Raw genomic sequence first — 288,358 nt, 5'->3', positions numbered from 1 at the left:
TATTATGAATGTTATGATTATCCGGGTGTATCTCATATGGATGGGAATCTAAAAGAGAATTACATGCTCTTTGTTCATTTATTGTACACAAATATATAACCTCATGATGGACGAAACCATATTCAATGGAGAAGTAACATTCACGTCTGTGGAGACTTCACTGTTCACAATGTGCGATGGTTAACCCACTCAAACAAGACAGATGATGGTTAACCCACTAAAACAAGACAGATGATGGTTAACCCACTAAAACAAGACAGATGATGGTTAACCCACTTAAACAAGACAGATGATGGTTAACCCACTAAAACAAGACAGATGATGGTTAACCCACTAAAACAAGACAGATGATAGTTAACCCACTCAAACAAGACAGATGATGGTTTACCCACTCAAATAAGACAGATGATGGTTAACCCACTCAAACAAGACAGATGATGGTTAACCCACTCAAACAAGACAGATGATGGTTAACCCACTCAAACAAGACAGATGATAGTTAACCCACTCAAACAAGACAGATGATGGTTTACCCACTCAAATAAGACAGATGATGGTTAACACACTAAAACAAGACAGATGATGGTTAACCCACTCAAACAAGACAGATGATGGTTTACCCACTCAAACTAGATAGGTGATGAGGGGAGGTTCTGTCTCGATTTCTCCATTGCTTATGACCTCACTCAGATTGTTCGCGAACCCAACCGTGTGTCCGATACTGTGGGTCAGTACGCAAGTCTCCTAGATGTTTTCCTTACAACTTGCTCTGAACTGTGTTCATCTTCTGTTCTGTCTCCACTGGGATCTTACGACCACTCTGTTGCATCAGTTAAAATAAAAATGTAATGTAATAAATCCTCAGACGTACTTCTCCATCGTACTGTATATCGATACACTATAGCTGACTGGGATAGCTTTCGTACATTTACATCAAATCTACCTCTGCGTTCAATGTTTAAAAAGGATGTATACCCTATAGTATCAGACCTGAGAGAATAGTGTATTGTATGTATAAACCGTTTCACACCATCCAAAAAATTCCAGCAAAAGCCTAACAGCTAGCCGTAGTTCTCTCCGGAATGTGCTGCTTCTATGGCGCACCAAAAAACACTTATTCAATTGCTTCCAACGTAATAGGAGTACTGAGACTAAAGCCGCTTTCAGAACTGCCAGAAACCACTGTGAAAGAGTAATAAAGAACGCGAGATTGTTTTATAGTCTGTAAATTCCAAAGTTGCTGAGCAGCGGCTTGATTCATACCAGTTTTGGCAAATAGAAAATAGGATCCTGAACAAAAGCGTGTGCTCTATCTCAACATCAATGAAAGCCAAACTCTTTGCCAAAAACTTTGCAGTTAATTCTACCCTATACGACCAATATCGCCCCACCCTGTATTTTCTCCTATATCAGAAAACACGCTCTGCGACATACAAATATCTGTGCGTGATGTTGCCAAGCTAATCAAAAATCTAGATTCCAGTAAAGCAACTGATCCTGACGGCATTTCAATTATAGTGCTGAAAAAGCCTCAACCAGAACTAGCTCCTATACTTACAAATCTGTTTAAGCGTTGCCCTAAGGAGAGTTACTTCCCAACACCGTGGAAAATCTCATCGATATGCCCTATATTTAAGAATTCATGTAATCGGTCATCTCCCTCTAAGAACCTGTGCGTCATGAGTAATCATGAGGGCGACAATTTTTTCGTTCCAACTTGTATATATATATATGAAAAATGCAAGTTTTCTCATCAAAGATAAGAGGTTTACAAAATTTACATTAAATTTGGAAGGTCACTACATTATAAGTAACTACAAATATGAATTGAGTCATATTTGCATACACAAGTTACTAAACAGCGAAAGTTTATTAAGATTCATGATGTTTATGAAAGTAGGACAAAGGAAAATCCATGGTAAAAAGGTAAAATTAGGGTATAAAGAGGATAAATCAAAATAAGTCCATTGATAATCCATTGATAAACCAAAAGAATTGGGGAACAGAATTACAAAAGTCTAAGGCAGTGGTTCTCAGCCATTTTTTACTCATGGACCCCTTTTCCCTTCTTTTTATCTTGGTGTGCTCCTTCATAACTATTGGTCATAAGACAATCTTCTATTTTTCACTCATATAAATTTTGAGGTACTAATAATCAAAGAAATATTATATAATTAAGCATTATTTTTAAATGAAAACTAATTTAATGCAAATAAAGTATTCTACAACAACTATAATAGTTATCATAATAATGATAATAAGTCATAATAATAATTCTGTGGACCCTCAGAAATATTCCATGGGCCCCTAGGGTCCATGTGGACCCCGGTTGAGAACACCTAGTCTGAGGTAAATTAGGAAATTAATTAGTCGATGGAGAAGTAAAAAGGAAAGTTTTTAAAAAGTTACTTTAAAAAGTAACGGAGAAGACAATATGTAAATAGGAAAACAATTTTAGCAAATAGAAAGGTTGAAGTAAAAATTCAGGGAATAGCATAAAAGATTGAAATTGAAAATGACAAAGGCATGTAGGAAAAAGAAAAGAAAATGCAAAAAAAGGAAAGGGAAGAAAGAATAATTGAAAGCCGAAAAAAGAAGGAAAGAAGATAGATATAGTAGAGAGAAAATAAAATAAAAAAGGAGGAAATGCATATAAAAAAAAACAAACAATATTATCAACCTATTTATAGAACAGATAGTTATTGGTCAGGTAAGGTCATGTTGACCCAGACAGAAAGATAATAGTGTAAAAATGATAATTACAATTTATTTACTTAATATTCGGAAGGAAAATTTAAATGAGTAGAAAGGTTTACAGATCATAAGTAATGGTTAAATGATTTAATGCATAATTATCAGTATGCACATATATCCATACATAATTTATATATGCATATACACGCATAAAAATAATATAAGATAAAAAGTGAGACTAAAGGAGCCTAATCATTCAGCACCAAAGAAAAAACAAATATAATTATAGACTAACATACATGTACATATACATATTCACACTTACATGCACACGTATACATATATATATATATATATTTATATGCATATATACATATAAATATATATATATACATATACATACACTAACACATGTACGTATACAAACTTAAACATACATATACTTAGATATACTGCCAGACCTGTATATAAAAGCTGCTTAAATCTCACCAAACAAATTAATAAAGAGGAATAAAAGAAATATATTATATAAAGTAAATTTATAGCCTAAGATTTAAGCAGGAAGCTAAGTAATTTCAAAATGGTTATATTTGATTTTTTATGTTTACAATGAGAAATCAATTTGCTTTTGGAATTGATTATGTTGATACATTGAAGGAAATAATTATTACTTACGAGGGGCGTTCAATAAGTAATGACCCTTACCCACTTCCAGTTGTCTGATATAGTTGAAATTTTGCATGTCCAATGATTTATATCTATACGGGTGATGTGGCAAATTACATCTCTGAACTAATTGTGGTTTCTGTTTTACAGGTGGTTAAACTGAGTCAGGTGTAAAATGGAGCCTGTTAAATGTCGAGCAGTGATCCGGTTTTTGAATTTGAAAGGACGCACAGCACAGGCCACTTTCGATGAAATGAGAGAAACTTATGGTGATAATGAAACTTAATTATAATGGTGATATCACCTTGTAAAACGCTAGCATCGTGAATTCAAACATGACCGGAAGTCTGTGGAAACAGCTCCCAGACCTGGTAGTCCCCCTTCTGCCATTGATGAGGCATCTGTCCGTCAAGTTGAGGCTGCCATTTTGGAAGATCGGCGCATTACTATTCGCCAAATAGCCCAAGATGTCAAGATTAGTACAGGGTCTGTGGAAAATATCATTCCTGACCATTTGCATATGCATAAGGTGTCTACCAGATGGATTCCTAGGTTGCTCACACCATTCCAGAAGTGAGAACGCATCGAGTGCTCGAGGATGAATTCGGAGATGTGCCAAGAAGATGAGTCAAAGTTTTTCAAAAGACTGATCACACAGGATGAAGCCTGGGTCCATTAATGTGATCCAGAGACCAAAGCCCGTTGAATGCAGTGGAAACACTTGGACTACTCACCTTCAAAGAAGGCAAGGGTGCAGCCCTCTGCTGGCAAGGTCATGCTCACAGTGTTATGAGATCAGGACGGAGTAGTGATGACAGATTTCCTGGCAAAGGGTACCACGATTACAAGAGCCTATTATGCTTCACTTTTGAGGAAATTAAGGGAAGTTATCTAAATCAAAAGGCGGGTCAACATCAGCAAAGATACCCTCCTGCTGCAGGACAACGCTCCGGTCCACAACTCGCATGTCGCTCGATCAGAAGCACGGACGTGTGGTTATGAAATCCTCTCACATCCTCCCTACTCTCATGAACTTGCACCCTCTTACTTTCACCTCTTCCCAGCCATGAAGTTGTTTTTGAAAGGAAAGCCTTTCCCACATGATGCAGCCTTGATTTCTGAAGTAACGTCGTAGTTGGAGGAGCAACCTTGGGTGTTCTATAAAAACCATCTCCGGATCTGCATATAACGATGGGAGAAATGCATAACTCTGGGTGGTTCCTATGTAGAGAAAGACTAATAATTGTGCCAAGTTTCGTTGCTCTATTTCTATGGGAAGTGGGTCAGGCGCATTACTTATTGCACACACTTCGTATAGCTTCAGATATGCAAACGGGACAAGACTTAGAAACTGGGTTATATGACTTTGGCTTTATGAATGGCCCAATTAATAAAGAAGGTTTTTTTTAGATTAAATGTTTTTAATCAAAGTAGCTAGAAAAGTTCCTTAGCTATTATTAGTTGTTCATTATTAAAGCAAAAATGTGTTTAAATATGCTAACACTTATTAAAGTGTAAGTGGCGCCAATATAAGTGTATATCTTGCGTGGCGTTCGCGTAGTGTAATTAATGGTTTGTGGATTTGTGTTAGAAATAGGAGTAGGATTGTGGTTTAATTCAAGATTGCTATAATTTGAAACGAGTTAATTAGAGGCTGAGTTTTTCCAGAAGGAGGCTTACTTTTTAGAAGGGGATGAATTAATCTAAGATTTTCTGGCTTACAGAACCTAAGAACTAGATGGACAGAACAATTGTGAGCATTTTTAGTTGTTTGACTTATCAAAGGTATATCTGCGGGGAGGAAAGGAATGCTGGTAGCTGTGACCAACACAACAGGTGGTCCTTTAAACCAAGAAACTGAGTGCCTATACCTTACAAGTTCAACAGACGTTCCAGTCACGCGTGAATCTCATTTTGGACCACAAAGGCATCATGTGATCAGAGGGAAGAATAGGGAGATCGGAGTATCACTCATATGAGGTGCATATTCCTTACAAACAAAAAGAGATTCACAATCTAATAGATGGGTTGTCTTAAAAACAAGATGATGATACTTCAGATTAAATCTAGGTGTGCCTGGTGACAGCATATCGGTGGCATTATAGATGCCCATAGAGGTAAATAATATCTTAGCATCTAAGTTTATACGATACAGAGTGTTTTCTAGAACTATTTATAAGATTTATGGAGCTCTTTATAAATGATTATTTTTATGTTAGGTAGTCGATCTTATAATAATAATTTATTTGTCTCATCGCCGGGGTGAGGAATAGATATTTATTTTTCTTTGCTTTGTCTGAAAAGTTAATTTTCTTGTAAATGGATGGAGTGGTATTTTTGTTCTTTTAATTTGATTGTCCTAACTAAATTTAGTGTAGAGTTTCGAACTCATCTATGTAGGGGTTTGTATTTATGGAGAGATGTAGTTTTAAGTTCATCGAAATTAGTTGCTATCATTTTAATCTTCTTTTGTGCCAAGGAAAAGTTAATTAGGAGATAATTATTTAAGGATTCCAGTGGCTATTGAGGAACAGAACAATTAGATCATTTACAATTATTGATGGAGTCCAAATCATATATTGAGGAAGGTATTTAGTGATTGAATAAATTTAAAGATGCATTTCTGTTTAGTATGCTACCTCTTCTTTTATCGTAAATTGAATTCATTATATATATATATATGTGTGTGTGTGTGTTTGTGTATGTGTGTGTGTTTTGTATGTGTGCGTGTTTGTGTGTGGCGCGTGTGTATGTGTGTGTATACCGAATCGTAGCAATGTTTACGTTGGTATCTAAGTGCGGGTTCTATTTATTTGCGAGATATTCCCCGAATAAACCAGTAATGCTCTACCAATTAAGCTATATCTCCAGATTATAATAAAGTTAGTTTTTAAAGAAGAGATCATTTAAAGAAATGATATTATCTCCCTTGCTGGTGTAACGTAACATGTTTCCCTGTAAAAGTTCTTGATTTTTAATTATAAGAGAGAAAAGTATTATTTAATATAGGGGTTTTCGATTTTCTGTAGTTATTTGATGACTTTCAACACAAATCATAGATAAGCATATCGCCAACTATATAAATAAGCTTTGTGTGAAGTTTGCAAAAGATAGTCTTAGCTGTTTAAGAACTCAGGAGAAAGGAACTCACATACATACCCCCAAATTTACTTTTATACACACACTTCCATCTATCTATCTATCTATCTATCTATCTATCTATCTATCTATCTATCTATATATATATATTTATCCCTCTCTCTCTCTACATATATATATATATATATATATGTATATATATATGCTTCTCTCTCTCCCTCTCTCTATATATGATATTCTCTCTCTCTCTCTCTCTCTCTCTATATATATATATATATATATATATATATATATATAATATGTTTAAGCAATCATCGTTTTCTTTAAAACAGAAAGGATATATATATATATATATATATATATATATAGCCTTCCTGTTTTAAAGAAAACGATGATTACTTAAACATATATATATATATATATATATATATATATATATATATATATGTGTGTGTGTGTGTGTGTGTGTGCGTGCGTGCGTGCGTGCGTGCGTGTGTGTGTATGTGTGTGTATCCTTCCTGTTTTAAAGAAAACATATTCCCCGATTGCGTATGTTTCTGTTTAATATTTTCTAAAATGTTGAAGAGTTCGTATGTATTTGTTTGATAATAAAATGTTTTCAACTTTTATTTTTACGTGTACAGTGTATATTACTTGTCCCGAATTATGTTTTTCCTATTGTTTTTGTTTTTTTTTCAATATTGCTGCAAGTAAACAATATATTTTTTCATGAACTCCCTTTCCGAAAATCTTATTTCATAATATACTTTTTCATATTGCATTGTGGTGAATAACACCTTTCCCTTCTTATTAAGCAAGTAATTTGTACGTTTTACGATGAAGAGTTTCCCCTTTTTTTTAGGCGAATTACACTTATTGACATTCCCTTATGTATCTATTTTCACCATGGGTGAGTTGGAGGAGAGGAAAAGGAATAGATGCTTTCCTTCCCGTGAAGATCAGGTAATAATTAGAGCATAATTAAAACATTGCTCAACCAACCAACCAACCAATAGTTTGTATATATCTTATATTGACGTGTACAACTACATTCCTTAAGAATATTGTTGAAAATAATCCGATTAAACTTATATATATATATATATATATATATATATATATATATATATATATATATATATATATATATGTATATATATATATATATGTGTATATATAATTTGAGGTTGCTATTTTCAAAGGTAGGTTAAGTAGTGAAATATAACGAAGTTAATACAAGAGTTCTCAATCTGGAAGTAGAGGACTTACATTTTCAATTTTTCTTTACATAAACAGTGATTGTTGCTACATAGTCATGAGCATGTTTCGGTATTCTAGTTTCCAGTAAACAACGCTTATATTCAAAAGCCGAATTCTTAATAATAAACGAAAATTAACTCTCAGCAAAAGATCTTTCTTTGTAAAAAGGGTAAGCGGGATAAACTCCAGCTGTGCGAGGAACAGGGTTGATTGGGTGCGGATTTGTTTATTTATTTATTTTCCATTTGTTTAATGCTCATAACTGTGTAGCAACAAATTACTGCTTATGTAAAGACAAATAGAATATATGTATATGTATATATGTATATATATATATATATATATATATATATATATATGATGAAAATAGGATACATGTATACATATATATATATATATATATATGATGAAAATTATGGAACTTTTATTCTAACGTGATTGAGAGATGAAAATTAAACAAACAATATTTTAGTTTCAGAAACGTTTCATCTTTATTTTCAGAATTTTTCAGGATGAAACCTTGTGCAAAAGATAAACTATTAATACAATATTCAAAGATACACACGTTGTGTTTTTGATGTAAAAATATGTTTTTGTTTTTCAATTCAAAACGCCATATAGACTATACCTTGGTAATTCATAACGTCTGAAATAGAACAAATACACACTTTTCACACCACAAAAACAAGCAAATATTCAAATATTGTACTGATACTTTACTTTCATCAAAATATTCATCACGAGGATGTCTTAAAATAAAGATGAAACGTTGATGTGCATATTATATGGTGTGTTCCCTTTTTTATCTTTCTGTCTATTTCTCTTTATATATATTTATATGCATGCATATATATATATATATATATATATATATATATATATATATATATATATATATACCAAGAACCATAATAAATCTATAAGTCCAAGCTTTTGGTGAGGAGATTCCACTTAGTATTCCACTTAACTTATCACTTACATCTGCTTATCAATCCCCAGGTGTATATGTACGCACGTCTAGAAACGTATGTGTGCGTATCCTGTATGTGTATGGGTACGTGAAGAAACATATGTGGTAATGCGCGGGTGTATATGCATGTATGTTTACATATGTTCGTGGGAATCGTGGATGACCAATTCAAAGTTTTATGAAAGACATAGCTTTGAATAGAGGCCACACAAGTTGCTGACCATTCCAGATCCAAAATGTTGGAAGGGTCATATTCAAATAGATCTTACCCTTATTGGCTATACCCGTGCCTCTCCTGCTGCTAATTCTGCCCGTTCTACACTCATGTTTTCATCATTCACACTGAGGAAAACATTCTTGTTTTTTTCAAAATACTTTTTTGTATTCATACACCTCAACACATAGGAAATAAATACAGAAAATATATAAACATTTATTTAATTCATATATATATATATATATATATGTATATATATATATATATATATATATATATATATACATCCGAACTGCCCTATCCTATTTCCCCAGATAAAAAAAGGATAAATCAGGTCATGATTATGATTATATCCAATCCATTACATTAGTCTGTTAATATTCTATTTTCTCAAACAATATAATATTACTAATCTAAATCAAACGAATGATCAAGAAGTTAGGCAAAATTCTAAATTATATATAGCCTGAAGAATCCTAGAGAGAATGAAACGCGTAATATTCAGTGTAGCTTCATCGCCATATATATTTTATAGATTACTAAGTAGGTCTACCTAGGTATTGATCACTTTTGAAGTTAATACTTACTTAAAGATTACGCATAAATTTATGCTTTTGTATATTAATTTATGTGAGTAAATGAAGTAGTTATATATATATGTATATATTCATATATATATATATATATATATATATATATATATATATATATATATATATATATATATATATAAGGTTCCCACAAAGTCTGGCTACATAATCTACAGGATGCTTCCACAAAGTATGGCTTTATAATGTAGCCAGACTTTGTGGACACCCTGTATATATGTATATATATATATATATATATATATATATATATATATATATATATATCTGTATAAACTTTGAGGGAGTAGTTACTTGATCTGAGCATAGACCTATGGACTTCAATGAACATTCAGTACTAGTTTTATGTAGAAAAAGCGTACACTCTACGAAAAATAGCAAGTGGATGGGTCCGCGTGATATAGTTCTGTAAACTTTAATTCAGGTGTATGCCTAAAGAAATTACGTATAAAATACGTTCATATCTATATCTATATATATACATATACATATATATGTATATGTGAGTGTGTGTGTATGTATGTATGTCTATGCGAACAATTGAAATGGATTATCTCATAAAAGGGTATTTATTGGATAGGGTTATCATACTGCCGAAGTTAGAGTGCTCTTTACTAAATAAATTATTGACTATTAATTAATATAAAGTTCATAACATATCAAATTAACTACAGAAAATTTACTATAACTAAAAAGAAGACAAGAAATAGTATCGCAGGGCTACAGTTGCACGCATCCGTGCATATATGTATGTGTGAATATATAGTTGTGTGTATGTGTCTATATATATATATACATATATATATTTATGTAACGTCTCACTTGAGAAGGTGGTTAAGGACTCTTGTCTATCTGGATTCTTGGCTCGTGTCGTCTAGACTTCTCTGAGGTTGTTACATGAAATCTGGTATGCTGAAAGCGAATATCGAAGCGGCAGGCAGGAAGAAAGACAAACAATTGTAGTCTATCTACAGAAGCTTAATTTTCATAAAATTATGTACAAAAATGTTTTTACAATTCTCATTCAGATTTTTTACGTTCTTTTCAAAGTCTCAAATCTCTTCACAGACAGCGACAGACGGATGGATGAGGTGGGGAGGGGTCACGTTTCTTCTAGGATTCAACAAGCAATCTACTTCAACTCCCAACTCTTACTGATCTGAAACTCTCCACTCTCACTAATTTTCGCACGACAGTCGTACATATAGTAAGGTATGTGGATGGGGTGGATATTCTCCCGGTCAATAAGATTTCGCCACGAAATCGAAAGCTTTTAGGGTTTTGCGTGGGTACAATTCCTATCCTGAAATCTGAATTACTCATTCGTACAATTTGCAAGGTCAGATGTCAATTCTGGCATCCGACCCTGAGTTCATTTAAGGCCAGACAATGTTGTAAGTGAAATTTCCTGTTATCAACTTTTAGCCATAAAAATATATTTCTCTGATTTCAAACAATATCTATTTTTACATGAAATAAAAAATATATATATTTATCTCTATCTAAAATCCTTGGGTTTTCTGGCGTCACCCGGGAATACAAGGCTACTTCAGCATAGTTCAAACGCTCCTCAATGGGGGATTGCGTTACATTTATATATGGGTGCGAAGTTGTAACTGTATATATTTATATGGATGTGTGTATATATAAATATATGTGGGTTATGTGTGTATTGTGTGTATATATATGTGTGTATCTGTGGGTTCATATATATGTATATGTATGTGTGTATCTGTCTGTATGTGTATAATATATATATATATGCATATATTTATGTATGTATATGTGTATATATATGCATATCGAAAGGTAAATGGGATTATGATCTAGCGGTTCTTAGGTTTGTCTTTAGATATTTTAAATTTTCTAATTGAAAATTTATTAGTATTGGTATAATCATAGTGATAATTTTTTGTATATGTATAAAATGCCATCTTTCTGATTTCTTTATTCTTGCAGTAAATATTTCCTCACATGCTTCGTAGTGGGTCATAATGTTGAAAATATTTTTTAATACTAACTATTGATTAATCACAGTTAGGTTTGTATATATGTATGTCGACGATAATTATTTATATGTTTGTATATATATGTGTGCATGTAGGTGGGTATATGTAGATATGTATATGTATGTATGTGGGTATGTGTATATATGTATGTATATATATATGTATGCGTGTATATATTTGTACATGTATGTTTGCGTATGTGTGTATTAGTATGTATCTCTAATGTATGTATGTCTATATGTATGCATGTGTGTCTATGTAGATTTATAGGTAACTTTCAGGTATTGAGAGTGCATGTAAGTGTATGTGTTTTTTTTCTATACATGTAATAGCTAAATGGAAATTTCATGCTTAATGACTTAATTATCTATATAATGAAATCATAGCTTTGTTTATGTTTTGTATCCAAATACTTTCTTCCGAGTAGATGTGTGTGTGTGTAAGTGTGTCATGCATATATATATATATATGTGTATATGCATATGTTTGTATGTATACGTATATGTTGTGCTTGTACGGATATGGTGATATATGCATATATATATGTAGGTGTATGTACGTATATAAGTATATATATATTGTGTGGATATGTATTTACGTTTAGTGTAAATATATAGATGTGTATGTGTAAATGTATATGTATGTGTATATATCTACGTATGTATATATATGTATATACGAAGATGTATGCAGGTGTATATGTCTATGCATGTATATACCATATTGTTACATTTTATATTTTGCATTCTTACATTTTTATATTTTTATATTTCCGTATGTCTGTGGATGTATGAGGAACTATACTAAATGTGTGCATCTACTCCTGTGTATTTGCGTGTATATATCCTTTCGAAATATGCGTGTGTAAAAATAGGAAATATCGTTTGGTCCATACTTGGTAGCCATTTTGGAATTTTCGATTACCTTAAAAGTGGTCTGTTGGTTATAGGCAACAACTAGGCGGATTCTCAAGTATTTTTTAATGCTACTCCAGAGAGTAGATACTTAATTTAAAGTTTATGAAAGCGAATAAAAATAAAAATTGTCCATACGGGAATTAAGTTGAGAGAAAATAAAAGTCTGAGATAAATGGATTGATCAGAGGCCATGACATTGCTTATTCTCTCCCAGATTAACTCCACCACTATTCTAAGACTATTTTTGTAAGTGATATAAGAAAATGTTTTTGTATGTTGAGCTTCAATTTTCCAGGAATATTCTTGACCTAAAGACGTAATATCCGCAATAATTGGTGATTACAAAAACATGTATGCACATATGTAGCAATAAATGTTTGTAGAAATAAATTACATATCTATATATGTCTATATCGATATATCTCTCTCTCTCTCTATATATATATATATATGTGTGTGTGTGTGTGTGTGTGTGTGTATGTGTTTTCGTATTTGTGTATCTTCCCCCACGACATAAATATTAATCTAATTTAATATACCCTCTCACGTTATATTATTAAAAATTACAGATCTTGTTATGTGCTACTTTTATTTTTATTAGGTTTTTGAAGAAGTGCTGTTGAAATAGCGCGAACCAGTATGTACACGTATGTATACATACATATATATATATATATAGACATATATATACATGTACATATATATTTATATATATATATATATATATACACATGGACACATATGTATATATAATAATAATTTTTCGCGTTTAACATTCCAGATATCTCTTTAAAGGTATAACATATTTACCTAATTTTCCCTATGAAATAATTTATAGATATCATTTGGTTAGAGTGTGTATGTTTATACCTTCCCTAGAGTTGCAAATAGCGAATCAATGTAGCCTACTCAGTTTAATTAAATTTCAAATGGCGCGAAGAATACTTTTTCCAAGAGATCGAATGGGTATATTTATTTCCTCAGATGCTATTTTACGCTTGTGTTTAAAATTTCTTATTTTTTTTGTCCTCATTTAATCATTTTTCTTTGTTTCCATTTGTATCTCACCAACTTGTCTGCAACTCTAATATTTTCTCTGATATTTTTGCTATATATTCCCAATGACAACGGATAAAACGCTTATCTATCCTCCTATAAATTCGTTTTACTTTTGTGTGTATTGGTATTCATATCAAAACCCTATTTTCTATTTATTTAAAAAGAAAATACAATTTTCTTATATATGGGTTGGAGAACTGCCTTCACTAGCAAAAGATCTAGCTAATTTATATATTCTTTTAAACATTCATTTTAATTAATTACCTATTAGTTTTTTCGGGTTTCTTATGGGATGATCATCTTTAGTTAAGTATTACGTATAATTATATTCATGCAGATATTCTATTTGAGTTATACTTGCATAATATTGCGTAAAATTTTATAGTAAACTAAAAATTGTTTACATATATATTGATGTATATGTATATATGTTTGTTTAATCTATCTATCTATTTATCTATCTATCTATTTCTCTCTCTCTATATATAAACGTGAACGTATCTGTGTGTCTGTGTGCGTGTCTGTGTACATTTCCCTACGCAATAACTCTGTCAATTTTTAGTCTACAGACTCTAAGTTTGATATACAGAGTACTGAAAATTTAGGAAAATCGATGTGATCGGTTTTCGGCCAGAAATTTGGCTATTAAGGGGTCAAAGTTCAACGATTTGGCTTTGAGAACTCTACCAAACTCCTCAGACAATTTCTGGTCTAAATACTTGAAATGTCCTTGGACATTTTAGATATAGATTCCTTGGACATTGATCTAACATAATAACCTGATTTGAGCCCAAAGCAATTAATGTTAAGAGGTCATAATAGGGGTCAAAGTAAAAAAAAATTGCCCTCTGCGGTTTCTACCAAATTACTCAGACACTTTCCGGTCTAAACATTTGAAATTTTACATAAAGTGTATTCAGAGATAGGGCAAACTTTTTAATCGGTTTGGGTCGAATATTTTTAGTTTCCAATATATAAATGTATGTATGTATGTTTACATGTCTGCCTAAAACTTTCGACAGAGGCGACAGCTTTTTACAAGATCAGTATAGTCTTGAAGTTCGACCTTTCAGACGACAAATATCGAAAAATCAGCTAAAAACATTAATATCTTCCCCTTCAACTAGGCACTTTTCTACAGGGGGGTCGCTTTATTCGCCGATATTTTTGAAAGTCATCCTCTCCTTTCTATTTTCTAGGCTTAATTAAAACCTACGTCACTTCCGGTTTGGCGGTGGTCGGTATGGGCTCGAGCCTTCCTTTCTACTACCACTTTCTTTTTTTTTTTTTGCTCAACACACACATCCAAACACCCGGGCAACGCCGGGCTGAAATGCTAGTCTATACTCCTATGAATTCGTTTTTCTTTTGGGTGTATTGATATTCATATTAAACCCCCTCTTTTCTATTAGTATTTATTTGCTTTCCCACCGAAGCAAAATGTGACAAGAGGTCGTTTTTAAAGCTCCCCGAAAAAAAGACAAAAGGTTGGGGCCAAAAATAGTAATTATCCCAGTATATAAGGTTTCCCCTCCATTGACTTGGACAAATTACCTTAAGTGCATCATCTGCAGAACAGATACTACACTTTGAGATATTATTTTTTTATTCACAGGAAAAAAATGCAATAGGAAAAAATGAACAAAAAACTTAGGCACAAGGCCAACTCAAATAGAAGGTGGGTAGTAAAGTTGGTTGATCCATCTCGTCTCTATTGTAAATTTTAAATGATTTTTCTCTCGGCCAGCATCTTTTATCATGGTTACCCTTTTAAATTTGTATTTATGTGGGTGTGGTTCCTACTTACACCCATTGTTAAAACATTTTTTTATTTATAGCAAAAAATACAAAAAAAAAGATAACAATATTAATAAAATTTCATTTTTGGACATGAAAAAAAAAACGGTTACAAAGACCCATCCAACTCAACCCTATCTGAAAAGCTAGACCACCTGTTTCACTCTGGTTTGTAAAGGAAACAGGGTTTCGCGGACAACCTCTAAATGGAGGGGGAGGGGTTGTATCCTTAATAGGAGAGAAAAGAAAAAGTTGGCGGTGGGTGTTAGTGTTTTATTTGATTTCCTCCAAGCTGGGTTGAATTTCGAGAGGAGGGGGGAAGCAACAGAAAAAATGTTGTTTTTGGAGGTTGGGGCTCTTGGCGGCTTTCTAATAAGGGAAACAAGATTTATTCAGCTGGCTGAGAGGCTGAAGGAAGTAGAATTGGAAAGGCGCGGGGATCCGACAGACACCCCAGAACCGCGCGCTCCACACCTAGGTGGGAAACACGTATTTAAATTTGGCCCCTCTTCGTACAAACAAACTTGCTACCTGTATCCATCTTCTTTCAAAAGCCACGCGATGCAGCCTTCTTCTGTCGCATCTGGTCTTTACCCGTAGTTGGTGTTTAAAGAAAGCGATCAGATCCTGATCAGAAAAAGACAGCACCCCTCCCCCGGCCAGCTTACAGTCTCGACGTCCAAATCACCATTCTCGCCACGTCCAGGATCGCGATGTAGACCATTTGTCTTTCTCGGTTCCACGTAGACCTCATGCTATACCACTATCCGCCGGTATTGGTGGCGTTCTCACTGGAATTTTCTTTCTTCATTTTCCGGACCGTTTCATTGTTTCAATGAAGGTATTTATGAAGGTATTTATGGCAACACAAGAAAGACGACACACGACACAATTGTAATATATATGGAACTATTTTATTTTACATTAGAGATATAATATATTACAAACAACTTTTACAATTTAAAACTGGACAATAAGCTTTCCAAGGCTAACTAACCTAACTAGTTTGTAGGGAGTGGTACTACCCCCCCCATTTACGGAGAGACAGAATATGCGTCTTCACTTCATGGTGGTCGTGCAGGAAAGAGACAGAAAGATAGCAAGGGGGTTATGGGAAGGGATGTCTTTGTATCTCTACGTTTATGGCCAACTTACCATTCGGCAATGCTGTAGAGCGGAAAATAGTGCCACAATGTTGTCCACTACGTTTGATACAGTAATCGGGCGAGGATGCTCGGGGTCGATGCGAGCCGTCACCTCTCCAACATACGACCAGTACTGGCAGAGTTCGTGGCAATCGAAAAATGCATGATCAGTTGTTTCTGCGGTCGTCGTCCAGCAACGGGGACAAGCAGGCGACTCCAAGAAACCAGAACTGCATTGTATATTGTTGAGGGGAAGCGCGTTTCGGGCCAGGTTAGAGAGAACTCTGAATTGTTCAAATAACTCGAACGCTGCGCTCAGCTCCACGGGGAGGGGATCTCACTCTGCTGCTAACCCAAACATGCGCATAGCGAGTCGTCAGCGCCCCCCTACTAGATCCCTGTGGAGTTCCCTACGGGTTGCAGTCACAAGGTCGCTGGACCCTGGTAGTCGTTTTAGCGCAGCTCGGCACTCTTTCAGGAAGGCTGAATCTTCCCGCGGCCTGCGACGACTCTCGATAAAGAGGTCAAGAATGAGGTCGGGAAAGGTGGCAGTGATAGTTGATCATCTTGAAAATAGTGGCTCAGGAAGGCCAGCCTCTCCGCGTCTCGATGACACTTCAAGTCCAGCATTCCCAAACCTCCCTCACACGGACGTTGAATACAGACTTATCTGCTCACCCAGTGTCTTCCTCTGTCAGGCAGAGGAAGTACGGCCAGTCGGTAAAGTATAAGAGGGAAGACTATGTGGCGCACGCCGTAGCTCTACCATTTAAAGAAAGTTTCCTAGGAAGCCACGCGTTGACTGCAGCCTCCACCTTGTACCGTACCTCCGACCAATTCTTATCAAGCTGAAGACCCGGTCCAAACCACACGCCAAGAATCCGAACCGGGCCATCCGTACAGCTGAAGGACGCTGGGAGGTTTACGTTGCCACTCCAGGCGCCCAACCGCAGTCCAACCGACTTGCTGCAGTTTATCTTGGTCCCCATGATTCTTTCCTACTGTGAAGCGCCTCCGACACGATCTCGATTTCTCTGAAGCTCGACGCAAAGACTGTGACATCATCGACGAACGCGGATAACTTGACAGCTGAGCCGTCAGGCAGTGTCATTCCGCGCAGAGCCGAATTTTCCTCACCAAGTCTCAGTTTGCGGAGCAGAGGCTCCAAGGCCAGGACGTAAAGCAGGGTCGACAGCGGACAACACTGACGAACCGACCGAGAGATAACAAAGGGTTTCGAGAGCTTTCCGTTGACTTGCACGACAGCCGTGGGCTGTCGATACATCACGGAGATCCACTTGCAGAAGTCCGGTTAAAAACCGGCGGCCTCTAAGACAGATGCCAGGAAACGATGGTCGACCCTATCGAACGCTGTGGACTGATCTAAGTTGATCAGCGCGGGATCCGTGTCATCATCTATCCCCCCCTCTAGGATCGTGCGTATCAGGTGCAAGTTGTTCTGAATCGACCTTCCCTTCACAGCGTAGTTCTGTTCCTGTTCGACCAACTCGTCGATAACAACTTGCTGCCGATTCGACAGGACCCTGGTCAACATCTTCAACTCTGTTAATCAGAGTTATAGGCCTGTAGTCGTCTAACTCTTCCCCACCATGACAATCACCTTTCCTCAGCAACGTGATAACTCCCTTGGATACCTGCCCTGGGATGGATCCCTGAGAAAGCCAATGATTGAACACATCCGTCAGAAGAGAACATGGGCGACAGTCTCAAATACAGTTCGTATGGCAGACCATCGACGATCTGTAACAGCTGACCTGCTTCAGCGCAGTAAAGATCTACCAATCTGTCACCCGGCCCGCGCAACCAGCCGCTCTAGCCGCGTCAAGACGGGGATAGTCGGCCAAATAGTTTCTAAACTTAAGGATCGGAAGATCGGGTTGCTGCGTAAAACGCTCCTCGAAATGTTCTCGAAACCCCTCGATGATCTCCCGAGTCGATTCAAGGGTGCGTCCATCAGGATGTCTAACTTTTGCAATGTATTTGTTCGACGTGCGACAGCGTCAGATTGATTGCTTCGTTTCTTATCCCGGTATTTCTGAGGGGACATTTGGGTTTGTGGACCCCATTCTGTGTCTTCCTTACTGGCAATGAAGGTCAAGGACACTGTCGACGTGCTTGTATGTTGGTGTGAGGTGTTGCCAATATGCCGGTCCCTGCCTCCTGGGTCTCTTTCTTCTTCTTCCTGGGAGAGGGTTTTTGACTCCTGGGTGCCACCTGCTGTGGTCCAGCACTTCGGGGGTTGCCTCTGCTGCAGTTTTTGTTACTAGGATGTTGCTGGGTTTCAGACTTGGCTGCTCCCTTTCTGGAGGGGTGGCTAGTTGGGGCTTAGTCTCTTTGGGAGCGTTGAAGCGGGCTGGATCTTTGGTCACCCCGCCAAGGATCTTTAAAGACGCTATCGCTTCGTTGATTAGCGCTTTAGTCCTTCTAGCTACTCCATCCTCATAGTTTTCCCCTTTTTCCGTGAGGGGATTGTCCTCTTAGGGAGCTGGAGTGCTACATTTGGGTGATGGTGTGATGGGGGGGCTGAGGAGTCGGGGGTTCCACTGGTTGTGGTCCGCCCGTGACGTCCATTGTTTCCTCTTCCCTTGATTTCTCTTCCTCGTCTGCTGGGTAGTTGTCCTCATGGTGAGGGGGAGTGGAGAGGTTGTCTTCGGCCGACGAGGATTGAGGTGCAAGAGGTTCAACCAGGTGTGGTCCACCTGAAACGTGCCTCGTTCCTTCGTCTGCCGTTGCCTTTCCTCTCTCAGCCGGGGAGTGGCCCTCTTGGGGAGCAGGGTCCAGACTTGGTTTTTCACCGGGTGTGGGAGAGAGGATACACATCTCTTCCCAAAGAGGGGAGCAGAAACAAAGAAACCCACCAACCCACGACACCCTACCCACAAACAACCCCAAGGAAGCGAGAAAGTGAACCCGGCCTGCTCAATCCACTGGGAGAGTAGCAAAGGAAGTTTGGGCCTGGCAGGCAGCGTGCTGCACAGGCAATTAAGAGAGGATAGAATAGACCATTTCAACCTCCAAGGGGAGGAGGAAACGAAATACCCAACAAAAAAATTACTGCTAACCCGACCAGGTCGCATCAATCAAAGAAAGTGTTGTCGGTCCCGAAAACAGCAGACTCCCAAAGAAGGGATCGGTTTTGGGTCCAGACTGCCACATAATGGCGTCGGTCCTAGGGGGAGCAAAAAGGTTCCTAACTCCCCCAAAAAGGCGGTTGGTTCCACTTACCAAGTTTAGTAAGTCAGAGTGATAAACGCCTTTAACCTAGCCTGAGAGCCCGGTGGCGTTGTTTTGGAAAAACAAAATGAGGTAGCTGGGAGAACAGATGCTGCACTTTGAGATATTAAATCTTTTATTCATGTTAAAAATACAGTCAAACTCAACGATGAACAAAAAACTTAGGCACATGGCCAACTCAAAAGGAGGGGATTGTGGGGGTCGTTTGTCATCCTTGTCACTCCAGAACTAAAAAAAATCAAAAGTTTCTCCCAGCTAGTATCTTCTTTCATCATAATACTGCATTCATCCTTTCATATTGGGGGACGTCCTACTTTTCCCATTTTTTAAAACATTTTTATTTACGTGTAAAAACAAAAAAGATAACAATAAAATGGTACAATAATTCATTTGTGTCGAGGGCGGGGGAAGAAAAACAAAAGGTGATTAGTAGGACCCTCCCAACCCCGTCTAGTTGATAGACTGCCCGTTTCACTAGGTTTGTAAAAGGAACCTCGCTTCTGCGAGGCAGTCTCTAAGTGGGGATGCCCTCTTGATATGGGTGAATGGAGAAAAGAAAATTTTTGTGGGTAAGGGATGGGGGTTAGTTTTTATTTCTTTCTCTCCAAGATGGGTAAAATTTAGAGGAAGGGGTTAAAACAAAATTTGCAAGTAAGAGGGGGTGGGGATCTTGGAGGCTTCCTAATCGGGGAGGGATGGAAGCCACACTCAGCTAGCTGAGAGGCTACTTGTTTAATTTTACTTTACAGAACTGCGTGTTTCACACGTAAGCAGGGAACATGTATTCAAATTTGGCTCCTCTTCGTACACACAGACTTGCTACATGTGTTCACGGCACCAAATTTCATATATGTTTTATTTTTATTCATGTTATGACTAAAGTAAGAGTCTTATTTAAAGAGAGTCTTAGAGATAAAGAGATGTTGTTGTAAGAGACTTAGAGAGAAATTGTTCATGTTATTACGATTCCTATATTTTAAATGTTCATTCCTTAGACGTGTAGAAGAAGAAAGCTCTTAGAATGGTGAGATAGTGTTTAGTGTTCAGACATTGTGTAGACATGAGATGTCGAGACGTGTATGTAATGACATTTTATAACACAAATATATAATACCATTTTCACTTTACCTTTTTGTAAGAATCATAAGACAAGACGACGTTTTATAAAACACAGATGAGTTTATTCTTCACACGACCGGCTGTGGTTTCCTCATCAAGAATTCAAAGATTCACATTTTAGTTTCAAAGTTACGTCTCGCTTCCTAGACGTTCGAATTCCAAAATTCCAGACACTCTCTGAGTTTCTCACCGACTGTCTCTCCGACTGTCTCTCTAACTAACTAACTCTCACTTCCTATATTGAGAAATCCATGCATCCCGGCCACGTGAGCAAAATTCACGTGTTTCAACATGCGCGACTTTGCACGTTTTTCCGACATTATGATTTCCCAAGAACCTATTTTTTCTTTGATGTTTTTACAAAGGAATTCAACCTACATATCTAATTTATTTAACCCATATTTTATTATCCACATTCTTTCTAACAATTGAATAGTTTATTATTTATTTCATCAGAATTAACAATTTACTGGACATTCCATTTAAACCTATTGTTCTTTAAAACTTATGTCCAGGGTTCGATTTCTACTTTATTTTCATCTTAACTAATCTCTCTATTTTTATACTTACATGAAAAGGGGACAGCCCTTATCATGTAACACATGTATCCATCTTCTGTCAAATGCCGCGCGATGCAGCCTTCTTCTATCACCTCTGATCTTCACCCGTAGTTGGTGTTTAAAGAAAGCGATCAGATCCTGATCAGAAAAAGACAACACCCCCCGGCAACCTTGCAGACGCGACGTCCAAATCACCATTCTCGCCACGGCCAGGATCGTAACGTAGACCATTTGTCTTTCCCGGTCCAACGGCGGCCTCACGTTGTCCACGACATTGGATACGGTAATTGGGCGAGGATGCTCAGGATCGATGCGAGCCGTCACTTCGCTGACATACGACCAGTACTGGCGGCGTTCGCGGCAATCGAAGAAAGCGTGATCAGTAGTTTCTACGGCCGTTGTCCCACAACGAAGACAATCAGGCGACTCCAAAAACCCGGAACTGCATTGTATGCTGTTGAGTGGAAGTGCATTTCGGGCCAATCGCCAGGTCAGAGAGAACTCCGAATTGTTCAGATGACTCGAACCTGGCACCCAGCTCCATGGGGAGCGGATCTCACTCTGCTGCCAACCCAAACGCGCGCATAACGGGTCGTCGGCGGCCCCCTTCACTAGATCCCTGTGGAGTTCCCTACGGATAGCAGTCACAAGGTCGCTGGACCTTGGTAGTCGTTTTAGCGTGACTTGGCACTCTTTCATGTAGGCAGATTCTCTCCGCGGTCTGCGACAGCTCTCGATAGTAGGGTCGAGAACGAGGTCAGGGAAAGCGGCAGTAATCACGGGGTGCCACGGTTGGTCATCTTGCATATAGTTGCTCAGGAAGGCCAGCCTCTAAGCATCTCGATGACACTTCAAGTCCGGCATTCCCAAGCCTCCCTCACACGGACGTTGAATACAGACCTGTCTGCTAACCCAGTGTCTTCCTTTGTCCCAAAAGAGCGAGACAAGAGTTCGACAAGAGCTTTTAGGTGTTATGAAGGCAGGGGAAATACGGCCAGTCGGTAAAGGATGAGAGGAAAGATGTAAGTGGCGCACGCCTCAGCTCTACCCTGTCGGTGGGGCATTAGAATACGCCGACTGCCCCTCTGCAGAGGGTAAAAGTCCCTCAATGGGGGTCCTAGATATGACTTTGAACTATATCCAGTGGTGAGGCCCCAGCTTGTGGGCTTTAGGGAGTGTGGAGCCACCCTTTAATTACTATTGCTTCCAGATCCACTCTGACCCGGAGTGGTAGTACCTGTTAGGGTCCCAACTATGGGTTAAATAGAAACCGACGTGAAAACAAATATATTCTATTAAAAACATTTTCTTCCGAATCTTTGGATTCGGCATTAAATAACCGGAAAAGGGTTGATATGCCGTAAAACAACCAACAACCAACCAACCAATCAACCAACCAACCTTTAAGGAAAGTTTCCTAGGAAGCCAGCAATTGACTGCAGCCTCCACCTTTGACCGTACCTCCAACCAATTCTTGTCAAGCTGGAGACCCGGTTCGAACCACACGCCAAGGATCCGGACAGGGCCATCTGTCCAGCTGAAGGGCGCTGAGAGGTTTGCGTTGACACTCCAGGCGCCCAACCGCAGTCCGACCGACTTGCTGCGGTTTATCTTGGCGCCCGTGATTCTTTCGTACTGTGCGAGTGCCTCCGACACGATCTCAATGTCTCTGCAGCCCGGCACAAAGACCGTGACATCATCGACGAACGCGGATACCTTGGCAGCTGAGCCGTCAGGCTGAGCCATTCCGTGTAGGGCCGAATTTTCCTCTCCATGTCTCAGCTTGCGGAGCAGAGGTTCCAAAGCCAGGACATAAAGCAGGGTCGACAGCGGACAACCCTGACGAACCGACCGATAGATAACAAAGGGTTTCGAGCGCTTTCCGTTGATTTGCATGACAGCTGTGGGCTGTCGATACATTACGGAGATCCACTTGCAGAAGTCCGGTTTAAAACCAGCGGCCTCTAAGGCAGATGCCAGGAAACGATGGTCTACCCTATCGAAAGCTTTGGCCTGATCTAAGTTGATCAGCGCCGTTTCCGTGTCGTCATCTATTCCCCCCTCTAGGATCGTTCGTATCAGGTGCAAGTTGTTCTCATCGATCCCCACTTCACAGCGTAGTTCTGTTTCTGTTCAACCAACTCGTCGATAACAAGCTGCAGCCGATTCAACAGGACCTTGGCCAAAATCTTCAACTCTGTGTTTAGCAGAGTTATGGGCCTGTAGTCGTCTAACTCTTCCCTACCATGCCCGTCACCTTTCCTCAGCAATGTGATCACTCTCTTGGTGACTTGCCCTGGATGGATCCCTGAGCAAACCAATGGTTGAACACATCCATCAGAAGAGGCAGAAACATGGGCGACAGCCTCAAATACAGTTCGTATGGCAGACCATCGAGTCCAGGCGATCTGTCACAGTAAAGACCTTCCGCTCCGTCACCCGGCCCTCGCAATCAGCCGCTCTAGTCGCCCCAAGGCGGAGAGAGTCGGCCAAACAGTCGCTAAAACCAAGGACCGGAAGATCGGGCTGCTGCATAAAACGCTCCTCTAAATGTTCTCGAAACCCCTCGCAGATCTCTCGAATCGATTCCAGGGTGCATCCATCCGGATGTTTAACTTTCGCAATGTATTTGTCCGAGCCACGCCTAGAAACCTCACGGCGCACGTCTTCATCAAAATTGACTGCTTTGTTGCCTATCTTTCTAAGCCTAGATCTAACTACTTGGCCTTTGTAACGCGCGCTAGTCTCGCGTAGAAGGTCCTGCTTAGCTAGTTCCTGACTAACCTTATCACCCTCTCCCGTAGCCCGGGCTAGTTTCTACTCTAGCTTCTTCTTTGTCTTAGTCTTATCTAGTGCCGGGCGTTGGGCACACTTGACGGAGAAGCTTCTGATCTTGGCTTTGAGACCTAACCACCACTTACTCCCGGGAACCGCCCCCACTAGTGTCTTTTTAATTATTTATCTTAACTGATCTTGGAAGTCTTGTATCTCCAGAAGGGAGGTGTTTAACTTCCAGTACCCTGCTAATTTAGGCATATTTCCTAGCTTCAGCCGGGTCATAACTAGTTTATGATCCGTCTGGCCTAGCCAAGTGAACGTGGGACAAGATAGGAAGTCTACTTTGCCTCTCCTTACTAACGTCCTGTCCAAATAGGTGTTTGGATAGGAGGGAACGCTATTGGTCCACGTCCACATCTCCCGTCCCGGATGCTCGACCCGAAACCTGTCGACCAGATCGCATCTAGCCATCAGATTAGCCAGGCTGGACTCACACCTCTCCAACCCTCTAGCTTCGCCTCCTACCTCATCTATCTTGGGGTCTAAGATGGCGTTCCAATCCCCCATTAGCACTACCCGCTTCCGACATTCTACAAACGCGGCGAGCTGACCGAAGAATGAGACCCTTTCACGAGCGGTGCTGGGTGCATAAACCGTGACCACCCGAAACACAGAATCTTTTACAGCAACATCAGCCACGACCAGCCTGCCCTCCGAATCCCTATGAACAACAGGTTGTGTTTAACAAGCAAGGTGACTCCCTTCCCCCGTGGGCTGCCATATGCTGAGAAAAACTCAAAATCTCGCGCCAGCACCTAACAGTCCACAGAAGAAACGAAATGCGTCTCCTGAATCTCAGCCACATCCACCCCAAGGGACAAGAGGTCGTGCTAGAGGCGAGCAGCCCGGCCTGATGATCTCAAGCCCCTCGCATTCAGACTAGCCAAATTCAAAGCCATGGTACCTACCTTAACATGTGTTATACTCATCTCCGAAATCAGTCGTGGAAAGGACGCCGACACTGTATGAAATGCTCAAGGTGGTCAGGTTTTTCATGTCCTGACATTCTCTCACAATGCCGCCAACATCCAAAGAGAAAGTCAATTAAAGGGCCCTATAGAGTGACGGATGAACCAACACTGGGACCCTTCCCTTGCATTGTTTTGAGAGTTCCCCAAGGGAAGGGTAATTTTTCTAATCAGTTCAATTCCCGGAACAGCCCCTTCGGCGGCCTCCAGCATTGTCCATAAGTTTGTCTTCCAGGCCTCTGGAAGCCTGACAAAAGTTGTTAGCAGTGGGGCGTCCGGGAAATTAGAGGGAACAGCAGAGGTTTTACATTTTTTCTCTGTCGGTGGTGTAAATCCATTGCCACAGTTTCTCCCTCATTTCAAGGGCAAGAGTCTCTGATGCAGTAAGTCCGTGAGCGGGAGAAATTGAAGGGTCTCTCCCCTCTTGGGTTTACTCTTTTCTTTTTGGGGTGGTGGCTCAGTCTGCATTTGTGTGGAGGACAGGTGTATGTGTGTTGTCTGGTGTTGGTGTTTGTGTTGTGTTTGGTGTTTGTGTGGTGTCTGGTGTTGGTGCCGTGCCTGGTGTTGGTGCCGTGTCTGGTGCGGTGTCTGGTATTGGTGTGGTGTCTGGTGTTGGTGTTGGTGCGGTGTCTTGTATTGGTGTAATGTCTGGTGTTGGAGCGGTGTCTGGTGTTGGTGCAGTGTGTGGTTTGGAGGGGGATGTGGGTTGTGTTGTTGTTTGGGCTGTTATGTGCTCACAGGGAGTGGGGGCCACCTTTTCTTCCCTTTTTCTTCTTTTCTTTTTCTTTTTCTGCATTTCGAGTGAACCGGAGAGTGGTGAGGGGTTCTTCTCCCTCTCCCTAGCTGATTCATCCTCAGAGGAGCGGTTTTTCCTCCGCTTGGTCCTCGTCTTGATTGGTGTGGGGACCGTTGGTTGTTGCTTCTCCTCTGGTTGCTGCTCCTGTTGTTGATGTTGCTGCTGCTTAAGCTGCTGCTTGTCTGGCTGTTGCTATTGTTGTTGCGACAGTTTTTGTTGCTGCTGTTTTTGCGGCTTTGGCTGCTGCAGCTGTTGTTGTTGCTGCGGCTGCTGTTGCTGCGGCTGCTGTTACTGCACCTGCTGCTGCTTATGTTGTTGCTGCTGCTGTTGTCGTTGTGGCTGCGACTGTTGTTGCTGCTGTTGCTGTTGAGCAGGTGGTTGGTTGATGTGGAGATAGATGTGTTTTTCCGTTTACGCCCTGCCACCGTACTTCATTGATCCTTGGGCTTTGCCAACTCAAGGGCTGATGCTGGTGATTCCTTAGTTTCAGTGGCTGTTGCCACCCCCGCAACTACTTGTGGCTCTGGTTGGCTTGGAACTGCTTTTGGGGGGAAGTTCTTTGCCATGTGGCCCTGCTTAAGATAAGACCAGCAGTGAGGGCGCCGACCCTCAACCACCACTGTCATGTTGGCTTCCTTGAAAGATATTGTAGCTGGTATACGTAGAAAGCCTTATTTTTTGACACGCATTGCTACTGTATAACTTCTCAGGTGGACACCGTTTTTGGAGCGTGCCGGGTCCATCCGCTCCACCTCAGTAATTTTACCATGAAATATATTTAAAAGGATGAATGATATATTTTTTCGAGAATGTTGAGATTGGGTATTATTTGATAATTACAGATACTATTCTAATCTTGCTAAAACTAACTTTCCGATGTTTATATATAACCCGGAAGGATATACGAAATTTCGACCTGAATTCTTTGATTTACTCCACAACCATAGTTCGTTCGTATTCCGTCATACATGACAGAATTAACAATTCACTGTATATACCCGAGTTCGAAATAAGGTTCACCTCAAGAAAGCACGGGGTTGCGTTGACGCTGTCTAAACCATAAAGATAATAACATGTATAGTCAAAATATTTGAAATAATACACAAGACTAGTATTACTAATTGACAACAATGTGTAGTCGTGCAACGGTTGAAATAACACTTAAACATATCTCTATGTCTGCTTGTTACAATATTTTGGACTTTCATGAAATTTAAAAATACAAACATAAAAACACCAAAATCGAATTATACCCATGCCAGGAATAAAAAACGCAACTTTGCCAAAAGCAAGTTTTTTCCTAAGAAAAGTACAAACATTATTTGCTATAATTATGGACGACCTAATCACAAGAGTTTCCAATGTAGATACAGGACTCAAAATGCTGACTACATTAAAAATGTAGAGAGCTCTGTTAGCGAACATACATTTTATTTTCGTGTACATTTGATGTTTCAACAAGCAATAATAATTTTCTTGTCGATTGTGGGGCCACGGCACATGTGATTACAAAGGAATCTGATTTTATCCATTTTGATCCCAACTTTAAGTCACAAAATCATTTTGTAGAACTAGCTGACGGGAGTCGAGTCAATGATATCGTTTTGAAAAGAGGCAATGCGAAAATCTCGCTAAAGAACAATAAAAGTGAACTGTGTTTCTGTATTCTAGAAAACGGTCTTCTAATCCCAAAATTTAAACAACATATATTTTCTGTACAAGCTGCCACAAAACGAGGTGCAAATATAAACTTTAGCCCCAATAAATCATAACTGGTATACCCGAATGGAACTGTATTCGACATTAAAGACAATGAAAGACTATATTATTTAAATAGCGTCGTCCCATCAAAAACCGCCTGCCATGATCTACAGACATGGCATAAAATTCTTGGAAACTGCAATATTCCTGATATCAAAAAGTTGCCGACTGTAGTTGATGGAATGCAAATACAAACATCAAAAACCTTCAACTGCGACGTCTGTACGCAAGGGAAAATAACAAACTATCAAAACAAGATACCAGACAAAAAGGCCAAAAAAATCCTATCAATGGTGCATTGTGACTTGAACGGTCCCGTAAAACCGATGGCTAGAGAACATCATAGATATGTGTTGAATTTCGTAGATGACCATTCAGGTTTAATAATGGTTTACTTTTTAAAGAACAAATCTGATACCCTGCTAGCAACTAAGAAATATCTAGCCGACATGGCCCCCTACGGTGAAATCAAGTGTATTTGCTCTGACAACGGTACGGAATTCACCAATAAAGACTTTGAACTTTTACTAATTAACCATCATATCAGGCATGAAACATCAGCTCCTAGACCGCCACACCAAAACGGGACTGCTGAACGTGCGTGGCGGACACTTTTTGAAATGGCAAGATGCCTACTCATTGAATCAAAATTCCCTAAAAACCTCTGGACGCATGCACTTATGGCGGCAGCCTATATATGAAACAGGTGCTTTAACAAAACGCTATCTAAAACTCCATATGAATCTTTCTGCGGTAAAAAAAAACAAATTTAAGCAGAATGCATACATTTGGTTCAACTTGCTTCGCATATATATAGAAAAAGAGTAAACTGAATATTAAAGCCGACAGAGGTATATTTCTTGGATACGATAAAAACAGTCCAGCCAATTTAATATTTTTAACCGAAAAAAATAAAATAAAAAGAATCCGGTGTGTAAAATTCACAGACACGTTTAATTTTACAGACGAAAACCCGTCATATAAAGAAGATGAAATTATATTACCTCAAATAATTAAAACAAACGAATGCGACGGAGACGAGAGTGTCCATGATGATGATGATGATAAAGTCGAAAGATATCCCCCAAAAAATAGAAGACGACCCGATTTTTTCGTGGTCGACAATATAAAAGATTATCAAATCGACTATTGCTATTCAATGGAAAATGCGCCAAAAAGCTTCAGCGAAGCAATTAATTCAGAACATTGTGATGAATGGAAAATTGCCATGAAAAAAGAAATAGATGCCTTAACCGAAAATGATACGTTAGTGCCTCTCCCAACAGATAAACATGTTATTTCTACCAGATGGGTCATAACAAAAAAGAGTGCAGCATCAAGCGTAGAACAGTACAAAGCAAGCTTTGTTGCTAAAGGGTACTCTCAGATTTACGGTAAAGAATACTTTTCTACGTTTTCACCGACCACAAACCTAACGACAATCAGAGTTTTACTGCAAGTCGCATCACAATATGACCTAAATATCCATCAAATGGACGAAAAACATGCTTATTTGAATGCCCCAATAGACTGTGAAATTTATATTACCCCTCCAGAGGGATTTATAATGAAAAATAAAAATAGCGTGTGGCGACTTAACAAGTCATTATATGGTCTAAAGCAGAGTGCTCAGTGTTTGAAGACAGTATTTCATGATTATATTATTAAACAACAATTTAGACAATGCGCTGTAGACCCCTGTTCATATACCCAACACAAAGACGATAAACTACTGATTTTGGTTTTGTGGGTCGATGATATTTTAATCGCATCAAATTGTGACATAATGTTAACTGATGTTAAGAAAAAATTAAGTAAAATATTCAAAATGACCGATCTTGGCAACATATCCTGGTTTCTGGGGATAGAATTTACTCAAGCAAAGGACTTGTTACGGTGACTCAATCGAGGTACATCGACAAAATACTATTAAAATTTGGAATGGGAGAGCGCAAGAAACGCTCTACACCGTTCGAAAATGATATTAATAAAATATACACACAGAATCTGAAATAATAAATGACACACAATATCGCGAAATTATAGGTAGTCTTATATATTTAATGACTGCAACCAGGCCCGACATATGCTATACAGTAACAAAACTGTCACAAAAATTATTACGACCGACAACGAAGGATTTAAACAGAGCTAAACAAGTCCTACGTTATTTAAAAGGAACCAAAGAACAGAAGTTAGTATTTAGAAAATCAAGAAAAGAAGGTTTTTCGGATTCAGACTGGGCAAACGACGAGGATCACAAGAGTATATCTGGATATTGTTGCAGACTCTCAGAAAATGGGCCTATTATTTCATGGAAATCTAAAAAGCAACAGATTGTATCTCTCTCTACGTGTGAAGCAGAATTTATCGCGATCACACACACGACCCAGGAAGCACTCTACCTTAAAAATATCCTAAAGACTATTTTAGAGCCAGAATTAATTAAAAGTCCCGTAGTAATTAATTGTGATAATCAAACCAGTATAGTCTTAGCACAGAACATGATAATCAAATCAACCAAAGATCTAAGCATATCGATATAAAATACCATTTCATAAAAAACGAGATAAAAAAGGAATCCATTATTTTGAATTATATATCATCAGAACAACATATCGCTGATGTATTTATGAAACCCGCAACAAAGATAAAATTACAACGTTTTTTCTCAAAACTTGTTGGGGAATTCGACTGAATAAACTTTTTTTCACTGCCCTGTATGTATATAGATTTCTATATATAAAAAAATAGTCCTGGACAAGACGCTAAACTGTATCCATTTTATTTGTATTAACACTTTATCCTACTAATGTGTAACTAATACTTTTGCTTAAAAAAAAACAAAAACAAACTCTTTGTAATTTTACTTTTTGACATTTGAACACAATTAAAAATGGCGTCTTTTTAAATGCTAAAATTCTAAGATCAAAATGATTTCTAATTTTTGTTATGTCTAAGTGAATATAAAAATATATATTTATTTTTGAGCAGAACAAACACAAGGGACTTCCCCATTATAAAAATAGGGAGGATGTTGCAATATTTTGGACTTGTAATGGGGTATGATCCCACACAGTCGGACGATTCTATTTATGAACGATACTGCTAAGAACTGACGAATCAAATTAATTCACGTTCTGCTACCAACCAATCAGAAACCATAATTGCTTCATAAATATTAAACCTTTTCTGGAGCAATTTCACATGTTCTTTTCCGTCTCGACACGGTAATTATTATTTTGTTCTGTGGAACTGTCTACTACAAACAAGCAACCTCCCAGGACTTGTGTGTAACAGCGAACCATCTGAAACTGCTCTGAAACTAAAAATGGCTTACACTTCTAGACTGCTTTTTTATGCGTAATAGAAACTCCAAAAAAGGTTTCGCCAATTATAACCCTTCCTTGGTAACATCCTCGGAAATAAATTTTATCAGATCAACCATAAAGAACTCAAATAATACAATAATTTAGGGTATAAGTTCAAACTCAGCCAAGACAAAGTTTAAAAGTGCCATATGCTACGTACATCCCAACACGAGTGGACCTTATATTTATTAGTTTTTTTTAAAAAATAATATTCACCAGTAACAAGGCATCTTGCGATTGAAGCATGAAGGGTTGAGGTTATAGAGTCATGTTAATAGTGTGTAACATGACTGATGCTTGGAAATCAAGATGTTTATTCACATTACCTTTAAAATTTTTGATGCTGTTAGAAACGTAAAACAGGTCGCATAAAGGGATTTCCAAAATTAATATGTTTGAAAAAGAAGCTAAGAGAGTGGAAAATCTGTGAGCATCTAAAGACTTCTAGAATAAAAGGGTGAAATTTTGCTGTTAGTTAGGTGGCGGAGTAAATTTTCGTTGACGGTTGGTAAAAGAATTTCTTTATGCATAGCGTACGTCGTCGCTTTCTTTTCTGGAACATTAATTAAAACGCACTGTTAAAATGAAAAAAAAAAACAAAAACAATAAATCAAAGATATTAAAACATAAACAAGTTTAAGATATTGTTAAAGTCATTTATTTCCATAAACACATTGTCATTTGTATTATTTGGGTTATTCGGGCGATTGCTCTCATCTTGAGTGTTAATGAGTGCGGTATAATCACGTTGACACACCGGTTCCCGCTTGATCACCGAAGTTAAGCAACGTTGAACTTGGTCAGTAGTAAATGCTTTCCGCTTATCTCGGTATTGTTTCCAGTCGTGCTGGACTTCTCCTTTCCACTGGAATCAAACAGTGCCGATTCAGGAGAGGAGATTGCGCAACGTTTGCCTCACAATTACACGCGCACCTGCCCCTACAGGGGGTATCCTTTGTTTTTCAGGACTGATCGGAGGCATCGATGTGTGTTAATCGTACAACGTTTCGGTCTCTGTAACCTCCAGTGTCCTTCAAGTGTATAATGTCAAGCTCATGATTGTTTTTTCTTCGGAGTTTTGAATCTGCGCGAAATCTACTTATTTAATCCATGGGAGTAGCATGGTCTTGTTCTAAAAGCCAAGTCTTCAGTAATTTGCAATTTTGTACATAGTATCGCCTCGAGTCAGGACTGAACCCCTAACATATAGAAGTGGCTCTTAGAACTTAGTTTACTTAGTATTTTATCAGATAAAATAAAGAGTTACGTCCGAAATTCATTGCAGTTTCGAGAGAAAAGCTTCGGAATTCGACAAGATACGCCTGAAGAAGATTGATGGTTACAACATCGGCCGAAAGGTTTTGGCGTATAACATTCAAGATTATAACAGTTGCCCGAATAATCCAAACTACAAAAATTATCATCTAAGCTCAATAATTCAGAAAAAGAAAGATTGTCATATTCGTTTTTTTAATATTAGTTAATACAAAGTTTATAAGGATAAAATAAATAACAAAATAACAGCAACAACAACAACAACAACAACAACAACAACACAACAACAATAAAAGTAATAATAATAATAACAACAACAATAACAATAATAATAATAATAATAATAATAATAATAATAATAACAACAACAATAATAATAATGATAATAATGATAATAATAATAATAATAATAATAATAATAATAATAATAATAATAATAATAATAATAACTAAAACAGACTCGATATCGTACGTTTCAAGTCTTGCATCGAATTGAAAAAAAGTTGTCATTTTGCTTTTCACATTACAAAATTAAACGAAATTTGCATGTAGATCCAATTTATTATCAATATTTGCACAATATGTCACAATAATATCATAAAACGACATACTTGATCACAAGAAAGAACATTATATAGCAGCATGATATACCAACATTATAAAAACCAAAACACAAAAAGTAAACAGACAGTATGTGCATATCTACAGGAGCACATATAGTTGAATATCCACAGGTGCATACAATGAAATATCCATTGGAATATAAATCACAATATATCGAATATGTAGAATTTTGTTTTAGGTTTTTTAGCTTTTACTCTACTAAGACGTATTGAAAATATATTGCAATCACAGAAGATGCAGATCAGGGCGTGCGTTTCAGACGTTTGCCAATTATTAAGCATTAATGGCTGTTTTTAAAATTTTTTTGTTGTTTATTCATATTTATGTAGTATACATCTTATTTATTTGCTTTTCTGTATTCTTTTTTTTGTTTCTATTCTTTTGTTTCACTTGTGTTTTCGTATTTTTTTCTTTCGTTTTTGTTGAGGTAAAAATTTTTCCTTTATCTTATCGTTCCGGTTTAATGTTCTCTTCCATTATATCAGCATATTAAATCGGTAATTCATATTAAAAATATATAGCGACGTACGTACAAAGAGAGAACAATATGTACAGAAGGAGATCGATTCAACAACTCAAAAAATCTTGCAATAATAACTCTCAATTAGATAAAAGTTTGTTTATTTTCCAACATAGAGTCTCTATTTTTTATAACATAGAATACAAGGTATTGTATTGCCTCAGTATATATAACTACTTAATTTACTCACATAAAATTAATATACGAAAGTATAGATTTATGCGTAAACTTTAAGTATTTATTTCAAAAGTGCTCAATACGTAGGTAGAGCTAGTTAGCAAGTTATAAAATATATATGGCGATTAAGCTACATAAGCCTTAAGAGTCATAGAGTGGATGAAACGCGGAATATTCAGTGTAGCTTAATCGCCATATATATTTTATAACTTACTATATATATATATATATACATACACACATATATATATGTATGTATACATACATATATATATATTTAGCGTATTTTAGAATTTTCTTGCGCTTTTTGTAATTTTCACGCATAAATTATGTTTAGGAGATCGAACAGATGTAAATCATAGAAAGCGGCTACATTTGAACCGGGGAATATTGCGGACATAGGGGAACGGCTTGAATCTTCCAGCACATCTTTCTAGTTATCATCCAATATAACGACATGTCTGTTATGACATTGTCCTGTAGTAACACTGCCTATGGTTCTTTTGTATTTTTTTTATAATAACAATATCATGTTGTTTGTCTAAACAATAAAATATAATAAACTGAACAGATAAAATACGTACAAACCATTTCTAGCAAAAGTGATTGATGGTTCGACTACGATGTTAGTCGAAGCATTGTAGAGCTAAGCGGGGGTGTTGGTATATGAGGGATCTTTTCGTTTGTGCTTAAATAAACTCATTTTTAAGTAATTAAAAAAAACATATGAGTTAGTCATTTCAAATATTAAAAACACCAGCAACACACACTTTAGATGAAATAAATTTTCACTAGTCTAGATCAGTTGGTTTGTTTTGTAGACATTATGCACAACTTTCATATAAATGTAGATTTACAAGTTGTAACTGTGAAGCATACATAGACGTATTAAAATTTAGATTCAAGGAAAACGATTTTAAACATGTATTTTCTTCTGGAAAATTCAACTTGAATGAACACCTCTCTCTTTTCTCTGTACTTTTCCTCAATTCTCTCTCATATATATATATATATATATGTATATATATATGCATGCGTGTGTATGTATATATATATATGTGTATGTATACGATGTTATTTATACATGTGCATATATGTGTATATATATAAATGTTCATCTATAATTTATGAAGTTCAAATTCATTGATAAAATAAACACAAACGAATATTTTTCCAAAATGCTCAATACAAACACACACACACACACACACACACACACACACACACACACACACACACACACACACACACACACACACACACACACACACACATATATATATATATATATATATATACAATACACACACACGCACACACATATATATATACAATATTATATATATATTATATATATAATATGTGTGTATGTATTTATGCATATATATGTATGTATATATATGTATATATATGTATATATGTATACATATATGTATATATATATGCATGTACATGTATATGTATGTATACGTATGTATATGCATGTATATATATGCATGTATATATATGTATATATATGCATATATATGTATATATATATACATATATACATAAATATAGATAAAAACTCTAATAAATAACAAAAACAAACCAATTACAGATCGCTGCAACCTGTGTTTAATCATTATATATATATATTTTTTTTTTGTATTTTTAATTGTTGCTTAATACTTTTGTGCTAAACTAAAAGGAAAATAATTTTCTATAATAATAGACTTTCTATTCTTTATCGGATCCAAAAGCCAATGAATTGATGATAAGAGAAAAATCAAAGAACGGTATATATATATATATATATATATATATATATATATATATATATATATATATATATATATATATATATACTGCGCAGTCCCGTCCTGAAATATGATTGTTTCCTTATGTTACGTATGATATGAGTCTGTTTGAAGACACTTTTTGGAAGCCATGTGAAACTGGTGTAATGATTATCGTACTGTACTTACTGTCTTTAGGTTTTGTATCCATCTCGGCCCGAGTATTTCTCCAAAATTTTATTACAAGAAGTAAACTGTTCAGAAAAAGATAATACTCGCATGCACGCGTTTCGGTTTCTTTAAGTCTTTTTCCTTCATTTTCTTTTTAAATGCATTTTACGTTACGCTTAATACTTAAGGTATTTTTGTTTGGAATAAATAAAAATTCTGCATTAATTAAAATACAATATTTATGTGTGTTTTACAACCGGCAAACTCCAGGTATATAAATATATATATATATATATATATATATATATATATATATATATATATATATATATATACAACATCGTTACCCGCAAGAACAATAAACCTCTGCAATTCCAGAAGTTATTTTCTCAGAATGTTCTTGCCATTTAAAGATGATGTCATATATAGCTGGATTCGAACAGGAAACAACTTATTACAAAATTAACAAAATAAAGAAGTATAATCAAGCCAAATGTGTCTTTAAATGTAAGAATGCTGCCTAAATACATACACGCAATATATATATATATATATACATATATATTATATATATATATATATGTGTGTGTGTGTGTGTGTGTGTGTGTGTGTGGTTGTAGTTGTGTTTTCTCTGTCTTAGATTCGATGGTTTATATAAAAAGATGTTAAAATTGTTTTACCTTATGTATTGGCTTATATATCCGATGTATCAGTTAAATCGCCATCAAAATATACATAGTATGGTATACTAGTATAAATATTGGAAACATTATGCGTGAAAGAGTGCATTTATCTTATATAGTTTGTCTCTATTCCCGACATAAATTTCTATAACGTAATGCATACATTGCGGAATGTATTTCGTTTTGAAATGTTAGAAATGGAGAATATTGCATTCGTAGCTAACAATAAATCCCCAGGAAATAAAGCGGATTCCGGGGCCGAACATTGAGGCATTCAGGTTGTACCGATTTATGCAGTTGGACTTTGTGATGTTACGTATGAGTTTGTTTGAAACTACTTTTTGAAGCCATGTAAATCTAGTGTAATGATTATCCTACTGCATTTATTGTCTTTAGGCTTTTGTATCGATCTCAGTCCAAGTATTTCCTGACTATTTAATTACAAGAAGTAAATAAATCCTCATACGTTACTTAAGAAAATACGGTTCTTGGGAAACCAGAAAGAAAAAGAAGATAAAATGATGAAGAGAAAACTGCTACATGGGCGATTCAAAAATAACAGAAGAAACTCATGAAAACACAATGAAAAGAACACACACACAACAAAACGGATTCGCTTCAAACATCTATACATAATAACATGATTAGAATTAACTATATCCAAAATTGATAAAACCTAGAAAAACAGGAACTGGAGATTAGATTGACATAGACAAAATGCAACACAGGGTAAAAATCAAGAACACGAAAAATCGAAGTAAATGCACAGAATTAGAACATAAGATATATGAAACACGAAGAAAGTTAATATAATACCAATAATCCTCCAAGAACAAAAAGCAGCGTTAAAAAAAATTTGGAAAAAAAAGATATGAAAAACTGTGACTATGTAACGGACGTCAATGCTAAAAACTAGTGAAATCTGATGTCAAGTCCCCGAATACTGAAACTAATCCACATAAGCAACGGATATTTACCAGCCACGTGAAATATGTTACAAAAATTAAGTAAAAAAAAACAGTTTGGAAATCATGTAAACGCGAAAAAACTGAAACTACAGAAAATCTTATAACTGCCGAACCCGCTCAAAAAACTCCCCACTATGTGATCGAACCAATCACGGCTAGTATAACACTAAATAGTCATCGAGACGTCAGGAAAGGCGGAAATACACAGTAGGAAGGACACTAAAAATACCTTCACAGAAAAGCTGCGGAGAGCACTTGGGCCCTGGGGAGGTTGAGTACCAATTTTGACTGAACCTCAATAGTCGCTGTGAGTAAGAAATCCATGGTGAGCGTTTTTTTTGCGATAAAGTAAAGTTTATTTGCAATTGTGCCTATTTACTTGCCTCCCCACGAGGGCAGAGTTAAATACAAGGTCGGTTTTTTTAATGCGGAAGAAAACCAGATCCCGGGAAAAGGGGCGCTCTGGAAGTAGGCAAAAATACAAATTGACTTAGTATTGAAGGCATTGACAAAAGAAACAAAAATAACTTACGCGAAGAACAGATACTACACTGTGATCTCAGCCCAAATCGAAAGACGTAGGAAATTCTCGAAATCAAGCAAGACTAGTTATCACACGAATCCGGGTGATTTCTTATGTAAGAACTCTTAGTGAATTCATAATAATAACAATATAGACTAATATTATATAACCCAAACTTAATAGAAAACTAATGGGCATTTCCAGTAAGAAATCTATATATCTATAAAAACATAGATGTGTGTGCCACAGACGATTTCTGATTGGCTAATCCAATAATCTCATCTCCTAAAAAACTATGGTTCGTACGCTCTTAACTTTACCATAAAATATTATGGCTTTATTTATTGTCCATCTTGGAAGGGTTTAATTTTTTCCTAACTTGTTATTTACAAATTACAAAAATACGAAACTTACACAATCTAACAATCCAACCTCCGACATTGCGTCCGCCATTCTGGTGCTAGCCGCACACACGTACACACAACACGAAAACAATGTTTTGAAAATCTAGCAAAAATTAATTTTCCTGAAATTTTTCAATATTTAAAAATAAATTAAGCCGGCTAATAAAATTTTAAAACTTTTTTTTAAAGCTAGAAAGATAAAATTTAAAAATACTTATTTATATATATATATATATATATATATATATATATATATATATATATATATATATATATATATATATATATGAAACTAAACTAAAAAAAACGCGCGTTCACTCGTGGTCTTTTCATTTCGGGTTTGTATTACTGTACACATAGATTATAACAAATAAATGTTATCATATAAGGCAAGATAAGTTACTTTTCTACCAAACTGGATATATTTTTCGTGTTTTATTCAATGTAACATATTTATTCAGCTCGAAAAACGGGTTTGTATTACTGTACACATAGATTCGAAAAATTTGATAAGATACGAAACAATATGCATAATATAAACACAGCACGAAAACACGCGCACACACACACACACACTCACGTCCACTACCGTCCTTGGCTACGTCACGTTGTTATGGCAACCCGATAAACACACAGTAAATTTGATTTTCTTCATTTCTACGCAAATATTACGCAAATATAAATCATATAGAATATCTATATGAATATAATTACACGTAATAGTAAAATAAAGATTATCATCGTATAAGAGAACCGAAAAAAAACTAATAGGGAACTAATTAAAAACGATAAAAAATATGCACATTAGCTAGATCTTTTGTAGATGAATGCAATTCCACGACTCATAAATAACAAAGTTGTATTTTCTTTTTAAATAAATAGAAAAAGGGGTGTTGATAAGACTATCAATACACACAAAAAATATAGATTTATTTTTGGGTAAAGTTCCCCCGGGTTTTCCTTTCACTTCAGTAAATAATGGTCTTTTGTTATATATATGGCGTACTATTATTCTTATATATATGATCTTTATGTATATATATATGTATATATATATATATATATATATATATATATATATATATATATAAGTGATAGTGTCTGTGTGTGTCTGTGCGTCTGTGTGCATTTCCCTACGCTAAAACTCTGTCAATTTTAAGCCTACAAATTCGAAATTTGATATACAGGGTACTGAGATTTGGGAAAATCGATGTGATAGATTTTCGACAGAAATTTGGCGATTAAGTGGTCAATATTCAACGAGTTGACCTTTGAGAACTCTACCAAACTCCTCCTACAATTTTGGTTCTAAACACGTGATATTTTATATATAGATTCCTTGGGCATTTATCTAACTTATTAACTTTACTTGATCCCTAAACAATAAATGTTAAGAGGTTATAATAGGGGTCAAAGTTTTAAAAAATTGACCGTTTTTTTTCTCAGCATACACCTTAAAACACCTGGGCAACGCCTGGCACCGATATCTAGTCAATTATAAACGGATGTTCCTATAATAAAAACTTATTTGCAATAGTTGTTGTCACAATAAAGGATATTGAAAACCGGGAAGACTTGTTTTTGCGCAGATTTCAGCAAACGCCACCGGTTATTGTGAATGACAAATAACTATGCATGGTATGTGCGAGGTACTTTCGTGGGTAACTAATAATAATAATAATAATAATAATAATAATAATCCTGAATATAGATATGGAGGATATCGGAAACGAATGAAAGAACTATGGGACCTCTCCAGTGACTACCGAGCGACAGAACAAAGAATTGCGGACCAAACAAGACTGATACTCAAGAAAGGTTGACTCTCTAAACTAGAACTAGCAGAAATTCAAAGAAAAATAAATGATGAAACTGAACAAGACCCCCCTCCAAACGGAACTTCCCGTAGAAAAAAAACCACAAGTTGAAGCCTCACAAGTAAAAACACCAAAGGTCCAGGACCTACGAAGACCGAAGACGACAAACGTTGAAACCCAGAACAATGAAACAGAACTAACAGAGAATGAAGCAAATGAAATAAATAAAATAACACAGTTTATGAACGAGGAAAACACAAAATTCCCATCGTTGAATAACCAAGAGCAGGAGAAATTAAAAACAGAAACAGGGAAGGTTCACAAGCTCCCCCCACACATCCCAACAAACACAATCACAGACTTAAACAACCTCATTTACGCAGGCGCCAAAATGGTAAGTATGAATCTCAAATCGAAAAAAACAACCGGGGACAAGCGGACCGACAAAACCTGGATGGGAAATAAGACTAGAAACCCAAATACAGAAACATGAAAAAGAAAGCAAAATGATCAACATGAAGAAAGCAATGTGGAGAAAATATTATATTGGAAATGTAACTGGCAGGAAGAGGCTAAACAAGAAACATGAAGAACTAGACCAAAAAATAAAAGCAAAAGAAGCGAGATTGAGACAATATAGATATAAATCTGAACAATGCAAACAAAACAGAACATTTGAAACTAATGACAGCCAATTCTACCAAAATGCGAACAGAGGAAAAACAAAAACAGAACAACCAAATCCGACAGAAACAAAACTCTACTGGAGTAAAATATGGGAAGAACAACGAGATCACAATAGAAATGCCGAGTGGCTGAAAGACATGAAAGAAGAGTTACAACAAATAGAAGAAGGAACAGTGAATGAAATCAGCAAGGAAACCCTAAAGAAAACCATAGAAAAAATTGCAAACTGGAGAGCACGAGGGCACGACGGGATACATGCATACTGGTTCAAAAAATTCACAACTTTACACGAAAGACTAGCCCAAAACCTGAGAAGTTGTATACAGGAAGCAAACGTGCCAGACTGGATGACAAAAGGTAGAACCACACTGCTACAGAAGAACACGGAGAAAGGAACCGTCCCCAGCAATTATAGGCAAGTCACGTGCCTACCCACCATGTGGAAGATACTAACAGCACAACTAAGGGAACAAATCTACCACTCACTGAATAACCGTGGACTCATCCTCGAGGAACAGAAAGGATGCCAAAAAGGGAAAAGAGGAACACATGATCTGCTATATGTTGATCAAAAGATTCTAAGGAGGTAAAAAGGAGGAGAAAGAATTTAGCCATGGCATGGATCGACTACAAAAAAGCGTACGACCGGATCCCCCAAGCATGGATAATAGAATACCTAAAAATGTATAAAATACCAAGCGGGATCACCAATGAAATAGAAGATGCAATGAAAACATGGAGACTGGAACTGACAGCTGATGGACAACACATAACAGAAATTAGCATACAAAGAGGCATCATCCAAGGAGACTCACTACCACCATTACTGTTCATCATAGCCATGATGCCCTTGAATAGTATTCTGAGAAAGTGCCAAGCCGGATACAAGTTCCCCAATACAGAGGAAAAAATGAACCACCTGATGTACATGAGCGAGCTGAAACTTTTTGCAAGGACAGAAAAGAAGCTAGAGACACTAATTAACACTACCAGGATCTTCAGCCAAGATATCCAAATGGAATTTGAAATGGAAAAGTGCGCACTACTAGTTATGAAAAAGGGAAAACTGGAAACGACAGAAGGCATGGAACTACCCAACCAAACACAAATAAGGATACTAGGAGAACAAGACGACTATAAATTCTGGAAGCGGACACCATCAGAGCAACAGAAATGAAAGAGAAAATTTGAAAGGAATACCTCAGGAGAACAAGAAAACTCCTGGAAACGAAATTATATAGCAGAAACCTAATAAAAGGTATAAATACATGGGCAGTGTCACTAGTAAGATACTCTGGATCGTTTATAGGGTGGACAAAAGAAGAACTGGTACAGCTCGACCAAAAAACCAGGAAACTCATGACCATGCATAATGCACTACATCCAAATGACGATATTAACAGACTCTACGTGAAAAGGAAAGACGGCGGGATAGGACTGTGTGAAGGACACAAAAAAGAACTAGAAAAATACATAATGCAAAGCACTGAAAGGATAATTATGGCAGCGAGAGACACTAAAAAACAACAAACCAGAAAACAGAGAGAAAAATGACAAAACGAGAAAAAAGAAGTAGGAAGAGAAACAACTCCACGGAAGATTCATAAGAATGACAAAAGATGAGAATAACGAAAACACCTGGACATGTATGCGAAAAGGACATATAAATCGAGAAACTGAATCTCTAATAACTGCAGCACAAGATAACTCGATAAGAATCAACCATATAAAAGCAAGGATCGATAAAACACAAGAAAACAGCAAATGCAGACTCTGTGGACAAAGAGACGAAAGGATAAACCATATAGTAAGTGAACGCAGCAAACTTGCACAAAAGGAATACACAAACAGGCATGACCAAGTGGGGAGGGCGGTACACTTGGAATTGTGCAAACGACTGCATTTTGAGCGTACAGATAAATGGTACAAGCATAAACCTGCAACAGCACTCGAAAACGAGAACCACAAAATCCTATGGGACATGGACATACAGACGGACAAACCCATCCAAGCAAGAAGACCAGATGTCGTAATAATTAACAAGAAAGAAAAATCCTGTCAAATCGTAGACTTTGCTGTCCCAGCTGACCACTGGGTGAGTATGAAAGAAAAAGGGAAACGAAGCAAATACACAGAGCTAGCCAGAAAGTTAAAAGGGATTTGGATGATGAAGAAAATCAAAATAGTACCGATAATAGTAGGAGCACTAGGAATAATTCAGAAAAACTTAAAAAAAAAAAAAAAGAATGGCAGAAATTGGAATCAGAGGAATAACTGCAAAAATACAACGCCTAACGATAATGAAAACGGCTGAAATATTAAGGAATCCTAGAATGTGGGGAATAACACAAGACAATATAACAAAGAAGCGTTACAAGGAATGAAGAACGCCGAAGCTGCATATCTACAAGTTCTACACCATCATTATGTATCGCCCCCCCTATTGCCTCATCACCCCCAATAGAAAAGTGATACCAAAGAGCCGAGAAGAGTCAAGGAGGATGGAAAGACCGAGGGGAGAGCGCTGGTCAGACCACCGCTGGACAAGCGCGAAGAGAACTGGGGTCGTGGGGAGGCTTAGTGCCACTCAAATTCCAGTATAAACCAATGCCCACTACCAGCGAGAAATCAATGGTATGAGGTTGTTGCGATGACGCAAATTTATTTGCAAATGCTATCGAAGGAGGTGGAGAGAGCTGGGCGTCTGGGGAGACTTGTTGTCCCTCAGCTTCCAGAGAATACCACATGTCTCCAAACCGATCGTTTGCTGACTTGTGTGAAAGCTCAATGTCAGCCAATAATAATAATAATAATAATAATAATAATAATAATAATAATAATAATAATAATAATAATTAAAAAAAAAAATAATAATAATAATAATTGGAAGAAGAATAATATGAAGAAAAAACAAAAAGAAGAATCCGAAACCCACTCTCAAAAAAACAAAAATCTACAGACGCGATCACTGATATGGACATTGTAATAAAAACATAAAACAAAAATATAAAACGAATACCATGGACGCAAGGAAAATGAAACTGCAGAAATTTAATAACTTACCCTACATAATATATTATACTGCATTTTAAAATTTTTTTAAAAGTATTTTATTCTAGTAGCTTTTGAAAAATACTGAAAACATATTAAGACTATATATACATACATATATATATATATATATACATATATATGCATATAAATTACTGATAGATATATATGTTTGTATATATATACATATATACTTTTAATGTGTTAAAGCGTTTTGATCGAGCTTAATGAGTAATTAAGCTCGATCAAAACTAATCAGAACATTTTAAAAATATAATATTAGTATAAACTTCCGCAAGTATATATATATATATATGTATATATATATATATATATATATATATATATATATATATATGTGCAGTGAGAGTTAGAGGGAGAGTCATTATGATTTTCTTTATTTCCATTTTTCAATTTTCTAACTGTATTCTAACAAGTAATTTGTTATTTTATTTTTCTCTTCTGAAGAGTATATTAAATCTTTTAAAGTCCGTCGATTAAGGGACAGTCTTTTTTTATATTCATTACTTGAACACTCATTTAATATTTTTTTTTTTTATTTATTTTTGTCATTTACATATTTATTCATATCAACAATATTACACATTCTATTCTCATGAAATGATCTACTATATTTTTTATCTACTATATTATATATATATATATATATATATATATATATATATATATATATATATATATATATATATATATACACCAAGAGCCTTTCAGCGGACTGTCCATTCGCGTGTGGTCACCTTTATCTTCACCTTGTAGTTTCATCAAATGCTTTTGTATGCAGGGTCCGATCCCGCGTTTTGCTAATTCCTGCCCTCTGGTGAGAGGGGGGTTTTTCTTCGGGACTCCGCCGATTGGGGACTGTCCACTTATTAAGTGTTTCCTTTTTGGATTGGGTGTGCTTTTGGCTCTTTTTCAGGGTGTTTGTTTTGGCATATTTCAAAATCTATTTGCTTTTATTAGAAGCTCTATCTCCTATTAGTTTTTATCGAGCTTTTACATCTGGTTGAGATTACTTTATAATTATTAATTCGTTTAATATTATATATATATATATATATATATATATATATATATATATATATATATACGTATTGAAAACTTCGGTCTATTGGTCCTTTCATACATATTTGAATATGCATATTTGTTGATTTATACTTGTACATATTTTAATTTATTACAATAGTATGTTTGTTTGAAAATAAACTATATTTTAGAAAAAAATTAATTTTTTCCACATATTTTAGACCAGTAATTATTGTTATAAGATTTGGATTAGCCATCATTATTTACATATACGTACATATATTTTCCTATTATATATATATATATATATATATATATATATATATACAATTTGGAGAATTTTTTACATATATATGTATATTAAAATCTATTGGTTATAAAAAATATTATAGAGTCACTATTTACAAAAAGATAAAAATAAGAGTGAGAAAATATTTACAATTCGAATGTACAGGTATTTCCTTTTGTAATGTAATATTCGATTCATTCTGTAACATTATATTTGTATATACACACGGTATATCTATATATATATATATATATATATGTATATATATATATATATATATATATATATATATATATATATATATATATATATATATTCCAGGTAAAAAATATCCAGACATTATAACAATTGTATTTCAGCGAGGTTTTTGAGAGTGCCCAATTTAAAAAGGCAATATATTATTTTATTAAATTTAGGTGAACAAAATTACCATAAATCGCGACAATACATTTACTGTTTCAGTCTTATTGACATCGTCAGGCGATATAGACTGGCATTGAATAAGACCAAAAGTCTCCTTTCTCCTGAAGATGTGTTTTAAGACGTTATCAGTAAATGCCTTTTCCCGACTTATGGTAATTTTGTTTTTACCAAAATTGAACGAAATATTAATTATATATATATATATATATATATATATATATATATATATATATATATATATATATATATATATATAAGGAGAGAACCCCTTGAAAATCATGCTATCACACTTTGTTTTTAAATATGCTTTCCATAAACATCGATGTGAAGTATATGCATGCATTTTTGTATTAACGCCCCCATATATGTATGTATATATATATATATATATATATATATATATATATATATACATATATATACAGGGTGCCCGAAAAGTCCCAGGACACTCTATTTTTAATATTTTAATGCTGTTAAATTTGATTGATTTTAATATTCTAATGTTGTTAAAACAATTTATTTCATTTATTTTTTCAGGTTATGACTGACATCAGTGTATTTACTGATGAGGAGCGCTTAATTGCTGCTGTTGGGTTCACGACCGCATCAGGAATGACATGACTATGGAAAATGTTCGAAGTGCTTTCACAGAAAGATTTGGAAAGCCCGCGCCATCAAGAAATAATCTGCATCTGTGGGAGAAGAAAGTTTTTGAAACAGGTAGCGTTCTGGATCAGGCAAGAAGTGGCAGGCCTGAAACACGAAAGGAAACGTGTGCTGGTCTTCAAGAATCACTGCAACAGTCTCCCAAGAAATCCACCAGAAAACGTTCTGCTGAACTTGGAATACCAAGGGCTACCATGATGGATCATATGAAAAAGGACTTGGATGTCAAAGCTGAGAAATTTTTAAAACGCTTTCCTGATGGTCCAGGAAATCACAGAAAGATAATATTCAGCGATGAATGCGCCATTTATAAAAGTTCTAAAAGTCGAAACATATATTTCTGGGCTAAAGAAAACCCCTTTTACAAAGAAGAAGTTGAAAATAATCCTCCACATGTCATGATTTGGGCTGCATTGACATCTGAACATTTGATTGGTCCTTATTTCTTTGATGGCAATGTCAACCAGGAATCATATGCCAACATGATTAGAAACTGGTTCATTCCCAAGTTAATAGAACTTGGTATTAAGGATCGTGTATGGCTACAGCAAGATAGTGCACCCGCACATTATGCACTTCCTGTGAGAGCGCTGCTAAATGCAGAGTTTCCTGATCGATGGATTGGGCGCGGATCAAATTCTTTTGCTTGACCACGAAGCCCCGACTTGACCACTCCAGACAACTCATTATGGGGTTTAATTAAAGGTCAAGTTTCTGGTATTAGATACGAAACCATTGATCAGCTAAAGCATGCGATTATTGCAGCTTTTGCTAGCGTATCAAGGAATTCTCTAAAAAAATGGCACAAAGAACCTGGAGGCGAATGGAATTGTGCAAGAACAACGAGGGCCAACATACTGATCCCCTAGACCACTAAATTACTCTAGTTGTTTTCTGCTTTGTTTCTAATAAAAGTCTCTTTTTTGTTGAATATATATGTTTTCTGTGTGTTTCATTAAAAATACTGTGTTTTATTAAAAATACATGTATAGTGTCCTGGGACTTTTCGGTCACCCTATATATATATATATATATATATATATATATATATATATATATATATATATATATATATATATATATATATATAATGTTTTAAAAATGTTGTTTTCGAAATATCGTTTCTTTCAATGTGTAACGTTTTCGTTTAACGGGTCTAGATTGTTATTTTAAAAACCAGTCACACAAACACACACACACGCACACACACACACACACACATATATATGTATATATATATATATATATGCATATATAATTTTTTTAAAAAGTTTGTTTTTGAAATATCGTTTCTTTCAATGTTATTTAAAAAACCAGTCACCGTTAATTTTGAGTTAAGCTCAATGTATCTATTTAATAGAAGCAGAGCATATATAGTGTAAAATCTTGTTGAAAATTCAAAAATTCACGTTTTCTTTTTTATAACCTTAATTTATTTCCAGGATTTTTTCCATTAAAGCTGTTTCATTGATGAGTAGGCAATTTTACGATTTATGTTTCCATAAAAATATCCTTCAACTTCTTCAGATGTTTATCCACTGGAGTTTTACAACAAAAGGTATATTTTTAACATGCTGAACATCGTATTAGGGTAAAAAGATTTCCAAAGCCATGCGTCCTCACTTTCTCCATCTTTTGGTGTTATTTGAATGGACAGGATATTTTATGGAAACATAAATCGTAAAAGTGCCAACTCATTAATGAAACAGCTGTAATGGAAAAAATCCAGGAAATAAATGAAGGTTATATAAAAGAAAATGTGAGTCTTTGAATTTTCAACAAAATTTTGCAATATATATATATATATATATATATATATATATATATATATATATATATATATATAAACAGAGCACTCTAAATTTGAACTACCGGGGCCATGCTTCCACACAGAGTAAAATTCAAATCTTTGATTGGACATTTTAGCACGCAGTTACACAAAGGACTTAAATTCACACAAACACAAACGCTAACACAAACACACAAGCATACATAATTTACTTAATAAATTTAATCAAGATATGTCTTTCTGTTTGTGCCTCTCGTTGTCTGAATTTATAATTCATAATTTATAATCGACATCGAACTCAGTGGAGATATGAATTTGAAATGGGATCGGAATGATATTGTGTCATTGTTTACTTTGCCGGGCAAATGTGTCTTTCAATTAGTATGGCAATCAACATCTTATTAGAAAAATAGTATGATACTTATATCACAAATAATAGACTTCTAAGCGTGTCATATTGTAACAGAGCGCGGAAACGCGTATGCAAATGTCTGTCTATTCTTTTACTGGTGACTTGGTAAATGATTCACCTACAATATTTATTACCAAAACATCGAAAGTCACCGATATTGCTTGTCAGATAACGTTGATAATGCATAAATTGTAAAAGTACATAAAGATCAAGAGGATTCTTGTATTTTATAAAATAAGAGACAATTCTAAATAACCAATTAACTAAATCACATGACAATTTACAATACAACGAAATATTTTCTAAACGTAACGTTTCCTCATCGATCAGTTAGAGTAAAAGATATTTTGATTTCGATAATAATCTACAGTATAAGTCAAAAGCCAGGGAAAATATATACGTGTGTGTGTGTTTTATTATAATGTTGTATAAACGTTTACACAGGGGACACACACGTTGTATGCAGTCTAAGTTGTAAAGAACGTAGATCAAGTAATAACTCGACTCTTTTTGTTGTAACAATGACATTTATGTTCGGGTAAACCGTGATCATGCTCCTCTCTTTGGCCGTTTGAACGTCGTTTCAACCTTGCTCTCGAACGTTGTCGCGGACGTGTTCTCGAACGTGCTCTTGCTGAACGTGATCGTCGCCCTTTGCAAACGCTCTTCTTATAGTCCTTTTCATCGCAGGCAGCTTAGCATTTGCATACGCGTGTTCGCGCTCTGTTACAATATGACACGCTTAGAAGTCTATTATTTGTGATATAAGTGTCATACTATTTTTATTATAAGATGTTGGTTGCTATACTAATTGAAAGACACATTTCGTACGAGTTGAGACTGCAATTTATAATGCAGATTATCTGTTTTTTTAAAAAATATTTTATAAATTCTAATCTGAATACTATTTACAATTTCTTAACAGAAATATTTGGAAATTGGAAATAAAACAAAATCCATGTGTTTAGAGGTGAGTTAATTCACATTTATTTCCAAGGTGATTTTTATAACTGTATTCTTAGAATGGAAGGATGTTCTGAAGTTAATGTATAATACAGCAAAGATATAACAGCTTACTAGTATATTAAATTTTTTCGTAAAATTTAATCTAACAAAAAGATAAATAAAACAAAATGGCTGATTGTGTACAACTTAATCAAAATGTATAGTGGTTAACTTTAACTAAATTAACGTAGAGGGAGAGACAAAGAATAATCATTAACTTGTTTCGTTGAACCTAAATTTTGTACGTTCATTCTGGGCACCCGTTGGCATGAATCGTAATTCCCAGAAGTAAGTTCATCAGAATATAGTTAGATAGTGCTTCTTACCCGAAAGGCTAATTTATCGATCCGCTATGTATAAATATGTATAAATAGGAAAAAATAACGGAAATAGGAAACACTAATCACGAATGGTGAAATAATGGGATGAGATTGAGTGAATAAATATGTAAATTAGTTAGACGGCGAATGTGTATCGTATTCATGTGCTTAATATATTAAAAATTGGGGATGGTTTTAAGTGTATATGTGAACGTGTGGTTTAACGTAACTGTCATTGTGACAAATGAATAAGCTTAAAACCTCGTTCTTTTCTACACTTAATACTTCCTTCGTTCTAAACTTAATACTTCGTTTTTTTATCAAGTTAATACCCCGTTTTTTTGTATTCATCCAGTTCTTTCTATTTATCTTGTTCTTTCTATTTACCTTAATTTCCAAGTTTCTTTTACTAGAAAAAAATAAACAGAGAGATTAGAATAATTACGTTTATTTTTAGAAGGTTTTTAATATAATGCTATATTTCGTTCTAACCTAAATGAATTATTACCTATCAATGTATCTCTTTGTTGACATTCAAACTATTTTAATGAACCTTAGCATCAACTGTTTTGTTCCAGCCTGTCTGGTCCTGGATATGACCTCAAACTAGATTCGATGTTGAGGCAACAGCTTGCGGGTTTTGGGGAGTGTAGAGCCACCCTTTAATTGCCATTGCTCCCAGGTCCACTCTGACCCAGACTGGTAGTACGTGTTAGGGTCCCAACTATGGGTTGAATAGAAATCGACTTTAAATAAACAAATATACTCTATTAAAAACAATGTTCTTCAAAATCACTGGATTCGGCATTAAATAACCTGAAAAGGGTTGATATGCCGTAAAACAAAAACAACCAACCAATCAACTAACCTGTCTGATTCGTTAGTCTAGAGGTCTTCATCAATTTACTGTTTTCATATCTCATTGTAATACAGCTTCCTATTCAGTTAATTTATTTCCAATGTCTGCAAGTTGTGGAACTCTTGCCCTGCTCACTGTTTTCTTTCTACTTACACTCTTGTTGTTTTCAAGACTAAGGTCAATAAGCATCTCCTGTTTTTGCAATGATCAGCGTTCGTTCTTGTAAGCTCCTTACATTAAGTGGCGTCGTACCTTGGCTTGAGCTATTCCCATAAAAATAACAACCTGATCTCAGAATAAAATGTCAGTATCCTATAAAGTCATCATTAGTGTCTCCAGCATGGACATGGTCAAAATATATTCTCTATACATATAGGACAAACACTGTCATATCGTCACAATATTGCATTCGTGTTTTTGTTTTCAAAGTACTTCAACGCAGTGTTATTCAACAAACTTGTTCCTTAAACGTAAATACACCCAACAAACCAGTCAGGAAAACAAAATAAAAATAAAAACGAAAACAAAAACGAAACTAATGTTTTACTGCTGAGGTCCCCAAGTGCAAGAAAGCTTTCCACTCTAATAGCTTCTTTTCTCGACTGCTTATATTTGAAATTCTCTCCCTGCTCCCTGTTTCCTGGACTATACGAATTTGCAGAAATTGAAATCTAATATGAAGAAAAACATATTATTGCACAACTTTCAGCGTAGGATACTCATAGAAATCTGACGCTTAATTCATAGAAGCAACTTCAGTTGCAATTAGCATGTGCCTTGGTTGGGCTGAGGGAAAGTCAAAATGAACGATACTTCAAATTCGACAGCAATTTATTTCATCAGATATTCTAATTTTATCTAAATTGAACTCATTTATTAAAAAAAAACATAGCGTGGATGCGCGTTCGTAAATGAATGCGAAATAACGTCACCAGGAAAGAAAAAGACTATAAAAAAGAGAAAGAGAGCGATCACGTGAGAGAAATGGATAACGTTCGCAATCACGTGCGAAGCGTGAAGTACGCTCGAAAGACGATCACTTAAGCGACGTCACAGCGGTAAATAGAGAATGAGGAAATAAATGTTGTTGCTACAAAGAACAAGCGATTTGGGGTTATTTCCTATATTTTGTCTTGGTCTTCTTTGCGACTCAAACTGGACAAGTGTTTTAGTTCTCGGTTTAAGATAAGAATTTACCCAAATAAGTATTGCGTGGATTTTAAAATGGAATTTTGGCGATATTTTTCTACAATTTTCAAAAGATTAATATGAAAGATTTTTTTATTCCACTTTATCGATTTTCAAAACCGAAAATTATTTTCTGGCAAATATTAATATAACATAAATTATGCTTGACCTGCTTGGCACCTCAGAGATGTCAAGAACACGATCTAACAGACATGCACGCATATGTATTTATATGCCGTTTCTATATTACAAACTCTAAAATAAATGTTAATACGTATTCATTAGTGTGTGTATGTGCCTAGGTACTGTCACGCAAGTCTTAACAAGTAAAATACGCGCGTTTTCTATCTCAAGTGGCGGGGAGAAAGGAGAAAACAGAAAGCAATTCAGGCAACCACCTACGACTTACTCTCTGACTGAAATGAATACCCAATAAAACCCTAACTCAACAAGAAAGTTCAGCAGATTATGCTTTTATTTTTAGGTAATCAGAAATAATAACAGTTCATATATGAGGAAATAAAATTACTGAAGTATGTGTATGGTTTGTATATAAATATATATATTTATTTAAATGTACAGATGGCCAGAAAAACATTGGTACCGTCGTTTTCAAGCCTAACATAAGGGCAACCAGTTAATGGTAAATAGAAAATAATGTTGGGCTCTCGGGTTGACGAGAGCCCAACATTATTTTCTTTTTACAATTAACTGGTCGCCCTAATGTTAGGCTTGAAAACGACGGTACCAATGTTTTTCTAGCTATCTGTACATTTGAATAAATAAATATTAAGCTCTTATATGGAAAAAAAGTTTTTTTCTTTGTAATCAAGCACTTTGTTGGAATTCTTTCCCAAAAAACGGTAAACAAATATATATATATATATATATATATTTATATATATATATATATATTTATATATATATATAAATATTTATATATATATATATATTTAAATAAATGTTTAGAGGTACAGAATTTGTATATGGTTTTAAATAAAATAGTAGGCGGAAGTTTCTCGAGAGCTCTTTCGGCTATCATCTCTTCAGGAGTAAATCGATAGCAATCTAAATAGTATTGTGACGAAAATAAAGAGTTCTAATGGGGAACTTATTTAATGTGCCAACGTACGGGTACATTAATTAAATTTATTTACGTTTAAAAAAAAACGATTAAAAATGTTGGCACAACGAGGGAGAAAAAAAAAAGCGGGAGAAAAAATTCAAAGTTCCCCAAAGAGAAACAATGCGTTTGATGTTTCCTTTTGCCGGCACAAAGAAGGTTGACGCACCGCGATAGAGACGGCCTCCAAAATCTTTAAATGGTTTTTGGAGTCCGCTCTATGTAGCACCTCGAACCAATCTATTTTATATCTATCGGCACAGCACGGGTTGTCAACCAAATGCAAATATATATATATATATATATATATATATATATATATATATATATATATATATATATATATATATACTTAACTTCGCCAAAATTTAAAACCAAATGAAAAATTGAAATATATCCTAAAATTTAATCGAATATGCTTAAATAGTAATATATTTCAATGTTGTCATTATTGTTAAACGACATTTGCAGAAGTTACGGTTTTATATTTGGAAAATGAACAAGTGAGATTGTAAACGTTTAAGATAAAAGGATAGAAAAGACCAAAAAGCGGAAGAGATAGAATAGTAATTGGGGTAAGAAAATAATTGCAAATAATTGAGATTTCCAAAAATCTGAAATATAATTCCACTTTTTCCCACTTTCTTATTGGTGCTTATCCATATAATGAAGCTGAAGGGAAGGGATGCAGCATTATGGTGACATTGATGAAATACAATGTGTATAGCTTAATGTTGTGTGTGAATGAGGCTTTCAGAAAAATACATGTCCCTGTTTGATAATAATGACGTGTACAAATATGGCGTATATATATGTAGGCTTTAGTGTTCTGTATAAGATATATATATATATATATATATATATATATATATATATATATATATATATATGAAGAAGATCGAAGGATCGATCGAAATTATGTGCTTTTGAAGGAAACATTCTTGTGTTTTTCAAAAGATTTTTGTATTCCTACACGTCATCACACAGGAAATAAATACAAAAAAGATATAAACATTTATATATTTTTCGTATTGATTTTTTACTCATGCATATATATATATATATATATATATATATATATATATATGTGTATATATATATATATATATAACTAAATTTACTCATATAAAATTAATATACGAAAGTATAGATTTATGCGTAAACTTTAAGTATTTACTTCAAAAGTGCTCAATACCAAGGTGGAGCTAGTTAGTAAGTTATAAAATGTATATGGCGATTAAGCTACACTGAATATTCACCGTTTCATTCACACTAGGATTCTTCAGGCTTATGCGTATAAGCATGAAGAATCCTAGTGTGAATGAAACGGTGAATATTCAGTGTAGCTTAATCGCCATATACATTTTATAACTTACTTACTATATATATATATATATATATATATATATATATATATATATATATATATATATAATATACAGAACACTAACACATAAATATATGTACACCATCTGATGTACATATATGTATGTGCTTGTGTTTTGATGGTGCAAATTTATGTATGTATTAGTGTTAGATGGTGTATATATATATGTATGTGCTTGTGTTCTCTATAGGTTGGTTGGTTGTTTTTGTTTTACGGCATATCAACCCTTTTCGGGTTATTTAACGCCGAATCCAAACTTTTGAATAACAAATTTTTAATAGAATATATTTGTTGTTTTCAAGTCGGTTTCTATTTAACCCATCAGTTGGAACCCTAACAGGTACTACCACTCCGGGTCAGAGTGGACCTGGGAGCAATGGTAATTAAAGGGTGGCTCCACACTCCGAAGCCCGCAAGGTGGGGCCTCACCACTGGATATAGTTTAAGGTCATATCCAGGACCCCCATTGAGGGACTTTTACCTTCTGCAGGGGGGGGGGGTAGTCGGTGTATTCTAATGCCCCACCGACAGGGCCGGTTTTCTATAGGATATATATATATATATATATATATATATATATATATATGCGTGTGTGTCTGTTAGTGAATGCACATGACATACGTAGAAAAATGTACATATATATGTATAACATGATCAAGTGGTTTCAACAAATGTTTTTAAGTTAGTATTATTTTATTCCCTGATAATTATTACCTGTTTTGCCTGGTTATGTGATCATTGCATTTTATTTTATTATATTTCGACCCTGAAAATAATTTAATAATAGAGCTGATTTAATACCTCTTGTATTTATTGGTATCTAATAGACTTCATAATATAAATTATTCTTTTGACTGTAAAGCAAGGATAAATAAGTCTAAGTATTTAATTTTTTGAACATACTTTATATGAATGTGTATACATGTACTTATATGCCTTATATATAAAACCGTAATTACAGCTTATGTATAAATTATTAACTGCCTTATATTTATACGTAGAAAGATTTGTATACTTTGAAACATATACGCAATATATTTTTATAAATATATATGTATATATATACACGTGTGTGTGTGTGTGTGTGTGAGTGATATAATGTATCAAGCTCTACTGTCTCCAACAATACAACATTCGCGTAGTAAAATAAATTAAAAAAATATATACATTCGTTTACATTCGTTTACATTGGGCTTTGAAAGAATCCTTGAATTTTAAAGTCATGAATATTTTCCAATTATTAAAAGCCAGCGTATTAAATCCTAAGATAAATACACGTTGTGTATCACTTGCGCGTATTCCTTCTTTAACTTCCATTATTATACTTAGACGTTATTCCAATATTAACTTGAGAAGTAGATTTGAAAATATATGGATAAGTCAAATGAAAACATGTAATGCTAATACAAAATAAGATCATTCATTTTGTGTAAAGTTTAGGAGGCCGTATTTTTCCCCTGGACTCAATTGACCTTTAACGTAAGTTTCAAGTAAAAATTTGAAATTGCTGATTGCTTAAAATAGAGAGCATTCTATTCCTAATATTTGTTATTACTGAACACATCTCTATCGGATGAAAAATAGGATGAAACTAATTTGCAGTTGGTATTTATTCAGTTAAATGTTCCAGTTGCAGCTTATGGCGGATCTAGTGAATGGAATGTATGTATTTAATAGATTACCATCGATTATAGATGAATAATAATTATAAAGTTATCACTCTGACGTATTATTAACTTGATTTCTGGTCTTTAGCAAATGGTATTTTTACAATGAATCTTTGCTGTTCATTGACTTCCTTTTCAAAGACATGGTCACCTGACCGCTCGCGTATTCTACCGTCATGTACTTTGTAGTCATGCCTCGCCTTTCCTGGTTTTGGTAATACATATTTTTCTGGCACATAACCATCGCCTTGAATCCTCTCTGGAACTTGTTACTGTAGAAGCAGTAGATGATGGGGTTGGTTCCACTATTTGCTAGTCCAAGCCATTGGACTATCGGCATGACGATCTCATTCAGCCACTGTATGTCACGCGTCTTGGGCGCATAATAGGTGTGCAAACGGATTATGTACATGGGCAGCCAGGATAGGGCGAAGAGAAGGACGACCAGGACTAACATCTTCACAACTTTTATCTTCGATTTCATGATGATTTTCGACCGGTCACACAGACCGGGCGAATCGCGATTCCAGACGCGTAGACCGATTAAAAGGTAGCAGAGCATGATAAGCAGCAGCGGAATGGTGTAGCAACAAAGGAAAATCGCCCCCAGAAAGAAAGCCTTTTCCGTTTCAGCGTCGGGCCAGGCTGGGTAGCAAACGTATAAGTTGCCGAACGGTATCTGAGTGTAGAAGACGGCCCAAGGGATCATAATCAACATGGCGAATACCCACGTAGAGATGATGATAATCCGAGATGTACTGGAAGACGTCTTAAACTGTAAAGTGTAGCAAATAGCCAGGTACCTAAAAAGGAAATAAAAAAAATGGTGGATAAATATTAGTGCGAACTTGCAAATGAATATACGTATTATTGTAAGCAGCAAGCCAATCGATTAAAAATAGAAAACAATTAATTACAGGAAACGCACTGGTATTTTTTTTTTACTTTTTAAAACGTATGATAAATATGCTGTAACATGATTAGGTTGTTACATATTACAACGATAACATTTTCGGCAATCCTATCATTTTCATCAGTACGATTTTGCGTATATTTTATATTTTTATACACACAAACTTTTCAAAAGGGAAGGCTCGACACTTTTTTACCTATAACAACAGAGCATATATGGATAAACGACGTTTTGCTACATACTAAAGAGCAAGATTCATTTTACTTTGCCAATCATTTTTTTTTTCAAAACTACAAAATTAAGTTCAAATACTGATCCGTTTCGTTCACAGAAGAACACGTGATATTTATGTATCAATCACTGATTATTCTATAGATTGACCCATCAGAAAATTAGTAACAAAAACATCATGCAATACATAAAAATTATATAGATTTTAACACAGAGAAGGTGGCGTTAATATCATAATATACAATTGCACTCCTTCTTCCGATTTTTTTTGATTCATGTAATCATGCTCATATGTTTTTAAGCTTTAAAAATGTTCTTATTCTTCTGATGAGTCGGGCGGAAAATATTCTAACATTGACATAATACTTATATGATTGTTTCTGCGGTAGGAAACAGATGGTGTCAAGAACTGAAATTTTTACATGTTGTAAGAAATAAACGATGATATAGAAAAAACACCTTGGAGTTTGGAGTATAGAGATTTTGTCGTTTATTTGTATATTCACTCTAGATATATTTAACATATAGGATTGGTATAAATAAAGAGTGAAATATAGTTGAATATTTTCCCATAAACGTATTTCTACTCTTAAAGGTAAGCTAATTGATATGTTTTAAAAGAAGTGAATTTTATTCTCACCTTAAAACATAGCCATTTCAATTCACAAATCTTACAAAATGGACACGATGCAAGCTGTAAATTGATTAATAAAAAGAATCCGAGCAAGAGTTTTTAATCAACATTTCTTTGGAAGAAGTTGCAAGAAAACCTGAAGACAACATATCAGCTAGTGTGAATGCTCCTGAATATAATGAAAGCATAAGATTCAGTATGCCCAAATAGAACATACTGTAAACTCTACAAAATCAAACCTACGAAGTGCCCACTCGTTACCGTTTCATTAGAAAGTTAAAAATAAACAAGAAATCTGAATATTCCAATCCAATAATTAACAAAGGAAATAGAGCATTTAAACATATGTAATCATTATTTAATAATTGTAGCTGATAAAATTTATAACAATTTAATTATGAATAAACTGAAGAAAAATTATAAGCTTGAAAATAAAGATACATCTATGATATAAATGCAGCAACTCTGAATATTATTTTCCAAACAATAATAATAATAATAATATTGAAGTCTATACTCCTAAGCGCCCAAAATTTACTTTCAAGGATCACAAACCTGAATTAAAAATTAAGCCTACAATTCGATTAATCTCACTTCGTATATTAGATATGGAAATGATTACTAAAACTTTTTAGATAGAATATTACCAACAATAAATCCAAAGTAAGTCATAACACATCGTCATCATCTTAAGAAGTTTTTAATTAGTTTAATACATTAACTAAGTGCATAAAATATTAAATTTATAATGTCTGAACATTGATTCATATTACCAATGGATTTTTCCGAAATTGTTGGTTATGACACTAGAACTAGCGAAAGCAGAGATAGATATAACAAAACTAGAAATGCATATAGTAAAATGAACTAGAAATCATTATTTAAATGCAACTATAAATACTCGACTGGGAAAAACAGAGAACTGACCTTTTGTATTGCGAGGGATGTCATAGATTCTGAACAGCTAATTGACCTGCTAAGTCTTTGGATTCTTAAGGATGTAGCCTTAACGGTACAAGGTATTATCTTTATAAAGAAGGTGCTCCATTATTTATCAATTCCGGTAATAGAAATGTAGAAAAATTATACAGCAGTTACATAATTTCTTTAAAAGAAGAGAAGGATATTGTAGTTTGCTTGAAAAATGGTGTGTAGTGTGAAAGGAGTTGTGTTTGAAGGCTATATCAATGTGGTTTGTAGGAAGCACTGTGGACACACATATAAAAGAATGATAACAATGCTTGAAGGGATTTTCAATAATTTTCCATTATATTACGTTTGTTTGCCAACATAATGTGTACAAGATAGAAAGTAATGGTGCCCCTAATTTTCGAGAGTTCAGTTCTTCAGGGTAGAAAATAAAAAGACACATCTACAACAGTTCGGCGAGGCTTTATTTTTATGGGTTAAATTTCTTTCTTTTATTCTGTAAGTCAGTGTCGCATACTATTTTCAAGATACGAGAGTTGATGGATATTAAGTATATTTTCCATTATACGAGTTTTAGGGGATATTAAGTATTGTACAATATTTAATACCCCTCAAAACTCGAACCTTGAAATTGCATTTTGTTTATAAATGATAAAAGTAACATTTAGACAAAAATCTCATATTTATACAAAAATATTTTCTGTTATTTATTTAAGTTTAAAGTTCGCTGCATCTGAAAAATACACTTTATCTATCTATCTATCTATCTATCTATTTATCTCTCTCTATATATGTGTGTGTGTACATATATATATATATATATATATATATATATATATATATATATATAATATTTTGTCTGTAAAGAATGAGCAAAGTTATAGCTAATTAGCTTTAATGCACGATATGTATTTGCTGATTTTTTAAATTCATTTAGCATTGCCTAATCCCAAAACAGTCTTTTTTCTTAGCTACTTAGACTGTTGGCTAAATAAAATTGCAGTGTCTGTTTTTCACAACATTAATACTATATGGCGCCGGAAATCTCATGTAATTACCTCCCTTTAAAATTTAAATGCATCATGTATTTTAAATAAAATCTATTTACTTAATTGTATTAATAATTATAATAAACGGACATGGAAAACATTATTGTGTACAAAGGTATTTGTTACTGTCAATTATAACTTCATAGTACATAACAATTTATAAGAAACTTTAAAAAAGTGAATGAAATAAAGAAGCCATATCGAGCTTTGCATGATACAGTTTAGGAATGTAGTAGATATACGGTCTAAGCGTCAATTGTTCTTAAGTTATATAAAATTCATTTTTTATTCAAATTTATTATCTAATATCCCGGCAATATTTTAAATTTGTAAAAGAAGTTCAAATAAAATAATGATATATGTCTCTATCTCTGCTATTATTACATTAAAAAAAAACACTTTCTACGTGTGTGTGATTTTTTTCCCCTGTAGATTCGAAAATGGCTTCCCCGATTAAAAAAACATTCGCACAAAGAGACTTTCATATAATATGAAAGAAGAAACTTTGAAAAAAAAATGTACATTTTAGCGTAGGGGATAACTTTTCTATATAAATTTAATGCAAAATGAGCACTCACTGGGTGGCCACAAAGCGTTCAACTAGACATGTCATCTCTAGCATTTTTCAAGTTTGGCAATCAAGTGGGGGACAAAACATGACAAATGGAAAATTTTTAGGTTTTTGTGGTGGGGGGGGGCGGGAATTACATTTGAAAAATAAAACAATGATAAATTTTATTAATTTTTATGAAACCATTCTGTACTTTCACCTAAAATTTTATAAGCAGAAATTACCCAAAAATATGACAAATTCAATTTTTTTTGGGAGGCGGGTTGCATTAGAAATATAAAATGACGAAAAATGTCATTTAATTGTTTTTGGAATTAATTTTTGGTAGATTTTTTTTTTTTTGCGATCGCAAGGGCATTCACTGCTATTCTTATTGAAACAAAAGTTGTAATGATTTATTTTTAATTATCTTTTCTTTGGAGGGGGTCTTTCCAGTGCTCAATATCCGGAGAATAGTTTGTTCTCTTTGTAGCCCTTCTGCCGAAATATCAGGTGGAGAGGGTATCACATACTTCTCTTTTTGGGCGATCATATTTACATGTTTTCATCCGTTCTTTTATTTTTGTTGTGGGGGTATCCCCGTTGCCCATGATGAAAATTATTAGTATACCGGTGTGTTTCAAACAGAACTTCATGTCAACCGAGGCAACGCTGAGTACCCATGCTAGTATATCTATAAAAGTGAAAATGTTTGTATGTGTGTGTGTGTGTAGCTATATGTGTACACTTCCCTATTCTGGTAATTTTCAGTCTAAAGACGCGAGATTTGACATATTGAGAGTTGGAAACATTTTTTTAATCGATTTTCCGCCAGAAATGTGGCTGTGAAAGGGGTTAAGAGTCAACGAGTTGACCTTTCTAAACTGTACTAAACTCCTCCGTCAATTTTGTGTCTAAACACTTGAAATTTTAAATGTAGGTTACTTGCGCATGGATCACACTTTTTAATTCGATTTGAGCCCAAATAAATACATGATGAGGGGTCAAAATTGGACCACTGCGGTCTCTACATAAATTACTCAGCTAATTTCTGGTCTAAATATTTGAAATTTTACATAAAGGGTATTCAGAGATAGAGCATGCTTTTTAGTCAGTTTGGGTCGAAAATTTTAGCTGTCAAGGGATCAAAGTTCCAACGAATTAACCTTTGTGGTGTATGACAAACTACTCCACCGATTTTGGGTCTAAACATTTGAAATTTTAATCAGTTATGGAGCGGAAATTATATACATTGAGAGAATCGCCAACGCCTCTGCAGAGAAATATGACTCTCTGCTGTAGTAGAACATTACTTATACCTGAGAGCATCCTGTATGTGTACAAGGCCATAGTTCACCCATGTGTGGAGTATTGTTGACACATTTGTGCTGGTGCATTTGCCAACCTATTAGGTCCGGCACTGTCAACTTTGCTTCAAGCTCTGTCCCATCGACGAAATTTGTATCGTTCTGCCTATTTTACAAGTGTTTAATGGAAGATGCTCCAAGGAACTTCAAACTCTTTTACCTCATCGACGTAAATATCTCCGAGAAACTCGACAGGCAACTAAATTCCATCCCTACACAATAGAGATCCCTAGACGATCGAAAACTTTCTACTCTATTAGTTTCTTCCCTTAGATCACTGGATTTTGTAATTCCCTTTGCAAGTCCTTACTTCCCTGACTGTACTGACATACAAAAGATCAAGTGTAATGTAAACAAACATCTTGCTGCTGAACTCTCTGCATAGTATCCCTGCAAATTTTGTCGCATATAAAAGCCCTCTACATCAAAGTGGCACTGTTCCTTATTTAAACATATGTAATTATCTTAGCAATCTTAGTAAGTTGTTGTTTTTTTTGTGTACTGATATTCATATTAAAATCTTTTTTCTATTTATTAGCATTGTTTGCCTTCCCACAAAAGCAAAACGGGGCACGAGGTCGTTTTTAATGTGGGATTACACCAGCTCCACGAAAAAAAGGCAAGCGGGACACTCTGGTAAGGACCAAAAGTAATAATTGTATAGAAAGTTTCTCATCTATTGACCAAACAAATTAACTTAACTGCAGCATCTGCAGAACAGACACTACACTTTGATTCCAGCCCGAAGTCAAGAAAAACAGAAAATAAGGCAACTATTTTTCTATTTTTTTAGTTATTTATTTGCTTCCCCACTGTGAAAATTAGGCACAAGGCCGTTTTTAATGTGGAGAGTGAGGGGAGGAGTACCAGTTTCCCGATAGGGAGATGGATTGTGACAATTGGTATGAAGGGTTTTCCCTACATTGACCAAAGCTAATTGCTCAAGAGCAATGGTCTAATATGTAGAGTTGCCCCCACACATAACTTTGATTGCAGTATCTGCCGGAACAGGTACTAGACTTTATAACAGAAAAACATCTTGCCCGAAGGCCAAGAAGAAAAAAAGACGAACCTTTTTCTGTTTATTTAAAAATAAAATTCAGCTTTAATTAACTCCCTATTAGTTTTTTTCGTTTTCCTTAGGGATGATCATCTTTAGTAAACTATTATTCTACATGATTTATACTTGCGAAAAATTTGCGTAAAAAATCTCTTTTCATATATATTTTTGTATATGTATGCATTTTTGTTTAAAAAATGTTATCTACCAAACTCCTCCAGTGGTTTTAGACAACTGTAATGAGACTTTATATATAAGGTATTCGAACACAAGCACAACTTTATATTTTGGTTTTAGCCCGGGAAAATCGGTACAAAAGTGTGAAAATTTAAAAAGAAATTGAAATTGAGTTGATGGTCGAACGCCGGCATTACGAATATGCATGCATAACGTAGTAGCTATTGGTTTCTGTTTTAATTTTTAGCCTCGCAGTAAACATGTCTTTATTGCTCAGTCATTACAGGAAGAGGCAGAAATAAGTCCTTAGTTATACGTTTTAGTTTCGATTCTCGATGGTGGCGCACGAGTCATTTTATTTTAATTTTTTAAATCATTGCTATATATTGGATCCAAAATCTGTATTAATCATATTTAAGCGTATTTTACGACCAGACAATGCTAGGAAAAATATATACACATACGATGTGGCTCAAAAAAATACCCGTCCATGGACATGTCGCTCTAAAATTTTGGGTGGAAATAAATATCATTCTTGATGATTGATGTAAAACAATCTTTTATCGCCCCAATCAATTTGCATCAGGCATCATTTGGATAAAGTTTAACTTAAATAAATAAATTTACTGCCCCCTCCCCTATAAATGAAGAATAACTGCAAACAACTATTTGCGAAACGTGTAAGTCTCCTTTGGGAAATATAAAAAACAGTTCACCGCGTACTCTGCACCGAAGATTTTTGCTGTCCCAGCGTTTTTAATGTTTTCGTTGAAGAGTCGGTTCATCACAGCAGCAGGTTTTTACCCTAAAATCGGTATGGCTACGGCGATAAAAAACGTGATACACTCAAGAGACACTGAAGTGTGTAGTTTTTAAATAAAATACTCTCTCTTTCACTCTCTCTCTTTCTTTCTATCTCTCTCTTTCACTATATATATATATGTGGGTGGGTGGGTGAGTGTGTATATATATATATATATATATATGTGCGTGTGTGTGCGCGTGTGTATTTATATATAAATACAACATTAAGCCATATTCCGATGACTAAGATTTTATTCGTTATAGTGCTTCTTTTTTTACGATATAAAATTTTGCTACATTATTTACTTAGGCTGTGGGCCCGACGTTGCCTGGGTGTTTAGAGGTGTGGGTTGAGCAAAAAAAGTGGTAGTAGGCAGGCTCGAACTCGTATCGCGAGGAAAAGTACGTGACCCCCCCTAAAAAAAAAACCCTGACGTCTTTGCCAAACCGAAAGTAGTGAAGATTAAAATTAAGGCAAGTCAATCGATAAGAGGGGATGACTTTCCGACATATCGGCGAATAAAACTACCTCTACTGAAGGAATTAATATTTTTAGCCTATTTTTAGGTATTTGTCGTTCGAGAAATCGAGCTTCAAAACGATACTGATCGCGTGAAAATTCGTTGCCTCTATCGAAAGTATTAGGCAAAGATGCAAATACACATACATACATACATGCATACATACATTTACACAAAGAGGTAGGATTTATATAATAGATGAACCGTTTCATTCACATTATGCACAACGAGCCAATATAGCAATTTCTGAGTATGAACTTATAGCATGGAAATCCTTCCTTCTTTATTTTTTTTACAAAGGGATCACCACATATCAAGGCCTGGAGACTACTCGATGATTAGGGTTAATGTGTGTACGGTAGTGACTTGGTCAGTAGCGGAGTAATCGTTTGTGGTGGAAATTTAGTATAATTAGATATTTACGAGGTACAGTTACTATAATAATAAAGTAACAAAGAAATTACAACCCCCTGACCAACTGACAGTCATTAAATCTTCTCAAGAATATATATATATATATATATATATATATATATATATATATTCACTAAGATGCACAACATGCAACAAATCCTACATAGGCGCCACCAAAAATTTCAGCAATAGAGTGGCCTTACATAAGAGCAACATCAAAATTGCAGATAACAGACACCTCTATGTTTCAAAACACGTACACACATGCAGTGGAAACAGCTTCAAAATAATGCCAATCTTCCAAACAGACAATTATTTTTATTTACTTACACAGGAAAAAAAACTTCATTACCAAATTCACTCCTGAACTGAACAGAACCTAATACCATCACACAAAAACATGAAATGCAAGGTACACTCGCATACACACCCATACACATACACATATACACAAGCACACATAAATCAGAACCGACACATTAAAACACACACACGTACGCGCATACAACCACACACAGACATAACACACCTATCTCTAATACAACACACTGAACAATACCAACCCTACTTAACCTCGAAACCAACAACACTAGGAGACACCTAGAACCATAGTATAATATCTGTTCCAACACCTCGCTCCCTCCTCATTCAGGGGAGGAGAACCCCCTCATGACTAAAACGACTATCTTCCCTCCTATCATCCCCCTCCCATACCTACACTCTTTCTAAACAAACATAATATAAGACTAAAACGAAAAATCACAATACTAAAATCCAAGAATCCAAAAAATAAATATCAAAATAGAATGAAAGCACTCCTACTCTTACTTCAGAAGAGCCAGTCCCCCCTCCTCACACATACACATTAGTAACGACCTCGGACCACAGCCGCCTCTCCTAAGGAAGCAAATAACCCCAAAATACTATAAAACAATATGCACATTCCCAAACCAATAAAAGCAAACACACACACGCACACACACGCACACACACACACATAAACACACACGGACACACACACCAACACACACATACACATACACACACCCTACCCCACCCTAAAGGAAAAGAAAAACACATTAGCAGAAAGAGATAGCGACTGACTACAGCGAGGTCAAAATCTCCCTGGACAAACCAAATAAAAAAGCAATAAAAATTCAGCATACCAATGTATGATAAACCCTTACAAGCCTCACCCCTTGGAAAAACTTCAAACTAACTACGAAAATCGACATTTTTACACATTTGAAAATAATTTCTTTCGAGGACGCATCACAGACCGTCTAAAACACGCGTAAATGATTTCAATGACTTAAAAACATTATTACAATGATCCAAACATAATTCTCAATGAAAAACCAAGACACGGAATAATAAAATAATGTTAAAAAATACACATTGTTGGTGACTACTCCCTTATTTATATATATATTAAAATACACTCAGCTCTTTAGATTATTGTTCTAATCTCCTCTAAATATATATATATATATATATATATATATATATATAGTTGTGTGTGTGCTTTGTCTGTTTTTGAATTACAATATTAGTACAATAGAAACAGTATTCATTTAGTTCAAAGTAATGGACCTCATTCAACATTTCCAAAGATTTAAAATACGTCCAAATATATCTGTCATTGAAATGCCCTTAGTTTTATACCTTTTATTCAGCAAAATTGTATGCTGCAGAAAATCTGAATTCAGTTCTCTACGCGGAATTATCACGCTTTAACTACTTTATATACTTTTTAATATTGTCCAGTATTTTCTGTCTATGTCTATTTTTTGCATTGGAGCTGAACTCAAATTTAAATATGTTAAAACCTTGAGGACTTTTGGAGCGAGATGGGAGAGGGGTAGAGGAAAATGATGGACTTAGTCATTTCTTTTTCTGCATGGTGCACAAATTAAAATTACATATGGTGAGGTCTGAAATTGCACTGTTTGTTCATTTTCACTAGGATTTGACCTCCCCTGGGGACTTTTGCTGTGTAAATTGGGTGAGACGAACGTCGTCATTTTTTATGCCTCCTTTACTGTGCACTCGCAGGGGACCATGCATGCTTCACTTGTTTTCTTTCATTTTTCTAAGTAAAGTGTGTGTGCAGCCGCATACTCTTATTGAAGAGAAACCAAGCTTGTCTGTCGATGTAAATATCACTTAAACAATAATTATATACATTCTTTTAAGGGGAGAGCATTCTGATGAAAGGATAAACTCTCAGCTAAGGTGTAACTGAAAGTTATTTTCCTTAAAATTGACTGTTATTAAATCTCAATCTGTCGTAATATTCTGTCGTAATCATATGTGCAAATAGCTTAGGGTATCGAGAAAGGCGATCGTATTTATCAAACATTGGTGTCGGGTCCGAGTTTCAAGTTGTCTTTTATGTAGCCACACCGGTGTGTTATGACGAAGACGAAAATATCTTGCCTCTGAATTAGTACTAATTATATACATGATATATAAATATGGGTGTGTTTTGTGTATTCGTTTAGGCAGAACCTTTTATTTAGCTAGCATTGTTTGAAATAATAGAATTTACTGTTTATTTTACATTAACATTTTTTTTTCTACTGATCTTCATTGTGTTATATTCAAAACGATTAACGTATGTTCTATGTACCTTCGACAATGAATGTAAAACATTCGTGATAAATATATGATTTCATTTTAACATAAAAATATCATTAGATAAATTGAAAAAATTAAATTGGTATAATTAATCAAATGAATTCTGCTATTTTTAACAATGTTTGCTTGTACATGCATAGAATAATATTTATATTTTTTTTTATATCAGAAAGGATATTAGACTAACGTTTGCAAAAAAACCCACTGACATAACTTCTTTTTTTGAAAGATAACACATTCACAGATACATCATGTTATTTTTCTTTGTTGTGAGTAGAATGTCGACTTAGCACAGAGAACTAACGTTGCCCGGGATTGAATGATAAACAACGAATATTTCACACTCCTATATTTTTATTTTCATCGAAATTCGTGAAATCGCCCGGGAGGAAGCTTCACATCCCTCAATGAAGTAACTTAGTCCAAAATTCTACATTGCAATCTAGAGAACTTACTGTTTCTTTCATAAAATTATTTCATATAAACTTTCCAGTTAACGAAAAAGACATTAACGTGTGGGGTATGAACCCACAGACCATAAAATGCAAAAAAACACAAAAAAACTAAAGAAAACAAACAAAAAAAACGCTATCAACTTACCCACAGTAGAATCTTCACGGCCCGTTGTTATATCATTGTTGCTAAGCGACGACATGAAAAAATAGCTTTACCGATGATAGATAAATTAAAATACCGGTTTCGCCTATGAGTTATCGATAAATATCGAGGGTATTCTGATATAAAACTTAACTAAGATCACTCCCAGACTTATACACAAATGTTCTGTAAATTTTTAACAACATCTCTTCAGTCGTTTCGGAGTCTGTAAGGAACGAACTCACACACACACACACAAAGTCGCATAATTGTAGAGATTCATCATGCTTATACTTCTTATAGCCTTATATTATCGACTGTTACTTATCTTTCACGTAAGATGTTGCAGACAAAAAGGGAAGAATTGCTGTTTTGAAAGTCAGATTTCGATTTTTTTGGTATGATGAGATTATTTATCCTCGCATTCGTACTCAAACCACTTAGCTGTTACATCATGATCGCATCATCCCCCAACCCCGATTTGTTGATAAGTAATAAGACTTATTAATAATAAAAGTGTGAACTCTGTTACGACGATTCGATTGACTTTTAAAATTTATCATGCAAAATTAAAGTTAACAGCGATGTAACTTATTATTCCTATTTGATATGTAATTATTTTCTATGCCGCGCGCACTGAAATGATCATGTCAACGTAAATTGAATATAAAACGAAACGTTCAATTTTAGAATTTGATTTTGTAGATGCTAATGCACAACTTGCAATATGACATGATCGCAAATCGAATTAGGATCCGATTTATGTCTCAATTAAATGTACATCCTGATGATTCATTTAACAGAATCGTGAATTTAATTTGTCATTTATCTTGGTAAATGCTAATTGATCATTTGGCGTGTGTGTAGCGTTATACATGATATAAACAACAACTTATATATCCATCTGGTCATATTATCTTTGGGCTCGTAGTCTTTACCTCTAATCCGCGTTTTGTAAATAATAATGTGTCAACTAATAATCTGTTTTATTCTAAAAGTCCAAGGTTCAATACTTTGTACAGACGAAATTAAGTATATTAAAATATATCTAAGAATGTTTTTTGATCAGTACATTAAAAAACATTTGATATTGATATAATAATAATTGATTGTTTCTTCGAAACGATACAGATCTGTAAAAATGTACCGAAATTTTGACATGCTTAAGAACTACTTGGTAAAATTATACGTATTTGGAATGTGAAATTTAGCTATAATATTATTAATCTATATATGCTCTGTCGTTATATTAACAGAAATTGAGCTTCTAAACAAAAAGAGCTATTATACACTAAATGTAAAATATAGTTACAAAAATTATATTTTACTAAACGATAATCTCCCGCACCAGTTTCGACGTATGAGCTCCGTCACAACAACTAAGTTGTTCGGAGATCCAAAACAGACGAGTTGTTTATAGTGGTGAAGGTTTCGTGTAGAACTAACCACACTTATTGGTTCAATAGCTAATCTTCGTCGATGCCGATAGACAAAGCATACAGTATACCTCAGCTGTTACATTTGAGTCTTTATTCTCTGTTATCAAACACACACACACACACACACACACACACACACACACACACACACACACACACACACACACACACACACACACACACACATATATATATATATATATATATATATATACTTCAGAATAAAGTTATCCAACAAATCAACTGGTATGGAAACCTGTGATTATAGGTCTTACAAAATATCATTAGCCGTAATATTCTATGAGCACAATCCCATGTAAATAAAAATTGCTCAATATGCACGATAGATCATATATATATATATATATATATATATATATATATATATATATATTTGATCCATCGTGTACATTGAGCAATATGTGTGTGTGTGTGTGAGAGAGTGAGAAAAAGAGAAATGAAAAAGTTATATTTTTCATCAAAAAACTTAGAAGAAAATTGACACAAGTAAATTCCATTTAACAAATTTCATAATCAAATCAGTCACATTCATACTTTGTTGATAATCTAAAAAATTTTTAGACCATTCGAAATTTCAAAGGAATGTAGAACAATTAAAAGTTTATATAAAATCATTTCTCCCTTTTGTAATAAAAACAAACATTTATCTATAAGATTGTTCACTCAGTAGTCAACATATTTCCCTCCACCAATGTAACACAGACATATTGTACATAGTGTTCTACCTATAGTATTTTACAATTTTGCATTCAGTAAACCAAACAAATAAAAAATGTATATTTAGGCACACCTATTCTATATATAATGATGGTAAATTTTAGATGAAGTATATATCATTATCAAATTTAATACAGTTATATTACACACACATCTATATCTTACAATCGTGCATTTATCATATACTATTTAACAAATGTAATAATGTGCATACAACCACTATCTCTATCTAGAATACTGTTGAAGATTCAGTATATACAATTAATCAAATGTAATAATGTAGTATTGCACACAACTAATCTATCTACTGGTATTGAGCATTTTGAGGAGCAGCATACACCACTTACTAAATATAATTCTCTATTATTACTCATATGTTATTGAGCACATTATCCCTCCTCACTTTTCTTCCCTCTAACATAATGGCCTAAATATAAAAGATGCTTACTAAAACAACAGTCGGAACCTAAATATTAAAGGCAACGATCTGACGAGAGTGTTATTTAGTAGGTCATTACTTCAAGCAAGGAAACGTTCGAAAATTGATAAACGTTAAATAAACGAGTACGTTTAAAACTATCCGTACGTTCACTTTTGGGGAAAAAAGACAAATCAATAAAATACAAGCATTCGCTTATATATATATATATATATATAAACTTGTTTTTATAATTTACTGGCTATGTATAATTCAGTAAATTTCATATGCCAATGAATTTTTAAGCAAAAAGGAGATGACTTAAAATATAAGCTACAAAATTATCATATTTCAGTATTGAGCATTCATATAGTGTATTAACAAAACCAAGACTTCAAAAAAGGAATTGATAGCAATAAAAAGTGTATCTCATTGTTAATTACACTTGTTTCAAGACTAATATTGCTTCATCAGAGTGTTCTTGGTTATTTACATTAGGGCCAAGAGAATAGGAGCTGTGGCTATTTTCACCACTATTACTGCTTTCAGGATATTGATCAGTAGTTTTCTCGTCTTGTTGCACCCACATTTCGACATCATTTGTATTAAGTTACTTAAGAACAGCGTGGTTGGTCAGTAACCGTTAAGTTTCAAGAATTTTTTTTCTGGACCACATGTATTCTCTAATTTTAGAGTTGCAAGCCATTGTGATGGGTTATTTTACACTATTTTAAATATAGCAATCTGATAAAAAAATAAGTTTACAGTTAGTGTAAATTAATTATCAATAGCTAATTTACATTAATTACACAGTACTAATATTAACATTTCTGCACAATATCTGACTAAACCATGTACGAGTGGCGTGCAATAAGTAATGCCCATTATCTACTTGCCGTAGAAGTAGAGCAATGAAACTTGGCACAGTTATTAGTCTTTCTCTACTTAGAAACCACCCAGAGTTATGCATTTCTCCCATCGTTTGATGCATCTCTGGTGACCGTTTTTTAGAACACCCCAGGTTGTCCCTCCAACCACGACATGACTTCAGAAATCAAGACTGCATCATCTGGGAAACGCTTTTCTTTCAAAAACAACTTCATGGCTGGGAAGAGGTGAAAGTCAGAGGATGCAAGGTCAGGAGAGTAGGGAGGATGTAGGATTATTTCATAACCACATGCCCGTGCTTCTGATTTGGCGACATCCGAGTTGTGGACCGGAGCGTTGTCCTGCAGGAGCAGGGTACCTTTGCTGATCTTGCCCCGGCTCTTGATTTTGATAGCTTCCCTTATTTCCTCAAAAGTGAAGCATAATAGGCTCCTGTAATTGTGATACCCTTTGCCAGGAAATCTGTTATCACTACTCCGTTCTGGTCCCAAAAGACTGTGAGCATGACCTTGCCAGCAGAGGGCTTCACTCTTGCCTCCTTTGGAGGTGGTGAGTCCAAGTGCTTCTACTGCATTGACTGGGCTTTGGTTTGTGGATCATAGTGGTGGACCCAGGTTTCATCCTGTGTAATCAGTCTTTTGAAAAACTTTGACTCATCTTCTTGGCACATCTCCAAATTCATCATTGAGCACTCGACGCGTTCTCGCTTCTGGAATGGTGTGAGCAACCTGGGAATCCATCTGGCAGACACCTTATGCATATGCAAATGGTCATGAATGATAGTTTCCACAGACCCAGGACTTATTTTGACATCCTGGGCTATTTGGCGAATAGTAATGCGCCGATCTTCCAAAATGCAGCCTCAACTTGACGGACAGATGCCTCATCAATGGCAGAAGGGGGGCAGGTCTAGGAGTTGTTTCCACAGACTTCCCGCCATGTTTGAATTCACAATGCCAGCGTTTTTACAAGGTCATATGATGGGGCATTATCACCATAAGTTTCTTTCATTTCATCAAAAGTCTCCTGTGGTGTGCGTCCTTTCAAATACAAAAACCGGACCACTGCTCGACATTCAGCAAGCTCAATTTCACATCTGACTCAGTTCAAACACATGTAAAACAGAAACCACAATTAGTTCAGAGCTATAATTTGCCACATAACCCGTAGAGATATAAATCATTACACATGCAAAACCTCAGCTAGATCAGGCAACTAAAAGTGGGTCGGAGGCATTACTTATTGTACGCTCATCGTAAATAGTTTACTGCAACTCTGCATCAAATATGCTAATACATTTTTAATGACGAGACAGTTCAAGTTTAGAGAAAGTCCTGGTTTAGAAGAAGTCCAAATGAGAGGAAGTCCATCTTTAGAGGAAGTTCAAATTAAAGGAGTTTTACTGTATTATATATAAATGCGCGCGCGCACACACACACACACGCACACAAACACTCACACACACACACATATATATATATATATGTATATATAGCACGTTATATTCAATCAAATGCACTTATAAGATTGATTAGAATGTTTACAGATTCAGCCTTTTCACAGCTAGAAGCGTTTCTGTATCGCACACATTGTACATAAAAAACAGCAAAGGAAAAGAAAAATTACTGATGCCAACTTTACGAATAATACAAGAAAGCCAAATTTGTTCCAGCATTGTTAGGTTTATTCAGAGAAAGAAAGCTGCGGTTTTGCTTTAATGAAAAGACGAGTGTTTGAAGCCTGGAAAATGGCCATGTAATCGTTGGCACCCTTTCGAAAAGTAAGGTATTTTTGAACCCTTTTAGTTTATTCATGGACGATACATTAATTCGATCAACCAGCCTCACTCAATAAAGGCTGTATTGAAATATACTGTATATAAAAGGTCAAACGATGTGGATCTAGTATAAATATTGAATCAAATTATAAAATCTAAGATGTCAAACATACATAAGAATTTTATTTAGAATGCACATGCCCTTTTTGCGATATATTAAATTAATATTGTGAGAATGAAATCTAAAACGTTACTAATATAGTTAAAACCTCATAGCCAAAAAATGGACATTAACATTTAATAATACTAAGACTAAGCTTTTTAACAACTAATAAAAAATATTATTAAGCACTGATCGTTACGCACAATACCATCCACGCCGAGAGCTTATATAGTTCAAACTCCTCGGCTTAATATTCACAAGCAACACAAATTCGAATAAATACATCGAGGTAATTGCCAAAGTTATTGCAATAAAAGTGACCTTTCTTTCTGTCCCAGGAAACTGCTCACAGCAGAGATTATACTATGTATTTATGAGTTTATTATTTGACTATGCACGTAATATTGTTTCCACATCTGGTCTGGTGCATCTACCACCAGCCTCTCCTTCTTAGACGGAGTCTTGAAAACTGTTAAATTCACATCAGCCCTTAATTACGTGCCAAGCACCAACCTCTCTCCCATCGTTGCAATTTTCTTGCAACAAATACCTTTAATTGAATGCAACAATAGCACTTTTACCCTTTGAATTACATAATCACGACTAACCCGACAAGAGTAAAAACCTTTCCATTCAGTGTTGAGATCCATGGATTCTGCAAAAAATTCTAATCAAATAGTTTCTTCCCTATAGCTGCTAGATTTTTCGAATCCCCTCACTATTCCCTTTTTAACTGACTGTACTAAGTTTTAGATGTTTAAATTAAATGTGAACATACATCTCGCTGCTCGACTCCAACCAGTCCCATGTAAGACACAATCCTAAAATAGTCTTAAATTCTAATATTCTTTCTTCAATGTGAAAATGCGTATAAAATCTACGACGGAATTTTGATTTCCCATAGTGTATACCGAGAAAAATTATTTGCGCCAGATTCTAACCTTTTATTTATCGTTTTGTATTCGTTTGGTATATATATATATATATATATATATATATATATATATATATACATATATATATATATATATATATAAAAATATATATATATATATTGACTTCCCATAGTATATATTGATTTTTTTATGTACATTCCTTACGGACGTAATCGTCACTATTTAGTTCACCGAATGTAAAATCGTCGCAATGTTTGTTAACTATTGAAGCAAATGCTCTCGTCATTTACTTGGTTAGATTTAGGTATTTTCATCGTTTGGTTACAAACGTTGTTTTGGGGCTGAAGAGTTGGTTTTAAGAGTTTTACAGTTTCAGAAAAAAAAACAAAGTCACACATTGTTCGCTGAAACCCACGAATTTATTGTGTTCTGTGGATTGTAATTTTCGAAGTAATAAACAGACATTCTTAGAGTTCGCCGAATCGACACAATCAATGTTATACAGATTACCATAAATAATTTTCCAATATAATGGATATAGGAAAAAAAGTATAATCCACCATGCAAACTATCTCAAAACCGTCAAAATATTTCAGTCTAATAATTTAGCACATATTTCTAACGTGGTTTGTCTGATAGGCGTACCCTTGTCTCCTCTAGTCCCATGCACACTAGATGCACTGGGTTTATTTCCGTTTGCTGCCAGCTTGTCCTGAGTTTACTCAGAATTCATACTAGTTTACATAATCTCTTCTTACTGGGGTAGGTCCCCAATATATAATAGGCGGTCTGATATTTTTACTATACGTATGACAGATCTATTGACAGAGAGCCTTTAGAATAAAAATAATAAGATTATTAAAGTTATTTTCTTGGATTTTCAGAGTTTGTCATCTTTAATTAATCTGCGAAATCAATATTTGATTCTGATATGCTAATTTATTACTTGTGTTATGTTACAAGAGAATCAACACGTATCAAGTCCTGAAATCCATTCGAGGTTAAGGTTCGACGTGCGTAAAATAATTGGTGACAAAACAGCATAAGGAAAATTTGATTATTTAAGAACAATTATATTATTTAACAACACTAACTTGAAAACGGTTATGTTGTAGTTAGCTGGAAAGCAGATCTCGCGGTGTAGAGTTTCAAAGGTGGATAGTTATAAAGAGGAAACTTTATTATGGAATTTGCGTTTACATTTAAGCACCGCTAGAATGTGAGAGAAATTGCTGACAATTGTTGTAGGCAGACGAGTATTTGTTGTGAATGTTTTGCAGGCTGCGACATAGATTGAAGCTTAGTTGAACACTAATAATAACGATAGAGCAGATGTAAACTGGCACAGTATCTTATATGATAACACTGCTGAAAGGAAGAGATAATGACACCATTTACTAGAGTTTTGGAAACAGATTTGATGTAAGTGTTCCATTTTAGTACAGCAGTAAAGGTCAGTGAAAGAAGCTTGTTGAAATATTTTTCTCATTAAACACGAAAACAAATTTTCTATCAGTTCCATCCTTATAAGACCCGTTTCGATTCATCACTGCTTAACATGGCTCCATTTTCTGTAATCCTATTCACATCTTCTATCGTTCGCGTTCTCATAAAAAAATGCATTTTTACTATTCATGTCAACTTGAAACAGAAAACTTTATTACAAGCACATAATAATGCTACTAAACTTATACTTATATTTACAATGTTGTATACAGATACTAGCATAAGCGGCCCATTTGTCGCTACCAGCATTTATATTGACAAAAGTAGTCCGTCTAGTGTGTCAATCTGCATATTGAACGATGCGCCTGTTCTTTAAATGCTACGCATAAGCAACCGCAAGACAAACCTAGGCTCTTATTGATAAATAATCAAATATAATACATAAAAGTATGTCGTCGGATTTTCAGAGTTTCTTATCGATTGCACTATATAAAAAAATAAATAAAAACATCAAATTGTTTTAATATGATTTATATCTATATATTTCTGCAGTTAAATATGTTAAAATATTTATATAGTGTATACTCATCATTCATTTCTACATTATGAATACGAGAACATCAGTTAAAGGTAATCTTGGTTTAGTTGTATGCTAACATAGGTCAAAAAGAGGTTATAAATTTTCGTGAACAGTCAGATAACTAAGACTGAAGTAATAGGCATAAACAAACAAATGTTACGCAAATTCCAGTGTATTTAGTGTAATTAAAACGGTTTTAGAGGGTATAGCACCATTATAAAATGTCAAAGCGTTATAAAATGTAAATGTTTTAGATTTATATCGAATTTATATTGAATTCGTTAGAAATTAATTAAAATTGATCTCCTGAAATTCAATTTCGTATAACTTTAGAAAATCATAACCATGTAATGCATTATAATCATAATTCGAATGCATGTTCCAAACATCAGGTTTAGTATCATTATGTACGCAAGTTAACATAAAAGTAGTGCAAAACTATTCATGTGTGCACAATTAATTCACCTATCCCGAGTATTCGCATAATATTACATGGCGAAATGATAAAATTGTCATCCTATATAAAGCCAACATGATTCCATTTCCATTTAATGAAAACCGATTTTCTTTTTTGTTGTTGTTGTTGTTGTTGTTGTTATTGCAGACCATCTACTGATTGGCCAGTTGTGTACAAATCCTAAGAGCAATAAGAGCTTTCTATCATGTCTGAAAGATCGGCGATGTGCCGTTGCACAAATTATGCTCTTTATCGATCTAACTTATTACAACAGAACCATTGTCAGAATCCTCAAAATGCACTGCTAAATTACCACGAATAACAGAGATGTGCTCACGGTGATTAAAACAAAGTTTCCGGCTACGGTTATAGTTTTTCGTGTGGTTTCAAGTGAGGGCCACATCATTCCACCTTACATCTTCGAAGCCTGCTTGAAAGTAAACACTGAAGTGTGCCTGTATGTGCTAAAGCTTGTAGCTATTCCCTGGTGCCATCAGCTGGCCGCTTGCAGACCCTGTGTATGGCAGCAGGATTAGCACCAGTCCACAAGTCCAAGGAAAAAGAGGCTTGACTTCAGAATGGGTGCTACGACTTTATTTCCATCTCTCACTGGCCATTTCCTCCGTCGACCTGAACACCTTGAACCATTTCGTTTGTTTATACATCGAGAAAATCACCAACATGATCTCCCGCAACAACAAAGTAAGCCTGATCGCCGCCATCCGCCGAGAATTCGCCGAAATCCCGCTGACACTTGGTAAAAAGGCATGCTCCCAGTCCCGGGTCCGTATCGAGGCGATGATTCAGGCTATAGCCACTATATCGAATATCTGTCAATTCTACTACATAATCAAATTAAGTGAATTGACTTTTTCAATAAATGTTTTGAAATAAACCTGTTGTACAGTTTTATTCAGAGCGATGACTTATTCGTTTCGGCCTATATTTGAAAAGTAATAAAGCAAATTTGAGCTGATAAAATTCCTGATGGAAACATAATTGCAATTTCTGTCATATACTAGTATTTTTTATCTTCCATCTTTTTTTTTTCCAATGTCGTGTTATTTTACATTATTATGACAAGATACGCTTACGTATTTTAAAACTTTATATAAAAAGAACAGTCTGTGTCAGACCCTGCACAAACCATTAATAATAAATAACATTAAAGCAGAATATCTGACACGAATGTTCTATTTTGTTAAACTCTAGTTGCTAACTGCTAGTATGAAGTAAAAGACAGTAGTTAATTTCTTGGAAAGTGAAATTGTCGACCAGCTACCAACAAACCTGTTGTAAAATTACATGACGCTAAAAAAGTCGTTTGTAACGTTCGTCACGGAAACTCTGCCAGCCTTACCAGATGCCCCGTAATATTCCCATTCGCACACTTTGTGTAATATCTTAATTGCTAGTCACCTATACTTTTATAGTAACTGTTGATTTGTTTTGTTTCAATTACAGCAATGTTTTCTAGATGATTTCGAAGGAGAAGAAAGGGCCTACAAAATATAAAGCTGTTTGGTTTATTCGAATAATCCAAAGTGAGAAAATTGTTCTCGCTTCAGTGCCGTATACTTCTTCTCAAGACGTACCTTCCTGAACACGATGCTTTTATTCTAAACTTGTTACTTCTAACATAATTTACCAAGAATTGCCTTCTACTGTGGAGTATAGCGCAGTAAGAATTCATCTGTCGTGCAAGTGTAGTCCTTGGCATTACCCTTTTCATTATTGATGAGGCTTGAATATATTCTATTGTAGGATAAACCGTGACTTAAAAGTACAAAATATAACATATGAAAACATCAAATTCGGATGTAAAAAAAAAAAAATCTCTTCGTGGTTTTTTACTCTCGCAACACGTCGTACAACTGAATGACAAAGATAAAATTTGACACTCTTACAACTATTAATATCGATAAATAATAATTTTTATAACCTGTCACATCGTAGGTCTAGTAACCTATAAGTACTAAATTAACGCACAAACAGGTGGGACTATTCAGAGAGAAATTGTTCAGAAATTGCTTATATAATGAACGAAACTGGGAAACTACTCAGATATAGACGGATTATAATACAATATGACTTTTAAAGCGGACCATAAATCTATATGCCACTCGATAGCAGAGAGAAACAGCGAACGACTTGAAAATATCGAATATCGAAATCTGTTTCGTCCTGATTCTGTCTTACATCAAGATAAAAGACAGAAAAATATACAAATACAATAAATATTTACGAGTAATGAATACGAATGAATCATATAGATACAATAAATAGATGCTAGTAGACTATACTAATACAATTAATACGAACGAATAATATACATACAATAAATAGATACGAGTAAACTAAACTCGTACTAGTTTAGTTTACTAATGCGATGCTAACTTGATTCTGTTATGATAATCAGGGTATCTGAAAAGATACTAAACACTCTAGCAGATTCTTGTTCGGGTGTAACGTTGCACAGACAAGCACACAATAAATAGATATAATCAGAGTCGGTAAATTTTCCGTTTTAACACAAAGTTTTTACTACCGTAGCTCTCTCGTCTGGATCTCACTTAATAAGTCTCTCTCTGCCACATGTCCATCGAGCCTGGTGATGTTTCTCCATCCTTCGACCGCAATACGGCTACAGCCAGTCCATTCTCGTCTTTAACTTTACACGCCCATTTCCTTCCACCCGTACTGATCACGTGGTGCAGTTTTCTCTTTTTCCATTTTCCTCTCGCGCACACTTTCTAATTTGCACATGCGCTTTTTTTCGGCTACTGCAGCTGTTAGTCTCTTGACAAGCCAGCCATCTTTCGCTTCTGCTGATATTTTCCTACACGCTCATATGTTACACGGGTAATAAAAATATCTGCGTGCAAACAAATTAATCGGATAATATTACACTAAGATATTCAGAACTTTATCATAATTGTATAATATTGCCACAATATTAACAACAACAACAACAACAACAACAACAATAATAATAATAATAATAATAATAATAATAATAGGACCAATAACCGCAGACAACTAGGAATCAATAGTAAGCGATTGTTGCGATAATGCAAATTCTTTTGGCAAAGGTTATCAAAAGAGGTGGAGAGTACTGGAAATCTGGGAAGATTTGTTGTCACCCAAACTCCAGGGAACACCACATGTTGTTCTCAAAGAGTTATCTTTGATGGCTTGTGGGATGACTCTTAGTGCTTAAATAATAATAATAATAATAATAATAATAATAATAATGTTTAGATTCCCTGAAAAAAATAATATAATCAAATGTAATGAAATCAATTTTTTTACCAAAACTGCCGGTGTCTTTATAAAATAAATAAATTCTCCGAAAAAGTGGATATGCAATATAGAAAAGAACAAAAGACTGGAAATTACATGTTTTTCTTTTACGTTCAGACTTGAATCATTTAAGAATCAAAATAAAGGATGAAGCAAAATAAAAAAGTCATTAATTGCAAAGCGCACCTGCGCATATAACATAGAATTTAAATTTAGAGCAGGAAAATCCATTTAGTAAATTAATTTATTTCAATAAAAGAAGAAATAAAAAAGCTTTTAAGCCGAATTTAAATGACAATGGACTTAGCCACACTGTGGTAAAATAAGGATAATTGTGTAATTTATAAATGCAGTACTTTCTTAGTACTAAGTCTAAACATAAAGAAACTGCTGCCATATCTGGACAGGAGCTGCTAAAAACAGCCTATCCTGCCTGACAGATTACAAAATAGACTTCGTAGCCTAGTGAAGGATGCCCTTTTCTCTTCCCTGCAACCACTCTCCCACAGAAGGGACGTTTCGAGCCTGTCGTTATTTTATCGTTATTTCCATGGGAAGTGCTCGTCTAAGCTCCAATCTCTGCCCCCCTGCCAATCTTTCACGGAAAACACCCGTCTAGCTGAAACAACTGTCAGAAATTTTCCCCACTCTTTATCTGCGTGAAAGCTTCTTGTGAGCCAATAATAATAATAATAATAATAATAATAATAATAATAATAATAATAATAATAATGATAATAATAATAATGAGATTAATAATAATAATGATAATAATAATAATGATAATAATAATAATAATGATAATAATAATAATAATAATAATGATAATAATAATGATAATAATAATGATGATGATGATGATAATGATGATGATGATGATAATGATGATGATGAGAAGAAGAAGAAGAAGAAGAAAACATGGTAGAGTGCCACGTGCGTATCGTTACTCGCCAAGACGTAAGACTAATTGTACTGGAAACATTGTTCTATGAATTAAACATTACTTTGATTCTAAAAGCGACGACAGTATGAGACTGAACTTTTTTCTTACTTTTTATATGGTTGGGTAATAAATAATTTAAACCTTAAGGAAAAACAAATGATTATCTAAATTTAAAAAAAATCCAAATACATCATCATCATTATTATTATTATTATTATTATTATTATTATTATTATTATTATTATTGTTGTTGTTGTTGTTGTTGTTATTATTATTATAATAATAATAATAATAATAATAATAATATTATTATTAATAATAATATTAATAATAATATTATTATTATTAATATTAATAATATTATAATAATAATAATAATAATAATAATAATAATAATAATAATAATAATAATAATAATAATAGTAGTAATGGTAGTAATAATAGGGTTCGGCTCAAAAGGGAGCGACGTGGAGGTGAAAGCAAATCATAACTAAAAATATATATTTCTTAATATTTCTTAATAAGAGTGAAATAAAACTGAGGAAAAAATGACTAGTCACAAGCATAGTAAAAGTGATTCTTCTTATCATTATAATATAATAATACTTCCAGCAATATGTCAAACGACATAGATGGTAAAAAGGTATCCAGTAAATGACGATACTAAATATTTATTTTTTTAACGCCAAATTGATATTTAGCGGGATTTAACGGCGTTTTATAGCCAAAATAGCTCTTTAACTTGTACGAACTATTTTGAGATGGTATCTCAATAAAAATACCAGTTGAAAACATTACACACATCATTATTTGTATTATTCAAATATGAGCGTTCCAAACTATTAACTTAATAATGACGTAAGTGGGACAGGAAAATCAAGTGTAGGTCTCATATCCGGCAAGCAAACGACCGGGGTTTCCCAGGCCATCATCCAGCTAAAATTTCTAAATACTATGGCTTAAAACAAATTGAACTTAAGCCCTAAAAATGTGATAAAATATTATTTGAAGAATGATCGGTAAAAAAAGGCAATATAGACAACAAATTCATTAAAGATAGAATGAGCTGTTTGCGTTTACTGAGAAGGCACCTGCAGGATAAACCGATGTGATAAGAACGAATGAACCGTTCTCTGCTATTGGAATCGAAAAACTAAAAAAAAAAAAAAAAAAAGAAATTTAGAAAGAAGACTTATATGCGAGTGTAGACATAAATAAATTCGACGCAGTTGACGCAGTGTTGAGTGTAGATAAAACTGCTAAATCTGTAAACAATAATACTGTAACTTATGCTAATCAGGCTCTTTCACAAAGCAGTCATTAAACATATGATTACTTATGGTAAAACAAAACAAGATATCCTTATTTTCAAATTCTTAGACAGGAAACGAAGAACTGGTAATTTAGAACAACGACCGAACCTCCGATTTGTCAACAGGAAAATACTTAAATCTGTCACTGCCAAAGTGAAGGATGCCCAGTCTCGGTGAATAATTGAAATCATTACATTAAAGTTTTTAAAACTACTGCCAATACTGTGCCAAAGCTATTTGGAGTAGAAAAAAAATGAACTAAATAAAGGGTCATGATGGCGGAAATCTTTTAATGGACAAACAAAACAACTTAAAAAGGATTTATGTAAAGTAAAAGTTGCCGTTAATGGCAAAGCGAAAAGTCAGAGAGCTTGTGAAAGGTAAATCCGTAAATTTTAAACCAAAAATGTTTCCAATGTGTAAATGAAGAACTGAAACAGCGTATCACAGCAAAAACTGCGACAGTTACACGATAGAGTGACATTGTATTTGTAACTTGGCCTTCGGGCAAAGATCAAAGTGTAGTATCTGTTCCGGCAGATGCTGCACTTAAGATAATTTGTACCAGTCAATGGAGGGGAAACCCTCTATACTGGGACAATTATTATTTTTGGTAACCAGAGTGCCCCCTTTTTGCCTACTTTTAGGGGAGCTGGTTTTTACCTCACATTAAAAACGGCCATGTGCCTAATTTGCTCAGTGGGGGAGCAAATAAATACCATCTGTTCCGGCAGATACTGCAAGCTATGACTTGCTATGACTAGCAAAGACCAGATGTGGGGGCAACCCCACATGTCTGACCTTTAACCAGCTCCCATTTCCCACCTCTCGGGAGCTGGTCCCCTTTTCCCTTCCCCCTCCCTTCACTCCTCACATAAAAAATTGGCCTTGTGCCTAATTTGCTCGGTGGGGGAGCAAATAAATACCATCTGTTCCGGCAGATGCTGCAAGCTATGACTAGCTATGACTAGCTATGACTAGCAAAGACCAGATGTGGGGGCAACCCCACATGGCTGACCATTAACCAGCTCCCATTTCCCACCTCTCGGGAGCTGGTCCCCTTTTTCCCTTCCCCCTCCCTTCACTCCTCACATTAAAAATCGGCCTTGTGCCTAATTTGCTCGGTGGGGGAGCAAATAAACACCATCTGTTCCGGCAGATACTGCACTTAAGATAATTTGTACCAGTCAATGGAGGGGAAACTCTCTATACTGGGACAATTATTATTTTTGGTAACCAGAGTGCCCCCTTTTTGCCTACTTTTAGGGGAGCTGGTTTTTACCTCACATTAAAAACGGCCTTGTGCCTAATTTGCTCAGTGGGGGAGCAAATAAATACCATCTGTTCCGGCAGAAACTGCAAGCAAAGACCATATGTGGGGGCGACCCCACATATAAGACCTTGGTCAATGTAGGGGCAACCCTTCATACCAATTGTCACTACCCAGCTCCCCTACTCCCCGGGGAGTTGGTCCCCATTTCCCCTTCACTCCTCACATTAAAAATCGGCCTTGTGCCTAATTTGCTCGGTGGGGGAGCAAATAAATACCATCTGTTCCGACAGATACTGCAAGCAAAGACCATATGTGGGGGAAACCCCACATATAAGACCTTGGTCAATGTAGGGGCAGCCCTTCATACCAATTGTCACTGTCCAGCTCCCCTACTCCCCGGGGAGTTGATCCCCATTTCCCCTTAACTCCTCACATTAAAAATCGGCCTTGTGCCTAATTTGCTCGGTGGGGGAGCAAATAAATATCATCTGTTCCGACAGATGCTGCAAGCATAGACCTGCTATGACTAGCAAAGACCATATGTGGGGGTAACCCCACATATCTGAACTTGGTCAAGGTAGGGATCACCCTACGACCCCAGTTACTATCCAGCTCCCATTTCCCACCTCTCGGGAGCGGGATCCCCCTTCCCCCCTCCTTCCATCTCCACATTAAAAAACGGCATTGTGCCTAATTTGCTCAGTGGGGAAGCAAATAAATACCAGATCAAAGTGTAGTATCTGTTCTCCAGATGCTGCACATCTGTTTCTTGTTCTCTTTCGGTGGAGGAGAAATCCTTCACGACTGAGACAATTTTTATTTTTGTACCTTTTATCCACGTTAAAAAACGACCCTGGTGTCTAACTCTGTCCCGTGGGGAGGCATAGTAAATAGGTACACGATAGAGTGACAGAATTGAGCAGTATTGGCAGAACAAATTGGGTAAGAAAAAGTAGAAATTAAAATAAAATCAACCAGAAGTAACTGAAAGTGGAAAGGGTTTATATATCTGATGCTGACAAATCAAGTGTATTCTAGAAATACTAAATTGAGAGGAGAAAGTAAAACACCAAAATGATAGAGAATAGATCAAATATATTCAACGGGATGTATCCTCTAGAATAGAGGTAAAAATAAGCATGACAGTCACCGTCGAGATGCTGAAGATAAAAAAAATTTCAAGTTGTAAAGTGCCTGAATCTGACAGAGTCCAGGGATACTGGCTCTAAAAATTTTCCAGCATTTCACCCACTGCTTGAAACAATGCTAAATAATGATTCGAAGACAAGTAGTGGCCCGCGGGGCTGACAGTTGTTATCACAAAAAGTATGAAAAAGGAAGGTCAAGTCGCAAAATTTAGACGAATCACTTGTCTTTAAATTGTGGGAAAATTTTCACTAGTATATTTTCTGTAGTACCAATGGTCATTTAGACCAAAACAATTTGCTGTCTGAAGAACATGACCACTATTTAAAAAAAATGATCACGTGACACTAAGAATCAGCTTCTGATCGATAAAATAATCATAAGAAGCTGCAAACGAAGATCATCTACCCTTGGAGTTTGGTAGATTATCAGTGGGCATTCGGCATGGTACCCTATTGCAGGCAACTCAAATGTTTGCGAACTTTCCGAATAGCTCTAAGATTTGAACATATATAACAACTAGTATAAAGAAGTGGAAACAAAATTCAACTTCAGATAATGTTGCATTAGGCAAAGTGAAAATTAAGAGAACAATTGTTTTTTTTTCCTTTCAGATTGACCCCATTGACACTTTTATTACGGAATATAAAAGCAGGATATGAACTTGGAAAAGGAATTCCCAAAGCCAACCATCCACTATGCATGGATGGTATTGCAAGGAATGAGAACCAGCTTGATATCTTAATAAATACGATCACGTTGTTTAATAATGACACAAGGGTGGTATTTTGCATCATCAAATGTGCTATTCTTGTGATGAAAAGAACAAGCCCGAACACTCAGATGGTCTAAAACACCCAACAACCAATTTGATAAATAATTTGATCGGCGATAGAGACTACAAATAGTTGCAGATACTGGATACCGATAAGATTAAATAGATGCAAATGAAAAAAAAAACCAGGTGACAACCGAGTACAACAAAAGATTAACGATTATTCTTAAATCGCACCTCAATAGTCGGATACAATGTATGCTATCAATACCAGAGCATTAGCTATCATTTAATATACCGCTCGTATATTTGATTAGAATGTAGATAAATAAAAATGTTTGAGCGAGAAACCACGTAAAATGCTTACAATTTATGGGACTTTTTTCTAAGCAAGTAAGTGTAGGTACATTATTACCTAAAATGACCTAAAAATGGTGACAGAAGCTTACTTAGTGTTGAAGATGTAGTAAATATAGAGGAAGGAAGTCAAACTAAATATAGAAAGTGAAACGTTAAAGTTGTCGTCATAAAGAAAACTACAATATAGCTTTATTTAAAAGTTTTATTAAAAAAATCAACTAAGATAACTTGATCATGTAGGAGAGATGTCATCTATTTAATGTAGCCGCATTCAGCCTTAATCACCGCCTCGATACGAGTTCGGAACTGAACACATACTTTTTTCGCAAGCACCGACGAGAGCTCGGAAAATACTCGGCGGGTGGCGGCTATCAGGCTAGCATTGGTGTTGTGCGAGGTCATGTTGGTGATTTTCTGGACGTATAACTAAACGAAGTAATCAAGCGGGTTTTGGTCAGGAGAGGAGGCAGTAAGAGTAGAGTGCAAAGTCGTAGCACTCCTGAAACCAAACCTGGGTCTCTTTGGACAGGTGAGCTGGCGCCGAGTCCTGCTGCCACACCCGGGATCTGTCAGCAGGCATCTGATTGCAGGAGGGATCACAACACCCTTCAGCATATCACGGATACACTTTGATGTTGACTTTCAAGCCGACTTCAAAGATGTGAGTTGGCATGATTTTGCCTTCACATGAAACCACATCAGAAACCATAACCGTGACCGAAAACTTTGTCTTTTTTTTCACCCTACGCATGTCCCTGTTATTCGTGGTAATCTAGCGACGCATTTTGAGAGTGCTGGCAAAGGTCCTATTTTCAGACATTGGATCGATAGAGAGCATGGGTTGTACAGCGGCGTATTTCCGATCTCGCTCTTTGAATAGTGTGTCATTTTCACTTTCAAATATGATAGAAGACTTATACTGCTCTTGAGATTTGTACACAATTGGGTTACTAGTAAATGGTCTGCAAAGAAATACAAAAAGAAAACCGGTTTTCATCAAACGGAAATGGAATCATACTGTCTTTTCTCGAGCGACAAATTTATTGTTTCACCCTGTATTTTTGAATGATATGGAACTCTTCTTCAGAAAGTTAAAAGAGAAAAGATACTAAGGCTTGTGGTGAAAAAAGTTAGATATTATAAAAAGATGAGAAAAATTATCTGGAAAGGAGCTACACATTAAATTATTTATGAATACTAAATTTAGAGATAATGACAACTGGAACTGGTGGGTCATAGTCGATTTTAAAAGATCTACTGGTAGCACTTTAATAGCAGCCTAGGAACAAGCAACTCACATTAGATCCATCAAACACTATATCGATAAAACTGCAGAATCACCGATATGAAGGTTAAGTAATATGGGAGAAGAAACATCTATAAGAGTGCACTAAATTAGCTTAACATCAATAGAAAAAATAACGACACGACCAAGTCGCTCAGGTCCTGCACTGAAATATAGGCAAACTCTAAGAATAAGAACACAATGAGAAGTTGTATGAGCAAAAACCAGGAGTGACACAGAAAAATGACAATGTCAAACTTCTTTCAGACATGCGCATAGAAACTGATAAGGTCCTTGAACACAGTAAACACACATTTTCTAAACAGAAAGCAAGAAAACTTCCCAGTAGTTGACACAGCAAATTGCAAGAGAATGGACACGAAAAATTAATATCAAGATCTGTAATCGGAATTCTTTGAAAATGGTAAGACACGTGGTTCCATTGTTATAGGAGTTCTTAGGAGCATAACGAAAACCACAATAAATGGCTCTGATAATTGACGCGACAATTTCCCTTCCAATTTCGCAAAGGAGTTTCCTGTTAGGAACAGCGAAAGAGTTACAGAACAGTTATAAAGTCTAAAATCAAAGGAATTGATCTAACGTTAAGGAAACAATATCCAACTAAACCATATAAATGTTTAGACTACTATGAAATAATAATAATAATAATAATAATAATAATAATAATAATTAGCGGGACCTGTGGAAATTCCACAAAGGACTCATTCATATGTAATATATTGATGTTGGCATTCTGTAGATGTTCAGTGTAAATGGAGATGTTCTGATATTATTGTAGCTTTTGTGTTTAAACTGCAAAAGTTTTATCTAAGCTAGCAGGAACACCCGGTACAGCCCGGTCGTTAAGTACGCTTAAATATGATATTTTAATTCTTGCAAATGTCGTATATATTATTATAGAGTTACTGTTCTATAGATTTTAGATATTATAAAGTTGCGATTTCAAAAATTAAAAATATATATATCCATATTACTTGGGTACATTAGCTTGATTCGAAACCGAAATAAAATACGCGGAAGTTTCTCGTCAGGAGGATAATCGATAGCGTCACAAAATAATATTATCTCGAAAGTTTAAAGAGTTCTAATGGGGAACTATTGAATGTACCAAAAGTACGGAGACAACTAAAATTAAGTTTATTAACGTTTAAAAACGATTAAAATATTTGGACAACGATAGGGGAAAAAGCGTGAGAAAAGATTCAAAGTTCCCAAAAAGAGAAACAATGCGTTCGCTGTTCCTTTTCGCCGGCATATATATATATATATATATATATATATATATATATATATATATTGTAATTTATAAAATATAGATGGCGATTAAGCTACACTAAATATTTCGCTTTTCATCCACTCTAGGATTCTTCAGGCTTATGCGCGAATTTTGTTGTTGTCTGTCGTTTTTATACCCGCAACTCCTATTGAGATTTAATCAGCCAATCAGCTTTCTAGTATTCACCGCGCTCTTCCTGTCAGCCAATGAATATGCACTTACAGGACAAAGGCTCATTTGACCTCTGATTTAACTGATTCTTTGTGTGTGCTCTATTTATCCCGGATATCTAGTGCCTTGACCTGTTTTAAATATAGGTTAGGCTTTTTTTTATGTTAGTCTATATATATATATATATATATATATATATATATATATATATATATATATTTATGTATATATATATATATATATACATATATTTCATATATATTTTTATTTCTAAAAATATTTATTTAAAAAATAGTTGACATCAATATTTTTGTATCCACTATTTTTTAGGGCGGTTTCATAAATATTGGTTGACCTGTTAAATGCATTTTCATCGCTTGAGTTGTTGCTGAGTCTACTAACGATCGAGTTAGGAATCTGTTTTATAATTGATGTTGGGTGATTGGACTTAGGGTTTACGTATATGGGAGTAGCGTTATCTTTTAAGTAGGGTTCATATGTATTTTTTCTAAATTTAACGTGACGTCCAGGAAGTTTGTTATTTTTATGTTAGCTAATACGTCTACTTTTAGGCCTACTTTTTTCATTTCCTTGTGTATGACTTTCTTAAAGTTACCTCCCTTGACTTTGTTGGAGTCTTTTATTATAGTTAGTCCGTCATCTCTATATAGGCCGATATCCGTAGTATCAAATATGCTTGTGAGGGTATATAGAATGAATATTCCAACAGGAACTGATGCCTCTGCAGAATCCCTGGCAACCATCGCCAAATCAAACGAATTTGTCATTTAAGTTTTTATCCATTGGTTATTGCTATTTATTAGAACTGATTTTCTACATTTTTTAATGATGTTGATTTCTTCCGAGGATATATCAGTGTATGCCTCTGCAAATTCTATGGCGCTGTTAATATATATATATATATATATATATATATATATATATATAGATATATAGATATAAATAAATTAAGTTCCTTCAGCCATTATCGAATTCGAAACCAAAATTATGAAGAATTCTTGATAAAATTTTTTATAAAAAATAGATGATTTAAGTGCCATCAGATATAGTCGAAACCGAAACCAAAACTTTAGAAAAATTCTTGGTAAAATTATTGATGACAAGAAATAGAAGAACATAACAATTTAACGACCCGGATATAAGCGTGACACAAAACACACACACACACACACACACACACACACTATTGTATTAATATATAGATGATGATGATGATGATGATGATGATGATGATGATGATGATGATGATGATGATGATGATGATAAGCAGAAGTAAAAGAAGAAAATATAAAAAAATAAAGAAAGATTGAGATTCTCTGAAAATAGAAATATAATATCATAAAACGGATTATCAAATCGAACCAAATTTTGACCAAAAATTACTGTGGTCCTTCTATAATAACAAAATCTTCGGAAAAGTGTTGAGATGTTGTGGAACAAAAGTAAAGAAAACAAACAATAGAAATAAGGTCTGCTATTGAACATGTTTTTCTTATGCGCTCACACGTGATTCTATTCAGAATCCTGAAAGAAGATGGCTGAAAGGAAAACAATATTATTATTAATTACAAGATGCACTTTCCACTATTTCACAGAAATTGAATTTAGAGCAGTAAAATTCATATAGTGCACTTAATTTTTACAAAAGAAAACAAAAACAACAAAAAAAACCTGAACGTCGAATCAACTTGATAATGGCCATAGCCGGAATCTGCTAAAATTAGAGTAATTTTGTAATTTATATTTTTAGGTATTTTTTTTTTTTATTAATGTTGAATTATTTATTGCGATAGAAATTTTTCATTTTTTTTTTAAATTTTAATCTCTCTTTTGGAAAATAAATGCCAGCGGTAAATTATATAAAAAATGTATTTGATAAAAGTTAAAACACTCTTTGTGAGATGTCGTTGATTTTTTTTAAAATTAATAAAGTGAAATATATTTAGTTTTTTTTTTTTAATTTTGTTGATAATCACGTTCTTCAGCGTTCATTCATTTCCTCTTTTTATTTTAATTTTTGTTTTCCTGTTTCATTTTAATAATCCGATATTTTTTCCCTCTATTTCTCCATCTTCATACCGAGATGTAACAAAGTGTTACTCCTGTGGTTTTATACTGATAATAAGTAATAGAGAACAAGTACCATAATTAGAAAGACGAGGTAATCGCTTGTTTTCTTTTAATCCTATAAGAACTTAGCTCATGTCTTTCAATGTGTTACTAATCTTTCTGATATTTTGATGGATTGTTCTGGTGTCGAGAAAAAAATAGAGTCAGTCCTCTTTATCTCTCTAAATCTTTTCCTCGCATCTTCTATTAGATCTTCTATGGAGTAGTGTTTCATATTTTAGGTGAATCTGTATTCCATATTTGCTATTTCATATGCTGAGTGAATCTCTACTCTCATATTTTATATCTCATATGTCATATGTTTTATATGGTGAATCTTTATCCCATCCAGGATAAGATGTAAAGACCTTTCTGTAAAGGGATAATCCTCTTCCTTTTTAATTCTCTGCATTTTCTTTTTTTACAGATATCATGTTGATAAGCTCAGCCTTTTTTTTTAGAGATATTATTATGGCATATATACTTGTAAGCTGTCTGATATATTTATTGTTTCTTTTATTCCAGCTCATTTTATTTGTTGCTCTAGTGATCCCCATTGATTTTCTCTTTTGATATCCCAGTGTAATACAACGTCTTATTTCAGTAGCCACTTTTCTAAAACCGCAAGCTTATATGAACTTCACCTGCTCACTGTTTTCCTCCCACCTTTCAAGACTAATGTCGATAAGAATATTCTGTCTTTTTTATGATCATATTTCGACTTAGTTCATTACATCAGGTGGCTTTACGTCTTGTCAAAATCGCTTTCCAGAAAATATTAGTTCGACTGCATAAGAATAGAAAAAAAGCCAGGCAAAATATGTGTGTATACTCAGCGTTTACACGCAGAGAGAAAGAGAGAGAGAGAGAGAGAGAGAGAGAGAGAGAGAGAGAGAGAAAGAGAGAGAGAATGTGAGAAATATAGACATTGACAGAGAGAGGGAGAGAGATAAATAGTGTGAGAGAGAGAGAGAGAGAGAGAGGGGGGGAGGACAAGAATAAGATAAAAAGAAAAATAGAGCCAGATAGACAGATAGGTGAATAGATGGGTAGATATATAACAATGAAAAATATATTTTATGATTCTACTTATACCCCTAGCTGAAATTTCGCCCCGATTGCCATCGTCATTATGATTTTGATCACTTTCTTAATTTCGCTTAATATATTACTTGGTAAAGAGCGATTGAAAATGGTGGTTAACCAAAACAAGTACCAATGTAAATAATTAATATTGTATTTTTTATTAAAAATTACTATTATAATTTCATAATTTTTATGTACCCTGCTATTTTTTCAATAGAGAGTATTTCACAAAGTTATGCCGTTTATGCATTTATAAGTTCAATTTTTTATAGGGGTTCAACAGTAGAGACTTTAATAGACTGTTAAAATGTGGAATTCGGACATAGAGTTTTGCTAAGCTGGTACATCCAACCATAATATAAGTCATATTCGGTATTGTATAATAGTTATATAAATTATTTATTTAAAAATTATGCGTTCACAGATAACACACACACACACACACACACACACACACACACACACACACACACACACACACACACATATATATATATATATAAGCAAACACATATACATATATATGTATATCTATCTATCTATCTATCTCTCTCTATATATATAATATATATATATATATATATATATATATATATATATATATATATATATATATATATATATATATATATATAACAGCATACCAACATTCCAAGTCTCGAATACGTTTTATTTACCAAATTACACAATTTCGGTGCGTTCTATACATAAATAACCGTATCCTTATGCCAGGTTTTTCTGAAAAATTCCTGCACAGATAGATCGTATATAGTGTCTGGTGAGCAGTCAATGTGTGTGTGTGTGTGTGTGTGTGTGTGTGTGTGTGTGTGTGTGTGTGTTTTAAACCATCACAGGTCCTGGATATGAGCTTAAACTATATCCGATGCTAAGGCCCCAGCTTGTGGGCTTTGGGGAGTGTGGAGCCACCCCTTTATTGCCATTGCTCCCAGGTCCACTCTGACCCGGAGTGGTAGTGCCTGTTAGGGTCCCAACTATTGGTTAAATAGAAATTGACTTGAAAAAAACATATATTTTATTAAAACCTTTTTCTTCAAAATCGCTGGATTCGGCATTAAAAGACTTAAAAAAGGTTGATATGCCGTAAAATAAAAACAACCAACAACTAAACCATCACATAAACCATAAATCTCTTACATAATCTCAAAGTAATAACAGTTTTTAGGTAATGTTTTAAGATCTTTTTTTTTCTGAAGAATAGAATAGCAATAGAGATTTATTATCTCAAAGTTTCGATATCCGGTTATGACAGCCGCTTTATTCATTGGGAATTTATTATTGATTATTAAGGCAGTTTTTTTTTCTCAAAGAGGTTAATATATACGTTATAAATGCTACTGAGAAACACACAGAAAAAAGTAACTTTAATGTTATCAGACGGTTACAACATGAAAACAAACAGTACGCAGCTAATTTCTTCTTTCTTTTCTACAAAATCACTGGATATGTTAGTGCACCTGGTTATACTAACGAAATTAAGATCAAATTTCAATTTCTAAAAATAAAATATTATCAAGTCAAGACCCCTCAAGCTCAAAGTTTTTAAGGTCACTTAAGTTTTAACCTTAAATTTTTAATATTCTATAGAACAAAAAATCAAAATGGATTTTAATCATAATTAGAATAAGTATAACCGACATATATTTTTATATCCGCACGCCTTTATTTTATTATCCGTAAGGGAACATAAAAGTTATACAAAAGTGCTATTAAATCAAATTCTACCTGTCCTTCGAAGGGTATGTTCCATGTAATTGTAGAAAGTTATATTTGGGAATGCAAGCATATGTTTCGATGTACAGGAGCCACTTTTCTAAGGTGAATATTTGAACATAAATGCTAAGCGAACGGGTAGAAAACATGGGCTACATTTTTACGGACTGTATGATGATTCCCCTAGGCAGTTATAACTAGTTGACAGAGAAAAATGAATGTGTAGCTACGCCTAAATATTTAAATAAAAATAAATAAAAACAAGTATAGATAATACTACCCTAGTGCTGAGCACTCTTCTATAAACCTCGTAAAATTCATTGGATGTTTAACCTCTGAATAATGCAGGCCTAATATTATATGCCGAATGGAACGATAATATTGTCGTTCGATATAAGACGAGGTGATTCCATTTCCGTTTGATGAAAACCGGTTTTCTTTTATATTTGTTGCAGACCATCTACTAAATGGCCAGTTATGTACAAATTCCAAGAGTGATAGGAGTCTTTTATAATATTGGAAAGTGACACGATGTTAAACGAGCGAGATCGGAGATGCAACGCAGTTCACCTCATGCTCTTTACCGATCCAAGTTATGACAACGGGACCATTGCCAGCACCCTCAAAATGCAAATCAGGACGGTTCAACGCTTGAGGGCACAGCTCAACGAAGTTTCCGGTCATGGATTCATATCAGTGCAATATCATGCTACCTCGCTTCTTCAAATGCTTGAAAGTCTTTACCAAAGTGTATCTGGATGTGCTGAAGAATGTGATGATCCCCTCGCTGGGAGATCGCTGGCAAAACCTGCGTGTGGTAGTAGGACTCGGCGCTGGGCTTCAAGTCTAAATAAAGCCAGGCTTGGCTTCAGAAAGAGTCCTACGACTCTATACCCTATTCTCACTGCCCCCTCCACTCCCCCCCCAATCTGCATCGTTGGATAACTATGTTTGGTCATAGGTCGAGAACATCACCAATATGACCTCTCACTAAAGCAAAACAAGCCTGATCACCGCCACTCGCCGACTATTGCTTGTAAAAAGTATGATTTTTTTTTTAGTCTTCAAATAAAGACGTAGTGTTGTTTTGTCTTGGGCGACAAATTTATCGCTCTACCCTATATATATATATATATATATATATATATATATATATATATATATATATATATATATATATATATAGTAAGTTATAAAATATACATGGCGATTAAACTACACAGTACACAGAATATTCCGCGTTTCATCCACGCTAGGATTCATCAGGGTTATAAGCCTGATGAATCATAGCGTGGATGAAACGCGGAATATTCTCTCTAGCTTAATCACCATATATATTTATAACTTACATCCTAGCGCTACCTACGTATTGAGCACTGTTGAAGTAAATACTTAAATTTTACGCCATAATTTATACTTTCGTATATTAATTTATGTGATTAAATGAAGTAGCTATATACATATACAGTATAACTCCTATAATTTGAACATTCGTATCGTTCAAATTAGAGGATGCTGTTCAAGTTTCGGGATAAAAAATGTGCTGTAGTTAACTTTAATTTTCTAAGAATTAAAAAATAGTAAATGAAATTCATTGCTATATGATACTTCAAGTATATATTAAGTTGAGTTTACGATATATTGCAAGTAAGAATTGTTAAATATTATTAACAAGAATAAAAAACATTGAAAATAAATTAAATCTACTTTTACTTGGTAGGTATTTATTACCTAAGTTATCATCTACAGAAATCATATATTTATGTAAAATACAGTTTTTTAAAAAAATTATTCATTGAATAAGTCTCATTGCAGTTTCTATTTTAATTGATTGAGTTCTCGGCCGCTGCCATTGAATTCCATAAGCGATCATGAACATCTACAATTTCTTTGTTCTTTATGATTATATATCTTCGGAGTGACATTGCTTACAAAACACAGTAAGGATTTTTCTCTAGGAATTTTATACTGTCTCCATAGACCTTTCTGCATCATCCCATGATATTGCTTCATCAGAGTGTTCTTGGTTATTTACATTAGCGTCAAGAGAATGGTGGCTGTCGCTATTTTCATCACCATTACTGCCTTCAGGATATTGATCAGTGGTTTTCTCATCTTGTTGCACCCACATTTCAAAATCATTTGTATTAAGTGATTTAAGAACAGCGTGGTTGGTCGGTAACCGTTTGGTTTCAAGAATTTGTTTTAAACCAGATGTATTCTATTATTCTTTCAGTTCAGAAGCCTTTGGCGCTGGGAATACTTTACCCCATGATTTTGTTAATGTGCTTGCTCGTACTTGATTCCATGAACTTGTGAGAGAAATTATGACATCTTTGATAGTAAAATGTCACTGAAAATCGCTTATACTCACGGTACTATTTATCATATTCATCATAAAATCATTTCTGTAGAAACATTTTGAGTTCAAAATAAACCCTTGATCCATAGGTTGGATTAGAGAAGTCACATTCGGTGGTAAGTAGCACACAAAAATATTCCCGCAAGATGACACTAGTTCTGACTCAAGAGGATGTGCTCTACAATTGTCCAACAGAAGCAAGCACTTTGAATCAGGTTTACCTAATTCAAGAAAACGCCTCTGGACAACTGGCACAAATTCTTGCAAAAAAACATTTTTTAAACAACTGTTGATTCATCCATCCATTTCGTGAAGAACTACACGTCCCTGAAATTCTCTTCCGTTTGCCTGTTTTCCTGGCAAAGGCGAAACTCCTTTGAATGCTCGGAAACACTTTCATTTGTCCGATGACAAGAAGCTTAAGTTTATGAGTTCCAGAAGCATTAGCGCATACCATCACTGTTAGTCGTTCTTTATTCAATTTGAATCCTTTTATTTTCTGCTCCTAGGATCCGTATAATGTTTTTGGAAGTAAGCACTTCCAATTTACGCTACTGTCATCAGCGTTGTAAACATCCTCTGGTGTTACACCATAATCGGCAATTATCGTCTTGAATTTATCACGATAATTTGATGCTGCGTGTGTATCAGCAGACCGTTGTTCGCCTGACATTGTTAATTGTCTTATACCAATTATACTCTTAAAGCTCCTAAGCTAGCCTTCACTGAATATCATATCTTCTGCAATATTTAACTCTTCCTTAAGAGATTTTGCTTTAACAATTAACATGGGCCCAGATATTGCTACACCTTCATTCCGTTTTGCTAAAAACCACTCATGCAATATTCGATCGAATTCAACTTGCTTTGGTCTACGAATAGTCCTTCTTTTGACATGTCTTTTATTTGAAGAGAAAGGAGCAGCCTTCAATATTTCCTCCTTTTTCTTTTTGATGTAAAACAGTGTACTCCTTCCAATCTTATAATCTCTCAATATAACGCTATTTTCAACTCCAGCATCTAACTTTTCTATAATTTGACGTTTTTCGGGTAAAGTCAGTGTCACTTGTTTTCTTTTAGAGTTGCAAGTCATTGTGATGGGTTGTTTTACACTATTTTAAATATATCAATCTGAAAAAAAATAGAGTTAGTGTAAATTTATTATTAATAGCTAATCTACATTAATTACATAGCGCCAATATTAACATTTCTCCGCATGACTAAACCATGTAAACAGTTTTACTGCAAATATGCTTATACAATTTCAATGACAAAACAGTTCAAACTTAGAGAAAGTAGTGGTTTAGAAGAATTCCAAATAAGAGGAAGTCCAAATGAGAAGAAGCTCAAATGAGAGGAAGTCCAACTTTAGAGGAAGTTTAAATTAAAGGAGTTTTACTGTATATATGTATGTATATATATATATATATATATACATATATATATAATTATAAAGACCAGATTACCTTGTAACGGGTGTTGTTATCCAACATCCGGTTTTCGACTTCCAGTTGCGCATGCATACATAAACAAATAATCAACGCGACAATAAAACGTATTGTTTTACTGTGCACCTTTTTAGTGTACCAATTGTTTTTATTTTCGTGTTTAAATTATCCAAATGAACAATTATTAATACTTTCTGCATTTATGTTACATCGTTCATTTCCCTATTACGTTTAAGTTATTTTAACGCAATTTTCTTACGAATAAATCTACTTTAACCCGTTGACAACAATAGGAGCATTTTACAACAGCGATTTACCCACCGCCTTCATTTTTTTATTTATTTATTCTCCATTTTTTAATACACCTTTCTTAAAAAAAAAACATTCATACATTTTCTTCTACACTACCAATATAAATAAATTACTCCGAAAATATGTTTTTTTTTAATTGGCGTTACAAATAAATAATCAAAGCGCCAATAAAACGTATTGTTTTTCTGTGTACATTTTCAGCGTCGCAATTGTTTTTTTTGCGTTTAAATTAACAGATATATAAAAAAATGAATTTAAGGTTAAGTATTATGGTATCTGTTCAGTGCACAGTTACCTAAGTATGGTAAACTACTCATTATTCAATGGCTGTAAGTTTTTTTTTTCAAAAATAAACAATTATAAACAGAACAGCTCATAGAAATCTATCTACATTCTTTTTTCATTTTAATATACTTTCATAGAAATGTTTCTTTTATGTCACAAAAAACTATTTTCTTTACGTCACAAGTGTCACGCTCATACATTAATTACATAGCTAATATAACATACTGACCCAACGGGTCACTAATATATATATATATATATATATATATATATATATATATTGAGGTGCAGGGAAGATAAATGAGGGGGGTTACAATTTGAGAAAAGCATGCCGAGAGAGAAAGAGAGAGAGAGAGAGAGATGGCTTGTATTATTTCGACGTAGAACACCCCGTATTTTCTAATGACAGCCAACGAGTATTTCTGCTTCAGGCCTTTTTATTTTTATTATTGATCGACACACGCTTTCTGAATACCATTTTTCAGGTATCGTCTTCAATGCAAATTTTGAAATCTGATAAAAACCAGATGAATTAAAATCACTACGTTTTTCTTTAAATTCTTTTCTAAATTTTGATGAATTAACGCAACATGACTCTTAACAATACGTTTTTGCAGCCAAACTGAAGATGGTAATATCATCCTTTTCCATCCAAGAATCAAAACAAAGTAAAAAGTGATCTTGTTATTACTAATGAAAAAGGAAAGAAGCCAAAAATTAATCTCAAGCTGACGTTACTATTAATTACCGCTTTATAAAAGCAAAATTAGCCGCAAGCAGCAGATCTTGCCGGTCTCTTATACTGACGTTAACTTTACATTTAAAGGTACTTTCACTCACAGAGGGAATTATTAATAAAAGTCACAGTTTGGATGAAATGTATCCCTATTTAGTAAACGTAAACATCAGTCTATGCTTGACTTTTTTATAGTGTGTCTACCATGAATGTGTAAAGTCTTTTTTTTTTAGTAATTAAACTGAAAGAAGAGTAGAAAGTGTGACTATGGTTTACTTTCGGCAGCCTTATAACTATAGTTTCCCTTATTTTATCTTTTAGTCCTCACATTCAGTGAGCGATATTTTTGAGAAAATGGGAAATATTACTTTGAAATCTATTAATCTTACATTTATTATGGGCTGGTTTTAGACCTTGATGTAGCATTTTTAGCTCATTATATTAAGTGATTCCATGCCATGTCTGGAGCGATTTCTAGAAATCACCATCCTACAAATAACTCTATAGAATCATTCATTAAATTAAACATATTTTCTACAGGCTAACTATAATTTTGAAGAAAAAAAAACAAAACTATACCTTACTAGTCCAGATTATAGCTATGGATGTCCAGAAGTCTATTGTTATTGCTTTTAATTATGTACTGGATTACTTTAGTTACTGTCTCACCAGTGGACACTATGCTCTTTAATAGATTGGCATCAATTGAAATGAATGGCTTTCGACTTGGGAAGGCTCCATAATTTGACAAATTCGGGACTTGGCCTTTACTCCTGATCTAAAATGGAACACGTACATCAAATCTGTTGCCAAGGTCGCGGAAAAAAAACGGCGAGATCCTTCTAACGCTGCGGTAGATATCTCACTGCTGATGCAATTTTCTATCTATATAAAAGCCAAGTACGTCGAAGGGTGAAGTACTATTGCCACATCTGGGCAGGAGCTACTAGAAAAAGATAATCCTGCATTGACAGAGTTCAAAATAGACTTTCTAGCTTAATGGGGGTGCCTTTTCTCTTCTTTGCAACCTCTTACCCACAGAAGAGACGTTGCGAGCCTCTCCCTGCTTTATCGTTATTTCCATAGCAAGTGCTCTTCTGAGTTCCAATCTATGGTCCGTTCTCACCAAACATTCACGAAAAACGCTCGTCTAGCTGAAACCACTCTCAATAATTTTCCTCACTCTTTATCTGTGCCTAAACCAAAACGTAGATTCCATGAACAAAGTTTCTTTACTATAACTACACGCCAATGAAACTCTCTCCGTTTGCCTGTTTTCCAGCTGACTACTATTTGGTAGTCTTCAAGTCCAACGTAAACAAATTCTTGATGACCCGTCCCCTTAAGTAATCCAATTTTCCAAATTTCCACTACCAACGATTACTACGTTATTATCTCATTGGCTACTGTACACTCAATAATCCTAATCCTCGAGTCACCTCCGGGCCTTGAAAAGTGTTGACTCCTATGTAAAAAATGCTCTATACTTCATAACCTCTTAAACCAGAATGTAATCGATGAGTATATCTTTAAAAAGATATCAATCAACACACGCCTCGAAATATTCCTGAACTGAAAGAATGCATTGCAGCCAATATGAATGGTAATGTTACGATAGTCATATGTCAGAGTTATTAATAACCTTACACGAATTATCCAGATGTGCTACTGATTTAACAGTGACTAAATAAAGACTGGTATATTCATAACTGAATCTTGATGGTCTAATAAAATATATGTGCAATTTTTTTTTAAATCAAATATAGCGGGCTTTCATAGAGCGTTGGGAATTTTATTTATGATTGTGGCATTTCCAAGGATGCAGGAGTCAGGAAAAAAGTTGACGATTAGGAACCTAATTGAACATCCGTTATGTTATAAAACGTTTTGAACTTTAAATCTAGGTTTTAATATTAATCATGGAATTTAGGAGAATTTTAGTATATTTCATATTAAATTACTGATTTTTAGCGACGAGAAAAATGAGGTCGAGAGCTATATTATAAAATAATAGTGTGGACAGGATCAGATGTATGGCTTTTATTGTTTCGGAATTTTTTTCAGTAAGATTGATAATTGGTATTATTTTAATTTATTCAAAGTACTGTTCTCGTCATACATATTATTGCAAAATTTCGGCTGATGTAACCCTAATATTTTACATAGACTATTTGTCGAACTTGAGAATCATTATGGAACTTGAAACATAACTCTTCATTTAATGCAAAAGATCAATTTGTACTGGTTTCGATAACTAAGTCTTAAGTATTACATAATCGTATGCTTATTATCGCCTGTACTGGGAATTAAACATATTTACTGAAAACTGTCGCTTATAACTGACTAGATGGTAGCCCGGCTTTGCCCGGTCGTACAGTACGCTTAAACATGATATTTAAAAATTTGCAGATAGCGTATGTATTATTACAGAACCAATCCTCTATTGATTATTATATTTTACGAGGAATAATTTGCTCAGTGGATTAATTCACACAAAAAAAATTATATTGATAATGTTGTTTATCAAATTCTGTCTGTGTTTGTTTGTAATATCGCTTCAGCTGATGTTTTGGCTTGACGATGAACACCCTGGAAAAATCACTTATGATAAATGTTTAGTTTTAAAATATATATATATATATATATATTTATCCATAAGAGAGAAAAGCGATTCTTAAGATCGGGGTTTTTCGATTTTCGATACTTATCGGATGAATTTCAGTACAAAACCTTTGTAAGAACACTGTTACAATTTGCAAAACGTAAGCTCAGTCGGTTCTGAGAAAAACAGTCACATACACAAAGTGATTTAATATAATAGTACATTATCACATACCACTTATGTTCGTTACGGGGAATGTTTTTTAAGAGGTCAAAATTACGTAAAGGTTCCTAAGTTCAACAAAATACACCTAAAGAAGGTCGGATGTAACAACATCGGCCGAATTGTTTTGTGAGTATCATATTATTGTTTATTTTTTTTGATTTACACTTTTCCTCCAAACAAATTTAACCATGGTGTAAATTTGATAATCTGTTTAATTTAAAATCTGAAAATTTAATAAATAAATGCAATTAAAATACATTTTATTATGATTTACTTCACTATCTTAAATTAGTTTCAGCTACAGAACAATCCCTATGCATAATAAAAGAGGCGCAGTTTTCCCCCTCTGGACAAAAACACCGTACGTTTACAACAGATGCCACACACAAATTTCTTATGTCTGGCCTATTAGCCACTATCTTATGTAACTTTATAAATAATCTTTTTACACATCCAAGTCCAGGAGGTACGCCAGCACTATCGCATTAACCTACAGAGAAAGTAGTTCCGATTTTTCTCTTTACTGCTGAAATCCTGTTACTGAGCCCCATAACATCGCAGTAATTCTACACATAGTATAGATATTGTGGTTACACCCTACGTAACTGATTCATAAACTAATAACTCAAACGCTAAATTCCCGTTTGTTGATTTGAAAAATATTAAATACTCCCTTATAACATTTCTGCCATTCTGATTGGCGTAATCAGGCTGATCCCTTATTCCAGATTATAATTCTGTTAACTAACCCAAACATGCAAGCTGTTATGCAACATGGAGTCTACTAATAGAGGAGGTCAACGTTTTACATTAAATAAATCGATTACTGAACAGTACGGAGGTTTTTGCTTCTCATTCCACCCTCTCTCTCTCTATCCCTCTCACCTTCTCTCTCTCTAAATGTGTTTAGGGATAGGGAGAGAGAGAGACAGATAGACAGACAGACAGAGACAGATCAAAACGAGAATTATATCTGTTTTGTTTACGCGACCACTGTACCGGAACGAGGGAGAAAGAAAGAAAGAAAGAAAGAAAGAAAAAGAGAGATGGAAAGTAACAGACAAAAACAGAAAGTAAGAGAGAGAGAGAAAAAAAAGAGAAACAGAAAAGCATCGTCATGGACTCACGTCATTACCTTACAGCGCCCAGTTATTTGATTCAACTTGACAAAAAAAAAAACGATATTATTTCGATGTGGTCATGGTGGAGCAGTTGATATCGGGTTGCACGTTCGCACCCATGTAATGGATTTATTTATTTATTTTTATTCAGTTTTAACTTTTACACAGGGTTATGCCTTCGATAAATACTTATAACTTTTCGTGTTTTTTATTTCCATTTTTCTCAATTATTTTGTATCGAAGTTTTATTACTTTCCCCCTTTTTATTTGTTTTTTTTGGGGTGGGGGATATCGAACCATTTGTTTTGGGGGGGTTTTCTTTTAGTTGTTGTTTGGGGGTTTAAGTTTTTATTTTGGTTATAGTTTTTATTTATTATGTGGTATGTGAACTATTTGAAACCAAGTGTTGCAGTAATTAATACAAAAATATAATTGATAAATACATGAAAGAAGTTTCGTTTCTTTTGCATAGGATAGGATTCCATGTTTTCGTTCTTATGAATTTCTGCTTCTTAATAAAACTTAGAGACGAACTACTTTTAATCGCGGAGGCCGATAAGTAACCAATCAACATTACCACAGCTTAAATTAATTTTTTTCACCTCTTTCCACTCGGACTGCCTACTGCGTTCCAATAACCGTTTTTACCATGAGGAGTTACGGGTGTCTATCCCGAAACCCGTCGTAATGTAAGGAGGTTGGAGGTTAGGCAGCAGTAGCAGCAAAAACAATAACAATAACCGTACTTTAATTTTTTTCGAGGGAGGGCACGGTTCCACCGGGCAACGGCGGTTGGTGGTTATTGTTAGTAATATAAATTCAATAGAAATGTTAGAACATTATGACGCTTACATAGCCATAATATTTTTTAATTTGATTTCTTATTAAAATATTTCTAAAGTATTTGATTCTTATGCCCCACCCTTCTGGGGGGGGGAGCCTTTCAGTACGTTGATTGAATATGACAACCATAGGTTGGAAGCTGCGAGAAAGAGAAAGAGAGAGAGAGAGAGGGGGAAGGGAGAGAGAGAATTAGAGACAGGAGATTGGCTAAGTATTCCTATGTCATTTTGTTCCTTCATCGGAGGCAGTCTATTAAAAACCGCGTTTCTGTTCCAGCCACGTCAACCAAAGTTAGATCTCTGGCGCTTCATGTTCCATATGCTTGCAATCAGGCTTCAACCATTCTACCGGCTCGAATGAAAAAATAACTATACTATATATTTCCGTATTGTATTTGAAAAGACAGAGAAATTATATCTTAAAGCTGAGTAAGAAGACAGAAAGAGACATGCACGCACCAAATAACTGAGAAGCGGATTTAGAATATAAAGCACAATGAACAGAGAAAACAAATACCCTTTTATTATTAACAATTAAGAACATGGAACCATTCATTAAAAAATGTAATACATATGTGATATGTGTGTCCGTGTCATTTAACCTTAATTATTCGCCAAAACAAATCGCAACCGTGGAGCAGAGAACTCACGACGAAATCCGAAGTATAAATACCACAGTAGTGCATATAGAAATGCAAAATGATGGATAAAAACGGATTATTAGAAAAGAAGGAACATATTACTAAAAGGGTAAGACTTTCTTCCTTCTTGCTATCATCAATGGCATTTTATTTTTTTCGACTGCATGCGCGCAGACATAGGACGTTACAAAACTGTAAAACGACTTAAGGAAAAAGATTTTTCTCCTATCCCCATTATTCTCGGACAAAATGCTTAAGTTTTACTATGTCTCGTAAAGACGAACAGATTTGAAGACATTATAGAGGACTTTATGACGGTTATTGATTAAATGATGAAGGCACAACGTGGTCATTACAGAAGACCGAGGAACGTATGCAAGAACAACACGTTTTTGGTGAAAATTGCTTCTTCAACGAAAAGAACAGAAAAAAAGAATAATGACAGCAGAAAGAGAAACAACAGCTTTCTTTCAATTTCAAAAGCAACACAAGAGAAAGTAAAAATGAACTTAGTGAAAATAACATAGCATATTTCCGCAACACACTTCAGAATTCTATTGCTACATTCACTTCTCTTTCTAACGAAGATAAAATCTTCCAAGCTTTTTATATAGTATAAATAAATGTTAAAGGTAAACTCTACTTTTCAGAAAGTTGGGAAAATCAGAACAATGTCATGAAGTAATGTTATCAAGTATAATTTATTAAACAAAAATGTTTTATTGCAAAAAGTATCCCCATTGTCTCTATTTCCCATCTTTATTTTTCAAAACATTGTTTGTGTTATGAAAACCAAAATCACGCACAAATATATTATTAAAAAACATATTACAGTACTTTTTATAAATGTGCATGCTACGAAGGGAACAAGTAAAATGTAGGTAACTGAATAGTTGCATCGTTAAAAACGTTATTCAGGGTTGTTATAAATTGAATTTATTGTACAATTGATTTATCAAACATCCGTTTTATATATGCGATCGCAGAATCTCTGTAGAAGCCTGAAAAAAGAAACGTTGATATTATTGAATTGCAATCGTAACTGAATGTTATTAAAATAACATCTAAAAAATTCAACCCTTAATTTTTTTAATTTTTTTTATTTTAATCAATGAACGTAAATTGTCTTTTGTTCAAGCATAAAATATGACAAAATCATATAATCGTATATATATACAATTAAATACTGGTATAATAAAGTCGTTTATCTGAAAGAGTAAATTGGGTTTTCTGTAATGTGGAGATATTTCGGGACGGCTGTTATTTCCTAGACACGGCAACAAAATCTACTCGTCCGTAGTCTTGACGGGTCTTTGATCGAGTTTTCTACTTTTCAGGTCATCAGGTCATTACCCTACATAATCTTCTCAGCACGATATTTCGGCGTTATTAATTATTCTGTTTTCCTGGACAGTCAGCTGAAATGGGAACGCATGTGGTAAGGAGCGAACAGCACAGTTACTTTATATAAAAATATGTCATTTTTATTGATCTTAATAAAACGTAAACAAAACTCGATTTGTTGCGGAATTGACTCTCTCACAACCGACTACATCTTAATCTAAATTACAACTACAAAATAAATCGTGATAAAGAAAAAAGGAGCAGGGCGAATTGTGAGAAAGAATAGGGAGGGCATTGACGCAGATTAAACACAAAAAAAACACACATATTGCATTTATATTCGCTGGTAGTTCTGATGTTTAACCTTTAGTGAAGCCAGTGTCAGCTAAGATTGATCTGACTCTTGGCCCGACCGCCACTCGTTCTATTGCAAAGGCGGCAATCACAGAAGAGTGAGAAAGTCAGCTTTTCGCATATTTTTAATTCTCTGAGTGTGCTCACGAGAACTATAAAAATAAGGTAAAAGGCGCAAATTATGCGGAACCCCAGCACTTATCATCATACCATCAATGTATGAGATATAATGAATACAAAAATCCTAAATAATAAGCATTTTTTGAGTGAAAAACCGAGTTTCCTTATAATAAACAAAGACTGAGGTAAAAGTTGGATCAAATATGCAGTAGGGAGTAAAATTCTCTCCCCCAACTCCCCTTATATCCGACAAAAATGGAATATTGAGCATAAAAAAATATCAAAATCATTGCAAGTGAACAAAAACAAGAATTCTGTCTTTGTGATAGCATGAAAGATATGCGACTTGGAACACTGTCGAAACATACTTTTACATATAGTTAGTAGAAGAACTTCATTTGCATTGAATATATATTAGATATGTATCACATAATTCGAACTTCTTAAACACAGTTCATCATACATTATTTGTGAAACCAAATCAGAATTATAAACTTTGTACATAAAAATAGTATATTTTCCTTCCTCGTTTATTACATCTTGTTTATCTGAAATTTTTTTACGTATCGATTTATCATTTGAATATTTTACATCGATCTTTTACATTTGAATTGCAATTCATTTTCATTCAACTGTATAGCATCAATTACGAATATCATAAAATAGTTCTGATTGATGGATTCAGATCAGTAAAATATATTATTACAATTCTAAACATGGATTAGGTCGTCATTAACAAAATCCACTTCACTTCTTTATATATATATATATATATTATAGAGGGAATTAGAGTCTAAAGGGCAAAGTTTGCTTTAATGTAATAATAATTTTCAAGAACCATGCTAATAGTAATGTAGAGATAAAATCAATAGGTATATTTAACCTTGAGCTATATTAATATTGAGTATCAAGATTGATAATTGCAAATTATGAATCAGTTTCGAAAGGAAAAACAAACAAAATCAAATTGAGTGTACGGTCGTTTCGGAAACGATACTCATTTTATTAAAATTGACAATAGTCATTTACAATCATTGACAAAGATTTTGTTTTAGAATATAATCTACTTAGCACAAAGAGGAGAGGAAGAAGTTTTAGACACCAAAATAAACTAGCATTTTGTAGTAAGTAAAGTGGATAGGTCTTATTTTATTATATTATATGTTATATCCATGTGTCTATCATATATATATATATATATATATATGATATTTTATTATACATATATATATATATTAAACATTAAAATCTATGTATTTATATATACATATTATACATTACAACTTATGTATTTATATATATGTATACATATTATACATTAAAAATTATGTATTTATATATATATACATACATATTATATATTAAAATTTATGTATTTAGATATATACATATTATACATTATAATTTATGTATTTATATATGTATACATATTATACATTAAAATTTCTGTATTTATATATATACATATTATACATTAAAATTTATGTATATATATATACACATTATATATTACAATTTATGTATTTATATATATACATATTATACATTACAATTTATGTATTTAATTTTATAATTTGAAAAAGTTTATCTTCAAATACAGAACCTTTTATTGTTTGAAAACAATGCATACATTTGAATAATTCTCTTTCCTTAACACATGACTTTTCCATGCTTATTTATCTCCTCAGCGGAAGAATATTAGCAAATGGTTGTAGTCTAGACATGCAGATTCAAACTATATACATCAGGGTTTTTGCTGTATGCATCGCAAAATTAATATAGGATATAAAAAAGGAGAAGACACGGAATCGAAAAAGGAAGCCCAGTGATGTTATGTAAGGGGGATTATTGATCTAACAGTAAAATGTGGAGGGGGTTTATATATACATTGCTTTTTTTCCAGTGATATTTAAAGAAAAGAGATGAAGATAGAAAGTGGGGAAAATATAAAGAAGTATTATTTTTCCAATCTATTTAATGCATGTTAAAAGAAAACATGTGTGTCCAGAATATAAGGTAAAGTCTAATGTATATAAGTAGTTTTAATTGCAATTTTTAATGTTAATACTTAATTGGAATTTTAGAATTAGAGGAATCTGTGAAAATACTGCATATATGTAATAAGACATAATACAAGAAAATGATATAACAATAATAATAATAATAATATATTAATAATACTGATGATAATAATAATAATAATAAATATGATAAAATTGATATAAAATATAATTAAATAAATTAAAGTCAAATTTTATTAAAGTACTCTTAAAATTAATGTTAAAACTAAAAAGCAAATAAATAAATAAAATAAAATATATGTATATAATTTATATAGCGCAAACACGATAATTAGACCTTTAAGTTTTATATATTATTGTACTATAAATTAGACGGATGTAATAAGTGTAAAAGGTAATATAAATATATATATATATATATATATATTGACATATATATATTATCGTTTGGAAAGTAATCTTATGTATTGATTGTTATTAAATGGGTAATTACAAAGTTCTTTATTAATATTATTTTTATTTATTATAACAAGTTTTAATTTCATTTTTATTAAAAGACGGCTGATATTAGACTTATACTACTACTACTACTACTACTACTACTACTACTACTACTAATAATAATAATAATGATGATAATGATGATAATGATGATTATAATGATGATGTGATAATAATATATTTATATTGATTATAATAATGATGATAATAATGATGGCATTAATGATAATATATTAATAATAATGATGATAATGATGATGATAATAATGATGATAATGATGATGACATAAATGATAATATATTAATAATAATGATGAAAATGATGATGAGAATAATGATGATAATAATGATGACATAAATGATAATATATTAATAATAATGATGGTAATGATGATGATAATGATGATGATGATAATAATGATGATAATAATGATGACATGAATGATAACACTGGTCAACAAAAGGAAACCTTTTAAAAGGTGTCTGATATTTTTAACTGATTTACTATATTTTTGCCATGTTAAATCTAGATATAACATCGATTTTGCTCTCGGAGGTCAAATTTTTTTGTAAATTTGAATATAAAATTATGCGACTTATATTTTTTAAAACAATGTTTTCAAGATTTACTAATGATGTTTCAATGGCAAAATGTCAGATTTTTATGATAAAATTGCTGTATTCTAACAAAGAATCATGTACATTTCATGTACAGTACATGTAACTAAAAATGAAAACTTAATGTTTGCATTATTACGGTGTAAAATCTTCGTTTTTTTATTGTCGCGAATGTTTTGCTGCTTGCACATCTCTTAAATTAAATTCCAACAGTAGTCCGCCATCATCACCATGTCCCACCTTCCCTGGTAGCGTGATTCCATTTCTCTCAAGTCCTGGTGAAAGCGCTCTCCATGCTCATCGCTTAAAGAGCCAAGATTTTCGGGGAAGCGGTCCATGTGCGCGTACAGGTAGTGCATTTTTATGCTCATATTGCAGCCAAGGTTCCTAAAGGCCACTAACATGTTTGCTACTAGATCTTTATAGTTCTCTGCTTTTGTGTTGCCTAGGAAATTCATCACGACCTGAACAAAGCAATTCCACGCTTGTTGCTCAACAGGATTCATGGTCTCCTCAAACGCGGGAGAGTTTTTGATCAGCTGCCTAATTTGAGGACCATCAAAAATACCAGCTTTTAATTTTTCAGTTGACAAATTGGGGAAGGTTTTACACAGAAACTGAAAACATCGTCCATCTTTATCCAGGGCTTTTGTGAATTGCTTCATCAAACCGAGCTTTATGTGCAGTGGAGGAAATAAAATACGTCCCCTGTCAACTATAGGCTTGTTTATCAGATTTTTTGCTCTACAAATTGCAAGCTCTTCACGTACTGGCCATTCTTTTTTCACGTAATGTTGAGTACGATCCCTACTATCCCAGAGGCATAAAAAGCACGGGTATTTGGTAAATCCAGACTGTTGGCCAAACAAGAAGTTGACCATTTTTAAGTCAACGCAAATCAGCCATTTATGTTGGTCATAAGAAATTTTTTCTAGGACGTACTTAATTGCTTCATGCTGTTCTTTTAATGTTGTCGAATGTGCCAATGGCACAGATGCAAATTGATTTCCATTGTGTAACAACACACATTTCCAAGACCTTTTGCTGCTGTCGATAAAAAGTCGCCAGTCCTCTGATTTGTATTCAAGTACGCAGAGATGTTTCAGTAGTTCTACTATGTCATTGGAATAGACTAATTCTTTTTCTTGAGCAAAATATCTTAAAAATTCCTGGTGCCTGGTACGGAAGAAACTTACCTTAACTTTACCATTTAGCATGTTCTTGTTTTTTAAACGAGATGCAAGAAGTTCGGCAGAGTCTTTTGGCAAATTTAAATCGCGAACAAGATCGTTTAGTTCGTTTCGGGAAAACAATTTTGGCTGCTCATCATTGTCATCGGGAAAGGATGCATCATGATGATCATCGGTAGTGGTAATGCTTTGAGTTCCACCCTGGCTACTACTGCTTTCTTCAATACTTGTATCTTCAAATACAGGTACGGGAATTTCTTCACTATGAGGAGTAGGGCACATAGCTGACGGCAGATTGGGATACTCCAGTGTTGTGCGATTTTTTCTATTAATCCCCATGACATTGATAGCACAAATGTAACAATCGGTTGCATGATTTGAAGGCTCTCGCCAAATCATGGGGATGCCAAAGTTCATGGACTTTCGCGTGCCTTTGCTCCATTGACGGAGATGCTCTGTGCATCTTTTGCAAACAATGTGAGGTGCCCCACTTTTGTCTTGATCCCCGAGTTCATGCCAAAATATGCATAGTAAACGCGCTTGATAAAGGTGGTGACAGTATTGCGATTTGGTGCAAGTGTGTATTCACCACAAACATAGCAAAAAACATCTGGCTTATTTACACACATTCTTCGAGTCGCCATTGTATACCTGAAAAGAATTAAAAATTAAATTTGTGTACGTTGTCTCCATGAAATTTAAAGTCTGTATCAAAAAAATTCGGCACAATTATATCTATGTCCTGCGAACAGTTTTAATCGCACAGTAATGAAATAATTTGACTCTAAAACACACAGAAGCAATACGTAAGACTTACCTTCTCGTCTGCTTTCATATGTTGGTGTGTTTTAATAACAAGTTTTACCATTGAATTCCCGTATGGGCCAAATAAAGTCTTATCTTATCTTTAAATATCGCATAATAATCGCAAAACTTAGACTCCCTAATTAAAATTTAATCAAAAATTGTTTATTCAAATGCTTTCTTCTTTGTATTGCTAGTGCTAAAAAATTTAAATTTGTTAAGGTAATAGAACTTTAAACGGTAAATGTTTAATACTTCTGTTGTACCTTTCTCGGGTATTTAAAAGTTAAAAAAATAGTAAATTAACGATAGCTTGAAATGTCGACCTGACCCAGCAAAAAGAGTGTTATTTTTGGATTCAGCACATCAAAATTGTCCAAAATCAGCTTAAAACACTGAGACACCAAATTTGCTGTTGACCAGTGTAATATATTAATAATAATGATGGTAACGATGGTGATAATAATGATGATAATGATGATGACATTAATGATAACATATTATTAATAATAATAATGATAATGATGATGATAATGATGATGATAATAATAATAATATATTAATGAATATGATTATAATGGCGACGATAATGAAGAATATTATAGTAATGATATATTAATAATAATGAAAATGATGCTCATGATAAATATGATAACACTAATATATTAATAATAATAATGATAATAATATAAATAATAATAATAATAATAATAATAATAATAATAATAATAATAATAATAATAACGCTAATATTAACGATTCAGTAATCTATTATGGATTATAAGGTTGTTGAAATCAGACGAAACGGGGTTGCTGACCAGTACCAACAATGACGCATTATCGAGTATTATAAGTTTTTATATTTTCAATTATATATAGTGGATAATATTTCAAGGGGAAATATATGGGCTACTTAAGAATATGAAATTTGACTTTAGAATTGTATTAATTAAAAAGGTGCGTTAAAACAGTGTTGATATGGTATTCGCTGTAATTCCTAGAAGTGACATTTTACTGTTGGGATTTATTTTATACTAGCGGGGCTACCCGGCGTTGCTCGGGACCGTATAAACAATGAAAAAATTGAATTTTGTTTTGTAATATATTTATTATTCTTATGATAGAGGAATTTTGTATGTTTATGTATCATTTGCTATTTCGAGCAAAAGAATATTTTACCTACATAAGACGGGTATTACACATATGAAATAATTTTATCTTACCTAGGGTATGTAATTTACAGCATGTATATTCAAGGTCAGGTAATATGCAACACATTTATCTCATCAAATCCCAAGCGATGCCAGGTATTTTGCTCATATATATACTCACCTATTTCATTCAATCCCGGGTAACGCTGGGTGTTTTGCTAGTATATATCTAAATCAATCTCATGAAATCCTGGGCGACGCAAGGTATTCTGTTAGTATATATTTCAATCAATCTAATTCAATCCAAGGCAACGCCAAGTATTCTGCTAGTATATATTTGCATCTATCTCATTACATCCCAGGTGACCATGTATTCTGCTTGCATACATTTGCATATATCTCATTGAATCCAGGGTGACTCCTGATAATCTGTAAATATATATGTTGACGTATCTCGTTGAATCGCATAATTCTTGGATTCTTACACATTTCGACAATTTAACCCACATTATCGCTCACCTGTCTAAAATAATAACTTTAAGACATTGTCTTCGCTGGTTTTTCATTACAAACACATCATCCAAATAACTCACATTTCATCATTTTTCATAATTTTTTGATATGTTACTATTTCAACAACCATGTCACATGATTTAACTTACATTATCGCCTCCACTCTTACTAAAATAAAAACATTGATACGTAAGCTATGGTATGTTACTAATTTCTGCTATCATTTTTCATGAGTAAATCCACATTATCGCCCCCTTCTATCACTAAAATAATAAGTTTTAGCCATTGTATGGCTGGTTATTTCATTACAAACCCACCAACAAAGTAACTCACATTATACCATTTTTCATAATTCTTGAATATGTTACTCATTTCGACGATTATTTTTAATGAAGTAACCCAAATAATCGCCACCTCTTGCTAAAATAATAACTTTCATAAATTGTCTGGTACATCTACTTCCTTATGAATATGCCAATCAAATAACTCGCATTTCATCATTTTTCATAATTTTTGGATATGTTGCTAATTTCAACCGTCATTTTCATCTCCTCTTACTAAAATAATACCTTTGAGACACTTCCAAGCTGTTTATTTCATTACACACACATCAATAAAATACCTAACATTTCATCATTTGTTCATAATTCTTGGATATGTTACTAATTTCGACAATCATTTTTCATGAGTTAATCCACATTATCGCGACCTCTTATTACTAAATTAATAACTTTCAGACATTGTATGCCTGTTTTTTTTCATTACAAACACACCTATCAAGTTACTCACATTTGACCATTTTTCATAATTCTTGACTATGTTACTAATTTCGAGAATTATTTTTAATAAAGTAACCCAAATAATCACCCCCTCATACACCACCATGATCCCGTTCCTCTTACAAAAATAATAACTTTGATACATCTTCTAGCCTGTCTATTTCATTACGAACACACCAATCAAATACATTTAATCATTTTTCATAATTCTTGGATGTGTTACTAATTTCGACAATCATTGTTTAAGATTTAACCCGCATAATCGGCCCCTTTTACTAAAATACTGACTTTCAGACAATATCTGGGCTGATTATTTCATTATAAACACACCAATCAAATAACTTACATTTAATAACTTTTCATAATTCTTGTATATGATACTAATTTCGACAATCGTTTTTCATGATTTAACCCGCATAATCCACTCTCCTCTAGCAAAAATAATAACTTGGAGACGTTGTCCCTGGCTATTTCATGATAAACACACAAATCAAATAACTCGTATTTTATCATTTTTCATAATTCTAAGATATGTTACTAATTTTGACAATCGTTTTATTTTATTTAACCCACATAATCCCCTCTCCTCTTGCTAAACAATAACTTTGATACATTGTCTTGCTGGTTATTTCATTATAAACACATCAATCAAATACCTCACATTTTATAATTTTTCATAATTCTTGGATATGTTACTAATTTCAACAATCATTTTTAATTATGTAACCCACATAATCGACCCACTCTTACTAAAATATTAACTTTAAGACTATATCTGGGTTATTCATTTCATTATAAACACACCAGTCCAATAACTTACATTTAATTACTTTTCATAATTCTTGGATATGTTACTAATTTCGACAATCGTTTTTTATAATTTTACCAACATAATATCATTTCCTTTTGCTAAAATAATTACTTTGTCATATTGTCTGACTGGTTATTTCATTATAAACACATTAATCAAATACCTCACATTTTATCATATTTCATAATTCTTGGCTATGTTACTAATTTTGACAATCATTTTTCATGATTTAACCCACATAATCCCTTTTCCTCTTACTAAAATAATAACTTAGAGATATAAACTGGCTTGTTATTTCATTACAAACAAACCAATCAAATAACTCACATTTCATCATTTTTCATAATTCCTGGATATGTTACTAATTTCAACAGTATTTTTTCATGATTAACCCCACATAATTTTCCCCGTCCTTCTAAAGAAATAACTCTGAGGCTTTTTCTCGGCTGTTTATTTCATTATAAAAACAGAAATAAAATAACTTACATGTCATAATTTTTCATACTTCTTGGATATGTTACTTATTTCGACAATCATGTTTAATGAGTTACCCAAAATTATCACCCACCTCTTACTAAAATAATACATTTGAGAAATTGTCTGGGCTGTCTATTTAATTACAAACACAGTAATAAAATTACTCACATGCCATCATTTTTCATAATTCTTGGATATTTTACTAATTTCGATAATCATTTTTCTTGATTTAACACTAATTATAGCCCCGTTCTTACTAAAATTATAACTTTAATACATCATCTTGGCTTTCTATTTTATTAAGAACACACCAAACAAATAACTCAAATTTACTCATTTTTAATAATTCTTGGATATGTTACTAATTTTTACGATCATTTTTTATCATGTAACCCACATGATTAACCCACTCTTACTAAAATAATAAATTTCAGACTATATATTGGCTGTTTATTTCATTATAAACAAATACAGCTTACATTTAATCACTTTTCATATTTCTTAGATATGTTGCTAAATTCGACAATCATTTTTTCATGATTTAACGCACATAATCCCCTTCCTCTTACTAAAATAATAACTTTGTCTGGCTGGGTTTTTTTTCATTGCTAAAATACTAACTTTCAGACAATATCTGGGCTGTTTATTTCATTACAAACACACCAATCAAATAACTCACAGTTCATCATTTTTCATAATTCTTGGATATGTTACTTATTTGGACAATAATTTTTCATGATTTTACGACAGAATCGCCCCATCTTCCTATATAGGGTATTCTGTTATATCACAAATATCCACCTATCTTATCCGATCTCAGGTATTCTCCTAGGAAACAAACCACCTATCTCATCCAATCCCAGGCAATGTCGGGTATTTTGCTAGTACATATATCCACCTGTCTTATCCAATCACCGGCAACGCTTGGTATTCTGCTAGTACAAATATCCAGCCATGAAGCCACATAAAAGAGAGTTCACTGGCATAATATTACAATGATTGCATATTAATCTAATGGTATTCGACAATAAAGCTACATCCAAGGGAGGTCACTTGCATATTATAAACATGATTGTATATTATTCTAATGGTATTCGACAATGAAGCTACATCCAACTTGCAGAATCTAATGGCAATGAAGTTACATTCAGGGAAGCTCACTCACATATTATAACAATGATTGTGTATTTATGTAATGATATTCGACAACGAAGCTACATCCAAGGGAGATCAATTGCATATTATAAAAATGATTGTATATTATTCTAATGGTATGTGACAATGAAGCTACATAAAAGGGGCGTCACTTAAACATTATAACAATAATTGTCTACTGTTCTAATGGTATTCGACAATGAAGCTACATCCAAGGGAGGTCACTTATATAATATAACAATGCTGTTTTATTAATCTAATGGTATTCGGCAATGAAGCTACACCCAAGGGAGGTCACTTACATATTATAACAACAATTGTATATTGATCTAATGAAATTCGACAATGAAGCTAAACCCAAGGGAGGTCACTCGTATATTATGACAGTAATTGCATACTTTTCTAATCGTTTTTCATGATTTAACCCACATAATACCCTCTTGTCTTGCTAAAATAAAAAAAAATGAGACCTTGATGCTGGTTATTTCATGATAAACAAACCAATCAAATAACTCACATTTTATCATTTTTCATAATGCTTTGATAGTTACTAATTTCGACAATCATTTTTGATGATTTAACACACATAATCGCCCCTCTTTTACTAAAATAACAACCATGCAACATTGTCTAGGGTGTCTATTTCATTACAAATATGCACATCAAATAACTAACATTTCATTATTTTTCATAATTCTTGAATGTTACTAATTTCGACAATCATGTTTCATGAGTTAATCCACATAATCCCCTTCCTCTTACTAAAATAATACATTTGAGACATTGTCTGTGCTGGTAATTTCATTACAAACACACCAATCACATAACTCACATTTTATACTTTTTCACTTTTCTTGGATATGTTACTAATTTCTACAATCATTTTTAATGATGTAACCCACATAATCGACCCCCTCTTAATAAAATAGTAACTTGAAGACTATATCTGGGCTGTTCATTTCATTTTAAAAACACCAATCGAATAACTTACATTTAATCACTTTTCATAATTCTTGGATATGTTACTAATTTCGACAATCGTTTTTTATAATTTAACCAACATAACATCTTTTCCTTTTGCTAAAATAATTATTTGTGACATTGTCTGGCGTGTTATTTCATTGTAAACACACCGGCAAATAACTCGCATTTTATCATTTTTCATAATTCTTGGATATGTTACTAATTTGGACAATAGTTTTTCATGATGTTACGGCATAATCGCACCATCTTCCTATATGGGGTATTCTGTTAGCAGAAATATCCACCGATCTGATCCGATCCCAGGTATTCTCCTAGGAAACAGCCCACCCATGTCATCCAATCCCAGGCAACATCGGGTATTTTGCTAGTACATATATCCATCTTTCTTATACAATCCCCGACAACGCTGGGTATTATGCTGGTACAAATATCCAGCTATGAAGACATATCCAAGAGCGTTCACTGGCATAATATTACATTGATTGCACATTAATTTAATGGTATTCGACAATGAAGCTACATCCAAGGGAGGTCACTTGCATATTATAACAATGATTGTACATTAATCTAATTGTATTCGAAAATGAAAATTCATTAACGTGAGGCCACTTGCGTAATCTAATGGCAGTCGACAATGAAGTTACATCAAAGCGAGGTCACTCGCATGTTATAACAATGATTGTATATTAATCTAATGGTATTAGACAACGAAGCTACACAGAAGGGAGGTCACTCGCATATTATAACAATGATTGTATATTATTCTAAAGGTATATGACAATGAAGCTACATCCAAGGGAGGTAACTTGCATACTATAACAATGATTGTATATTATTCTAATGGTATTCGACAACAAAACTACATTTAATGGAGGTCACTTGCATATTATAACAATGATTGTATATCAATCTAATGGTATTCGACAATAAAGATACATCCAAGGGAAGTCACTTGCATGTCGTAACAATGATTGTATATTATTCTAATGGAATCTGACAGTGAAGCTACATCCAAGGGAGGTCACTTGCATATTATAACAATGATGGTATATAAATGTAATGGCATTCGAGAATGAAGCTACATCCAAGGGAGGTCACTAACATATTATGACATAAATTGTATATTAATATAATGGAATTCTAGAATGAAGCTACCCTCAATGTAGGTCACTTACATATTATGACAACAATTGCATATTAATCTAATGGTATTCGACAATGAAGCTACACCCTAGGGAGGTCACTTGCATATTACCCCAATGATTTTATATTAATCTAATGGTATTCGACAATGACGCTTATTCCAAGGGAAGTAAGTTGAATATTATAACAATGATTGTATATTAATCTAATTGTATTCAACAACGAAGCTACATCCAAGGGAGGTCACTTGCATATTATAACAATGATTGCATATTAATCTAAATGAATTTGACAATGAAGCTACATCCAAGGGATGTCACTTGCATATTGTAACAATGATTGTATATTAATATAATGGAATTCGACAATGAAGCTACACTCAAGCGAGGTCACTTGCATATTATAACAATGATTGTATATTAATCTAATGGAATCTGATAATGAAACTACATCCAATGGAGGTCACTTGCATATTGTAACATATATACTGCGTAAGCACCTTCTAAATGTTTAAAATCGGACCTATAATGCAGAAGTACCTTCAAAATTTTCACATCGGACATATACTGCACAAGCACCTTCTAAATTTTTCAAATAGGACCTATACTGCCCAAGGGCCTTCTAAATTTTTCAAATTGGACCTATACTGCACAAGCACCGTCTAAATTTTTCAAATCGGACCTATACTGCACAAACACCTTCAAAATTGTGAAATCGGACCTATACTGCACAAGCACCTTCAAAATTGTCAAATCGGCCTATAATCCACAAGCACCTTCAAAATTGTCAAATCGGACCTATAATGCACAAGCAAGATCAAAGTTTTTCAAATCGGACCTATACTGCACAAGCACTTTCAAAATTGGTGAATCGGACCTATACTTCACCTATATCATACAATCCCAGGCGAAACTTGGTATTCTACTAGTACACATCCACCTATATCATACAATCCTGTGCGACGCCGGTTTTTCTGCTAGTTATTATACACCTACTTTATCCAATCCTGGGCTATGCCGGGTATTTTACTAGTACAGATATCCACCTACGTAATCCATCCCGGGCGAAGCTGGGCATTTGGCTAGTACATATATCAACCAATTTTTTCCAATCCCAGGCGTCGTCGAGTGTTCTTCCAATCCCAGGCCATGCCGGGTAATCAGTTAGTATATATGTTGTGCTAGTGCTATGTCAAACTATTACGGGCGACGCTGGGTATTTTGCTCGTACATATGCACCAATTCCATCCAATACGCATCTTTTTCTTTTACTTGGTCGTTTGGCTAAGATCTAAGTGTAGTATCTGTTCCGGCAGATACTGCAAGAAAAGACCATATGTGGGGGAAATCCCACATATAAGACCTTGGTCAATGTAGGGGCAACCCTTCATACCAATTGTCACTATCTAGCTCCTCTACTCCCCAGTGAGTTGGCCCCCATTTCCCCTTCACTCCTCACATTAAAAATCGGCCTTCTGCCTAATTTGCTCGGTGGGGGAGCAAATAAATACATACCAAAGTGTAGTATCTGTTCTTAGAATTAAAGCGGTTTCATCCTTCTCCCCCACCCCCCACAAAGAAAATAAGGAGAGAAACAAACGTCAATCGAAAATAAGGATGCCCTTCTGTGATTTTTGGAATATGACATCTAAATAAAAATTATGCATCTTTTTTTAATAGGAGATAATGCTCGGCAGAAAATTAAGCTGTATAAGACGGCTACTTGGTCTTTTGGTTAAGATCAAAGTGTAATATCTGTTCTTTGAATTCAGGTGGTCTCATCTTTCGCCCCAACCCTCACTAAGAAAACTCGAAAATAAGGAGGATTTATATCACCAAATCCATTATGTCTAATTTCTTATTATATTAACATAGGTTGATTAACTCATAATATGCCTCCCACTTCCTGGCTCCCACCTTCCTCCCTCTCAATAGAATTAGGTTGTAGTGTTACTAATATAAAAAGAAAATGACCGTTTTTTTTGTTTTGTTTTGTTTTGTTGTGCAAACAGCCGTCGATCGTCTCAAGCCAAATATTTTTAAGCGTGATTTTTTTTATTTACTCATCATTTTTGCGTATTATTTTTGGTTTAACTCTCGGATTTTACTATTTTTAACTTGCTAATAACTTTGGTAACGTTGTCATAGCGTCGAAGTTCATAGTTTAATTTTTATGAGGGTTACATTTTTTTTTACCGATAGCAACAATGTTTTTATATACAGACTGCCATTACAGCTTGCTGACGTCAAGATCACGTGACATGACTCAGCGGGTTTTAAATACAAGGTGACCCAAAATAAACGGCTCCGTATACACTTTATGTAGACGAGTTGGGGCCCGTTTTTTGGAGGGTACTTATGAATCGATTTAAAAATATGTAATGTTTAACATTAAAATGCCACTTTTTGGGAGGCTCCCCTTGCAGAAAATCGATCAGTTGACCCACTTCTGATGGTCCATTTGGGCCAATTTTTCAATATGTGTCGTCCGGAGGGTGGGGCTTTAATATGAGACAAAGTTTGTTAATTTTTTTCTGTCTGTCGAAAGTTTTTAGCAGACATACAAACACACACACACACACACACACACACACACGCATTTTGCCTTTTATATATATAGATGTAAATACGTGAACGGTAAGTTACCTAATAGTATGGAAATAGGAGCATACGAGTATTTAAGTTAATTGGAATATTATAAACTTATTTAAGTTAATTGGAATATTATCAGCTTATTTAAGTTAATTGGAATATTATCAGCTTATTTAAGTTAATTGGAATATTATCAGCTTATTTAAGTTAATTGGAATATTATCAGCTTATTTAAGTTAATTGGAATATTATCAGCTTTTTTGAGTTAATCGGAATGTTATCAGCTTATTTAAGTTAATCGGAATATTATCAGCTTATTTAAAAAGAAATCTAAATATGGCCCTTAGATTAGTAAATATATATGCAGATTATTTTTTATTTTATGGTAAGATTATCTATTTTATTTTACGTTGGCTGTATTTAAATTTTTTCTTGCGTTTACATCTTGAAACCAACACGTTTTTGGAATTTACAAGTTTAGGGAAAGTGATAATACTGACTGCTACGGAGATACAAAGGTTACAAAATTAAGATCCTTTAGTGTATGATCTTAGCTTTTTTCAGTATACTCCATTTAATGAATAAGGAATTTTCTTGCCCTCTAGGCTATTAATAAAGGTAATTATTCTCATTTTTAAAGGAATGCATGTGGTTTGAAATTCTTATTTTATTAATTTTGAGAGTGCACCTGTATAAGTGAATGTTCGTTGTTTAACGGCTTATTCAGCTCAGGGTCAATATTGACACTTTTGGGATCTTGAATCGAATTTAATTCTGAAGTTGTGCAAAGTGAATGCTGGTTAATGTTTTGCGGGTAATTGTTGGGAATAATATTATCTGATAATATTATTGGGTTTACCACTTGGATTACATTTTTGAATCTTATATAAACAAAATCGTTACCGGATATCTTATAAAACCAGCGGTGAAACGAGGTAAATATGTTTGTATGTGATTGCGACCGAATACCTTGGAAAGACTACACGACGCGATTGATCTCTTTACGATCAGACTACCAGGAATTTCTATTTTAAGATTTAAATTTCATTTTGGATTTAAAGTAACATATCCTTTTTCTGCCTCAATAGTCCATTCCCTTATTGTATCAAACATGTTTTAAAAACTTCACATTTCTATGTATATTTCTTTTAGCAAATACGTTGCAAACAAATAAAAACATATTCTCCTCTAAGGAGATGCATACACCTAAAAAGGTCATGGGTTAAGGAAATAGATTTATTCAATTGTATCCATTGTTTTCAAACAATGAAATATCTGTATTTGAAGATTAATTTTTTCAAATTTAACTTTGAATACATACATTCGGATTTATTTGCTCTATATTGTATATTGAGTAATTTTATTGGGTTTGTATTGTCTTATATCAAATATTACATCTAGTAATATTATGTAGGACCGAAAATCACTGGATTTGTCTCAGTAGATATATTTCATTTCAATTTTCTGAAGTATATATATATATATATATATATATATATATATATCTACATATATATTTTATAATATAATATATATATATATATATACATATATATAAGTATATCTATTGCTATGTATTTATTTGTGGAAGAAACCAATGGGAATTTGCATAATGTCGCATAGTCTTGAGCCGAACATTGGACTAATAAAAGATAATGTAATAAAATTAACGAAAATATCATTATACTCGATATTGAAAAGGAACAGAATGTGAACCAAATTCTTCCCTTTCTCCCAGTGGCAAATTTGTTGTCAATGGCCTCGATCATACGGTGTTTACAAAGTTAAAATGCACATAATCTGACAGTGTGTAAACAATCCCAAGTTATAATTTCCTTGATTTTTATTTTTATTTCTTTTTATGTTATTTTATTTAATTATTTATTATCTCCTGTAGTTGCGAAAGACGTACAATCGTAAAAACCTGTCATATTGACAACTCGTGTTTTTCCCAGCAAATAATTTTTGATTTCGAAATGGAGTGATAAAAATACTACTTTTAGATCAAACATTTTGTTCATTTATCAAGGGTTATATTTCAATGTTCCGTTTTCCAAAGTAAAAGTAATGAATTCTCTTCAGAGAATTAATTATCTAAATTCAATTACCGACTAATACCCAAATGCAACGGAACAAAAAGTAAGATAAAAAGAAGAAATCCCATTTAGACCTTCGTGTCAGTTGAATGAATAAAAATGTCATTTTCTGCTGGAAGAAATTAACAAACAAAAAGAATTATGTGCTACAAGAAATGAAACTTGCTACTTTGGCATAGCTTTGAACAGAACATGGAATTAATGTAAGAACGTGTTGTTCTAAAAAAAATCAATAACACGGCAAAGAGTCCTACCAATCAAAATTATTTTCACGTCCATCGGCAGATTTGCTGTCAATATTCATAGTCGTTCCGTGCCCGAAGTGAGAAAAGGTCAGCACAACTGTGATTTGACAGCTGCCGGCAGCAGGATTTGCAGTTTGATCGTTAACTACTATGAGTGCCATTGATTCTTTCATTTCTCTGTTTTCTTTTGTGGATCATTTCTTTCATTCTTCCGTTATTTTAAACTATACTATCTCATTTTATTATTACTAGAAAAAAACTGCATTTGTTTCCAGTGCCAGAGTGTGTGCTCGAGTTTTGTAACTTTCAAAATGTAGTTATAAAAATAAAGATTGTTTTCATACTTTAAGTTTGGGTCATTTTTTTTAACCAATAGAAATTGTCACCAACACACACAAACACACACACACACACAAGGAAATATATTGAAAAATTAAAAACAAGTAAAAAGTCAATGAAAAATCAAATGACTATAAAACTAAACAGGGGACGACTAACGTTTTTCGAAAAAAATACAACAAATTGACCAAATATTATGTTTTAAAAAATGATCAAAAGATTGAATGTTAAAAAAAAAAAGTCCATGAAATTGAATAAAAAAAAATTAAAAATTAACACAGGAAGATAAAGGTTTTTCCAAAATAAATTTATGTTAAAAAAAGAGTGAATAATGATAATAATAATTGAGAGAATAGAAAAAGAATTAAAAAAAATAACCATTGTGCCAAAAACCCAACGATATTATGATATTTGCTAGTGACAGCAAAGGTCGCAGTTTTACGGACTGCGACGTTATTTGTTTGTGAAAATAATTATTCATCGTCATCTTAAATTCAAAAACTAACATTAATTTTTCCCATTGGTTAAGCTTGTTGGATGACATCAATGCTTCGAGTATAAAACCGTTCTTGCGAGACATCGCGCTTGGTTCTTAGTAGTTGATGACTGCACTTCTTGTGAAGAAAACTGGGTATATTTCACATTTGAACATCATCGCGGGTTCCTTAGCCCCTATTTATCAATAGTCTTTCTTCTGCGTAGCGTGGTGGCTCAGGTGACAGAATTCTGAGTTCCAATATATTCTACAGATGAGCCGAAATGAGCCACTTACAAGTAACAAGAAACCTCCTCAGGAAATATTACTCATACAAAATTAGAGTTCCTAATACGTTACACAATTCATTACGGACTCTATAATGCATAAGCAATATCGCCTTAAAGGGTCTCTAGTTACTTGTAACTGGCTGAGTGAAACGGGCTTATGAATGTATAACGATATCTAATGCTTACGTAAAACAAATAAAATATACCTAGCCCTACTTAGGTATTGACCACTCTTGCATGAACCTCGTTAAAGTCCATTGATTGCTTCACCTCTGAAAAATACAGACATGCAATAATATGTCTATATTCATATATATATATATATATATATATATATATATATATATATATATGTATATGTATATGTATATAGCAAGAGAGAGAGAGAGAGAGAGAGAGAGAGAGAGAGAGAGGGAGAGATAGAGATGAAAAAGTAAAAAAAAAAACAAGCCAAATGTCTATCGGTAAGTTTTATTCAACGACTGTTTTCAAATATGAAGTAACTCCCCTCAGCTTTCACTTAGTTGCGGATATTCAGAATAGAAATATGGATAATTTTGCCACCTTCTCATTGTAGTTATTTTATTCGTAAATTAGTTGTAGACTGTTATTAATTATGGAGTATTATAGTTAGATGTCCAGATGATGTTATTTCATCAGTAGAGAATACACACTCTAATAGACGCTTGCTAAGGTATTAAACGTTGACTTTTTGTTGATTTGAAAAGTCCATTTACTTGCAATTCAGATAATATGAGCCTCACACCTATGGGAGGTACTCGGGCGCATAAAAAACTACTTTTTGTGACTTCATTTCCATTTTAAATTGCCACTGGTGACAATATCGACTAAGGAGCGGTATGATTGAGATTAAATACTTCTTGCAAAAACAATTTCACACGCAGGAACCCTTACAGTTGGTATCCAGAGTCAGTGAATATATATATATATATATATATATATATATATATATATATATATATATGTGTGTGTGTGTGTGTGTGTGTGTGTGTGTGTGTGTGTCTCTGTCTGTGTCTGTCTGTATATCTGTGCGTCTGTGTACATTTCCCTACGCAATAACTCTGTCAATTTTTAGTCTAAAGACTCGAAATTTGATATACAGGGTACTGAGATGTGGGAAAATCGATGTGATCGGTTTCCGGCCATAAATTTGGCTGTTAAAGGGTAAAAGTTCAGCGATTTGACCTTTCAGAACTCTACCAAACTCCTCTTATAATTTTGGGTCTGCACACTTGAAATTTTAGATATAGGTTTCTTGGAAATGGATCTGCCTTAATGACTTGATATGAGCCCAAAACACTAAAAGTTAAGGGGTCATAATAGGGATCAAAGCTAAAAAATTTACCGGTTTTTTTTTTGCTCAGCATGCACCTCCAAACACCCGGGTAACGCCGGGCTGAAATGCTAGTATATCTATAAATGTGAACGTGTTTGTGTATCTGTCTGTCTGTGTGTATGTCTGTGTGTCTGTGTGTGTATATATCCCTACGCAATAACTCTGTTAGTTTTAAGTCTACGGACTCGAAATTTGATATGCAGGGTACTGAGATTTGGGAAAATCGATATGATCGGGTTCCGTCCAGAAATTTTGCTATTAAAGGGGTCGAATTTCAACGATTTTACTTTTGAAAACTCTACCTAACTCCTCCAATAACTTTGGGTCTAGACACTTGAAATTTGGATCTAACTTAATAACTTGATTTGAGCCCAAAACAATAATTTTTAAGGGTGCATAATAGGGGTCAAAGTTTTAAAAAATTGACCGTTTAAAAAAAATTTCTTTTTCTCAACATTCACATCCAAATACCCGGGCAACGCCGGGCTGAAATGCTAAAATATATAAAAGAGAACGTGTGTGTGTGTGTGTGTGTGTGTGTGTGTGTGTCTGTCTGTCCGTGTGCCTGTGTACATTTCCCTACGCAATAACTCATTTTTAGTCTACAGACTCGAAATTTGATATACATGGTACTGAGATGTGGGAAAATCGATGTGATCGGTTTCGGACAGAAATTCGGCGGGTAAGGGGTCGAAGTCCAACGATTTGACCTTTCAGAACTCTACCAAACTCCTCCGACAATTTTTGGTCTGCACACTTGAAATTTTAGATATCGGTTCCTTGGACATGAATCTAACTAAATAACTTAAATTGAGCGCAAAACAATAAGTGTTCAGGTGTCATAATAGGGGTAAAAGTTTTAAAAAATTGACCGTTTTTTTTTTTTGCTCAGCATACACCTCCAAATACCCGGGCAACTCCGGGTCGAAATACCAATATATATATAAACCTGAAAATGACTGCGCATGTGTGTGTCTGTGTTCATTTCCCTACCAAATAACTATGCCATTTTTCAGTCTACAGATTCGAGAATTAATATAAGGAGTATTGGGATTTGGGAAAATCTCTTAATCGATTTTCTGCCAGAAATTTGGCTCTCAAGAGGTCAAAGTTCAACGAGTTGACCTTTGAAAACTCTATCAAACTCCTCCGACAATTTTGGATCCAAACACTTGAAATTTTAAATAAAGATTACTTGGACATGGATCAAACTTTATAATTTTAGGTGAGCCCCACAAATGAATGTTAAGGGGACAAAATTAGGTTCACAGTTTAAAAATAATTACCTCTGCGGTCTCTACTAAATTACTCAGCCAATTTTTAGTCTAAACATTTGTAATTCTACATAAAATGGTATTCAGAGATAAAGCAAGCTTTTTAATCGGTTTGGGTCGAAAATATGAGATACCAAGGGGTAAAAGTTAAAAAAGATTAGACTTTTATTGTCTGTAGCAAAGTGTTCATCCAATTTTAGGTCTAAACATTTGAAATTAATACATAACGGGTATTCAGATCTGGGACAAGCATGTTTAATCAGTTTTGGGGCGAAAATTTTGCTGTCAAATACTCGAAGTTGAAAGAGTTGATCTTTGCAAATTCTACTAATTCTCCGCTAATTTTAGATTAACTTGGACATGGGTAAAACTTTGTATTTTGATTTGAGCCCAAAAAAATAAATGTTAAAGGGTAAAAATTAGGGTGAAAGTAAAAAAAAAAATGCGGTCTCTATGAAATTACTTAGACAAATTTTTAACTAAATATTTAAAATCTTACATAAAGTGTATTCACACGCAGGGCAAATTATGAACAGTACATAGGGCCCGAGCAAAACTGGGGTAAACTGCTTGTATCTATAATATAAAGCTGAACGTCTGTGTGTGTGTGTGTGTCCGGTCACGAATAGGCTCCTATATGGTTGACTATTTTAAAAAACAGATTACATATAATGATAGAAGATGTATCGACGATCAGGAATGGATATGTTTGATTTGGCAGAACGTTGGTTCACAAAGATTGTGGGGTCTGCGTTCTCGCTTGGCCCCCAAAGTATGGAAATAAAAATGAAAAAAAAAAAACGTTTACAAGGATGTTTGATATAGGTGTACATAAGAATACTTTGATAAGTGTGTTTCAACTTAAATAGGGATGGTATAATAAAAGTGTGGGGTCTGCGTTTGCGCCTGTACTTCATGGAAATATGGCACAAACTTTAACAAAGACTTTTCATATCTATTTGCGTAAGTATACTTTGATAATTATGTTTCAGTTTGAGGAAATATGGTATGATAAAATTATTGGGTGTTCGTTCGCGCCTGACCTCCATAGAATGTAAATATATCACAACGTTTAACAAGGTTTTCTAAAAAGGGTGAGGGTTCACAATAATTCCTTAACTTTAATCTTAATTCATGTTAGCTTTTATTTATTTTTTTGAGTTGAATCATATTGTATCGAATGAATTCACCTCATAAATTCACGTGAAAGCTAAAAAGAAGTCGGAACTTTAGACAATTCTCGACACACATTTTACATAACTTTGTTTTTTTTCCTTCTCCACTTGCACGTGGCACTCTTTTGAAAATTGATAAATAGATAAATAATAAAAAAATAAGAACGTTACTTGTTATCGTGTCAAAAGAAGGAAAACTCCTGCTCACGTGATTACGTGTCTTTTTAAAAACATTTACATAACCTTTTTATTTGTATTTATATATCTGTTTAAGCTTTTTTTGTCAGTGTACTAGTAGAAATTCAGTTTATTTCAACCCTTTCTTTTTGTGTGTTCTTTACATTATAATAGTACAACCCTGAATCCGACGGCGCAATACTATACCGTTCAATACTGTAAAACTGAAACGAAGCTATTCTGCTTGAAAAGGGCGTAATTTTCTTTTTACGTGTTTAATTTTTTAATATCCCATTTTGCTTTTTCGGATTATTTTACTAAAGTAAGTAAAGCTTCATGATTTTTCAAAACTGTTTTTCGATATTTCGTCGATATTATTATATATATAACATTTTCTCTTTGTAAGGAAACATCATTTTGTTGGTCACTCTTGGCTACGAATAGAAACAAAGTTGATATGAAAAAATATATTTTCGCGAAAATTATCTTTACTTTCATCATATTTTGCTTAGTGTAAAACTTTTGAGTATCCAAACCTATCTCTTAACAACCCCCTCCTTTTCATAACCTATCATACTTTCATCAATCACAGTCCATTTTGTGTAGGCTGGTTTTGAACCCAGTCAACGACGGGTACTTCTGCTTGTATATATATATATATATATATATATATATATATATATATATATATATATTTAGAAACAGAGAGAGAAAATAGAAAAAGAGAGATGTATATAAGTGAAAGTGTGTGTCTTTGTGTGTACATTTCCTCACCAAATTACTCTGCCAATTTTAAGTTTACAGACTCGAGATTAAACATAATAGTTATTGAGATTTCGCAAAATCTTTTAATTGGTTTTCGGACAGAAATTTTACTGTCAATAGGTCAAATTTCAACGATTTACCTTTGAAAACTCTACCAAACTCTTCCGGCAATGTTGTGTTTAACTGTTGAAATTTTAGATGTAGGTTATTTGGGCGTGAATCAAACTTTTTAGTTCATTTGAGCCCAAAATAATAAATGTTAAGGGATCAATATATGGGCCAAAGTTTTAAAAATTTTACCGCTGCGATCTCGACCAAATTACTCAGCCAATTTTATATCTTCCATAAAATGTATTCAGACATAGGGCAAGCTTTTTAATTGTTTTTTGGCCGGAAATTTGGCTGCCAAGTGTCTAAATTAAAATGAATTGATTTTTTGGGTGTCTAGCAAATTATTTAGGCAATTTTTGGTTTAAACATTTGAAATTTTGCATGAGTAAGTCGATATGAATTGGTTAAAAGACACGATATAAGCTGGAAAATAAATTGAAAAAAAAATCGTACAATCAGTCTCTTTAATTTTTGTCGATGGCCGGGTCAGATATCTAGAGTTGGACTCTGATGCGCTTTCGTTTGACTTTGGCCAGACATCCAGCAAGCTCTATAATCAGTTTTGGACAAAAATTTGACGGCAAAGAGGTCAAAGTGTAAAGAGTTGACATTTGCAGACTCCACCAAACTCCTTCGCTAATGTTAGGTCTAAACACTTGAAATTTTAGATGTAAGTTACCTGGACATGCATCAATCTTTTTAATATTTAAAGTTATGAACAGTACATAAGGCCTGATCCCAACCGGGCTGAACTGCTAAAATCTATCTATCTATCTATCTATCTATCTATCTATCTATCTATCTCTCCCTCTCTCTCTCTCTCTCTCTCTCTCTCTCTCTCTATATATATATATATATATATATATATATATATATATATATATATATATTTAAATAAGGGAATAGTCACCAACAATGTGTATTTTTTAACATTATTTTATTATTCCGTGTCTTGGTTTTCCATTAAGAATTATGTTTGGATCATTGTAATAATGTTTTTAAGTTATTGAAATCGTTTTTACGCGCGTTTCAGAGTTATGTGAAGCGTCTTCGTCAGAAATTATTTTCAAATGTGTTGGAGATTTTTTATTTTTATTTTTATGTTTACATCTCGATTATGACTACCATAAATGAATTCTGCCATGACATTATTAATTTCTTTTTAACCGAAGGACGTTGTCGCATGAGGTGGGAGAGGGGGGCGTCAAAACAGCGTCTCTAAAGAAGGAACAATTTAGTCTGCTAAAAAAGCGTGGAGAAGTACCGTCGACATTTGCTGGGCTCCATTAGCAATAAACAAAGTCCACCAAAAAGAAGGGGAGGAAGATCGGGGATTGTGACCCTCGTAGGACTACCTAAGATTACACCTCTGACCAACAGATACAAAAACACAATTTTTTTAAATTTTCTGCCAGGCTGTTCGTCGAGATTGAATTCGTGACTGATATGTATGCACAATTATAGACTCACTGAGAAATTAAAAAATACCCGTGAAAAGAAGCGATTAATCATAGTACAATATTTTTTTTGTTTCACTCAGTAGAAAAGATTCAGATTCTTTTTCAGTAGTTGACTCAGATTTACACTAATAGATGCATATACTCCCGCACTGTATAATAATAGGATCCCATAAAATATATGGTCTTTATCACGACATAACATTATTATGTCAATTACCGACTTTTTTAGGGCTCATTAATATGATCGCAGTCTCGGTGTAATTAGGCCATTGTTTTTAAATTATGCCTTTAATTCTATATTTCCAAATATGTGGCCAAAGTCAAACGAAAGCGCATCAGAGTCCAACTCTAAATATCTGACCCGGCCATCGACAAAAATTAAAGAGACTGATTGTACGATTTTTTTTTTCAATTTATTTTCCAGCTTATATCGTGTCTTTTAACCAATTCATATCGACTTACTTTAGAATTGATACTGGACGATTCTGGCACAAGGCGACAAACTTTAGGCGTTCTCGTCGATACTTACATTACTAAGCTGATACATCATAGACACATTCATACTGTCGATTAATTGTCGATATATACGTAATCTGAGCACTGAACATTATTTAAATATAATATGTTGTAAAAAAATAATGCTCATATAATGACTGGAAGTCGACCACGTAGTTATCGTATTTGTTCATGCAATTCGAATGAGCGAACATAATATCTACCTGACCCAAACGCATCATGGAATCGAGATAAGCATCACTAATGACCCGTCCAGTACACTGTAATGGTGCATGGAATATATAACGATATTTACTTATCCGCCAACGAAATATATTATACACGTATAAAAAGTTATCATGTTTTGAATAAATTATATTATGCGTAACTTTCCCTTTAATACATTTTCTTAATCTAAAAGCTAATTTATTATTTCAGAATATTGTTGTTGTCAGTCAATCAAAGCAAAACATGAATCCTATGATTTCAAAGGAAGGGGTGACCTGTATTTGTTCGTAAACGTATACTGGTTAAAAACCGATATGAGTGAATATAAGAAAATAATAATGACGGAGGTGACATGGAAAAAGCATCATGACACAAAACTGGCGACATTGACTTGACATTAATATCCAATAATACTGGAGACAAGGCACTCGAGCACATCTCTAACGATTAGAAATTTGGATTAATTATTTCGCGAAAATAACCAAAACATATCTTGCACACTACAATGGCAAAAATTAAACTCAGATTTATGTCTATGATTGGAATCTTGAATTATAAATTACTTTGGTCGTATGCTCTAGATAGAGCGAAAAGTTGAAATTAAATTGAATTCGAGAAATACGTAAGTTCTACAAAAACAAAATTCAACAACCACCCAAACGTAGTGAATAAACTGAGGTTGAAGTTTAAGTCTACGTGGGGGCGATACTAAGAATACAGTTGCCAACAGATTAAGACTTTTATCCCCTCATGGCTGACGGAGCGAAGACATCCTACACCGCAGAATTAAATAAATTAGAAATGACATGCATAGTCTCTAAGCCGACACCAAGATTCCAGAGTTTCACCAGATACACCTAAACGAGCCGGAAGTTATATCGGTCGAAATGTTCGGAGAATAAATGTTCGGAAATGCATGGCGTTCAACCGCAAAGGTCAGAAGGCGTAAATAAGAGGCCATTGGGGATTTTCTACCAGTGTATAGTATGACTCAGAACAATAACGTTCTAGCTTGTATTTGTTTCATGGGAATTGCTCCAGACAAGGCGTGAATTCGCTTCTTGCAGAAGAAGAATGAAAGACGATTATCGCAAAGACACGTTATGCCCATAGCTCTTATTCCTGTAAAGATCAAGGCTGTAGTAGAGAAACTGTCAGTAAGAAAGTTCATCAAGTTTACATTTCTTGCAAAAAGGGTAGAGAAATAGAAGAATTAACAAAAGAAGGTAAGATCAGATAATTCTGAAAAATGCATGTTATAATACTATTTATACTATTTATAGAAAAGACTGAAACTAGCAACACAAGGTCTGTAAGAGAGAGAGAGAGAGAGAGAGAGAAAGAGAAGAGAGAGAGAGAGAGGGGGTCGCAGAAGAAATAGTAGGGGCAAATCAGCAGAACAATATTTATAAGAAAGATACAAATAACCCTAACCCTAACCCTAACCCGACTCATCAGAAAGTAGAAGATAAAATAAATGCCACAAAAAACGTTTTTAAATCAAAGGTAAAGTCTTTCTTTTTCGAATGGTTTTGGGAAATCAGGAATGTAGATAAAAGAATTGTTAATATTCTCTACATCGTGAACAGAACAGACCCACATTTTTAATAAAAAGACATTTGAATGAAAAGAGAAAAAATATATTCGGGTGCCATAGAAAATACTACTAGAAAAAAAAAGACTGTTGATTCGTGTATAATATGTTCAAATTACCAATCCCACAAGTAGTTTCTTAAAATCGACATCTAAATAAAACAAAGACATCGAAAAATACAGACGTCATAGAAATAAACCAGAAAAGAAAGGTACATACACCACAGGGATGCTAAAATGAGTGTGTGTTATGGAGTAATATTTACGGAGTCCATATATTAAGAGAATATATGGACTCCTCAATACACTATGAGTAGTTATACTTTCATGTAGTGGAACTCATTCGTGGCAATTATAGCCACAGTATCAGACGCAAACTTTGTGTGACAAACTGATACGTACTTTTGTAAAGAAAATCTAGTAAATATACAACCGTGTTGTCTAAATCATTCTTGATTCAAAATTACTGCAACGTATATAACATTATTTGGTTACATATTTGCATAAGACACTATTTCTTTCAAAATTAAACCAGTGATACACCCATAAATACTAAGTTGTATTAAACATTAGCGTTTGATTTTTTACTAATTTCATTAATTCATTGTTTTGTTTTATTTTTTGTATTAAATTGGGATTCTGTCTTATATTTACAATAAGAAAATCCAAAAATAACCGCATTAAAATTACGAAGTTAACACATAGGGACACTCGTTTTACGCACAGACGCACAAACACAAATCTTATACATACACATATGCATTCACAACGTTGGCGTGGACGCTGTAGGGCAAAGCAAACATAATATAAGGAATAAAGATATTTAGAAAAGAAATTTCATAAACATGTTCTCATGGTTGTTTTTTATCGACTGTATTATAATGTGTGATATAATATCTATACATATGCATACATATATTTGTGTTGATATATATCTATGTATATATGCACATAATGTAGTACATATCTCTACGTTAATAAAATAGGTGCGGGAATTCCCCTCTGGACAAAAGTATCGTAGGTTTTCAGAAGAAGATGCCACATACAAATTCAATACATCTAGGCTATAAGCGTCAAATATTATGTAACTTTTGAAAACCGTTTCAGGCACATTCAGTCCTGACAAGGAAATACACGCTAAACCACGCTATACTATTATGGGAATCTCATTCGCCGTCGTCGTCAAAACAGCAACAAAAAAATTAATATCGAGTTCTTAAACCATTGTACACATTATACCATTATACTTACATTTAGAACCTTTAACATGCACTGTACACTACAGCATTATCTTTTCTAGTTCTTTTTTGTCGACAAGTTTGGTTTGTTTGTGTGTGTGTGTGTGTGTGTGTGTGTGTGTGTGCAATACAAATCCATCTAATAGTGGTTTTTATTATATGGGACCAACAGTGTGTGTAAAAAATGTTATTCCCCCCTTCTCTCTCTCTCTCTCTCTCTCTCTCTCTCTTATTTCGCATGTTTTACTTCGCATATGGTATTCATTAACGTTTGTGCATTTGTTTGATTCCGTTGCGTTTGAAAATGCGATAACGTTTTCTTCTTCTTCTTCATTATTTCTTCTCTCTTACCTTTCTATTTTTTAATTATCAATTCATTTGTGTTTTGTTCCCCTTTTTATTTCTTACATAACTTAATTTGTTGAGGTTGGAATCTTCTATTTATTTCTTACATTTTCTTTTAACCTTTGACTTGAAAAAAAAAACGTTCATCCAATATATGTTTTTCTCCCCCTCTCAAAGCCACACACATTTTTATTTTTTATTTTAAAATCCTATTTGTATTTTTAAAGTATTTTAAGTATTTTGGACGCTAGCCGTGAGTCTATTTTTTTAAGTACACGAAATATCCTCGACTGTGGCTTACGCCCCGCGTAATCTGTTACATACGCTCATGCGCCCACTCACACAAACACACACACATTCTTTCAGCACGATCCGTCGCCATACAATTGAATGCGATCTTAGCTGAAGTCAGGTTTTAATTTCAGCATTAAATATTTGTTTGATAAAAATTTACACCTAAACTAATTGACCGATCATTATAAATTTTAGATCACATCTGCCAGGTGCAGGGTAGTTGTTCTCTTTAGTAGCATAAGAAAAACGTGAAAGCCTGTTATCCTATTTCTTTATTTTAAAATAAACACTTTATTTTGTTTATTTTTATGGTTCTAGAAAACGGTGGGCAACCCTGCTAGTATATATATATATATATATATATATATATATATATATATATATATATATATATATATATATATATATATATATATATTCCCAAAACTGCTGGCCATCATGGAGGGAAGACTAAAACTTGCTGCTATAGTTTCAAATGATCTAAATTAAGATCAAGTAGGGACTTGATTCCAAATATTTATTATATGTAATTTCTTGTCTCTTTTGAAAATAGGGTAGACATATGAATATCTCAAGTATCAAATAATCCTTATACAATGTGAAATTTACTTTATGTATGAAAACCAAAGGAGGGAGATATAACATATGAGAAGTATTTGAAATCAAGTTTCCCCTTGCTGTTATGTCAGATCATTTGAAACCATAGCCGAAAATATTAGTCTCCCCCTCAATCAAGCCGAAATGTTTAGGGGGAATATCAGATATATTGGAATCTATATGCAAAACTAGGCAACCAAATGACTATAATTGAAACATTTTGTGACTGAAAAAAGTGCCAAAAATAGGCTCTGGGCGATGGATGTTCCCCTTAATGGGCGACCTGAGGGGCGAATTGTCACATAGCTCATAATTCAGGTCATTACTTTTTTACGAGTCTTCATTTGTGAAATTGAGATATATAGTCGACAAGTTTCGAACTTATAAAATTGCCAATGAATTTGTCTCTCTCTTTCTTTCTCTATCTATCTATCTATATATATATATATATATACATATATATATATATAAATACATATATATATATACATGCATATACATATATATTTGCATATATGCATATATATGCATGTATATACATAACCATATGCATATATATACATATATATGCATATACATATATACATACATATAGATGCATATACATACCTATATATGCATATACATACATATATATATATATATATATAATTGGCTGAAAATGCGAAGCTCGTTGTTTGTTTGTTTACGAACAGACGATTTGAGCACTATAAAGGTGGTGGCGGGTATCTATTTAAATAGACATTCAGACGAGTTATTTACGGGCGTCGATTCCATGGTCGAGTGGGAGAACCGCTAACACGACGGTTCTAGGTTCAATCCTTGGCTTGGGAGAGATGCTAGTCTAGCGGCACTGATGAGTTGTAATACAATGAAACAGGACTGCATGTCGATGACTACAAATATATATATATATATATATATATATATATATATATATATATATATATATAGGGAGAGAGAGAAATACAGAATAAAAAGGAACAAACCGAGTGATGTGTTCATCAATGTTTCGTCTTTATTTCGAGACTTCCTCTGGAGGAATAAAGACTAAACGTTGATGAACACATAACTCGGTTTGTTCATTTCTATTTTTAATTTCTCTGTTTTGTCGGTATACTATTTCCATTATTCTCTCTATATATACATATACAGTGCCGGCAAAATGAAAATCCGCACTAGTAACTTTTTCAAAAACTGCAAATTTAAGCTAAATTTAATATAACTTTTTAAACAAGATATATCTCCTTTGGTTCGCCTTTTATTCCACTATAATTTTACCTGTTCATATTTGACTTGAACTAAAATATTATAGTGTACGCGTCAATCTAAAAAATAACTTCAAATTGAGGAGGCAAAAAGAATGTCCGCAGCAACAAATTCGCTTAAAACCAGCTTAAATTATCGCCCTTAAATCAGGTTAAAATATCCACCAACAGGCAACAAAACATCTCTAATCGTAATTGTTGTTGTTTCAGGTTATACAACATAACATTTAGTCCATATGCCACGAATTTCTCTTAGTGATCGTCAGGATATCATTAATCTCCACCTTTCTGGTTTATCTAATAGAGAAATCTGCCGAAGATTGAAATGGTATGAGAAAACAGTACGAAAGGCTGTGTAAAAGCACCAAAAACACGTGCAGTGTTCGTGATGCCCTTTAATCCAGTCGGGCTAGAGTTAGTTCTAACAGGGAAGACAATGCTATCAAGATCCACAGCCTAATAAACAGATTTGAAACGGCCCCCAAATCCAACAACAGTGCAATCTTGTTAAAAAGTGACCTCTTTCTACTGTCAAGAACAGATTAAAGGAATTTAATTTGCGAGGATATGTTACAAAACGCAAGCCAATGATTTCTGTAAAGAACAGAAAGCGCTGTCTGGACTTCGTCAGATGGGGATCAGAGCTGTCTCCACTTGAATCTTCCGACCATTCTGTTGTATTAGTTAAGACAAAAATGAAATGTAATAAGTCCTCAAATATACCTCTCCATCGTACAGTGTATCGATACTCTATGGCTGACTGGGATAGTTTCCGTACATTCATATCAGATCTACCTCTGCGTTACATGTTTAAAAAGGATGTGTCCTATATAGTATCAGACCTGACAGAATGGTTAATTGTAGGTATAGACCGTTTTATACCCTCGAAAAATTTCAGCAAAACCCTAACAGCCAGCTGTGGTTCTCTTCAGCATGTGCTGCTGCCATTGCATACAAAAATCACTTTTTCCATTGCTTCCAACGTAACAGATGTACTGAGACTAAAGTCGCTTTCAGGACTGCCAGCAACCACTGTAAAATGTAATAAAGAACGCAAGACAGTTGTATGCTCAGTGTCAAGTCCAAAGTAACTGAGCAGCGGCTTAGCACCCACCAGTTTTTGCAAATAGCAAACAGAATCCTGAACAGAAGCATGTGTTCTATCCCAACTATAATAAATGGACCTGAGGTAATCTCGTCAGTATCAGACAAAGCCAAACTCTTTGCCAAAAACTTTGCAGCTAATTCTACCCTTTGCGACCAAGGCCGCCAACCCCCAATATTTCCTCCTGTATCAGAAAACACGCTATGTGGTATACAAATATCTATACGTGATATTGCCAAGCTAATCAAAAACCTTGATTCCAGTAAAGCAACCGGCCCTGACGGTATTATAATTATAGTACTCAAAAGATTTCAACCAGAACTAGCGCCCATACTTGCAAAACTGTTTAAATGTTGTCTTAAAAAGAATTGCTTCCCATCACCCTGGAAAATCTCATCCGTATGCCTTGTATTTAAGAATTCAGGTGATCGCTCATCTCCCTCTTATGTGCGTCATGTGTAAGTTGCTGGAATCTGTGTTGAATAGAGAAGTAATCAACAACTTTAGCTAAAATAACCTTCTTAGTGACACGCAATATGGTTTCCGTTCTGTTAAATCTACAGCAGGTGTGCTTAGAGTTATATCTCCTAGGATTAGCGAATCTCGACGGAGGCTACCATTCGAGGGCAATTGCTCTTGACATATCAAAGACCTTTGATAGAGTGTGGCATGAATGTTTACTTTACAAGATCTCCAGCTAGGGTATAGCTGGAAATGTCTTCCTAATTATTAAATCATTTCTCTCTGATTGGTTCGTAAGAATAGTGGTTGATGGACAGAAGCTCACAGTATAAATGCTGGAGTCCCTCAGGGGTCCATACTAGGCCTTACTCTCTTCCTGATCTACATTAATAATCTTCCAAATCACAGCCTTACATAATTCGTAAACATTTATGTTGATGACACTACTATCTATGGTAGCACAACTAAGACCGTAAACGACACAGTTTTCTCCGATTCTCTCTCCTCTGATCTTGATCAAGTGGTACAATGGGGAAAGAGATGGCTTGTTACTTTTAATACATCTAAAACCAAGCTTTTATCTTTACATCAAGGCATCAATTGAAAAAGATCGGCTCTCGTCTTGAGGAGGCTTCATGTTTTGACAAGCTTCTGGGCTTGACCTTTACCCCTGCTATTTAACGGAACACACACATTAAATCCGTTGCCAAGGTCGCTGGGGAAATGGTGAGATCCTTCTATCGATTCAGTAGATATCTGATTGCTGGTGCAATTTTCCATGTATATAAGACCCAGGTACGTCCAAGGACGGAGTAATGTTGCCATATTTGGACAGGAGCTGCTAGAAAGGACTTATCCTGCCTTGATAGAGTTCAAAATAGACTTCGTAGCCTCGTAGGGATGTCCCTTTTCTCTTCCCTGCAACCTCTTTCTCACAGAAGAGATGTTGCGTGTTTGTCTCTGCTTTATTATTATTTTCATGGCAAGTTCTCGACAGCTCCACTCTATGCCCCCCCCCTCGCCAAACTTTCACAAGAAAACCCCGTCTAGCAGAAAAGCCCATCAACAATTCCCCTACTCTTTATCTGTGCCTGAACCTAAACGTAGATTCCATGAACAATGCTTCTTTCTTAGAACTGCACGCCTATGGAATTGTCTCCCGTTTTCCTGCTTTCCAGGCGACTACAATATGATTGTCTTAAAGTCTAACGTAAGCAAGTTTGTGACGAGCCGTTCCATATAAGTTAACACATTTACCGAATTTTCATTACTAACAATTACTATATTGTTCAATTTCTACTGTACACTCTTTAACCCTTATCCTCGAGTGACCTATTTTCCTTGATAAGTGGCGATGCCTATGTAAGAAAATTATATATATATACATATATATATATATAATATATATAACATATATACATATATACATATATATATATGCGTGTATATATATATGAACAATAATTTTCTATATATAAGCCATGCATCTAGAAAAAGTCAAAAGGCTAATAATTTACTACAACAGCACACACGTTATAAAATCTATTCACCACATTCGGAGGGGGGGGGCGGCATCAATGAAAGAAGAGAGAAGAAAAGTAATAAAATACACAAAAAACAGTTGATATTAATTCAAATAATCTTTTGGACTATTCTGTCTAAAGGAAGGTCGCATCAAACTGCATTTTAGCATTCCATATTTAGCTTATAAAGGCGTCAAACTCCCAGTGGGAATAGAAACTGCGAAACGCAAAATACTGAACAGTTTTTAACCACGGTTTGAAAAGTATAAAATTCCGGGCGGATTTGATAAACAAATCAGCGTAATTTAATTGTTTTGCTATGATTTTAGCTTTTGATTCGTTTTCATTTTCTTCTGTGTTAATTTATTCCGAAAAATGTAACAAATGTCAAACGCTCACATATATCACGGCAGTATAGTAGTATCTGAGTTCCTATTTTAAAGTAAAATGTGAAGGCTAGAACAAATAGTTCCTGTTATATTCTCGCAGAAAAATGGATTTGTCTTGTTTTACAAATCGTCATAATTTAGTTACACATTATTCTGTTTATTTATTAATTTCTCATCTTTTCATTCACTTGTGCGTGCTTAAACTTTTCCATTATTCAAATATTCCCTGTAGAAATATATTTTCTCATAATATATATCAATCCTTATTTAAGAAGCTCAATGTAATTACAGAGCAATATAGAGAATAAATAACCAACAGTTATATTCCAAAATTCATGATGTTGACCATCTTGTAATTTATTCCTTTACTTCAGTTGACTTATACAATTATTGACAGTATCTGTTTCGTAGCGCAAAATTAATCACTTAATTATTATATCAATCAGTGAATATATTATGCCCTTAACTCATCAGAAGAAATAGCAACAAGGAATCCATCAAAAGGTAATGACGTGTGATTTGACACGATTAAAATCCGAAAATTGGAAGAGTAGCTGCAAATACCTTTATATTTTTCCATTAGGCCATATTGAATTTTTAGCAAACAACTACCCATTAGGCTATCTTGACCTTTTAGCAAACAGCTATCTGTACTAACAATTTTAATTAATTATTTAATCATCTACCAAAATGTTCTATTTAATAATTATTAAATTTATTAATGCTAATTTGTGTATACATACTTATGAAAATAATATCAATAAATTATAAACTATTATACATGTTTGCATAAACGAAACTAAACAAAGCTAAACAATTTTTTCGGATTTTAATCATGTCAAATCATACTTCATTTCCTTTTGACGGATTAATTGTTGCTATTTCTTCTGATGCATTAAGGGCATAATAGATTCATTGATTTATATAATAATGAAGTGATTGATTTTGCGATACGAAACATATACTGTCAAGAATTGTATAAGTACACCTGAATTAAAGGAGTAAATTATAAGGTGGTTAACATCATGAATTTTTAAATATAAACTTTGGTAATTTATTCTCTCTCTCTTTCTCTCTCTCTCTCTCTATATATATATATATGTATGTATATATATATATGTGTATGTATGTATACATATATATGTATGCATATATATATGTACATAGATAAACATACATACATTTAAAATTGTACTACTTGTCAAACATCAAATTTTGTTTTAATTCCAGATAATTAAATTCAGAATTTATATATATATATATATATATATATATATATATATATATATATATATATATATATATATATATACTAGCTGTACCCGGCCACGGGTTGCTGGCGCTTATTTTAATAAAATGGAAGCAAACAAAAAAAAAAGTCATTGATTTTACATGTTTGTTTTCAATACTTTTGGCTACACAATGTTTTGTGATGCTCCATTTTCTGTGCAGATATAAAGAGTGTTTATTTGCCGACTGTAGAACATGTAACATATGTTAGTTCATATGAGAAGCAATCAGTGTGTAGATGTAAGTCACACAGATGTAAAAATTGTCCCTGAGCTGTATTGATGGTTATTGCTAACGCCAAGCCAATTGTGAAACGCAGTATAAAAATTGTATATCAATTGAAATCATTCTATACACTTCGCTTATACCCATTCTTCCTGAAGGCGAAAGAGAGGAAATATGAGGGCTTAATTTTATTATGGGCGTGATGTAAGCACGCACTGACAAATGTTATATTAAAAATTGTACAATTTTTTTTTTGCATTACAGTATTATCGATCATAAAAGATAAAAGAAAACTTGTAAAGAATCAAACAACAGGAAAGGAAGGACAAAAATGTACAAATGTTGTAAGATTAATAAAAAAAAGAAATAGTTTGTCTTTTTATTAAAATAAATATGCTTATTTTTGCACGTTTTTTTAAGAGATAATATGTCTTTCGAATTAAATACATGCAAATGAGAATATTCGTCAACATTTTTGGTGCTTCAACATTATTGCAGCGAAATTGGAAAAGTGAAATATAGATATTTTAGTGAAACCAATGGTGTCTACTGAATTGCTATGTCGAATTAATGAAAATATCTAAAATTTATAAAATTTATTCAAAACGATAAGGTAGAAAAATTATTATTAAAGAAAATATTTTTCAAAGAAATCAGTTTTAACTATTTCCTTTATATATACGTCACATGTCGCGTACAAAACAAACATGGCCGAAATCATTTTTTCATGGCACCATGGAAGTAAATGTTTTATGTAATAATCTAGAAATAGTTTACTAAGTTTGACCTTTTAATAAGGTAGATAACATTGCTTATTGAAAAAAAATGTGAAATTGACAAAAAATGTAAATATCATTGGTTTGTTTTTTTTTAATTATAAATACACTTTTGAACTGTTGGGATTCGTCACAATAATCGAGGAAACGCCCTTTTTATCGGTCTGTCTGTACAATAAACACCCCATAACACTGTTGCATATATATATATATATATATATATATATATATTTATATATATATATATATATATATATATACATATTTATAAAGAGAGAGAGAGAGAGAGAGAGAGAGAGAGAGAGAGAGAGAGATGGATATATCACCAACAAGCACACTTCTTATGGTCGCCACAAAATTGAATCAATGAAGGCATCAAATTTTTATTAAATAAGTATCTTCACAGGCGTAGAATGCTCTCGTAAGGACCACGGCGCAGTGGTTTAAGTAGAAGGGAAATCAACTTTAAAAGTAATACTCTTCTGAAGGTTGAAGGTTCAATTCCCAGTATTAACTACCAATCAAGAATTGTGAAACGACTATTTACTTCAATAAGATATAAAGTGCCTATGAATTTCAGCATGATAAGCATACTCAATCAGCGATAGAAAGAATATAGAAATCACAGTGATGATGATTATGTGATATGAAGTAAAATTTAAAATAAACAATGAAGAACAGGAAATGGAATAAAATCCGATTACACCAATCTTCTTAAAGGAAATGATACATAGAGATTAGCATAGCATTCTCCTAGATAATATGAACACCTTTACCTTAAATCAGGAAGCTATGAATACTGTATCACAAGAAATCGAAGTAGAGGTAGGTTCGTTGCATAGGAATATAATACAAATAGAATAAAAATAATTCATATCAGTCATAGTAATGGAAATAGTTGTGCTAGCGTAAGTGTGGCTGAGAAGATACAACAGATAGCAATAATGAAAACGTCTAAAATAAATTAAAAAGAAACACTTGAATACGGCGAGTAATACATATGAGGTAATTGCTACCTAAATTCCAGTGAAGACTAATAGGCTTTGCTAGCGAGATTTTCCTACTGATGTCATATGCTATAAAGAAAGAATGTAGATATCACAATGGTAGATTATGTCCCGGGGAGATTTGTCATTTAGAGAAAGATTCGACCAGAAACAGCGGACATCGTTGTAAAGGAATTGGGAATACCGAAGAGATGCTGATTGACGATGAAGCAAATTCATTTGCAAAGGTTATCAGAAAAGGTGGAGAGTACTGGAAATCTGGTGAGACTTGTCACCCATAATTCATGGACCAATACCAGTTGCTGATTATGACCTGCATGAAAACTACTGACTAGTATAAATAATAATAATAATAATAATAATAATAATAATATTAATAATAATAATAATAATATATGTGTAGAAAGGAAAATAATTTTGCATTAATGAATGAGTATTTTACACACTATTTCATATATAAAGCTATATTATATAAAACTACATGTATTAATAAACTGTATAACTAAGGGATACAAAAGCAAGGTTAAGTGCTAATAGAATTACTATATAATGATATTCAGGATTTTATAATGTAGATACTATTACTGTTCCAAATATATATGATAAGCAAAATATCTCTTCTAGTATAAATTAAGAAATCTTTAAATGAACTGCTTATTGAGGCGTTCTCTCTGTCTCTCAAAAGCCACAAGTAAAACGTCTTTCAGTCATCTGCACAGAAATCCCGCCATTTTTACTCCTTGTCGTTTGTCTGTTCATACACCTTCTATTTTATCACATTTGCATATTTCACGTTATCTCTGCGTGGTCGTCATGTATATTTTGATGCTCTATTCGTCGCCATGTTCCGGTTTCGCTTATCTGTCGGTAAGTCTGCTTTCAAGCTTTCTTTTCTTGTTCACTCTTTTACACGCCTACCTGATCATTGGATGACTTAAGTAGTCATCCAACCATCTTCGCGGGGTTCTTGTTGGGCTTGCTGGTGCTCCTTATTCAAATCGTTCTCTGACTCTCCCCGAATCGTTCACATCGATATTGTTATGTGACTGCGCCCCAGTATCTTTTGTCGATTTTGTTATGCAGCGAGCTCAAGGACGTTAAACCCACATCCCTCTTCCAACTAGTATAGATCCAGGCTCGTCGTTTTTCTATAAGCACTCTACCTCTGAAACATCACGCTTGGTACTTAAAGATCGCCCTATACGGCAGTTTCCTCAAGCACCCAAAATTTTGGTGTCATATTAAACAAAACATAGCCTCTACAGAGTTATTTCCCCTTCTTAGCAATGACTTTTATAGTAATGAACTTCCATTCTACAATATCATTTCTGCTCGGCCGATAAGCTGTTATGTAATAGTGCCTGATAGTGCAAGATACTTCGAAATCTCTCAGAAGGGAACGCTGTTCCATTTTTAATTAGTGCCGCACTGACTGCCCCATAGTAAAAATACATTTTCAATTCCTTTTCAATGATGTGTGCTATTTCTGTTTGAATCATTAAATGGCAAATCTCTTTGGGCTACAATCTAACATCAAATCAAACAAGCATCAAGTTTCCATGTTTGATATCGCAGCGAAAGCAAGTGCAATTTGTTTTCACAAAGAGAATTTCTTTTGTCAAGAATGGAGACCGTATTTAAAAACAAAACAAAATACTAGATCAGAATATTGGGTATTGGGACTAACAAGGTAACCCAATGTTGTAAGTGATGTTTAAATAATTGATTCGTAATATTAGAAATTATGAATTTAGATAAAATATATTTGTGATCGACGATAAACTTGTGGAAACAAAAATTATGTATTGTATGAACGATGAGTTTTTTTTTAACCTAGAAAATTTAGTGTTAATTTGCAAAATTATTAACTCGACGCATTCGTAACCTGTTAATTTTTGTTTCATTTTGATTTTATTTGAAAATTCATGAACGGTAATATTACTTAAGGAATATTAAGGATTTAATCCATACAGTGAAGGGAGGACGAGATAAATGCATAGATAGCGAGTTGCTCAGTTAATTATGGATTAGAGTTAAAACAATTTAAAAAAAATTTCAAACATAACTTAGTCCAAGAACTAAAATATAATTTAGCATATATTTTGTGTTCTTCAAGTATGGGAAATAAACAATGATTAATGTTGAATTGATATCTGTCTGAAACCGAAACTAGATTCTTCTCTCCTCCATATAAATGCACACACCAACTCTAATAAAAAAAAAACGATTTTTATTGTTTTCATAATAAGACAAGTGTTGAAACAAAATCTATATTAAAAAAAATATAAAAAATAAAATTTTACAATATTTTTTGTTTTTATAATAAAACAGGTGTTAAAACAAAATCCTTCTTTTTTGTTATGAAAAAAATAAAAATGAATAACATTTTTATTGTTTTCATAACACACGTGTAAAAACAAAATATTTATTTAGGAAAATGGAAAAAATAAAACAAATGTTTAAAAATCTGTATTTAAAAAACTGCAAAAAAATAAAATGTTACTTTTTTATTGTTTTCATAAATAATAACGCAAGTGTAAAAACAAAATCTTTATTTAAAAAAAAAACAATAAAAAATGGAATTTTAATATTGTACTAGACCACCCGTGACCCGTTGGGTCAGTACGTTATATTAGCTATGGAATTCATGTATGAGCGTGACACTTGTGGCATAAAGAAAATAGTTTTTTTTTTACATAACAGAAGCATTTCTATGAAAGTATATTAAAATGAAAAAAGAATATAGATAGATTTCTATGAGTCGTTCTGTTTATTATAATTGTTAATTTTTTTAATTACAGTTACTGAATTATAAGTGGTTGGTCATACTTATGCACTGAACAGGTATCATAATCCTTATTATAGTTAAATTCAAATTTTGATATATCATCTTTTAAATGAAATTGTTAGTTGAAAGTACAGAATAATAAAAAAAACACTCTCCACATGTTAATAATGGCTTTTTAAATAGAAAATGAAAATAAAATGTAACTTTTTTCATTTAATTTAAGCAAACATTCAGTACCCATTGTGTAAAGGAAAACACTATTTAATGTAATAGAAATGTGTGCATTTACCGATTCAGCTTTCCGTTTGGAAATGTAAGCAGACGACTTTAAAAAACATGGGAAGAAGAAAAAGAAATTTTTTTGTAATAACGCCCTCTAGTAAAAAGGTCTGCATTAGTTAAGGGGGATAACTCTATCCAGTTTTACATCGCTCCCTTTTTCTGTCTCTCACACATACACGTAACTATTTCTCGCGTACGTAACGAACACAGAGGGAGTAGGAGTGTTGAAATCTATTAGAGGGAAAGTGAGAGGTGTTTTCTTTCCATAAATTGTATAGGGTAATATTTCATATTATTAATAGATTCATAGATAAATAGATTTTATAATATATATTATAATTATCTATGAATCTATGTATTATTTGTATATATAAATAGCTATTTGATCAAATTAAATGAAATTGTTTGTATTAAAAGCGATATAAAAATTCCGGAATTGGAATAACGGATTGAAGACGTTGCTATTTACGCATGCGCAACCGGATGTTGAAAACCGGAAATCTGATTGCAAACATACAAGATCCATAGACTTTTAGTATTATATAGATTGTTTTCATAACGCAAGTGTTAAAACAACATCTTTATTTAAAAGCTGAAAGAAATAAACATTTTTTTTATTGTTTTCATAATAACGCAAGTGTTAAAACAAAATATTTATTTGAAAAAAAAAACCCCAAGAAAACATAGCATTTGAATATTTGTTATTGTTTTCATAATAACAAGTGTTAAAACACTTTAGTGAGGCTGTTGTTTTCAATCGACATGTTAGGGGTTAATATCTCAAGACGTGGTAATTCCCCACCGGGGGTTTTTGCTTAAATCTTCCTTATTATAATTCTCAATTTGACTTAATTTTATCTAATATATTTTATTTCAGTCAGTTGTTAAATGCAAAGAAAAATAAAGAAGAAACAATTTGTTTTAGGATTACTGCTTTATTTTCTCTGTAAATATAAACGAAATCTTCCATCCTACTGCGACCCTTTCCCACCCCGCCTGCAATCAGCACCGAAAACCCGAAAGCAAGAGTCGATGAATGGAAAGCCTTCAAATGCGTTGGAGGTGTCTCTTGGATAAGACGAAAAAAATTAAATACCTTACAACAGAAATTAGAGTATTGTATTTCATTTTCATTTCATACGTAAATATGGGAGGGGGATTTATCTTTAAATTTCTTTAAATTCGAATTAGAGCTACGAACTTATGCTAAGTAAATATAAACACGTCCTTTAAATCTTTTTTAATGGATATTAGACAACGCATTGTGGATACATTATCGGGGAAGGTCTTGCTACTCTCGCTTCTCCTTATTTATCCCTCAGTCCTCATTTCCAATGAGTGATTTTCTGAAAAAGGCTGAAGAAAAAGCTGCTTTCCAGGTCGGCAGTACTTCGTGAACAATAGCCTGAGATGTCGGAAATTTTATGTTTCTATGTCTATTCTTGTGGGCATGTTATTAGTAAGGATGCTGAAGGAGAACGTTTCTTCTGAGCTGATATTACTCACCTTATAGCTAGGGACCTGAACCTTGGAATAACCACTAAGGAGGCTGTCCTTCCAGCAGGTGCAATTAATGGGGCTGCTGTATTGCCATTTGGTAAATGGATTCTGGACAATGTAGTAGTTTCTGGTGGGCCTCTCGATGCCATACTAGCGGGGTATTTGTTACGGCTTTACCTTAACATATGCAAATAATACATCCTGTCTTTTTCTCACTTACCTTCCCTCTTTGTCTTGCTCTAACCAAGTCTGCCGACCTGTTCCACAAATCCTAAATCGTCAACATGAAATACCGCAAGAAAAAATACGAATAAACCTAGAACCCCATCCTCCAACGTAGACCCCTACTACCATGCCTCCTTCTCCAACATCAGGGGTCTACCTTCCAACCTTCTAGAGGTTTACACCCAATTACAGGAGACGAAACCGGACATATTCTTCCTAGGCGAAACTGGCGTAAGGCCAATCACTTCTCTAGACGAGTTCATAATTAAAGGATACTCTAACTTAACATCTAAATCTGACCCCCAAGATCGCCATGGGCATGGAATATGTACCTATATTAAAGATGGTTTTCCGTGTGAAAGGGATATCTCCAGAGAAGACCCTAATTTACCTTACATGTGTTCCGGGTTGCACTTGCTTACAACACCGCATTTGTATTTGCCCTCTATCGCCCCCACAACAGCGGAATTACTATCTTTAAGAGTATATCTGAGAACATTAACCACATCCTGTCTGCTCATCATTCGGCTAGCAACCACATTTGTGGTGACTTCAATGTCCACAATGTGGGATAGCTGACTCACTCGAACAAGACAGATGATGAGGGGAGGTTCTGTCATGATTTCGCGATTGCCTATGACCTCACTCAGATTGTTCATGAACCCACCCGTATGCCTGATACTTTCGGTCAGTACGCTAGCTTTCTAGACCTTTTTCTCACAACTTCCCCTGTACTATGTCCATGTTCCTTTCTGTCTCGTTTGGTATCTTTCAGCCACTCAGTTGTATCAGTTAAGATCAAAATGAAATTTGATAAGTCTTCAAACGTTCATCTCCACTGTACTGTATATCGATACTCTACAGCTGCCTGAGATAGCTTCCATACATTTATATCTGAACTACCTCTGCATTCCATGTTTAAAAAGGATGTGTCCTCTGTAGTATCAGACATGACCGAATAGTTAATTGTAGGCATAGACCGATTCATACGATCCAAAAAATTCCAACAAATATCAAACAGCCAGCCATGGTTCTCCCCAGAATGTGCTGCTGCTATCACGCACAAAAATCACTTTTTCCATAGCTACCAACGTAATAGATGTACTGAGAGTAAAGCTGCTTTCAGGATTGCCAGCAACAACTGTAAAAGAGTAATAAAAATGCAAGAGAGTTATATGCTCAGTCCGATATATCTAAAGTAGCTGAGCAGCGGCTTGGTTCCCACCAGTTTTGGCAAATAGAAAACAGGATCCTGAACAGAAACTTGCATTCTATCCAAACCATCATCTCGTCAGTATCAGACAAGGCCAAACTATTTGCCAAAAACTTTGCAGTTAATTCTACCCTATGCGCGAAAACAAAAAAATCCCCGTATTTCCTCCTATAACACACAACACGCTATGCAACATACACATATCTGTGCGTGAGGTCGCCAAGCTAATCAAGAACCTTGATTCCAGTAAAGCAACTGGCCCTGACGGCATTGCAGTTATAGTGCTGAAAAAGCCTCAACCTGAACTTGCCCCCTACTTACAAAACTGTTTAGGCGTTGCCTTAAGAAGTGCTTTTCAACACCTTGGAAAACCTCATCAGTATGCCCTGTATTTAAGAATTCAGCTGATAAGTCATCTCCCTCTCAGTACAGACAAATAAGCCCTGTGTATCCTGAGTAAGTTGCTGGAATCCATATTAAATAGAGAAGTAGTCAACCACCTCAGCAGAAACAACCTTCTTAGTGACATGCATTACGGTTTCCGTTCTGCCAGATCTACAGCAGATTTGCTAACGGTTCTATCTCATAGGATTAGTTAATCTCCCATAAAAGGCTTCTTTTCTAGGGAAAATGTCCTTGACATATCAAAGCCTTCGACAAGGTATGGCATAAGAGCCTACTTCTCAAGATTTCCAGCTACGGTATAAGTGGAAATGTTTTTTACATCATTAAATCATTTCTCTCTGATAGGCGCATAAGAGTAGTGGTTGATGGGCAGAAATCAGAGGCCCAACTATCTTCCTGATCTACATCAATGATCTCCCAAAACATACTTCAAGGATGGAGTACTGCTGCCACATCTGGACAGGAGCTGCTAAAACAGCCTACCCTGCCTTGACAGAGTACAAAATAGGCATTGTGGCTTAGTGGGGGATGCCTTTTTCTCTTCCTTGCAACCTCTCTCCCACAGAAGAGACGTTGCGAGCCTCTCTTTGTTTTACCAACTTCCATGGCAAGTACTCGTCTGAGCTCCAATCTTCTGCCCCCCCGCTTTCCATCTTTCACGATAAACACCCGTCTAGCTGAAACCACTGTCAAAAATTTTCCCCACTCTTGGTCTGTGCTAAAATGAAACCGTAGATTCCATGAACAAAACTTCTTTCTTAGAAGTGCACGCCTGTGGAACTCTCTTCCGTTTGCCTGTTTCCCTGCTGACTACAAATTCGATGTATTCAAGTCTAACACAAACAAATTCCTGATGAACCGCCCGCTTAAGTAAGACACTTTATCAAATCTTCAATAATAACGATTACTACGATACTATCCCATTGATTACTGTACACGCAATAAACCTTCTCCTCGAGTGGCTTCTGGGCCTTGATAAGTGGTGAGTACCCTGTAAAAAACATGGATAGGTATATATCATCTTTATAATATATAATGCCATTAGCAAACCGAGTCCAATCGGTGCCCACTTGACCATACTCTGGTTCATGAATGATGTATGGCAGATCGATCGATTCTCGTCGATAACGGTTTGTGGTGATCTTTTGCACACAATTGCATGAGATAAAGCGTTTTTATACTTCTACAGTGTGTAGTCCCAATTCATTCACTCGTTCTCTCTAGTTAAAGCTAACTTGTTTCACCCTGGTCAATATTTCAACCTCATTTTTGCTAGAGTGCACAAATGTTGCACTTAATTTAAAATAGAGTTCATTTATCATATTCTGCTAGAATTCCTAAACGTCGTAAGATAATTAATTCTGCTGCCTCTGTTGTATAATTCTTTTCTAATCAGTTATCAGAAAATTAATCCAGCTACGAACAGTAACTTATTTAATTCTTATCTCGATTTTTCAGATCTTATTCCAATGATGATTTCACATCCTTTATCGTAGTTTTCATTTCAGCAACCTAGACCTGATTATGATTATACACCTCTTCCTTAACCATGCTGCATCCTCAACAATCAGATCATCAATTTCAACATGCGACAGTGGATATGCTGTTTGCATCTCACCATACAATGACTTTTTCTAATTTGAAAACACTTTATCTACTTCGAACCGGGTCTCTTTATAGAACTTTTTCTACAACTTCTGGTTACACGGAAGTCCTCTCGCTGGCCACCATATTTTACTAAGCAATTTCGTTGGCTCCTTTTTTAAATAAGTGTGGATGACTCTAAACCATCCAGATATTGGGTAGTGGCTCAACAGGTTTTAACAGGCAGAAAACAATTTACGCCTGGTGATTTCATCGTGTATCTCTGCCAGGTCTCTTCTTCTCATAAAAATCGACTTTCCTGAACTGTACGTATTTAGCGTAAGATCCCACGCTGTTCGTCAGTTCAGCTATTCTGTTAGTTTTGCCATAAGGCCACATTTAAGAAGATTGCATACAAATTCCACTACTGGCACTAGTGTTTCATTAACCAGAATGTCATCAATATACGGATCTGTGTTCTTCCTGATTAGGCCTGCTTTATTAGGCATAGCTTTCAAAATATTTGCCATGATTTTTTCAGCAACATTTAACCCTAATTATCATCTAGTCAGACAATATCTCTTTCCTTTGTATTGGACTAACTGGAACTTAGGAAGATGACTTGCAACATGAATTTGTATATATACGCATTTACAAATTCACAAAGTTTGTCGCTATTTTCAAATATTTTCTCCACAGATATCAATTGCGTCTGCACCAGAGTGACACCAACTGTATTAATTTAGTTATCAATAACCGACGACTGGTCTAACTTTGTACTTTGTGAGTTGTATCACTGCGATAAGAGGAGGGATACCTATTTTTCCATCTTGATCCTAATGTATTAGTGCAATACGATCGTTGGACCGGGAGAGTTACTTTGTATAAAAATGTCATGAAGACGTCTGTGGAACGTGTTGTTATGTCCTGATACGGCAACCAGTTCCACGGGTGTTAGACACGATCAAACGATAGGCACATCCCTTACATTAAGGGTCGGTATGGCGTCGGCTATAACCGGCTGGCAGGTCTTACCGTCTAGTCATCGTTGCCCATTCACGAGCAGCACTCATGTTCGGCATTAAATTTAATAAAAAAAAATGATTTCATTGATTTTATTAATTAAGGTGCATTTTAAAATCGACCTTGCACATGTTCCCAACGACTGGCGCAAAACTGTTAAGCACCTTTCGCGCACAGAATTAAAGCCTCGGCTGTGTAAAACAATAAAATTATGATTCGGTTCTTCTCTCTTTCAATGAAAAAAGAGATAGACATGCAAATATAACCGGCTCGGTGACTTGGTTTTGATAAAAAAAACTGTCAATATGATTAGATAGACCATCTTAGGTCGCACGTTACGTATCTAACTGAGCCAATCCGTTATGCGTTGACATTTTGGAAACACCTCAGATCACACAGCACCTTCATGATATGTGCGTGCTTCCCCACAAATAAAGGAGAACGAGCCTGGCGCAATATTGATTAATATGGGGAGCTGGGATTCGTTCAAAACGGTTTCTCGCCCATTGTGTCGCATTAGGATTTTTTTTGTCCACAAGTCACCGTTTAACTTAATGATCGAAGGAGCCATTTTGTTATTCAATTAATTTTACATAATAGCAATCGACGCTGTTGTATGTCCACTTCCGTTTAATATCTCATTCGATCAAATTTCGCGGTGAAATTTTTATCTAACACTTCACATTAACCATTCTCTTCATTCACTCGGTTTAAGTGTATGATTGGCGCACAATCTGTCTTCTGATCTCGACATTATCATTTTCGTCGATAACCCCCCCCCAAATTCGGTAATAATATCCATCGCAACCATAGTATCAACACCGTCGATGATCTTTCCACCCCAATTTCCTCGATTGTTTCTACTGTTAGAGTCCTCTGCATGCAACCTTCTGTCCATGAACTCTAATTATATTGTGTGCCCTTACAATCATTTGAAAGACCCGATCAAATTACCGTGGCAGTACAGCCAGTATCTTTTATGCTATTTACTATAACTCCTAATATTAGTAGTTATCTATTTTGCACCTTGCTGAAATGATGCCCTGTTTTTGTTTCCCTGTGGAGAGTATATCATGTTTTGCCACGTTATCATGCATGGTACGTTATAACCCCTCATCGGAGGAGAACTAAACGATTTGCTCACCTTTCGTATTTCATCAACTAGTTATAATCCTCTTTTCGCTTTACGTTTCGCAACTGTTGCTACCTCTGCAATGTTCATGACAGTGAGCACCCTGACAGTTGGAATTAGGTTATCGGCAATCGGCAACTCTTTAACATACGGTAACACCGTCGATTTTAATTGGATCTCCTAAGCTTAAAAACCTTTTCAGATGCCCTTAAAAGTAATAAGAACGCATAACCCAAAGAAGCCGCAAGGTAGAAAGAAAGACAAAGTAGAAAAGGTAACATTTCATTGTTTTACGCCATTTGAGCATTGAATACAGCAAGTTTTTACATCTCAGTGCAATCCTCTAACATGTGCACAAATCTTGTCGGAACAAAAAGCTTACCAAGCACCTTCCACAAAGCATCCCTATTGCCAGTACCAAACGTTTTGTCATGTAAATAAAGACCTAATGGAAGCATACTTTTGCTCAATACATTACTCTTGTGCTTGGCGAGAAGAAAATATCATATCCACACAGACTCTTCATAAATCTAAAGCCTCCCTTTCCGATACCACCACAGAACGCATTTCTTCTTGCAATCAGTTAACTAAAATTCGTGTAATAACTTTACCAACAGACCTAAGAAGAGTAATTTCACGGACCGGAACTTTATCAACAGACCTTAGAAAAGTAATTGTCACAGAGCGCTGTTTCTGCTTTACACTCGTAGAGAGGCATAAGAATTTCAACAATCGCGTATTGTGGAATGATTTCACCCAAGTTCTTCACAATGATGTCGAAAGTATCCTGATGCAAGTTTTCATTGCGCGGTCCATGCAAATAGTGCTTTTCTGGTTCATGTAAATAGTACGTTTCTAGTTTTATTTTCCGTCAAAGCTTTACTCACTTCCTCCATTGTTGGAGCGTTATCCCTTGAGTGTTTTATCTCTGATAAAGATAAACCTTAAATCAGATAGTTAATGGAACAATTGTCACTTTTGTAGTAACTTTTTGGAGAATTGCAAACCTATACATTTTTGAAAAGGGGGTTGTCTCAGTAATCAGAAAATCAATGTTCGCATTTGCCCAGATGCATATATAGCGGCCATATTGGATTTCCATAATAGCCGCCGTAGGATGTACGTTTTGTAATATCTCGGTTTCTAAATAAGCTGGAACACTGATTTTAACTGCTACACCTACATTTTCAGGCTCCAGGAAGCCAATGGTAGTGGTTATAAAATTTTCCCAGATGTGTATATGTCAGCCATATTGGAATTTACAAAATGGCTGCCGTAAGATGTATGTTTTGTAATATCTCGGCTACTAAATAAGCTGGAACACTGATTTTAACTACTAAATCTACATTTTCAGTGTCAAGAAAGTCAATGGTCCAAGTGATCATTTCATCTTTTGTAACCCCTCCACCAATAAAACACATAATCCATCATATGGGTAAATAACTTAACAACCTGTCAGATACTAAATCAGAGTTATTTTTATTGGAATGCCTTTTAACTGTAAACTTTGAATATTTGTGTAACCATCTTAAACATAATGAGATGTTTGATCATAGTCTATGCATAATCACCATCATCAACATTATCATCAACACCACTTTCATACACCACAGCTTGGGAATCTTCATCATTTTCCCACTGACGTCTGCACCAACACATGTCAGTACAGGCTAAGTCTTTAGACCTGCAGTAACATCTGCCAGGAGAACAGTCAAACAAAAATTTGCATGTGCCCATCTCAAGGATGAGCTTAAGGGCTCGGAGGACCTCTGTGGTCATTGGTTTCAGAATCACATTCAATTGGTTGAAGTACCCATTTTCCAGGGGATCCAGGTGTTGGAGGGAGTCTGTCACTTTCTGCCCTATATTTGCAGAACAGATGCCATCGCAGTTCAGGGATTGTTTTTATGTTGATCCCTTTTGGCGAGTAAGCTACGCATACGAAGGAATCCAGTGTTGACAGCATTCCCTCTGTCACTTCTGCTTCATCCATAAGCATTTGCAGAGCATTGACAACATCTGCATCTGCTTTGAGGTAGCTCTGCAGCCAAGTTGTCTTGAGTATACGAGAGAACCTGTCTGTTGTGGGCACCAGGGAACACATTGGTGGGTTGCAAAGCCTTTGCTCTTTCTTTACCCAGAGCTCGACACAGTGGTTCAATTTGTATAACACTAGCGACCACAGAAATGGACGTGTTTTCAGCACTAGGTCATGGTTTGCTGTAACTAGCACTAAAACGTCCATATTTGGGGAGAAAATACTAACTGTGCATCAGGTGGGTTTCGCTGTTAAGCCAGCACAGCCTGGTGGATCAACAGTGTGTCGGCTTCTTCATGGGTATTTACTTATAAACACCAGGACTTTGTTGCTCTTGGTGTATCCAGAAGCAGATGAGACGATCAGCTTGAGTGATCCTCAGCTGTACTTTAGAGTTTGGGCAGTAAGATAGTAAGTAAGATCAGCCTTCGTCTTGTCATTGGGATGTGTTTTATGCTAGTGTAATCTCTGACTTGATACTGAACAGAAGCTTTTCCTTGTCTTCGTTTATCTCTGATTGCACTCTTCAGAGAATCTGTTCGGTATGTGTCATAATCTCGTGTTAGTTGCATCAGTCTATCATTGAAGCAGCCACTCAGATCCTTGACTGTCACCAGAGTAGCGTGTTTCTTGCTCAGCTTCTGCATAAGCACAGCACCATCCACCAGTGCTATCTTCCGACTTGGTTGATCAGTAGATGTGGGCTCTGTAAATCGTATACCCGTTATATCTTGGTGGGTAGAACTTCCAGCTTGAGGTGACTGGTCTTCATGGAACATCTAGTTGTTCCCCTTTCTTCACAAGGACTCAGAGGCTGACATCTCCATTGATCTGCTCTGACACGTAATCCTTATACAATTTTTGTCCAGTGACAGCTTAAATTTTTCTCGAAGGAACCTGCGATCACAATCACATTTACCACTACGCATAACTTGAACATTGAAAGCGCATGCAAGCGTTTTCTAGTGATATTGAAATCAATTAGATGATCTTGCTTGAGTCTAGGCTGAGTACAATTTGTTTGGTTTTACGATTCTTTTACACACACACACACACACACATATATATATACATGTATATATATATGAATACACACACTGCCGTCTATATATACACTGCCTTTCTTATATATACATATATAAATATATAAATACATTAACTTTCTATATCATTTAAATTATTTGCCTAGCAAGGCCACATCAGAAACAACCAAGCAAAAAAAAAAACAAAAAAAAAAACTAATTCTAAAGCAGCAAAACTGAAGCTAAGAAATTTACGCGTATTTTACTGGTTTGAAAATATAATTGCTTTTTTACCAATTGTCATAAATACTTAACTATACGGTAGTATTATAATCTTCAAAACCCTACAAATGTTCATGTAGTTTTATCCCATCAAAACCAAAAATATTAGCATTTAACATATTCAATTTAGCTACGAATATATATATATATATATATATATATATATATATATATATATATATATATATATATATACTAGCACTTCAGCCCGGCTTTGCTCGAGCACCATAGTGTTCATAACTTGTTCTTTATGTGAATACACTTAATGTGAGATTTCAAATGTTTACACTAATAATTGTCTGAGTAATTTCGTAGAGACCGCAGAGGTAATTATTTTATAAATTTGTCCACAATTTTGACCTCTTAACGTTTATTATTTTGGTCACAAATCAAAATACAAAGTTTTACCCATGTCCAAGTTACCTACATCTAACATTTCAAGTCTTTAGACCCAAAACTGAGGGAGGGGATCGTAGAATTTGCAAATGTCAACTCTCTCAACTTAGTCCTTTTGGAAGCCAAATTTTCGCCCAAAACTGATTTAAAATGCTTGCTGTATATCTGAATACCCGTTATATATAAATTTCTAATGTTTAGAACCAAAATTTGCTGAGTAGCTTGCTAGACACCACAAAAGTCAAATCTTTTGAACTTCGACCCCCTGGCAGCTCAAATTTTTTTACCCAAACCGATTAAAAAGTTTGACCTATCTCTGAATACACTTTATGAAAAATTGCAAATGATTAGATCAAATATTGACTCAGTAATTTGCTAGAGACCGCAGAAATGAAAAAAAATTACTTTGACCCCAAGTTTGACCCCTTAACATTTACTTTTTGGGGCTTAAATTGAATTAAAAATTTGATCAATGTCCAAGTAACCTACATCTAAAATTTCAAGTGTTTAGACCCCAAATTGCCGGAGGAGTTTCGTAGAGTTTTCAAAGATCAAATCGTTGAATCTGACCCATCGACAGCCATATTTTTGTCCGAAAACCGATTTAAAAGATTCTCCCAAACCTCAATACCCCTGACAGTTATTTAGTAGGGAAATATACACACACAGACACAGACACACACACATAGATAGAAATTTTCACTTATATATATATATATATATATATAATTATAAAACTCAAATGATCTGGTAAAGAATGTTGTAACCCAACATCCGGTTTACGACTTCCGGTTGCGCATGTGTACATAAACATAAACTCATAACAGCGTAAACAAATATACACACATCGCTACTTTTGCAGAATTTGACCTACGCACTAAAATATTAACGTTATTATTTAGAAATTATTATTTAATATGAGATCTTAGTCGTTGCAAGACTTTAAAATATTGCGTGAATGGCGACAAATGAACTTAGAATGTATTTGGATTATTTTTAATTAAATAAATTGGAGAATTGGGCCCAGGGTTGTCCATTGAGGTAAACCAACGTTGATATTTTTAGCTTTGTATAAATCTATCGGGGAGGAAGAATTCGATGGTTGAGAAGACATTTCAAGTTCTTTTTGTTAAATCCTGTCAAATGCCTTTAGTATGTAAAGATCTATTGCTCCAAAGAGAAAGCCCCTGCCGATAGATTCACTGATCCTATGTAAAACTACAGTAAAAAATAAGCTGTATTTCTAACAGGGCGGAAACCATATTGTTTGTCATTGAGTAACTTGTTTCAGCTGAGGTGGTTGAGAATTTTCTTTATTTAGCATGGGTTCAATCAACTTACTTTTTTTTTACATGGAGTTCGCCACTTATCAAGGCACAATGGCCACTCGGGGATAAGGGTTATTGTGTGTACAGTAATCAGTGGGATAGTGTAGCAATAGTATTGGAGAATTAGTAAGGTGTCATTACTTAGAGGGGCCGGTTCATCAGGAATTTGTTTGTGTTGGACTTGAAGACATCCAGGTTCAAGTCGGGAGGGAAACAGGCAAGCGGAACAGAGTTCCACTGACGTGCAGTTCTGAGAAAGAAGCTTTGTTCATGGTATCTACGCTTTGATTTAGGCACAGATAGGGAGTGGGGAAAATTATTGACGGTGGTTTAAGCTAGTCGGGTGTTTTTTGAAAAAGATTGGCGAGGGGGGACCAGAGAATGAAGCTCAAACGAGCACTTGTGATGGAAATAACGATAGAACAAAGACAGGCTCGCTACGTCTCTTCTGTGGGAAAGAGGATGCAGGAAAGAGAAAGGGGCACCCCCCCACCAAGCCACGAAGTCTATTTTGTACTCTGTAAAGGCAGGATAGGCTGTTTTTAGCAGCTCCTGCCCAGATGTGGCAGCAGTATTCCATCTTTGGACGTACTCGGTTCTTATATAGATAGATAATTGTATCAGCAGTGAGATATCTTCTGGAGCGGTAGAAGAATCCCACCATTTTCCCAGCGACCTTGGCCACAGACTTGATGTACGTGTTCCATTTCTGGTCAGAAGTAAAGGTCAAACCCAGAAGTTTATCAAAACATGGGGCCTCCCCTAGACGAGAGCCATCCATTTCAATTGATGCCAGATGGGGATCAGAGCGTTTATGATGTAGAGATAGGAGCTTGGTTTTAGATGCATTAAAGGTAACCAGCCACCTCTTTCCCCACTGTACCACGCGCTCAAGATCAGAAGAGAGAGAATCAGAGAGAACCTCATCATTTATGACCTTTGATGTGTTGCCATAGATGGTCGTGTCATCAGCATAGATGTCAACGAATGATTTAAGTATGTGTTTTGGGAGATCATTGATGTAGATCAGGAAAAGAGTTGGGCCCAGTTTGGACCCCTGGGGGACTCCAGAATTAGTACTGTGGGCCTCTGATTTCTTCCCATCAACCACTACTCTTATGAGCCTATCAGAGAGAAATGATTTAATGATCAAGAAAACATTTTCAGTTATACCGTAGTTGGAAATCTTGTGTAGTAGGCCTTTATGCCATACCTTATCGAAGGCTTTGATATGTCAAGAGCAATTGCCCTAAAAATGGAGCCTTTGTCGAGATATTCGCTAATCCTATGAGATATAACCGCAAAGTTTTTGGCAAATAGTTTGGCCTTGTCGGATGCTGTCGAGATGACCTCTGGTCCATTGATAATGGTTGAGATAGAACGCATGTTTCTGTTCAGGATCCTATTTGCTATTTGCCAGAACTGGTGGGAACCAAGCCGCTGCTCAGCTACTTTGGATTTAACGGATTGAGCATATAGTTCTCTTGGATTTTTTATTACTCTTTTACAGTGGTTGCTGGCGGTCCTGAAAGCAGCTTTAGTCTCAGTACATCTATTACGTTGGTAGATACGGAAAAAGTGATTTCTGTGTGCGATAGCAGCAGCACATTCTGGGGAGAACCATGGCTGGCTGTTAGGTTTTTGTTGGAATGTTTTGATGGTATGAATTAGTCTATGCCTACTTATGATGCACTGAAAGCTAATTAATCTGTACTGTGATGGATGGACTAATGATGTTTTACTAAGTGTTGGGAAGTAATTCCGCTTGTTACAGTTGTGGTTTCTTGGTACAATAACTGGAATATTGTTAGGACCAGTTACTTTGTAGAATCAAGGTTCTGATCGAATGGGGTAAGGTCTGATACAAAGTTTTTGGCAAAGAGTTTTGCTTTGTTAAATGCTGACGAAATTGGTCCAGGTCTATTGGTGATAGTTTGGACATCTGTTCAGGACTTTGTTTGTTTGTTATTCACCAAAACATGTAGGTCCCTAGTTTCTGTTCTCCAACTTTGGACATGATTGACTGAGTATATGACTCTCTCGCGGTTTCTATAATCTGTTTGCAGTGGTTAAATGCAGTTATGAATGAGACTTTTGTTCCCAGCATCTATTACGCTCAAAAGCAATTGAAGTAGTAATTTCGATGAGCAATAGCGGCAGCACATTCAGGAGAGTACCGTGACTAGCTGTTCTGTTTCTGTTGGAATTTCTACGGGGATAGGCAATTATCTCTGCCGATGTTTAATGAATCAGTTGAGCAATATACTATAGCGAATGTGTTCTTATTAAACAGAGTGTGGGTGCAATTCCGATAAAAAACGTCCACGGATGGTCCCAGTCAACCATCAACTATCGATATACTGTTAAATTAATATATTTTTTTAAATACTTTCTTTTTATCTTTATTGAGACAACAGGGTGAGTAGAAGATCCAAACGGAGACATAATTGAGAATAAGCACAGTTCGGAGGATGTTGCTAGAAAAAGATTTAGAAGACTTGCAAATTGTCGGTATGCATCAGGTACCCGAGTGAAATCGTTAACAATCTCTGCTACGTCATAAATAAGCGAGAAATAAGGACAAAACCCTTTTCCTCATGCACTTTGTTTCAGTGGACTAACCTTTTAACATTCTTTACGTTGTAATCTCCACAGACGAAAGAGATAAGCAAACAGATTATGATCAATTTGATTAACGATTCTTTCAAAGATAGCCACTCCATCATTGTGAGGACTGCAGAGAGCCAAAAGAGATGCTCTGCTGTAAGTACTACTCTAAAGCACATATGCGAATGTTTGGGGGTCTTCTTTGGAAATGTTTCTACCACAATGAAAACTATTCCTTATGTAAGTACATATTACATGCAGATGACTATTTTGTAGTGTTGGGTTTTAATGAGAGGGTTTAGGCTCCCGTAATTGATTTTTAATGTCTGGAAAGTTGGAACGTAGACCCTTTATATAAGAAAAATGGACATTGTTATTGAAGGCCACGTTAAAAGTTTGGATTCTTGGCTCTGCGTTGCTTTGCTTGCTATTGTTGTTTAATAATGATATTATATTAATAATATTAGTGTGAAATTTACATGTGATACGCCTTTCGCAAGGGGCGCCAATCTCTTTTAAGCATTATACATACCTATACACCGTAAACATCATCGCTTAAGCTATATTTTTACGTTCCTTTGTTAATATCTAGTGATTTTGTTTTGTTTGGTCTCGTAGTCAACCTTTTATAACAATTTCATAGCTTGAACGTCACTTAACCGAAACATAAAAATACAGACGTGTCAAAGTTTCACAGCGTTAATACATACACTTTCTCACCAATGACATGAACACGTGATTAGTCGCTGAATACACCCCGGCAGAAACTTGCAGAAGCATTTCTTATGAAAGTTGGTCATGACGGTTAGAGTTCAGAGAGCGTGCGTATGCCTATAATGCTGGAACCGATATGCCGCCTTAGTCCTATTATTAGCATACAATGCATTCTCTGCAAAAAAAAAAAAAAGTTCAAGCTCAAATAATTAAAACTATTATATTAACGTGCTTTTTTATTTCCGTTTAATACATTATGCGTTCGGTAGTATTTGTAACTATGTTTACTAATTTGTGCCGTCGGGTTAGTTAGACGATATTACCCAGTGACATATGCTTTCTCATAACAGTAAAGTTACTAAAGTCACCTGACCAATTGTCGCTGAACTTGGTCAAAATAACCACTTATAGTCCAACTTAGAACTACTTTAATTTTAAGACATACAGCTCAATGTTTCAGTAAAACTGAAATACACAGTTTGCGATCACCTCAGTCTATTTTTACGTAGAAATTCAATACTTTCTCAATATTTTAGCCAATATAATTTCCGCATATTAGGTGATCTTTAACTTAGCATTTTTCTTTAAGTTAGATAAATTCGGTCTAAGTGGAAAATTTGAGAGAAGATGAACTGCGTTCTATTTTTTTTCTAATTTGAGCGATATATCAGATGCTTTTCGATAAGATTCAACAACAACGAGACACACACACACACTCACACACACATACAGACAAAGAACCTGCTCAGATAATTAATATTTGACTTATCAAAGTTTGCATGATATAAAAAAGTTCTGTCAAAATAAGGTCTTGGTCAATCCTCACTTTGGAAACTGAATATATATATATTTTCTCATTTGCCATATGGTTTTGTTTTGATTTCACTTAAATTTGCTAGTAGATACAATTTTAGGAATACACTATCAGAGTGACCCAACGTTATCCGGGATTGAATGAAGATCTACACATGTTCCACCCTTCTATACATTTAGAATCATAGAAATCGATGAAATCGCCCATTTTGAAGTCAAATCGTCAGGGACCCACATGCGTTGTACCGGAAGGAAGCTTTATATGCCTCGCAACGGTGACTTAGCCCACAATACACTGTCTACATTGCACTGTAGAGAATATATTATTGATTTTATATAATTATCTATAAATGTTGGCTTTACTTACAGTATAAAATGCAAAAGCAAATTATAATGGTTCACTTATGCTTTAAACAGAAACATTCATTTCGAACGCGTCCCTTTCTGATTAAAGAACCAACTGTTGATTTAAAAATATTTTTACATAAGTCAAGGATCATAATTAAATTTTTCTCTGCATAAACATTCATTTCAAGCTTGAACATGTCTTATACTGTTGATTTTAAATACCGAGCCTTTCTGCTTGTGCGTTGATAAAACTTCACAAATTAACTTGTATGGTTAGCTTGTATTAAAGTGTCAACTTTGGTCAAAATCAAATTTCCTTCATTAATCCGATTTATCGATTATCGATTTTCGATACTTACCAGATGCGTTCCGATACAAAACCTATGTAAGAACACTCCCATACATATCAAGTATTTCGGGTGAAATTTCTAATTAATCGGCCCAGCTGTTTCCGAGTCCATAGGAAACGAATTCTAACACACAGACAAAGTTCATTTTGATAATAATAGCTAGCTAACTAGATAACTAGATAGATAGATAGATAGATAGATAAATAGATAGATAGATAGATAAATAGATAGATAGATAGATAAATAGATAGGTAGATAGAAAGATAAATAGATAGATAGATAGATAAATAGATAGATAGATGGATAGATAGATAGATTGATAGATAGATAGATAGATAAAGATAGAGATAGAAATGAGTGATTGAATCATTAATTCCGTTCGCACAGTTTTGTTTGCTTCAGTGTTTTTCTGGAGTTGGCAAATATGTCTAATAAAAGGTTTACGTCGGCGCTTTTATTCATCCGCGAAACATTTCATCTTGAATTCATGCAAAACCCAAACTAGGGCGTTATGAATACAAACATAGAAAATAAGATTTAAATAAAATACAACAAAAGTCATACAAAAAATGCAGCTACAATCAAAAGTACTTTTTGATGTCTATACAATTACCTTTTAAATAATGGTTGAGTGTTGGTATAACAATCGATGAACGATAAACCTAGGCTGGACAATGCACATTTGAATCAATATAGGAGGAAAGAGCACACGCACACACACGCACACACACCCACACACAAATCCACCTACACACACACACACACATATATATATATATAATATAAAATATTATATATCTGTCTGTCCGTCTCCATATTTTCAAACTCTATCTCCCCCGAAACTAAAAATGGCAGAGCAGCTCTAGGGGCCTCAAATTATTGACTCTCTCAGGTTCCGTTCTTTTATGGATCTTTAGCTGGTTTAATAGTTTTAAAGCGTCAAAAAGCGGTAAAAATTGAAAAAAAAATCTCATACATTTTGTACATTCATCTTCGCTTGTATATATATATATATAACTATATATATATATACAACTATATAACTATACATGTATATATATAGATAACTATATATATATATATATATATATATATATATATATATATATATATATATATATATAACAAAACTTTGTTGAAATTCAAAGCCTTACATTTTTCTCTTTTGTAACTTTTGTTTTATTTCATCTTGAATTTCTTTATTACAACTTTTTCGCTAATGGGATGGCAATTTTATGATTTTATATTTTCATAAAAGTCTCAAATTCTCATGTATTCATCAGATGTTATATCAATAAATATCAAATAAATATCATATATATATATATATATATGTAAATATGGGCTTATTTCTTTGTAAATAGAGTCAGAGGTAACTTGGTGGTTTGGTTCGAATGCCGTGACCAGTAGTAATCGTGACTTCCTGCATTGATGATTCCGCAAGCATAAACCACTAGTGTCTGTAGGTATGTAAAATTAATATTTTCAATTATACTTATTTCCGACCTTTTAAGATGTCAGTTTCTTAATCGGTGAGCACTGTCTGTAAAATCAAATTTCGGTCAGTTACCCTACGTGCGAGATCGCGATTTCCCGGTCGCTTGATCATTGTAGATAGTTCTTCTAAACGTTTATGCTTGTATTTGGCTCTCTTTCAAATTTTACTTGATTTTCGTCGCGGTTGACGAGTGGCATTGTCGTTATGCTCCTTGGTAATAATGTCAGAGGGGACTTGTTAGCTGGTTTCGAATCCCACGACCAGCGAGAATCGTGACTTTCTGCACTGATGATACCGAAAAATGAAACAATAGTTTCTGTAGGTATTAAAAAATATTTACAATTATAAGTTTAAGCACGACACACGCACACGCGCGCTCACGCACGCACACCCATTACACACACACACACATATATATATATATACTATTATTATTATTATTATTATTATTATTATTATTATTATTATTATTATTATTATATACTGTTTTCATGCAAATATGACAAGCTTCATATTGCTGGTTTCCCGTGATTCATCAACCTACAAAATTCATTGCATATTTGGCAAACCTCTTCCCTTCTGACGAGAAGATTTTCTCTCTTCGAAACTTCATGGAATAATGTGTTTTTTTCTTTTTTTATTTGTACTCCCTGTCGAATATTCAAAACATTGTATACCTTCCTTACAGGTTTATAAAGGTTTTTGAAAATTTGAATATTTTCTATGTAGATTTTTTATTGTATGTAATATATATATATATATATATATATATATATATATATATATATATATATATATATATATATATATATACTTGGGGCCAATAGGGTCACCGCTTGAAGGCAATTTAAGGATAAGCATAATGAGTGTTATGTAGACTCCGAGACAACACCGTGATTATCAGTAACAACGAAGCTTAATTATATAAGAGGCCCGCTGAAAAAGAACTTATTCACATTAGACTTTAAAACGACCATGATATATTATGTTCAGAAGCAGAGTCCAGATATTGTGTTCTACAGGCCGGCAATTCTAGTATAAAAGCTCTGATCATGTAAATTTCGTTTAGGTTTTAGCACAGTAAGAGAGTAAAAGAAATTGGTGCTGGATGCAGTTGTTCGACGAGAATTTGCGCAAAATTGTTACAGATGAGTAGCATAGACTGACGCGTTTGTTTTCGTATATAATTATAGTGTTGTTATCATTATATAATTTAAGTGTTGTTTTCTTATATAATTATAGTGTTGTTTTCTTATATAATTATAGTGTTGTTTTCTTATATTTTTATAGTGCTGCTTTCTTATATAATTATAGTGTTGTTTTCTTACATCTTTATAGTGTTGTTTGCTTATATAATTATAGTGTTGTTTTCTTATATAATTTTAGTGTTGTTTTCTTATATCTTTATAGTGTTGTTTTCTTATATAATTATAGTGTTGTTTTCTTATATAATTATACCGTTGTTTTCTTATATAATTATGCCGTTGTTTTCTTATATAATTATAGTGTTGTTTTCTTATATAATTATAGTGTTGTTTTCTCATACAATTATAGTGTTGTTTTCTTATATAATTATACTGTTGTTTTCTTATATAAGTATAGTGTTGTTTTCTTATATAATTATAGTGTTGTTTTCTTATATAATTATACCGTTGTTCTCTTATATAATTATAGTGTTGTTTTCTTATATAATTATAGTGTTGTTTTCTTATATAATTATAGCGTTGTTCTCTCATATAATTTTAGTGTTGTTTTCTTATATCTTTATAGTGCTGCTTTCTTATATAATTATAATGTTGTTTTCTTATACAATTATAGTGTTGTTTTCTTATATCATTATAGTGTTGTTTTCTTATAAAATTATACCGTTGTTCTCTTATATAATTCTAGTGTGGTTTTCTTATATAATTATAGTGTTGTTTTCTCATATAATTTTAGTGTTGTTTTCTTATATAATATAATAATAGTGTTATTTTCTTATAAAATTATACCGTTTTTTCTTATATAATTATAGTGTTGTTTTCTTATATAATTATAGCTTTGTTTTCTTATATAATTATACCGTTGTTTTCTTATATGATTATAGTATTGTTTTCTTATATAATTATAGTGTTGTTTTCTTATATAATTATAGTGTTGTTTTTTATATAATTATAGTTTTTTCTAATATAATTATAGTGTTGGTTTTTTATATAATTTTAGTGTTGTTTTCTTATATAATTTTAGTGTTGTTTTCTTATATAATTACAGTGTTGTTTTCTTATATAATTATAGTGTTGTTTTCTTATATAATTATAGTGTTGTTTTCTTATATAATTTTAGTGTTGTTTTCTTATATAATTATAGCGTTGTTCTCTCATATAATTATAGTGTTGTTTTCTTATATCTTTATAGTGCTGCTTTCTTATATAATTATGATGTTGTTTTCTTATACAATTATAGTGTTGTTTTCTTATATCGTTATAGTGTTGTTTTCTTATAAAATAAGTTTTTTCTAATATAATTATAGTGTTGTTTTTTTATATAATTTTAGTGTTGTTTTCTTATATAATTATAGTGTTGTTTTCTTACATAATTATAGTTTTGTTTTCTTATATAATTATACCATTGTTTTCTTATATGATTATAGTATTGTTTTCTTATATAATTATAGTGTTGTTTTCTTATATAATTAAAGTGTTGTTTTTTATATAATTATAGTTTTTTCCAATATAATTATAGTGTTGGTTTTTTATATAATTTTAGTGTTGTTTTCTTTTATAACTTTAGTGTTGTTTTCTTATATAATTATAATGTTGTTTTCTTATATAATTATAATGTTGTTTTCTTATATAATTATAGTGTTGTTGTCTTATATAATTTTAGTGTTGTTTTCTTATATAATTATAGTGTTGTTTTCCTATATAATTATAGTGTTTTTGCTCATATAATTTTAGTGTTGTTTCTCATATAATTTTAGTAATGTTTTCTTATATAATTATAGTGTTGCTTCGTTATATAATTATATTGTTTGTTCTTATATAGTTATAGTGTTGTTTTCTTATATAATTGTAGTGTTGTTTTCTTATATAATCATAGTGTTGTTTTCTAATGTAATTTTAGTGTTGTTTTCTTATATAATTATAGTGTTGTTTTCTTACAAGATTATACTGTTTTTTATATTATTATACTGTTGTGTTTTTAATAAAATTATAGTGTTGTTAGGGTGACAAATGTATCGTGTATTTTACAGTTTGTTTTGTTATTTTTGTCTTTTAGATTGACATTCATATACCCACAAACAGCTAGCGTTCATATAATCGGTAGTCTCGGAAACACATTCTGTCCTTCTTTATACCAGCTCAGCGTGTGAAAAAAACTGGTGAATTTTTTCTAGTCAGAAAAGAGAAAGAAAAATAAATAGTGAGATACCACTATATTTGAAGAATTAAACAGACGTGAGAGAAGGAAACAACAAAAAAAGAAAAAAAAAAGAAAAAACCCAAAGAAGTAAGAGAAGAGAGGAAACGAAGTAAAGAAGAACACAAAACAGTGGGCGACAAACGATGCCCTTTTTTAAAGAGCAATAGTAAAGAAACAGAGAAAAACAAGTGAGGCATGCATGGTCCCCCGTAAATGTACAGTGAACGCTATATTTTACAAAATGACAATGTTCAGCATTTGCTCTTCTCATATTTAGCCCCAAAAGTCCCTAGTGGACGTCACATCCTAATGAAAAAGAACAAACGGTGCAGTTTTAGGCCTTAACATATGCAAATTTGAGTTCTGCACCATGCAAAAAAAAAAAAGAAATAATTAAGTCCATGATTTGCCCTCCCCCATTTAGCCCCAAAAGCCTCTAAGGCCTTAACATATGTAAATTTGGGTTCATCACCATGCAAAAATGCTAAATAGACATATACAGAAAAGTTTGGAGAAGTATGGTAAAAACCTCTCAAAAATGGAGTGTTTTTATTAGCCCAAGAAGAGCCCGTCGGGCAAACCCAATAGTTATCACGAAGTATAGACAAAGAAAATTATATAGAAATCAGTTAGTTACAACTTTTCAGAAAGTTTATAAAAATCCAAAACATCAATTTTTTTTTTTAATAAGCACAAAAGTGTTAATTTTAGCCATTTTAACCTGGAAAGCACCCCTATGGGAAGCAACCGGAGTTTTCCCGGAAAATCCTTTCTGTTACCTTTTATTTATTTTTTTTTTACTAATATCAGATTTAAAGTTTAGGAACAATTAAAAAAAAAATCCAATTATTGAGAAAAGTGCGGACGCACGAACGGACAAACGGATGAACTGATAGACGAACGGACGAGGGTCAATTTACAGGTCCACCCTCCTTTTGTCGGGGGGACCAATGAATATTTTGATAAATCTATATTAAGGGATAAAGAGACGTAAAAACGAGAACGAAGGGTGGAGAAAGAAAATGTGTCAAAGAGAAAAGAACTCAAGGAGAAAGAGAGATAGAGAGAGAGAGAGAGGTAGAGAGAGATAGATAGAGAGAGAGAGGTAGAGAGAGAGATCATTCACTGGGGTTTAAAGATGTAGTGTAAAAAAAAACACGAATTCATAGACTCAGTTTAAAATCTATTAATGGGATAAAACAGTTAAATGCTGGACGAATAGAAGGGCCAAGGAGTAAGAAATGAAACATTTAAAGCGTGAGAACTCACATAGTAAAGGGATGGCTTGAAGTCAAAGAGTAATATATTATAAAAAAAAATATTGATTGAAAATAAATTGCTATTTTACTCGTAGCACGGGTGGAAAAATATTAATTTCATATTTATATTTTGCCTTCGTTATTCTATAGTTAATCTAGCGTAACAGAACCCAATAAATCGAATATAATTTTAACCCTTCATAACAGCTGTCATAAACCTCGACAGTGTCTATTGAACCGATAATGCCCAGAAGCCAATTAAGCAATATGTGGGAGGTTATGACAATGAACGGTTCCGTAAGAAAAAACTCCTTGTATACATCAGGTGGTTACCTTAAAAAATTTAGAAAAAAAAGAAAGAAAACACCATTATGGATAACTTACATAGTTTAAGCAAACGACACGCCGGTCTGTCCTGGTTCAAAGATTATACTTGTGCGGTATTTATTTTCGTATTTTGTGTATTATTATTATTATATATTTATTTATTAATTTAAAGTTTTATTCTCTTGTGGTTTTTTATTTTACCATTCTACGAGACTCATCTTCGAAGACTAATTTATATTAATGATTATACTTATGATCAGCCTATGATCGGCGTCGAGTGTGAGGGAAAATCTACTCGCCCCAAACTATTTTTACTCGTCCGACTTCTTTGTTTCAGTCAATAATAGTAAATAATTTTACAACAATCCAAGGAATTGCCGTGTGTATAATCATCCAATTACATTTTTTTCTTCTTTATTCTTAATAAAAATAACAAACTATTCTTCCGATACCCAAATTATGTCGTAAAATTTCATACAAATATCTAGCCTAAACCGTGGGTGTTGAAAAAAAGTGTTACGAAATCTCCGGGTATTCACGATTATGGACTGAAATCTCGTGGTACGAAATCTCCGTGGCCCTAAATCTCCTATATTAAAAAAATACCATTTAGCTGAAATGAACTAGATTTCTTAGAAAATCGGCATGATTTAATATCTTTTTAAAATTTAAACAGTCAGTTGTTCTTTGTAATTTATGCAAAAAAAGCTTTGATATAGAACAGAAATTGGTCTCTTTTGTTTCTATTAAAACAAGGAATTCACCTCGGAATAACATTCTTAAATTTAGAATATTATTTTTAAAATTGAGTATCGATGATTTTTTTGGAAGTTGAACAAAAAAGAGCAGGCAAATATCTGAATTCATATAATTGAGAAAAATATGATTACTTACTTGTTGTATAATTTAATTTTCGGTGCGTGCTTGACGGAACGATGCGTTTTTCTCCTCTTTCAAATGGTCGTCTTTACTTTTGTAAGCATGAAGTGTATGTATTTGTAGCGTCGAAGAATTTTTTTTCCAAATGAATTTCAAAATCAGAGACCTAAATGAAGGCGACATTTTTACTACAGGCCGAATGTGTAAATTTGACTTGTTGTCGACCTTTAGCGTGAACACTCTTTTTTCAATACGATATTCCAACGGTCTCACAGCTAGAGATGAAAGAATTCACAGATTATGAGACATAGGCCATTCTAAGTCACCGCATATTTTAGGGTCGTAAAATAAATGAGTTTTTCCCGTTTCTTTATCTAAAGAAATTTTATGGACTGCCGGGCGAGTGATTTACGACTTTTAGTCGGCCCCCAAAATTTTCAGTCGACTGTGGCGACCGGTCTCAAAGGATGCTTATGATTATAAATAAATGGTAGTAATATAACACACAGTAAATAGAGAACATGTGTAGAATAAGTAGCTTTTATAAGATTCTGGAAGGAATTAAAATACTTAAGTTCAATAATCCGACAAATATTTAAATAAGGAGATTTGTATAAATACAAATTAAATATAACAAGAATAATATATGGTAAAAATTGGATAAGTGATTATAAATATGAATAAAATACTGGACTTAAAACAGCAAAAAACATGAAAAATGTAAAATTAATTAGAAAAAAATACTAGATTTAATTTCATATATGCAAATATACCATCAACTTGATATCGCATATGGATGATTATTGATATTTAGGATAAATTACGGTTGAATAGCTTTCACAAGATTTTATTTTCATCTCGGCAACGTCGATTTCATACTCTGCCGTCGTATCCATTTCGCCGACTAAACACTCATCTTGGGAAAAGTCCTATCACAAAACGTCTAACACATTATCATGCATCATTCCGCCGAAATCAAACATCAGTATTCGTTAACATCGAACATTGAAGTCATCCATATGCGGAAGGCCTTTTTTTATTGTTGACCATTCATCCAGATATTTGGTTAAGGTGTCATTTACAGTTTTTGTGCTATATATCAAACGGCCTGATTAAATATGTTTCATCTGTGATTCTGTTTGATCGTATTGGATAATCTCTATGAGCAATGTTCTGCTTTGTTTTGATTTTTTTTTTATATAATGCCTTTACAGATCGATGTTCGGCTGTTTCATGAGAACTTTTGCAGCGTTGATTGCTGTAGCAGGTGTCTAGTATTAGCACACTTTTATCGATGGCGTCTCTCGCACGTATCTTTCTTCCACTTGATATTATCAATATTTAAGCACGCCTTTGTTTCTTAATATGTTCTTCTCCTCGGATGCGTTTCCGTTTTCACAAGCAAATAAACATTATTCCTCCTGGTTGCGGAATGACAACGTAAGCAGCGAACCAGGCCCTTTCGTTTGTGCTTTTTGTTTTGTTTTTAATCGAGCTTTTGGATTATAACACTGGAATTCGGAATGTGAATTTTCGGTTTCTTAGACCGATGATTGAATCGTTAATGCTAAGCTTAAAGGAAAACAAAAAGCATATCATGTGACGCGTGCTATCTTATACCGTTTTATATGGACACATTAGAAGCTGATTCTGTCGAATGCGATCTAATCACAAATATAAGATAGTGTTGTAGAACATAAGTAAGAATCTAAATCGAAAATCGAAAAAATAAGAACATATAGAGATATCGGAATAAATGTGCCTATTTTTCGATGGCAAAAACAATTCTTTTAATTGTTATTTTGATTTGATTTTGCTAAAAACAACATTTTCAACGGCTATTAGTAATAATAAGATGATGATGATGATGATGATGATGATGATAATAATAATAATAATAATAATAATAATGAAAAAATATTGATTTTAAACTACCAGCAAAATAAAAATCTATAGATATATATCACACAACTATACTTTTAAGTTTTCATAAATATTTTCACATTTAATATTTTTTTTTACGATATACGGGAAAATAATCGCTACATTATTTGATATTTATAGATTTATAAAGAATCAGAATCGAAATCGGTAATTGTATCGGAATCGGAAAATATATTGGAATTATCCCATTACTAAATATTACCCTCATATTTTTCTTATTTTTTATTTTGTTTTTGTTCACACAAACAAAGCATATTGCTACTGGGTCATAAAGAGGTCTTATTTATGATAGAGAAACATTGGTGGGGGGTTGTCCAATGCGATGTTAGTTCCGAAACATAGACAGGAACTCGCACGTCTTACAGCGCTTAAGGCAGCAAAAATATGCCATTGTTTTTAATCTTAAACCAGATCCACAGCTTTCCTTTAGCTTCTTTGTGTTGTAATTAATGCTTTTTCCCATTCTATTTAAATTTCTGAGCGATTGTACGTTAAAAAAAAAAAAAGAGAACTGAAAGAGGAGTCCAAAGGCAACGGTCCGAAGAAAAGAAACTATTGAAATAGAAAAATTCAGTCGCCTATGGATACCTAAAGTAAGTGGTGGTATTTTGCTGCTACTCCGATGGGTAAAGTATCCGTTTGTTGTAGGTGTACAAATGCACTGACCTTGTCGAGAAACTTTCCATTAAACTACTTGTAAAACCAGCAAATGTTACGTTATAAATTCTTTTTTGAGCCCTGTCCAGGAAGAACAGCTGTGGCAACAATGCCCGGTGCAAGAGCAAATGTTGGCTTTATACCAGTGCCTACTACAAATATAGGACCAGAACTGATGTTTACAAATCATTAATACCTCCTAATTGATAATTAAAATGTTCCTACATATAAAATGTATATATTTATAGACTTATATACGATTAAACTAAGTAGATGACATTATCATTGATGCCAATATATATATATATATATATATATATATATATATATATATATACGCACGCAAATACACATACATATAATAAATAAATGAGAACACTCTATATTCTAATTACATGATGTTGACCATCTTACAATATATTCCTTTAATTCTGTTGACATTTACAAGTCTTGACTGTTCTGTTTCGTAGCACAAAATCATTCACTTAATTATTATATAAATCAGTGAATATATTTTGCCCGTAATTCATCAGAAGAAATTACAAATATCAATCCACCAAAAAGAAAATAAATTCATTCAGACATGATGAAAAAAATCCAGAAATTTGAAGAAAAGCTGCAAATACCTCATACGTTACTTATATTACGCCATTTAATACTTATATATATATATATATATATATATATATATATATATATATATATACTGGGTGTGCAAAATCAAGAGTTCAAGACAAGGTGTTGATGGCAACAAAACGTGTATTTCATTTTATGTTGCAATTGTTTCAGTGTCCAGTTCGACAGTTTCAAGCATTATATCGTTTGAAAATTTTCAAAAATAAGCATTTCTTCAGACTTTATGAATAAACACACTTTTGGCAATGTAGCATTTTTTGAATAGAAAGAAAAAAGGAGGGGGAATCCCTAACGGGAAAACATGCGTGAAACATTTACATTAGTTGTAGTTACGGAAAAGCCCATTAATGGTTCCGTAACATTGCCAAAAGTGTGTTTATTAATAAAGTCTGAAGAAATGCTGGATTTGAAAATTTTCAAACGATATAATGCTTGAAATTGTCGAACTGGACATTGAAACAATGGTAACATAAAATGAAATATACTTTTCGTTGCCATCAACACCTTGTCTTGAAGTCTAAATTTTGCACACACAGTATATTAATGCTTAATTACGAAATATGATGATTTGTAGCTTAAGTCAAACTTTTTGGGCTTAAAACCTATTGGTATATGAAAATTTACTGAATTACACGAACTCAGTATATTACGTATATGCCTATATATATATATATATATATATATATATATATATATATATATATATATATGTATATATATATATAAGTTTAAAATGGCGTAATATAAGCAACGTATGAGGTATTTGCAGCTTTTCTTCCAATTTCTGGATTTTTTCATCATGTCTGAATTGTGTGAACAAAAGCAACATAAAAAATAAGAAAAATATGAGGGTAATATTTACTAATGGTATAATACCAAGTTTAAAATGGAGTAATGTAAGCAAGGTATAAGGCATTGACAGCTTCTCTTCCAATTTTCGGATTTTTAATCATGTGTGAACAGATTTTATATCTTATATAAAAGCGGATTTTATTACCTATATATATATGTATATATATATACATATATATACATATATATATATCTGTGTGTGTGTGCACGCAGTTGTGTATGTTTGTATGTTTGTGTGCATTTGTGACACATAAAGTAGTAAGTTATAAAAATACGTAACAATTAAGCTACACACACGCACACACCCACACTTATATATATATATATATATATATATATAATAAATTCCACTGCCAAATAACGTTGCAACCCACAAGAACCATGACAGTCAACGAAACGGAAGTCCAAGACTCGAGTTTCGCTCTTATTTGGGCTATCAGTTAGACAATCCGAACTCAGGATTCGAGAGACGAGCATCTTGCATGCGAGGTAAGCACTCTGCCAACTTTGGAAACGCCCCGCACACAAGAAAGTCTTGGACTTCCGGGTCGTTTTCTGTCATTGGTCTTGTAGGCTGCGACGTTGTTTGGCAGTGAAATTTATTATATATATCTCACATTCTTAAAATCATACACACACACAAACATACACACACACACACACACATATATATATATATTTATATATATATATATATATATATATATATACATATATATTTACTTCAGCTGAAGTTCTGCCTTCTATCACAAATTTAATTTGGAGTATACTTTTAGGATAATGTAAAAATTAACAAGTGGATTTTATTAAAAACCATTTTTTAAAATCTTTCATTTAAACATTTTATAAACTTTATAACAGCAGTTGATTCTGTGGAAATTTCTTAGGGAAACTTTTCTCGTTTGTTCTTTTGTACAACTTTCATCTCATTATATTTTAAGCTGTTTTTTTTTCATGTTGACAGCTTTAAATACTAGTAAAATATACTAAGATATAGTCCTGAAGATAAAATTAGCAGTTCAGAATTTCCATTCCAAATTTCTACTGGGGCAATCAGAGTTGTGGGAGTTGAAACCTCTCGCTCTTTAACTCAGAAGAGCGACCTAGCTACGTCACTTCCTGTTTCTCATATTTCACCCTCTTTTCCGCTGAACGCTTGACCAGTCAACATGTGACAAACATCGCTCCGGTGGAGCCATGAGCCACCACAGTATCTTTGAATAACAATGCCCGTTAAAATTTCGACGATAACAACGGACTACTATTTTCACGAACATTTCGATTTTTCTCGCAAACGATGCACATTTCCGTTATAATCCAATCGAGAAAATAATTTTAATGACGTCCTAAATATAACGCGCTCCCTGAAATATTCTTAGACGTTCTTTTCGCGTCATTTAACTCAAACTTTTTTATTCTGTTCTCCGTCATAATCGAAGCAAAATATGACCTCGAGAACCTGAAAGGTCAACTTTTCCTGTTGCCTTCATTCTTAATAATCAGTTTGTTCAACAAAACTATTTTCCGAGGACCAGTTCTTGTTTACCTCAGCCGAGAAACACTTCGCAAGAAGAGACATGATTACGCACAAGTAACGAGCACCTGCAACGAACGAACGTCACACTACAGCACAGACGTAACTCCAGCGACATGCATCCACTGCTACAACGAATGAAAATTACTTCCTTATTTGAACGAGGTTCCTAACAACTTCAATAGCAATTTCAACGTGTTTTCCACGTATTTTCAACGCCAGAAATTATGTATGAATTTTGCTGTGGACGACGAAGTCTCAAAACATTCCGTCACACACGCGTTTTACCTACATATCAAAACTAAACTTTCTTCACTTTATCGAAATATTTTTGCCATGTGCTAATATAAAAAAAATATATTGCAGCTTTCAATTTAATCATCGAGAACGTGTGGCAACAAGCCCACTGCAAAACTCAAATAGCAACTCTCACACTATTTCAACTCCAGTTCTCCACAATTATTGAAAGGAATAAGCGACAACAAGCCTCTCCAGCGTCATGTTACGCGCATCAAGCCTCTCCACGGACTATCAACCCTTTCCAGCAACACCTCACAGGATATCAACCTTTTTTAGCAACAAACACGACAACCAACACAAAGATGTTCACCAAACACTGTACACTCCTGGATTTCACAACGATTCACCTCACCTCACCGAAGTTCTCCAGCTAACATGAGTAAGCTGCATCATGCAAACTGATACACTCATCCTGGACGTTCAGACCGTACCGATCCACTGAGTACGCCCGAGCACCTGAACAACGTTGACACTGCTCTCGACGGACGGAAAAATGTCCTCGCAGATCCACTTGTGACCGTAAGCGCGTAGTCGACACATTGTCGACCAACGCGAATCAACTTCAACCCACCGTGCTGACCCTTGCGCACGCTTCATAGACTCTCTGGCAATACAGTCTATGACCGCAACACTTGCGCTCAAACTCATAACGTCATTCCTGTGACCATCCCACAGTTGTACAAGTTTGAACACTTTTTCCTGATATTCTTTAACGTCGCAACTGTATCTTTACACCCTTCGACTTAATAAATAAAAAAAAATCTCTCTCGTTCTCTATACAGTGGACACACACGCAAACATATATATGCATGCTTTTTTCCAATTTTCTTTTCTCTAGCTTCCAGCTAACTAGGAAGGGAGTATTGTGGGAGTTGAAAGCTCAGAAGAGCGACCTAGCTACGTCACTTCCTGTTTCTCATATTTCACCCTCTTTTCCGCTGAATGCTCGACCAGTCAACATGTGACAAACACCGCTCCGGTGGAGCCATGAGCCACTACCGCGTTCCTGACTAGCCAGTCAACCGCAAGTAACGTTACTCATCTTTCATGAACTTTTATTCTTTCCATAAATCTTTCCTGTATATATTTATGCAAATAAATTGCATTTGTTTCGTTGATATATAACAGTATATTTTCGTCTTCATTATGCGACCTTTCGTCTTTTCAATTCCTCTACCATTAAATACATCCATCCACCATTATACAACATGGCGACGAGATCGTCTATCACGCACTGCAGACCGTCATTGTCTCCAACAGAGTGAAGCGCTCGCTACTAAATAACTCTGATGACTTGAAATTTTACATTCAGTAGTGCCTGTTAACTATCAGCTGTACGGACCTTGAAGAAAGTATTATTTTTCGGTTTTGAGGCATCACAACTGTTTTGTGTTGTTGTTGTTGTTGTTGTTGTTATTTTATTTGGGAACATTTTATTACAACGCTCAGTTCATTAAATTTTGTTTAGGTTCTCAGTGTGATGAGAAACTGTATATTTCGTATTAACAAATAACTTGTAATGAAAAAAATTCGTATTGAAAAATCCCCTGTAATGTAAAAATATTGACTTGCGCGAAAATATAATTATTGTATGAAATTATAATTACTTGTGTAAAATGATAATAAGAATAAGTAGTGTGAAATAATAATAAATTATGCAAATTAATATTGATTTGTGTAAAAAATATTGACTTGTATAAAATTATAATGTTTCTATTAAATAATAACACCTGGTGTAAAATGATAATGACTTGTATTAAAAATAATGATTTTGCGTGAAATAATAATGATTTCTATAAAATCAGAAAGAGTTGTGTAAAATAATAATGTGTGCAAAATAATAATGACTTGTGTAAAATTAGATGACTGTAAAAATAATAATAATTTTGTCTGAAATAATGATGACTAGTGTGAAATTAAAATGGCTTGTATTAAATAAAATAACAAAAGAGTTCTAACATTTCATTATAAGTAAATAATATTTGCATATGCTATATTTTATGTCTGGTTAATTTGAACTAATATTCATACTTTGATCGCTATTCCTTAACTTTTTCGGCCGTAGTTATCTTTGATCTTCTTTAAACTATTATATTATAAAATGTAGAATATTTTTGTCGAATTTAGTTATCTAAAAGAGTTTTTTTTTATACGCAGTGATGTCGTGCTCGCATTCAATCATCTTTGATTAATGCCCTCATATAAAAGCCACCATATAAAATCGACAGTAAATTTTTTATATCATTTTAAACTTAAATTCAAACCATTATCACCACACACGGAAACAAGCTAGGCATATAAAATCAACAGCAAGTTTACTGATATGACAAGAACGCGTTCAAAATGAATGTTTGTCTTTAGCGCACAATTGAACAATGATATTTGACTTTTGAACTTTAAACATTAACTCAAACCATTATATATATATATATATATATATATATATATATATATATATATATATATATATATATTTAAATGAGGGGGTAGTCACCAACAATGTGTATTTTATAACATTATTTTATTATTCCGTGTCTTGGTTTTTCATTGACAATTCTGTTTGGATCATTGTAATAGTGTTTTTAAATCATTGAAATCTTTTTTACGCGTTTCAGATTATTTCCGTGATTTCCGTGATTTAAAAACACTATTACAATGATCCAAACAGAATTGTCAATGAAAAACCAAGACACGGAATAATGAAATAATGTTAAAAAATACTCATTGTTGGTGACTACCCCCTTATTTAAATATACATCTTTCTTTCGTTGGAATTTCTTAACCCATTTTATATATATATATATATATATATATTATAATAAACAATTATTAGTAATTTAATTCTTAAGTATATAATATACTTAAACTGTAATTCTGATATAAAAATATCTAAAAAAATATTATTTACCACATGACATACTCATAAATGCCGGTTATTAAAAACGTACTTATTCTTAAATTAAACCGCTATCAAATAGTTTAGTGTAACTTGTATGTATTTTGATGACGTAAAAAGCGAAACTAACTAAATATATATATATATATATATATATATATATATATATATATATATATATATATATATATATATATATAGTGTTTGACTCGGACATTGAAAGATGGCATAAAAACTAATTGAAACCGAACACTTCAATCCTTACGCCTACTGATCAAATACCTTTTACGCTAAACCACCTTAAAATTCATAAGTTCGTGGTTCGGTCGACTATAAACGTATAAACGGAAAATAAAACGCTAAAACAAACAGAATGTTCCTTTTACGTATTTGTATGAATGAGTGTTTTAATACATTCCAAAACTTCTACTGTTTTACTGTGTACGTTTTCAGCGACCCAATATTTTTCCACGTTTAAATTAATAGATATTTAAAAATTTGAATTTAACTATAAGTATTATGGTATCTGTTCAGTGCACATTTACCTATAAGTATGGCAAACCACTTATAATTCAATGCCTGTAAGTTTTTTTTTCTCAAGATTAAACAATTATAAACAGAACGACTCATAGAAATCTATCTATATTCTTTTTTCATTTTAATATACTTTCATAGAAATGTTTCTGTTATGTCACAAGAAACTATTTTCTTTACGTCACAAGTGTTACACTTATACATGAATTCCATAGCTAATATAACATACTGACCCAACGGGTCACGGGCAGTCTAGTATATATATATATATATATATATATATATATATGAACTGAGTCAGGTGTGAAATGGAGCCTGTTGAATATCGAGCAATGATCCGGTTTTTGTATTTGAAAGGACGTACACCACAGGAGACTTTTGATGAAATGAAAGAAAACTTATGGTGATAATGCCTCATAATATGACCTTGTAAAACGCTGGCATCCTGAATTCAAACATGGCCGAAAGCCTGTGGAAAAATCTCCCAGACCTGGTTGCCCCCCTTCTGCCATTGATTAGGCATCTGTCCGTCAAGTTGAGGCTGCCATTTTGGAAGATCAGCGCATTAATATTCGCCAAATAGCCCAAGATGTCAGGATTAGTACATTCATGACCATTTGCATATGCATAAGTTGTCTGCCAGATGGATTCCTGGGTTGGTCACACCATTCCAGAAGCGAGAACGCGTTGAGTGCTCGAGGATGTTCCAAGTAGATGAGTCAAAGTTTTTCAAAAGACTGATTACACAGGATGAATCCTGGGTCCATCACTATGATCCACAAACCAAAGCCCAGTCAATGCAGTAGAAGCACTTGGACTCACCACCTCCAAAGGAGGCAAGAGTGAAGCCCTCTGCTGGCAAGGTCATGCTCACAGTCTTTTGGGACCAGAACGGAGTAGTGATAACAGATTTCCTGGCAAAGGGTATCACAATTACAGGAGCCTATTATGCTTCACTTTTGAGGAAATTAAAGGAAGCTATCAAAAGCAAGAGGCGGGGCAAGATCAGCAAAGTTATCCTCCTCCTGCAGGACAACGGTCTGGTCGACAACTCGCATGTCGCCAGATCAGAAGCACGGGCGTGTGGTTATGAACCCCGCCCCATCATCCCTACTCTCCTGATCTTGCACCCTCTGATTTCACCTCTTCCCAGCCATGAAGTTGTTTTTGAAAGGAAAGCATTTCCCAGATGATGCAGTCTTGATTTCTGAAGTCACGTCATGTTTGGAGGACCAACCTGGGGTGTTCTACAAAAACGGTCCCCGGAGCTGCACCAAACGATGTGAGAAATGCATAACTCTGGGTGGTTGCTATGTAGAGAAAGACTAATAACTGTGCCAAGTTTCGTTTTTCTACGTAGCTCAGGCGCATTACTTATTGCACGCCCCTCGTATATATATATATGTGTGTATATATATATATATATGTATATATATACATATATATATGTATATATGTATATACATATATATATATATATACATATATGTATTAGTTTGTGAGTGTGTTCATCTACGTGTTGTTATGTGTATATGCCTTTATGGAAAACTCTCGAACGCCCGAATAGATATCGCAGGATTTGAATAAAGCACGAAGGGAAGAAGTAGGTGATGGCTTTTATCAAAAACAAAATATCAAAAATCGAATGGCTTACCGATCAATTGCTATGGCTGCTAATGTATTGACAGAAGCGCAGACTGATACTCCTTGCAAATACGGCATTGCCTTACAGAGGAAAGCTCCGAACGGCCACCCTGGAAGTAGAAGAAATATAAAAAAATACACAGATGTAGAATTTAGAAATAAAATATACAAATGATTAATCAAGCCGATAAGCACGTACATTGATAAATATCACCCCATATATATATATATATATATATATATATATATATATATATATATATATATATATGCTCCTATAATATTTTGTGCATTTATATTTATATTAAAAACCCTATCTCCTATTTATTTAAAAAGAAAATGCCATTCTGTTATATATGGGTCGTTGAATTGCATTTATCTTCAAAAGATCCAAAGCGAAAATGTGTGTTAGTGTGTGCGTTTTTTGTGTATGTCGGACAAAGTCTTTTGGAGGAGGTCGCTCGGAGGGTTTACTTTTTCTTAGAACTTTTTATATACTCCGTAGATTATAATATCTCCGATTTACGAAACAAGGTCGCGTCTATCCTTTATTTGTGCGACTTTTACATGCTATTTTCGCGGTATTTCCTGATCTCCAAATAAACAAGCGAAACTGAACTCGGAGCAAACGGGTATTCCTGGTACCCGTGCAAGCGACACCAAGAAAGCAATAAGCTTTGATCAATGCGGGCAAAGCTTAAGACAACTGCTATTAAGTTGAACACTCTCCTTTTTATGGGTAGCTGGTTTTCCCCAACATCTTGGACAAATACGCAGACTGGCTTGCAGCCAAAGTTTTTTATTTATTTATTTATTTTTTTTACATTTTCACCCCAAACAAGGCACATTGCCACTTTGGTGTAGGGGGCTACTATCAGGGGAAACATCTCCTGGGGTACTATGTAATTATTAGGGCAGCGAGATGTTGGTTCACGTTGCACTTGAACTTATGCATGTCAGTACAGTTGGGGAAGCAGTGACTTGGAATGGAATTCCAAAGTCTAGCAGTTCTGGGGAAGAAACTACTGGAGTAGAAAGATCTTTTACATCTAGGGATCTCTACAGTGTGGGGGTGGGATTTTGCAGCTTGTCGGGTTTGTCAAGGGTGTTCACGTCGTGGGGACACAAGTGCTTGCAGTTCTTCAGAGCATTCATCATTATAATACTTGTAGAACAGGCAGAGGGATGCAACGTTTCGACGATGGGACAGAGGCTGAAGCTTAGATGCCAGTTTAGGGCCTATCAGATTTGCGACTCTCTTTTGAACCCTGTCAAGGAGCGAGAGACTAGTAGCCGATGCACCGGCCCAAATATGACAGCAATACTCCATACATGGGCGAATACTGGCCTTATAGAGGTACAGGATACTTTCGGGTGTTAGAAGTTTTCTAGCACGGTAGAGAGAGCCCACCTTCCTTGCAGCGGCCCTGGCAATGCCCTCGATATAATTGTTCCAGCTCATGTTTTCTGTGAACGTAAGGCCAAGGAGCTTGAGAGACGTACTCTCAGATAAAGAGTCGTTGGCCATTGCTATAGGTGGTAGAGAAGGTTTCTTGTAGTTATTGAATGAAACCAGTTTTGTCTTGGTGGCATTGAACGTTACCATCCATTTTTGTCCCCATTCCACTACTGATTGGAGGTCAACCTCTAGTGTTTCTGCCATTACTTTAGATATATGTTCATTTGTTTTCTTGTCGTGCCTGCTATAGAGTGTGGTGTCATCAGCATATATACCCATCTCAGAGGCAATTTTGTCGGGGAGGTCATTTATGAATATCAGGAACAGCAGAGGTCCAAGGATAGATCCCTGGGGCACTCCCGCATTGTTTAGATGTACGACCGTCTAGGACAACCTGGATTTTTCTCTTATCTAAGAAGGATTTAATTATGTTAAGTATTCTACCAGTGATACCGTAAGATCTAATCTTCCTGAGGAGACCCTCATGCCATACCCTGTCAAAAGCCTTAGATATATCTAGAGCTACCGCTCTGCCCTCTCCCGCTTTGTCCAGTGAATGGTATATGCGTTCAGAGATTACAGTGAGGATGTCTGCCGTGGAACGGGCTTGTCTAAATCCATATTGATGGTCGGTCAGAGGTTTAGCATCTGTAAGGTGCTGGACTAGAGCATGGTTAATTAAGGTCTCAAATATTTTGGCAAAAAGTGGGAGGAGGCTAATAGGGCGATAATTTAATGGGTCAGTTCTTTCGCCAGAATTCTTGAATACTGGTACTACAGAAGCAGTTTTCCAACAGCTCGGAAAGCAAGATTCATTTAGGCATTTGTTGTAGAGTTTGGAGAGAACTGGAGCTACTTCGGCTGAGCACTTTTTTAATAGCACAGCTGGGATGAGGTCGGGTCCAAATGCTTTGGAAGTGTCAAGGTTTTTTATGATAGCATGCACCTGAGCAGGGGTGATTATCAGATCGTCTAGCGTGGCGTCTGTCCGCATAGGAAATTGAGGTAGGGGGTGGTTTAGAGGGTCCAGTGTGGAGTTTGAGGCAAACCGACTGGCAAGCATGTTAGTCTTCTCGGTTGCTGAGCAAAGAACCTCGTGATTGTTGGTTAGTGGGGGAATTGTTGATTGCCCATTATTTACTACACTGTTGTAGATTTTCCAGAAGTCACGAGTTCCTAGTTTTTGTGCTTCGATGCGTTTTTTAGTGGTTTCCGTAAATTCCCTCTTAGCTGTCGCTATTTCTTTCTTAACGTTACTTCTAGCTTCTATGTACTTCTGTCTGTTTGAACTGGTCTTATGTCGGTTAAACCTGCGGAATGCATGCTGCCTTTGAGCAATGGCAGTTGCGCAAGTCGAAGTAAACCATTGGGGAGAGTGGGGCTTGCTATAGAATTTCCGCATGGGAACATGCGCTTCGATTGCAGTTTTGAACCATTCAGTGGTCTCGGTTGCACACTGTTCAGCAGGAAGAGAAAAAATATTTCCCCATGGGGCGTCTCTGATAAGATCTCTGATAGCTTCCCAGTCAGCCTTTTTGTAATATCTCGTTGTTTTGAGCACTGGCTCTTCAGTTTTGGGTCTAGAGTTTAGAGCGATTTCAACCATTATCACCGCATGATCAGCGTTCCCAAGTGGGCTGTCGGCTTTCGTTACACAATCATCAGTGACTGTGGTCAAAAACAGATCTAATAGTGATGCGTGTTGTTCTACCTTATCAGGGAAGCGGGTTGGAAAAGTAACAATTTGCGATAGGGAGTGAGATACAGAGAAGCTATGAGTTGCGCTGCCTGCTGCATCTGTGTAAGTAGAGAATCCAAGCCAGTTTTTGTGATGGATATTAAAGTCGCCAAATACATGTACTTGGGCGCTAGTGTCGAAGGAGAGTGCTGTGTCTATGCTGTCAGATACTTTGTTTATTATGGTGCAGTCTTGGGTCGAGGGAGAGCGGTAGAGAAAGTAAAAGTAGCTAATGTTGTGTTGCATGATTAGTCTAAAGCACATAAAGGCTTGATCATCCGTTTCTAGGTTTGTTTCTCTAGTCAAGGAAAGGGTATTACGAATGTAAACTCCAAGTCCGTGCGTATGTCTGTCAGAGTCCTTACGGCAGAGTGGGAGATATCCAGCCATGTTAAAGTAGTTAGAGGGGATGGAGGACTGTAGGTTAGTCTCACTTAGTGCTAAGATATCCGGGGTATTTGTTAGGAGAAATGCTTCAACATCAGCTAAATTAGTTCTAAGCCCACGGATATTTGTGAATGCAAGCCTCAAGGGAGGAGGCAAGTTGGATTTGTTTGACCCTAAGCCTGGTTTAAGCTTATTTTTAGATTGTACTGTCATCATGTTTTTTTAACGAGTTCCAGTTGGGTTAGGGGAAGCCGAACAGGAGGTTATGCAGAATATCACACATGCATCACGAGTAGACCATCAGCTGACCCTCCATCAACTAGGATTGTGGCCTCAGGAAAGCCCATCGGGGATGAGTGTAGGGTCCCTTTCCATGCGCGCCATGCCACTGCAAACATCCCGATATTATTCAACTGTTGATGGAGCAGCCGCTCTAAGCGCTACCAAAGAGTTAGGGCTCCTGTACTACCAGTCGGAAACAGCAGCCAGTAACTGTCAATCCGGTACCCTCAACCCATCAGAGGAAGGTCAACCCAATCTAATTGCTCAGGCACATGTGGTACTCAAGCATTCTCAAGTGCCCAGCTTTAGGGGTGGGGTGTGTCGGGAGTGGGGAAACGGCGTTCATTGCCCTAGACAAGAAACAAGATCTACCACTGGGTGTTTCTGTCGAATCACTGTGATAGTATCTCTGCGCCTGACTAATAGGCAAAGAAGGAGTATGGAAGCCGGGCGATAGGCAGGACCTATCTACTCCTTAAGCATTTTAGGTTTGCAAACCGGTAATTTGTTTGAGTCACCAGCTCTAGGAAGGTTGTCATCCAAGACTGAAGAGGCCTCCCTCCTCTTTGGTTTAGTTTCAGAGTTTTCCTTCTCCTAGACGGATGATCTGGAAAGATCTACTGGGTCCGTCACCACTGAGAGGGTTTGCTCCGCGCCTGGGTTCTAATCCAGGTATTTCTGCGACCCCGCGTGGTTAGTTAATGTTATTGGGTTAGTTTGTAGAGGTTATATCTGCTAAATAGTTACACTCCTCAAAGTGGATTAGGGACATTGTTGTTTCATTGTTACTGGATAAAGGGGTTGAGTAGAGCTCATGCAGTGTAAGCAACTATGATTGTAAGGAGGCTTGTTAGGAGGAGATAATGAGGTTTGAGGCTTTCTCTTTTGTATATATATATATTTTTTATTTTTCCCTTTTATTTTTTATTTTATTTTTTTTTATTCATATGAGCTTGGGTCTAGTATAATATTAGAGTGTGAGTAGGTGTTAAGAATTGAACTATGAGTTGTGCCCAAACTATATTTTAGATGATAGCAGGGCATGAGATGCGAGTGCAATATAGTACGGGTAAAACAGTAAGTTTTGAGTCATGTGTAATTTGGTAAATAGATATATGGGCTGGTTTTAGTAGGTAACCTGGTTAAAAAAGGGCAATACTATGCTTCCATTTCCATTGTTACTGGGAGAGGATATAGGTAAAAATTCGTGCAATGGAAGCAGCTAAATTTGCTACAGTATTGGATTGAGAGAGACGAGTTAATGTATGGTTAGATATAGTTTTGTAAGTTTAGGAATGGATGATTAGATATGGTTTAGTAGGTTTAGGATTAGGATAAAGTGTTAGGGTATGATTTACTTGTTATTAGAAATTCTGATTTGGTGCCCAAACCGAATATTTAGTAAGACTGAAAGATAAGATATGCTCAGTATAGATACAAGAGAACATTTGATATGGAGTACAGTTATACCTGATAGATATAGGTTATTGCATATGTTGTAAATATAGTTAAATATAGATGGATGGATAAGTAGTATTGTATACGAATGCATGGAATTTTGGACAATTTGAGTAAGTTGCCTTTAGACTACAACGAAGGAGAATGACTTCGCCTTTCTCTTAATATCCGGAAGTTTTTATTTCAATGAGTACCGGTTTAGTTTGGGTAATGATTATTGCAATAATATCTCTTAATAAAGAGATATTAATGGTTGCTGTTCATTATGGATGTATAGGACTATGGCTAGTAAGTATTTACTTAGAAGCTTGGTTATGAGTTAGGAGTTTTAATCAGGAGCATGCCTAGGAAATTTTGGTTGTTAATGGGTATCGATTTACGAGTCTGTTAGGGTCAAGGGCGGAGAGCAAGGACCCCTCTAAGTTACGTGAAACGGATTAGGTTTAGTGGCAACTTGAGAAATGGAGCAGTTTGATTTGTTAGTGATCAGGAGAAAGAGAATTTAAGTAAAAATAAAAAGGTTTGTCATGCAAAACAGACAATGCAGTCATCTTGGAGGTAAAGTATCTATAGGGGGTACTTAGTATACAACCAGCAGTATTTTTCAGTTTTGAGAGGAATTTTAGGTACAATAGTTTCATGGTTTGTTGTACAAGTCCGTAGTCTAGGTCAGGGACGAAGCACTTCTAATATTGCAACTGGGTGTATCTAATTTTAAAAGTAGTTGAATAGAGTATTATGAGGTGTTCTACTTAGCTTAGGGATAGAAAGAAAATTTAAGGTAATATTCAGAGTGATATAAGCAATTTCATGAGGATTAGATATATGATCACTGGATGTTATGCTGCTCAGAAGAATTCTTGTATCTATTCAGAAGGATGTCTTGGTGATATAAGATTTGAGAAATTAAGAGTCTGAGGATACAGAAAGTTGTGAGGATTCAGTACAGGCGATTATATATAGTTAACAAAGGTGGTTTAGTTTAGTACGCACGTATTGTACATATAAAGTATACTGCTTCAGTTCTATCCTCTATTGTAAAGGAAACCCCGTCTGCATTTCGATTGGCAATTTTGGAAAAAGAGGAAATTTAAAACAGCTTATCTAATTTTTGATGATATCAGTTTATAGACAATTGTACAGACTGATAGATTGTTGTGTAAGACATAGGAGCCCATCGTCTTCGTATTTTGATGAAATGATGGATCAAGGGATCAAGAGCATAGGTGTCCGGAAAGGAAATGGCAGTGTACAAGGAAAGGGGGAGTCACTGATATCTTATTGACGTTATTTTAATTGAGAAAATTAACGTTAAAAAAAATCGCCTTACGATGGCTGATTTATATTAAGTAACGTACTTAAATAAAGTTTTCATATCCTCTAAATAAATTAGCATAATTTCTTTCTTTTTTTTTTTACCGAGTTTATCTTTACTATAGCATTGACTTATTATTTAAGTGAGATGGGATTTGTAAACTGCGAAATGGTCTATTTAAGTGGAGAAAATTATCGGTTACAATATGCCTGGAAATGTAAGAATATTTGCTTTTAATTTCATGCTAAACAGTTAAAGATTTTACTTAGTAGTTAAGTGCTAAGTAGTTTTTACTTAGTAGTTAAGTTTTACTAAGTAGTTAAGTAAGTTAAGTGCGTGATTTCATTCCCCTAAATGAGTATTAAACTTACCCACCAGTCACTTAACATTTTAATCGTTTAATTTCGACTATCTCCATTTCTCTACCCTATTAGCGTCGTGGAAAGATGTCAGGCTTTCTTTTTCGCATTTGCCTTGGCTAAGGCTTCGGGTTCGAGCCTACCTACATACCAAAACTTTTTTCCTACATACACACTGACAAACATCTTGGCAACGCCGGCCCCCACGCTAGTTTATAATATAAATCTAACCTGTCTGTTTAAATGTATGTATGTAGGTATGTCTGCCTAAAATTTTCGACAGAGGCGACGAACTTTCCCGAGATCGGTATCGTTTTTAAGATTGACCCTTCGGACGACAATATGGAAAAACAGACTAAAAACATTAATCCCTTTAACCTCAAATGGGCACTTTTATAATGGGATTGGTCGCTTTTTTCGCCGATATTTTCGAAAGTCAACCCTTCATTTCGATTGGATAGCCTTAATTTAAATATTCGTCGCTTCCGATTTGGGGATGGGCGCAACAGCAAAGACGTCACTTTTTTAAACGTTCTTTTCTTCCGCCGCGCAACGGGTTCGAGCCTGACTACTACCACTTTTTTTCCCAACACACACCTCCAAATACTCGGACTTCGCCGGACACCCTGACTAGTCTATAATATAAAGGGCAAAATCTGTTTAAATGTATACATGTATGATTGTATGTCTGCCTAAAACTTTCGACAGAGGCGATGAATTATCACGAGATTGATATCGTTTTGAAGCTTGACTCTTCGGGCGACAAATATCGAAAAGTTCGCTAAAAACATTAATTCCTTCAGCCTCAACTGGGAGGGTTATCAAAAAATCGTTACTTCATGACAATTTAGCCAAACACGCATGCGCCAAAAGGTGTTTCTTGAATTAGTTAAAATATAAAAAAAAACACTGATATTCGCTCACGCGATCATAGACCAGTCGTTTTAATGGCAGCGTCGTTATCTTAAGATTGCACATTCGAGCCAAGATATCAGTTATATATATATATTTTTTTTTTCGATTTTTAAGTTTTAATATAGAAACAGGACTATTTATGCTACGTTTACTTTCGTTTTTTTTTCATTTTTCCATCACCTTCGCTGTTTATTTTTGTTTTTTTTTCGATTTAAAAAAGTTATAATATTTAAACAGGTTTATTACGTTCGCTTATGCTTTATTTTCCATTTTGTTTTGATTTACTCCCCACACGTCGCCACACCCGGGCAACGCCGGGTAACCCTACTAGTATAATAATAAATATGAAATCTGCATTGATCAAAGTATCATATTTAAGCGTATTTTACGATCGGGCAATATCGAGCGGCCTGTTAGTATATATGTATAGATAAGTAGATAATCTTAGAAGTTTTTCAATCTTGAAAAATACGCGAACAGAAAAAAGTTCAAAGCTCATCGTTGGGAAACTCCTTTTGCTCGTAAAGCAGTTACGCTGCATTAGGTTGCTTTCAATAATTTCCGCTTGTCTTGTGGGGGTCATCGTTTCTCTACCATGAAAATCTATTTTAAATTTTGAACACAAACCAATATGTATTCTCATTGTTCCCTGCAGTTATTGATCAGACATCGCCGAATGTAAAAATCAAGAAGAAAATCATTTCAAATATTAGATGTATTATGTTGTTCCAGACTATTTTCTCTTGCTTCTCTCTCTCTCTCTCCATATATATATATATATATATATATATATATATGTATATATATATATATATATATATATATATATATATATATATATATATATATATTAGCGTCCAAATGTAAAGGAACGGTCGATCATTTTCTTTTAAATCTATGAAAAAAGGGTGGGAAATTTGGTGAATATTCGAATGTTTAATAATGGTAGTTAAATTTAAAAAAATATTTTATTTGGAATATATATTAGTTTTTTACATATAAATAAATTTAATTAAATTACAGGTGTCCAAATGTTAAAGAACGGGGAAATTATTAATGAAAAAACAAAGAATCCTTTCAGTATTGTCTGAAAAGCTCCTAGTTTTAAATCACACTATGGCATCTTTTGTTGCAAGGCAGAACCAATCATGCACATGTTATAAGTGAGATATTATTTCAGGATTTTCTTATACATTCCCATAAATCATCAAGATTTTTTAGGGTTTTTTTTCTGTGATTTTATCACCAATAATTTTCCAAACATTTTCAATTGGATTAAGGTCGGGTCTCTGAGCTGGCGAATCCATAACGCAAATATTGGATTTATTTAACTCCTCTAAAACTATTTTTGCTTTATAGGACGGTGCGTTGTCTTGCATAAAAATATCAGAATCAGAAAGATTAGGAACCACATGTTCTCTAATCAATTTTCTGTACATTCAAGCATTAACTTTTCCGTGAATTCTCACAAAGGGACCAGTCTCTTCTGAAGATATCATGCCCCATACCATTATACTGCCTTTCCAAATTTTACTGTACTTTTAACGCACTTAGGGGGCAGTCTTTCTCCATTTTTCTTATGACATGTGGTCTTTTGTCTGATCCGAAAAGATTGAATTAAGATTAATCACTAAAATAAACCTTTTCCAATTTTTTCTCCCCAAAACAAATGTTTTTCGGTCAATAACAATCTGGCGTTTTTATTTTTAATAGAAATTAAAGGCTTTGAGCATGAACTTCTTGAAAATAATCCAACTTCGTTTAATCTTCGGTAGATCGTTTGCCGGGAAATGTTTTGTCCAGTTTCGGATGTAAAATCCCGGGATACCGAAGCCGCAGTTTTAAAGCGATCAGAACGAGGAGATCGAGTGATTTTTCTATCCTCCCTCTTAGTTGTTATTTGGGGGCGGCCCGATTTTATTCTTTTCAGTCAATGGTAAACCTTTTTTTCTATTTTCAATAACCCGAAAAAGAACGCCTTTAGACCTTTTCAATATGTTAACAATCTCCCCTTTGGCTTTTTTTCATCACAATGGTCATACATAATCTGTTTTTCTTGTATAGATACATTTTTTTTTCAAATATTCGGAGCTGACAGTTTGTTAAGTTGTTATTAAAATTGCTAAAGTTTGTATTAATTTTCCTCCTTCCTTAACTTTTGGACGCATGTAATTTAATTAAAATTATATGTAAAAAAACTAATATGTATTAAAAATCGAAAATCAAAAAAGTTTTTTTATTTAACAACCATTATTATAGGAAAATTCATAAAAAAAATGTTTTCTCTTTTCATAGACAAGGTTAGAAGCCCCTTAATAAAAATGATCGACCGTTCCTTACCTTTTGAACACTACTGTATATACCAGGAGTGGGCGCTCGATTTTGCCTTGAATCGCTTAAATCTGATCAGATTTCGTATTTATTATTATAGAGCTAGTTCTCTATTGGATATTATATTGTACATATTATATAGTGCACATTTAAAAAGTTCTGTGTCATCAGCTTGAATCGAAACCAAACTATCTATCGCTACCACCGCATTCCCTTCCGCTTGGGCTACCACGACAGACAGATAATAAAATTTTAAGACTAAATGACTTTTAGTTATGATTATTTAAGCGTATTTGCAGACTAATACATCGGCAAGTATATATCTTTGAGAAGAAAGACTACTTTTAAGATCGGATTTTTTATATTTTCGATACTTATTGGGTTCATTTCTGAACACTGCCGGACATATAAATTAACATTTGTGCGAAATTTGCAAAAGATAGCATCATCTTTTTCGGGCCTTATAAGGAAAGAACTCACACAGTCAAAGTGGCTTTATACAATATTAGATAGAAGTAGTACTATTCTGTTTGTTTTCCTTAGTTCGTTTTCACGTTTATTTTACAAGAGGGTCACCACATATCAAAGCCCGGAGACCACTCGAGGATAAGGGTTAATTTATGTACGCTCGTAATTCTGACAGTAGCGTAAAATAATTTGTGGTGGAAATTTGGTATAATTAGAATATTTACAGGAACTTTTCAATAAGAACGTATTTAGGTTGAGCTTGAAAACGACAATATTCTGTTTAGCTGGAAAGTAGACCAACAGAACAGAGTTCTATAGACAGGGGTTGATGGAATCCACTTTTAGGCTTAGGCACTAATAGTAATTGGGGCAATTTATTGATAATCATTTGGGCTAGACGAGTGTAGTATTTTATAAAGGATTAGCGAGGGGGATACCATCGATTAGAACTCATGCCATGAAAATCACGACAGAGCAAAGACAGGCTCGCAACGTATCTTCTGTGGAAAGGAGCTTATAGAGAAGAAAAAAGAGCATCCCTTGCTAGATGGCGAAGTCGGTCTTGGACTATGTCAAGACATGATAGGCTGATCTGAGCAGTTCCTGCGCACATGTGTCAACAGTACTCCATTTTAGATACGTACTTGGCTCTTATAAAGGTAAAGTATTGAATCGGCAATGAGATATCTTGTGGATGAGTAGAATGATCTAATCATTTTTTCCAGCGAGCTTGGCAACGAATTTGGTGTACGTGCTCTACTTCAGACCAGGAGTGAAGGTCAACCTCAGAAGATGTGGGTAATAGCGATGATAATGGAAAGAAAGACAATCGGTTTTTGAGGATTTAAAATTACCCAACCACCTTTTCTCTATTGCATTACGTGATCAAGATCAGAGGAGAGAGAATCAAAGAGAGTTTAGCCATTTTCGGTCTTTGAAATGTGGCCATAGATAGTAGTGTCGTCTGCATACATGACTGCAGAAAATCTAAGAATGTGATTTGGAGTATCGTTAGTGAAGATCAAAAAAAGAGAATTGGGCCTAGGCATGAGGGACGTCAGTTGTGAGCTCCTGATTTCTGTCTATCAACAATTACTCTTATAAATCTATCAGAGAGAAATGGTTTAATGATTCAGAAGACATTTCCAATTATTCCATAGTTGGAGATCTTATGTTATAGTCCTTTATGCCTTACCATATCAAAGCCTTGATATGCAATTGCCCCAGAAACGAAGCCCGCATCGAGAGATAACCTAATCCGATGAGATATTACTGTTAGTACATCACAAATTACTGTTAGTAAATAAGCTGTAGATCTGGCAGAATGGAAACATATTTCATGTCACTGAGTAAGTTGTTTTTGTTGAGGTAGTTGACAACTTCTCTGTTTAACACAGAGTCCAATAATTAATTCATGGCGCACAAGAGACAGATTCATCTGTACTGAGAGGGAGATGATCGATCGCCTGAATGTTTAAATATGGGGCAGAATGATAGAGATTTCCAGGGTGTTGGGAAGCATTCTTCCTTAAGACAACATTTAAACAGCTTTGCATTATTGTGACTAGTTCTGGTTTAAGCTTTTTGAGTATTATCATCAGGCCTTGTTTTACTGGGATCGAGGCTTTTGATAAGCTTGACAACATCACGCATAATTACTTGCATGTCGCATAGTGCGTTTTCAGAAGCATGAGGAAATACAAGGGAGTAAGCGTCCCTATCGCATAAGGTAGAATTTGTTACAAGGTTCTTGGCAAAATATTTAGCTTTGTCTGATGCTGATGCGATTAATCCAGGTCTGTTGATGATTGTTGACCTAGAGGACACGTATCGGTATCGGACCCTGTTTGTTATTCGCCAAAACCCATGAGAACCAACCCGCTGCTTAGCTATTTTGGACTTGATGGACCGAGCGTACAACTCTTTTGTGCTGTTTATTTCGATTTTACAGTAGTTAATGCCAGTCCTAAAAGCGATTTTAGTCTCAGTACATCTACATCGTCGAAAAGAGTGGCAATAGTGGTTCTTGTGCGCACTGGCAGCGAAACATTCTGGAAAGAACCACGGCTGGCTGTTAGGTTTTGCTGTAATTTTCTTGGAGTATATCAAGCGGTCTATACCGACAATTAACTATTCAGAAAAATGCCAAATGCATCTTGTGCAGACCAAACCTGTGAAATAGTTTTTCGAAAAAAATCGCCTTAAATATCCATTCAGGAAAAGTTGGACAAAAATATGAGAGTGCCACCCCTTTGATGTAACCTTATTATCACATATATCGTTAAAATATATGATCATTGTGTTAATGTGTGAAAAACGAACTCGTAGTAAGTTCAATATGGAGCGGTCCTTCACCGAAAAAAATAACTCAGTGAGACGCTATCTAAAAAGAAAGACATTCAAAAGAAACATGAGAAAAAAAGGCGAATATTGTCTACCAAGAGGTGCTGGACTGAAGGAGTAAATAAAGCTTTTCTCTTACAATATGATATTGGTATTTGTATTGAACTATTTTATATATATTGCCCCCCTCCTCTCAGTTTAGCAAATGATTTTACTTTTGAATGCCGATGTTGGATTTATTATTATAGAGCCAATTCTCTATTGATTGATATATTGTGCAAAATATATAGTAGTGGCCGTTCTGCTTTGTCCGGTCGGTTAATACGTTTAGATATGATATGGCGATTCCATATTTATTAGACGGTTGTTACTCTATGGATTTTTATATTGTATTAACTTGTAGTGATTTAAAAAGTAAAAGGAAATGATCTGAGTGACATCAGCATGAATCGAAATCAAAGCATATAACTTTCTAGTCATATACGTTATGATCAACTACCAGATGAATATTAAAACTAAATATAAACTGACATTAATGATATTACGCTTGCCAAGTGCTATTATTATTCAATCTTAACACTTTTATCGCGATTTTTACCGGCTACAAAACAATTGGTTACTGTCTCGTAGTTCTTAATACTCTATATATCAGGTTTCAAGTCTGTAGACCAATATTTGACAAATAAGTTTGGTAGAGCACCGTTCCTCACATGTAGACAGAAACGGCACGCATATATCTATACACACACATGCACCCCCTCATATATATATATATATATATACATACACATATATATATGCATATATATGGACACACACACACATATATATATATATATATATATATATACACTTTATTAATATTTTTAACCAAACTTTTAATGTTAAATTTAATGTTAAATTTTAATGTTAAATGTATATATATATATATATATATATATATATATATATATATATATATATACACTTTATTAATATTATTTAACCAAACTTTTAATGTTAAATTTAATGTTTAATTTAATGTTAAATTTAATGTTAAATTTAATGTTAAATTCTAATGTTAAATTTAACCAAACTTTTAATGTTAAATTCCGGAAAAGTTTTATATACCAATAAAATCATAGTCAGACGCAATTGACTCAATTAGTTAAGCTTCATGATTATGAGTATCTATGATCGAGCATGCCTATAATATTTTCGCAAAAATCAAGACAACAAAATATAAAATGAGAATATCATATTGTGTATTTCCTTATGCGTTCGATAGTTTCATAACCATTTGGCCAATATTCACTATTATACAATTGAAAAAAATTCCCCAAATAGCTACTCTTTAGACAGCAAAATACACTAGTAATACATTTATGAATACATTCATAATCTTCATTTTAAGAAGTCAAGTAATTGTAAACACCTCTATACTTCTTAAATATTTTCTTTTTGTTTTTTTTTAATTTTTTATTTTCTTTGCATTTATTAGTTGTCTCCCTTTCGTATTTCTACTTTTAAGTGATATGTCAACCGATTACATAATGCAATATTCATTTAATCTTTTGCATGTTTTTAATTTCCATAATTATTTTTTTCTCACGAATATATTTATTTAATTTATTTATTTCAGAAATACTAAGCTACACCTTCAAATTCTAGCTTCTACTTAAATGTTCCAGTATTTCTTCCTCAATCTGCCATAGTTTCGTATAAACTTTGTTTACATGTTATGATCTACAGATAAATATTTTGCTTAACATGTTTTTCTGAAGAAGGAACTGTAAATAATAAAGGTTAATTTAAATAGTATAATATAAACTTTATATTCAGCGCATACTAACATATTAAATTCTTTTCAATTCTTTTCCTTATCTAAGTATTTTATTTTTATGTTTTAAATCCTTCTTATCCGTTTACGTTCTAAGAGAGATAACTCTATTTTTATCGAAGGTCCATGCATTGCTATTATAACTTTTGCTTGATTTTAAACTTATAGTTCTAGCATTAACTCCTTTAGAACCATCTAAGTTCAATTTCCCATTTAGTTTTTTTTTTTAACTTTATATTTTGATTAAATTTATTTTAATTCATTATAATATCTTGCAGTTACGTAATGTTAGATTCGGGTGTTATTTTATTATCAATAATGATTATTAAAATTAAATTTACTTCTATTTCCCTTATTTCGATTATAATTAGTTTAGTTTATGTATGTTAATTTGATTATCTAATAATTTATTTATTCATTGCACCATTTTAAAATCTTAGTATTAAATCAAAAATTTTCCACACTTACATTTCATTCTCAACATATTCTTAAATTCTTTTCCTTTTGTAAAATTTATTTTAATTAGGCTTTAGGCGTAATAACAGGAATGTATTCTTAATAAAAACAGCTTTGTATAATATCTCACTTTTACTTTAAAATGCCATGTTCAGAATTTACTATGTGGTATACCTAAAGTAAACATAGATAAAATCTTTTGGATTTATTCGGTTTATATACTCTAACTTTATCTGCTATTGACCATTTTTATTGAAATTCTTTTTTATTCTTTCATAGTTCACCTAATGCAGTTGTGGTTCCTTTCTTAGTCTTAATAGTTATTTTTGTTCAATCCTTATTTTTATCGTAATCATGACTCAGATGTGCTTACTTATCTGGTCCAATTTTTAATGATACTACATGGCTTCGGTGTTTGTCCTTAAAAAACATTCCGTTTCTCCTAGGTATATCTTATTATTATTATTATTATTATTATTATTATTATTATTATTATTATTATTATTATTATTATTATTATTATTATTATTATTATCCACCTTAACTTTACATTTGTATACAATTACAGAAATTAAGCAATTGTGCTCCAATGGACATTTGTTAGGTATTCTGCAGTTATATTTTCTTTCAAAATTTAGTTCACCTGGTTCAGTCCCAATATTATTCATTGTTTTGTTCATTTTACCATTATTATAACCTATTATAGTATCACCTACGTTGACAGTTGAGAATAAAAGAGTGAAAATGAAAGTTTAACTATGTTCTTATAAATTATTTTACTTAATCTATTTTCTGATCTAGTATAAGTTTTCCGTTATTACATATTGAGTACTGGAATCCAACCTCAATAAGACTGTCACTAAGAAGCGGATGTTGCGTACCATTTATATCTGTAACCACACAGAGTCTTGAGTTCAAAAGATTCTCGAGTTTAGCAAGGTGCACTAGAAGGATGTCGGAGGTAATATTGACCAAAACGTTACCAGAAAACACCGATATAGGAACAATATTTCGAAAAATCCGAATAGTCTAAAATATTTCCGTTTTAATTTAGTTTAGTTATTATGAAAATAATTTAACAACATGTAAAAAATGACAGCTCCTTAAGATTTAGAAAAATACCCATGTTGGACGCTTCTTCAAAGCTGCCGATTCCCGAAGCCATAATAGGAAAACGTTGAAGATTTCAAGACAAGAAATGTGATCTACGTACCAAAGCAAGGCAAAGATGGAAGTAAATGTTAAAGAAGAACGAGTAGTGACAGATGCTGTTGAAGATGAATATGCATTTAAAAATGTAGAAGAAACATTGCTTCACAGTTGACAGTTAAACTTAATTAAAGTCGACAGAAAATAGTGTGGATCTGAACCGTTCTAAGCCGACTTTAATTAGCAAAATGGTGGTACAGAGCGAAATAAATATATCATGGACACGTAAGCAAAAAAGGCAACAAGATGTGCCAAGTAAAGACGTAAAAGTTTGGTTTTAAGAATAGTGTAGGTAAAACAAAGGCCTCATTAAATAATGAGAGCGAAAGAGAAAGATAATGAACAGAAAAACTGACGCTTAATTTTGCCTTCCAAGTTTTCGTAGACTAAAACTCATATTCTTACTTAGCAAGCGGTGGGTCATTTTAAAATCATTCTCACAACTAAGAGACTGTGTCGTCACTTTATCCTTTTTGGCATGATAACTCGTAAAGATCGAGTTGGTGCTAGGCGGCAACCATCCCCTTCTGTACGTCTTCGTGTAAGGTGATTTTCATTGCACGTTTCATAAGAAGGCATCAATTAGAAATGAGAACCTGTTCGTTCCTGAGTATTTTGCAACCTTTCCGATGTGCATCCATGTGTAAATAAAGAACTTAACATTTTGACCCTTCTTTTTATATAAACTGCGGCACATTACGTTTGTTTAACGACGACTTTATTTAAAGTTAATTACGATGCCTACATATCGCTGGTCTGAGACTCAGCGCTAATGAAAATACTCTCAACGAAATTACTGCGCGCACCAACGCAACGTGGCTTAAGTGACCCACAATCTCTGGCGTCTTGTGTGGCCGCAAAACCAGCTACTGTCTAAAGTTGACCATACATCGGACTGTCATCATACAATTTTAAGTGATTGGGAAAGAATTGTGGAACTAAATATTTCGCTGAATGTATGTGATAACACTGTCCAATCATGTCTACAATGAGGATATCCGAATGTGCAACGACTTTGCATCAATAGAAAGCAATATAGGGAAATGGGAGCTCGGGTAGTCATGACATATGGTGATGCTCAAATAGGAAACCGTCGCGGAACTCGTATTTGTATTTAGAAGCGTTAAAAAACAATGTCGAAGTAGACCGATGATAAGATGCATAGTCAGTTTACAAAAACTTTCTGTTAAATTTTCCGTCACAAAAAAAAAAAGCTTGTGATTGTGTCAAGCGAAGACAAAAGTCCATATCCGCGGACTCCAGCATAGTTCAGAATTAACAAATAATAATAATAATAATAATAATAATAATAATAATAATAATAATAATAATAATAATAATAATAATAATAATAATAATAAAAATAATAATAATAATAATAATAATAATAATAATAATAAGAGGATGGATCAAAAGAATTGATTACAGTTAGAAAATTTCCAGAGCGCTGCCGAGGCGATAACTCCTTGAGGAAGCAGGCTTGCCCAAACATCCTAGAAAATTTGATAGTTTTAATCAAATGCACTGTACATAATGTGTCTTTATAATATTATAAGTACAATAACTCAAAATAAAAGTAAGGAGACCATCACAGCGTCAAGAAAACTGTCATTTCAGGGAACCCAGAGAAATAGATTGTTATTATTAAAAGCAGTCGTATACCAACATATTTGAATTGAAACACCTTTAATAAATTGACAGATCAGGGGAAGTCGTTGCTACATCAAAATCATTGAATAAATCTTCGTATGTGATTTTCATGGAATTTGCAATAGATCATATAAAAGTTGGAACATTTGATTAACCTTCAACACTAAGGATAAAATAGTATCAAACTCTCAGATTTCTCCGACGTTCCTGTAAAGGATTGGACTTAAAATAGTTCAGTTCATCTTTAGTTTAACATTTTATGCGTCGTTACCTTCTTAACTTTAGTACGTTTTGATCCAATCTGTTGTATCATTTTAATATTTCTGCGATGTTTACATTGAGAAATCCGTATAGAACAATTCTTAAATCTTTATGGACTTGACAGTTGAGTCTTTTAGCCGTGACATTTAAAGTCTGTAAATGTGTTAGACGTTTTTACATAAATATCTAAACTAATTTCTTTGTGGGTTAAAATCATTGATCTCTCTTGTCAGAAACCCGAGTGTATATATTTATGAGTATAACTCATTTTATATTAGACCGATTTTTCCAAATTGAATTAATTCCGAAAGATAATATGGATCCTCAAACATCTGTACTATACACACACATACACACATGTATATATATATATATATATATATATATATATATATATATATATATATATATATATATATATATATATATAACTTTATTCGATTGGCAAAATTTTAGAATAATTATAAAAAAGTGAACCATCGCGTAAATTCAATCAACTAAAAAAATTGGAAACCGGGGTGAGGAAAAGAAAAAATATATATATATATTATGGGGCAAGTTATATGTACAATTCAATAAAATAAATAAGTCGATTAAAAAACGATCGTTAAAATATACCCAAAGCGCTTTTCGTTCAGACAAACATTTTCGAGGGTCATAAGTCTGAAAATTATTATTTTTTAGAATATTTGGTAGTGATATGGAATACGAGCGGAGAGGAGGTTAAGAAAAAAAAAACAAAAAAAAAAACACTTGGTCGATAAAAAGGAGTGCGGTCTTGTTTTCTCTCCGGAGTGTTTTTCTGTTTTGTACCGAGGACGCACAAAGTTCCACCTGTCTGTCCTCGAAGCACTTGCCATCATTGCTAATCCCCCTACTTTGTGCAAGCAACCTCCGGCTTCAGTTACAATTATTTGGGTAGTCAGGTTTTTTTTTTTTTCTTAACCTCCTCTCCGCTCTTATTCCATATCACTACCAAATATTCTAAAAAATAATAATTTTCAGACTTATGACCCTTGAAAATGTTTGTCTGAACGATAAGCGCTTTGGGTATATTTTAACGATCGTTTTTTAATCGACTTATTTATTTTATTTAATTGTACATATAACTTGCCCCATTATATATATTATTATTTTTTTTTCTTTTCCTCACCCGGTTTCCAATTTTTTTAGTTGATTGAATTTACGCGATGGTTCACTTTTTTTATAATATATACATATATATATATATATATATATATATATATATATATATATATATATATTAAAAATAATATATATATATATATATTAAAAATAATATATATATATATATATATATATATATATTAAAAATAATATATATATATATATATATATATATATGCATATATATGTGTGTGTGAGTGTGGGTGGGTGTGTTTGAAAATAAGCAGGTCAAGCACTGTAAAAGTGATAGGCAAGTGGCTATAAATATGGACACTTGTTGCGGTCGTTTACAAGCACCGATCTTATGTGCTTGAGGTTAAAACTGCCGACCATAAAATCGATAGTTTTAGTTTAACTTCCTGGCTAAGGGACAACAGCTAGTCAAGTTGCACTGCATAAGGTGTGTTACAGTGAACCAGACTGTATGTAAATAATAAAATAATAATAATAATAATAATAATAATAATAATAATATATATATATATATATATATACATATTTCTTTATGCTGCTCCCTATGTGGGGGGTACCAAATTGGTTAAAGGGAAAATTATACTCAACTTGCATTTAGGTAAAAATGCATTTTCGTAATTAATTGAATTCATTTAAGACGTATCGCAAAAACAAAAACAAATAACACACCCCACACATATGTATATATATATATTTTACACAGTGGTCACCACTAATCAAGGCCCGGGAGCCACTCAGGGATAAAGGTTATTGCAAGTACATTACGTTAGTGTGGAGAGTTGATGAAGTGTTTACTTAAGGGGGCGGTTCATTAGGAATTTGTTAACGTTGGGCTTGAACACATCCAAGTTGTAGTCAGGTGGGAAGCAGGCAGACGGACAGAGTTCCACAGGCGTGCAGTTCTAAGAAAGAAGCTTTGTTCATGGAATCCAGGTTTTGATTTAGGCACAGATAAAGAGTGGGGGAAACTTTTCACAGTAGATTCAGCTAGACGGGTGTTTTTCGTGAAAGATTGGCGAGGGGGGACCAGAGATTGGAGCTCAGACGAGCACCTGCCATGGAAATAACGATAAAACAAGGATAGGCTCGCAACGTCTCTTCTATGGGAGAGAGGTTGCAGGGTAGAGAAAAAGGTTTCCCCACTAAGCCACGAAGTCTATTTTGTACTCTGCCAAGGCAGGATAGGCTATTTTTAGCAGCTCCTGCCCAGATATGGCAGCAGTATTCCATCCTTGGACGTACTTGGCTTTTATATAGAAAGAGAATTGCATCAGTAGTGAGATATCTTCTGGAGCGGTAGAAGGATCACACCATCTTTCCAGCGACCTTGGCAACAGACTTTATATACGTGTTCCCTTTCAGATCAGGAGTAAAGGTCAAACCCAGAAGCTTGTCAAAACACGGGGCCTCTCCCAGACGAGAGCCATCCATCCCAATTGATGCCAGATGGGGATCAGAGCGTTGATGATGTAAGGATAGGAGTTTGATTTTAGATGCATTAAAGGTAACCAGCCACGTCTTCCCCCACTGAACCACGCGCACGAGATCAGAGGAGAGAGAATCAGAGGAAACTTTGTCATTTACAGCCTTTAATGTGTTGCCATAGATGGTTTTGCCATCAGTAGAGATGTCAACGAATGATTTAAGTATGTGTTTAGGGAGGTCATTGATGTAGATTAGGAAGAGAGTTGAGCCCAGGATTGATCTTTAAGGGACTCCAGCATTAATACTGCAGGCCTCTGATTTTTGCCCATCGACCACTACTCTTATGAGCCTATCGGAGAGAAATGATTTAATGATTGAGAAAATATTTCCAGTCATACTGTAGCTGGAAATCTTGTGAAGTAGACCCTTATGCCATACTTGTCGAAGGCCTTTGATATGTCAAGAGCAATTGCCCTAAAAGGAAGCCTTTGTCAAGAGATTCACTAATCCTGTGAGATATAATCGTCAGCACATCTGCGGTAGATCTTGCAGAACGGACACCATATTGTGTGTCACTAAGAAGGCTGTTTCTGCTGAGGTGGTTGACTACTTCTCTATTTAATATGGATTCCAGCAACTTACTCATAACACACAGGAGACTTATTGGTTAGTACTGAGAAGGAGATGACTTATCACCTGAATGCTTAAATATTGGGCAAACTGACGAGGCCTTCCAGGGAGTCGGAAATCACTTCTCCTTAAGGCAGCGCTTAAACAGTTTCGTAAGTATAGGAGCAAGTTCTGGTTGAAAATTTTTTAATACTGTAATTGGGATGCCGTCAGGGCCAGTTGCTTTACTGGAATCAAGGTTCTCGATTAGCTTGGCGACCTCATGCACGGATATTTGTATGTTACCTGGCGTGTTCTGTGTTATAGGAGGAAATATGGGGAGTTGATGGCCTTCGTCGCATAGGGTAGAATAAGCTGCAAAGTTCTTGGCAAATAGTTTGGCCATATCTGATGCTGACGAGATGACCTCTGGTCCATTGATAATGGTTGGGATAGAACGCACACTTCTGTTCAAGATCCTATTTGTTATTTGCCAAAACTGGTGGGAACCAAGCCGCTGATCAGCTACCTTGGATTTAACAGACTGACATATAGATTTCTTGAATTTTTATTACTCTTTTACAGTGGTTGCTGACAGTCCTGAAAGCAGCTTTAGTCTCAGTGCATCGATTACGTTGGTTGCTATGGAAAAAGTGATTTCTTTGCGCGATAGCAGCAGCACATTCTGGGGAGAATCATGGCTGGCTGTTAGGTTGGAATTTTTTAGATGGTATGAATTGGTCTATGCCTATAATTAACCATTCGGTTAGAACTGATACTATAGAGGACACTTCCTTTTTAAACATGGAGTGCAGAGGTAAATCAGATATGAATGTACGGAAGCTATCCCAGTCAGCCATAGAGTATCGGTATACAGTACGGTGGAGGGGTACGTCTGGGGACTTATTACATTTCATTTTTATCTTAACTGATACGACGGAGTGGTCGGAGGATCCTAGAGGAGAATCAACGGAACATGAACATAGCTCAGCGGAAGTTGAGAGAAAAATGTCTAGGAGGCTTGCATATTGACCGTGCGTATCGGGCACAAAGGTGGGTTCACGAACAATCTGAGTGAGGTCATAAGCAATGGCAAAATCATGACAAAACCTCCCCTCATCGTCTGTCTTATTTGAATGGGTCAGCCATTCCACGTTATTGACGTTTAAGTCACCACAGATGTGGATGTTAGCCGAGGGATGTGCAGACAGAATGTGGTCTATTTTCTCAGATATGCTCTTAAAGATAGTAACTCCGCTGTTGTGGGGCCGATAGAGGGCAAATATAAATGCAGTGGTGTTAGCAACCCTGAAGCACATGAAAAATTACATAATTTGTGTTGGAAATCGTAAATGTTGCAGCTTAATGTGTAGCGGAACAAAAATAAGACAACAAAATCTTAGATTTTTGTTTACATAGGAATCATCACTTATTCAAGACCAAGAGACCACTCGAGGATAAGGGTTAAAGAGTGCACAGTAGAAATTGGACAATATAGTAATCGTTAGTAATGTAAATTCGGTAAATTTATTAACATATATGGAACGGCTCATCAAAAACTTGTTTACGTTAGACTTGGAGACAACCATATTGCAGTCAACTGGAAAGCAGAAAAACGGAAGACAATTCAATAGGCGTTCAGTTCTAAGAAAGAAGCTTTGTTCATGGAATCTACGTTTAGGTTTAGGCACAGATAAAGAGTGGGGGAAATTAGTGATTGTGTTTTCTGCTAGACGGGTGTTTCTTGTGAAAGTTTTGCGAGGAAGGACCAAAGATTGAAGCTCAGCCGATCACTTACCATGAAAATAAGAATAAAGCAAAGACAAACTCGCAACATCTCTTCTGTGAAAAAGATGTTTGCAGGGAAAAGAAAAGGACATCCCCTACGAGGCTACGAAGCATATTTGTAACTCCATCAAGGCAGGATAAGTCCTTTCTAGCAGGACATGCGCAAATGTGGCAACAGTACTCCATCCTGAGACGTACCTTGTTCTTATATAGATAGATAATTGCATTAGATCGATAGAAGGATTCCACCATTTTTCCAGCGACCTTAGTAACGGATTTAATGTATGTGTTCCATTTAAGGTCAGGAGTAAAGGTCAAGCCCAGAAGCTTCTCAAAACATGAAGCCTCCCTAAGACGAAAGCAATTCTCCTTAAGACAACGTTTAAACAGTTTTGTAAGGATAGGGGCCAGTTCCGGTTGAAGTCACTTGAGCACTATAATTGGAATAACGTCAGGGCCGGTTGCTTTACTGGAATCAAGGTTTTTGATTATCTTGGCAACATCACGTACACATATTTGTATACCACATAGCGTGTTTTCTGATACAAGAAGAAATATTAGAGGTTAGCGGCCTTGGTCGCAAAGGATAGAATTAGTTGCAAAGTTCTTGGCAGAGTTTAGCTTTGTCTGATGCTGGCTAGATTACTTCAGGTCCATTGATGATAGTTGGGATAGAACACATGCTTTTGTTCTGGATCCTGTTTGCTATTTGCAAAAACTGGTGGGAACCAAGCCGCTGCTTAGCTACTTTGGACTTGACGGACTGAGCATACAACTCTCTTGCGTTCTTTATTACTTTTTTACAGTGGTTTCTGGCAGTCCTGAAAGCGACTTTTGTCTCAGTACATCTATTACGTTGGAAGAAATGGAAAAAGTGATTTATGTGCTCAATAGTAGCAGCACATTCTGGAGAGAATCACGGCTGGCTGTTCGATATTTTTTTGCTTGAATTTATTCGAGGGTATGAAACGGTCTATACTTTCAATTAACCATACGGTCAGGTCTGATACTATATAGGACACACCCTTTTAAAACATGGAACGCAAAGATAGATCTGATATAAATGTACGGAAGCTATCTCAGTCAGCCATAGAGTATCGATATACTGTACGATGGAGAGGTACATCTGAGAACTTATTACATTTCATTTTTATCTTAACTGATACAACAGAGTGGTCGGAAGATCCTAGTGGATAAAGAACGGAAGCTGAACACAGTTCAGGGCAATTTGTGAGAAAAAGGTCTAGGAGACTTGCATACTGGCCGTCAGTATCGGACACAAGGGTGGGTTCGTGAACAATCGTAGTGAGGTCATAAGCAATGGAGAAATCATAACAGAACCTCCCCTTATCATCGGTCCAGTTTGAGTGAGTCAACCATTCCACATTGTGAACATTGAAGTCTCCACAGATATGAATATTAGCTGAAGGATAAGCAGATAGGACGTGGTCAATTTTCTCAGATATGCTTTTAAAGATAGTAACTCCGCTGTTGTGGGGGCGATAGATAGCAAATATAAATGCAGTAGTTGAGCAATTGCAACCCGGAAGCACATGTAGGGTAAGTTAGGATCTTCTATGGAGATGTCCCTAACACATGGAAAACCATTTTTTATATAGCCACATATTCCATGCCTTTGGCGACTAGGGGGTCAGATTTGGAAGTTAAATTCGAGTATTCTGTAATTACGAACTCATCTAGGGAAATAGTCTGTCCAATGCCAGTTTCACTTAGAAATAATATGTATGGTGTAGTCTTTTGTAGTTGGGGTTCAACCTCTGGAAGGTTAGAACGTACACCCCTGATGTTCGAGAAGGAGACATGGTAGTGGGCGTCTACTTTAGAAGTTGGTGATCCGGGTTTAATCGTGTATTTTATATTGAAACTTTTCACGATGGAGTTTTGGGATTTGTGGACTAGGTCGATAGACTTGCTTGAAGCAGAGCAGAGAGGGAAAGTAAAAGAGAAATAGAAATGAAGAAATATTTTTTGTAGCACATGAAAAGGTAAAGCTGTAACAATTACCCACTAATATGGCTAAGAGAGGCCCCACTAGAAGCTACTGCACGGTCCAGAATTCATTCACCAAATGGCAATACAGTAGGCCGAGTACTTTGCACCTTCTGATAGGACAGCCTCCTTAGTAGTTAATCCAGGGTTCGGGTCCCGGTCTATCAGGCGGATAACGTCAGCCCAGATGAAACGTTTACCTGCAGCACCCTTACTACTGACATGGCTAGAAGGATAGGAATATAAACAGAAAATTTTCGACATCTCTGGCGGCTATTCACGCAAAATAGTGCCAACATAGAATACAGCTTTTTTTTCTTCCTTTGTCAGAAAAATCACTCATATGAGGACTGAGTGACAATTAAAGAGAAGCAAGAGTAACTGGAGCACCCATAATGCATTGTCTACTCTCCATATAAGAAATCAAATAAAAAATATTAAGTATTGTACTTAAAAGCCCATTTGGCGTGTTTAAGAGAAGGTATGGTATAAGATTCTCACTGACTGAAAATTAATATAATTGCCTTATCTGTTTAGGCTATCAACTTGGAACACATAAACAACATTTATATACAAACGAATCTATTATAAAAAAATAAAACAATATATATTCCAAATGAACTTGCCAGATAGAATAGACACATTTTCGCACGAGAAAACAATTTACACAATTAATAAAACAATGAAATAAAGATAAAGATTAAAAACTGAAATTAATATATGTTAGCACTTGCATCTAGAAAAGAAATATTACAAATTCATAACTTAACTGCTATAATAAGTTCTTTGTGACTGCAAATAAGAATTGATTTTGCTTGAAATAAAACTAACCGTTTTCATTAAATAATGCATCTCATAATAACTTAATTTCAAACCAAAAGGCACTATCGAGATAAAATACATTTATATTGAGATTTGTCTAATTTCTATGTACTTTTTCATTTATTTGAATCATATATATATATATATATATATATATATATATATATATATATATATATATATATGTAAGCATGCTCTTTCGGTGTATTGGCGCTTTAATGAGCAATTGCGTGAATCCAGGTTTAAAACTCGAGTGTCCGACAATAATCGGCCACCAAGTCAGTGGGCTCTCATCTCACATATATAGCTTTTTAATCGCTCTTTTCGAAAATAATGGATCTTAAAAACTTTCTAATATCTTTATAGCTGTCCATTAAATCTTGCAAGGGCGTCATCATATCTTCATTTTTATATTTGCAAGAGAACAAGAAAGTAATGCTAAACTATTCTGTTCAGAGAACTTTTTTACCCCTACTATTACGGCATTTGGTCAGTGCATATATATATATATATATATATATATATATATATATATATATATATATATAAGGACATGATTATCTTAAAATTACAATTTACAAAACTTTTTTTGTAATAAGGGATACAAAATGGAGATTATATTCTTTTTTCCATGGAGCTTCAAAAATTGCTTATATTTTCAGCAAAATAAATTGTTAGCAACACACATTCTTAATAGACTAGCTATGAATGTGCTGGTTAACGCATAGTTTGAGATTTTGAAAACTTCAAAGAAGTAATGTTCTAAAAGTAATATACCAGATATAGATATATAAGGATCAGAAAGGATATCTAATGTAAGACCCACATATAACGGTGTAATTAGGCAGCTGATAATATCAAAAGAGCAAAGTGTTTTTTAAAACTAATATGGTAATTGTAAACCGTGCAAATCAATAAAAACTGGACGTTTAATATTGTAGTATCTTCTATTTCGGAATAATGGGAGTGTGTAAAAGTGTCAAACATAAATTCCAAAGTTTTTGTATTATTAAGTTTGTAAATTTTATACTTTAAGCTATATATATATATATATATATATATATATATATATATATATATATATATATATATATATATATATACATATATGTGATTGTTGAGCTGGATTAAATCGGACGATATGAAATAAAATTGAGGTGGAAGGACCTGGATACTCAACGTTTCGCCCGATTTATGCGGGCTTCTTCAAGAGGGATGGCCATTGACGAGAGAGTCGGAGGATTGGGGCTATATATAATGATGGGGGAGAGCAGCGTGTTTTCCTTAGGTAAATTAGATGTCATATGTACATGTATATACATTTTATGAGAGAAAAAACTAAATTAGAGTAAACTAGTGTAGTGGATTACGATATTTTATCTTTTAGACGTAATCCACTACACTAGTTTACTCTAATTTAGTTTTTTCTCTCATAAAATGTATATACATGTACATATGACATCTAATTTACCTAAGGAAAACACGCTGCTCTCCCCCATCATTATATATAGCCCCAATCCTCCGACTCTCTCGTCAATGACCATTCCTCTTGAAGAAGCCCGCATAAATCGGGCGAAACGTTGAGTATCTAGGTCCTTCCACCTCAATTTTATTTCACATATATATATATATATATATATATATATATATATATATATATATATGTATATATATAAGACCTGTCCAAAAAATCACTAAAGAGTTTTGAACATACATAGATTCTTTATTTCGGATGATATCTTTCGGTAATATTTAGACTATCTGGCTTAGATATTAGGAAAATTACAGTAAATTCAAAATTAAATGCAAATTAAAACAATCATTGTTTATGAATAGTAAATTCTGTTAAATGTTGACCATCTTCAGCTTCGCATATTATCGATCACTAAATTTCCAGCGCGTTCTCAAGACTTGACTAGCCACCGACCTTTTCTTATGGGGATATATTAAAGAAATGTTCAAAACTCGTCCAAATTTGAAAGAAAACACCAGGAAGAAAATAAGGGAGTAAAATTGCAATCCAGAGATTCTGCAATCTGTCATGAATAATGTTTTGGAAAGAGAAATATGCGAAGATGAATATAAGTAACATTTAAAACATTATTTTTCATGAATAAAGATTGTTTGAATTTTGCATTTTTACAAAATTCTCATGGTGTTAAGAATTACATACGTATACACCTATTATATTAAAAACAGTTAACTATGTGTTAGTATGTTTCCGTCTCCAGTTACAACTTCAAAAGTACACACTTAAGTGGTTTTTATAATTAACGCAACCACCGAAAAATATCATATATATATATATTAGAAAAAAAAATCCCATTCTTTAGCTCCAAGTTATATAATTTAATGCTATAAACACGACTTTTAATGTTACAGATCAGTTAATGAGAAAGCACCTATTCAAATTATACAAGGCCAACTCCAGATTAAATTTATTGCCTCTTAACCATTGCCATTTCTCGACAAGTGAGACTAAAAGTTCTTTTGAACCGTGCGCCGGAGAGATTCTAAACTTTGTTCGGCTCTTTTGGAAGCAGTGTGAAGCCTGCTTAGTTGGTTTTACTTTTCCACGTTTGATTAAAAAAAAGGAGTGTCTTTTTTGCGGTGACAGTAAAACTTCACAATATTTGATATCTGCTATTTAGTTTTGTTTACGAGGGGCGTATTATACGTAATGCCACTGAACCACTTCCAATTATCTGATCTAGCTGAAATTTAGCATGTGCAATTATTTATATCTCTACAGGTTATGTAGCAAATTACAGCTCTGAACTAATAGTGGTGTCTGTTTTTCAGGTGTTTGAACTTAGTAAGGTGTGTTGAATGTCGAGCAATGATCCGGTTTTTGTATTTGAAAGGACGCAAACCACAGGAGGGTTTTAATGAAATAAAAGAAACTTATGGTGATAATTCCTCATCATATGACCTTGTAAAACGCTGGCATCATGAATTCAAACATGCAGGACGTCTGTGGAAACAGCTCACAGACCTGGTCGCCCCCTCCCCTCTTGCCATTAATGAGGAATCTGTCCGTCAAGTTGAGTCTGCCATTTTGGAAGATCAGTGCATTACTATTCGCCAAATAGCCCAAGATGTCAGGATTAGTCCTGGGTTTGTGGAAACTATCATTCATGACCATTTGCATATGCATAAGGTGTCTGCCAGATGGATTCCCAGGTTGCTCACACCATTTCAGAAGTGAGAACGCGTCGAGTGCTCGAGGATGACTTTGGAGATGTGCCAAGAAGATGAGTAAAAGTTTTTCCAAAGACTGATTACACAAGATGAAACCTGCGTCCATCGCTATGATCCAGAGACCAAAGCCCAGTAAATGCAGTGGAAGTACTTGGACTCATCACCTCCAAAGAAGGCAAGGGTGCAGTCCACAGTCTTCTGGTACCAGGACGGAGTAGTGATGACAGATTTCCTGGCAAAGGGTACCACAATTACAGGAGACTATTATGATTCACTTTTGAGGAAATTAAGGGAAGCTATCAAAATAAAGATCCGGGACAAGATCAGCAAAGTACACTTCCACTCCAGGACAACGCTGCGGTCCACAACTCGCATGTCACCAGATCAGAATCACGGGCGTGTGGTGATGAAATCGTTCCCCATCCTGCCTACTCTCTTGACCTTGCCCCCTTTTATTTTCACCTCTTCCCAGCCATGAAGTTGTTTTTGAAAGGAAAGCGTTTCACAGATGATGCAGCCTTGATTTCTGAAGTCATGTCGTGGTTGAAGGACCAACCTGAGGTGTTCTACAAAAACAGTATCCAGAGCTGCATCAAACGATGGGAGAAATGCATAACCGTGGGTGATTCCTATGCAAAGAAAAACTAATAACTGTGCAAAGTTTCGGTGCTCTACTGTAATGGGAAGTGGGTCAGGGGAATTACTTATTGCACGCCCCTCGTATAATCCGAGAAACCCAGAGTAGCCCTGTTAGTACGAAAGTGAGTAAGAAAAGAAAGTAAAGGTATAAAAACTATATTTTAATATATATATATATATATATATATATATATAATATAACTACTTCATTTACTCACATAAATGTAATATACGAAAGTATAGATTTATGCGTAAACTTTAAGTATTTACTTCAAAAGTGCTCAATACGTAGGTAGAGCTAGTTAGTAATTTATAAAATATATATGACGACTAAGCTACACTGAATATTCTGCGTTTCATCCACTGTAGGATTCGTCAGGCTTATGCGCAAATTTTGTGGTTGCTTTTTGTTTTTATATATGTTGAGGATTTCTGGTTAGCCAATCAGCTTTCTATTATCCACCGCGCCCCCTCCTATCAACCAATGGGCATGCATTTTATCGAACAAAGGATATGTTTTAGAACTAGGTTAGTTGTTTAAAGTAGATCTTTCCCTCTTTTTATATATATATATATATATATATATATATATATATATGAACATACCTATGTGTACACACACACATGCGCACACACATATATATATATACATATATGTGTGATCGTTTATGTATATTCATGTTTATTTAATTTATTTATTTGTTTGTTTTCTATTGTTATTGTTAGTTTTAAAGCTATTTTGTATCGCTATCCTAGGGTGAGTTTTATTTTGTGAACACAGTTGTTTGCTATTTCTCATCTACAGTTTAATAGATTTTGAGGTTCTTTAAAGTACAGGATAGCAAATTTTTCATGGAAGCATAATTTACATGGGTCGTCTAAGTGTCTGCACGTGGTAGCTTGTTTCATTATTTTCCATTCGACTACCGGCGAATGTTCGCTTTCTTTGAGTTCCCAGTATTTATTCGCTAGTGTTGTTTTTATACGGTGTTTTTTTATTTTTGAAGGTACTTTTATGGTCATAGTATCGGGTTTTAAAATCTAAGGAAGTCATGCCTATTTAATATGATTTTCTTAATGTTTTCTCCCTTGACTTTGTTGGAGTTTTTTATTATAGCTAGTCCGTCATCTCTATATAGGCCGATATCCGTAGTATCGAATATACTAAACCAGAAATAGGTAGAATTAGCAAAACTATACTTTCTAGAGTAAACAAACAAATCAAACAGGACCTAGAACTAAACCAGTGGGCAAATACTACCGAAGCAATCACCTGGTTTAAAAATATAGAAAACAAAGATAAATGTACGTTCATACAGTTTGACATCATAGACTTTTATCCCTCGATATCCGAAGAACTATTTAACATTGCCATAGAATTTGCCGAGGCATACACTGATATATCCTCAGAAGAAATCAACATCATTAAAAAATGTAGAAAATCAGTTCTAATAAATAACAATAACCAATGGATAAAAACTAAAATGAAAAATTCGTTCGATTTGGCGATGGGTGCCAGAGACTCTGCAGAGGCACCAGATCTTGTGGGATTATTCATTCTATATACCCTCACAAACATATTCGATACTACGGATATCGGCCTATATAGAGATGACGGACTAGCTATAATAAAAAACTCCAAGAAAGTCAAGGGAGAAAACTTTAAGAAAATCATACACAAAGAAATGAAAAAATTAGGCCTAAAAGCGGACGTATCAGCTAACATAAAAATAACAAACTTCCTGGACGTCACGTTAAACTTAGAAAAAACACATATAAACCATACTTAAAAGATAACGCTACTCCACTTTACGTAAACCCTAAGTCCAACCACCCACCATCAATTATAAAACACATTCCTAACTCGATCGTAAGTAGACTCAGTAATAACTCAAGCGATGAAAATGCATTTAACAGGTCAACCAATATCTACGAATCAGCCCTAAAAAATAGTGGATACAAAAACATCGATATCAAATATAAACAACAAAACACCAACAACTATAATAAAAGTAAAAATAGAAGAAAAAGAACTATAATTTGGTATACGGCCCCATACAATCAAATGTTAAAAACAAAACTTGGCAAGAAATTTCTAGATCTTATTGAAAAACACTTTCCCGCAACCAACCCCTTACACAAAATCTTCAATAAAAATACCTTGAAGTTATCTTACAGTTGTTGCGAAAATTTAGAGATGAAAATTAAAGCACATAATAACAAAATACTAAATGAAAACAATGTAAACAACAACAAAATAAACAATAAAAAAGTAGACACCATGACAGAAATAAAACCAACACTAGCAGAAATAATAATAATAATAATAATAATAATTATAACAAACCAACCCAGACAAGAACAACCACACCATAAATAATAATAATAATAATAATAATAATAATAATAATAATAATAATAATAATGATCAAGGTAAATGCAATTGTAGACACCGCACAATTTGCCCAGTCCAAAACAAATGCCTAACAAAAAGTGTAGTTTATCAAGCAACAATATTTGCGAAAGAAAACCCGAATAACAAGAAATGTTACATAGGCATGACTTCCTTAGATTTTAAAACCCGATACTATGACCATAAAAGTACCTTCAAAAATAAAAAAACACCGTATAAAAACAACACTAGCGAATAAATACTGGGAACTCAAAGAAAGCGGACATTCGCCGGTAGTCGAATGGAAAATAATGAAACAAGCTACCACGTGCAGACACTTAGACGACCCATGTAAATTATGCCTCCATGAAAAATTTGCTATCCTGTACTTTAAAGAACCTCAAAATCTATTAAACTGTAGACGAGAAATAGCAGACAACTGTGTTCACAAAATAAAACTCACCCTAGGATAGCGATACAAAATAGCTTTAAAACTAACAATAACAATAGAAAACAAACAAATAAATAAATTAAATAAACATGAATATACATAAACGATCACACATATATGTATATATATATATGTATATATATATATATGTGTGTGTGCGCATGTGTGTGTGTGTACACATAGGTATATTCATATATATATATATATAAAGAGGGAAAAGATCTACCTTAAACCACTAACCTAGTTCTAAAACATATCCTTTGTTCGATAAAATGCATGCCCATTGGCTGATAGGAGGGGGCGCGGTGGATACTAGAAAGCTGATTGGCTAACCAGAAATCCTCAACATATATAAAAACAAGAAGTAACCACAAAATTCGCGCATAAGCCTGACGAATCCTACAGTGGATGAAACGCAGAATATTCAGTGTAGCTTAGTCGTCATATATATTTTATAAATTACTATATATATATATATATATATATATATATATATGTATATATATATATATAAATATATATATATATATAATAAAGGAATACATCTTGGCTTCTCACACCCTTATGTCTTATTCATATCCACTTTTTCACATAGTTATTTTTATTAATTTTTTATTTATTTTCTTTTCGGCCACCTTTTTCCAATATAATAATAATAATAATAATAATAATAATAATAATAATAATAATAATAATAATAATAATAACAACAACAACAACAATAATAATAATAATATTAATCATAGTAATAATAATAATAATAATAATATACCTATCATTACTTCATAATTTTTATATGTCTACTCCCATCTACCCCATACACCCTTGGCATTGCCACCCCCATACTTCTCTTCGGTTCATCTTTAGCTTACACTATTAAAACCCTAGTACTATACCCCCTCCTTTGATTTCAACCCTTTACATTAATGTGCCCACTACCACTCACCATAACAAACACTTCGTTCAAGCATTGTTATTATCTAAGACACCCCATCTAAACGTATAGAAGCATAGCCTAACCCTCTCCACACCTACACATATACACAAAGGTTTAATTAGGCACCTTCTTTCAACCAAACTACCCCATATCCCTCTTGAGAAGTTAAGCGCAAAAGCTGTCCACATACATTAAACCTACTATGACAACTATGCTATATACATACATCCATTACATCATGCAAACTACAGAGAAACCATTTTTAACTCCTCCCAGCAGTCTTAATACTCTATTTCGCTCCTAATAATACTATCGCTAGACGTCGCATTCCTGTCATGTTACCTAGCACCTTCTCCACTCTTCTAAGGAGAAGCATTAGGCTTCGAAATGTCATGGCATATAGAGTTCCCACTTACCTAGCACCCCTTTATAAATGTGCACCCTATTGAATAAATGAATCAATCGATATATATTAATATATAGGTAATATCCCTTCATTTTCTTTTCTTGTTTACTTCTAAATAAGCTCCAATACAATCTTGATAAGTTTTGTATTATCCCGGCAAGTCTCACCTTAAAGATTTTATTATATTAATTTCTTAAAGCTTCCACACACACACACACACACACACACACACACACACACACACACACACACCCACCCATACATGCACATATATATATACACACACAGGTATCTATCTATCTATCTATCTATCTCTCTCTCTCTCTCTCTCTCTCTCTATATATATATATATATATATATATATATATATATATGAGCTAAATTTTATATATACCCTAACTTTCGATAGACAGCTTTTGTGTCCTATCTATAGTGTTGCAAATATATTTAATTCGAATATCAACTGCGGCCAGCCGTTCCATAGCCTTACATCTTCGCTATCATTCTAGCTGGTATTATTTCAGTGGAGTATGTTTGCTTCTTAAGCAAATTTTCCCAACATTTTTTCTCTATACATAAGCACGTTCTACTTTCATTACATTCGACGTGAAACAAATTTGGTGTACTGAATTAAAGAAGACGCCAATTATGTTGGTCTAAGTCACGTAGTATTTAGACATATTCTAAACACCGCCTCATTTCCCCCGTTGGTTAGATTCACCGTAGGTTAGATTCAGATCGACTAATTAACGCCTGGAAGTGTTTAGCGTGTATCTTTTTTTTTATTTCTGCATGTTGTATTTATAATTTGTGACAGAAAGAACAGAAAACAAGCGAAGCAGATTAATTATCTTATCGAGATTTGCCATTCCTAAGAGGTTGATTATTCTATCTCCCCAACTTATCAGCGTGCGTGTAAATTGCAAAGCGATTTTTAAATTAGTTTGTTAAAGACTTATCTTAAAATAAGCGTGTAAACCAGGAAACACATAATTTCCTTCTGACTAATTGACGAGTAAATGAATTAACTAACACAAAAAAATCAACATTTTTTAGTCGCGGGCAAGCGACTCTATAAGTCACTCAGTCGGTCTGTCGGACTGTCGGTCGGTCTGTCTGTAACACTTTTGTGTTTGGCCTTTTTGGTTAAGATCAAAGGTATATTCTTAATAGATGCTGTTCTTAGCTTTTAAAGGTTTTCTTGGACTTTTGGCCAAGATTAAAGTGTAGTAGCTGTTCCGGCAGATACTGCAAGCAAAGACTATATATGGGGGAAACTCTACATATAAAACATTGGTCAATGTGGGGGCAACCTTTCATACTAAGTGTCACTATCCAGCTCCTCTACTCTCCGGGGAGCTGGCCCCCATTTCCCCTTCACTCCTCACATTAAAAATCGGCCTTGTGCCGAATTTGCTCGGTGGGGGAGCAAATAAATACCAACCCTTAATATCAATTGTCACTATCCAGCTCCCCTACTCCCCGGGGAGTTGGTCCCCATTTCCCCTTCACTCCTCATATTAAAAATCGGCCTTGTGCCTAATTTGCTCGGCGGGGGAGCAAATAAATACGAACCTCACATATAAGACCTTGGTCAATGTAGGGGCAACCTTTCATACCAATTGTCACTATCCAGCTCCCCCACTCTCCGGGGAATTGGTCCCCATTTCCCCTTCACTTCTCACATTAAAAATCGGCCTTGTGCCTAATTTGCTTAGTGGGGGCGCAAATAAATACAGCTTTACTCGGCATTTTGGCCAAGATCAAAGTGTAGTATCTATTCCGGCAAATAATGCAAGCAAGGACAATATGTGGAACAGCCACACATATAAGACATTGGTCAATGTAGGGGCAACCCTTAATACCAATTGTCACTATACAGCTCCCCTACTTCCCGAGGGGTTTGTCCCCATTTCCCCTTCATTCATCCCATTATAAATCGGACTTGTGCCTAATTTTCTCAGTGGGAGAGCAAATAAATACAGTTTTCTTGACCTTTTCGCCAAGATCAAAGTATAGTATCTTTTCCGGCAAATACTACAAGCAAAGACCATATATGGTGGAAACCCCACGTATAAGACCTTGTTCAATGTAGGGGGCAACCCTTCATACTAATTGTCACTATCCAGCTCCCTACTCCCCGGAGAGTTTGTCCCCATTTTCCCCTTCACTCCTCCCATTAAAAATCGGCCTTGTGCCCAATTTGCTCGGTGGGGGAACAGTAAATATCCTTTTCTTGGCATTTTGGCCAAGATCAAAGTGTTGTATATGTTCTTACTACATGCTGTACTTATGTTTATAACTTTGTGATATAAAGTGGGGGATCACTTTTCTGTATTTATTTAATGTAAAATTGTCACCCACTTTACAACCGTTCAGTCTCAAAGCCATTCAAGTCATTCTCCAGATCATTCAAGTTATTTTTAAGGATTCCAGTTATTTCTTAAGCATTCAAGTCAGTCTTAAGGTCATTCAATTCATCCTTAAGTTCATTAAAGTCATTCTAATTCATTTGCTTTTTATGCATTTAAGACATTCCAGCCCATTTTTCGGTCATTTTAGTTTATCTTTAAGAATTTCATGTCAATCCTACATTCACGCATTCATTCATTACATGGGAGCACGCGACTAATGCCTATCGGCCTTGTATTTGTCAGATTTGGTCAACTCTACATCTCGGAGTTGCACAATTTCGACTTACAAGTCCTTTTCGATTGTCTGAAGAGAGCGGTTTCAATCCTACCCAAAGCCGGACAGCGGCTTAGTTGGCCAAAACGTGGGGAGACGAAAAACAACTATGGAAGGCAGTGATGACTGACAATTCAGTTAGGAGATTCAGAGTCCCTATCTCGTTGTTGTTTTTACCTGACGAAGGCTAGAGGAATAGTTGGCCGAAACGTCGTGAAACAAGAACTAAAAGATGATTGTAATAGTTCGCCATAAATAAAGGAATAAATAATACTAATCTCAATAAACATTCCAATTAATTAAATAATATATACCATTTCGGTATGGACCCGACAATTGAAGATCGGATATAAACATTAATTCAGAGGACCAAAAAGCCAACCTTGATCGCTCTTTGGGGCTCGTGGCGCGGTAGATAGAGACGGTGATTATCAAGGTTAAATGTGTCTAAAGATAGCGGTTTCAATCCTACCCAAATCCGACCAGAGGCTTAGTTAGCCAAAATGTGTTGAGTCGAAAAATGTGGTGAGAGAAAAAAAACAACCATGGAAGGCAGTGCCGACTGAGAATTCAGTAATGAGTTTGGAGTTCCTATCTCATCGCGGTTACCACCTGATGAAGGTCAGATAAATAGTCGGCCGAAACATCGTGAAACAGCAACTAAAAGATGATGATAATAATCCGAAATAAATAAATGAATGTTCCATTTGTTTTAAAACACTAACTCTCCCACTTTTCATGGAAAACCAATAAATCTTGCAGTTTTACCGATGTTTTTAGGATTAATAGGATTTTAGGATTAATAAGACGGTTGCCAGTGATGTTGAATCAACCCTTAAACGATATATAACATTACCCATACTCATTCCCTCAGCTACTTCTACAAAGTGGGCAAAAAAAGTACGGCAGTTTCGGTATTGATCACAAATTGTATAAAGCCTGCCCCCCCCCCCCCCGAAGATAAGAGGAGGATGTTCTGCTTTTTTTTGTTTAACCCACCCTGTAATGTTGCACTAAAGCAAATTTACATATACGGGTAAAGTATATCAACAAAAAGGAGATTGCTATTACCTCTAACAAGGGTGATTTTGGCCGAGCAGTGAAATGGAGCGATCGAATTTCTCTGGAATCATGTGACAAGAATACATTGCTTATTCTGTGGAAAAAAGATCGAAAAGGAAAAAGCGAAGACAGAATTTTCTATGTGAAAATGTAGAATTGAATGCAATAATCACGGAAGCAAACACCCAATGTCATCACGAAGCGAGCTGTATTGTCCCTGTGTGGAAACTTGTCGAGCACCTACCATTGTGGGGGGATGGACTTGTACGGCAACAGGTAAAGAGGAGGGAAAACGCAGTCACCAAAGGTTGGGATGAGTAAACAGCAGACGTTCTGGATTCACATGGTGAAGGAGACCATCGCAAGAGTAAAGCAGGATGAACCCGCCAATGAGATTAGTGCGTGTAGGGAGACGAACTGAACGTGTAGATGGAGATTGGTGTGCTGTTGAAGAAGAATGGGGCTACGATTGAGGACGCCTGCTGGTTGTGACGGCGAATGAATCTGCTCATATAAACCTGGCAGAACTGGATGCAATGATAAAAGGCATCCGACCTATTAACCGTGATGGTACAACTGCGAACCCCAACGATAATGCCGATAGTTCCAGAACTCCTTTACAGAACTCCAATAAAGATGAAGTCCAGCCTGATGGTATGACTGCAAACCTTAACACTGATCCCGATAGTCTCGACGCCCCTTCTGAGAGCTCCAATAATGATAAAGTAGTCTAGCCAATCCCCTTCGTAGGAATGCCCGCAACAAAGGACCACGCCCACAATGCCACATGTGTGATGTGCAGACAGGGGGGGAGTATAATATAATACTCACCGAAGTATGTGTGCATTGTGTTGCTATACGACTTAGCTTCAAGTGGGATCTGAGAGAGATTAAAGATGGCCGCCGTGGCTTTATAAGGTGTGGTTTCGTGGAATAGCACGAGATCACACTGCCTACCGCACACATATGAAAATGAAATGCACTCAGTTTTTTTTTTAATAAAACGCCTGTTGGCAGCGGTGAGGAGGACAAACGCGTGCTGGAAGTTGAGAAAGTTGTGAGGAGGAAATACAGTGACGAATTTCATCCATGTTTCTTTTGTTTCCTTTTTTTCTCTCTCAAAATACCAGCCTGTTTAACTGCAGAAGACAGCTACATTTGTTCAAACTATATTGGACAATTGCAAAACTAGAGGGGATGAGTGGGGCACGGCTGTTCGAAGCCGGACCCAATATTTTGATGGTGATCTTCACGCAGCAGACTGTGTTTACCATCAGTCAGGTAGCATCAACTTCCGTACAATGCGGAATATTCCAAGACAATTTACGTCAGCTGAATGACTAAAAGATTGAAGACTAAAGAACAGCAATCAGGATGAGGCATTCGAGAGTATTTATCCTAGGGAAAAAAGATGAAGAACAGCTGACAATATCGGACCTTGTCAATAAAATAGGAGAATACTTGTGTTGTAGAACATCCACGGCTTACGGAAATCAATGCCCCAACAAAAAGTTGTATGGGAAATCTATATACGTGACCGAAGGCCGTTGTGGTGTACAAAAACCGAGGAGACAATATTTTGTGGAAAAAAGGACGACATTTTTCATATGGGGTAAACAAGCAGACAATGATCAAGCTGATCACATAACGAATGAGCAGATAGGATGTAATGCTATTCAACCAGAAAGAGATGTCGACGATAGATTGCAAAGGCAGTCATCAATATGTCTTCTTTTAGACCGACAAGCGTTATTGGAGAAGACACAGACTTTTTTGTTCTCTCGCTGTTTCCTATAGATGTTTTCAAATGTACTGCACTTTATTTTCGCTCCGATAAGGTGAAATCTAAAGTTTATAATACCAATGTTCTCAAACAGGTGTTTGCTATAGCGTTTTTTTTTATTTGTCTCTTTTAAGAAATATATACAAGTACAACAATACAAACGAACACACAAATACACTCAGTCCAACACACACACACACACACACACACACACATATATATATATATATATTGCGCGGGTTTGAATAATGATAAAAGAACGTTTCCCACTATAACAGTATTAGTTTAATCAAAAGCGTTTCAATCACCTATTTTTTAATCAAATCGATTCATTTCTTGCTTTAGTAGGGGACAAAATAGGGCATGCTAGGAGAAAGCTTCACAAGCCTCACCGCAGTGATTTACTTCGCAATACATTCTAGTCTAAATTACACTATAGAAGACCTACTGTTGATTTTATAAAATTATAATTTAACGGTTGATTTAAAGTCTAAAATAAAAATGTCAGGAATCATAGTTTCTTTGTGATTTACACAGAAACATTAATTTTAAACGCACCACTGTCATATCAAGAATTTATATGCCGGACATTTTTGCTTGTATGGTGATACAACTTCTTAAATTGCATTCTAATGTTAGGCTGTATAAGGTGTTTACTTCCGCCAAAACACCCTGGTTATTGTTTAATCGTTTTTTTTAATTAAAAATAATCCATACTAATTGTAGACATTCCTATACAAAACCTCTGTTAGACCACTGCCGGATACATACAGTATATTTTTGTGAAATTTCATCAAAATCGACACAACCATGTCGGAGTCCATAGGAAACGACCTCGCACACACATATACACACAAAGCTCCTTGTATATATTAGTATGTATATTTTAATATATGTGTATATAATTACATATATACGATTACATACATACATACATACATGATGATTGCAACGTCTTGTCAGACGAGTGCCACTCCCTCAGACATTTAAAATCCATGAGCCCAAATGCCTGAGGGAGTACCTATACACATATGATGTTACAGAGTCTTAGCTTTGTACGACAGCTAAGTCTCTCTCTCTCTCTCGGTTCCAAATGTTGAGATCCAGCAACAAGCAAGAGCAAGATAGCCAGCAACAAATTAAACTGCAGACCAGCTTAATGCGGGTAATGGTCTTCCGCTTTATAGTTTTTTAAATCAGAGATTTGCTTCTCCTAGAAAGGTTGCCTTCACCACGGCTTACGGGAGCCCTCTCCACCCCAATATACATATACACACACAAATATACACGGTGCTAGTTGGCCGTTGACCCAGAAAAAGAGTTCATTCGCCCTTTGGAAGGTCTTGTTTTTAATCCTTCAGGGAGACTAGCCGCCCTCCTCACCAAACAAGTCTGGTGGGGGAACCAGTTTAGTCGCCGGTGACCCAACCATGAGGCAGGTAGTACTGGGTTAGATGGTACCAGTAGCAGATGACATGACCTGACATACATAGATACATACATACATACGTATGTATATATAATATTTAAATTTATCATACTGCTTCGATCACACATCATATCATTAATAGAAGAAAATGGAATTAAAACCGAACTTTCCGGTGTTTAATAGAAACAATAAATAATATTAATAATACTAAATCCACAAGGTCGATCCGATACACTTATATGAATTCATGAGGGCATGCGTTACTAATAAGTAATATATATATATATACACATATTTATTTCCTATTATGTGAAACTACGAAATATTGCAATTCCAATGCAAATATTTAAAATAAACGTTTTTACGTAATATTTACAAACACCGGATTTATTCTTTTATGGTCGTAAAATGTTTTCGTTTGGAAATAGATAAATAGTTTTTTTTTTAATTAAGACGCCATGTATATAGTCTTCAAGTAGTGTATTGTAATTTAATTTAAAATGTTTTCAATTGGCCGTGTATCATACGAGGCATTCTATGTTTAAATTAAAAAAAAATATTTCTGTTTATAAAATTTTTCTTCTGATTCCTGTTAATTAAACCTTTTTTTTTCTATGAGTAACAATGAAGAATTATTCGATACGTTTAAGGCGTTTAAAAACCTTGCAGTGCAGGTGTAAGTTATGAAGATACATGTGTTCATATCTTGACATACATATCTCCTTAGTCTGAGCATTTAAATGTGTTGGTAATTTTAATATATTATTTTATTTCAATTTACGAGCTTTCAATTTCTAGAGAAACGAACTTCTTGATAATACTTCTTTGGAGAAGGAAATCTTTATGAATAAAGATGCCGCCAACAACGCCTTCCGGGCATTTGTCAGCTACCAATTGGAACTTTATCCAAGTAAAATCGCACCAGACTCGGCATGAAGCTACTTGATGTAAGGACCTAAAATACAACCTGAAAGGCAAACACTAGCAACAATAAATGTTGGTAAATTACGAGCTAGAAAATAGCAATTCATATTTCTTTGTCATAAACATTTTTCATGGAATACAAAGACTAAGCGATAAAATAAAAATAAAAGGAAATTATATATATATATATATATATATATATATATGAGCTAATTAAGATATATGAGTTAATAAAGATAATTAGTTATATAATTAGTTGCAGAGAATCTCACAAAAGATAACTAATAAGATATATGAGTTAATAAAATATGTTAAAAAACACTTTGAAATGAGTTAAAACATATTTAATCTGAAATGGATAGTCTGGTGGAAGATAAAAAATCCAGTGACGGTTACATCCAAATGTAAAACTTCAAGAAAGTTAAAAGAATTTCTTGAAGTTTTACATTTGGATTTTACCGTCACTGGATTATTTATCTTCCACCAGACTATCCATTCATGTGTAATCACTTTTTTCTGCGCCATATGCCCTCTGCTTCACTTTTTTGGTTTTCAAGTAAGATTTTTGACTTACTTGTTGTTTCATCAAATACTTCTGCATGCAAAATCCGATCCCGCATTTTGCTAATTCCTACCCTCTGATTAGAAGGAAAGACTATCCATTTATCTAGTGTTTCCTTTTCAGATTAAATATGTTTTAACTCATTTCAAAGTGTTTTTTTAACATATTTTATAAACTGTTTGCTCATATTATAAGCTCTATTTCCTATTTGGTATTATCGAGCTTTTATATCTGGATGAGATAATTTTATAAATATTAATTCTTTAATATTTATAATATACTTTAATTTTACCATCTTGGATAATTTTGGTAAATTTAATTGTATTTAAATATATATATATATATATATATATATATATATATATATATATATATATATATATAAGGTAAAATTAAAAGCCAAGAACAATGCGAGATTTTTTTTTTTATATATAGAGTAAAATTAAATGCAAACAAAAGAAATAAAGTTCTTTTTTTTTGTTGTTTGTTTTTTCTTTTTCACACAAATTTTAACTCTAAACAACAGTAATTTTTTTTCTGTTGTATTCAATGGTGATATAAATCTCAATATATTTCAGACTTATTAGTCCATTTTCAAGAGAAGACAGCATTGTTCTTGGCTTTTAATTTTACCTTATAATTTTCTTCAACAATGCTTCAAGCAAACTACAACCTACTTATATATATATACATATATATATATATATATATATAAGTTGATCGAATACCAATCTAAAGTAAATTGTCGAGAACGTTATTTTAATAAATGAATACAAATAGCAAGCAAGTGGTATGTTCTTCTGTTCGTGTAAGGTCTGATATTACTAAGGAACTAACCTATTTAGAAATCCGTACATGCAGATACAAACATTCCAGTGATGTAAATCTCTCACACATGGTTCCGAGATGTTAAATTGTGTGATCAAAGACTAATAAAATTTGGAATGTATTTTCTAAGTTGTGTTCACCAACAAATTGCGGCACTTATGCTGACAGAATCCTGTAGCTTTTATAGGGAACACTCATGCATGGCCCTGTCGGTGGGGCATTAGAATACGCCGACTGCCCCCCCCTCTGCAGAGGGTAAAAGAGTCCCTCAATGGGGGTCCTGGATATGACCTTAAACTATATCCAGTGGTGAGGCCCCAGCTTGTGGGCTTTGGGGAGTGTGGAGCCACCCTTTAATTACCATTGCTCCCAGGTCCACTCTGAGCCGGAGTGGTAGTACCTGTTAGGGTCCCAACTATGGGTTAAATAGAAACCGACGTGAAAACAACAAATATATTCTATTAAAAATAATTTTTCTTCAAAATCTTTGGATTCTGCATTAAATAACCCGAAAAGTGTTGATATGCCGTAAAACAAAAACAACCAACCAACCAACAATCATGCCACCTCATCAACAAATGGATTGCATGGTGTTTGTGCATAATTTAAACATTTTAGAGTTTACATTTAGTCACGTGTTTCAAAAATAAAGTGTGAGTGTTATTTTATAAATAAACACATTTTACAAAGTTATAACTGATTATTCTGATGCTTGGCAACAAGGTTTACTATCCAATTCCTTGGCATCTATCATTTTTATGGTTTACTAGTATTATTATTTATAAAGAAATCTGTTATGGCGAGCGCCGAAGTATGTTTCCTGGAACTATTAAGATCCAAGTGATGCATTTCTAGAGAGTACGCTACTATGTTTTCTGCAGTTGCAGAGAATCTCACAAAAGATAACTAATAAATAATTTTTTTTATTACAGAAAACTGCCCGAATTTTATTGCAATATTAGAACTGTCAAAACTTTATCATGGATAATGTAGTCGGTAATTCTTTTAATGGAAGATTACTCAACGTACTGCGCATCAGAGTTATTAAGAAATTAAGAATATATTGTAAATGCATCCAAAAAATGTACGTAATCTGACATTATTTTGTTTAGCTATATGATTGCATAATGATATCGTCGCCTTCAGACATCTACCCATTTTACAAATATATATTCCGTATTTTAATATTTTTATGATACATTTAAAAAAACAAAACAAATTAAGACAATATCACATGATTGTTGTTTAATAGTTTTATAATTAGATAAAATGTTTGGTTCCAAGCTACTACACTTCATATATAACGTTGAAAATAAATGCGTTTAGTGTGTAAATGTGAGTCTTATTAATGCAGTACCAGTATATCGGACCTTAAAATAAATCACTTTACAACAAGGAACCTACACCTGCTTGTGAGTATATAATGTTTTTACGAGACTGTTTTGTGGAGGTTCATTGCATCTCTCTCCGAATCTTACATAATGAATGGCGCAATGTCGAATAGCGATAATAGTATCTATTTTTTAATCTTTACTAGGATCCAATTAAGTTTGGGGAATTAAAGAGTTATACGAATAATAATACGTTGAAACGTCATTTGAGGGAAGAGAAATTAAAGAGGCCAAAATAGAGGAAAAAGAAGAGACACCATTCAACATAACAGTGACGTCACGGATATCACTGGAGCAAACATTTGGAGGTTTCAGGTCAGTTTGAATAAGGGGTCAGGCGCAAGACAGCGTGCCAATGATGCTGCAATAATTAAAAAGGGAAAATTTGATAATCGCTTAATGTGAAATGCCCCCTAAGATATCTGCTCCCTGTGTCCACCTATTTATAGTTAATAGGGTAGTTTCCAAATGAGTTAAAACAATACTAATCACGCTATGATGTGCAAGCCAACATTAAAAGATGTTTAATAAAATCAAACATTACAGAAATGTGAAAAAAGATTATGAAAAGAAATTTAAGAAAATTTAACTTTCCAAGAATTATGGGAAGACATCTTAGTAAATAACCGAGTTATATTAAACGTTGGCACATCACACACTAAATGAGTATTTTCACGGTTATCCGCAGTACTTGTCAATCTATACGCGTATAAAATATTTTCTCTTAACATGATTCTGCTCGATGGTACAACATGGCAGGCGATGCCGGGATAATGGCAACTACGTCCACATAGAAAGCGGCATTAAATAAGCAATCGGATTCTATGTGCTTGTAAATAACTTCGAACTATCGATTTGAAAGACTTTTTACATTTTGTAAATTTGAGCCTACAAATTTAATTTTAGCTGTTTGAATATTTTTAAAAATCACAAATCATTTCCACTTAAGTATATAGCAGTTATTCGTATTATTTGGATTTTGCGGCCTACTGTTCTCATCCTGAGCGCCATTACCGCAATGTTTTAGTGTATGTAACCTCCGGCGTTCTCCAGGTGTTTGTTATCGGGAATTTGAACAGAATTCCGAACAGAATCTCTTATTTTCTTCACAGTTGAAACATGCTCTCGTTATATCAGGCACAACTAGATGGAATTCCTAAGTAATTCGCAATTGTATTTTTTAGTCGCGATTTTTTTAGACATCTATCTAGTCATGGCTGACGAAACGAGAGCATACTATTACCGTGAAGTAAATTAAAGGTCTAGTTCGTAATTCCGTCCAAATTTCCGAGTATACGAGAAACATTCCCGAGTTCGACAAGATAAGCCGGAAGAAGGCCGGAGGTTATATTTGCCAAAACGTTGTGGAAAAAGATAGATAACATGAGAACAGTTGTCCGAAGATTCAAAATAATAAGAATCACGATTACTTATCTAAAAATATCCGAAAAGTATATAGCTGTTGTGTGTGTTATATTCGTCGTTGATAAATCTTTTCAATCACAATAAATAGCCTTCAATCTTAATTCGATATCCACAAAAGTTTTTTTAGTCGCGTGCAAGCGACTCTATAAATAACTCCGTCGGTCGGTCAGTCGGTCGGTCGGTCGGTCGGTCTGTCGGTCTGTCCGTAACACTATTGTGGTTGGCCTTTTTGATTAAGATCAAAGGTCTGTTGTTAGTAGATGCTGTTCTTAGCTTTTTAAGCTTTTCTGGGCCTTTTGGTTGAGACCAAAGTGGAGTATCTGTTTCGGTAGATACTGCAAGCAAAGACCCTTTGTGGGGGCGACCCCACAGATAAGACCTTGGTCAATGTAGGGGCAACCCTTCAAACCAATTGTCACTATCCAGCTCCCCTACTCCCCGGGGAGTTGGTCCCCATTTCCCCTTCACTCCTCACTTTAAAAATCGGCCTTGTGCCTAATTTGCTCGGTGGGGGAGCAAATAAATACCATCTGTTTCGGTAGATATTGCAAGCAAAGACCATATGTAGAGGCAACCCCACATATAAGACCTTGGTCAATGTAGGGGTCAACCTTCATACTAATTGTCACTATTCAGCTCCCCTACTCCTCGGGGAGTTGGTCTCCATTTCCACTTTACTCCTCACATTAAAAATCGGCCTTGTGCCCAATTTTCTCGGTGGGGGAGCAAATAAATGCCAACCCCACATATAAGACCTTGGTCAATGTAGAGGCAACCCTTCATACCAATTGTCACTATCCAGCTCCCCTACTCCCCGGGGAGCGGGTTCCCATTTCCGTTTTCACTTCTCACATTAAAAATCGGCCTTGTGCCTTATTTTCTCGGTGGGGGAGCAAATAAATACCCTTTTCTTGGCTTTTGGCCAAGCTCAAAGTGTAGTATCTGACCGGCAGATACTGCACGCAAAGACCATATGTGGGGGCAACCGCACATATAAGACCTTGGTCAATGTAGGGGAAACCCTTCATACCAATTGCCACTATCCAGCTCCCCTACTCCCCGGGGAGTTGGTCCCCATTTCCCCTTCACTCCTCACATTAAAATTGGCCTTATGCTTAATTTGCTCGGTGGGGGAGCAAATAAATACGAACTCCACACATAAGACCTCGGTCAATGTAGATGTAACCTTCCATAACAATGGTCACTATCCAGCTCCCCTACTCCCCGGGAAGTTGGTCTCCATTTCCACTTCACTCCTCACATTAAAAATCGGCCTTGTGCCCAATTTGCTCGGTGGGGGAGCAAATAAATGCCAACCCCACATGTAAGACCTTGGTCAATGTAGAGGCAACCCTTCATACCAATTGTCACTATCCAGCTCCCCTACTCCCCGGGGAGCGGGTCCCCATTTCCCCTTTCACTTCTCACATTAAAAATCGGCCTTGTGCCCAATTTGCTCGGTGAGGGAGCAAATAAATATCCTTTTCTTGGCCTTTTGGGCAGGATCAAATTTTAGTATCTGTCTTACTACATTCTGTACTTATGTTTGTAAATTTGTTATATAAAGTGGGGGATCTCTTTTCTCTATTTATTTAATGTAAATTTTTACCCACTTTACAACCCGTCAGTCTCAAAGCCATTCAATCATTCTCCAAATCATTCAAGTTGTTTTTGAAGGATTCCAGTTATTTTTTAAGCATTCAAGTCATACTTAAGGTCATTATATTCATCCTTAAGTTCATTAGAGTCATTCTAAGTCATTTACTTTTTATGTATTTAAGTAATTTCAGCCCATTTTTCGGTCATTTTAGTTTATATTTAAGGATTTCATGTCAATCCTACATACACGCATTCATTCATTACACGAGAGCACGCGACTAATGGCTATCGGCATTGTTTCTTATATATTCAAGTCAGCTTTAAATATTTATTATAAAAGAACACACATTAAAAGTAAGACATGTAAATTAATTTAAAATGGCTTTCTAATTCTCTCTTTAGTAACAAGCTCGGTTTAATATGTTGGGGAATGTTCTGAACTATTGTGGTGGTACTATAGATTATCAAAAACGAAAATTGCTAAGGTCTAAATAGAACAAAGCAGATATTACAGATTTATCTCAGTTCGATTAATAGTTATTTCTCTTCAAATATCAACGCTACTTAGAAAATCTAATTAAAACTTTTTTTTTCTAAATATCACTGGAAGAATAGAATTAATTTTATTTCAATACTTTAATTCATCTGTGATTTTATATATATATATAAAAAAAATTGAATTTGGTTAAACAGACCCTCGGATTTAAAAAGAGAAAACATTTTCAAATAAATTCATAAGAAGCACAGTCAATTAAACTACTATACAAAAATGTAGACAGGCGCCTTTTTATTTCTTGACAGCCATTTTTTTTTGTTAGTTTTTAATGCATTACCGTCAATTTTTCCATCGATCGATCTGTCACACAACCGTTTATTAATTTTTGTCAGTCTACCGCACTTAAACATGAATTATGCTTTTCTTAGGTGTGTCAATTTTAAGTTCTAAATATATTAAAATGATAGATCACCCGAGTTTTTTTACAGGGTGGGACGATCAAAGTGTAGCCCTGAAGTAAACAACACTATAGTTTAATTTTTAAACTTTTATTGAAAAAAAATAATTAAAGTAATTTGATTATGTAGCAGAGTTGACATCTATTTAATGTAGCCGCCTTCAGTTTCAATCTCAGCGATTATACAAGTCTGGAACTGGAAGCATGCCTTTTCGCCGACGGGAGCTCGGCGAATACTCGCGACTAGCGACGACTAGACTAGCTTTGTGTTGTGGGACATCCTGTTAATAATGTTCTCGACATATGACCAAACCAAGTAGTCCAGCAGATTCAAGACGTGGGAGTAGAGGGGTCAGTGAGAAAAGTGTACGAAGTAGTAGCACCTTTTCTAAAGCCAAATATTAGTATCTTTGGACTTGTGGGCCGGCGCCGAGTCCTACGAAAACACTCAGTCTCTACCAGCTGCCACATAATTGCACTAAGTGACCACCACGAACTTCAGCACATCTATGGACCACTTTGGTGTTGACTTTTACAGAGACATCGAAAATGTGATGTGGCATGATATGGTCCTCACTTGAAACAAGATCATAACCGTGGCCGGAGACTTTGTTTTCATCATCCTGAGCACGCCCTTGTTATTCCGCGATGCATTGTAAGCGTGTTGGCAATAATTCTATTGTCATAACTTGGCTCGGTAGAGAGCATTAGTTTTATAGCGGCGCATCTCCGATCTCGCTCGTTGAACATTGTGCCACTGTCAGACATAGAAGTAGTCTCATATCGCTCTTGGGATTCGTACACAACTGACCAACTAGTTGATGATCTGCAATAAAAAGACAAACTGGTTTTCATCAAACTGAAATAGAATTATGTCGTTATTTCTAGGGCGACAATTTTATCGTTCCATCTTGTACTTTTCGGTACACAGTTTTAGTATGACAATCTTGAACGTATATATTTCGCCGTTCATGTAAACCACAATAAAATATTAAAAATCATATAGTATTCAAAGGCCAAATAAGTCGATAGCTTTGTCAAAAGATCAAATAGGCCAATGACGGTTAAGTTTTAAGTAGTATTTTCTTTTTCAACTATTAAATAACTATTTATAAAGACCTCAACTATACAAGGGTCAAGTTTAATGATTAAGTAACTGCTATTTGAGAGATAGAGAAATTTGCATGTATGCCTGAATGAACTAACTTCCAATACTTTTTAGAACGATCCATAGCAGGAACCTTTTAATATCGGATGATAAAAACCAACTACGTTGTAGTCTGAAAGGAAAAATTCAAGAATAATGTGCTTCACAGATGAGGAAGACAATCTTGCAAGAAAGTTTTATTTGTGAAATTTCTGCTTGGTGCCAGGAATTTGAAGGGAAATAAATAACCATTATTCATTGACCTCACAAAAAAGTTATCTACCAGTTTTACCAGGTAGTTCTAGAGGTCATCATGCTTAGTCTAACGATTTGCATGGAAATAAATACTAATGAGAGATGAAGGCTAGAACGACTCTTCTGCGAAAAAAAGCAGTAACGAAACAGAAAAGAACACACCAACATATTTCGAACTTGTTTATGAGCTCTTCCTAGGCAACAAAGAGTGCTTCAAGCGACACATTTGCAGGTGAGTTACCAATTATCTGTCATTTGATTAATTATTTATTTTTTCTCATTTTAGGTCAATTAACATTCAGAAATCAAATACGCATTTCGCAGGCTTACAGTTGATTTCTGTATACAGTAGATACACGATAGTGTGCATTTAAGTCTCTCGTCTATTTTCTTACATAGACTTAGTAAAGCAATGTAGACTATACATTTACCTCTCCTTGGTTGACTGTGTTGTCGTTTGTTCTACTAATGGTATTGTGCCGCGCAGTCGCGAAAGCGCACAAACGTATGAGTCTGACCTACCTGCGGTGAAAAGCGAACCCGAGACCTTTCGATTACAAATCCAGTCCACTAATGAACTACACCCATCTTACCCTAAAGTGACGATTTGGTTTCGCCCAACGGCTATGAAACGAAAACGCCGATAAGTGATTTGCGAAGATACTTCTTTAATAACGTGTCTCGCGTTATTGGATTTTTGTATCGTGGCGTGTCGATTCAACGGTATTTGTTCGTGGCATGGCATGTCGATTCGGCGGTGGTGTTCAGAATTGCGTAGACGCTTTTGTTAAGGACAGTGCCGTCACATATGAAGATAAATACTTTTTCTGACGCTCTCTCCCTCGTGTAGCGACAGATATTTTCTTAGTTTCGCAGGATTTCAGAACAAAATTTACTCTGGTCAAGGAAAATATGCCACATTCCTTGAATCAGTGTGTAGCCACGCGGGGGGATCTTTTTTGGGCTTTGAATACTATGTTCATTCAAATATTTAATCAGATTTTCCTTATAAACCTCCGTACAGAGACATCGAATATACGGCATCATCGCATTTACATACCGGTTTTCGTTACGTTACCGAAATTAAGCAACCTTAAACCTGATCAATACCAGATGGGTGACCATTTGAGAATACCAAGCGCTGTATATAGAAAATGTTGACACGCCCCCCCCCGCAAGGGATGAAACATATTAACATCGCTATCTCCCCCAGCTAACATACGGCCGAGCACCTTTTGTGAACCTGATATTCCCATATAATTCTCGCCTTCGGGGGAGGCCGATCCAACCTGCTTATGATGTTTGCCGCTAGCATGAATATGCATAGAGTAACTGAAGACACCGGGGAAATTATAGCCAGCACCCATTCTAACTTTCTCCGACCTTATATAAGTAGAGTATTTTTTTTAGTATGTATATTTTTATCAATACACGCGCATATTAAATGAACGTAACTTAAAAACAGATCGTTTTCTGTTTTTCCGGCGTAGAAATCAGATTCTGTTTCCAACTTTCAATGTTTGCATTACGATCCATGTAAACGAGGATAATAACCTACTCAATTCAAATAGTAACTTATGAATGTCGAAAATGTTCTCATTTGATGATAATTAGCATTGATTGAGGTCTTCTAAAATGCACATTGAAAAGCCTATAAAAAAGATGAAAACGAACAAATTGGATTATCGATGAAAGTTGATCGGTGAATTATATGCGTCGAATAGAAAAAATATATATATACGAAAATAAAACGTACGGATTCTATTCATATTTGCATCTGGTTTTATATAGGAACATTATATTATAAATTCTTATATATAAACTTATATATTTTATGATTCGAATGCCGTTATCTACTTAAATTCATTAAAAAATTATTGTAACATAGCGCGTATCAGCGCAATGAAAATTATCAGCAGCAGCAAAGGATGGTCAGCATGTGGAGAGATTAGCTGCAGTAGTCGAAAACCTGCATATGCAAATTAGGAAGTGTCCGCGAGAAGAAGGGAAAACGGAGAAAAATGCAACACGTGCTCTGGCAGAAACGAACTGCGCATCGAAGAAAATGGACGTGTAAATAGCGAGAACGAGAATGGACCAGTTGTGACCGGCATGAGTCTGGAGGAGAAGAAACGAGCACCTGATAAAATGGTGTTGTGAGGATTTTTTTAAGTGGTGCAGAAAATAACGGAAATAAAAATGCTTTTGTTAAAATATAAAAAAAAACTGGCGACACATATTTTTATTTAATTCTTTACTCTTTTTTTATATGTAACGGCAACGTTGCATTATGTAGAACTTGGAAATCTGTACAAAATTTTGAACTGCACTCTTTATTCAATCTACAGCGGTAGATTTTCATCGTTCGTCAGATATGATCTGGAGAAAGTCTTGGGGTATTCTTAATTATGTTTATAGTATTATACGTATTGAAGATTGAACATTCTACCTCCATCAGATGCTAACTAAGAACTGAACTTAATTAACACTTTTTCCGTTACGTCATGAGTCTATACTATACTTACAATAAAATAGAAATTGCTTCCACTAAGTCATTTGTTACGGATTGAAAGACGATTAAGGGCATTAATTAAGTAGATGGTTCAGGATGAAATTCCGTACGTGCTTCCGAGCTCAACAAGACGCACCTAACGTTGCATGTTATAACAACTGAGAATGGTATGAGCATAACATCCAAGATGAGAACAGTAGTTAGAAGCTTCAAAACCATCAAACTTATCACTCGACATCTTAAAAATGACAAATCATAAAACTAAATAATGGCAACATACATCCATTAAACGTGCATAGACCATTGATTCAATCTTGCAAGCTTATTTTTTCACAGTTTCGACAATGTGTTTGAATGCTCCAAAATATTGCGTTTTCCGACCATATATTAAAGATTCAAGTGTCTTTGTATCATGAACAGGTATTAGAACCAGCATTGAATCTCATATGGTATATGTCCTAATTATTAAAAGGCTAAATTGTTGATGAAGAACATATAATATAAAGGATGTATTTTAGTTAAAAGTAGAACATAGATTAGTTTGGAGATTGCATGCTCCCGTCTAAGGATAAACCAATGTCATATCAGCGTCTTACTTTTTCATGTAATACGAAGTATTCCCGAAGTTATGCTAATACCACGTTGATAACACAAAAACTATTTATCTGGTTAAGATAAAATGTAATTACTCTTGTACAAAAATATCAGATCATCACATAATGTTTGTAAAATTCCACGTTAGAATTCCGCTCACATTTTGACCGTGAAGGAAATTTCCGATACAAATGTCAAGCTTATATTGGATGTTGGAATTCATTTGATACAATATGAGTCTAGTAACGAATCTATACAGTGTGATATTCACCTTCGCGATTATCTTAACCTTGCTCTTTGATTTAGATATGTTAAAATTAGATGAGTCTTGGGGTAGGTTGCAAAATGATTTATCGCTGTGGATGTTTTACAAGACAGTATATAGAGATAGGAGTTTAGTCATGTATCTTGCATGGAAATAAACACACAGAAGAGAGAGAGACTCTTTATGCTTGATAGACGCTGTAAAGAACAGCAACGATTATTCCACTAAACCTCGGAATTTTTGTGAAATCTGCCTAATAAGGAGATTGGCCTGAGCGGCGCCTACACTAGTGTAGCAGCAGCAGTACTTTGACTTAGGAAAGCTTAACATATATTTTTTCTTTGTATCTTAAGTTACTTAGCGTTCAGAAATAAAGTTTACTCTTTCTAATGCTAATACATGACCTTTTGGTGAATTACATAGATATGCTTGGATTCATAAAAAGTTTTCATTTACTCCTCATATTTAACTGAAAAGAAAAATTCCTTTTATCCTTCTTGATTGACCATTGAACTCTGTAATAGGTTATACTATCAATTACCTTTACTTCCTCTTTAGAATTAAAAAAAAAAAGATTCATCCGGTCTAATAGAGCATCACATTTACTGCTGTTACCTGCGGTATAATCTCTACGAGAAAGTGCAATATTCCTGGTATGCGCCAGTATGTACCATGACGAAGTATCGTATTTGAGCTTCGAGTGCTGTTAATTCGAATATTTGCCCGAGATTACGCGTGTAGTGCGGTATTCTCATGTTAGACTATCCTGACAATAATATTTTAACTAAGTTATAGACAATTCGGTAAGCGACGTAAAAGCTGGACTCAACACAAACAAACCGACCCGACTGAAAACAGAAGCCCCGCCCTGGAGGAGTTAATAAATGAATTAAGCAAAAATGTAATTTATTAATGTAAAATCGACTCAATCAACAATAGTCTTTAGATCAAGAATAATAGGAGGAGAAAAAGAAGAGAATGCAAAAACGGACTGGGGCGGGGGATAAGAAGCTGCGGGAAAAGAAAAGTGGAAATACAGAGGTAGAGGAAAAGAGAAGTCAGAGACACAATTTTTGCCAAAATACGCGGCGATGAACATATTTCAATTCACTTGAGAGTTTTGACTTGCCCGCCGATAAGAAAGGTCACAGACTACTGTGGAGAGGAGACGAATTGGTAGGTCGAAAATTTCGTTCATCCCGACATCAGACTTGATTAAAACAGTTATTTATGAGGTCAGATAGAAGGTTAGGCGAGGTTTTCAAAAAATGGTCGAACTATTTGAAGAGCAATTTAGTATTCTCCGGTAAATGTGCCTTATGCGATTTGCAATAAACGAACTCTTTCTCAAAAGAAATGTAAAGCGTAAAAGGTTGGGCGTTCCAGAACAAAACAGACCAGACTTAAGCAAATTCTGTTATTGTTCTTGCATAGTAAGCACATCACTTACTCTATCTGTAATAGGAAAGTTAGACATATCGAGATATCTTGTAGAGATGGCATGTACAAACACGCGGCCCACGAGCTGCATGCAGCCCACTGCTAGATTATTTACAGTCCGAACAAACAACAATTTTCAAAAGGTGCGGAGGATATGATAATTCGAGAGTTTTTGAAATACAGTTTGTATTTTTTACCTATCCTCGCTTTGGGATTTTTTAAAAAGTTCTACGCAATCATACATAGTGTAGAAAATATACATAAACATAATTTACCTAATATTTAAATTGAACCAATCATATAATATGAAAACCTAAAGAAACGAATAATTTATTAATAAAATGAATTTAATTATATATTATAATATGTTAATCTTAATAAAGTCGCTCACAGTTTCATGACTGAGTATATTAAGTAGTTAATTTTAACAATCTTTTAATAGAAAAAGTAGGATTTCAATATGATTGCGATATCAATGACCGAATGAGAAAAAATTCAATTGATATATATATATATATATATATATATATATATATATATATATATATATATATATATTCGGATTTGGGCGATTAATCGAAATATCGAAATCGGGAATCGGAAAATTCAGAACTTCTTGGAGTATCGGAATTGGTATCGGGATCGAAAAATTATAACCTAATTTTCGATTCCAAACCGATTCTTTTAATTTTTTTTTTACAATAAAATATGGAACAAGCGCAAATTGTTTTTATTTTTCATTTACAACATAAGACTAAAAAGACCCACAGAATGGTATATAAATCTCATTTGCAGAATTAATATTAATCTGCAGTGTTCAATTTATTTTATTTATTGGTCATTTATCGAGCGATAACTTGCCTATTCGCAAAATGGGTATATGCCCCTACCGTAGGGAGTTCACTTGATTATTAGGCGGTTTTAAATTCTCTTGAAGGGGTTTTTTATCGTTGGCTCTAGCTGTACATTAGCGGTGTCTCCTATCGGCTTCTTGTGAAATAATCGAAGTTTATTGCACTTCTCTTTGGATGCAAGTGAAAAATATAGATGAAAATCTACGTTGAGTTTATCAAAATTTTGGATAAGATATATGACGGAAAAACATTTTGGAAGATTTTCTTAATTAAAACGGAAATTATATCTACATTTAAACTTACGTACCTAAAAAAAAGAATTGGATTGGGACATTTATTACTAATTAACAGAAAAAGAAAACAAATAATTAACAGAAAAAGAAAACAAATAATAAACAAATACTCAACAAATGAATACTACCAAATGTTACATATGGGAGACATAACGTGGACTCATAATGGGAGAAGATGACGGGGACTCATAACACACGAATGACGATGGTGATGACAATTCTGATGGGAAGACATTTATACATATTTTATAACGACGATGACTGTGACAGTTCTTGGAATTTCAAATTAATACGGACTGCCTGATATATATGATGCAACAATGTTAACAAATTCCTAATGAACCGCCCCCTTAATTAAACACTTCATCAAATCTCCACACTAACGTAATGTACTTGCAATAACCCTTATCCCTGAGTGGCTTCCGGGCCTTGATAAGTGGTGATCACTGTGTAAAAAAAAACAAAAAAATACATATTAGAGGAGAAGGATACTTCACTTATGATGAAGGTGGGGAGGACACATCTTTTGGAAGAGGTGTACACTGTTCGTTACAAGATGATAGCCACAATTAACTTTCGCTCGCGATGAATGATGATACAAGACAACAGTTACAACATAATGATTTCTTTATTCATTTAATCAGCCGGTGTGTGAAGTCAGGAATTCAGCCTGGATCTACATAGTTGAATCTTCTCTCCTTCGCCTCTAAAGGACACTCCTCTCCAACTGATTCTCTTAACTCTTGGCTGATCAACTGACTGACTGACTCTCTTAACTTCGAACCCTTAGATTCCTATATTGAGAAATGTCCTTTGTTTATGACGTCAGAAGTGTGGTTTTCAAACGTGACTAATTTTCACGTGGCTTTACATATGTTTGTCCAAACACACTTTTGGCAAACGAAAGAATCCTCAATTCTAATATCTAGCCTATTTTCAAACAATATATTTTTAATTTGCATGGTCCATTCTTTTACTGACATATTCAATATTCAGATTTCTAAAAGAATTAACAATAAACTTGATTTCTAACATTCCATATCTTAACCTTGCCGACAAGCTTCGATTCTAGGCTTATCCTAATTTCATTTTCACTTAACTAGTATTCTTCTTATTTACATGGGGAGGGGAGAGCCCTTTCCAGGTAACACAAAGGCAAAACTTTTCTACATACCTGAATAAATTTATTTATATTTAAACTTATTTTAAAGTGTGTTTTTGGTGGTGCCCAGAAAATTCTTCCCGGAAATCTCGTCCATTTTTGCTAGGTATGAAAATTCGTCCACTATTAAATAAATATCTTGTGCAAACACATTTTATGACCGTTCTTGAAGGAGATATTGTTTTTAAGAGCTATTATACCCCCATATTATTTTGTAACAATATTTGTACTTGTTTATTGTTATTTTAAAAAGATAAAATCGATTTTCTAAGTGTTCGTTTTCTATCTAACTGGCTAAGTTGTTAGTGGTTTCCCTTATTTAGAAGCGTATATTAAGTTAAAAAACGAGACCACAGACCGCATAATATTTTTTTTTTTAAATATTTATATTTATTTACTGTTGTCTTTAAAAGGGCAGAGTCGAGTTTTCTTCCTAGCTGGATAAGCTGTTCGTGGTTTAATTTATTTCAAAGATTTTATTTAGTAAAAAAAACAAACAAAAAACAAAAATAAAACAAACACAAAAGTACCGTCGAATGTTACGTGAAAACGAGAAATAATGTCCGACATGAGGGGATTACATCTTAGGGGTCTTGATAATAATCGCTGCAAAATAGAAAATTAAAGAAAATTCTGAGAGGGATTTAGTTATAAAAAGCTCTAAAAGAAAATAAATTTTGATATTTATAAAAAATAATTTTAACGTTTTATTTAATGATTTTTTATTATAAATATTTATGCGTAATAATCTGAAAAAGGTTTAAATAAAATTTTACCGCTGCCATATTTACCTGAATTCAATTTATTTTTTAGCCTAAATATGGAAACTTAATTCGAAGATTTAATCGCTGGCGGCCACTGCATTTAATTTTTTTGCACCAAAACGATTGTTATTTGTTAAAAGAACATGCTATTATACAGAAAATTGGCAAAATTGAATTACAAATTTACATTTAAAAATAATCAAATGTAACCCTTTTTTAGTATAATAGGAATGCTGGGTTCGTTTTACAATAGACTTTAAAACGTTTTTTTTTTCGATTCGAAAAACAAGTAGTATGGAGCGTTACGTGAGAATAAGAAAAAATGAACGCCACGATAAGTCATATCTTTCAAATCTCGATAATGACTTAAAAATATATAATAAAACAAATTACTGGTAGAAATTCACCCATAAAAGTTACTGACCGTGCTGAAATAATAACATTATTTAGAAAGCAACCTTTAACATGAAAAGTAGAGTTCATTGTTTACTATTCTGTACTTTCACCTAAGAATTTAATAAATAAATACACTTGGCAAATGTAAACTCTCGCCGGAAGTTATATTACCGATGAAGATTAATATCAGGAAAAGGATCTGACCAAACACCATTTGCTGCTAACTTTGAATAGGGTAATGTGCTGGTTTGCCAATACTTATAAAATTATCATTGCTTTTGCTTTGTTTTTGTCTGTTTATGTTTTTCCCTAATTAGCAATTTGAACTTTTTTGTTGTGAAAGAAAATTAGCTATTACTAGCAGAGTGATCCGACGTTGCCCGGGATTGAATCATGATCAACGAATGTTTACATTCCCATATTTTTATTGTCATTGAAATCGGTGAAATCGTTCATTTTTCAATCAAATCGATCGATTGCTTGCTCTAGTTGGATACTCATCGTGCACCGGAAGGAAGCTTCACATGCCTCTTCGATGTGACTTAATTCACAACACATTGTAGTCTACATTGCACTGTAGAGAACCTAATATTGATTTTATAAAATTATTTTTACATAATGGCTTGAATTAAAGTTTAAAACGTAAAAGTCAAGTATCATCGTTCAATTGTGTTCTAAGCAGCACGTATATTTTAGACGCGCCCCTATCATATCAAAGAACTCTCTGTTGATTTATATGACTGGCGTTCCTCTGGTGCTTTGATTTGAGTTTTGCTCGGTTCAGGATGTGATGAACAATCAAACGAATAGAGAGAGAAGGGGAGTGGATATAACAGCAATAAAGTTGTATGGCCCTTGTATAGAATTGTCTGCATGGACCCGTGCTGCAGTGGTTAGAGTTGTTGGAAAATTAATTGTAAGAAAAAAACTGATATTCTCTTGAAAGTTTAATGGTTCAATCCTCAGTGTGGGCGACCAAAATATACAATTGCGAATTACTTATGATCTCTATCCAGTCATAGCTGACGCAACAAGAGCATTATATCACCGTAAAGTAAATAAAGGGTTTCGCTTGAAATTCAATCTAAGTTCGAGAAGATGTACCTGAAGATGGTCGAAGCTTACACCGACCGAAACGTTGTGAAAGTCACATTCAAGATGGGAATACGAATAACCAATCCTCATCTAAAAAAATCAGAAACGTCAATGTAATTTACAATCACTTCAGATCGATACACTCGAAATTAATTTAGGATGTATTACTTTTCGAAAGTGTTCGCTGTTTGTTTATAATTAAGCGGTGTGAGCACTATGAAAGTGGTGGACGAACCTTTGTTTAAAATAGACATTTGGTGAGGTTATTTTTGGGGCACCGTTCCCGGGGGTCGATGGCTAGAACTACTGACTGTCAAGGCGATGGTTTTAGATTCAATCTTCGGCTTAGGAGAGGTGCTAGTCTAGTGGTACTGATAAGTTGTGATACAACGAAACAGTACTGTATGTCGATGACTACAAATATGTATATATATATATATATATATTTCTGCATGTTAGTAGAGCTGTAAAGAAGGATACAGGGAGAAAATTCCAAAATATATCAGTCGGAAGGAAAAAAATACAGAGTAGAGACACTCCGGCACACCATTCTCTATGTCGAAAGTTAGGCATTTCTCTGCTTCTGGGGTTTGCCAAGACATCTACATCGGGAGAGGGGACACCAGTCCTATAAGTTTGTCGGAGCACATTACATTACCTATAAAGCAAACACAGCGATACAACATTACGGCGAGGCACAAAGTTTGGTTAACAGCGCGAGGTCGCGATCTATTTTTTAATCATGCTTAAAAAGAAGAGGTGGAGACTACTGCTTTATACACCGTTTAATATGTGACAATAACACTTCGTACATAGGCGAATGAATACGTGTTAAAAATACGTTAAAACACTCATTGCGTTTGTTTCTAAGGTTTTACAAACATTATTTGCAAATATAGTATGTTATAAGGTTTATTAGTTATGTAACAATTTTTGTATGGTGTGACATAATTATATCCTCTCTGTGCTGATGACGTGTTACTCTACTCCTGTCGTTTCTCTGAATTAATTTATATGGTCTGACAACGACTTTCTCTCTTGAAAACTACGTTTCAAACATGCTTAATCAAGCTTTATTGAAAAGCTTTATATTTCTTCCACGATTTATTACCAATGATCACCTACTGTCAGAAATAACTGGTTTTATTTAATGTCTGATGACAACGAACCTACTGGGAATTCCAATAATAATTGATTTTGTTGATATATATTGCAAATTACTTTGCGTAACTACAAAATGTGTTTACTATTGTATCCCTATTGATCCATGTCTTTTTTAATCGTTTAAGTAACAATAAACCTCTTCAAGTTTTTAGTCCTGCCTGTGACTTTTTAGTAGAGGTCTGCAAACAGCTTTCCTCATTGGTATTTAAACCTCTAACCCATTGATGATTCAGAACTGTATTGTGTAGTACGAACAGATGTTAGTACCATAATTTGGGGAGGGTCAGAGTAGATTACGTAATTTCTATTATCTGTATGATAGTTTCAGTTCCCTCGATTGTAAGTAATGTTAATTTTGTTTATAGTTACGTTATACAGTGTTAAGTTTCCATCGGGGCTTTCGACGTCATCTAGTTATATTAGTTAATTTCCCCAATTGAACGCCTTTATTAATATTTCATGTATTATCATCAGTGTCGTACTTTGTGTTGTGTCAATTCCTGCTTTAGTTCTAATTTTACCAATTTTTAAAAAACTTTTTTTTAGAAGTGTTTCTAGTCCTCATATTATTGATATTAGGGCGAGGTTAATCATGCTGCATATCTCTATCACATCTCTGGTAAGTTTTCGTATTTTCTCAGTTATCGTGCTCCATTATCTTTATGTTGTAATTCCCTAAGACTTCGATATCTACTGTTAATCTACTTTCATAATTACATGAAACCTTATCAACCACCAATAGCTATGGCTAGATATATTTTACCTGAAAGTACTTCGTTCAAGCTGCTTGGCTTAACGTTCCCAGGAAACATGAATTAGAATAGATACATCGAGATCATTGCTAAGACTGCTGCAAAGAGAAGGTGGGCTCTCTCTATCGTGCTAGAAAGTTACTTACGCCTGAAAGTATCCTGTACCTCTACAAAGCCACCATTCGTTCATGTGTGGAGTACTGCTGTCACATTTGGGCTGGTGCATCTGCTACTAGTCTCTCGCTCCTGGACAGGGTCCAAAAGAGAGTCGCCAACTTAATAGGTCCCGAACTGTCATCTAAAATTCAGCTCTTGCCCCATCGACGAAATGTTGAATCCCTTTTAATGGTGGATGCTCTGACGAACAACAAGCCCTTGTACTCCCTCGACGAAAATGCCCCCGATAAACCCGACAAGTAGCGAAGTCCCACCCCTACAAAGTCAAGATCTGATGATGTAAGAAAGCCTTTTACTCTAATAATTTCTTCCCTAGAACTGCAAGACTTTGGAATTCTCTTCCGGTATCGTGCTTCCTCAACTCTACTGACATCTTGGTGCTTAATTCCCTACATAGTACCCTTGCAAATTATGCTCCTGATAGTAGCCCTCTACATCAAAGTGGCAATGTACCTTGTTTGGTGTGAAAATATAATAAAATTAAAAAACGAACAAACTGATTGATTATTATCGTTTTTGGTCTTCTTTTTATGAGTTTGTTCATATTACTCTTTCCCATTAGAATTTATCGTATACACTGTTTCAAATTTATGGGTTGGAACATTTATTGAATGTTTAGCGTACATTAGTTTGAATAGATTCAGTGAACCTCCCATAAAATGCAGTCGTGTCTATCATATTATCTTTAATATCGCTTGCTGCATGCAATAATTATGCGCTATATTTGAATCAGGTATTTTTGCCAAATGTCTTGACTGCTGCTAAAATATTTAGAACGTTCGATTTCCACTAAAATATTAAATGTTGAAACTGTTTATCACCTACGAAAGACTTTTTGTTCCTTATAAGCAGTATGTGCTAAGTATATAAGTGTAAAGTTTAGAATTGGTTTTAGGAATTACACTATGCTTGAACTATGTTGTATATATAATTATAATTATTTATATTTTATTTTTATTTTTTAACTTTTTTTAAAATTCTTTGAGATGAGACTATATAATTTGTGTATTAATTATTTTGCAAACTATTATCCTCATCTTCATAGCTGTTGTTGTTTCACCATGTTTCGGTCAACTCATCCTTTGGCCTTCTTACCGTTATACAATCACAAGACTCACATAGCGGGTTGATATTACTCAAGTAGGCCATAGCATTAATTGATCAAAACATGGTGAGACGACAACGACAAGGGAAGTCAGTAATTACAAGGATTGCAGTTACAGGATGTATGATTTCAATGACATGGCTGTTAATTACATGAAGAAGGCCAGAAAGTGAGTTGCCCGAAACATTGTAAAACGACAACAACTATTAAGATGACGATAAAAAAAGAATGAATACTAAGGATATGTTATTGTATATATATATATATATATATATATATATATACAATATTTATTTCAACACTATATATACATATTTCATATATATATATATATACGATACGTATTTATATAAATATATATATATATATTTATATATATAATATTTATTTTAACACTATATATACATATTTCAAAGGTGTACTAGTGGTTTAAATGCATTAAATCAGCCCAAAGAGAGAGTCAGCGCAAATTCATCAACGACTTTAGAAAATCATTTTTCAAACTCGCAGATGAATTTGCGCTGACCCTTCCAACCTCTTATGGTTACTTCAATGCATTGGAACCAATGTCATGCCTTTGGAATATGTATATATAGTGTTGAAATAAATATTGTATCTTCAGCTCTCACATCTGCGATCGAGCACTTTATTGGATTTTTTCTACACCTCCTGGCACGCTATATATATATATATATATATATATATATATATATATATATATATATATAGTTGAGTTTTCTATCGCTTTAACATTGAGTTACATAGTTTTTATATACTCTCCAAGGTCTACGACAAAACAGCAATAAACGAAAAATAGGAACAAAGCTACTCAGAAATTTGGCAGGGGTGTCTATGGTAATCTTCGTCACTGTACCTGAGCTAGTCTATGCTTGGTCCTAGCTAAAGTTTTCATTCACCAAAATACCTCAAGCACACCGGGGGTCGTCCTACCTAAGATTCTCCAACCAGACTTTTTCTATTTGTAAACTATTGAAAAGATTTTTTTGTATATCAGTCATAGATATGCGAGCAACGACAAGAAAGTTAATTTGCATATTTATTAAAAAAAAAACGAGCGTTAATTAATTACTTATTCATTTTTTATGGTTTCTTATCAGATAAGGGATTGCGTTTTACTATTACGATTAATGCTATTTCTGCATAGTTTCTATATTTTGCATAAGTGCGTGGAATTTAAAATCAAGACATTCTAACTCACAGAAATATGTTTATATATATATATATATACGTTACCTTGTCGCTGTAATTACAAAACGTCTCTATCAAACTCTTCTCTGAGTATTTATTTAGTCTCCAGATTTAAAATTTGATATATAGACTATTTGAACCTGTAGCACATTTTCGATTTGATTTTTAGTCGATAAAATAGCTTCTAAAATTTACCTTAGTCTGGCGTAAGTCGATTATAATCATTTTTTCTGTGCATCTGTTTATCAAAAGTTATAGATTAAACAACGGGTTTAATTCATACGCTAACGAATAAGGCTGAAAAGCTATCTGTTTTAGTTTCGATTCTAACTGATGGAACACAAGGCATATGTTTACTTTAGAAATCACTACTATATATTGGGTAAAATATAATAAGCGATAGAGAATAGGCTCTATAATAAAGAATACGAAATTAGCGTGAATTAAATAATTAACATTTAAGCGTATTTTACGACCAGAAAACGCAGAGCAACCTGCTAGTATAACACATATTTAAACATATTGCTTACAAATAATAGAAACCCCGGATAAACCATATGAAAAGCTTACGCTGACAAACGCTTTGCTAAAAAGCTCAATACAATTGAAAATCAGAAATTACCTATTTCTCATTATTATTATAACTCCATTATTTTCACATTCCATTATTTTGTTCTCCTCTGATTACCTTGTTATTCCATTGATTTTGTAAATCTAAACACTAATCATTAAGTGGTCGTCAAGTGGGTAATGACACGAACTGACGACCTGGATGTTACAAGATCGCATCCAGTTTGTACTAAAAAAATCACTTTCATTTAGAATGTTTGCAACCTTCTTGTAGTCGGTTCCATAAAATGTGCTTCTAGAAAGAATTATAATTCCAAAAACATAGGGGGAACCAATGTCCACTGTAAAAACCTTCAGATCAAGACAGTACGATGATGATGATGATGATGATAGCGAGGATTATCATCATTATATTATTACGCTTATCGCTCCGTCCGTTATTATGCTGTGTATCCCTAAAAAAGGAAAGTGGAATATTCCAAAAAGTGGAATATTCCAAATAAACATTGTCAACCTTGAAAATTGAACATTATTTCATGTATATTTTTAGCAGTGGGTTTGGGATATAAAGTCGGTCCCGGAAATGGCTGAAACAGTTTACTAATTAGACATTACATTATTTCATATATATTTTTAGCAGTGTGTTGGGGATATAAAGTCAGTCCCGGAAATGGCTGAAACAGTTTACTATTTAGACATTACATTATTTCATGTATATTTTTTGTAGCAGTGGGTTTGGGATATAAAGTTGGTCTCGGAAATGGCTGAAACTCTTTACTATTTAGACATTACATTATTTCATGTATATTTTAAGCAGTGGGTTGGGGGATATAAAGTCAGTCCCGGAAATGGCTGAAACAGTTTACGATTAAAACATTACTTTATTTAATGTATATTTTCAACCGTGGTGTGGCGGACATGAAGTCAGTCCAGGTATTGAATGAGATGTGCAAATATATACTATCAGAAAGCGTCGCCCAGTATTGAATGAGATACGTGGAAAACATATAGTAGCAAAATACCCAGCGTCGCTCGGGATCGAATGAGATCGGTGAACGATATATATTAGCAGACTATGCGGCGTCACCCGGGATTGGATAAAATAGGTGAAACATATATACTATAAGAATACCCAGCATTTATTTGTTTGTAATGAAATAATCATCCCAGGCAATATATCGAAGATATTAATTAAGTAAGGGGGAGCGACATAGTGGGTTAAAGTTATGAAAATTATTGTCGAAATTAGTAACATATCCAAGAATTATGAAAAATGATGAAATGTGAGTTACTTGATTTGTGTGTGTGTAATGATATAATAAGCCCAGACAATATATCAAATATATTATATAAGTAGGAGTGAGAGGCATAATGTGGGTTTTTAATTATAAAAAATATTGTCGAAATTAGTAACATATCCAGAATTATGAACAAAGATTAACTATGAGTTAATCGCGTGTGTGTTAATAATAAAATAATCAGCCCAGGAAATATATCAAAGTAATTGTGTAAGTAAGAGAGGGCGATAAGGATGGTTTAAATTATGAAAAATAATAGTCAAAATTAGTAACATATCCAAGAATTATGAAAAATGGTAATATGTTATTTAATGCATTAGTGTGTTTGCAATGAAATAATCAGACCAAACAATATATCAAAGATATTATTTTAGTAAGTGGGGCGATGATGTGGGTTAAAATGATGAAAAATGATTGGCGACATAAGTAACATATCCAAGAATTATGAATAATGACGAAATGTTAGTTAATTGTTTGGTGTGTTTGAAATGAAATAATAATCCCAGATAATATATCAAATTTATTATGTTTGTATTGGGTGGTTGATAATGTGGTTTAAAATATTAAAAATAATTGTCGAAATGTGTAACATATCAAAGATTTAAGAATAATGATGAAGTGTGAGTAAATTGATAGTTATGTTTTTTATGAAATAATCAGCCCAGAAAATATATCAAAGTATTTTTTAGTAAGAGAGGGCGACGAGGATGGTTTAAATTATAAAAATATTATTGTCGAAATTAGTAAGATATCCAATAATTACGAAAAATGACGAAATGTGATTTAATTGATTGGTGTGTTTATAATAATATAATCAGTCTAGAAAATATATCAAAGTTATTATATAAGTAAAGGGGAAGAAGATAAGGAGACCTTAAATTATGAAAAATTATTGTCGAAATTAGTAACATATCCAAGAATAAAGGAAAAAATGATGAAATGTTAGTTAATTGATTGGTGTGTTTGTAAGGAAATAATCAGCCTAGACAATATATCAAAGTTTTTATTTAGTAAAGAGGGAAGGGTGAAAATGTGGGTTAAAATTATGAAAAATGATTGTCGAAATAAGTAACATATCCAAGAATTATGAAAAATGATTAAATGTGATTTAATATTAGTGTGTTTGTAATAAAATAATAAGCCCAGACAATAATTCAAAGTTATTATTTTATTAAGAGAGGGCGATAATGTGGGTATAAATTATGAAAAATGATTGTCGAAATTAGTAACATACCCAAGCATTATGAAAAATGATGAAATGGAGGTTAATTGATTAGTGTGTGTGTAATGAAATAATCAGCCCAGCAAATGTATCAAAGTTATTATTTTAGTAAGGTTGGGCGACAACGTTAGTTTAAATTATAAAAAAATATTGTCGAAATTAGTAACATATCCAAGAATTACGAAAAATGATTAAATGTGAGTTGATTGATGTATATGCTTGTAATGAAATAATCAGCTCATGAAATATATCAATGTTATTATTTTAGTAATGTGTGTGATATGGTGAGTTTGAATGATGAAAAATTATTGTTAAAATTAGTACTATATCAAAGAATTATTAAAAATAAAGATGATGAAATGTGAGTTAATTAATAGTTGTGTTTTTTTTAATAAAATAATCAGTCGATACAATATATCAAATTTAATATTTTAGTAAAGGAAGAGGCGATAATGTGGGTTGAAATTATGCAAAATTATTGTCGAACATAGTAACATATTCAATAATTATGAAAAATGATAAAATATGAGTTAATTGACCGGTGTGTTTGTAATGAAATAATCAGCCCATAAAATATATCAAAGTTATTATTTTAGTAAGGGGGCAGTACAGTTTTAATACAAAAAAAAAACTAGAATATGATTGTGCCTTCATTCATGCTGAATAGAACGCTCACAGCATGCCCAGCAACAATATATTGCATAGGAAAAATGCTGCTGTGGAATTTCCACAGGTCCCGCTTGTTATGTATTATTTCCATTATTCAGATTAATATTTATATCTTGATTTTTTTCACTCGACATAACCAATAGTTTGTGACCGGATGCCCACCAGCCTTTTTCAATTGTATAAGGAGGGTTCCATTTTTTTTTTTTTAAATTTCGCACGAATGGATCAGAGGCGATTGCACATCGCATTACTATGATGCCTGAAATTGTGCATTTATAAACTAAAAGTTTCATATCATGCATATGTTGCAGATATTGACGGTGTGAGACCGTTAGAATGCAAACCTTGTCATGGACGTGCCTCAGAAGAAACGAATTCCTCCATACAAAGAAAATTAACAAACCCACATTCACAGGCGTATGTTAAACATTTACGAAGCCTATTCAGTTGGTGCCAGCACAGTTACGAGATGGATTCGTCGATTTTAGAGTGGCCACAACGATGTGACAAAGTACACTCCGTATGGCTGAGAAAACAGAAAAGGCTGGCAAAAGTGCGTTGAGAATGGTGATGACTATGTAGAAATATAATTGCTGGAGCACAAAAGCTAATCATCTTCGTAGCTTTTGAAGTTTTAGTTTTTGAATGAAAAAAAAAGCCTCACCTTTGGAACGACTCTCTTGCTGATATTATGATTATTATTATAAATAATAATGTGTCAGGATTTGTACTTGCCAAACGAATTCATCATGTATGTGTCAGTATCTATCGAGCCAATACTCCCCTACGGAATCTAAGAAAACAAGTCATAACTTTCTTTGAAAATAATAAAACAAACACTGTTCGTTAGAAAATATCGTATTGCAAATTTTTATAGCTATTGGGAATTTTACGCACGTTTTTTCGCGGAAGTAATACAAATCGCCACAACGTTTCCACGTGAGAGAATCGAACAATTCATGTCTATGATTGAGTTATAGCACAGAAGCAAAGATCAGTCATCGAAAATTGACTCAGGGTGTAGTGTCTACTGCATTTATTGTTAAGCTTTGCACATTTCGAAAAGTCAAATACATCATATATATATAAATATACGAGATACAATACATGAGACTATTTATAAGGGTACCTATCTTGAAAACAACTAAAATAAATTACATTATAGTTATGTGAATATATATATATATATATATATATTCAATTATATAAAAACACTTTATTTGTGTGAGTTCCTTCTTCAAAGGCTCCGAAACGTCTGAGACTATTTTTACAATTTAAAACAAAGCTAATTTATATGCCCAGCCGTATTCTTAGATAGGCTTTTTACAGAAATTTATCCAATATCTTACAAATAGCTTTTCTTTCTTGCAAATGAAAAGTATAATTTTTACAAGGGGATAATTTTACGTTTCACCGACCAATGGAGATAATAAAATCAAGCAAATTATTTTTTTTAAATAAAAAAAAAACGATATATATGTATATATATATAAATATATATATATATATATATATATATATATATATATATATATATATATATCAGGTTATTGCATAAATTCCCGCCGTTTCATTAAATATCTTTTCTTCTAAAACATGTTTCAATATTTGGTAACGTGTTATATATCATTAGAAGGCACAGATTGTGTTCTACACGATAATGGTCATATAATTTTTCTCGTTTTTAAAAAGCAAAAATCACATTTTCGACACCCCTTCTTTTTCCCTAAAGTGATGTGACCATAAATATTCGTGTTGTATATGGAGAAGACGATATAGCCGAGAAAACTGTTCGAGATTGGTTTACCAGATTCAAACACGGTAATTTTGAAACTCAATGACTCTCTTCAGACCAATCAAGATAGACGAAGACCAACTCAGGATTCTTTTGAAGGAAGATAACTACCAGACATGTAGAGAATTGGATGAAAATATGTTATTTTGCGACAATTTCATGCCACATTCAGTGGATAGGAGCTTACCTCCCACACGAACTTTTGCTGTTAAAATTCTTTGATTTTCTTAAAAAAAAACCGGCGGGAATATATGCAACAACCTAATATATATATATATATATATATATATATATATATATATATATATATATATATATATATAGAGAGAGAGAGAGAGAGAGAGAGAGAGAGAGAGAGAGAAAGAGAGAGAGAGTCATCCACATACAGTACTGTTTCGTTGTTTCACAGCTCATCAGTGCGGCTACACAGGCAACTACCTCAAGCCAGGATTGAAATCCGACCGTTTGTACGACAGTATAGCATTTGTGTAGATGAAAAGTGGTAAGAGCATGCGATGTGTTTGAATTCAGTAGGCAGGCAATGACGGCGTAGACACAGGAAATCAGGGAAAAAGATAAATTCACGCGGTGAAGAATGGGGTCGAATGAGGACTTATGGAATAAGGGGAGAAATTGGAATTGCTTCCTTTGTTGGCTATGAGGACGATAATGGTACCGACTCTAGGAAAAAAGTTAATGTTTCAATATAACGAATTAATGTGTTTAAAATGTCGTTCTTTAGTTAAAGAAGGTAATGGCTAATAGCGTAAAAATAATAAATTCGTATGTGCCATCTGTTGTGAACCTACGGTATTTTAGTCCGGAGGGGAAAGCTGCGCCTCTTTTGTGATATAGAGATATAATTTTTAAGTTCTGTACATAAGTCCAAATAGCACAGTTAATATAATCCCCCAGTAAAGGTTTCGATTTCTATTTCCGACCATGCCATTAAGTTTACTTATTGGCAACTTATTATTAACTATTAATGTAATATTCACAATTATTAAATGTAGGTATAATCTCTAATATTTCCAAATGCGACAAAATCCTCAATGTATATATTACATTAAAACTAATTGACAGACGGGCAGGAAGACAGACGGACAAAATCTAGATAAAAAGTATACTTTTCGAAGTAGAACGTTTTATATATAAGAAACCAGTTATTTAAATAAAAATGCAGTTGCTATCTGTTTATTTGTTTGTTAGCTGATAGTCTTTCACCCACAACGTTTTATTTGCCATTAATTTTAATGCATTTTCTGTACAAAGAACTGGCGAAATACACACACACACACACACACACACACACACACACACACACACACACACACATGAGTGTGCTTCTATGTATTCTGTGTATCTTCATAAATGTTGTGCCTATATCAGTATTTATTTCAACAGTGCTCAATACATGAGCAAATCAAGGTAGTAAGTTATAAAAATACATTTGGCAAATAAGTTACACAAAATAAGCTGCAAGACATGATGCTGACATACCGGTTCGCGTTAAATCATCGAAGTTAAGAAACCTAGAATCCAATTAATACCAGATGGGTAACCATTTAGAATTATCAGACGTTGTATGTAATAGGACGTCGAAACAACCTTGCACTAGCTGAAAAACAATAACGTCGTCCTCTACTTGATTAGGATAAATAGCGGATATTTGGGATGGCTTGTGATTTTAAAGTTTCCTTAATAATTCCTTATTCATAGAAAGTCAGTTTAGCTCCCTTTGCTTGAATGCAACTGGCATAATTAAGCTACACAAAAGTTTTCGTTTTTAATGCTCGGAGAGGATTCGTATTCATGATTGAGGAATTCCGAAGAATAAGCCCGTTCATGAAACACAAAAAATTCCATATAGCTTTATTGCCATATGTAGTTTCACAAACTAAGCTCTGTGGAATAACTCAACCCACTCTAAATTCGACAATCATTATTTATTTCCTCTCGTTCTCGCTTGCTCGCCTAAAAATATAAATATTTAGGCGAGCATATATATATATATATATATATATATATATATATATGCATGCATGTAAATATATATATATATATATATAAATATACATTATATGTATATATGCACATTATATGTATATGTACATATATATGTATATATATATGTATATATACATATATGTGTATATATATACATATATATGTATATATATGTATATATGCATATGTATGTATATATAAATACATTACATATGCGTGTATGTATAAATACATTACGTATATATATATATATATATATACATATATTTCAAATTTATGTTGTCTTTTATAAACTTCATCGTTTTCTTCATTCTATATAGTCTCATTATTCATTTTTTTTTCATAAGCCGATTATAAGATTTCATTATTATTTCTTGCCGCGGACATTTTAAATTTTTTCTTTCGCAGCGGATTCAGATTCTCTATAATTTATTTACCTCTAATCACCTTTACTGAATTTTTATTTATTCGTTTCTTCTAGACTTTTTAAACTTATCCTGCATTCTCATTTATTTATGTATATTTTAATCTCAGAATTATTTTAAGATACGTTTTTTATTTTTATCTATTTGCATATGTTTTCGGCAGTCATTTATTATTATCATTATTATTATTATTATTTGTTGTATGCTGTGTCCATGTTTCTCGTTTAAAATATTTTAATGGCGTATTTGTGCGATAAGTTAGGATGAACTGGTTATCTTGAGACAAAAAAAAAAGATGTTTCTTTTTTCTAATAGATTACTGACATGTTTTTACTTTCAATATATTTAGGTATTTCTACAAGATTTGGAAGATTATAAACTGATTAGTTATAAGGCCTCGACTAACTCTTTGCATACTTGATCAGTGGATACAGAAGTCGAGAAATGACGTCAATTGCGTTGGAGGTTATTAGATCTCTTTCCCACTAGATTTGACTGCGATTGGGTGGGCGTGGAATGTTGCCTACGCTTCATAATCTCGGTGCGGATTAGGTTAATGTGATACATTCAGCGAATCTAGTGGCACGGTGTCTATCCCTCTCTCACTATAATGATGAAACATATTTCTCTCTTTTTCTCGTAAGTCGGATGAAATTGTTCTAAAATATCTCAAGTACTCATATCAATGCGGCCTATGGTATTTATATTTGTGTATATGTCATAAGTGTCGACACGTGTGTGCCTTCAGAACGTATGTACATTGCGATTATCCACACAGCATAATAATATGAGTATACATCTAAAATTAACGGTCATAAGCAAGATCTATTTATAATTTTTGTTTGTAATAATAAAGTGATTCAGTTCTGTAAAACTTTTCATATCACAAATTGTGATATAAAAACTAATAAAGCTCTTTTGTGGATGGCATATATCGTACATAATTTGGTACGCATATTTACATCATACTGACACTATTAATACTGTCTGTAGTTTTATCAGAATTGATTTGAAAAGGTAATTATCAGGGTAGATTCTTAAAAATCTATAGCAAGTAAAAAATTAATAGTAGGAATTAAAATAATTCTAAAAACAATAAGTATCTAGGTACCCGAAAATTCGTCCATAGAAAACTCATCCATGAAGAATTCGTCCACGGAAAATTCGTCCATTTTTGTTAGGTAGGAAAACTGGTTCATTATTAAATAAATATCGATTGAAAACAGATTTTATCTCCGTTCTTGAAGGAATTATTGTTTTTAAAAAGAGACTACACACACAATTATATTTAAAAAAAATATTTTCCTTGCTTACCGTTGTTTTAAAATAGATAAAATTCATTTTTATAAGTGTTTGTTTTCTACCTAATTAGCGTTGTTTTTAGTGGTGTAACTTATTTTAAAGCGCTTATTTATGCAGTTAAAATAATTGTAGTGTCGAGTGTCAATTTAGAAAAAAAAATGTACGGCATGAGAGGATAATATCTAGAGAGTTTAGATAATGGGTCAAAAACAGAAAATGAAAGAAATACCGAGGTAGATATAATTTCAAAAATAGTCCACCACCTCTAAAAAAAAAAATAAATTGTCATATTTTTTAAATATTATTTAGGAATGGGGAGAGCTTTTTAAAACTATATCTCATTAAAAACAAAACAGTAGTAGTTGAGGGGCAAAAATCAGAAGCTCACAGTATTAATGCCGGTGTCCCTCAGGGATCCATCCTGGGCCCAACTCTTTTCCTGATCTACATTAATGATCTTCCAAATCATATCCTTACATCATTTGTAGACATTTATGCTGACGACACTACCATTTATGGTACCACATCTAAGACAGTAAACGAGCAAGTTCTCTCCAATTCTCTCTCCTCTGATCTTGAGCACGTAGTACAATGGGGAAAGGAGTGGCTGGTTACTTTTAATGCATCTAAAACCAAGCTTCTCTCTTTACATCATCAACATTCTAATCCACATTTGTCATCAATTGAAATGAATGGCTCTCGTCTTCAGGAGGCCTCAAGTTTTGACAAGCTTCTGGGCTTGACCATTACTCCTGATCTTAAATGGAACACGTATATCAAATCTGTTGCCAAGGCCGCTGGAAAAATGGTGGGATCTTTCTATCGATCCAGTAGATATCTCACTGCTGATGCTATTCTCTATCTATATAAGAGCCAGGTACGTCCAAGGATGGAATACTGTTGCCACATCTGGGCAGGAGCTGCTAGAAAGGACTTGTCCTGCCTTGATAGAGTTCAAAATAGACTTCGTAGCCTCGTAGGAGATGTCCTTTTCTCCTCCTTGCAACCTCTATCTCACAGAAGAGATGTTGCGAGTTTGTCTCTGATGTATCGTTATTTTCATGGAAAGTGTTCAACTGAGCTTCAATCTATGGTCCCCCCTCGCCAAACTTTCACAAGAAACACTCGTCTAGCTGTAAACACTATCAGTAATTTCCCCCACTCTTTATCTGTGCCTAAACCTAAATGTAGATTCCATGAACAAAGCTTCTTTCTTAGAACTGCCCGCCTGTGGAATTGTCTTCCGTTTTCCTGCTTTCCGGCTGACTACAATATGGTTGTGTTCAAGTCTAAAGTAAATAAGTTCTTGATGAGCCGTTCCATATAAGTTATTAAATTTACCAAATTTTCATTACTAATGATTACTATATTTACCAACTTCTACTGTACACTCTTTAACCCTTATCCTTGAGTGGCCTCTGGGCCTTGATAATGTGGTGATGCCTTTGTAAAAAAAAACAAAAAAAAAACAATAAGCAACAACAAATAAATTAAATTAAAAAGATTATTGGATAACGGCTTCCGATATAATTGGTAAATAAGTTTATCTATTGATTACTTTTTCTGAATAGTTTACCAATTTTGAAGTAACATAAACAATAAAAATGACTCTCCAAGAGATGTTTAACACACATGCTTTCTCACGCCAAAAAATGTTTCGCTGTTTTTATTAGTTAATTACAATGTTTATATTTGTAGTGTTTAGGCATCAATCTTCGGCAATATCCAACATCAGTGCTAGGAAAAATACACCTACCGGAAGTAGATACGGTTGATTATGTTTGTTCCCTTTGTTGTTGCTGTTGTTGTTTTTCCATTGTTGTTTTTGTTGCCATTGTTGTTGTATTTGTTGTTGCCATTGTTGTTGCTCTCGTTTTTGTTGGCGACAACTTATGAAACAATCTTATTTATTCTAATTATTTACAATTACATAAATTGATATGCGCTAGTCTACATTAACGAAACCTAAATATTAGTGAACTTAAAGAACTGAGTCAGAACGAGAAAGTGAAGGTAGGTGTCCTAATGTGTACGGCTATTGCATGGGTATGTGGGTGTTTACTGTACCAACCATGATCGCCCGCTCGTTTTCCTGCTCTAATGTAGTGTTTCCAGTCATTGGTAATACAGAAGAATCCCTCTTCTACTTTTAATTATAACCTCAGTTTGTAAACAAGTAAGAAAGTTTATTTGTTTATGTTACAGTTTCATTCGTTTTTTTTTAGTAACTGAAGATCAAACAAATAAGAAATCTTAGCCTTACAAATTCAAAAGACGATTTCAACTGGACTCAAACTGGCTATCTGTTTCTGAAAGCCACAAAAAACTGTCTGCTTGAATACAAACAAACGCACACACACACACACACATATATATATATGTGTATTATATATATATGTTTGTGTATTATATATATATATATATATATATATATGTGTATGTATATGTGTGTCCGTGTTTGTGTATGTTGTTAATACACATAGTTCATTTAGCCTATCCAGTAATATATACCAACATCCCTTACGGCAAATCTTGTTGATTTAATGACTCAATCTAAAGTCCTTAATAGAAGAACCACATACCATTTAGAATTACACTTCTAGACTTTTTTGGAATGAAATATATATATATATATATATATATATATATATATATATATATTACAGTGTATGTGTAATCAAAGAAAAATACAACAGAGATGCTACTTATCAAGGCCCGAAGGTCACTTGATGATAACGGTTAATGAATATAAGATGGTAGCGTAGTAATCGTTAATGATATAGACTGAGTAGAACTTGGATTATTAAAGAAAACAGCTCAACAGGAAGTTTTTTTACGTTGAACTTAAAGGCTACCATACTGCAATCGGACGGGAAGCAGGCCAGTGGAACAGTGTTCTATAGGCGGACAGTTCTTTGTGTCTGAGTCTTTTGTTCAGTTGTGAGAAGTAAATTTTTAAGTCGCGACTTTTACTCTGAATATTCTGATAGTTTTATTGATTCTGTTTGTGTCCCGCTTAAGTTAGACTGAATATAATGCATTCTTAAGGTGTTTATATCTCGATATTTCTATTTCTGGATGTCACACATCATCCTGTGCACATTCAATCTCTGAAGTGAAGCAAATATTTAATCAGCATGCTGGATCTGTGGACTTGGAGAAACCGAGCTAATCATCGTGTTGAACGTTACGCTTCCCTAATATATGTATTTGGACGCTTAGAACCGAGGAAAGTGCTGTGTCAATACAATTGGAATCAAATTGATTAATGTTAGGCATCTAATAACTTATGAAAACATCGTGTACTGGCTGTTGTTTTATTTTCATATTTTACTAGCAGGATATATTTAAGCGATAAACCAGAAAACCAAACAAACCTAGAACAATCCCATATGCATCAGGTGCAAATACTGACAGATTAAAAGGCATGCCTCCACCTTCCCTTCGCCCACTTCCTGGAAAACTCAGTTCAATGACTCTTGGAATGTCAGTTATTAATAAAACATCGTTTCGTTATTGTAGACACGTGCTATTATAATGGATGGCTTGGGAGTATGCATCTTCGCATTGATATTTAAGGATGTTAACGCAAAAGGATGTCATCTAAAATATCAAATATGAATAGATTCATAGAAAACTGCAACATCTGTCCGCCAATGAAAACGCAATCGCATCGACATAAAAACTATCCAAAATCTACTTTATTTAATTGCCTCTCAACCACGCAAAACTAAAAGATACGTACAGCTCACCTTACAAGAAGAACTCTGAATTGGAACAAAATTTCTAATTACCTCAGTCTACAAGACTTTCTACTTTACTGATCAAGGACCGAGCAGATGAATAGTAAAATAATAATTTCCTGGGCCTATCCACAATTTTATACTATATTTAATACAAAGATCAATTTTTGTGAGAATTCTAGTCTTAAATTATTTAAATTTCAATGTTTTACGCATACGATAAAACATATACTTAGTTACTTTTGTAATATCAATAGTATTTTTGTAACAAATCGGAAAAGTGGGTGCAATTGTGTTTAGTGATGATTTTTTCGAATTTATGTAATCATGTCCATATACCATTTTAAACCATTTTATTTTCTTGTAAAGCCGATGATTTCCTATTCTTCTGATGAGTCATGGCGGAGAAAAAAATGATACAATAATTATATTAATGGCTTTCCGCTATAAAACGGGTACTATCAAGAATTGGACATTTAAGATGCTGAAAGTAATAAACGGTAAGATGGACAACGTCTTGGAATGTGCAATATAAACTGTTTTCTCATTTATATATATATATATATATATATATATATATATATATATATATATATATATGATTTTTATCGATAATCTTATTACTAGCATTTATTAGCTCACCAAAAGCTATAGAGTGTTTTCCAGCGGCGGAATAAAATAGTTTATAAACTTATTGTGTAATGTTCGCATTAGTATAAATCGAAACACTTCCAATGTGTTAGTGGTTGGTGTTAATTTGTCCGGAAATTGGCATGGTTTTTCGCTTTTGTAACAAGTAACGTATTTTAGATTTTTATTTTGTTATTTTCTTATCTCTCCTATCTTCGCTTGAACGTTTGGGAAAATGTTAAAATTTTATATTATTCATTTTACACTGTCGACGTAATTAAGATTGAAAAGCTTAATAACTAACGTGTGATTAATTTTAAAAAAGATAAAAAAAAAACAATAACTAATAAAGATGAGACTAATAGTCCGAAATAAAAAATAAAAATTAACATATAATGCTCATCTCATAATAAATTCCAATTAAGGAATGATATATATATATAACTAACGTGTGATCTTCTAATCTTCATAAAAGTTTAATCATACATACATATATATATGTGTGTGTGTGTATGTGTGTGTGTGTGTGTGTGATTTTCTAATCGACCTATGTTCATATTTGGAATTGGTAGTGGATTATATTTTCAATTGAAAAAAAGTCAATTAATAATTACGTTGATAATAATCTTTTTTTTTTCATTTTTCTTATTGAAGTGTTTGTGATGCTCTGCACTCTCGTATTGAACTACCGTCTTGTAATGAGAGTCGACCAACTGTACTGTATCGAAGCATCATTCATCTTAGACGGGTTGAACGGTCTTCCTGCGCAGAAAGAATTTTCATGGGAATAAAAAATACAGAAGCGGTTCCTAGTCTCATGCCTTGTAAGGAAGGATAACGACATTAAGTTTTTTTTTTGCAGTTCTTGCAGGAAAGTGCTGACGGCCTCCTACATTTAGTTGTACCAGAGAGCAGACACGAGTATCCAAATGCATACGAAATGCGAAATGACATCACTGTAAGGACAAAAACCATAAAAATGGGGAGAGAACACGTTAGAAAGGTCGATCACGTTAGATATATCACAGTCATAAGGAGAAATCATGCGTGGCGGGAGACTGATTAAATAAATGTTTTGTTGTACAACAAAAAAGACAAGTTCAAGTTCATTTCTATATTCTTGTCTACATTTCGACTAAGATTACAGAGCGGAAAGATTACAGAGCGGAAAGATTACACAGCGCCTAGTATTCCTAAATTTTCAACAATATTGTACTGACTAGGCTCAACGTTGCTTATCGAGAACCGGTGTGTCAACGTGATTATGCCGTATTAGTCGTGAAATATTTGGACAGAATAGTAGGAAGGAGTGGGGTGAGTTTGTATAGGGTGTGCTGTAGTGTAAAATACTCACACCCGCGAAAGGTTGACCGCCCACCGGAATATATCTGCAATGATTCTAAAGCTAATGAGAAGAATCCTACTATTTCCTTGTAGTTGATCTGTTATATTTTATACCCAAAATTCTTCCTCAATAATCGTAGAATGCCAACCGGTTACGCAAGGTTGGCTATCAAAGTACTTCCTGTCAACCGTGAATGTCAGCTCTTTCTTTTTAAGTCACAACGCTTCATATCTATATCCTTTCATTTGGTCATGATTTTGTTTGTGCATATGCTAACGCCAGGGCTAAGATGATTTTTTGTGACCCTCTTACTTAGATGATGTTTATCTATCCTATAAAGGGATAGCAGTTCACGCCTGGAGTTATGTCAGCGATGTTTCAAATGCACTGTTATAGGTTACAACATGACACTTAGATCGTTTGTGGTGAATTAGAACTAAACAATTTAGCTGAGATTGGGATATAAAAAAAATTGAGTATGGATTTTTTTAATGCGATCGTCTTGTGAAATTATCAGTACATTTCTTTCCCCTCCAGCTGTAATGTAGAGACGTTTATTACGTATGGTAGAATTGTACGTAAGGCAAATAGTATTCTCATTCGAATTTAGCACAGTTTTTGATAGATTGTTGATATCGTATTTAACAATAAGTTTTGTATGGTATATCAGCATGATCATCACCAATATTTAACCTCTATATATTAGGTTGAGAAGAAAGTTCTGCAGAATTTTTAATTTCATTTTTAAATGATGTGTTTTCAAATACGCTTTCGTTGTAATACCTTTAGATATCATTTTATAAAGCGCATTTCGCTATATCAAATCATTTAAATTACAACATTTTTTAAAATATGTCTTCTTTTCAGAACGTTGAATATAAGATGAAAAAAAATTCGCACAATTTTATTATTTCAATTTAAGCTAGGCCGAAAAAATGCTAAATCATCTCGCAATATCAATGAAGCGTTTGGCCCAAAAACTACTACTGAACGCGCAGCATCATGATGGTTTAAGAAATTTTGTGGCAGCGACGAGAGTCTTGAAGCTGATGATAATGATCTGCTATCAGATGTTGACCACGATAAATTAAGAGCGTTGGTCGAAGGCAATCCATGCACAACTGTTTAAGAACTTGTTCTGGATTAAACGTAACGAATACAACAATTTCCGATCAATGTAGAGGGATCGGAAAAACAAAAAAATACTTGATAAATGAATGCCTCACAAATTGAAAGAAAAAAAAATACAGTAAGATAGTGTCATCTTCCCTCTCCCGTATCTCGACCGAATCTCGTTTGCGATGAAAAGTGGGTTCTTTACGATAACAGGTGACACTCCGCTCAGTGGTTAGACGCCGACGAAGCTCAACAACACTTCCGAAACCAGAGTTGCACAAAAAAAGAAGGTCATGCTGATTGATTGGTGGTCTGCGACTAGTGTCATCCAATCATTTTAGAATGCAGGCGAAACCATTACGGCGGAGAAGTACTGTCAATAAGTGGATGAAATGAATCAGAAATTTCAACAACAACACTCAGCAATATCTGATATTAATGCTCCAATTCTTCTCCACAAAAATGGTCGAACATACGTTGCTTAACCGACCCTATAGAAGTTGAACAAATTGAACTACGCCGCTCTGCCTCATCATCCATCATCCTCTCCAGATCTCTCATTTACCTACCACACACGACTGCAAAATAGGCTCAGCCGTTCCAGAACCTATGAGAAATGGAACTAACACACACACAAAGTGACTTTTGTATATATATATATATATATATATATATATATATATATATATATATAAAGAGTGTAGCCATCAACAATTGTAGGTTTTTCAGATTTTATAATTTTTTAATATTTTAAAATATTTTTATAACGCGTTTTAAGCCTTGAAATATCCATGCGTATGTGTGTATGTGTATGAATGTGCGCGTGTATGCATATGTATTTGTGTGTATATGTATGCATGTGTGTATGTGCATATATGTATATATCATCTATTTTCCATTCTGCTTGTGTGTGCGTGTGTGCGTGTTTGGGTGACTGAGTACATGTATGTATGTATGTGTATTTGAATTGGAAATCGACCCTATACCTATCTGGATGTCTTGTTTCTTTCTCCATCTTACACGCACAGGCATGGGCACGCACACACGGGCACACGCGGGCACACGCGGGCACACGCGGGCACACGGGGGCACACGCGCGCACACGCGCGCACACGCGCGCACACGCGCACATTCACGCACAAGCACACACATGTGAAAAAATCACAGATCTTGGCCCACAAACATTCACACACGCACAACACATAACCATCGTCTTAATGCACAAGCACACAGTGACACACACATACACACACATCAAAAAAGAAAGACAATCATAAAAATCCCATAGAAACATGCCCCAAATAAACTTAAACTCCCTCCATCCACCAAATGAACTTAACTCTAACTGATTGAACTTTTGACCAGCTCGCCGACTGTTGGTGACAAAAATTCTGAGATTAAAATTTCTCTGAAAAACACAATCGGTGTTGCCAGAGAAAAATGTTTTCGAAAAAGACATTACCTTTAAAAACTTTATATAAAAATATCTGAAGAGAGCTGAACAAGGCTTGAAACGCGTTATAAAATATTTTAAAATATTAAAATATGATAAAAGTCTGGAAAAACCTAGAATTGTTGATGGCTACACTCTTTTAAATATACATTTTTCTGTCGTTGGAACTGCACAACCATTACATGTGTGTGTGTGTGTGTGTGTGTGTATATACATTTTAAGGTTAAATTAGTTAACTCTTACCCAATTTTTAAGTCAATGGACGATATCTCAAACAGTAACGACTTAGACTGGAGCGCTATATGTTTGGGTTTCGGTTTTAATTCTAGCTAACGGCATCCAAGTCATATTTTTTTACTTTTGAAATTACTATTTTACATTGGGTACAATATAATATTAATAATCGAAGGAGAATTGGCCGATTAATAGCATATACAAAATCTGTATAAATTAAACTATCATATTTAGGTGTATTTGACGATCGAGCAACGCTAGTTAACACATGTGTAGGATGTTTAAAAACACAAAAATCTTTAAATCAATGGAATGTCTCCTACTAAAAATTTTAAATAAGAATTTGACATTTATTATCAAATACATATACTTATTTTACCAACATTTTAACTATTCCATATAACCAATTTGATGAATAATTATTGATTGAGTGATATACAGTTAATTAAATCACATCAAAATCGAAGTTATCTGAAATAAGATGAAAGGGACTCAGATATTTTACACAAAACTAAATAAAACAAATGATCTTTAACATTTCGCTCTCTTACATCTTGAATTGTGCCCTAACGCCTAGAATAATTGGTTAATTAATTTTGAATATTGCTTTCCACACAAAGAAATATACATATATTGAGTTTGAATCATCTGCTAAACCAAATTCCCGAGTGTTTTGTTTACTCTATTCAAGGGATGGTCAAGATCACATGCTTTGCCCTTAGTGCACTTTGAACAAATTATCAAAATAACAAATAATCAAAATAACAAAGTATTCGATGCACAACGTCGGCTTACCTATATTTTGGCTCATACGAGTTATGGCGCACTTTCTCCTAGTCACTTTATATTGATTAACAGCACTTAGGTTTATACTCAACTAGACAAGATTAATTATTTTCTTGGAATCCGGTATGATCAAGAGACCACACAAATATATATTTACGTAATAATTAACTCGTTAGTTACGGAGGGGGAAAATTATCTATTTAACCTTTTACTAACTCAACGTTTTAGAAGGTTAATTGAACAATCGGTTATCTATAATATGAGAACTTACACAGTAAAATTAAAAAAAATATACACAGAACAAAAGAAACAAATTATAAATGAATACATTATCATAGAGGTTTATTTAGAATATTTGCATGCGTTTTTAGGTTCTGTTTTCTGCTACGCATTTGTCTTCACCGTGAAAGCCCTGGAAAAAGTCCCTTTCTGATTACTGTTTACCGCTTACCAATGGTTTCCAATTTTAAACTAAGATGACAAACTTGTTTTTTTTCCAGAATGATTTTGATTTTTTAATGAGATACATTCTTATAAATGTATTATACTAACACTATATATTTACTTTAAAATTGTTTTCAGAAGAATTGCATTTTTAATAAAAAAAGGTTATAATAAAAAATATATTTTAAAGTGGTTTATGTAAGAGTTAGTTTATTTGGACATGGCTTTTCCTCCAATAGTATTTTTTAACTATATGTTATTTAGTATAGAAGAGGTGTTCTTTTTTATTTCTTCCAGAGCCTTGCTCACGGAAGAAACATTGCTAGCTTCTCGCTACTCTACGGTGACTTTACACTGACGCCCATGAAAGCTGGTCAACTAGACTTCAATTTCTGATTCTTTGTTGTAAAATATTCACAAAAGCAACTCGTTTTCTACTACTACTACTACTACTACTACTACTACTACAACTACAACTACTACTACTACTACTACAACAACAACAACAACAACAACAAAACTCCCCTTTTCATCTCCTTCTACGTAACATTAGAGATTATTTACAATGTCTCAACTCTTGCGGGCGTGGAAAGAATTAATGATGATAATAAAACACCAATAATACTAGGAGCATTGGGAACAATTCCGAAAAACTTTTTAAAAGAATGGGAGAAATTGTAATAGAATAAAAGAATAGTTGAAATATTCAGGAGAACACTTGAAGGCGGAAGCTGATAAATATAAGCCACAGGCGCGGGTTGAAGACAATAGCGACAGTTACAGAGGAAAGATCTTTAAATGAAAAAAAAACCCAACTTAAACAGTGTAATTGTACGTTACGCTTACCCCCCAAAACAAAGTGACAACATCATCTGATATCTAGCAAATAGGCAGAGATGATCAAGGAAAATGGAAAGACCTAGGATAGAAAGCACTAACCTCGCTGGGTGCATGGGAAGAAAAGTGGAAACTTGCGGAGGTTCATTGAATACCAATAATCGCTAGTAACGAGAAATCAGTTCTAAACGTCTCTTGCAATAAAGCACATAAATTTGTAAAGGTTATCGAAAGGGGGTAGAGAGTACTGGAAATCATCCAACGAAGACCAATAGTCGATGTCGACGGCAAGATACTGTTACAATAATGCAAAATAATTTGCAATAGTTATTAAAAGAGGTGGTGGCTACTAAAAATATGGTGAGATATATGAATTTATTTTTATTTCGGACTATTATTCTCATCTTTATTAGTTGCTGTTTTCATCTTTATTGGTTGTTGTTTTTTAGGACATCAGTTGGCCGAAACGTCGTGAAAAACAACAACCAATAAAGATGAAAACAGCAACTAGTAAAGATGAGAATAATAGTCCGAAATAAAAATAAATTCATATATATAATGCTCATCTAAAAAATGAATTCCAATTAAGGAATAATAGATATATGGTGAGACATGTTGATACTCATAGTCTTAGGAAAACTGCCGCTTATGACCAATGAGAAATTACTAATGATGAAAAATGTAAGAATCCTAGTAAGTAAAGGATAATAATATAATTTTTAGTAAAAGCTTTAAAAAACAATTTATTAATAATTTCTTATTTTGCTGTAAAAACTGTGTATATATTTCGTAGGCGACAGTATTCTCCATTCTAATGACAATGTGCATATTAAAACCTTCAGTTGACATTAGTCACTAAAGATGTTTGCTTTTCAATAAATTTCATGTCAAAGCACATAACAACGCACAAAAAGTTTACAAATAAAAACTACTGACAAACAAATGTTCGATTAATAAAACTCGTTTAATTTCGTTTTTATTTGATAAACGTAGACTGCAAACCAGGTGTGATTTATCTTGAAAAAAAAAGAACACTTAAATTCATTTGTACTTGTATTCCGAATTTACAAATCGATGTCATCTGAGGAGACATGAAAGTTTATTACATTCTGAAATATTTCGCATCTGAAAATCATATACATTTTTTTTACTGTTCATGACTATTTTCATTTTTTCATTTTCACAATATTTCAATCGTTTTATTCTTTATTCTTTTTTTAGATGCCGCTTGTTGGACTCAGTAATACTTTGGAAAATTGTAATTTTTATTTAATCTACTAAACCTACTCTTATTTCCTCTCCATGCATACTTGCCATTGCCTCTAATCCATAAAATTTTACTTTTCTCGCTGAAATATAGTAATAAAAAAAGATACCTAGCAAAGAGAACTCTAGTAAAAATCACCGAAGAAACCAATAAAAGGATCTGCCCTTTACTACGTAGGTATAAAGACGAGAGACGGCCATTAATAATAATAATAATAATAATAATAATAATAATAATAATAATAATAATTCTGATTTCCTTTACTAACGTCTCTTTGAACAGAGATGGGATTCATTGTCAGAGGACTTTCCCTCAATCCCGGCTCCAAACGAGGAGTTTCAAAGATCAAGAGTTTTCCTAAGGTTATTGGTGGTACCTACAATAGTAGAGGTTTGAAAGCTGCCAACAACATCGGAGATGCGTAGTCTTTTTTTAAAATAACGACTATATATAACACCTAGCGTACTTGAATTATTTGTGTTTTAACCTCGTGTATACGCCTTATCTCTAAAGAAACCAGATTATAATTGTTCCATCCTCGTTCCTACTCCTTTCTCATATTCCAGTCCCAAGGTACTGAGAAGTTTACAATTTGCCATTTTTTTAAACCTCGTCAATGACAATTAAATCCCGACGATTATCTTCCCATTGCTTAGTCGTCATGGAACTTTAGTCCTACCATACCTCTACATTGCAATTCTCAAATGTTCTCACTTCATCAGACACCTCCTCGAACTATTTTCCAGCACTCTTCACTCAACACATCTCACAAATCTCGCAGTATATCCAAAACCCCATGTGATCGTGTCTTTCGCGGTACGCTGTCTGAGACAATCAGCTACACCCTGCTGCAACGTGCGCAATTGACTTCGAACAATTTCCACAAATCCGGAATTCCGACGCAACATCCTCTCATAGAACGACTATTTTGAACAGCCGCTTCCTAATGCCTGCCCTGGTGATGCACACACAAAACCTTCAGTATTTTAGACATACACTTAGCTCTAAGCCATTCTCATGGTTTTTCATCAGCCGCATATGCTACATTCTAGAAGAACTTTCCGTGCATTTTCTTCTCAGCCAATTCTTTTGCTCTTTCTATGTCAATACGTTTCACATACTCAATCTTGGTCTCACATACGTCCACTTCATTGGTCACAACCTTGAGCAACCACTCCTCACTTTTAACCATATGTTCCTTCAACGACGTCTTCTCAGCTCTAATACAGTCTTTCACATATCAATCCCCTCCCAACGTCTTTCCTTTTCTGATACAATCTAGCTAAGCCACTTCTAATGTGAAATATACTAAACATTGCTAAAACTTTTCTTGTTTCGAAATCCACGGTAGACTATTCTAAAATTCCCACACTGTACCTCAAAACACTGACAGTCAATATATTCAACGCTTTCATCAAATTTCCTCCGTAAATGCTTTCACTCTTTCAAGCTACTACTAGTACTACTACTACTACTACTACTACTGGTTCTACTTCTATTACTGCTACTACTACGACTTCTAGTACAAATACTACTACTGCTAATAATAAAGCAGGACTACTGGGAAATGAAAGTCAAAGATCCTATGGGATATGGTATGCAAACGGATAAACTAATCTAAGCAAAAGAAATTTTTCGAACATACGCCATGTTAAAGATGTAATTCTTCACTGACAATACCGACGTCGTGAAGTGACTTCACAATATTTTCAATAACATTAACACGAGGAAAATCAATAACATTAACACGAGGAAAATTGTTTGGTAATTTGAGATTCTTTTAAACGTATAATAATAATAATAATAATAATAATAATAATAATAATAATAATAATAATAATAATAATAATAAAATATATACATATATATATATTTTAATACATATAACACACACACACACACACACACACACACACATATATATATATATATATATATATATATATATATATTTGTGTGTGTGCGCGCACGCGCGTGTGTGTGTGCATATACCGTCATGCCAAACCGGAAATGTATTTCGTTTCAGACTTATAATATTTAGTCATATTTTTTTATTAACCTCGTCTCAAAAGTGTTTCGTTGAATAGCAGAATCCCACTAAACAACTTATTAGAAACCAATGCGTCTTCGTCGGAAAACAGTTAAACAGCTTATTTTTCAATTGATTTATTATTCTTCATATATATATATATATATATATATATATATATATATATATATATATACAGTGGTCACCATTCATTAAGGCCCGGAAGCCACTCAGGGATAAGGGTTATTGCAAGTACATTACGTAAGTGTGGAGATTTGATGAAGTGTTTACTTAAGCGGCGGTTCATTAGGAATTTGTTAACGTTGGACTTGAACACATCTAAGTTGTAGTCAGATGGGAAGCAGGCAGACGGAACAGAGTTCCACAGGCGTGCAATTCGAAGAAAGAAGCTTTGTTAATGGAATCCACGTTTTGATTTAGGCACAGATAAAGAGTGGGGGAAATTTTTCACAGTGGATTCGACTAGACGGGTGTTTTTCGTGAAAGATTGGCGAGGAGGGACCAGATATTGGAGTTCAGACGAGCACCTGCCATGGAAATAGATGTATATATATGTTTATATATATATGTATGTATGTAATATTGAGCTTTTCCTTTTTGGCTAGGATCACCTCGAAAGTATTACGTCAAGTAATATCTATCAGGATTTTTCATCTGAATTCTATCAGTGTCTTATCTCGCTTATGTATATATGTGTATATATATGTATATCTATATGCATATATTTGTGTTAATATATATGTATATATATATTATATGTATATGTATGTGTATGTATATATATGTATATATGTGTACATATGTATAAGTGTATATATATGTTTAAGTGTATATATGTATATATGTGTATATATTTGTATACGTGTGTATATACATATGGATATATGTGCATATGTATGGATATACATTTACATATTGAAATATTTTATATATGAAAGTATGTGTGTATCTTGGCATATGTATATATATGTGTTTGTGTGCTAATATATGGTTATGTGTATATGTGTGTGTACATGTATGTATGAATATATGTGTATATATGTATATATGCATATGATTGTGTATATACATGTACATATGTATGTGTGTATATATATAATTATTAGTATGGATGTGTATATGCATGTAGATATATGTATATACATATATATGCATATGTGTATGTATATACTTATGTATGTATGTATATACGTATGTAGTTGTGAATATGTATATGAATGAGATTATATGTGTATGTGTATGCCTACGTAAATGTGAATGTATGTATACTGTTCTGTATCCATTTATGAATATTGTTGTGTCTGTGTCAATAACAACACGAACGCAGAAAGTAAAGGTAAAACAAATATATTAAGACGAAAAGATAATACATATTTACAAAGGTGCAGTTGTACTGCAGTTGGAAGATTGTCCGGCAGAGGGCGTGTTAAAGTCTTTCATGGAGCAACCGCCACATGCATCTTGCCTATCCAGTGTTCGAAGATATCTCCCCAGTCATGCTGACTTGATACCTTCATCTATATCTTTTCACCCACGTATGCTAATTAGTGGGCGTCTCCACAACAAATATATATATAGATAGATGAGTGTAAATGTATATATATATATATATATATATATTGGTATATATAAATTTGTATTTATGTGCATATAGTGTATATATAAATTTGTATTTATGTATATATGTGTAGATATATGTATTATTATACGTATATATATATGTATATATGTGTATGAATAGAGATATGTATGTGCATATATGTGTATGTAATTATATATATATATATATGAATATATGTGTGTGTACATTTATATGGGCACGTACATATGTAAGTGTGTACACATGTACATGTGTATGTGTGTGTTTGTCTGTATATTTGTGTATATATTACAGTCAGGTCATGTCATATGCTACTGGTACCATATAACCCAGTACTACCTGCCTCATGTTTGGTGAGGAGGGTGGCTAGTCTCTCTGAAGGATTAAAACAAAAACCTTCCAAAGGGCGAATGGACCCTTTTTCGAGGTCAACCGCAAACTAGCACCGTGTGTGTTTGTGTGTATGTATGTGTGTGTTGGGGTGGAGAGGGTTCTTGTAAGCCGTGGTGAAGGCAACCTTTAAAAAAAACATAAAGCGGGAGACCAGTACCCCCATTAAGCTGGTCTGCAGTTAAATTTGTTGCTGGCTATCTTGCTCTTGCTTGTTGCTGGATCTCAACATTTTGAACCGAGAGAGAGACTTAGCTGTCGTACAAAGCTAAGACTCTGTAACATCCTCTGCGTATGGATACTCGCTCAGGCATTTGTCTATAAAAATTGTCCTGTGGCGATGGAAGTCATTTTTTGGGCTCATGAACTTTAAGTGTCTGAGGGAGTGGCACTCGTCTGACAAGACGTTGCAATCATCATCATGTATGTACGTATATATATATATATATACATATACATATATATATATATATATATATATATATATATATATGTATATATATGACCTGTGTTCTAATGTCTGCGGTGAATATTTGAAATACGGCTTACATAGAAAAATGTTTTTTCATATTAAAAAAAAACATTTCTATGACAGCCGTATTTCAAATATTCTCGCAGGCAACATCAGAACACGGGCCATACAAGTATATATGTATATATATATATATATATATATATATATATATATATATATATACTCCTATAAATTCGTTTCTCTTTGTGTGTATGGATATTCATATTAAAAATCCTCTTTTCTATTTATTTAAAAAGAAAATACAATTTTCTTATATATGGGTTGTAGAATTGCATTCGCTAGCAAAAGATCTAGCTCATTTGCATATTCTTTTAAACATTCATTTTAATTAATTCCCTGTTAGTTTTTTCGGTTTTCTCATGGAATGATCATCTTTAGTCAACTATTACGTGTAATTATATTCATGCAGATATTCTACATGATTTATACTTGCATAATATTTGCGTAAAAAAGTGTTCAGTAAACACAAAATTGTTTCCATAAATATTTATCTCTGCGTATATATTTTTGCTTTTTTTTATATCTATCTATCGATATATATATATATATATATATATATATATATATATATAAATGTGACCGTGTCTGTGTATCTGTGTGTCTTTGTACATTTCCCTACGCAATAACTCTGTCAATTTTTAGTCTACATACTCAAAATTTGATATACAGGTTACTGAGATTTGGGAAAATCGATGTGATCGGTTTTCAGCCAGAAATCTGGCGATTAAGGGGTCAAAGTTCAACGATTTGACCTTTGAGAAATCTACCAAACTCCTCCGACAATTTTGGGTCTACGCACTTGAAATTTTAGATATAGGCTCCTTGGACATGGATCTAACTTAATTACTTGATTTGATCCCTAAACAATAAATGTTAAGGGGTCAGATTAGGGGTCAAATGAAAAAAATTGACCACTGCGGTCTCTTCCAAATTACTCAGACAATTTCTGGTCTAAATATTTAAAATTTTACATAAAGCGTATTCAGAGATAGGGCAAGATTTTTCATCAGTTTGGGTCAAAAATTTTTAGTTACCAATATATAAATGTATGTATGTATGTATGTTTGCATGTCTGCCTTAAACTTTCAATAGAGGCGACGGATTTTACCAATATCAGTATCGATTTAAAGTTCGACCTTCCATACGACAAATATCGAAAAATTGGCTAAAAACATGAATACCTTCCCCTTCAACTAGGCACTTTTCTACAGGGGGGGGGTCACTTTTTTTGCCAATATTTTTGAAAGTTATCTTCTCCTTTAGATTGTCTAGCCTTACTTTAAATGTATCGCTTCCGGTTTGGCGGTGGTCCTGACAGCATAAACGTTAGGTTTTACCCCATTTTTCCTCCTTTGCGGTACGGGTTCGAGCCTGCCTTCCTACTACAACTTTTTTTTTGCTCAACATACACATCCAAACACCCGGGCAACGCCGGGCTGAAATGCAAGTATATATATAAAAGTGAAAGTGTCTGTGTGTGTGTCTGTGTACATTTCCCTATGTAATAACTCTGCCAATTTTCAGTCTACAGATTCGAAATTTGATATACATGGTACTGAGATTTGGGTAAATCTATGTAATTGGCTTTCGGACAGAAATTTGGCGATTAAGGGGTAAAAGTTAAACGATTTGACCTTTGAGAACTCTACAAAACTCCTCCTACAATTTTGGTTCTAAACACGTGAAATTTTAGATATAGATTCATTGGACATGGATCTAAGTTAATAACATTGTTTGCACCCTAAACAATAAATGTTAAGGGGTGATAATAGGGGTCAAAGTTAAAAAAAAATTGATCGTTTTTTTGTATTTATTTTGTTTTGCTCAGCATACACCTCAAAACACCCGGGCAACGCCGGGCACGCATGCTTGTATATATATATATATATATATATATATATATATATATATATATATATATATATATATATATACTTGTGTGGCCCATGTTCTACATATATATAATATTGTTGTTGAACATATATATATATTACTGGAAATATATATATTTGAACAGACATATTATTAAGCATAATGTAAATATATATATATATATATATATATATATATATATAAATATATATATATTCATTATGCTTAATAATATGTCTTCAAATATATATATATATATATTTTCAGTAGCATATATATAGATATATATATATGTGTTCAGCAATACTATATATATATATATATATATATATATATATATATATATATATATATATATATATATACTCAATAAAGAAATCCAGATATCATGATAGTTAATAAGAAGTAAAAGTCCTGCTAGATTGTAGAATTTGCCGTGGCAGTAGAACAATAAGTGATTATTAAGGAGACGGAGTAGCGATGAAAATACACGGACCTGGCCAGAGAGCTTAAAAGGAATCTGGAAAATTAAATAAGTCAAGATAACACCACTAATAGCAAAGGCACTCGAAATATTACCAAAAAAAACTTTGAAACAAATAGGAGAGATTGAAATCCCAGCTCAACCTACTTAATATTTTTTCCAGAAAAAGTTTAAATGGAAAGAATCCGATGTATAAACTTTACATTTATGTTTAATGTCACAGACGAATACCCATTTAATGAAAACAATGAAATAATATTTCCTCAATTTCATAAAATAAATTACGACAATGAAGTCATCGTTGACGAGGACAAAAATATTAATAATGATGACGGCGCTGAGGTTTAATTCGAAAATTCATTAGAACGTCAACCAAAAAGGAGTAGACGCCCCGATTATGTTTTTGTGGTCGACTATTGCTATTCTAATGATAATACGCGAAAAAGCATTAACGAAGCAATTAATTCAAAACATTTTTAGCGATGGAAAATAACCATGAAACACGAAATAGATGCTGTAACAGAAAATAATGCCGATTCGGTAGTGCCTCTCTCAAAGGAAAACGTCATTTCTTCTCGATGGGTTTTTACAAGAATAACTAAAGTGTCAAACGTTGAAAAATACAAGTCTACATCTTTTACACCTCAAATTAAAAAAACTAAAGTTCAAATTAAAAAAACACAACTTCAAATTAAAAAACACAACTTCAAATTAAAAAAACTAAACTTCAAATTAAAATACACAACTTCAAATTAAAAAAATCCAAGTTCAAATTAAATTAAAATTTTATTACATGATAGATAAACCATTTATTCTCCAACAGGGAGGTCCTCTTCCCTGAGACATCTAGCGTGATGGCGTTGAACCCGATTACAGAATGCCTGAGACATGGCAGGAGTTACCACTTGGTAGGCTCGGTCGATGGCGGTCTCCACAAGACGAAGACGGTGCTCCACTTTTGTGATATCTTCCGGTTGTGGCACATGTATAACGCTCGGTAGATCCCTCTTGATGACGGCTTTGATGGCTGACCAGGCCATTTCGATGGGGTTGAGAGCCGGGCTGTATGGAGGCAAGCGAATAAACTCCACTTCTGCAAAAGCTGCCTGGTCGTGTAGTTGTTCCACTCGGGAATGGCACGGGGCGTTGTCAATTACCAAGGCTACCTGTCCGGCATCATATCCCATTGCGAAGACAGAATTGAGTAGTTCTGCAACCCATTGGTTGACATCCGGGTGATTGTAGGCGCCACGCCTGCGGGTGAAGTTGATGAGTCCCTGTTGACTAATACCAGCAACCATGTGAATATTTGGACCTTTCGAGCCTGGAACATGTAGCACCACTCTCTGGCCCCTCGCGGATCGTCCAACGGTCCAAGTACAAATTAAGTTCACGTTTGACTCATCCAAATACACCACATGTTTACCAGCTCCCAATGCGGCCATAACCCTTTCTACATAGATACGACGTTTTACCTTATTCTCCGGAGTGTTGACATTCTCGGCTTGCTTGTGAACCCGTTTTACAGTGAAGAGTCTACCATCGAGATGGTTATTTATGGTAGTAACGCTGATTGGGGGGTTGATTCCATGCATCTCCGAAATCTTCAAGGCCAACTCCTTGAGAGTGATGGTAGGATCTTCTCCGATTATATCAAGCATGTTGTTGACCATGTCCGGATTCACTTTCCCATGTCGCCTTCCACCCCGCGGCTTATCCTCCACGTCTTGCCCCTTGGCCTGTTTATTCACCCAGGCGTACGCGGTGTTCCTATTTATCCCACAGTTCTCTGCGACAGTTGTCCAGTCCCTGCTATTTCGAGCGGCTTCCAGAATCCGACGCTTAGGAGAATTTCGATTGCGTTTGTACTGACCACGTACTGTGCCTCTCTTGACTCCTCTACTTGATCGCACAACTACCGGAGATCCATTGTTATTTTCCATATTTTAAATTATTGTAATGTTAATTGTTAGAAACTTTTCTTTTTTTATTGTTGCGAGCAACTACAAGTAATAGTGGGTAATTTGCATAAGTGATGTTATGCAAATTACCTTACAAAGTTTGAGTATGAATAATTCTAACATAATGTCACGTGCTTTTAAATTGAACTTGGGTTTATTTAATTTGATGTTGTCTTTTTTTAATTTGAAGTTATGTTTTTTAATTTGAAGTTTAGTTTTTTTAATTTGAAGTTGTGTTTTTTAATTTGAAGTTGTGCTTTTTTAATTTGAGGTGTAAAAGGTGTAGATTTGTTGCTAAAGGATACTCTCAGCTTTACGTTATAGAATAGTTTTCTAGGATTTCACCGACTACAAATCTTAGCAAAATCTGATTTTATTGCAAATCGCAATATAACCTTAACATACATCAAATGGACGTAAAACACCTCATTTAAATGCCCTGATAGACTGTAACACTTTTCTTACTCCCCCAAAGGGATTCATAATGAAAAGAATTTGCGTGTAGAGGGTACAATCTGAAGCGGAGCGGTAAAATCTGGAATACATTATTTCATGATTATATGATTGAATAATAATTCAAACCATGCTCAGTAAACTATTTTTGTATATCAAAAACAAAGACAATAAACTACTGATTTTGGTGTACTGTGTCGATGACATTTTATTCACATCAAATTGTGACATAATGTAAGCCGATGTTAAATAAAATATTCAAAATGACATATATGTGTAAGATATCATGGTTTCTGAGCACACAAGTTACTTATATAAAGGAATTATGAAAATGAATCAATCAAGATGAATTGATAAAATACTATTAATGTCTGAAATGCAAGTATGCAAGAAACGCTCCAAGCCGGTTGAAAATGATATCAATAAAAATATAGACACAGAATATGCAACCATTGAATATAAACTATAGCGAGAGATAATAAAAAGCCTTATGACTTAATGTCTGATATGCGCCATATGCAACTCCCTAGCAAATCAATACAAATTTTTTTATCAAAACCGACAGTGAAGGCTTTAAACATAGCGAAAGAAATCTTTCTTTTATTTAAAAGGAACTCAGGAACAGCATTTAAGAGTGAGAAAATTAACAAGTTCCCCAAAATCAGAAGGTTTTCTAAATTCAGAATGAGGAAACGATGGAGATTGAAAATGAGTATCTGGATATTGTTTTAGACTATCAAAAACTGGGTCTATTATTTCATGAAAAACTAAAAAGCAGCAGGTTGTATCTCTCGTTACGTGTCAGACGGAAATCATAGCGCTTACACATACTGCTCAAGGAGCGCTATACCTAAAACCAGTCTAATTACTGTTTAGAACCAATAATGATGATAATCAAGCCAGCATAGTGCAGAAGACAGATATTCATCATAATTCTTATATATATATATATACATATATATATATATACATATATATATATATATATATATATATATATATATTAAAACTCACTTCATAAGAAATAAAGTAAAAAAAAGGAATCTATCATTGTACATAGCAGCAGAACAAAATAAAATTGATACTTTCTGACTTTAAACTGATCGGAATTTGACTTTAAACAATTTTTCACAAGACCAGATGCAGATTATAAATTGTCCTGAGCAAGACGTAAAAATGCATCCATCTTGATTGTATTAACACTTTTAACATACTAATGCGTAACAAATATTTTAACTTTTCCTAAAATAAAAAGAACTGTTCATATATCTATCTTCTATATATTTTTTAAAGTGAAAGTGTCTGTCTGATGTCTGTCTGTATGTCTGTCTGCGTATATTTCCCTATGCAATAACTCTGTCAATTTTCAGTCTACAGACTCAAAATTTGATATACAGGGTACTTACATTTGGGAAAATCTTTGTAATCCGTTTTGGTCAGAAATTTAGCTGTTAAGGGGTCAAAGTTCAACGATTTGACCTTCGAGAAATCTACCAAACTCCTCCGACAATTTTGGGTATAAACAATTGAAAAGGTTCCTTGGACATGCGTCTAACTTAATAACGTGATTTTAGCCCAAAATAATAAATATTAGGGGGCAAAATAGGGCTTAAATGAAAAAAAATGACCTCTGCGGTCTCTACCACATTACTCAGACAATTTCTGATCTAAACATTTGAAATTTTACATAAACGGCATTCAGAAATAGGGCAATCGGTTTGGGTCGGAAATTTGAACTACCAATGTATAAATGTAAGTATGTATGTATGTTTGGATATCTACCTAAAACTTTCGACAAAGGCGACGGATTTTCACAAAATCAGTATCGTTTTGAAGCTCGACCCCCTCAAACGACAATAACGAAAAAATTGGCTAAAAACATAAATATCTTCACCCTCAACTGGGCAGTTTTCAACAGGGAGGGATAGCTTTTTTTGCCGATATTTTTAAAGTCATCCCCTCTTTTCGATTGTCTACACTTAATTTATATCTACGTCATTCCTGTTTGGCGGTGGTCGTAACAATAAAAACGTCACGTTTTTTTCACGTTCTTTTCCTCCGTCGCGATACTGATTACAGCCTGCCGTCCTACTTTTTCCTACCACTTTTTCATTTTTGCTTAACACACACCTCAAAACACCCGGGCAACGCCGGGCTCCCATGCTAGTACATCTATAAAAGTGAAAATGTGTGTGTGTGTGTGTGTGTGTGTGTGTGTGTGTAGATTTCCCTACCAAATAACTCTGTCAGTTTTCGATCTACAGACTCAAAATTTGACATACGGGGTATTATGATTTGGGAAAATCTTTGTAATCGGGTTTCAGCCAGAAATTTTGCTGTTAAGGTGTCAAAGTTAAACGATATGACTCCTCCACAAATTGTGGGTCTAAAAACTTGAAATTTTATATACAGGTTACTTGGCCATGGATCTAATTTGAGAGTTCAATTGAAGCTCAAAACAGTAAATAGTAAGGGGTCAGAATCGGGGCCAAAGTTTAAAAAGAAATGATCTTTGTGGTCTCTAACGAATAATTTTTTATTTTTTTTGACATAGGCATCACCGCATTATCAAGGCCAAGAGGCCACTCAAGGATAAGGGTTAAAGAATGTACAGTAGAAATTGGACAATATAGTAATCATTAGTAATGAAAATTTGGTAAATTTGATAACTTATATGGAACGGCTCATCAAGAACTTATTTACGTTAGACTTGAACACAAATATATTGTAGTAAGCCGGAAAGCAGGAAAACGGAAGACAATTCCACAGGCGTACAGTTCTAAGAAAGAAGCTTTGTTCATGGAATCTACGTTTAGGTTTAGGCACAGATAAAGAGTGGGGGAATTATTGATAGTGTTTACAGCTAGACGAGTGTTTCTTGTGAAAGTTTGGCGAGGGGGGACCATAGATTGAAGCTCAGTCGAACACTTGCCATGAAAATAACGATACATCAGAGACAAACTCGCAGCATCTCTTCTGTGAGATAGAGGTTGCAAGGAAGAGAAAAGGACATCTCCTACGAGGCTACGAAGTCTATTTTGAACTCTATCAAGGCAGGCCAAGTCCTTTCTAGCAACTCCTGCCCAGATGTGGCAACAGTATTCCATCCTTGGACGTACCTGGCTCTTATATAGATAGAGAATAGCATCAGCAGTGAGATATCTACCGGATCGATAGAAAGATCCCACCATTTTTCCAGCAGCCTTGGCAACAGATTTGATATACGTGTTCCATTTAAGATCAGGAGTAATGGCCAAGCCAAGAAGCTTGTCAAAACTTGAGGCCTCCTGAAGACGAGAGCCATTCATTTCAATTGATGCCAGATGTGGATCAGAATGTTGATGATGTAAAGAGAGAAGCCAATTTTTGGTCTAAATATTTGAAATTTTACATAAAAGGTGTTCAGACATAGGGCAAACCTTTTAATCGCTTTTTTGCTGAAAATTTGGTTCGAAGGGGTCAAAGTTCAAAATATTTTACGTTTGCGGCGTTTAGCAAACTATTAAGCCAATTTTGAGTCTGAACATTTGAAATTTTACATAAAAGGTATTCAGACATACAGTAAGCTTTTAAATCAGTCTTTGGGCGAAAATTTGGTTGGCAAGATTTGACCTTTGCAGATTCTATCAAACTCCTCCGCCAATTTTGGGTCTAAACACTTAAAATTTTAGATGTAGGTTACTTGTAGGTTACTTTATTCAATTTGAGCCCAAAATAATAAATCTTAAGGGGTCAAAATTGGGGACCAATTAAAAAAATTGACGTGTCCGCACTCTACCAACTTTATATATCGAAAGGCATTTCCGTACATATTCATATTGTTTGATATCTACATATGCACATAATGTTATGAACAGTGTATAGAACCCGAGCAAAGCCGGGCGAAACTGCTACTATAAAAGAAAATGTTAAAATATCACCTTTTGAAAACATGTACTTTGTATTTTTATACAAATATTTTTTATTTATTTTATGGCGAGCATGAATTGAAATTGACTTTAAAAATTGTGCACAATGCTCTCTAATTTACCAAACAATTTCCTATTTCCTTCTTTTGTTTTGTTATAATTTTACTTAAGAAAAAAGAAATTATTTACCGATACAGATTTTTTTCTGCAAGGTTTTCGGTGCAACCACTCTTTCACTATATAATAATACGTCATTGCATAAGGAAAATATATCTTGCGTTTTTCCGTCATTTTCCCTTAATTTTTTCTTTATGTCTTTGATGACGTCGTCATTTTCAGCCTCCCTTTTTATATCGGTAAGCGTGACTGGTAATTCTCTTATTATATTTGCCACCATGTTTTTTCCTCATAAGTGGAACATATAGCGGCAATTACTGACTCTTCAAAGGTTTCATCCCTTTTCGGTATAAGCCTTGACAATCCATCCGCATGACCTATTTTTCCCGAACGTAGATGTTTTATTTGAAAATCATAATTTAGCAAGATCATACCCCAACGGAGAAACCGATTTGCCGTATATACTGGTAAGCCCTTTTTTGAGCCGAAAATAGTAACTAGGGGCTTGTGGTCTGTTTCCAGTATAAAATGTCTCCCGTACAGATAACGGTGGAATTTCGTCACCGCGAAAATAATGCTTAATGCTTCCTTTTCTATTTGGGAGTAAGCCTTCTCTGACGGAATTAGGGACCTTGAAGCGTGCACTATAGGTTTCTTTGTTCCGTCTGGTATGATATGCTGTATACATGCTCCTATACCATACGAGCTCGCGTCACTCGCAACAATTATTTGCAATTTTGGGTCGTAATAAGTTAAGGATAAATCTGACATCAAAGTCTTTTTGATTGCCTCAAATGAGTCTTGACATTCTTTTGTCCATATCCATGGTGCTTCTTTCTTTAATAATTCGTTCAGCGGAGCTCTTAGGTCGTGCATGCCTTTGATAAATACTTGGTAGTAGTTCGCGAGGCCTAAGAAGCTCTGTAGAGTCGTTACGTTATGTGGTGCTGGAATGTTCCTAATTGCTATCGCTCTTTCTGGATCAGGGCGTCGACCATCTTTACTTATTATTTGTCCTAAATACTTGATTTCCTCTAGACAAAACTCACACTTGTTTTCTTTCACCTTGAATCCGTACTCGTTTATTCTTGTGTACATTCGTTTTAAATGCTCTATATGTTCACTTATGGACGCGCTCCTTATGATTATGTCATCCAGGTATGCACAAGCACCATCTAAACCGTTCAGCATTGTGTCCATTGCTTGCTGGAATATCGCCGGCGCGACTTTTATCCCGAACGGTAATCGGTTATACTTGAATAACCATTTGTGTGTATTAATGCATAAAATCTTTGAGCATTTTTCTTCTATCGGAATTTGAAAATAGGCGTCGGACAAATCTATTGTTGAAAAAATTTTCCCGCCATTTATTTTGGCAAAAATCTCTTCCGGGCTTGGTAAAGGGTAATGATGATCTTGTAGCGTATTATTTAACCCGATTGAAAAGTCTCCGCAGACTCAATTTGCTCCGATTTCTTCTTTACGTACACCGTAGGCGCTACCCAAACGCTAGTTTCGATTTTCGATAAAATGCCCGTTCTTTCAAGTCTGTCTAATTCGCTATCTATTTTGTCTAATCCGGCAAACGGCACGTTCCGTTTTTTCTTAAATACTGGTGTTGCATCCTTTTTTAGCTCGAACGAAGCTTTAAATTTATTACATGATCCCAGTCCCATAGTAAATATTTCTGGGAATTCGTTCTTTAGTTCATTTTTAATATTTTCTGATGTTGTGATGCAGCTGGTTATTTTTTTTACAAAAAGTTTTCATCGGTTTATACCAAAGGTTGAATTTTTCAATAAAATCTGTTCCCAATAAATTCTCGCTTTCTTTAATTACGAAGATTTTCAATTTCTTCGTCGTGCCATTTAAATTAATGGGCAGGCCGACTTCTCCTTCAAATTTCACCGTTCTTGCACACTTACTTGACTTTTTCAGAGTGGTTTTATCCAGTTTTTTCCAAGTGCTAACGTTTATAACCGACAAATCTGCTCCAGAATCAAGTTGAAATTTTATTTGTTTGCCGAAAATATTAACCAACATATATTTTCGTAAATTGTCTTTCTTTTTGTCGTTTGTTCTCATTTGGTATTCTCTATATTTTGTTCTGCAACAAATACTCTTATGTCCGACTTTGTCGCAATTGAAGCATCTGATATTTTTGTAAGGACAATCCTTTCCCCAATGTTTTTCATCATATCTTCTGCAATTATTACTTGGTCCCGATTTTCTATAGTTCCTTTGACTTGAATCGTAATTTCGTTTTCTGTAATTAGAGTTTGAGTATTTATAACTCGCGTAATCTTTTGGATTTTGACGAGTCTCACACTTTGCCCTGCGTTTCTGCCAGATTTTTAAATCTTCCTTATGTACGACACTCCTGCTTCTTCTATATCTCTGGAGTCTTTTTTTTTAGTGATACTGCCCTTTGACTATCTTTTGCTAACTTTTGCAGTGTCAGACCTTGTTCTGTCTCTAATTTTCAGAGAACGCGTCTACTGATCTCTGATTTTTTTGTAGAAACTAGCCCCGGTGCAAAAATTTAACATTTGAAGTCGTCCACCGTAACTTCCGATAATTTAAAATTGTCGCAGTGTTTATTCACTACTGACGCATATGTCAGGTAGTCCTGTTCCTCCGTTTCTCTTAAGGTTCATACACGACCATCTCTTGTGAAAAAGAAACATGTTCGGTCCGAATAACCCATTAAGAAGTTTTACGGTCTCAGCGAAGTCTAACTGATTAGTTCTCTTTCTTGTTGTCTTTCGTCTCTTTCTTGTCGTTCTTTTTTCTGTAATTTGTCTCTTTTTTGTAGTTTTTTTCTGTAATTCGTCTCTTTCTTGTAGACGCCTTCTCTGTACTTCGTCTCTTTTTTGTTGACGCATTTGCATTTCCGCGAATAACTTGATAAGATCCTTATTTTTTTTCAAATTAGTAAATCAGTCACTTTTACAATTTCCTTTCTTTAATAACTACGAACAACCGATTCTTTTTGTTACGTTATTAATTACGTACAAGAAAGAAAAAAATCCCTTCTTAGTACACTGAGAAAAAAAAAATTTTTCTTTAAAAACAGTCTTCCTAATAATTTCACGGTATCCTAGCGAAACACTTTTTTTGTGCACTTTGCAGAAAGGGTTACTGTAACTTTCAACTTTTTTCGTAGGCCCTTTGAAATAAAGTGCTTGGGTTTTTTTTCAAGTGTCCCGGGTTTTGAATTTCCTTTTCAAGTAGTCACAAAAACATCTTGGTGTTTTGCAAGTATCCAGCGCTTGAATATCGCGTTCGACAATTTCGTAGTTGTTGCGTTTTAAACATTGAATTCCCGAGTGAATTTTTTTTCAATCTTTGACGAGTAAGTATTTCCCGAATACCACTGTTGAGTTTGATTGTGTATTTTCTAACGCGTAACTCTTCTTTTCGAAATCCCGTCGCCACTGTTGTGTCTGTATCAATAACAACACGAACGCAGAAAGTAAAGGTAAAACAAATATATTAAGACGAAAATATAATATATATTTACAAAAGTGCAGTTGTACTGCAGTTGGAAGATTGTCCGGCAGAAGGCGTGTTAAAGTCTTTCATGGAGCAACCGGCACATGCGTCTTGCCTATCCGGCGTTCGAACACAGCTCCCCGGTCTTGGTGACTTGATACGTTTATCTATATCTTGTTCACTCACGTATGCTAATTAGTGGGCGTCTCCACAACACACACACACACACACACACAGACACACAAACACACACACATATATATATATATGCATGTAATACGGATACACATTACATGCATATTTATACATGTACATATATATATGCCTATGTATGTATATATATATATATATATACACGTGATCTGATATATATGTATATATATATATACATAACTATATATATGTGCATGTAATACGGATAAACATTACATGCATATTTATACACGTATGTAAACAGAGAGGCGATAATATTGTTTATACATATATATATAAACAGAAATGCATAATTAATATTAAACATGGTTATAGTTTCTCATGCTCAGCTTTTCAAGGTAAAGATAAAGATCAATTTCTTTTATTTCTCTCACTTACGCTCACATTTTTCATTGAGCTTTGAATAAAATTAATTTTTTTTTGTCATGCTCGGATTGTAAGATCTAAATGACTTCTGATTTTGTTTCACACGCTGTAACATTTATTTTATATATATGTATATATATATATATATATATTTATATAGCGCATGAGACATGAGCTCAATGGACGCTTTCATTATATAAATAATAGGGCTATAAAATATTTTATATATAATTGGGAATTTCAATTTATAAACGCTGCCGATAGGAACTAACGAATCAAATTAATTCACCCTCTGTTATCTGACAAAGACCAGAATTGCTCATTGAAAATTGAATGTTTTAGCATTCCAGCACATTTTTTTATTCGTGTCAACACGATAAGGATATTTTGCGCTTCGTTTGCAAAATTATAAAATCCAGAACCTGTCAAGAACAGCGACTCACTGAAGATTCTTCATATCCAGGACTTGTATATAATTGCAACCCGTCGGAAACTCTTCTTGAATTAAACATGGCTTCCCATTCAAAAAAAAATAAATAGAGATACATGGAGTCAATTATATTAAGAACATGAAAAAGCGAAACCAGGTTACAGGCAAGTATAATAGAAGATTAAGGGTTATTTTTAAACGACACTTTTACAGTTAGAATACAATATATGCCATCATCGCGGGTATTCTTCACTTGAATGTACATGCATTAAAATGTTTGGATGTAAAGCACCTAAAATGCTTACAATACATTAGGCTTTTGCTAAGAAAAGCGATATAAATCGATTTTATATATTTAGATAAAAAGACTGACTAAGTGTTCCAGACGTGGTAAATATAGAGGAGAAAATCTCAGTAAATGTATTTCTGAAAGAAATGAAGCTTTACTCCATAGACTGAAAATAAAAACCATAATAAGATCTGGAGTGAAAAAGAGCCAGAGTCTGCAAAAGAGAAGGTAGAGATTATTTGGAAAGAAACAACACATTGTATTTTTTAAGAATGATTCATTCAGAGGTGATGGAATTGGCGGTCATCAGTGATCTTAAAAAAATTACTCATTGCATTTTAATGACATCCTAAGAACAAGTCACTGGTACAAGGTTTAAATAATCCTATATCGACAAAGCTGCAGAATCACCGATGTGCAAATTGTGTAATTACAAGAAAAAAAACATGTGGACATATTATACTAAAATGACCTATGCGACCACTATATCAATATAAAAAGATGAAGACACGAGAAAGTCACTCACGCCCGAAATGTGAATATATACAAACCTTATTAAATTGACCACAATTAAAAGTTATTGGCTCAGAAGGAGGTTTCACACAGGTCATTAAGGATCTCTCATTAAAAATAGCCTGTGGTGTTCTCGGGAAGCTGAGTGACAACAAGTATTTTATTATTATTAAAATTTTATTATTATTATTATTATTATTATTATTATTATTATTATTATTATTATTATTATTAAATATATAAAAAATACGATCGTGTCCAGAAAATGAATAATATTATCTCCTTTCTCTTATCCTATATTTATCCTTTTCTAATAGTAATAATAATAATAATAACAATAATAATAATAATAATGATAATTATAATAATGATACTACTACTACTACTACTACTACTACTACTACTACTACTAATAATAATAATAATAACATCATGCTCATCAGGTGCTTATCCACTATGTGGAAAGTACGAAGAGCACAACAGAGGGAACAAATATACCACTCCCTAAATAATCGTTGACTTCTCCACGAGAAACAGAAAGGATGCCAAAAAGAGAAAATGAGGGACACAGGAGTTGCTATATATTAATAAAAAAATCTTAAAGGAGGTAAAAAGAAGGAGAACGAATTTAGTCATGGCATGTATCAACTACAAAAAAGTGTACAGCAAGATCCGCCAAGTATGGATACTAGTATGCTTAAAAATGTGTAAAATACCAAGCAGTACCATCACCGTGATTGAAAAAGCAATGAGAACATTGCAGTTGGAACTGACAGCTGATGAACAGCATATAACACAAATAAACATACAAAAAGGCATCTTCCAAAGAGATTCACTATCACCATTATTGTTCATCATAGCCATGATGCCCCTCCATAGTATACTTAGAAATTGCCAAGCCGAATATAAGTTCTGTGACACGTAGGAGAAAATGAACCACCTGATGTACATGGACGATCTGAGACGTTTTGCAAGGGCCGAAAAGAGACACTAATAAACACTACCAGGATCTTCAGCCAGGATATCCAAACGAAGTTTGGAAATCAAAAGTGAACACTACTAGTTATAAGAAAGGGAGAACTGGAAACGAATGAAGGCATGGAACTACCAAACAAAACGGAGATGACGGCACAAGGGGAACAAGACCCGTATAAAGACTAAAGAATTCTGGAAGCAGACACCTGACATCGAGTATCTGTTCTGAAGAAAAAATAACTCTTTAACTTACTTCCGCTTATGCTCTCCGGAAGAGATTAACTCTCCTTGAGTTTTCTTTTTCTTCTTTCGTTAAATCAACTGCAGTACTCGTAGTAGCTCGTCCCTGCATAGTTTTCAATAAAATAAAGGAGAAATACTTGAAACCCAAACGTCTAGAAATCTAGAAAGTAGACCCCACGAATATAGACGCTACCGACACATGGCGACACTAGAAAGGCCATCTATTATATTCCTCGAGGTGGTTAGCGGTTCACAACAAACGGACGAATTGAAACTCAACGTATTAATTAACCTGGTGTCACCGGCAATATTCATACACATTTCTGACATTAATGACCACCAGATAGCAATGAAAGCCCTCGAAGAAGTTTTTGCTCAGCCTATAAACAGCAACGCCTGTCGCTATTTATTGGCAACTCGTCGCCAACAAACAAACTAAGGCGTGCACCAATATCTACAGTGATTGAAAGAGCTCGCCACGGACTGTGATTTTCAGACCGTGAAGGCGATAAAATCGAGAGATGAGTACATCGGGATGCATTTATAAACGGAATTTCGTCATCTCACATTTGACAGAAGCTTCTGAAGAACAAGAAATACGACTTACGTACTGAGTACAATTAAGCTCTCTCGCTCGAGACAGACCTAAAACAATTGACAGCATACACTCAGTCGGACTCTTGATTGCGTCTATATCCACAGCTAAAACAAAAAAGAAGAGGACGACCAGACTAGGTGTGAGAAGCAATCCACAGTAGTGGCGCTTTAAGGATAGAGACCAGGCAAGGTGCTCTTCCAAAAAGTCAGTCTGTAAAACTGTAAGAATTTCGCACATGTTTGCAGATCTCCAACAGCAGCCACTATAAATTACGGTGAGTTTCGTCTGGCTCATCAATTCCTTCATTATTTTTTTCGGAGAGTTCTTGTCGTTCGTCCTTATAGAGAAAAATAAAAGGTGAATCTTTAAGAATACTCGTTGGTACTGAGGGCTCTAGAAATTTACTCCACCATGATGAAGTTAAGATACTCGGGTTTGAAATCTGGCCAAGTTGTGAGAGAATTTTGATGGATAACAGTTCCCATTCATCCTTTAGTCTAAATGTGAAAAGAGCACGATAATCTCAAGCTATCGATTATGGCTAACCTATGCAGTGATATTATTCTCAGGGATAAATTTATAAACCAACATTCTTTAGTAGAAATACTTTCCGATCGAGCTCTTTTCCGTCTCACTGTTTGTTGACTGACCCGCCCTTAAAAATGGCACTTATTCATCTCTCTATACAAACCTAACCTCAGTTGTCACCCATTAGCAAGTAAATTCAGGAGACACCATACCCGATGCTGAATTTGTTAAATCAGAAATAACCCGTATGCTAAGGGAATGGATTATAGAGCTCTCTCAATTCCCATGGCGAACCTAAACACTTATAGTGTTTCTTGAGAACTACAAAAAGAAACTTGTTGTGGATTACTCTTTAACGATAAACCGGTTCACTCTCTTAGATGTTTAATCTCTTCCACGAATGGAGGCAATGGTAAATGAGATTGCAACTTTATCTAACCAGTTCTTTTGATTAAGTTGCCATAAAACAGG

General features: G+C 34.2%; 1 protein-coding gene across 1 annotated transcript; it reads right to left on the bottom strand.

Annotated features, from left to right (window-relative positions):
- Positions 1 to 56,059: 56,059 nt before the first annotated feature.
- LOC145286504 (neuropeptide SIFamide receptor-like) lies at positions 56,060 to 220,158 on the bottom strand. The gene is made up of 3 exons (XM_080135404.1): positions 220,065 to 220,158; positions 181,616 to 181,715; positions 56,060 to 56,762 (listed from the first exon to the last, which is right to left on the bottom strand). Exons 1-3 carry the CDS (start codon positions 220,156 to 220,158, stop codon positions 56,060 to 56,062), a joined length of 897 nt encoding a protein of 298 aa, XP_079991530.1.
- Positions 220,159 to 288,358: the final 68,200 nt, after the last annotated feature.

Source organism: Euprymna scolopes, chromosome 10, assembly GCF_053919585.1.
Source record: "Euprymna scolopes isolate OS-2025 chromosome 10, ASM5391958v1, whole genome shotgun sequence".
Taxonomy (NCBI): Eukaryota; Metazoa; Mollusca; class Cephalopoda; order Sepiida; family Sepiolidae; genus Euprymna; species Euprymna scolopes.
Note: the sequence above shows the minus strand (reverse complement) of the source record. Positions and strands in the feature narration are given on the sequence as shown.

Bases quoted from the DNA above. Each gene is read 5' to 3' on its own strand.
- LOC145286504 (XM_080135404.1), bottom strand. From the start codon at position 220,158: ATGAGCAGATTCATTCGCCGTCACAACCAGCAGGCGTCCTCAATCGTA. The intron at 181,716-220,064 runs GTTCGTCTCCCT...TTCTACTTCCAG, and splicing joins AATCTCCATCTACACGTTCA to GGTGGCCGTTCGGAGCTTTC. The intron at 56,763-181,615 runs GTAAGCCATTCG...TTTCCTTTTTAG, and splicing joins GCAGCCATAGCAATTGATCG to GTACCTGGCTATTTGCTACA.